The 288,358-nt window shown below is 38.3% G+C and overlaps 2 protein-coding genes and 1 pseudogene across 7 annotated transcripts; 1 reads left to right on the forward strand and 2 right to left on the reverse strand.

Moving 5' to 3' along the window:
* Positions 1-150: 150 nt before the first annotated feature.
* On the reverse strand, positions 151-2,622 carry LOC126045965 (kinesin-like protein KIF11-A; annotated as a pseudogene).
* A 1,587-nt stretch (positions 2,623-4,209) lies between these two features.
* Positions 4,210-134,604, forward strand: KLHL32 (kelch like family member 32). Of its 5 annotated transcripts, none has more exons than XM_049817648.1 (11): positions 4,210-4,299; positions 35,082-35,170; positions 38,150-38,330; positions 61,733-61,840; positions 72,622-72,720; positions 95,080-95,295; positions 116,999-117,725; positions 126,609-126,667; positions 129,095-129,287; positions 131,354-131,448; positions 133,269-134,604. In XM_049817648.1, the coding sequence occupies exons 2-11, from the start codon at positions 35,148-35,150 to the stop codon at positions 133,428-133,430; spliced, it is 1,863 nt and encodes a 620-aa protein (XP_049673605.1). In that variant the 5' UTR covers positions 4,210-4,299; positions 35,082-35,147; the 3' UTR covers positions 133,431-134,604. The 5 variants fall into 5 exon arrangements, with proteins under 5 accessions (XP_049673605.1, XP_049673604.1, XP_049673606.1 ...); XM_049817647.1 differs by lacking the exon at positions 4,210-4,299 and adding an exon at positions 4,389-4,489; XM_049817649.1 differs by lacking the exon at positions 4,210-4,299 and adding an exon at positions 4,406-4,494.
* Positions 134,605-141,356: 6,752 nt separating this feature from the next.
* MMS22L (MMS22 like, DNA repair protein) lies at positions 141,357-240,025 on the reverse strand. Of its 2 annotated transcripts, XM_049817626.1 has the most exons (25): positions 239,962-240,025; positions 238,184-238,371; positions 235,845-235,970; positions 232,586-232,638; positions 229,529-229,616; positions 229,254-229,431; positions 228,102-228,195; positions 226,073-226,203; positions 222,002-222,115; positions 219,999-220,178; positions 214,018-214,080; positions 206,950-207,069; positions 206,301-206,524; positions 203,276-203,785; positions 170,244-170,434; positions 167,624-167,774; positions 162,769-162,911; positions 161,849-161,991; positions 161,529-161,688; positions 158,431-158,600; positions 150,592-150,803; positions 148,074-148,240; positions 146,563-146,659; positions 145,194-145,361; positions 141,357-142,845 (listed from the first exon to the last, which is right to left on the reverse strand). In XM_049817626.1, the coding sequence occupies exons 2-25, from the start codon at positions 238,360-238,362 to the stop codon at positions 142,764-142,766; spliced, it is 3,744 nt and encodes a 1,247-aa protein (XP_049673583.1). In that variant the 5' UTR covers positions 238,363-238,371; positions 239,962-240,025; the 3' UTR covers positions 141,357-142,763. The 2 variants fall into 2 exon arrangements, with proteins under 2 accessions (XP_049673583.1, XP_049673584.1); XM_049817627.1 differs by lacking the exons at positions 232,586-232,638; positions 235,845-235,970; positions 238,184-238,371; positions 239,962-240,025 and adding an exon at positions 229,810-229,883.
* Between the last annotated feature and the right edge of the window lie 48,333 nt (positions 240,026-288,358).

Below are 288,358 nucleotides of genomic sequence, written 5' to 3' on the forward strand. Positions count from 1 at the left end.
GGATCTTTGAACACAAAAGATTATGTATATTCTTAATATGCATATAATAAAATCTATTGTAGGATCTATTCATACAATGTGTTAGTTCCAAAGCACATCTACTGCAACTTAATGCAGAACAAAATATCTAATACAAAATACTGATCTCAGTCATAAACCTTCTGTTTTCTGTTCTAAACACTGAAGCTGCTGTTTCTCACTGCTGAAGAAGGACTGCTACTGATCCATGAAGGTGACTGTCTGAGCAGTTTTAAATTCTCTCCATTTACTAGTATCCTGAGACTGGTAAGATTGCTAAGAAGCTTCTGAGAACAGACAATGGATCCCAGAAGCATCTTCTTGTTTTCACCATTTATGTCCTTGAGCTCTTGAAAGAAATTATCCAGAGATGCAATAAATTTGTTCTGAAGCAGAAGTTTTACTGCTGACTAGGTCCATAGTTTTCAGGTAAACATTTTCTTGCCCAGCAGTGACGGTGGTCTTCAAACTTCCATTTTTTGACAGTATACAAGCTAAGTTCTTCTGTATCTCCTGTACTAACGAGTCCAGCTGGCTTTGCAGTGAGAACACTAATTCATTTGCATCTTTGTATATACAAACTTCGCCATTTCCACTTCTTCTCTTAAATTCTTAAAGTATTTTGCAGCTGAGAAAAAACACTGGCTGTTTATTCCTGTAATTTTTTTCAGAGTGAGACAGAGATCTCCTAAGAACATACTAATTTCTTTTTATGGCCCTCCATCTCATCAGACACAGCAGAAAATTTCCTTGTGTTATTCTGAAACTGACAGTTTAATTCCAGGACAACTTCCACCATTGGTGTCAAGGTATTTAATGCTCTTCCTAACCCACATATATGCTCCTCAGTCAACCTCAACAGCTCAGCTTTACTAGGAAATGGCAGAGTCATATTCTGCAATATTTTTCAGACATACAAGAAAGTTCAGTGGTCAGCAATTTTTTAACAGAGGCAAAAGACACCAATACAACTAATGCAAATACATTAGCTGCTGAACAACTGTTAGATAGGAAGCTACCTATAAAATATGCATAAGATGTCAACATCTGTTGCTGCTTCAGACTGTTCTCACTAACAGAATTTTGTATTTTATTGAACAGAACAAATTCTCCTGCAAATGTATTTGGACAACAGCATTGTGTTGATCAACAGCTTTCTTATGATCCTGTTTTGCATAGATACACCTTTTGTATTAACAGTATTAACCAAAGGGCTAGCTGTGCCATGAAGTTTTTCTTTGGTGTTTTCCAAAACTGAAACCACATATTCTTTCTCAGCCAGAGGAACCTTGGTTTCTTGCAGATCTGTCTGTGCTGCTTTCAGTTCTTCTTCCTTGAGTTGGAGATCTGTTTTCATTATTAAGATTTGCTTTTATTAATTGTGAATGGTTTAGTGATTGTTTTTGCTTCCATGGCGCTGATTACGTCAATATACTCTGCAACTTATTCTTCCTGAACAGTCAGCTTTCCTTTAAGGGCTTCATGAATTTTCAGTGAAAATATAGATTCCATTTTACTCTTGTGCAGCAGTGAGGTCTCCTTTCAGATGCTCAATCTCTTCAGTATCTTCCTTAATAATAGCTCCTTTTGGCAGCTGCTGGTTAACTTCAGGCTTCATTATGTTCTTTGCTCTGTGAGCATACTCCAGTGTACTCAATGTCTCCTCAGGATTTATAGATGTGGGAGAAACTGTGGCAATTATTGATGTTCCTTGTTGTTCTCCAAGAGACTCCTGAAGGATTCTGTTAAGATTCTCTGTGTCTCCTTCTACAAGAGCTGTAATAACTCTTTCACCAGTCAGAACAGACTACTTGGTATTTCCAGCTTCACAAGCTCTTTTATCAACTGCCCCAAACCAAAGTGTTTTCACTTCCTGCAAGATCAACCAATTTTATCTTCCTAGTTCTAACAAGCTCTTGTCCATTTGCTCTGGTTTCTTTCATATGGATGGTAACTGAAAACAGAGTAGGATCAACTGGAATATGCATTCATGTAAGTAGCTGCAGTAGTTCTTTTTGCTGCACCTCTTCCCAAGATTTGGTAGGCTTCATTTTTGTTCTGTACAGGTATTTCTTCCAAGCCTTTCACATTTAAAGCTGTCTTGTTTATGGGATCATCAAACATCTGCAGTCCTTCTCCAGCACTGGGAATAGGATTCGGAAGATCGAAAAGCTCTTCGTTACAGATTTCAAGAAGAGAGAATTTTACAAAAAAATTCAGTATCAATCTCTGTGAGTTTTTCTAATATTTGATACAATGTATTGTACATGGTAGCAAATCCTCTTCCCAGGCATGTTCTTCACTGGGGCTCCCCTTAAATTGCGAAGATCTTTCCAGTACCAGTTTGGTCATAAATGGTCACTATACAGTTGTACACCTAATAACTTCATCCAAAATGTGACAACGCTCTGGTACGTATCAGTAGTCCATGACTCTTCCAGTGCAGATTCTAACTTCTTTTCTTGCTTGATCACAGTCTACAAAAGCATAGGCACTTGATTTACATCCTGAGGCATTAAAAGGCCTGCACCACACCACCACCTGGATGTTCTTGCCCTTCGCATTCTTTGTGTAGCCACTTCCCTGGAAATGCAAGGAAGCCATGCTGGGTCTGAGGGCCAATCTGCCAGGGAAAGAGGCAAAGCACTGACTGTCCCATAATACTTTTGCAGCCCCTTGAGCTCCAGCCAACTGCCTGCTGCTCACATTCTGCTCACCTCAGCCACCAGCACTGTGCCTCCTGCAACTCCGCACTCCAGTTCCTGCCAAGTTTCTAGTTACAGTGGCTCAGAAGTGTCTTGAGTATAGGGAGACTCTGCTCATCACTTACCTTGTCATGTCCACACTGTGCAGTACAGCAAGGTGTGGACATGTTTAAGCCAACACTGATCAAAATAGCCCTGGAATAAAAGGCAGCATCGCCACAACAGTTTTGTGTTGCACATGAATTAACTGGCCCTGATAGGAAGCGGTGGCCCTGTCTTTATGCCTGTTTTAAAACAGAAATGGGCCTCTGCCTAGTATTGCACTGCATCAGCAGCAACCTGCTTGAAGCTTGACTTGGAGAAGCTCGACTTGGAGAAGCTCTGCATTACTACACAAAAGGCACCATATACAGCATCTGGTGCTGTGCACTCTCTGAACTGACTTTCTAGTTTTTACTGTCTGCTCTGCAGATGAGGAATTGTGGTGTTTCTAGATGCCTTTCATAGACACCTTACAGCAGGTGTCAGCAGGCTTAACTAAAGACCCACACTCTGGAAAAATGTTTTAGGGAGTTGTCATCTGAAAAATGGTTGAATTCCTCTGATGTGACACGTATTAAAATTTAATACGGAGGTATATTGGAGATGGAGGCAGAGATTTTTGGGATCTACTGTTTTTGTATTAACTGTACAGATCAGAAAACAGGAACTGACTCCTCAGAAAATCCAGTAGCAAGATGTGGACTCTGCTCAAAACCAGAGCTGTTCCATGCAATTCCCAAAATAGTATTTCCTCCTATGTATTAGGGCACTGTCCAGTCTTGCTAAATGATATGAGTGGCTCACCGATGATTAGATTTCTTTTTGTAATACTCCTGAACAAACTTCATAATCACGGGATCAGTTGGAGGGTGGGGGCAGAAAAGCTCCCACCACCTCGCAGTTCCATGAGGTGAGGCTGAAAGAAAAGCCCCGTTGCTGAGCCTTACTGCAAAGCTGGGTACTGTGGCCCGGCAAAGACGGCATCTGGAAAAATACACGACTGCAGCATGCCTGTGTGCAGCAGTTTTATCGCAGAGAGGTGTCCCTCGTCACTCTTGCGATCGGGGTTTTAAAAGGCCACATCAAAATCCTTAATAAGAGATAATGAAGCACACTGATGCTTCAACATCCTCGGATGTGGCACTCGGGCCCTGGACGTGTGGCGGGCCTGCCCTTCCGCAGACCTCTCCCTTCCCAGCCGTATTTCTCGTCCCTAAATCCTCCCTCCCAACTCCCCCCCGGCCGACCACCCTCTAGACCCCGCCGTCCCTGAGGCGATCCCGCCTCCCAGGTGCTCTGCCCTCAAACTTATCACTACTTCAAGGGCTTGGCCAGGCCTTCTCCCCCCAGCCCTCCCGCAGGGCCGCGGCCCCGGCGGGAGAGACCCGGCCTGTGCCGCTGCCGGCCGCCGCCGCCTCCTCCTCCCGGGGGCCCCGCGGACGCCGGCAGCCCCGCAACGCCTCGGGAGTGACCGAGAACCGGCGGCAGGGTCCCGCGGCCCGACCCGGCCCAGGCCCGGCCCCTCCTCCGGCAGGTGCGGCCCTGCCGCGCCGGGTCGCCGCTGCGCACTGGGCGGGGCGGGGAAGCTCCTCCCGCTCAGGCACCGGAGCCGCACGACCGGGACGGCGGCTCTGCGGCGCGGGAGCTCCTTCCCCGCTGCCGTCCGAGTGCGACGGAGGGGCGGCGCCGTCGCCGCCCTGCGCGGTCCCGGCACCTGCCGTGAGGTGAGGTGAGCTGAGGTGAGCTGAGCGGCCGGGCCTGAGGCGGTGCTTCGCTGCCGCCGTTACCTAACCGGGGCGGCGGGGCGAGGCGAGGGGGGGGGCGGCCGGCGGCTGCCGGCCGCCCCCCCCCTCGCCTCGCCCCGCCGCCCCGGGGGTGCGGTGCCCTCGTTGCCAGGGAGACGGTTCAAACGGCAGCTCCGACCGTTGGGGCGTCCCTGGGTAACGGCCGGCGCCCGCCCACCTCAGCGGTCCCGCCGGCCCTCGGCTCAGTGTAACTCCGGCGGGGGGGGGGGGGGGGAAGGAATGGAACGCCGACGAAGCGGAGCCCAGGGGGGGCTCCGGGACGCCGTGATTCCCGCTGCCCCCGGGGTTGTGCGGGGATGTGCGCCAGGTGCTCGGTTTGTGGCGGTTTCTTAAAAGGCGGCTCTGCTGCCTCGAAACGGGCGGGGAAATGCGTCTCGTTACTTAGTAGGAGCGGTTCTCTTCGTGTTATCATCCGGACTTGAAGCTACTCGTTCGAGTGACAAAAACGAGCTTTTCCTCCTCTCCAGCGTTTAAATGTGCGAGAGCTCCCGGCTGGAAGGGAGCTGGGCACCTTGATTGCTGGAAGGTTAAATCTGCAGCCCTAGGAATTTAGAAGGTACTGCTCCGGTGGTTAAATCCCTAGTTCAGAGCAGAGAAAGATTTGGTTCTCAGCACTGAATTTCCTATTTGGTCAATCTGGAGCAATTCTACCAAAAATTCACGGGTTCCTGCGATGCTGCAGGTCGCAGATGACTCGCTGTGGTGAGTCTCCCGGGGCGTCGATGGAGGGTGAGTTGAGCCTGCGGAGCGAAGCCGGCTCGTCTGCTCATCTCTGGCAGAGCCCGACTGGCAGTTGATAGACACAACTGTCACGCAACGCTGGGAAGCAGTACACTTGGCACCGTGCGCTACTATAAAACGTGAAGGAAAAGGAGCTACAGTTTAAAACTTAGTGTGGTGAGATAAACTGCAGACGTTGATCTTAGCAACTAGTGAATACATTTTTTTAAAGCTTGTTATAAATTTGTCTGGTTTTGTAGGAGTAGGAGGATATCTTACAAACGTTTCAGAAGCAAGTTGGGGTTAGTCATATTTGCATAAATGTTAGTGGCAGCGTTCGTTCAGTCATGAAAAGATCAGGAGTAGACCCAGAGGCCACAGTCCTGTTAACTGTAGTGCATAGGGTAAAGAATTCCTGTAGCCTTGCCAATTCCTGTTGATTCTGGGAGCTGCCTGCATGAAGCAGTTGGCAGGGGTAAGGCCTCTGAGGGGTGCTCAACAATTGTTTAGAGTTTTTATGCGAAAACCAAGTTTACTGTTTAAGCAGGTCCTACAGAAATCCTGTGATGCGCTGAACAAATAATGTACTTACCACAGATGCTCAAAAATCTACCGATATATAGCTACTCAGTCAGATCTCTTTGTTTTGTTCAAGTTTACAAATTATTATGGAGAAATTTTTTTTCTTAACTTTGAAAGTATTCCAGAAAAGCTCCTTTCATCTTTTGTGTGCTTTTCAGATTGTGAATAATTTGATGGTATCTGTAAAGCACTTTGCAGTTATTATGTATGAGGTACTAAGCTAGGTATGGGTGCTCTGAGAAACTGTTGGGGAATAATAAACTCTTGCTTTAGTAGGACACTAAAAATAGTGCAGTCATACCAATTAACGCCTCTTAAGCATAAAATATTTTTTTTTTAGGTGCTTACAGTGCTTATAAAAAATATCACTGTGTTTTCTTATGCATATGAACAACAAAAGTCCCTGTTACTTCCTGTATAAGCATGCAGGGAGCTAATGTGCATTTGAGCAGCTGTTGAGTTGACAGATGTGGGGAAAATAGTAATTCTAGTATTTAAAGGGGGGAAGAAGTCACCTCAGGGTTTCTTCAAAAATGATTCAGTTAGATTTGCAGTTATATCTTGCATTCAATTCCAAGTGAGAGCAAGTGCTTTTAGGGAAGGGAATTTTAATATGGAAATTGCGGTGTTTATTTAATGCTTTATAAATCAGCATGTTATATGAACCACACAGAATATGAGCTTAAGCATTGTCTTTACTGTTAGAAAACCATGTGAGAGTCTAAAACTAAGGATGATTATGCAGAAACTAAATTTCTGGAGATATTTTTTTTGAAAGCAAGCTTGGAAGTGACTGAACTTCAAACTGGCTCTGAATGGATAGTGTAGAATCTTGCCTCAGACAACAAACTCAGGATTCCCTGGGATCTTCTAGTTGAGCTGTAATCTTATTTGAGTCTATCTCCTCTGTAAGAAGGACATGAACAGCTGTGTTTGAGATGGCAATTCCTTTTAAAAAGTCTGTGTATTGCTAAACATATGAGTGAATTTGGCTCAGGATGTGAATTTGAACACACAGAGAAATTCAAGTAACATCAGGGAAGATGGTTTTGTGTTGGTCCCCCGTCCCCCCCGATCATTCCCTTCGTATTAAGGGGAGCAAGAAATTTGCAGTTTACAGTAAGGAGATGTATAGTTGAAACATTGGTAGCAGATGGAAATTTAGGCTTGCATGGGGCTTTTCTTCGGTGGGTACTTGCAAAGTAATGCGAGTGGGATTTGACCAGAGAAAAATGCAGTGTTCATTAAAAAAAAGGTGGTTTTTTGTTATCTCCATTTTTGATTCACAATGTGTTGCTTCTGCCTGAAAAATCAGAAATTGATATAATGTAGCTTCTGAAACTGATGATCAGCTTCTATAACACAGCAAAAAGGAACGTATTCAATATGAAATTCATGCCACTGCTGTGGTGTTTTTGATCGACTCTGCTGACTGGAATATGATTGACTTAATGGCCAAGAAAGACAGTAATTTAATGCCATGTGCGTATGGGGAAGTGATGATTATAAATTGGGCTAGAAATGGGAATTAGATTAATTGAAAAATCAAATCAATTTAAACACTCGGGTGAGAACAGTTGACAGTGTTATCAGGAGAAACTAGCTAAATATAAATATCATCCACTATAATTATGCTCACCTACAAGAACCACATAGTTGTCTCATTTTAATTTTTTAGCGTAAAGAAATTATCCTTCATATTTGTCATCCATCTAGGACTTTCACATGGTACTTGCCAGTGTGTTCTGTGCTCCAAGGACTTCAATTACTCCCAAACTGATTGCGGAGGGAGGGAAATCTTGTGTTTGAATTTTTGTATCTCACTTCTTTGGAGATAGTTAGAGGACCAGTGCCAAAAGCTGAAAATTACAGAGGTTTTCCTAACATATAATTAAATTTTTAGAAACCTGATTTTAAATTTTGTTATTTATTCTCCACAAATTTTACTTGTTGTAATATAACCAACCACCACTATCGCCCCGGTTTCTTCAGTTATCTGGCAACTACACTTTGTAGTGAAAGACATAGGATTCTTGACATAGCAATTTCCAAGTTTTCACTTCTTTGTGTTCTGACTTAGATGTCCTTTTGACCACTTACGAGGTTAAATGAGGTCTGATGTTGCTTCTGTCATTCTATGTGCTTACCCATTTGCAAGAATATGTGCTTGTAGACAGGATGCTTTTATTTTACAGGCTTTTATTAACTTGATTTCAGAGGAATTTTTGAAATTTTACTATCAAATTCCAATTACTGAAAATTAGTAAAGAGCAGATACTTTTCATAGTGTTTTGTAAACAATTTTTTAATTTATGTATTTTTTAAATTGTTGGTTCATGAGTGGGATTTGCCTCTGATTGAATTTTGGGCTTTAAACAGTGAGAAACTTCAATTTGAGAAGAAACATGCTTAGAAGAGAATTTTTTAGAGGCATTCCTGCTGAGCATGTGAAGAAATTCCAGGGACCAGAGGCAACTCTGGGAGGTAGTTTCAAGAGAAGAAAATGAAGCAATGATGTTGGAGTTTGGCAGTTTAAACTGGGAGACCAGGAGAGCTTTGAAACTCCTGGTTCTGGGTGTTCCCATGTGGACTAGCCATCCTGATTCTGAACCTGCTCTGACCTTTATAGAAGGGGAAATGTCTAATGTAGGCCAGAAAGGAGGTGCAGCGTGTTCTGGGCAGGTGCTAGTCTGTGTCCCAGGCCATAGTCTTAGAGATTTCCAGCCCGCATGGAGGAACTTTGTGCAATTGACTGCTGAGTAACCTGGCCAAGAGTAGGACTGGAAAAATATTTTGTCAAAATTTTGAGATTTGTATTTTAGTTGTACTTTTAACTATGGAAAAACTTGGCTAGCTAGGATTTGACACTGAAGTCCCTTACCAGACTTTCTGTGGACCGGCAATGTTTGGCTTCCTTTATTGAGAAGTTTTGCACACACAGAGTAGCTGAATTAGAATACGTTTTGTGCTTCACGCTGTCAGTGGACAGCTAAGTCACTCAAAGAGCAGATGCCCTGTGGGAACTGGGGTAGTACTGATGGGTCTTTATATACCTAAGTACATTGTCAACTCTTCAAAATATGTCTCTCTCCATTGGCTTGAGAAATGAAAAGTGTCATTTCAAAAAATGACATTCCAGTAGTGAATGCCATGCAAATTCCATTCACACTCCTGCCAGTTTGAAGCTATTGGCTTTGATATCAGCAGTCGGAGATTTCTCTGTGATGAGAAAACAACAAAATGTGTGAACAGTTCCGAGCAAAATAAATTGGAGGCTTCAGAACATCAATAATACTTGAGAATGTATGATTTTTCTCTAAGTTAGGTGACTACTCTGAACAATTATGTAAATTGAGAATGTGTTCTGCCAAAATTTCTGTAGCAATATGCTGCAGCAATTTAGAAGAACTTTAATTGTAGAGAATGAGCTTTATAGGGGGATAAATATTGTAAATATTTTGATTCATCAGTACTTAAATGTTATGGTTATTCTGAAGAGTGTCTTTTTCTGCAACCATCTGTCTTTATTTTTCCTGACAGGAACGATATGTATAGTGGTGGTTTTTGACAGTATAGAAGATGTGATGTTCCAACCTAATTTACTGTTGTGTTTTTCCTGAATGCTGTGATTACTTTGGATGTATCTTAAAAATGTGGGTTTTTTTCCCCTGGTAGTCTAAGCTTTAACATCTTCAATTTTTCTAACCCCTTGTGCCTCCAGAATAACCTTTCCTTCTATGCTTCAGTAAGAATATGCTTGAAAAAAATCCTCAGCATCATTAGTGTGGAAAATAGAGGGCTTTTGTTTTGAAGGTATCCTATCTAAAAGTGAGTGAGGTCAATTTCTTTAGTGTTGATAAATCATCTTAATTCTGTCCTGTATGTTTTGCGTTTTTTTAAAAGAAAATGAATGGTTAAATGAAAACAACATTGCTTAGATTAGTAACAAATTTTGAAGTGGACATGAGCAAGCTTATGGCCTTATTATGTCTGAAATGTTTTCCATCAGGTTTCACTTCAGGTTAACTAAAGTAAAAATGCTACTGCCTTTTATAAGCTAAATTGGGACTCTACCTGGCTTATCAAGACAGAACAGATAAAAACCTGTGGTTGAAGAAATGTCATCAGGATATGTGGAATGTATTCTTTCCAGGTTTATTTTTGAAATTCTCTAAAACTGCTATTAACATTTTTTCCAACAGCTACATTTATAAGAAGAGAGTGGCTTTGCATAATATTTTTCCCTGGTCTAATACAGATTTTTAAATGATGTCTTTAAAGCAGTAATAGACCATCAAAAGGTTCCCCCTTTGAGGGGATATATCTTTTGTGTTTTTTCTCTTTTCTGTGTTATACTTAGTTTTGAAAGCCCCCTTTCAGTCAGTGACCTTTATTTTAGTTGCATAAAACAAAGAAAGAACTGAGGTGATGTTTTCAGAACAGAACTAGGACTTTGACTTAAGCAAACTGTGGCTATCAAAATAGAGATCTCAAGAGCTAAAGGCTGAACTGAAGCGTGGAACTTCTTTAATGGGGAGAACAGTACCTGTTTTATGGGTTTGGTATATTCCTTAGCTGAACTTCCTTTTTTTTTTTTCTTTTCTTTTTTTCTTCTTCTTTAGTAGAAAGCTCAGGCAAACAAATAGGAAGGGAACAGAACTCCTTTCTGGCAGGGTCTTAGTGCATCAGGACTGCAGAGTGCACTGGAGGGTACGCCATACCCTTGCTGCACTGAGCTTCTCGTCCTCGGTGAGGTTACATTAAAATACACTCTGCATCTCTTGCTGTCTGTGATGACTTTTGCATACAAATGCAACTGCTGTATTGCTTGTTGGGAAAGTGCATAGGAAATTGAATGATGCGATACAAATAGGAAATCTCATGCATTTACTTTTCATGTATGTGCTCCATCCTTCAGAGTCGCAGAATTGCAAAAACATGAGTTGCTGAAATGTAAATAAGAGGACTGGATGTGCTTTGCTTGCTTACTTAGGGAGGATAACTATGAATGGAGGTGGAACAGAAGTAGGAATTCAGCTTTACAGAGAGCAAGTGAAACTCCAAAGTGTTTCTGCAGCCAGGGCTGGCCACATAACTGGGCCCTCAAGTATATACTCAGTTTGAAGCATGCCATTTGATTTTTTTTTTTTAATTTTTTTTATTTATTTTATTTTATTAGGATTGCTCAGTTTCTTTAAGACCTTTTTAATCAGGTCCATCGTATTAGACCTTATATGGAGTCAGATTCCATGCTTTAGATCTTTGGATGCAAATAATGGAAGAGATTTACTGAAGATGAGAACGTCTTGCACAAAACTAGTGTAGTTTATACTTCTTGCAGCTGTTTACATTTCCACAGGATTACAAACCTGGCATAGTACAACTACCTTAAAGGGAGGAAAGCTGCTAGACAGGGCATTCGAATTTACTGTCTTTACTAATTAGAAGAAACTCTTGCACTATGGATTTGCATTGATTTTTAGTGGTATTGCTGGATAAGTGAAGAGAATTATGGCTCTAGTAACTATGTCTTGTAAATTGTAATATGTGGCAGTTTAAGACATAAATACCTTCAGGTTTGCACCTCTTTTTGGTCATGTAGCAGAGCTGGTGGAGTAGAGCATGTGTCTGCATCTTGGCTGCTTGTCATGTCAGTTTGACTGGATGTCAGTTTGGGTTTGTACCGTAATGCCAATGGGATGGTGGCAACACAAGTGTTCCCTGTGGTCCGGGGCAATAATTTGTGGCAGAGCATGGGGCGTACAGGGGAAGGGGAGTGGAAGTGTCTTCAGTGGTGTAGATTGCTTCAGTGAGTTCCGTGTTATGTTTCTACATTTTTTCCTGTCACTGGTCAGTGTACTGTGAATATTAAAAATTGTTGGAAACCCAAGGAATGAATTTTCATAGGCTGCATCTTTAGTTTCTGATTTACTTATTCTTTGGTCCAGGTAGTGAGCGAGATTACTATGTGATTACCAAGTAGCCCATAGCAAACCAGACCAAGCCGTGAATACTTAAAAGGAGGAGGGAAAAAAAAAGTGGTAGTATAGCTATGGTGATCTAAGGATATGCAAGAGGTGAAGGGTGGGGTTTTGTTGTTTTTTTTCTGAGCCTGTTGATATAGTCTGTGGGAGGGAGGGGAAAAAAGGACAACTTCCAAACAAAGTGTTTCTTTTGCTTAGACCTGAAGAGGGCACAGAAGTCTAAACACTTGTCTGTTTCTTTTCTAATTCTATTTCTGATCCTAATTAAAGATCAAAGATTAAAAGTTATTTAAGGTCATCTTTTTAAGTGTTTTTCCTTGAAACACAGGCTTTTGTCCAACTAAGGAAAAGTTGTGTCCCAGACTAAGGAGAGTGGGGAAAGGTTGAAGAAAAATTTGAGCTGTAAATTCAGAACCTTTTCTTTGAAGGCAAAAAAAAATAAAGCTCCTCAATCTGTTCTTAGTTAAGATTATTTTCTATCTGTTTATCTGTATGATACACATGTTTGAAAACTGTCAGAAGAAACAGACTATCAGAACATTCAATCTAGTGGATTTATGGTCCCTTATGCACCTTGTCCGGATCGATGGCTGACAACTGGGTTGAACTTGTGGACCAGTCTCTCCTTGCCTTTCTATCATGGTTTGATACAAGATGTTCTGCAGCAATACTGGCTTGAGGTACTTGTAAAACCACTGCCCTCCTGCTGCAGTTTATTGCTCTTGTGTTTTGGAGGCATCACTATTTGTGGAGATGTACTGTGGACTGGATCACCAGCAGGCCTCTTAAAGCTTTAAGGAAAACAAGCAAACAAAAAACCCCACCAAAAACCTGCTAAAAATTAAAAAGGAACCCCACAGAAGTCTCTATACAGTTTTTAAGCCAGGTCAGGCAAGAGAAGGAAGTACAGAAGCCAGTGTTGCTGTTGAACTTGTACCCATTCTATCTTGAAAGAAGAGCAACCAGTTACTTTGCCCTGTAATGAATATATATGCAGGTTAGAGAAAGACATGTTGACTGTAAGTGCTTAGTTTTCTGTCATATACTAGGGGGTATAAGGTGTTAAATTAGTGTTTTTATTTACCAGATTCTTGCACTGAATTGTAGTCAACAAATGTTTTTACTGCAGCTTGCCATAAATGAACAGAAGGGTGTTTGGAAATCCTGACCAGCTTTTGTGTAGGAGAGAGCAATCATAACAAACTGGTTCTGTGAGAAACTGAAAACAAATCAAAGATGAACTGTTATTCATGGTTTACAAAAGCAAAAGAGATTGTGCACAAAAGCAGCAAGTTATTTTCAAATACTGAAAACCATTGTTTGCAAATCTGGGACAAATTTCAGTAACATTTCATGTTCTCCTGTTTTCAGTCTTTAGAAGATCTCAGGAAGCCAAAAGGAATGATTTTAACCAACTCTGACCTCAGAAAAGGGTGAAAATCTTCTCCAACTACTGCATTCAATACTGCTAGAGGTCTTTTGAATCTCCCAAAGGTGTTTCCAAGAACATTTCCTACCTGTTGCAAATTGCTAAAGCAAAGAATCGTTTCCGGTGGTGATCCTTTAGGAATTGCAGATTGGTAAATTCCAGTCCAGATTCAGAAATTTTATTCTCTGTCTGTGAGAAATGGACTTCAAAGACCACACTTGAGTATTTCCCCAATTTACCATTACATAAGTCCCAGCAGCATTGCTGCACTGGATTTTGAGTAATGTCTGAGAAGGTTTGTATTGCCAGTAGCGCTTACTGAAGGAATGTCATAAATACTTAAGATTAAATAGCTTTTAGTTCTAGTTAAGTCTGTAGTTTGTGCTCTTTTTCTTCTGGAAGTGGGTGTGAAGAGCCTTTGTTTGGTTATCTCAGAATCAGTATAAATGCAGAGGTAGAAGCCTGCATTTGGTTTTTGGATGTAACCAAGAGTTGCATGAGAGCATGCAAAGTGGTGATGCAACAGCTTCAGTCTGCTCACTGACTGGCAACACCGTCAGATCTAATAGTTAAAGTGATGCAAGGTAGAGAGAGATCTTTCAAAGCTATTTTTGCATCATTTATTTATTTATTTATTAGAGAACAAGTGTCTCCTGATTAGGTAGGGGTGACTGTAGTGTTGCCAGGTAAATGAATGAACCTGGCCAAAGCTAGAAGTCAATGCTTTGGTTATAGTGACTCAGGTCATCTGGATGCAGTCCTGCACTTCTTGGCTGCATTCAGTATGCTACTGTCCAAAGATGGAAAAGAAGCAGTGAGTCTGTGCTTAGAGTGCTGGATCATGTACGATACAACTGCTCAGTTCATTGGCAAGGTGAGGAGCACTCTGTCCCCTGCAAGTCCTGATTTAAATCCAGGTTTTTGTGTGTGGCATTTGGTAAAGAGAGAAATCAAATGCCATTTAATTATCCTCTTAGTCCTTGGATCTACCTGCAGTATCCTTAGGCTTAGTTATTGGAGGGCATGGGTGGGCACTTCAGGCCATCTTTATGCCAGTCAGCACCATTTGGGCCAGTGTGTCTCTGTTCCCAGCTCAAGACATTGATGAATAGCTTCTATTTGTTATATCATTCAATGGCTTTTAATTTTAACGTTGTCAGCCTCAAGCATTTAAACACTGAAAGTCAGTTCCCAGACATCGGTAATTAAATTCAGATGCTTTCTGTTAGAATTCATAAGTCTGGTGTTAGATTATATTTTCAAGCTTCTCCCAGTAATCTTCAGACCTATAAACTTTATTCTTTGTTTGTAATGAAAGCTTCAGGTGCAGTTTTATTCCAGAGATACATTTGGTGACAGGGAAGGAAACCACCATGGCTGCTTTATTTTGGCTTTTCCTTACCTTAAAAAGTGTTTATTTTCTGATCAGTGCTTACCTTTGATTGCAACAAAACTTTTCTGTAGTGGTAGAGTCTGGGTTACCATTTTCCTTCCTAAATCAGTGTCAAATACTGATTTAGAAGGTCGGTTCCTTTTAGTGGTGATGCTGTCCCATTGATTCTTCTAGAGATGTACTAGCACTGATAGATTTAAATTTAATTATTTGCTGTAGACCAAATGTAGAGGCAACATAGGTAGCTTCCATGTGGGTTAGAGGCTGGGAATCTAAACTAATGAAAAAGTAATTGGAGTAAAAGAAAATTTTAGTGTTGTGATACAGTGTAGAAGTCAGAATAATATAGTAAAATACAGTAATTCAGACTCCTCCCAAGCAAGTTAACTGTATTAAAGCTTATAAAGTGTCTAGCATAAAATCATATTGTTTTGTTGGGCATATTCAGTTTAATTTGGTCATCATTCCTTTAGGAAGTGGATTGTCCCTTTTATGTCAGCAGACATTGCTTTCTCTTGTTTAAAAGTTCATAGCAGCTGGAATCAAATGCTTTACACTCAAAGAAGAATGATTATTAAGAAGGTAATCTCTGATCATGCTGATAGCAGCAATTTTTAATGTGTTTTAAATAATTAAAAATGCTGATTTGAGATCTTGTAGATAAAGTGCACAGTTAAGGCAATTAACAGCATAAGATCTAGTCAAATGAGTTGTTTGATGTAAATTATTTTCCACTACCAAGAAACACCCAAACCAGCCAACATCTAAATGAAAAAAAATCTGTGTAATGCAAGTCCGCTAACTCTATGCTCTATACTGCTAAAAAGATTGTGGGTCTTTCAAATTTAGTCAGAGCTTTGACTTCTCCAAGGATTTCAATAACATTTTTAGGGATAAAGGAACTGTTTTGTCCTTAAATGTGTCCATGGAGAAAAAATTTGGGGGAAGAAGTCTCTTCAGGCCGCTCCTGTAGAGTTTTGGTTGCACCATATCCAGGAAAATCTTCACAGTTTTCTGGGATATGATAATAACAATAATAGGCCACTGTTGTCCTGTTTGTAATTCATGGTTTCCTTGTGTTTTTAATTCCTTCTCTGCCTGACAGTATGGTTTTGATAGAAGTCTCCATTATGGCCTCTAGAAATCACATCTTGAAGCATACCCACAGGAAGATGCTAGCGCTGGCTTAGTTGGTTTTACGTTGGACACCATTGATTTGGTGCTGAGTGGAGTGTATCTTCTCCAGGGACTGCACCTATCCCCACTTTGCCCAGCTGTGGCTTTTCTGTTGCCTGACTGCTGTTTCCAGTTCTTCCCATCCAATCTCAATGGCCTGTTCCATGCTGAAATCCTAGGTATCAGGAAGAAGTTTAGTATGTTACCTCCCACTGTGTAAGGAGATCCATTCCTTTTGTTGCAAGATTATTAAAATATGAGCGGTTGATTGTTTAAAGATCTACGTTCTTCTTTCCTCATTAGCGGGAATGTTTTACACTTATGTACCCTTGGAGAACTGCTTGCCAATAGCTAGGTATTTCATAATTTTCCTAGCTGCATCTGTAGGAATGGTCTAGCATTAATATTTCACTATTTTTTTCAAATATGCAGCAGCATTTCTACTAGCAAGCTATGAAACACTGCAACAAAAAGATTCACAGAAACGTAGGCTGTTAAACTATGAATTTAGTCTAATTCTCATTGAAGACATTGACCAAATTAATTAGTTTGAAAATAGCAAGATTTAACCTGAAATAAATAGTAGGATATGATGTGTTTTGTAGAATTTAATGGATACACAGATTTTTTTAATTTGGATTACTCAGTATTTGCTGTGGCTTTCCCAGTCATCATAGTTAGCAGAATTCTCTTCTGAGAAGGCTTCTTAGTGTGGCTTAATTCTGAAATATTCTAATTTGTTCCCTTTACTTTTGACTTGTGGAAGCATTGTATTTAAAAGCAAAAATTTTTGTGATTGTTGGGCATTTATGCAAGGTGCTTTTATTGGTTTGGAGTTCTTCAGAGTGATGAACATCTGTCAGAAAACTTCTTGAAAATGCCCTTACCAAAACTTAAGTTACATAAATTCTTTTGCGTTTTGTCAGGAGTCATTCAGGGCTCAACTTACTGAAATGTCAATGTCTATTGCCATTTGACACCCTGATCCAGAAGAGAATGGATGTCCTGTGTGTCCTATGTCGTATCTCTCATCTCCCCAGGGAGATGTCTTAGTTACTATAGGGGGTCTGAAATGACAGTAAACTTCTGTATATTATCAACTGAATTTAATTCTTAATTGAGCTTAATTGGAAAAAAATAAAAATCAGTGTATGCATGTATTGCTTACAAAGTATTATTTTTGTTTATCAAGTGAAATAATGATCAAACTTCATATAAATGGCAGTTGCACCAGTATTGCTACTGAGTTTTCCTATCCTTAAAAAATACTTATGACAAAATAAGTTTTTTAGTGTTACAGTACGTTTGCTTTGGATTGGTATTCATTCTAGCCAGGAGTTCAAAGGATTCTTTAGGGTGTTCCAATAAATGGAAAGACTGCAATTCATAAATGTGCTGCACCAGGACACTTGGAGAGGTGTAGAGGCATGTGCATTTGCTATGGTTTTGATAGAATTTCCTTTTTTTGTCCCTTCTGTTTCCTTTTAAGAGATAAAATCTCTACAAGAGGATTGGAATGTGGAAGAAATACAACATATGGGGCTAATATGGTCTTGCATGCATACAGTATATCCGTAGTCTTCTCAGCTGTACCATAGAGAATCACATAAAGCACAGAATCGTCTAGGTTGGAAAGGACCTCTCAAGATCATTTAGTCAACCCCCCCTATTCAAGCAGGGTCTGCTAGAGCAGGTTGTCCAGGACTCTGTCCAGAGGTGTTTTGAATATCTCCAAGAATGGAAGCTCCACAACCTCTCTGGGCAGTCTGGTTGGGTGTTTAACCATCCTCACGGTAAAAAGTATTTTCTTGTGTTCAGATGGAATTTCATGTGTGTTAATTTATGCCCACTAAGTTCTAGAAGAAGTAATGTTTTAACTTGAATTATGAGTAGCTATTTGTAGCATTTAGTGATTTTTAACAAGATAATTATTGCCTTTATATTTTTTTTAATTTATATGTTATTTTAGAAATGAGTGCTCCTAGAGCCTTTTAAATGATATGCTTTTTTTAATGTCATCATCTATACAGATGTTGTCTTGGCAAAAGCTGATCTCGAGTTGTGTACAAGGAATTATGCTTGGCACTGTTTAGCTTTCTCAAATGTAGTGGGCTTCTAGTGATTAGCATGCAATTCACAAACTTCAGTTAGGTATTTAGGACTGTCTCCACAAATCCTCTTATGTTTGGTTCTAGGAGCGGTATTCACAAACCTTAGAGACTTGCTGAGCTTCCCAGTTTAATGTCTGGGTAGTAATAGATGCCTAAGAACAAAGATACTTAACAAGCCACAAGTTGTTTGCATGTATGTGGACAGGATGTCAATTTAGCTGAGAGAAAAAAAATCAAAGGTATACGTGTTCAAAATTCCTCACTCTTCTGGAAATAAACACTTAACTGTAGCTTTACGAAGTTTTTCATAGGTGCCTACGTTCACAGTGCCCTTATGAGTTTAGGCAGCAAGTTGTTTCACTTCTTCACAAGTGTTTTACTACTTTCTTTTGAGATTTAGCTTCTCCTGGATTTTTTTTTTTTTTTAAATTATCTAAGGACTGTTAGTGCAGCATTTGCCTAATGGATCTGAGTTCAGTTGTCCTTGCTGTGACAGGCATTCAAAACTGTTCCTCTCACCTCCTATGAAGAGTAAAAGTACTATCAGACTTGAGGAAGAACTAGGTATGCGTGGGATTATTCTCTATTCCCTCCTGCTGTTGTGGTTTATTGTCCCACTGAGAATGCGCACTTTGGGTCAGATGGAGAGTGAGTAAGAATAGGTATCCATAATTCAGTGATGAAGGTGGTGTCCTGTGGATAGAGAGACCTGGTTTTGTCCTGGGAGCTGTGACCAGAATGTTGAATTGGCATTTTGGAAACAGGGCTGTAATACAAGTTTCATGTACAGGCTGGTGCACAAGTACTAAGGAAATGGGAGATTTGAGTGTACTTTTTCTTGTTTGGTCAGCTTAAAAGCAGAGCCGATACAAAGTATAGCTGTTCAGGGTTCTCCTGTTAAAGTATCTTTGCACTCACTGAGAACTTCTACATGTTTCCATTACTGAGATGAGCTTATTGCTGAGAAATGACAGCAGATGATGCAGTTTCTGGTCTGTCTTTTGACTGCCAAATGTGTCAACAGCTATACTAGTCAGATCTTACTTGTGAATTTATACAAGTTTTAAAAAAATAATCCATTGAACCATCCAGTCTGTCTTGAAATCTGCGTGTACTCAAAGGATTTTTAGTATTAATTCTTCGATTGCCTCTGAAAAAGAGTGCATTGAAATCTGATGTTTGCAAACAAGAACTCAAATGTCTCTCTAGTAACCTAATTGATAGAGCTTAATTAGAGTGATCATTTACTTTAATACAAGGTAATATCTTAAAGTGAGTTTCTTAAGGCATGTTGTCAAAGACATGACTCACTATAAAATGCATCATATGCATCCTCAAAATGAGTCTTTTTAGACTATATTTCCTGTCACCTCCCTCCCTCCCGGGTATGTCCTTTCTGCTCCGAGAGGAATTTTTATTTGCTGGATTGACACTGAGTATTAACAACAGTGGTCAGTATCAGAACATTTTCTAGGTAGCTTGTCTGGAACACAGTATAAAGTCTGTGTTAGAAATGGAACGTATGTTGAGCAGAGGATGAGAGAAAACAAGAAATCTCCTGTTTCAATAAAATATGCTAGTATGAAGACTAGATGTCTTGTGCAAAGCCTAAATAAAAGCTCTGCATGAATCCCTGGAGGAAGAGAATCCACTAACTCTACCATCAACTTGGAGAGGGCATTCAGTTTTCCTGTGTTAAGAGGTCAGGTGTCCTGATGTTTTCCTTTGTGTTCCCAGCAGATCTGTGAACCACAGCTTCCTCTTGCAGGGGGTGGGAACTGTACCATTCCCAACCATCTTAATGCTTTAGAAGCTCACACTATAGCAGGCTGTACTCACAGGGAGAAGGCCACAGTTAGTTCCCCTAGTAAATCTGTCCCTTGATACCCTTCCTGAATTGAGAGCAATTTTCCTTCCTTTCCTGTTGATATGGTAAGAGTTTTCTGTCTTGGTTACATTGGTTTTGTTCCTTTGTCCAGTTACAACTTTGTACAGCCCTGTGTATACAGCAAAGCTACAGATTTTTGGCAGTGGGGTGCAAAAAAATCCCACTGACTTCTTCCATGCTACTTTCCCCATCCCAGATCAGGCTTATCTGTGTTCTTTTCTAGCTTAGCTAGTTAAGGTTATTATAGAGGTAACAGTGACTGTGTAAACATCTACAGGCAATGAATGTAGAAATAAAGTGGTTTGCAGTAACAAAATAGCGTACATGATGGAAATTCTATTTTTTCTAAACAATAGGTGCTTTTTTTGGTCTGCAGAAGGCAGCATAAAGCAGGGTGAAGTGCTGGAAGAAACTATCCGTCATGGGGATAGCAAGTGAGGGATTGTAGCTAGGGAAACCAGTGTCCTTCCAGAATGACATAGGCTTAATGCTTTGTTAATCTGTAACCATGGTGGTTACAGTGCCTCTGAATGAAACTTTTTGATGGTTTAATGAAATCTTGGAATAAAAAGAATACAGTACAGGTATGCTGAGAGTCCTGAAGAAAGGGGGTGGAGAGAAGTTACTGCTGCAGATATGCTGGTGTAAGGTCTAAAGTTCAGCTTTTACATGCCCCAGATCACAATTTTGTGAGACAGTAACTGCTATGCAGCAAGCAGTATTGAAGATGACTTTATCTATACCTCTTCAATCTGTCTTCCCTCTGATTAGGCTTTACAGGTTTCTTCTTAAAGACAAGCATAGAATTACAACATACAGGAGCATCTTTACAGTTACTGCTGCATGTTTAACTGTCACAGTCTCAGTATGTTCATGTATGTATAGCTCATACTGGAAGAGTCCTCTACAAAATCTCACAGCTGTCCCTTTCTGCTAGAAAGAAACAAAGTTAGGTGTCAGCCTGTCCTGTATGTCCTGTCAGATTATGTCTTTCTGAAATAGATCATCTTTTAAAAATGTAGTACTACTAGTAAGTAGTAATAACTGGGGTAGTCTACTACAAGGTGGAGGAGAGAAACTTTTGGAGGAAAACTCTCTGCTGCTTACTGTTGGAGCGTAATTAAATAACTTTCCATCACAGAAGAGACGGTATGTGATTAGGGTCGCATTGAAAGAAGTGTCACCAGCAGGTTGAGGGAGATTATTCTCCCCTCTACTCTGCTGTTGTGAGACCCCACCTGTCGTACTGTGTTCAGCTTTGGGGCCTCCAACATAAGAAGGACATGGACCGAGTCCAGAGGAGGGCCATGGAGATGATCAGAGGGCTGGAGCACCTCTCCTTTGAAGACAGGCTGAGAGAGTTGGGGTTGTTCCGCCTGAGGAAGAGAAGGCTCCAGGGAGACCTTGCTGCAGCCTTCCAGTACCTCAAGGGGGCCTACAGGAAAGATGGGGAGGGACTTTTTACAAGGGCATGTAGTGGTAGGACAAGGAGTAATGGCTTTAAACTGAAAGAGGGTCGATTTAGATTAGCTGTAAGGAAGAAGTTCTTCCCTGTGAGGGTGGTGAGGCACTGGAACAGGTTGCCCAGAGAGGTTGTGGATGCTCCATCCCTGGCAGTGTTCAAGGCCAGGTTGGATGGGGCTCGGAGCAACTTGGTGTAGTGGAAGGTGTCCCTGCCCATGGCAGGGGGTTTAGAACTAGGTGATCTTCAAGGTCCCTTCCAATCCAAACCATTCTGTGATCGTGTCTGAGGCAGATGGAAGGTGGCAGAAGTGATCATCCCATCCTTAGGGCAGGTGATCATGCTGGAAGGGGAACTTCCACCTGGAAGATGGGTCTGGCAGGACAAGAGAAGTGCAGCAAGGAGCTGTGAACTTTCAGTGCAAGGGACAAGACTGTAGGAGACCACTGAGAGGAGCAGATGCCTGTTAGGCTCTATGTGACTAAAAGAGGGTATTCCCAAAAAGCAGAGATGACCGTGCAGACTATTGCTTAAGGCTTTCATGATTGCGCTGTTTAACAAAACTTGGAGATGGGCAGCGCTCTCCATTATCTCCCCTTCTCGCCCACAAACAATGGCCAGAAATACGTTTGTCTGTCAGTCTTATTTATGCTGGTCATCTAATTAGTTTGGATTTTCTCTTTCAAACTAAAAATCTTTAATGTTTTAATCAAATCTAGTTTTCAGTATGGAATTGTTTTAATCACTCTGACTTCATTGTAAGGAAAAGGTCTAGATAGACAGATCTACTTCAGAGCTCTAGCTAACTTCAGGTCCTGTCACTTCTACTTAAACTTGTAAGTCAGTTAGAAGTGAATAGTATGAAAAACTACACATGAAAATTCCTTTTATACTTAAAGCAGCTTACAGCTCAACAGTAGTACAGGCATCACTGTAATACAAGAGTTTATGCTGGAATGGCATTAACCAGGCTTACAGAAGTTCTGCCATCATCTAAGTGTGGAAAAAGGGCCCTAGGGGAGTGTGTATGTCTCCTATTATTGTTACCCCTAATTGACTTTATTTTTAACACAAACATAAGTCATATAAGAAGACTTTCACTTTGCTTTTTTTTTTTATTAAATCAAACATTCATGTGTTGGATTTGTTGGAATTAGAAATACCTATGCCTTTTCTTATACTAAGATGTTCATAGGCAACTTCAAAAACTTCTTAGCTTTTTGCTGTTTCTAGCATTCTTAGCTTCATGGGCATGTAACCTTTTAACTTTTCAAAAGGTAAACTAAAGAAAAAAATCTGGAAGAGCTGTACTGACTGCATGGAAAAGCAGCATAATTGGAACCATTAGCACTGAGCTCTGCTGCACAAGTAAACTGTCAGGCTCTATTCATTATAATCCAGCACAGTCAGCAGAAAGTTAAGGCAAGCGTTCTGCAGATATTTCTCCACACAAAAGATATGAAACTTGGTGATCTTGATTTCTTTTCTAAAATCTGGACGGAATGGGCTTCAACAGACATTGATTCTTTCTTCCAGACCTGATGTTTTTGTTACATGCAGGTTTTAAACTAGGATCTTCCCTGCCCTTGGCTTTGTCTTTCTTCTCTGTGCCTTCCCAGTCTTCACTCCTGAACCGAGCATTCAGCCTTCTTGCCTAGCAATTAGAATTATTCCCAGCTGACCTCTGGATTCTCTCCCTGTGATCGTGCTGTGGAAAAAAATCCATCCTTTCTCCTCTATTTTGCCCAGATATGCATCTGATTTTAGTATTTGCACTATTCCACTGTTCCCCTCCCCCTTTGCAAAAGAGGAAAACCAAGAAACAACTGCTGCTGTCTCACCTGGTCTTCATCACCAGCTTGCTCCTTATTGTCTTTTGTTTCCTTCTTCCATCTTCTTTCTCGCTCTTCATCTTCCTCTTGGCATCATCAATATCTGTTCCATCATCAAGATGAATGACTCCCTGCCCAATCTGCTTAAAACTGCCAGAAATCTTTTGATGCCCACTTCTCTTCACAGAAAGGTGTTTGCAAATATCTTTGTTTTCTTACTTTGAAGAGTGGAGGAAGAGTTGGTAAGCCAGTTATGTCACAACAGGCTAGAAGGCAACTCCTGTTTCTTCAGAGCAGAATTCAGTACTTTAGTGTTTGATTTAAATGGTAGATTATTTTTTCTGTCCAATAAAAGAGTCGAGAACCCAGAATCTCTGTAATAAAGGGGGAGTTCTAAATGCCCAGTTCTGTCCTTGATTTGACAGGAAATTTTAACTTTGTACAAAGCATGTTTTAAATCAGTGGATATGTTAACAAAGGATCTTCAAATACATATTTGAAATTTTTATTGTTTTTTCTATATTCATAACTGGTCCACATCTCTTCCACCTCCTCCCTGCCATTTCCATGTAATTATGAAAGACAAAACTTAATAAATAGAGAAAAACACATCTATAAAACTGCCTAACATGGTTGGAAGATGGTTCCTACGTTAGGAGTTTGCTAGAACTTTGAATGTTTTTGCACAATACTTGTGTTTGCTGTGGGGATTCAAAAGCCTTGCTTGTGCCAGTAACATTGCACGGCCCATTCCAGTGCAGAGCTTGAAACTCAAACATTCTTATCAGTAGACCATTACAACAATCTCTGGCAAGGTCTTGACTTGATCCATCTTGTGCTCTTACAAAACATTTCCAGGTATGGCTTGGGAGTTAGTTGGTGACTTTTCCCAATCAGTTGTTTGGAAGTGGCCGCATTATTTTGGATGCCACATGAGACCAAATGTGAGCTATTTGGCTTTATAGGCAATGGAACCAGCACTGTCGCTGTTAAACTTGCTAATATTGATGAAACTTTCCCTGCTTTCTGAGGATGGATGTGGGTGAAATTATCTGCACTTCCAATGAAGAAGTGTCTAGGGTTTCCTTTGACCTGTTAATGTATATGAAAAATTTCATGCTAATTTAACGATATGAGGTAAAATTGATAGTGATTTTAGTGATCAGTTACTTGAGTATGACTTGAGTAAATTGTCAAAATAGAAGCACGGAGGTTAGTAACCTCTTGCAATGCTCTGATGTTTGGAGAACTGCCAGGTGGTCGTACTGTTATTATGTACAGGCTTTTTTTCTTTTCTTTTTTTTTTTCTCACGCCCCCCCCCCCCCGATTCCTGGTGTTGAAACTACCCACTGAACGCACAGCAAGTATTTTGTGCTACTATAACTATGCTGTGAGGGGTAAAAAGACTCTGTGAAAGAGTCTGGTCACTGTCCTGGAGTTATCGATTGGCTTGAAGTATAGTTCTGCCACCCTGTGGCTACTGAAGGTCATTCTTAGAAGGTGCATGTTAGCTACCAGTACTCACAGCGCTTTTCTTTTAAACTTAATGAATGGTATTTTGTGGAGAAAGTTGAAGGCCTATTGTAGGTCCCATAAACTCTCCGTGCTTTCATTGAAAGATGTAAATAGTCATTCACTGAAAATGCCATTAGTTAATAAATCTCATGATGGTGTGGTTCCTAGACACATAACTGGTCACCTGGTCACCTCAGTTATGCAAGGCTGTCCACTATCCAGCAATCACTTATGCTTTTCTTAGTATTTTTATGAGGTTTTAAGCAGAAAATGTGATCATTTATGTTTCAGTCATAGATATAAAATCTGTAAGTTCATGGAGACTAATTGCCAAGATTGTAGACTATCTACAGTACTGTGTGCTCCTGTCTGGTGTAAATACTCCATATGCAGATTTGAAGTGGTTTCAAAAACATACCCATGTATTTTTGACTCTTACTACTCTAGAAAAGAATTATTGTTGTGTTCAATAAAAACACCTTGATGGCTGTGACAGTTAAAAATCCAAGGCTTATCTGAGTGAGGCCCTGATGAAGTTGACAGCATTTTAGAGCATGCCTCGCTCTTGTGTGTCCATTTCAGTGTTTGTTTCTAGAGTTAACAGGAGAAATAATTATGATCTCTCTAGTTAAATTTCTGTTGCTCTCCACTATAAAGCATTCTGACCTCATTTAGAGAAGCCTTTCACGTTTTGCAACAAACATGTCAAATTTCCCAGAAGAAAAATGCTTAGGTTTAAAGAACAGTTGTTTTTTTTTTTTTTTTTTGTTACTGGTTTTTATCCAATGAAAATGCAAAAGAAATTCCAAATGAAAGTTCAATTGCAAACTACTTAAGTCACCCTGCCTTTTCTTTTCTTTTCTTGAGCTCTACAGGAAAAATCTTGAGAGCATACTTTGGCAAAGTAACTGAAGATTTAGGTTCATGCCAGCAGCAGTATGCCTTAAAACTAAAATGCCAGAGAGATTTCACCTTGTCTCTTTATAATGACTGTGGCCTCAATGTATGGTTTAGATACTTCACTTGGAGAGTGCTTTGCATATTTATTGCCCAAGTTTCAGAAAGATGAGAAAATAAGTTCATAGAATCATGGAATAGTTTGGTTGGAAAAGACCTTTAAAGGCCATCTAGTTCAGTCCCCTGCAATGAGCAGGGACATCTTGAACTAGATCAGGATCAAGTTGTAATATTGTTTTCCCAGCCATTCTCTAACAGCCACATGTGTCAGCTATAAGGAATGGCCTTCTCCATTTGCCACATGAGTAATTAGTATTGTAGCTTAAATGATAGCAACAGTGAGTGGCTCTAAAAAGCAAAGCTGATATTACACAATGGTATGTTGTTGTATAAAACTGATCTTTTTTCAAATGAAAAACATTAAACAATATACATACATTCTGGAAACAAATGTGTTCTTGAAAGACATCAAACTCCAAATGTGTGGTTTTCAGTAAAACTGCAGACTTTTTCCTTTCATGGGTAGAATGTTACTTTGTTGAGTTCTATGTTTGCATGTGGTTTTACCAGTAGAATGCAACAACCTCTTGCTTAAGTGGTAGTGTAGGTAAAATATGCCTTAAGTTACACAGATAACCATAAACTTGGCACTTTTTTATCTGAATGCCTCTTCAGAAAAAAATCTTCTGAATACTGATATATTCAGATACATAGAAGGTATAAAGCCACAAAGAGGATATGAAGACATAAAGATGTGGTTCTGTTCATACATCCTGTGGTTTCATTTTATATTTCTGTGGTTTAAGATCTTAATGATTTATCAAGTCAGATGGTAATTTGGTAGTGATAGAAAATAAACTTCATTATTCTAACTGACTATAGCTGATGGCCTGAAGATAGCAATGACCTTTCCAGTCTCACAAGAAAATAGTTTGTAACTAATCGGAAGAGTGTAACACGTTGATTTTTCTTAATGTGTTTTTACTTTATTATTGATTTTGCTGAATGTTTTCTTGCATTGTTTTGACTGAATCCTGGTTTTCCAAACAAATCTAGGTTTTAAAATTTTACTCCCTTGGTATTGTAGTTTTCATTTATTCTAAGATTATTTTTTTCCCTATGAATGCTTTCTCTTGAAAGTCACTGTATTGAGGCACTAAATTAGATAAGAAACTTGTAGTTGAGCTGAGTTACGGTTTCACTGACAACATTGGGCAGTGGCAGAATTTTCCTCACAGTTGTGGCATTCTTGAACATTTTTGTGTGGAATGAGAAAAATCTTTCAGTTCTCAAAGATCTTGACAAAAAAGGGATAAAGTAGTGTCTCCCAGGAAAGTGGGAGAAGTGTGTTAATATACTCAGAAGAGCAAGTTTGCAATCAAACTTTTTTTTTAGCTGTTTCCAAGTGTTTGCCTTTTGACAAATTAACTTGGCAGAGCTCTGATAAAAAGTAGAAGGTAATCCTGTCCTTCATTTTCTGTGAATAGTAAGATCATATAGTCTTGTTTCTGAAGAGACTCTTACTCTGAGAGAAGGTGAAGTACAGCTTGAAAGGATGATTTTTTTTGACTTACTAAAACCGGAGTACTTTAAAGATAAAACCAGAAGCTCCTACGAATAAGGATCTAAACTAGGACAGTAAATTGCCATGGGTAAATCTTAATGGTCTTGCTCTGCGTCCGTGACAGCCTCCTTCTATGTTCTATGAAGTCATTCTGGAAGGAAGTGGATTATATTGTACTTCTGATAGTTTTTAAATGTTGCATCTTCTTTTTAAATAAAGACCAAATTTAAACCAGATATTTGAAGTTGTCAAAGGGAAAACAACATTTCACAGAGTTCAAATGCTTTATCTTCATGATATATCTAGTTGGTTCAAAAGTTTGCTTTTCTACAGGAAAGAGTAATGTGATCCTTATGATCCATCCCTTTGTTTCATTTTTGCACCTGGTATATGTTATTATTTCTTCCAACTTAAAGTGAAGTAGTGTGGGTTTAAGTGAAACTGTTTTTCGATACTTAAAATACACATTTTGAAAAGGAGTGACTTGAGGGAAGGAAGATAACTAATTGAAGATAACTACTTGAAGTGCAAAATCTCTTTTGAATTCTTTATATATTGAGTATTTCTAGTCTGGGTGACAAATTTTTGTGTATGTGAATCTTCATAAGGTTTGTATCTAATCTAGTTTGGCACACTGCAAATTTAACTACAGTAGTGTTGATTCCCCATTTTCCAACATAACTTAAGAGTCAGAATTAAGAATATTAATAAATAAATGAAATATTGCTAACTGGAAGGATACCTTATCTGTACTCATGGAAACAACAAAAAAATCCCATTTAGTGGGAAGTTTTACAAATCAATGGGTTTTAATGGTTACTGACAAGTGAAGCAACCTCAGTGTAGGAAGCTAACTAAAAGCTACATGTGTGAAATGAGATTAAGTTTTTTACTTAAATCCTCAGGGTTTGGCTAGATGGCTTGAATAAGTGTTAAAATTGATTATTTAAAATAGAATTTTTCTTAGGCAGTATTGTTTTAGATAATGTGGAAATAGATAAATGAGTGGCTTTCCAAATTTAAAGTAAAAAACTAAAGGAGGAGAAATTAGAGGGCTTTTCACACACTAGAGTTTATAGGCACAGTAATACTTAACTAATACAGTGCTGTTTTGTGAAGTTAGTGGTAAATAGAAGATCAGCAACCTTAGTTGTGATTAACTGGGTGAAAGCTGTCTTAAGTGGTACTAGTGTAAAGGACTCCACAGTTCCCAGACTTTCTCACCGCATCCTTTATTATGAGATGAAAAACCTAGCTCTTCCCAGAAAGGCAAGCCAATCTTTCTGTCGCTCTGTGAGTAGGTCTGAGGCAGCAGAGGCTGTTGTGGGGAGTGAAGCAGTAGCTCTTCATTCCACTTGAAGACATCCCCAGGGGTTCTTGGAAGCCTGCTCTCCTACCTCGCTCTAAATGTGGATCATCAGAAGAGCAGGGATGTTGCATCTGGTTGCAGTGAAGATTTATGTATGATAGTTGTGTGAATCTCAGCAAGATCTTTGAAAGATATTTGGCTCAGATTTTGTGTTGCAGCCTTTCTGTTATACTCTTGGGGGGTGGGGAAAGGCATCAGTTGCCATGTAATTTTCTGACCTGTCTTTTAAAGGAGTTCTGATATTGGCTATAAGGATCTTTTCTGTCTACAAAAGCATCTTTCAGTATCTCTTGAACATTGTATTAATCTGAACACTGTGAAGTGGTAGCTGCCCGTGTTTCACTTTGATTTTTCTCAAATTACAATTTGCCAGTCTTGCCAAATTTCTGTAAAGGGCAGTCTTGCTCCTCCCGCAGCAGCACAGTGTGTTACCTAGAACTGTGGAGGGACCTGAGAGGGCAGCACATGGATGGAAAGAGCAGCCCGGCCCAGGTGGAAGAGGATCCTGCTCTGTAAACTGGTAAAGCCAATGGCCAATGATTAAGTAATCTGTACAGCTCCATTGAAGTGGACTTTTCTGACTTCTAGATAGGCAACAGACTCCTTGCTTTCCCATAAACTTAGGTTGGAGCTCAGGGGATGGGAATGAGCATCTTGTGGGGAGGGGGATAATTTAGTAACAGCTGCCTAAGATGTCACTGCCTTAGTAAAGAAGAGAGAACTCATTTCCTGTGAAACAGTATTTTATTTTTGTAGTAAGAACACATTTAAAATTAGGTTTTTCAAATGACTTCATTTTTGACTTGCTAACAAAAATAACGCTTATGTCATCACGTTCCGTACATGACTTCACATTGAAGTTGATTGTAACTCAGTTCTTATTTATATAAAGCTAATGTAAAGATTGATGAAACTTCTGAAGTGATATTTATCTTATATAAGCTTGAATTATGCAAAAAACTGCATGTTTTCAGGCATCATTAATAGGCTGTAATTTCCATTATGAATATCTATTTTTACTAGTTTGTAAGAGAAAGTAAGCATTATTAGAGAGAAAAAAAGTGTTTCTTAGCCACCAAATCTAAAATACAGAGCCTTTTTATGCACAGAATTAGTTCTGTGATGATCTGGACTATGGCTTAAGTTCCTTCGTAAAAGTGGTTATATGAGCTGAAATACTTGGGGGGAAAAAAATAGTGAATTTTGTGGCATTCGAGTTATTTTCAGTGGTGAACTAGACTAAATGTGAGGTGGTTTGGTTTTTTGTTTTTGTTTTTTTTCTTTTAATTTCCCACTCCTCCTTAATCTAATCCATATTTTGTTGGCATGTAGTTTCAAGAATTAATCAGAAATTCTTTCCTGCAATTCATTTCTAAATAATACAAGAAAAAACCTCCCCAAATTATGAGAAAAGGTGTAACAAATTCTAGCAATACCTCAGATGCATTCTGTGTAAACCTTGAATGTGGTATTGGTTCTTCAAGAATAAACTAACTTAAATGAATAAGTGCTTTTTCTGGAAGAGGGCACATGCATTCTGCTAGTAAATAATTTTTGGAAAGAAATTGCTTTGTCTAGGATTTCCAAAACAATATTTTAATCAACTAAATTAAAGGAAGAAATACTGCTTGCTTAAATACAATTTTTTAATAACCTTTGAACAAAAAATTCTTGAACTACATTGCTAATTTAGATTAGAGAAGAAGCATAGCCTGGTAATTTGTGACGGATGCGGCAGAGTAGCACACTGCTCCACGATTTCCTGAGAGAGTAGGTAAACCTACTTTTTACTCTGCTGCATCATAAGACTTAAAAAATGCATAAAAAGACTGACATATTGTGAGGCTGCCGCAGGAACAAACACTGTTTTGATGTATTAGTTGGGACATAATCATTTGCATGGACAGTGTGATTTCTTTGAATTGCTTATCTTTGAATTCCCTAGATATACTGTATTTTCATGGAAAACTACTGGTCTTCCTCCATTCCCCACCAAATTATTGTTATATTCTTTCAGCACTAACTGGATCATAGCTATGTTTTTTGTTTGCATGTTTTTAATTTTTGCAGTTTTCGAGAATGTTAACAAACTAATGAAGCAATAAGAAAATTAGCTGTAAAATATAATAGGATCGGTGGTTAGTGAGCTTCGTTGTAAACTTATAAGTGAATATCTCAAATAATATGCAAAAAAATGTTTTATGGCAAATTTAGTATGTATCTCAAACCTAAGATCTAGTGAGTGTTTTCTGTTTGGCCTATATTTTTCCTGTTAATCTCCAGCATAATGGAGTGTTTCACTAGAATAGAAGGATTTAGGTGGAATTAAAGTTTTCCATGTAAACCAAAAGTCTTATCCTTAAATTTATAAACTAATCTAAACCAATTTAATTACTTAAAGTAGTTAAATAGAAAGACAACAATATGTCTTAATCATTCTAATGGAAAGAGTTTCCTTATGTACCAATGACAGTTTACATAAAGAAGATGGATCCAGCTATCTAAAACAGAAAAAAACCTCTTGGTACAAAGAATTTTGGAACTGTCCTGGGACAGCACATCCATGCAACAGGTGGAAGTGCCTCTTTTTATTTTTAAAGACACACATCACATATATATACATCGCATATACAAGAATACTATATACAGTGTGAAAATCATTTAATCAATACTGCACTGATTTTTTTAGCAATACAGAATTAATACTGCACACAATTGTAAAAAATTGGAAATTCTAATATATTTATTTACTCTTGTACCAAACAAAAAAAAAGTGAAGCATGCTGCACTGGCACTTGGGAGGAGAAAGGACATATGGCAAAATTGAGGAAAGATTGATTTGTTTGGGCAAAACATTGAACTCAATATGGGACTGTTTGGATGTTTTGTTAAGTCTTTGAAGCATTTGCCTTAGTTATTTTAGAAGGAACACTTTTCCCTCCACCTCTTGGCCCTTCTTCTGTTTGCTTTTACTACTGCTTGGGTTTTTTTTGTGGCCCAGAGAGAAGAGGTCAGAGAAAGCTTGAATTTCTTCCCTACCAGTCTCTGGCTGGTGTAGGATTTCTTAGCTGTAGCTAGCAATATCAGGACTGTTGGACGTTTCTTGACTGACTTAAAATATTGCGGGTTGGAGAAGGCAAGGAAGAAAGTTTCCTAGTCATGTTTATAAAAATGTGAATTGGGGTCTACTGTTTTCAGGGGAGTTTATAATTACAAGGATGCTTGTTCTTACAGTGCTGTGATGACTAGGAAGGAGGGTGGCCTGCTGAAATTCAGAATGATTTGATAGAGAAGCTTAACAGTTTATTAAGTTGCATTTCTGGTACTGTTGAATCTGGATCATGAGGGACAGAAAGAGAGAAAAAGTCCTTAGTAGCCTGTGTGCACTCAAGGGCCCAGTTAGGCCTATGTTTTGAGGTGCCTCTGGATCTGATTGCAGAGTGGCGTGAAAGCAAGTCCAACAATGTGCAAAAAACATGCAGTGTATCCTAGGCATCTTTTTCAAAGCTTGATGAAAGCCCCCTTGAAAATACTATCAAGCTATTTGAAGGCACCTGATTTTTCCTTTTCTTAAACTTGAGTTTCTAAAAGAAGAATGGAATTCTTCAGAAAGTGTTAAGTTCTGATCCCCTGAGACTGAAAAAAGTAACTTTGTTCAGATGTGACATCAAGGTGGATTGCTTTAGACTTGGACAGTGGCTAGAAAACCAATAAGCCATGTTCTTTATTCTTATGCAGGTGTTTCTTATACATATATTTTAATATACATTATATATTTTTTATGTGATATATTTCATCAGAATGTCTGATAACTATATCTGCATAGACTTGATTCTTGTAAAAGTTTGCATTTGTTTTAGCTGAATGCTCAGGTACCTCCTTAAGGTAATATTCCTGTTTTCTGTTTGTAATGCATTGGTTTGTGATACAAGGAATTCTGCATATCTGAGGTGAGTTGCTTCTGGCCACTGTCTCTCCAAACAGCAGAGTTCAAGCCTTTGATTTGGATGTCCATATTCGCAACTGTGGTGGAGTAAGGAATTTTTGCTCTACAATTCTTTGTCCCAGTAGCAGTAATGCTGGCATTTATATGGATATTGTAGTGGTGTAGTAGTTATGGATATTAGTTCTGTATTAACAGTTCTGGTGTAGGGCTTAGGCCATTTAAGGACCTAGTTAAAATTTCTGTGTATACCAGTCAAGTTAACTGTTGAGTCTTTCCTTTTGGTACTGATGAATGCAAAATTTGAACTTGGAAGCCTGTTGCGACCACTGAAATGTTGCATAGGTCACATATGGGTGTGTACAGTAGCAGGTACACTGATCAGGAAGCGGTTTTGCTTCATCAGTTTTCAGCACCTGAGCTACTAATTTAATATGCTGTGTTTTTCTGTCTCTTGAAGAATAAAGCAAATTGTCTTAGTATAACTAGAAACTGGGTTGATGGTGAGAGTGAAGTGTTCCGAAAACATCATTGGGAAGCACTGCATAACAGTTTGCTGAGCATCCACCTGAATTATTGGTGTAAGTTCTCAATGACCTCATGCCTTTGCTCAGCATTATAGCCCTTTGGGAAAAGGCAGAAAAATATGAGAACATCTCCATTCTTCAAAATTTGCTGAATTGTAATACTTCATTGTCACTGAGTTACATTAAACGATCCGCATATCATTTAAATAAGCAGCCAAAGTAGTGTACCTTTGTTTTGACTATTCTATTAAAATATATTTTTTTCTTTTATACTTGATATATGAAGTTGAAATGTCATCTGTCAGCTGTCCTGGCTGTTACACTAGTTAACGATTTGCCATACAACCCTGTTTTCAATAATTTATTTTGTTGGACACTTCAGCTGTTCAGGATGTAGTTTTCTATGCCAGGTGCCTGTCCCAGGCTGAAGTTTTAGAAGTTGCTGTTTTTGAGAATGAGATGGAAGAAGACTACATTTCACCTAGTAAAACACGTAACTGTATCTGAACTGAGTGGCTATTACTCCTTCTGTGGTTTGGAGTAAGGACCCGAGATCTACAAGGAATTCTCAAGAGTGTTCCCTGTATTGTCTTCAAGAAAATCCAGATAAACAAAATTATCAGCTACCAAAATTCAAAACTCTTGCATGGTTTGTCTTGGTCCTTCCACTGCTGTGGTGCAGGTGACAGCACTTGCAGAAAGGTAGATGTCACTGTGCCTCTCTGGCAAGTAGGAACTGTAGTTTTGTCTGTAGAATCAAGAATTGTAATTTGGGAGAATAGGAAAAGGATTAATGGTCCTTTCTTGTAGGTAGCTTGTTTTTTATCTGGGGAATGACTCAAGGCTTAATTCTGCCTTCATATATCCATTGCAGAGTCTCCCCGAAATACATGTAGTGGCTTTCAGAGTAAAACTACCAGTCAGTGTAAGATTAAGGGGCAAAATTTAAGAACAAATTAATATAAGCAAAAAACTGGACTATTTGTACTTTTGTTTGTTTAATTAGTAACACTACAAAAGTGTGTTTGTGGTATTTCAGTATTGATGTCAGTAGAAGCCTCTGGATAGCACCTGGAATAGGGCATTGTTTTAATTGGAAAGCGGAAAACTTCCCTTGTATTAAAGATAACTGCTTTTACAGTGGCACACTGGCAACCAGCAGAGATGGAAAAGTTCTGTCACCTTATTTAGGTACTGAGAGATCAGTGTGACTTCTGTGACGGTTTGACAATTTTGGGGAATAATTATCTGTTACAATATCCTTTATCCTTTTTGTTACAAAAGCAACTTTCAGTAGTCATTAAGCAGCATAGGTTAATTTATAAGGTCACTTTAATATTTTATCTTTTATAAACTCTATAGGTATTTTTAAATCTGATCATACTGTTTGTATTTACCAGAAGGTTTGTTTATATTCAGGTTGAGAGTGGTACTTGGTCATAGCACTGATTAGTCAATCAAGAATGTTCCTCTGGGGAAAGTAGGAGCTGCCTTTTGGAGTATACAGTAAACCTCTCCTCTCTCCTACACCAAATTGTGTCCTCGTGAAAAATTAATATTGTCAAAGCATGAGTTTAGGTGTATGGCAAACCTCTTATATCCTAGATAGGCCTGTGAGATTACACTGTGAGAGGTGCAAGATTTTTATAGCTGTATGATATTCAGGGAAGTAAGTAAACACCAATAGATGCTTCTGGCCTACTCTTCAAATGGAGGGATTTTTGGGAAGATATTTCCCTCACCACACTTCTACCATGTTGAAATAATATGTGTTCCTGAGTTTGCAGAAAGGAGACAAACCTCAAGGGCAGTAGAAACAGGAAGTTTAGATGGTTGGGTGTGCATTTCTAGAAAAGACTGGAGGAAAGGCCACTTTCAGGCTATACTAAATCTAGCCAATAAAATTTCACATTCACTTAATCTATACAGTATGTCTTTCTGCAATAGAAGAATTGAAGAAAGTTGCTTTTGAATTACATATCCTGAAAGTATTGATCTTCAAGGCTGAGGCTGTGTATGCTTTGAATTTTAATGTTCCTCTCCTTTCTTTCTTTATAGCTGCAATGCATGCTGCTTTCTCTACAGGACTCTAAGCTTTGATATTCAGAAGAGCAGAACTGAAGGATGCCCTCTGAAAGGTGCCTAAGGTATATAGTACTTGTGTTAGCCTGTATGAAGTCATTCACTTTTAGGATGTTGTTTACCAAAGCATCAGTCAACAGATAGTAGAAAAGTAAAATTAATATTTTTGTTCACTAGTAATTCATATTATTTAGTACATATCCATGTTGTAATCTGCAAAATATTGCTTTCTTGTTGCCACTTATCTCTAGCAAAGAGAGGCATGCCTGGAATTGATTTGGGTCCCACAGTCTCTTCATATGTTTTCTTGTTTATGTCTTTGTCTATACTTGGGATTTTTGATTGTGGAAGCAACTGGCATTTTACATTCATGCATTTGAATTTGATGGCTCGTGATCATTTTCGGTGTGTGTAGTGTTCCACTCTTCAGGACATGTATTACTCTCCCAGTTCTTTGAAACGGCTTCAGAGCATTCTCTCCAAACTCATCTTCCTGCCTTCCAGAATCTCCCATTCTGTCTCCTTCCCTATTACAGAGTCTTAATCATCTATATGTACTTGCCAGTTTAGCCTTTCTCATTTATTTTTATTGCCCATTGTTTCATCAGAGAATTTCATATTTAGTTAGCTTCTGGGAGCACTTTCAGGCAGAACACTCAGCAGAATTTATTAATCCAGTTGCTTTTCTGCAGAACCTTGCACTAGTCTGATACACTGGTAGCTCTTCTGTTTGCAGAATAGTTAAGGCTGAGAGCTCAAGAGATCTACCTGATAGTACTGGGGCATTGTATCATTCCAGTTCTGTTCCCCTTTCCCTGCCATGCTTCTGCAGCAGAAGAGAATCAGGGATTCCTTGCATTTTATAGCTGTTGAGTATATCAACTGACAATATTCACTACAAAGTGGCCATGTTATGTTTAATGAATCAGTTCTTTTTCATTCATAAATTCCAGTTAAATTGCCTTGCATGTGTATACATTCTTCACATGTTGTTATCACCAGTGTTATAGGCAACTGATTTTTCACTTTGGTCGTTGAATTGAAAAAAGGATTATGACAGCTCAATTTTAAAACCACAGATGCCTGATTTTATATGTGTGTGTTAAAAATGTGTTTTTATGTATATATAAAAATAAAAATTTTCCCCACAAAATTTACCTTTGTACCTTGTCCCTCCGATCTATTTTCTGTTGAGTGAAATAGTCCCTTTCTTACGGCAAATCACCTTTGGATGATTGTGAGAAAAGCAAGAGGAACAGAGGGCTTGGTTCACAGCATTGGGAGGGAGGCTAATAAAAAACAGAAATACAGAGAAACCATCACTAAGTATAAGTAGGTTATTATACTTGCACAGGTTATCTTCCAATTTTTTAATGTTCTCAGTTCCCTTAGGACTGCCCCCCTGCCCTGAAACCCCAGTGTTCTTCCAGGTCCTTAAGGGGGAAACCAGGGTGAGCAGACTGTATCCTGCAGTTCTCCAGGAGTCAGTAACAGAACTGATGGTTAACCTTTGATTTCAGATTCTTTATTGCTGTTGATGAAGGCTAGAGAGAAAATACAGTTTTATTAGTTTTTGGTTTTTGTTTTTTTGGTTTTTTTTAATACAGCACGTTGAACCTGTAGCATTGCCTGCCAAAAATAATACATCTTGGTTTCATTTAATCACTTTGCTGTGGAAATTATAGAAGGGAAATAATTATTAAAAAGAATTCACTTGTATTTTAACAGGTTACATTTCTTGGTAATTGTCACTTAGAAGGGGTTCCACAAACAGGATAGCTGAAGGATTAAGAATAATTTTAATGAATCATTTTGAAATGTGTGTAGGGTATGTCCATGTAAACTATTAGAGAGGTGGTGAAGTTCAGATACAGGTTATTCCTGTGTAAATCCACTTTGGCCATCCTTCTTCTAGAAGTAATGTCTTAGTTCTTGTCTTTTTAAAAGATTAAGTTAGATTAGAGCAAACAGTCTGCAAGGCAGGTCTGCGTTATTTTACAGGCACCCAAGGTGAAGGAGTGGGATAGGCAGTACAGAGAGTGTGTGTTGATGGGAAAAGAAAATACAACTGCCATACAGCTGCTGCATAGCATGTGTATGGAGTGAGTTACATGATTGTAGTGAAAAAACAATAGGTTATTTACCCCTTATTAAAAAAAATAATAAATTATACCTTCACTTTGATTTACTCAGCAATGACTCTCTCTAAACTCACCTTCTATAAAGACCTAGCTTCTCAGGCAATATAAATTGGTATAGTCTCACAGATGTCAAACTGCATTGTTTTGTGCCAAAGAGGATTTGCAGATTTGTTTGCTTTGTTTCTGTTTTCATCAGCAATTATATTGTCTCTTCCTTCTGCTGTGGAAAAGGGAGTTGCGATCAGACGATCTTAGGCTAATGGCATGGGAATCTTGTATTTACGCAAGGAGATATTCAGAGGTGGTGGAAGGCCTCAGCATTTTAATAACAAGCAAACATATTCCCACCCCAATACAAAACAAAAAAACCCTATGACACTTCATAAATGTGAATGACCTGAAATGGTCTGAAAACATTCAGTAATGCAGTATCAGACTTAAACAGGCCACCTGAGACCATGAGTCTTCATTCTTTTTAGTAGGACTAGTTACATACATACATATTCCTTTTCACTAATGCATCAGTTTGAGCCATTTAAAGTTTTCTGTTGCTCCATTGACATTTATTCTTCTCATTTAATTCTCAAATAATTCTGAATTAATCTTATGAGTCCAGCTAACTTCCAGTGCAGCAAATGAAAATCAGAACAGTTAAGGTTTTTAAATATGAGTATATAATCAGGTTTCATAATACTTTGCAATACTGAACTTTTCTTGTGATGTCTATACCATATAAAGGTTTTTGTCTGACAAGGTTTATGACTTTTTTTCTTGCCAAAAATTATCAAACAGTCTTGTCTTAAACAAAAAAAAAAAAGAAAAAAGTTCTTCTATATTTCTAACAGAATCTGCTTGTTTCCTACATTTTTTTTTTGACAAAATCTTTCCCTTTTCCCCTCTCAGCATTCAGGAAATGCTGACAGGTCAGAGGCTTTGTCAGTCCAGCTCCCATAACAATGCTGTCCTGGCAGCCCTGAACCAACAAAGAAGTGATGGCATACTTTGTGATATCACCCTTATTGCCGAAGAGCAGAAATTCCACGCACATAAAGCAGTCCTGGCAGCCTGCAGTGACTACTTCCGAGTAAGTCCAAGGATTTTTTGTTTCTTTTCTTGTAATACTATTAAAAATTATCCTGGGGGCAACAGAAATGGTTATAGATATCATACTGAATAAGCTTTAAATTTGAGCCTATAGAAAATTCAGGATTATTGCACATTCAGTAGAGTATAGAACTTTAAATATCCACCTACATGTCATAGGAAAGAAATGTTAATAACCAAGTTTTTTATCACTTATGATAGTCTTCCTCCCTCACCCCCCGTCGAAATAGGCAGTACACATCTTTCTATGAACCTTTGCCCCAGTAAAGTCAGAAAGTAGAAGGGTTTTTTTTTTTGTAGAACCCAGACATTTGAGACAGGTGTGATTAGAGCACAGAGGGATGGGAAGAAGGAATCTGAATATTAATAAATGCAATTGAAGTCAGCTTGAGAGTGGATTTTTGTAGGGCTGTAAATGGTTACTCTCAAAGAGGAGGCTGTAGTAATTTTTTAAGCATAATAAAACTTATTTTCAGAAACGAGTGTTTCTGAAATGTAAAGATTAAAATATTATTTGGGAAATCTAATTCAGACACTCTGCATGGAAAATTGAACCCAGGTGCTAAAATTGGAGTAAGTGAAAAATTGAGTCTTCTAATAGGAAGAGCATTCTTCAGTGAAGCAATTCTACGAACCTTCATTATAATGTACCTGTTCCAAATGTTGGACTGTCTGTAGCTCTTCAGTTGATTGGTGTTTTTAAGTGTGAGTCATCCTGTTGTTATTCAGAGACTAAAGCTGAAATTAATTTAAAGGTCTCTTTTGTCTAACAAAGTAAGTTTATTTAATATTTTGCTTACACTGTAATTGTAGTGCTACGAACTTCTTTATGGTGACCTTTTTGTTTTGTTTCAATAGTAATACAGTGTATGACAACTTTTCTATATCCTTAATTACCTGAGAAGTATTTTTATCTTCCTGTCAACTCTCTCTCTTTTGGTTAGAATTGAGACTTAATTTATTCTGTGTTATTTAAGAAAAAATTGTTAACCTTGATGTTACTTTCACTGTGATGATGTTGAGCCAATTGATTGCTCGTTTTTGGAACTTGGCTGCATGCTTCTGCAGCATGCTTCTGCTACTGCAGACTTTGCACTGCCATAGCTGCTAATGTTGCTTTGTAATGGTGCTCTGGCCTGCTGTAACACAGATTGCTTACCGCTTTTTTCTTTTTACCCCAGTGCACAGAGAGGGATTTTGTAGGTCTCTAGCTCTAACAAGTGCTATATATACTTGTTGATGATAGGTACACTACAGGGCTGCTGTTCTGGTTTGATTGAAATATTTTAATGAGGATGCCATATCATTCCTCTGCACCTGTGAGATATATTCCTTTCAGAGCTCATTGTACTCTGTGCATTGAAACATCATAGAGTGGGCAGCTGTACCCAGTGTTCAAGCAGTGTGGTAGGAACAGCTTCTACCTTGGTCACTTACTGACCTTGAGATTTGGGACACTGTGATTCACCCTGTTACTTCCAATTGAGTTACTTGGTATTTGCTGGACAGTATTGCAAATTAAAATCTTAATGCCCTATGGAAAAGAAAAAAAACCACCAGTTTTACAATAGATTAAATTGCTAATTGCTACATAAAATTTTTATCTTGAAAAAAAATCCTGAAAGAATGATCTATGCAGCATTTATTAATTTGATCTGCATCAACATTGTTATAATTTGGTAGGACATATTCTTCAGACTTTAGATATCAGCTGTAAATGTGGAACTTGTGCTTTCTGAAATCAGCCAACGAGTTTCTATTATTAATGGACAAAAAGCTTTGTTAGCAAATTGTGAAACGAAATTCATGTCCTGTAGGAAGATGGCAAAAATCTACTATACACTATGCTCTTGATTCTAATAATTTAGAAAAAGAGTTGATTTAAAAATAGTAATGTTTTGTATTTAAACTGAGATTATTAATGTTTTTATATCCAGAGGGATTTTGTCTAATTTGAGCTACCCGAGTGTTCATTTTCTAAGATTTAGGAGAATGATGCCAAGCTTCATTCAGAGTCAGTGAAGAGAAATGGGTATTTCCAGAGGATGATAAAGGAGGATAGAGGATTTATTTATAATGAAATGAATGACCATCTGGAAGTGCCAGATATCTCTCCACTGGTCATAAAGACTAGACTCGCGTGCTTCAAACTTAGCTGTTAGTATTACATAAGATGATTTCTACCCTTATTTTTTCCTGGATTTTCTTGAAGGAATTCTTGGATGAACCTTGCAGATTTTCTAACCCTGAAGTCATTTATGATTAAATTATTGCCATGGGAAACCCACCTTTCACTAATTTTTGAGATGTAAGCACAGGACTGCAGTGGACGGGTTTCTTGGAACACCAGATGTTGGAGTTGCCTTGAATAAAACTGAGATGTCAACACTATACATCAATGGGACACAAAGAACTTGCGTACCGTAGCTTCTGGTTTCTGTGGCTCATAGATTTGATTAATACACCAACCTACCTTCAACTCTACCTGGAGAGGCTGTCATCCAATTCTTATGATCTCACAGATTATTCTGTGAGAAGTTGAAATATGATCAGTTCTACACAGGGCTCTAGCAGAATGAATCCGCATGATTTTTTTTTATTGTTGTTTTCTCTTTTTTGCCACTCTTGTAAAACAGCTTGTATGAGACTGGATATTTGCTTTATACGGAGCCCTTTACAGTTTTCTACATGTTCTATGTCTACTTTGATTTGGATGGAACTACTTCTGAAATTGTGTTTTCTTGATGAGAATAACAAGTCAGTTGGGCAGCATATTTTTTTCCTTTTACTGCAAAGAAAAGTTTGTTAACACTTTAGAAGGATAACTAAATGTGTGTCATGTTACAGAGTGAGGGAATTGGAGTCATTGCATGTGGAAAAGTGGAGGTCAAACAGAGGTTGCCTTACCAATTTTTCTTTTAGGTTATAGTCTTGAAGTAAAATCTTCATTTGCTTTTGTAAGACAAGCCAGAGACCTAAGCTTCAGCAAAATACTAAGGGCCAGCCTTCTAGGGTAACAGCCTGCCATCCCTTCTTCTAGTTCGTATAGTTAGTCCTGTAGTTTCAGCTGTGCAGAAACATTGGAATTTAAAATCCTAAGCATAGCACCTGATTTGGGAGTCTGTTACATTTGTACACCAAAATGTTGCGGTTTTTTCTTTAAGAAAAAGAAATCCTTTAGGACATTGCATAGAAAGACACTGCATTAAAAATACAGAGTTAAACTTCAAGATTAGACACTTGAAAATTAGAGTTTTCAATTTGTTTTCTGTTCAGGATCTCCTGAAGGACCTTCTTCTTTCAAAATGAGCTAAGGAATACAGTAGTTATCTCCATACCCTAAAAGACTCTTATAGAGAATAGTAAACATATGTATTCTTATGAATTCTTTTTTAAGCATCAAACAGCATTTTAGGCAAACTTTTCCAATGACATGCTGTAATTTGCTATTTGTCTTAGTCTATTGCAGTGAGACAAGGCAGTTGAGTTAGTGAGTATGTATGCATTGTGATGACTCTAGCAGGCTAAGTGATTTCCAATTAAAAGATTCTTTTTCTTTTTTTCCCCCTCTGGGAGCAAAATGAAATGTTACTGCATGACTTCATTAGTAGGCATTTACAGTGTTGGCAGGTGATTATATAACCTCAAGATTTTTCTTGTACAAAATGCATTGGTTTTCCAGTCAGAACTCCTTTCTTCTTCCTTATTTTTCATTTGAGTGGGTTTATAGTCACAGGGCTTTGATCTTTATCAAAAAGATGCAGAATTTCCATGTAATCTGGATGAACAAAATTATATCCGTTAACTAGAATAGATTTTAAAATGTCAATAATATTCTAATTTTTTTCCACAATGAGAATGCTCAACTCTTAGAACAATCTTTCTTCTCTGAAATGAACTGCATACAGACTTTGTACTTCTGTCACAGTTGATTCTTAAGCGGTTTCTTTTCAGGGTTTTTCTGTGCCATCTTTCCTCCCTGTCAACAGATAGTTTGTTCCTGTGTATACAACATTGCTGATTGTTTGTATTTTGCAATATATTGCATTGTTTCTTGATAAAGTTAGAAAATTAATTTTTATAAACAAACCCCTGCGGTAGAAAACACTGCATGATGCAAATAGCTTTTGAGGTTGTGTTACATGAATCATAAAGAGGAAAAGGCTCTCCCTAACATGTCTTAGGGGTAGATCTAAGGACCTAGTTCTGAGAAATCAGAATTACCTGCTGCTTTTGCAGTATAATGTTATTTTGTTTTTCAGTATTTTACCATTGATGTATGTGTACCAAAAGAACGGTATTTTCCTTGCTATTGTACTCTGGAAGTGACGCTACGTAGAAATTGTCTTTCCAGATAACATTTAAAAATGTTACCTTTTCCATTGGACCAAATCGGCTCTATTCTTCTAGTAATATCGAGTCATGACTGAGACTTTTGTGCCAAAAGAGGCTCTTACTCTCACTTTTAGCTTCCTGTGTAGGTTGAGAAATACTACTTCTTGTATGTCTAAACTTTTCCTGGGATCATTTTAATTTCATTTTTTCAGTTGGCAATTATGATATATTTGAGAAACTAAACTATTTAATCTGTATTACTTGCCTAACTCAGCTTTGGTAGAAATCAGTCACATAGATTCAACTGTATCATCTAACATGGTTTCTAAACTAGTGCCTTTTTTTTTTTTTTTTTTTTTTTACTTTTCCCAAGCATATAGAATCATTGCTTTTTGTTAAATGTTTTATATGCCTGTTTGATTGTTTTAATAGTTACTTCAGGTTCTTCAGCTCAAATCTTTCAAAGTATATCCTTCATAAAGATACTACCTGCTTGTAATAATTACCTAGCAGGTAACTTGAACTGAATTCCCATATGCCTGTTATCTACCTATAACCTGCACCCAAAAGCAGTCTTTTATTGAATTTGAAACCTGAAATTCTAAGTTAGACCAATCTTGTTGAACAAGAAAACAAAAAGAAGGAAATGCAAGTAACAACAGATTCTGCTTCATTTGATGGAACTTGTTGGCTCTGTTCAATTGCATCTTCTTCTTGTATATAAGCTACTGTAAGTAGAATTCACAAATGGAGGTCAATGTTTGGAATGGATTTTGGTTTTGTTGAGTTCTGAGCAACTCAAGCAACTAAGGCAGTGCCAAAAGCACTCTTAAACAATTGGTAAATATAAAGGCAACAAAAGTCCACTGTGGAGGTAAAGCGTCCAAATGAAAATAATTAATTATTGTAGATCAAACAATGTTATCCTAATTAATACTACTGAAACGTGTCTTTATATTTTTTCATTATGTAATACATACGAATAGTTGATGGCCATTAGAATATGTTGTTAACACACTTGTCCTTTATTTGACTCCTTGGTACAAGAGAGACATGGACATACTGGAGATAGTCCAGCGAAGGGCCATGAAGATGATTATGGGACTGGAGCTTCTCTCCTGTGAGAAAAGGCTGAGAGAGCTGGGACTGTTTAGCCTGGAGCAGAGAAGGCACAGGGGGGAATCTTATCAATGTATATACCCGAAGAAAGGGTGCAAAGAGGACAGGTCCAGGCTCTTGTCAGTGGTGCCCACTGATAGGACAAAGGCACAAATGGAAACACTTGAGGTTTCCTCTGAATGACAGGAAATACTTTTTTCCCCTGTGAGGGTGACTGAGCACTGGCAGGGGTTGCCCAGTGAGGTTATGGAGTCTCCATCCATGGAGATATTCAGAAGCCACCTACATGTGGTCCTGGGCTCTGCTTGAGCAGGGTGTTGGATGAGATGACCTCCAGGGGTCCCTTCCAACCTCAACTGTTCTATGATTCATAGTGGAACTGAAACAATAAAGACAGTATTCCTAGAACTTTTTAGTTAAATTGAAGTTCTGCTCTTTTGTTAAGGAACTAAAAATGTAGGTGTAACTGATGTGGTATAGATGTGATCTGTAGCTGAAATGACTATGTCTCCTCTTTCCCCATCCATATTCTTTTTGTGAAACCTACCATTTTAGGATTGACCAAGGACTCAGGGAGCGCAAAAATCTGGTAGAATCTGAGCCAACACTATTTTTCACCAGCTCCTGAACACATCCAGTACAGACTTGTTTGGGACAGTACAGGCTGAAACCCAACATTCTTTTAAGTTTAGTAGGATAATACTATAGGAATAGTATGTGTTGCGCCCAGACTATGCAGACCATCATAATGGATTTGGGAAAATGTGTGTGCTGATTGTAAAGATTCAAGGAAGAGGGCCAAGAAAAGCAAGCCTATTTGTGAACCTGACTCATAGTACAAAAATCCTCTAGTGCTCAAGCTAGAAAGCTATTATGTTATTTGTTCAGAAGCAGTCATACCTATCCATATATTGCTTGGGGATAGAGAAGGACTGCAGGTGGAACTACTGTTTGTTTGGAAGCCTAACACATCCATGATACACTAACAGATCAGCTACAGGATGCAGATGTACAATTGTAGAGATGTCAGATGAACGTCCCGGAGGTGGCAAATCATGCACCCTGCTATGTTTCCTTGCATCCTTTCCTTCTTATCTTTGTTCTCATTGATGGTAACTTACATGAAAATTGAAACATTTTCCATGAAACATCAAACTATCTTTCTGCTGCCATCATAATTTATGCACAACTAGTAATATCACAGCTATGTGGCATCTCTCATTTACTTATTCGTCCTTGCCATCTTCTTACTCTTAACATTCTTCCCCACAGTCTGAGAAGCCTCAAGACATTTGACCAATTCATTTCTTGGTTTTGCCATACTAATTTATGTTGTCCTGTGCCATTCTCCATTATCAATGCCCTAACTCAGGACCAGTTCCCAATCACCCTACAAAACTTCAGAACAGGATATAGTATTCTCATTTACTGTCACACCAGCGGTTTTCTTGGCTAAGAACTTTGATAAAGATGTCTCTTAAATATGCTTATATTGAAATAAAACTATTTCTCCTCCTTCTCAACTCTCTTTTTAATCTCTTGGGTTTTTTTTATTGTATTCTTCCTATGTAAGAATACTAACTGCAAACTTGGGAAGGAATAGTCTTAGTAGTGGTTCCAGGCTTGCAGTTATTCCTCGTAACGTTCACTACAGTGATGGTGTAAGAAATCTAAGGACTTTTTCAACATGCTGTCTAACTGTTTAGCACTATATTTTAATTCTTCTACACATTAAATTAGCTAAATGTGGCACAATACATGTTCTGAGTGATGCCAACAATGCAGAAGATATTTGAAGATTCATAGTAGTGTCTGGTGTTGTGAACTTGTTACTTATATTGTTGCGAAATGATTACTTAGTGCTATTTGCCTCTCATTAGAAAAAAAAAAAACAAAACCAACTTGCCTAAAATAAGAGGAGGCCTGGAAAATTTTTCATTTAAATGTTGTACTCCTAGCATAATATAAAGGTTTAACTACAAATTAGTTTTGTTACTAAGTATGCAGTAATCCAGTTACAGTCGAATGGCGAGAAAGCAGTACATTCTTTCACTTAAAATACTGTTTGATACAGGCATTGTCAATAGTTTTACTAAGTTTAATCAAATTGTTGGAAGTAATGTAGCATGGGCAGGTGTGAGGTGGCTTGTTGGGTAATATTTATCTGAACAAACTTTTTTACTTCTGAAGTATATGCAAAAATGGTTTGCAAATATTTTAAAGCTTTCTAAATAAATATTTTAATATTCTTTCAAATTGGACAAAGTAAGGGAGTGTATCTGGGTTATTTTACTTTGTTCATCCTTATCTTTTCAGTTAATGGGTTTTTATTCTGTGAGGCTCTGAAGCAATTTTCCTTTGGTGTAGACAGAATTCCCACAGCTCAGCAATGTGGGTGCTATCAAAATAATTTACAAGAATCTTCTATTTTCGGAATTCTCTTTTCAAATTCCCAACAGTTGTTATGCTGTCAGAGTAAATATATTTCTGCTGCAATTCTCATAGTATGTAAATGAATTAATTGCAATTCTGCCACTGCTGGATGGTAGACAGTATGGTGTCTTATTCTCTGAGTTATCCTCTTGATTATTTTTTTTCGTTTTTGAAGTCCCTATATGGTAAGTAAGTGCACCATGAGTAAGTATGGCAGAATCAATTCTGCAGTTAGTGAGATAGGCTGTAGGAGACTGTGGCTCATTGTCTTGAATTAAATGAGTGTTATACCAACATGTGGTATTTGCTTTCTATTCAGTTGATGAATTTGCTCAGTTTAAAAGCAGGACAGAAAGGAGTCATTGCAGCCATGTTGCTGTAATTGCCAATTTTCTTTACCATCTTCTTTGCTTGCTTCAGGCTATCTCAGTTGAATTTTGCAGTGCTGCTATAGCAAGTGTTCTGAAGCTGGTCTGGGTTCAGCTGCAATTTCTGTGTTGCTAAGTGTCTGCCCATGGAAAGCCAACTTATTGGGGCAGGCCTGTGGTAGAGGAATGTTTCATATTTGTCGTCTTCTCAGTCCCTATAGTCTGGTGAAGAAGTCTTATACTTTTAGAACATTGTTGGATGCAGTAGACACTCTTCTATATTTTGCAGTCTCCATCAGTATCTTCCTACACAACCTCTGGAGAAATTAAAGCTATTATTCTGTGGGTGTAGTGAAGCTGAAAACACCTAAGTGAGTTATTTGGGCAGCGTGTCACTTTTAGCTTCAGTGACTAGGACCCACATACCATTTTAGTAACATGAGAAGTATCCAAAGAAAGAGGCAAGACTGCTGAAGAGCTAAAAACATAATCCATATGTTGCACTTGTACACATAGCTGGTCTTAGGATGTTTTAAAACTACTGAAATAGCTGTTTTGCTTTTAGATGGTCCCTCAGAATTTCTTCCATTCCCCTCCATTTGTATAAGGAGAAGCCCATCACAATCCACATACTTTTGCCTTCTGTGTTGCACATCATTCTTGTTGGAAGTTTTGGAGGAAATACCCGTCTTTTAAACAAGTTCTTCAGTTGCTTCATTGTCAACAGTGCCATTTTTTTACACCCTGTTAACAACTTCTTTTTAGTAGACTGAAATATGATATTGGCTAGTTAAATTCATGTCACTAGGCCTTCATCTAGAAAAATGTTGGATTTAAGCAGTGGAACCTCTACATTTGACTGTCCCAAACAGCTTTGTAAAATGCTGCTGGTTGCTTATGTCTGGCAGGAATTAATCTGCCCAAGTCAACATGTTTTCAAACTTAGACATCTAAAACCTCTTGAAGTCCCAATCCACTCTTACTGGATAACCTAATGTGTGAGTGACAAATGAATTAAACTGCCTCTTGATGTACTACTTAATAGGTAATGCCTTGAAAGAGGGAGATGCCCTTAATAACATTGGGTAAGAATGTAAGAATGGCCACACTGTGTTGGATCATTGGCTAGTTGCTTTAGCAGTAGCTATTTTTGATGCCTGGAGAGAAAGAGTAAATCCAGGCTAAGGGTATGTGGTGTGTCCCTGAGAATTCCCAGCTGTTTTCAGCTCAGGGGCATTTCCTGAGCACGGTGTGAATTCCTGTCTATTCAGTAAGCCTAAATAGGGGTCTCGTCCAAGCTTTCATCCTCTTTCCCATTCAGCCTATGTAAGATTTCTTATCCACTGTGTTCTCTAACAAGGTAGCCCACTGTCTGTTGTGTGGAGAACTGCTTTTCATTTGTTCTGAATGAGATTTTCACCAGTTTCACTTGATTCCTTCTAGTTCTTCTATTGGAAAAGGCAATGAACCATCACTTCCTAGGTATTCTTCTTGTGGTACTCAATTCTCTCTTTGCCAGCTTGGAAATTTCTGACTTACTCAAATGGAAGCTGTTCCATATGCTTGATGATACTTTTTGCCCTTCTCTGAAGCTATTACAGCTCTAGTATTTCTTTTGTGAGATGAGGGTAAGAGATTTGCATGCAGCGATAGGCAAAGCATATATTCTCCTGGTCATAGGGTTGATTTCTGTTTTGTTCTTTCTTGCCTAATAATTTCTACGCTTTGATTACTTTTTTTTTAACTGTTGCTGAGAACAGGGATGCCTTTTTCATGGAACTCTCATATGCTAATTTTACAGCTGCTATTTTAAAACCAACTGCTCATCTCAAACAACCCTTTTACAGTTTATCACATTTTGCCCATGTCCTTACTACCTTGAATAGCTTTGCCTCAATGGACTTTCTAGTTGCACTGCTCTTGCCTTTTTCTAGATCTTCTCTGGGTATGTTAAACAGCCCAGACTGAGGTGCTGCACTGGAATCGTCACCCCCTGAGAAAACTGGCCTGCTCTTCTCTTGTTCACTGTTTTATCTATTCAGTTGCTTACTTATCCAGGCAAAGATCTCTTTTCTCTCTTCCCTAGTTTGCCTTCAAGGTCTTTCAAGGCCTTTGTCAAAAGCTTTTTGTGAATCCATTTTGTGGAAAAGTAATGGTTAGAACCCAGCATAACATAGTCTTCACCAGTAGGCTGCAGCTGTTACTTTTATATGTATAAAAACAATTTTATGTTTGTGTGTGTATGTGTGCAAAAATCAAATTACCAATTACCATCTCCTTAGACATGTGGAGCATTCTCTGCTACTGATGGAATAAGCTGGCTTTCCAAGGTCATAGGGTACCAGCTATACAAATAGGCAACAAATGTACACAGAGCCCATTTGAAATCAAAATTACTGAATATTAGGATGCCTAATGAAATGCCCATCTGCATTTTTAGAAGCTCTCATATGTGGCACTTAAGGATCTACCTTGCCAAAGTTAGATTTCAACCAAGAAGTAGTAGGTGTCAAGCCTATAGAATTTATGGGAATAATTAAATTGATGTCATCGTGGTCTGATAGTTTGGAGGGAGTTTGTTTGTTTGAGATGAAGGAAAAGCCAAAGGACAAATGAGCACAGTCAAATGTAGACTACTAAAAATAAAATGAAGAGATGATTTTATAGAGGCATTTGTTCTGGAGGAGATAGCTGATGGAGGGCAGAGCTCAGCTGATGATGAAAGTTACTGTGACAAATGACTGCAATATTAACTCAAGCTTGGTTATTCAAGTCATTCTTTGTTTAGCAAATTTTTAGTGTTTAATTACTTCTGTAGGTTTTATCAGTAAAAGGATGTGGAAAACTAAAGAAAAATGGTCAGTGAGCTAGTTTTATTCTTTGGCCTTTGTATAAAATAATTTACTAAATATGTTGGTGGGAATTAAGGGTACTTCTTTAGCAAAATTATGCTATAATCTTGATGGAAAGCACGATTTATAATCATTATGGAAAATAGGATTGTTTTAAAAGATATGAAGGGTATCTAGTTCAAACCCTCATAAAATGGGCCAGAGAATAGAAGATAATTGCCGTAGTTTTACTATTGGTTGAAACATTTGGATGTCAGTGTCTAACAACATTTACATCACATTATAAATGGTTTCTTAAGTAGCTAATTATAATAATAACAACTATGATTATGTTACTCCAGTTCTGTTAGATTAAGCCTTGCTGTACAACTATTTAGTTATAGCCCGTATGCACTTAGATGGGATACTTGTCTTGATGGTACTGTATGAAGTATGCTTTTAAAAATAAGCCCCTTAAGGGTGTCAAAGTTTTGATCATGGCTTTTCCTGCAAAAAGAAATCACAAAAAGCTTTGCCTCCCTTAATGAAATGTAGTTGAAATGCTAGTTCAAGAGCTAACTGACTTTTATTCCAGTTTTATTTTGAGCTTGCTTTTGATATCACTTGCGAAAATCATCAAAGGACACGAACAATAGGCTTATGCATTCACTGGGAAGCATTAAACCAATTTAAGCCAAAATTTGCAAATGTGACTCATACTTTTCTGTGCTTGACTGGAGATGCTGGAAAAAAAAATCTGGTTTTAGTTATGCTGCTCTCTTTATATTCCAAAAGGCAGGCCTGTTTAAGAGTGACTGTTGTTAGAACAGACTGTACATTACTGCAGATTTATGCAGTGCTTTGCATGGCACTGTCCTTACAATTCAGTTTTCTTGCTTCTGCCACAGCGAAAACAATAATTTTGGTGTTCAGGACCACCTGTGATGTCTCATTTATTTTGAAATATTGGAGCTAATAAGGTTATTGTAGCTGTAATAGTTCACTGTTATTTTTTTTTTTATTCTCATATGGCGTTGCACATGAAAATTGTAAGTTGTGCTGTAGAAACAAAATAATTCTAGACTACTTTTGAATATAGGTCGTCTTAGTGATGACGCAGCAACTCATTAGGAGTAGTATGCTACAATCTGTCCTGTTTCCTTGTGTCTTAAATTATGTTTGTACATCTAAGCAGAAATTTGGGGAAGACACATTACACTGACTATTAAACTCTGACTATCAAAACATGAATTAGGTTTGATGCAGGTTCAGCCAACAGTGTAACTTGTTAGCAACAAATGCTTATATTGTTTTTTATTTTGACTGGGAGTGAAGACCCTGTGCCTTGTTACAACCAAGAAAATGACTTTGTTCTTGCCGGGTTACTCCCCCAAAAATGTGCACTATACAAACAGGAAAAAATATCACATCGGTAGGTCCTCTAAATGGTAGGATAGCTCTTTACTTTAGTTTTCATTACTTATTTCTAAAGATATTAAGAAAGTGATATCTTTTTGTATTAAAAATGCAATGCAACAAGTGCATTGCATGTATCATTGATTTGGTAAGCTCTTAGGGGCTGTGCAATCAAGTATCACTGTCTGACACTGTGATATACTGAAAGAAACACCAAAGGTTCAGTGGAATTTGCTTTGCTAACAGTAATATGTGAGACTTCAGTACTATGCATAACATTGTATATTTTGCTGCTCAGTTTTTCTTTTATTTCTTCTAATTTCTTTAAATATGTATTCCCTTAAACTGTGAATGATAGCTGACCTTTTCATTTTACATGATTCATTTTAGTTGCATGGCAAATGCTTAAGAAACAATATTTAGGTAGATTCATTGAGCAGATGAGTTACTGCAGGCTCAGTTATCAGTGATTGACATTATGTGACATTTTCTCTGGGAATTTATATAGAACTTTTTCAGAAGAATCATGTAATGAGCCTCTTAATCATGTTTCATGCAGTTGGTATTGATAGATACATTTTTCAGTGTGCAAGATACTCTAGAGGACATGGCTGATTATTGATTTAGGATAGACAGGCTTAAACTGGAAGGAAAACAAGCAAAATAGAACATGCTAGTTATGAGAAGAACAAGCCACACTTTCATATGCAGTAAGGAAACATTGACATATCAAAGTGGTTATTTGGATAAGTATATGTTACATATCTAGAAAATAGTTGACATTTGATGTCAATATTGTCATCTGTCCAAGTAGTATTTTGACTCCTGTTAATACATTATGAATATTTTTTGTTGTTGTGATAGGTGAAAACAGCGAAGAAGAAATAATATTGCTTATGTAATGAAGGATTAGAACATGAAGTTAAGAACATGTAAAGGTTAATTCCAGAGTTGTACAACAAAAGGGATTAAAAAGATTATGATTTATTTATTTAATATTACTGTTACATGAACAGTGAGTTGCTGTTTTTAGTACAAACTGCAAAGGAGAATGTTTTGGCCTGAGTTTATGGTCCAAATAGATAAGATATTCTCAGGACTAGATACTTGAAAGTTTGAGTGACCTGTATACGGCTAGGCTTAGGTCCCAAATCAGAAAAAAATGCATGATTGAGCTTTTCCATTGATGCCAGTAAGACTTCTCACAGGCTTAAAATTACATGTGCAATAAAAAAATCTTGAGGTATCACATCATAACTGAATTCCCTGAGCAGTGTAGGAAATTGATCCAAGATCTCTGAAGTGTTAGTTTACTTTCTTCATAGCTTTTCTGATGCATGAGATGAAAAGTACGATCAATTTCTTGTAAAGAAAAAGATGTGAAACAGGTGAATATAGAAGTACATATACTGTGGGAAGTGAATTTGAATAAAACACTGCAGTTAATGGAGATGCCTATTTTCAAATAATATTAAAAAGAACTCAAGCAATATCATTGTGGAATTGTGGAGGCAGAAATTTGAGATGACAATTCTGCTCTTCTAAAACAGTAAAACAATGCTAGATAGTGCTAGCTACTTTAAAAATTCAGTGCCAGAAGATAAATAGGAAGGAAAACCTTAGTGATTTCCTTGATCAGTTCTTTACCAATTAGTTTGCTAGGTAGAGAGAATAGATGTTCACTCACTTTTAAAGTTGTTGTAGTGCTCTCCCCCCCCCCCCCCCCCCCCCCCCCCCAGCTGTAAGTATAAAGTTTCTTGTTTTCTTCAGACCTGTTTCTGAATTGGGTGGAAAAAAGTTAGTTAATAGTTAACATGACCACCAAACAACTTGTTTGGTGCATCTTAATTTTTTCCTATAGAGCTCAGCCTCAGTAATAAGAGGCTGGGTGGGATGACATACTTGAGGTTTAACTTATGGTAAGACGGATATGGATTTTTTCCTGTAGCATTTGACCAGAGTGCTTATAATATAGTTGGTAATTAGCAGGAAAAGTAGGAGTGAGTTTTTAACACAGAGCTCTATATTAACTTAGAGATGAGAAAGCTCATGTGCATTGATCTTAACTTGCTGTTAATACATCTTGACTTCCTGGGTGTTCATCTTTTTGAGTGTGTTGCAATGAAAGGAACTACAAGAACGGTAGTTCACGGTGTGCGAACTTTCCACTTTCCCTATCTGCTGCTGATTGTGGGGAAGTACAGCAAATGCGTATGCACTTTGCAGTAGAGAATGTGTCAGATTTCTGGACAGCCACAGAAGAACAGCAGCTGAAGGTAAAGACAGGCTCTTGCACATCAGTTGCAAAAGCTTCCAAATGCCAGTCGGAGTCAAGGATGAAAGGTGGTGGGATAAGCCAAATGGGAGATGGACTGAGTTATTTGCACTGTGTTCTGAAAAACAAGCTTGGCCTTGCTGAAACCGTATGAACATCATATGAATGCAGTTTTTAATGGAGGTGATTCTAAAGTATCCCAGGACTTTACTATTATGCTTGCTATCTACTACTAAGTTTGTGGTTGAACAAGAATTTGTGTAGGTCAGAGCTATGCATTTGTGGGGAGGTCCAAATGTTCATTTGGTATTGTAGCGAACTCGGAACTAGGGCTGCTGGTAGTTACCAAAACAGTGTTAGAGAAACAGAGGGAGGAAATTTGGAAATGTTGCTCTTTGGGTTACTGTAGATTGCTGTAGTAAGTTCAGCTTACTTTTTGGTTTTTGAACACTTAGATTTCTTTTGCAAGTTGCATTTAGAGTTGAATCAAAGAAAAATGGATAATGACGAATGTCTTTTCACAATCTTGCTGAGGGAAATTTGACATATTGTAGAGGTAATTGCTATAAACTTGGAACCGTGTACTTTACTCCTAGAAGAGCCAGGGTATTTCTTGAAGGCAGTAATTTAAATGATCATTTGCTCATCTCCCATTTGGAACATACCAGAAAAGTTGGCTAGGGGCTCATGTAGCTGAAGTAACAGATGAGCATAAGAAGGTCAAGATAGGCAAACTGAAGGCATTTTGTGTGGATTCAACCTCTCATAATTGGTGATCTGTAACTTTTTTTTTTTTTTTTTTTTTGAAGACCCGCTCACCTAAGGCTTTTCAACTAGAAAGGACTTTATGTGAGTTCAGAGAAATGAAAGAAAACTTTGGTTCTTATATGTAGTAATTTGTCACAGGAAAGAAATTTACAGATGCAAACATTTCTTAGTTTATTATTGCTGTCATTGTTTGTAGCTTTAATTGCAGAAATACTCATCTTCGGAAGTTCTTATGTTCTTCTAAAATGAATACACTAAAAGGACACAATTCACTCTTATCTCTTCAACTTTCATCCTTCAATTCACTCAACACTTTAATCTTAGGATTAAAATTTTCACCTATTTTAGGCATCTGGGCTAAGCTAAGTGTTTAGGCTTCCTCTATAGTTAAAGTACAAAAGATATTTCATCCCACTAAGTTCTGTAAATTGGTGTCTAAACATGCCTATTTCTATCTATTGATTACCCAGAAAACATTTTTACTTACTTTTGTTATACAGCTGCCTAACTTCAGATACTATTATTACAGGCCCTGATGACAATTTCCTCTCCTTTTCTCTCAAGTTTTCAGGTATTTTACCAATTTCCCTTCTATCCATTATTTACCCAATATATCATATGATCATTAATTTAATGACTTTATTATTTTCCTTTAAAAATCTCTTAAATGTTAAACAGTTTTTATGCAGATTTACATTAGAATCTAGTGGTTACCTCAGTGTTCAGTTTTATTTATTTTTTCTTTAACTCCCAGCAGAAAGCTTATAAAAGCTCAATAATAAGAATTCCAGTTTCTTTCCCTGCGTCATAACAGTAAGTTACTTATAATTTTGGTCACTGTGGTTTTTTAACAGCATAACCATTTTTATATTCATTTACCTGTCTCTTGAGGCTGCGTACGTTTTGAATCTGTTTCTTGCCTTTAAAAGGCCACTAAGTTGAGTGGAATTCACTGAAAGAGTTTACTTGTGTAAAATATCATACAACTTCATTGTTTTGTGATGATTTACTGCTTGCTATGCGTGACATGACTGCAAGATTGATGTGTACAAGTGAGGACAGGCTCATTACTCTCATGGATATGGAACATCTGAGTAAGTAAGAAAATGACTCAAAGACGAGCAGTTTTTTACCTCACCATTGTGACAGTGAGCAATTTGTATTTTGGGGATTTTGAATATAATTTTGTGTTTCTGTGACCCTGGTGTCTGTTCTTAAAGTTGCATGTTGTGAGGATTGTTGCAGTGCTGAGTGATAAAATCAATGTATCTAGACATTATTTTGTCTTATACTTATTTTAACAGTAATGCATTATTCTGATTTGGTGGTATTTTACACCCATTTTGCATTTTGCTTTTGAAAGCTAAGCTCAGCAGCAGAAGCTGAACGTGGAAAGTTAGATACAATGACTGTTCTAAGTATCTTTTACTCAGACTATTCTGCCTGGTTACATCAAATTTGATCACATCTGAGCCTGGTCACCCTGTTGTTGTGTGTCATTCAGTTTTGAGCTCTTGTCTTTTGTGTTCTGTATTTGCAGAAGAAACCATTTTATAAAGGTGCCTTTGCCTGCTGAGGGCAAAGTAGCGAAACTGCATGCAGTTGTGCTGTGTATTAAATGCCTGCCAACTTGCCATGTCACTTTGAAGTCAAATTTTCAAGAGTCTGAGAGTTGTTTTATGGTTTGATTATTTTTATCTACGGATTGTGTGCTTTGTTTTTGTTTTCCTTTAGGAATAGTTCTCTAGCTCTGTTTCTGTTTCAAGCCAAAATTAGAAGAATAGAGGGTTGATTCCTTCCTTCCTCCTCTTTTAACAGCTAATAAAACGTCTGCTTGCCCCACAAAAATGAGGTCATCCTAATCTGTAGCTTCTTAAACAATTGTGAGCTTGGAATGTGAGGAGAAATTCCACAAATGGAATATTTCCATTTGTGACAGGATGTTGAAACCTGAATTTTGGAGCAGTTGCCACAGAATGGGAAGTGGATTGTGTTTACTTTTCTTTTGGGGAATTGGTATACTTAATTAAAATCTTGACTAAAACAGCAGAATTTAAATAATCACTGTATTTCCCACAATGTTGGCTCATTGAGTGATTTCGATGGCAGAACAAGACGTGGATATTTAAAGGAACTGGAAGAAAAGACAGATCCTCTCACCAGTGGGTTTTATTATGAAAGGGATTTTTGGTTAACATATTGGCAACTTGTACTGCCCACTCTCGTGAAGCTCTTGGAGGAGGAATGAGGTGTTTTCAAAGAGATTTTATTTTGTCCAAGCCGAATAAAGTAAGACATGTTAGCATTGTTGAATGAAATTAATAACTAAAATAATTAACATTTCATGCTTAGCCAAATTTGGTCACTTTTCTGGTAAGTTTGACTTCGAATTGTGCACTTGTCCGAATATTTTATATTTCACTGTTTTTCTTGTCTGTCACTTGTATATCCACCTGAGATATTTATCTTATTGCCTTACTTTTAATGTACCCAAGGGAAAAATAAAGTAGGCTACTAGCCTTGCATTAAAATCATGACTGATGGATCTATTTAAGCTCACAAAACCTCAGAGCATCTTCAGAGATGCAACTGAAATCAGAGTTTGACAGCCCAATTGTAACTCATTCTCCAGGTATTGGTGAAGTCTCAAGCCAGAATTTAATGATCCATATGTTTCTACAGTTAAAACTACAATATTTGAGTACAGCAGTCCAAATTACAGACTGAGTTAAAGCTCAATTTCTGCCTATGATTGAACAGGTTTTTTTCATGCTGGATTAAACCTTTAAACTATTGGGCTGAGAAGGAAATTTGCCTGCTGGTGAAGGGAGTGTGGATCACTGAGCAGTACTAGGTTCATCTGTGTGGGAGAGTACTTTCCTGGAGGCTAATCCAGTTCAGCTGAATGTGAACTGTCTTGAGGACCATTGCAGACCTTATCTTTCGATCAAGTTCTTTGGCCTTGCCCCCGAGAAACAAATGTAGTTCATACTCTGTATCAAAAACTTCCACAGAACACTGGGAGGATAGTATGGGAGAAAATGAACTCCATATAGCAGATGGCACGCAAAGCCACAGTCCTATGACTTACTGGCAGCTCCAGTTCTAATAGCCTATTGCACTATTAGACTATGCCTGCACTAGTAAATAAGATGGATAAGAGCATGTTTTCTGGCTTTAAAAGTGACTGGCACAGCATGGCTCATGTCTGTATGGTTAAACCTTCTCCTCTCTGCAAACAGGTTTGCTTTATTCATGCTGTCTATTTAGAACAGCCATAGCTTGAGTTACCCCTGAACCATAGACTGGGCATTGACTTGGAGAGCGCTAGTTGGCAGGGGGTCAAAGCTCTGCTGGAGGCTGCGTTCGTTAAATGCTGTGGATGATCATGGACAGTAACTGAGTTAGTAAACTCAGCAGGATCAGGCCACTAAGTTAAGTGCAGCAATAAGCCTTGTGTAAGGACCGTGTTGGAATCTTTGTGATACAATAGAATAGTCTCTTAAAGGTAAAGTTAGTAGGTCTACGAAGAAGAACTCTACCAGTTCTTCACAGAAGTGATTCATGGTGTACAGATGAGATTCAGTTAAGTGTTTCTTTGTATCTATAACCCTAACCTGTTGTGTAGGGCTTCAGCCCTTGATCAGACTAGAAACTTTAGTAGTAACCACACTCTCTTTTGATGGTTCCTTTGTACAGGTAGGTGGTGTACAGACAGTTGCTGTAGCACAGTCGGAGAATGCAGGATCTTGTATCACTGAGCTTTTCCAGCCTTTCTGCAGGCAGGCTGTGATGGAACTGAGTGTACAGAAGGTGTGAAAATCTACCCCTATGTAGACAGGTGTTGCTTTGAGACTTTACTCTCTTTATTCAGGAATTGGTGTGTGAAAAGAATATTATCCCAAAAGTTTATTTAGTAGTGAATTTCTGAGTAGAGAAGCTTGTCTCTTCCAGACACAAACTGCAGGTCTGCTTTTGCAGGGAGCAGGTGGCTGATGGGTACCTTGCAGCTCCTGGCAAGTCCTGAAGCCTCACAGTAGCTATTAGAACTCATTTGATACATCTAAATGACAATGAAATGTCCAACTCTAATTAATTTTAATGGAATTAGAGAAGTGTCTGAACTTGTTAGAATTTATTTTTTTTTCTATCTAAGTATATTTCATGGCTGTGTCTAACTAAATTTTTTTTTTTTTGATAAACCTTTTAAACTATTTGATGCTTCTTTTTTCTTGCCAGTTTGGAAGAAGCCCTGATATCACTTTATTGAAATAGAAATTGCAAAAATACAGGGAGTGACTATGATAAATGTCACTCTTGCTTATACTGGATGATTTCCAGGCAACAGATTTATGTCAAATTATGGCATTTTAATGATGAAAATATTAACATTTTCAGAAGAAATTACTTATTTGCAGGAAACACTCAGTTCTTCAAAAAAGGTACCTGGGTCCAGGTGAATGCTATGTGCTAAACTGTTGGGGGGTGGGGGGGGCTTATTTTTTCCTTAAAATTCAGCAGTGCTTGGTGGACAGGTTGCACATATGAAATCCAGTGTTCTTGTTGACTGCCTCAGCTTCTGCAGGTATCAGCCAAAGTAGAAACAGATTTGGCAGAGAGTATGTTCATAAGAAGTGCTTCTTTACTAGAGCTGGTGGCCAGTCACAAGTGGTGTTCCCCAGGGCTCAGTATTGGGGCCAGTTCTCTTTTTAATATCTTTATCAATGATCTGGACGAGGGGATCAAGTGCACCCTCAGCAAGTTTGTGGATGACACCAAGTTGGGAGGGAGTGTTGATCTGCTCGAGGGTAGGAAGGCTCTACAGAGGGATCTGGACAGGCTGGATCAATGGACCCGAGGCCAATTGTATGGGGTTCAACAAGGCCAAGTGCCGGGTCCTGCACTTGGGTCACAACAACCCCATGTAATGCTACAGGCTTGGGGAAGTGTGGCTGGAAAGCTGCCCGGCAGAAAAAGACCTGGGGTGCTGGTTGACAGCCGGCTGAATGAGCTGGCAGCATGCCCAGGTGTCCAAGAAGGCCAACGGCATCCTGGCCTGTATCAGAAATAGTGTGGCCAGCAGGAGCAGGGAGGTGATGGTTGCCCTGTACTGGGCACTGGTGAGGCTGCACCTCGAGTGCTGTGGTCAGTTTTGGGCCCCTCACTACGGGAAAGACATGGAGGTGCTAGAACATTGTATTGGGTTTGTGTGGCAAGGTTTTGGTAGTGGGGGGATTACAGTGGTGGCTTCTGTGAGAAGCTGCTGGAAGCTTCCCCTGTGTTCAACAGAGCCAATATCACCTGGCTCTAAGACAGACCCGCTGCCGGCTGGGGCCAAGCCGATAAGTGATGGTGGTAGTGCCTCTAGGAGAACAGATTTAAGAAGGAGAAAAAGTTACAGGACACACAGAAATGGCAGCCGGAGAAAGGAGAACATGTGAGAGAAAGAACCCTGCAGACCCCCAGGTCAGTGCAGAAGGAGGGGAGGAGGTGCTCCAGGCGCCAGAGCAGAGATTCCCCTGCAGCCCGTGGGGAAGACCATGGTGAGGCAGGCTGTCCCCCTGCAGCCCAGGGAGGTCCACGGGGGAGCAGATCTCCACCTGCAGCCCCTGGAGGACCCCACGCCGGAGCAGGTGGGTGCCCGAAGGAGGTTGTGACCTTGTGGGAAGCTCGCGCTGGACCAGGCTCCTGGCAGGACCTGTGGCCCCGTGGAGAGAGGAGCCCACGCTGGAGCAGGTTTACTGGCAGGACTTGTGACCCTGCGGGGGACCCATGCTGGAGCAGTCTGGGCCTGAAGGACTGCAGCCCGTGGAAGGAACTCATGCTGGAGCAGTTTGTGAAGAACTGTATCCTGTGGGAAGGACCCACATTGGAGAAGTTCATGGAGGACTGCAGCCCGTGGGTGGGACCCCACACTGGAGCAAGGGAAGAGTGTGAAGAGTCCTGCCCTGAAGAGGATGAAGGAGCAGAGATAACGTGATGAACTGACCGTAACTCCCATTCCCGATCCCCCTGTGCCACTGCGGGGCATAGGTAGAGAATCCGGGAGTGAAACTGTGCCCGGAAAGAAGGGAGGGGTGGAGGGAAGGTGTTTTAAGATTTGGTTTTCTTTCTCGTTACCCTACTCTTGTTGACTGGCAATAAATTAATTTTCCTCAAGTCGAGTCTGTTTTGCCTGTGACGGTCATTGGTGAGTGATCTCTCCCTGTCATTATCTCGACCCACGAGCCCTTTGTTATGTTTTCTCTCCCCTGTCCAGCTGAGGGGGGGAGTGATAGAGCAGCTTTGGTGGGCACCTGGCATCCAGCCAGAGTCAACCCACCACAACTGTGTCCAAAGAAGGGCAACAAAGCTGGTGAAGGGCCTGGAGCACAAGTCTTATAAGGAGCAGCTGAGGGAACTGGGGTTGTTTAGTTTGGAGAAAAGGAGGCTGTAGCGAGGTGGGATTGGTCTCTTCTCCCAATTAACAAGCTATATGACAAGAGGGAACGGCCTCAATTTGTGCCAGGGGAGGCTTAGAGTGGATATTAGGAAAAATTTCTTCAGTGAAAGGGTTGTCAGGCATCAGAACAGGCTGTCCAGGGAAGTGGTGGAGTCACTATCCCTGGACGTGTTCAAAAAATGCATAGCTGTGGCACTATGGTGGTGTTGGGTTGATGGTTGGACTTGATGATCTTAGAGGTCTTTTCCAAACCTTAATGATTCTATTCTATTCAAGGTGATGTTTGGTAGCCTCCGTAGAGGCATTAAGTTTGGTGCAAAACCTACTGGGGATAAGTTTAGACTCTCTTTAGCAATGACAGATGGTAGAACTGTTCAGTTTATTTGTCCGCAGTTTACTGTCTAAAAACTGAGTGGTATATTTTGTTAAAAAATGTGTTGGAGAGTGACAAAGAATGGAGAATGGGACTAATAGATGAAGGAAGGAGTGGTAAGTAGGGGTACTGCAGCGGGAGTGCAGGCTGGGAGGAAAGAGTGTAGGGCAAAGACAGCAATCTTAGTTTAACAGAGATGGGAAGACAAAGATTCCTACAAGGATCCAGAGACTGAGTACAGTTGCTTCAGTCCAGGGAGGCACTGAAGACTGATGATTTGGAAGGTAAGACTGGATGAAAGGGACAGTTGCTCTCCTCAGTGTTATTTTCAGGGAAGTTCCATAAGGGAAGCACCTTACCAATCTTCAGTTTAGGTTTTAACATCTGAGAAACTGGGGCAGTAACAAGTAAGGGGATGTTGTAAGTTTAGGTGACTGCATCTCCATCCTTCCTCCTCATTCAATAACTTGAGTATTTTATTGTTCACATTCTGTTCTGAGATGCTTGTTTGGAAAGGATTGTTTATAAAAGTTGGTGTATTAATTGCCCCTTCGTCTCATACAAATAATTGTGTATGGCTTATTTTTCCTTCCTATATGTAATGATACTATACATAAGTATTATTTGTAGTGGTGCTTGTGTAGTTTTATTTATTTTTTCCAGAGTCCAATTCTTTATCTTTTTTATTGAATGATATGTTATTTTGTGACTGTTAACATTGATTTCAATGGAATTATTTCTTTAAGAAGTATATATACATGGACCAAAGGGATTTGCTTCAGTTTTTCCAGAATAAGATTTTGTATTTTTGTTGATAAAACGACTCAGTTGCAACATTGATTGCTATGGGGTTAGCATTGAAAACTTGTGAGTTAGAATGAGATCTACACCAACCTTGTTGCTATTTAGAATTCTTATCCAAGGGAAAACAAAGGTTAGTGAAGATGGAAAAATCAGTCTTCTTCCTGGACCTTCACTGGGTGTTTCTTTAATGGTTAATAACATTTCTTTTCTTTCCATAGGCAATGTTCAGTCTCTGCATGGTTGAAAGTGAAGCTGATGAGGTGAATTTGCATGGTGTCACAAGCCTCGGTTTAAAACAAGCCCTGGACTTTGCATATACTGGACAGGTATTGTACAGTTCTTCAAAGTAAGAGACACAAACGAAAGCAAACTGCAATAAAAACTGAAGATGACCTTTACAGAGGTACTAGAAATTATTTTTCTTGTGCACTGCCCAATACAAGGTCTTTTGATTTAACAGATCTTACTTTTCTTACACTGTTGGTTTTGTTGGGGTTTTTTTTTTTGTTTGTTTGTTTTTTCTTTAGAGGGATTGCTGATAAAAACACTGTTTATGTGCATTGTTGCCAGGTAGCGAACCATGTAGGAGTTGTATGCCCCTTTTATGGTGGCCTGGCCGTTCATAAAAACTTAATGTGAGTTGATTCTGCGTGCTAAATTAAATATAAAGAAAACAAAAATACTTTTGGTGTTTTCCTATTAATAAATATTTATAAACTCTGCTTTGTTTGACAAATTATATAATTGAGGGGAAAAGTAGTCTCTTACTCTCTGGACAGATGCAGTCCAAGCATGTTTGTAAATGCTTATAGGTACTACACATATTTATTGTAGCACTCTTTATGATAGTAGGTTATGTATCACGTTATGTTACTCCAGAAAATGCAGAGTGATGCTCCTCTTCCCTCTGCTAAAAAGTATATATGACCTGCCATATTTCTGCACTGCATGCTTGGACAGTGTCACTGTATGACTTCATCTCAGTTCAGAGTTCATGGATAGTGAGCTAAGAACACGCAGCTGTTTTTACTTTGGAGTCTAAAAATCTAGATAACCAAACTATTTCTGGAAATATTGCTACAACAATTGAATCCATTGACATATATTTGTTTATTAGTTGATTTTGAAAAAGAAAGTTTAAATCCATATTATGTTATTCTGGAAGAGTTGTTGGATTATACACAAGGCATCTGCTTCTGTACTATGGATTAAGTATATGGCCTTAATTTTCTTCAAAGGGAATTAAATAAAAGTAAGAAAATTTTTTACCTGTTTTAAAGGAGCTATTTTTGTCACCAGCCCAAACAACAGTTACACTTTAGCATTGGCCTTAGAGACTAGCATTTGAAATTTGTGGGTTTTCTGCTGTTATGGAAAACATAATCAAAGATTTCTTTGACATAAATGAGAGAGAGAGATGCCATGTTAAATTACTGAATTGGCTGAAGACCTCAGGATGTAACTTGTCATTGGTATGCTTTTTGTTCTTTCAGTTGAAAGTTTTGGTAGATAAAATTGAATGTCTCCTGTGCTGTTGAGCACCTGTATCATCTTAGTCATTTGAACCTATAAGTTGATTATTCTAAAGAGAGAACTGTTGTTGCTAATGGAAGTATCTTTTGAGAAGATGGGTTGTAATTGATTTCTGTCTGACCCGTCCTGTCTGCTGTGAATAGAGGTATACTCCCCTATCTTTCAGCAAAATTCAAAATCTAATAAACCTGTGTAAACTATGTTGAGAACCTTGAAAGATGGATTTGGCTTTTATGTAAGCCAACAATCTTGTCACCTGACATTGCTTCCAGGATAGTATCCTCAGCTTCTTAGTAAATAATATGTGCCTTCTATCCTTGATCCTGTAGAGACTTTTGAGTCTTTAATTTTCAGGTATAAACTAATTTGAATAAACAAGTGCGCTTCTGGACTTAAATATAGATACGCTTGTATGTAAAGTTGCTCATATATGTAAGTAATTATAAAGCAAAGTTTGTTCTGTCGCATCTACCAGATACACAAAGTGCTACTTTGAAGCACAGGGAAATGACAAGGATTCTGTAGGAGTTCTCTTATAAAGATGCCTTTGAAGCATAACTTGGTGATATGCAGGTCTGAGAATTAGCAGCGTTGAACATTCCCTTTTGTCCTTGAAATTCTCTACTGGCACTGGGTTTATATGTATTGAGCATTGCTTATGTTCTGACTCAGGCTGACAGTCTGAGTGAAAGTTTCAAGGCAGTGAGTGGGAGTAATCCACAAAGGCTATTAATAAATAACTGGATTACTGCATGCTTACATCAGAGAGTTCTGAAAACAGTCGTCTTTAGTTTGGGTCTGCAAACCCTTTCTGATTTAAAAAACAAACAAAATGTTTAGTAAACCAAAACTCATTCATGCCAATTACAAACTTACATTGCTCTGAAAATGTACGTCTCAAGACATGATCTGATGTGCCTCTTAAAAGTGGAAGCCATGAACTCTTTTTTTTGTTTGTTTGTATAACGTTTGGCCAAAATGTTAGTCCAAAAAAATGCTGTTTCTTCAGGTAACACTGTGGAACTGACACAATTTATGGACAGTCCTAAGGTATCCATGTCTAAACAGATAAATATTTAGTTTCAGCTTTTTCTTTATTTCTTTAATATTTTGCTAAACTTGCGTTCCATTTCAAGTGTAGTAACTCAGATGTAACTCTGTGTAAAATAATATATTGGAGACATCTGGTGGAAATATTTAATATTGCATGATGGCAATATTTGATGACTCCAGTTTTTGAAAGTTATCAAAATTAAGAAATTTCATTTTTAACATGACATTGCAATCTGAAATGAAACTTGTCATCCTTGCTGTGCTTGTTTGTTGGGGTTTTTTTAATTTGAAATATGCTTGCGGACTTTAAAATACGAACTTTATCTTCCTGTCTACTTAGGCAGACAGTGCCTCATTGTAATTACTGCTGGAAGTATTCTGATTTTAAGGGAAAACTGATTGTTCAACAGAAGAAACGATTGTTGTAAAACTCAAGCTAAATATAAACAATATCATAATTCCAACTCGATTAATCCATTACTATCGTCCCTAATCATGACAAAGAAAGAAATGTTGGTATAGAAATAAATAAAAACTAACAACTAGCAGCAGAATTTGGTTTTGTTCTATGCATGTAGGCTGTCAGTAATCCTCTAATAATGAAATCATTGGCAAAAAACATCCTAAGTATGTTCCCCCTTGGCCATAAGCATTTTGCCGTGTAATCCCCACATTGAGAATTCAGAGATACAACTCTTTTCCTGTTGTAGCTGACATATCCTTTCTTCATAAAAGGCCTTTAAGGTCATTCTTTCTTTTACTTCACAGCTGGCAGCAATAAGACCAGGCCAGAGTCTCAGTGACTAGATTACTTGCCCTTCCTCCTCACAGGGACATTTTGCAAGTGTCAGATGTGCATTGGAAGGGAGATGGATGAAGTACAATCAGTACAGGAACTATATATTTTAGATTATTAATATAGAGAAACAGTTTTTGGTGTAGAGTTTGGAGCTCACAATTCCTTCTGTCCAAGTAACAGTCTTAACCACTGGGTTAGAGAGTCATGGGCAGTGTTGCCTGCTCTTTTTGACTATTTTTTTGTTTTTTAACTCCCGTTACCAAGAGATATAATCTCATTTGGAGACATGTGATAGCCCCTAAATAGGGCAGTGTATTTGGGTGGCGAGTCACACTTCATTACAGGAAAAAGTGCTTTTGAATAAAAGAAAAGCTTTGGGTATCTGAAAGTTTTTCAGTGCTGAAAACAGACTCTTATAAACTGTAAGTGCTGTGGGACTGAGTAAGTGGTTTGAACTGAATTTGAGGCTCCTCATTTTAGATGAGGCTCTTGCATTCCTCCTCAAATTTAGGTCCAGCAAACTACATAGTTTATGTTGATCTCATACATATGTAATAAGTGATACCATAATTTGAATCAGCTGGCAGGCACTGCAGTATAGTTTCAAAAAAGAATTGTGCAAGAACACTGGATTTAATTTGCAGCAGATGGTTGTGATCCTAATTCAACAAAAATACAAATACACAGTTGAAGTCCTATGTGTACGGAAATGCTTTGCTGACTTGGATCTTTCTTCTTTGTAATTATGTTCTATCCTATGTCTTTGGTGTGTGGTAATAGAAATATTTTGCATTTAGATAGAATTTTATTTGAGGACCTCAAAACACATTACAAAAGCAAGTAATCGCTGCCCTTTGTTACATCATAGACAGGAAATTATTTTGGGAGAAAATAACTTTCCAAAGACAACACAGCAAACCAGCAGCTTTATTAGGGCTTAATACCAAGTTTTCCTGACCAAGTCCTGTGTTCCTAACTGGCTGGTCTGTTTTCTTTTTCTAAACCATAATATTTTGTTTCTGTTGTAATAGAAATTATGTTGTTGTCTTAAAGCTATAAAATTATTCTGAATTACCAAAGCTGAGAAGAAAGAATCAGTGAGGCAACCATTATATAAGAGATGTTTTAAGTTTAGCTCTTTCTCCAAAAGTGAATTTTGGGGTAACTCATCCTGTGGTATCTTCTTAGCCCAAGATTAACACAACCTTATACTCTGCCTATAGAATGTTGAAATGTTTCCTTTTCTTGAAAGCCACATGTGAAGTTGCATTTATAATGATTCAAAAATAGGCTTTAAACTTTTTCTGTTTCTTAGCATGTTTAACATATCTTCCTTTACTCACAAAATGCTAACATAGCAGCAGTCTTTAATAAAGGTAATACTAGTATATTATTCCAGTTACAAATCTAGAACTTCATGGTATTTTCACATATATTGTTATTTCATGTGCTTGGGTTGCTCTCAATATTACTTTAATGCATTATCAATGTGAGTCCTATTTAACTACTGCCTTTATTTACTAACTTTACCTTGTATTCAGTTAATTTAAAAACTGTCAACCTGAAACAGCTATTATTACTTTACCAAACAGGTTTCATGAACTGGAAGGAGTACCATCTGGTGATTTTTTTCAAATTCATGCACACAAGCCTATGGTTGAAGTATTATCTTACAGCCTCTTTGTGAAATTGTTCTTTCGCTTAGTTATTTCTTTAACAAAAAAACATGAAAGAGTGAAAGACATGAAAGAGTGAAAGGTCTTCTTGGATAGTACAGAAATATAAAAATAAATATTTTTATGTACAACTATTTCTCCTGATAATTGTTTTGATTCCTTTATAGAATCTTGGCTTTTATCTGTCATCAAATCGGCCCTTCATTTGATGGTGAAAGTTTTTTCTAGTGATCAACCAGTATTTCATCTGCCATTTTCAGTTGAGACCAGGGTGAAGATAGCTGTCAATATGTTAGCACCTCTTACTCTGTTAATCTGTTCTAGCTTACTTGTGGGTGAGGTGTATTGCAAAGCTGTATTGTGATGGTTGATTTTCTTGGGTAAGTGACCTCCTGAGTCCTCTGTGTAGTAGTTCCACTGGTTGCCTTTTGATTAAAATGAATCATAGGGTTCGGTCAAACTGCCTGGCGTCCCTAGCAAAAGTGACTTCAACTATCCTCATTCTTTTCTACTGGGAGCAGCATTCTGAGGTCATGGAAAACTGATTACAGCAGGACTATGTCTTACTGTACTTGACATTATTTTTCAATGCAATTTCAAAGCCAAAAATACAAATTTGATACGTAGTTTTGGAGATCTCCTTTTTTTACTTCTATCAGGAGAATGATCTTTTTTCCGTGCCTAGCACTAGGTTACAGCTACTAGGTGTTGGGTTCACTGTTTAGCTACAGATTGCCCAGAAGGCTTAAAATAATACAGAGCTTAAATAACTCAGTTTATGCAGTTTATTGCAGAGAAAGTCAAATGTTTCATGTTATTTGCTCTGGATAGGTATCAAGATGTGGACGACACAGCTTTTCTAGAGCTGAAAGTAACCAAAGTAATGAAACGTCTTCCCCCAAAATAGTGAGTTTGCATAGAGTCTTACTTATAATAATGGTATTTACTTATAATAATGGTACTTGCTTCATAATGGTATGAAGCTGCGTCAGGCAAAGTTCAGGCTGGACATGAGGAAAAGGTTCTTTACTGAGAGGGTGGTCAGTCACTGGAACAGGCTCCCTGGGAAAGTGGTCATGGCACCAAGCCTGTTGGAGTTCAAGGAGCATCTGGATGATGCTCTTAGCAATACGGTTTAGTTTTAGGTTGTCCCGCAAGGAGCTGGGAGTTGGACTCGATGATCCTTATGGGTGTTGTCTTCCAACTTGATATATTCTATGATTTATATGCTGTGCATTTTGCACAGACTTTCATTTAGTTTTCCGGAAAAATATTATATCAGAGAAAGGCTGATTCCTTCTGGCATTGGCTAATGAGACATCTGGATTTTGTAACGAGTGCTATCAAATATTACATGCCAGGGCTTTGGGCAGTTGCCTGCAGGGGACTAGAACATTCTTCCCCTGCTCAAACTTCTTTGAAGCGGCACTTCTCAACATGCAAGGAGCTCAGGATTTAACTGAAGCATGAATGAACAGGGAGACAGGCAGAAGTGCTAACTGGTTGCGAGTGAAATGCAGTCTAAATTGTTCTAAAAGAAAAGTTAGGTTTTTTTGATTGCTCTGAAGCACACAGAATGGTCTCCAGAGGGGAAAAACAAGTGGTACTTTTGTTAGATGCCTGTCTTGTTTGAAATGCTGATCACTGCAAGTGGAGTCAAGAAGGAATTTTCTTCTGCATCAGACTGGCAGGAATCTTAGGATTTTTTGTTGGGGTTTTTTTTCTTGTTTTCTGTGGTAAATTCCATATGGTTTACTTTGTAGAATTTTCTGACATGACATTACATATTTCCTTACTGTTATAGCATAATGCTGGTTTATTTTTAATGTGAATCATGCCACCACCTCACTTATTCCAGGGCCCCACAAACAGCTGTATGGAAATGAGAAGGAAATACAGGGGTATAAAGGAGTAGCTGGAATGAAGGTGATAAAAGTGCATCCTCAATCTCTTCTTCTTTGTCTGGGCACAGAGTTTAGCCTCCTTGGGCCTAAAGTAGCTTTAGTTTAGTGTCTTTAAAAGTGTCTGGGTAAAATATAATGGCCTGCAATATACGGGGAATGGATTAAATGATCTAGTTGTTCTTTCCAGGTATAAACCTCATGACACTCCATAGAGGTGATAGTTAATCTGAACCTTACTTTCTCCCTCAGGCTGTAACTTTCTTTGGGAAGTACAGTTTAAGGAGTTTCCTTCTCACTCTCTTTTGTCCATTACTGCCCTCTTTGCTACAACCATACAATTTTTTTGTTGGCCTATACTGGTTTGTTGGTTGTAGGGGGACAGAAGACATTAAAAGAGTAGGAGGATGTTCTCAGTCTGGGCAGTGTGGAGGTGAGGCATGAGTTGTTGTCCTTGAGAAAGGATGGTGGTTCAAATACTGCTCCTTAGCCCAAGAATTCATAGCTACTGGTTGCTCTGCTGCCAAGAAGTCTTCCAGAGAAAACTGATTGAAGAGGCATGTGAGATGTGTGATGTCAGTTATTCTTTTCCCCGCTTATCCAGTGCCCTAGAATGTACTGGGTTGGAGGGGATGCAGGGTGAGTTGGGGAAGGGAGATTGAATTCCAGTTTTAGAACTGCTGTCCAGAGGGTAGATGTACAGGAGGGTGGGTGTTCAGGGCCATGTGTATTTGTGACCATGGGGCTGATTATAGAATTCCCTTTTCTGCCTCAGACTTGTGCTTCAGAAACTCAGGTTTAATTTATGAAAGTTTCTAATTCTTGCATTTGCAGAGCAGCTTTCCTCAATATATGAATGAAGCATAGATGGATGCATTTCCATATAGATTTAAATTGTATGCCTAGGAAACGTGGATCTAAAAAATTGTGTAATCTGCCTTTCTGGATCTTGTGAACTTGGCATTCTGTTGCAAAGAAACACCAAATTTTTGCATCCTTTCTATCCCTTGGCCTACTGATCTGCCCACAAAAGGGAGTGAACTGGATTTAGTGTGCGCTCTCTGAAGGGTTTGTGGGATGATGGAGGGTGGAACGGCTCCCTTGAAGAGGATTCCTGTTTTAAAACGTGGTCATTGTAGGGGAGGAGAAAAATAGCTTGGCAAAGGAGGTCAGATCGAAAACGAGTGGTACGTCAGACCAGGTGGCTTGGGACAATAAGTTCCTCGGGCTGTCTGCAAGATCTGCCTATTTTATACAGGGAGAAGGTGGTTAAGCTGATTTTCTTGAGTAGCATCACGGGCCAGAGAAAAGTTGAGAGCATAATGAAAATTAACCCTCAGAAATAAGGGTTGAATAGGGGATTGATTGCAGGATGCAGCCAGGTGCAGTACCTGAATTGCATCTAATTAATCTTAATATAAAAATAGCACAGAAGCCAGTCTTAAGATGGCATGTGTCATACAAAGGCACATCCTTCACTGGTGAAGATTGCAAAGTTTGGTCTGAAGTTGACAGTTCCAAATTACTCTGAGTTTCTGCCCTGGTAATTATGCCTTGTAACCCTTGGGTTGAGGATGGAGTAGGGAAAATGATTAAGCTTCTCTCTTTATTGTTCACACTAGTAATTTGTGATGAATTTTGAAGGTGTGAATCCAAAGTAGATCTTAGTTTACCTCTCCTTAATTTTCAATAAGCATCACTCAGAAGACATCAGAGCTCTTGTTTTGAGGGTTAGACAAACAGAGGAGAGTCAGTCACTGTGTGTACTTGTGGTGTGCATATGGTAGTATTTATGTGCATTTAATGTTAAGATTCAGATGGATGGCCTATACAGCATACAAACAGCTATGCTGGTAATTAATAAAAATCAAGTAATTGCATTAATGTGTAGAAGCTAAGAGGTGTGGAATAATTGTGAATTACCCCAGTTTTAGTAGAAGGAAGGCTTGCAGTATTTTCTTCCTTCTTTACTTATTGTTTTCTTTTTCTTGTGGGTTTGCCCAGCATGCAGTTTGCTGATGGTGAACATTTAGCATGGATGAATTTGTATTTTTGCCTATATCCAAATGAGTATTGAATAAAAATTCAGATAGTTCCATTAAGGCAAAGTCTTGGGAAGAGACAAAATAGACTTTCCTCAGTTAACGTATTCACCGTTGTGTTTCCCAAGGTATCTCAGCAGAATAAATCTTGTGTGGTATAGGAAAGCCTTAAGAAGTAGAAAAACATGTAAGAAATGTCTGCCACCTTGAAATAATCTCTTGTTGCTGACTTTGTGCATATCACCTCTAGGTAGTAACCAGTCACTTCCTTTCCTCTTTTTCTACTTCTCATCTCATAATGCTACTAGTATCTTTTGTAAATGGATTGCTGTAGCTTTAAAATATATTAATATTATCACAGTTAAATATAGTTTATCTATACCTACAAGGTAGTAATCTGCTTAGGGTTCTGGTTTTCTTTATATTGTGTCTTTAACAATGCTAAGCTGGTGGCTGGCACTTAGTAAGTAATTTGACATCAGATGACAACTGCCTCAGTGTAAATGATGCCTGAATAACAAACACTGCAAAGTCTAAAATAGCTTGCTTTGTCAGTCTGACCTTGAGTTCTCACTTGAAAATATTTGACAGTGCTGCTCTTTTTTTAAAATATACCTATTGGAGATATTTTTGTAACTGAAATCCTTTCTAGCTTTCTATTGAACTACCTCTTGTCATGCATAGCAACCTCATTAGCACCAGCCAAAAAACCTGGATTGTGCTGGGCCTGATTCTCATTAACATGAAGATCCTTACATGTCTTTCTGGCTAGATAAAGAACTTTTATACAGTATGTAAATTGCATATCTGTTCACTTAAAACCTAGTATGAATATATACAGTGATTTGCACAAGCCTTAAGCATGTCATAGACTGACAGAACTCAATGTAAATGAGTTCTTGATATAAACAAGAATCAATCCCCTTCTCTTCTGTTCCTAGTATATGCATTATGTTGGAGATAATTTGTGGTTTTGCTTGAAGAAATGCATACATATTTTTTTCATTTTCCTCAAAAACAGTTTAACTGTAAAAGATGCAGATGAGTGTCTTTCCTTTTGTTTGCCATCCTCCTTATTCCACTGCATTTGAGACATATAAATGATGCTGTGAGATAAAACTAAATCGTGTGGGCAGAAGAAAAAGGATCTGAAAAAAAGCTTTAATTCGCTGTGGAGCAGTGAGAGACTGACCTCATGTGGTGTGATACCAAAGTTACCAGGGGAAATACAACAAGGAAAAACTCTGAATAAACTGAGTATCTTTGAAAAATTATTTTTTCTTATGCATTTCTGATTTTTGTTGGATGTTGCACCATTTCTCCAAATTAATATTATATTTAAATATAGTTTGTGATGTGATTGCTGATAAGAAGTTGACCACTGTCTGTATTCCCAAAGACTTTTCTGTGCCCTGAAAAGGGATGCTCTGATAATCTGACCCCAAGACAGCAGGCTAGGAGCTGAGGCCCAATTATCCTGGCTGCTGCCTATGCGTGATTTTAATTGAAATGAGTAGGAGTTTTATGTGAGCAAGTGACAGAATAATCAGTCTTGGTTTCTAAGCCCTTTCTGGCACTTCCCCAGCAGCATGCTCACTCTGTGGCTTCACAGCATTGCTCTGTAAAATGAAGACAGTGGTTAGGAAAAATGTGAAGTGGTACCATGCAGAATGGGAGGGGTGTTCCTAGCCTTGTGTATTTTTTAGAACGTGAATAATATTAACTGTGGAGACTTCCGAGTCAATTCTGTTGGCCTGATTCATCAGTATATATGGAAGCATACAGGTATATGGATAACAAAAAGAGGTTCTGTTATTTTGAAAAGTCTCTTTTTAAAATAAATAACATACACTTAGTTTTAAAGGATTAAGGGGGTAATGTGGCTTATGGACTCTCAAAGGAAAATCTGCTTAAAAATCTTTTGGGCAGTTCAGGTGAACTTTAAAAACTCTGTCCCCATCCTGCAAAGACTTCTCTATACGCTTAATTGTTCTCTTTCTGTTCTTTATGTTGACTTAAATGTCTGAAATAACAAAGGCCTGTAGTATTTTCTACAAGTACTCTGAATTCTACGTGACAAACCTTCCATTTTCTTCTTCACAGATCCTCTTGGAACCAGGGGTGATACAGGATGTCCTAGCAGCTGGGAGTCATTTGCAGCTGCTGGAGCTTCTCAGTTTATGTTCTCACTATCTCATTCAGGTGAGGCTTCTCTCCCTAATTATCAGCCATTTGTGTTTGGTAAATTTTTGTTTCAAGTCTAATTTCAGTAGGAGAGTATTAGTACAATACCTGGGATAGCCTAAATGGCAATAATCTGGATTTCAGGAGACCTGAATTTTTAGTGTAATTTGGGTATTGGTTTGTGATAGGTGCTTTCTCCTCCCATCCGTTTTGTCCATGTCAGTCCTGGAAACAAGGATGGTCCACTCATTAGTATCAGCACGTGGGAGTTTGATTCCTTCCTTTAGCAGAGAATAGGCCTTCTTCTGCCTCAGTTTATCAAATGTTAAATATTTCCATATTGCAATCATGAGTATTGTGAAGCATTCAGATGCATAAGTGTTCATAACAGAATATTGATGCGTATTCCAGGGCACTACTACCTCTCACTGAAGGGGTAGGGCTTATTACAACGGCACCTTATTCTCAACTGGCCTTGTGCCCATAATGTTGATAACCCTATCAACATTAGGGCTGTCATTATGAAGCAAAAACTCTAAATCCAGTAAAATAATTTTTTGTGCTTGGCTTGTATAGGAGATGGCTCGTGATTGTAGCAAGAACCATAAAAATGAAAAGCCTTATTAATAAAAAAAAAAAGGCAATAGCAATTCTACAGAACTGTTTCCTTTTCTTTGTAATTTTTCAGTATTGTTTCTGAAATAGGGTGCACTGGCTCTATCTGTGCAACAGTTGGACCTGGAAATGCATGTCAGCACAATCCTCTCTGTATGCACTTGCCTTCCAACAGCATAACTGCCTTTGAGCACTCTGAGTGTGCTTGGCAGCACACTGAGCTACTGAGTACCATAGGCATGCAGGATCTCATGTGAAAAGCTTCAGGACGTACTTGAAGGCTCTGTGTCTTATGGAGAAAGAATCTGTTCTTTGAGTGTTAGCCTTAGGGAAGCCTTGAACATGTATGTTCAGACAATAAGGTGGTATTAATTTGTGCATTATAAATTGATTAGAAAGTTAAAGGACCTGGTAGAGTATTGCAGTTTGTATTAGTTTGTTTTCAGGAATGTAAGGAGGGATTTAGTTTTTCTGAGAGAATAGACGTGGAATGTAATGGGAAAGGTTGTTGGTTTGAGAAATAAGAAATGTGAGATGGCAGATAAGCCACAAAGCCATTTGGCCTACCATTTGTCAGGCAGGCATGGGAAGGGGGTTACTGTAATGAGAAAAAAGATACAAGCCTAACACTGATAGTCATACAGTGTATTTAATGTCCCCCTAACAAATCAATCAGTGTGAGCGTGTCTCTGCTGCTTACATGCTCTGTCTTCGTCAGAAATTGAACCAAAGAAACCACTGCAGCAAAGAAGCTAGGGGAAATACTGAAGAGCAGGGAAAAAGCTGAATATTGTATTGCTGGTGAGGTAGGGATATGAGAGGATTGTAGGAAAGGAGCAGGTACATGCCTAATGTACTAACTTCTTCCATGACCTGTGTTGAGTAGCCTCTGGTATTTGTAGCTCTTCCCTGGGCACCATCTTGATACTTTTAATCCCAAGGTCACTGCAGTGGAAAGACAGCTGTAGAATTAGCAGTGCTTTGGATCTCATCCTTGATGTGCAGGCCATAGTCAAGTATGTAGGGACAGTCTGCTAAAGAATTAAAAAACCCCACAACAATAAAGCCAAACCAAAACAAAAAATCAACTCCAAAACCACGCCATTCCCCCCCCCCCCCCAAAAACCCTGGAGTGAGCAAACATTACTTTGTAATTAACAGACCAGTAAAAATTCTCTGGAGGTGACGGTCAATATGCAGTTACTCAGATGATGTGAAAGAGCTCTGTTGTACTTTGAGTAGTATGCCAAGGTAGGGTAACTGGAGCTACACTGGTGTAAAAATGAAGAGGAGGTGGGACCTAGTGTCCAGATTTACAATGATGGAGGGATTGAATAAGGTAGGGGATGAAGGGTGGGGAATAAGGAGGAGAATATGTGTTGAAAGACAGAGCAGTGGTAGTTCTGTAAAGTATTTTTGAATCAGGGTCTCATTGTAAGGTTTTGAATCTGTGTGGACATCTGTGGGATGACTGCAGCTTACATCAAGTTGGGCCTTAGACTGTATTTTACTCTTTTTACAGTATTTTTTACCAGGTTCACCCCAGCAATGTATTATCTGTGGACAGATTTGCAGTCTGAATAGATCACAGTAAGAATTTGTCTGTCTTGTTTGTTCTGCAAAGTTGCAGTCCATACAAGTAATCAACCTTGAGTAGCTGTATAAGCCTTTTTAGTAAAGTCCAACAAGGTACCATGCATAAAGACTGTGATATCTTTCAGGGTCCAAATTAACTAAATCAAATATCTGTTTATGTTCTACATACTATTTGGTGATTTTAAAAATATCTATTGCTTTATTTTAGTACTATCTAAAAAGAAAATCGAAGTAAAGAAAGCTTCCTTATAGCCACTTATCCTTGCTGCAGTTGGTAACTGGGGTGTCTTGTCACCCCACGTGCTATGATACAGATGATGGGAAGTGAATAATGCTTGTCTTTTCTCTTCTTTCTGATGAAGCTGAGTGCTGCAGAGTTCTTCATTTACTGTACTAGTGAATTTCTTTCTTGCTGTTTTGAATTGTTCAGAGATCATGAACTTAGCTTAGTTTAGCATAAATTCAGGAAATATAGTATGTGGGACCTAGCTGTCGTTTATTGTTGTTGTGTAATGATGACAGAGTTTAAACTTGTTAGGGTTATCTTTAATTGTTTGCATTGGACCAGGCTTTTCCCATAGTGTGCTGCTCTTACGGTTAGAGCTTGTTCTAGTTCTTCTCTTTTTCTAAATGATCCAGCTTGTCAGTTTTTTGGAGCTTAAGACAGTTTCATTTCTTCTTGATACTTTTATCTGGGGCCTGTAATTGTTCCATGGATTTCAATAAGGATTTTTTTTGCTACAAATGCAATTGGTGTGGCCCATACGTATATCTGTTCCAAGGCGTATTTGTAGTCTGTGAGGTTCCAAGCAAGATTGTACTGATGTAATTCATCGAATATGATTGTTGAAGTGTCTAATTGTCGAAGATGATTTGCAGTGCACTGGGAGCAGATTCATCTCCAGCCAACGTTGACTTTTATATTCACTGATCTTTAAGGAATTTCCGCTCAGTTGTCTCAGTCAAAATAACATCTTGTTTATTATATAAGACAGATCCTCTTTCTTACAGACCAGCCAGCTTAGAGCACTTTAATTTGTTGATAAATCTCAAAAAGATTTCTGTAACAAATTGTTAGAAGCACATTTATGGAATTTTTATGAAGAGTTTTTGATCAAAGGTAAGACAGAAAAAAGGAGAGGAACATTCTTTCTCCCCACCCCCAATTAGGTAATGTACATCTCCAAGGTGTTTATGATAGCATGACACAATGGAGGTTTCTGAAAACACTGCTAGCTTACTAAACGTGTTTTATCATCTATAAACTTCACATTATCAAATGTGCTGTAGTATCTAATGTTTATTCCATTTTCTCATTGGAAAACTTCTCATTTTGGATTGATAATTCACTAAGTTTTATTTTAAAAGAATTGTAGATCATATTTTCTCTACTTGCAAACAAGAGAAATGCCCAAGCGTTCCTTCCTTACTTTGGATCTTAATTCCAGCTTTGTGTTGTGCAGACTTCTCCCCCTGCCTCAGCAGTGTCATATCCTGAATTATGATTACTCCCCAGCCTTTGCTGTTTGGGGGTTTTGTTTTTAGCTTCATTTGTAGAGGGGACTTTTTGAAGCATGCTGATGTATTTTATTTGAAATACATACATATTCATGAATCTCTCCAATCGTGTCATCTGCATAATTCTCGGGTACTTTAAACATTGAAACAGGGCTTGAAATCTCACACATCCGTCTCAACCTATACAAACGGTAAGGCAATGTGATTGTTCTTAGTAGTATTGCTGCTACATAGGTGTGGGAAAACCAAGCTGAAGACTTGAGCTTTGTGTATCTTGAATTGCACTAAGATCTGTGATCATGCACACAGCATTTCCTTGCAGAGTGCACATCCAATTCTCTAAGACTCTTGTTTCCTGAGTTCCTCTTCTAGCTCAGATTGATTGTCAGTTTTGGCTGAGGTTTTTCAAAGGAGGCTAATGCAGAGACCTGCAACCAACAGGTAGACTTTGAAATATAATGGGAAGGGGTTTTCTGAATGTCTTGTTTCCCTTTTGAAAGTTTTAGCCTTTGGAGTTCCAGTGGACTGTAACTGTCCTACTACGACGTTGGAGAAGGCAACAGAAAGCTAGTTGAAGGCATTGAATGATTGAATGTGATGGAGATCTGAGAACTGACTTCTTAAATGGAGTTGTAGAGAATATGGTATTAGGCAGCGTGTGTGTGAGAACTATTTTGCACTTTAAAGCTTGTAAATATTTTTCTGAAGGGTACATGATGACTTTATCCTTATGCAAGAGAATAAGTGTGTTAAAAGATTTATTCAGAACATAGAAATGTTTGTTTCATATATATGTCTGAGTTATATATCTGATGGTAGATGTAAGAAGTTTTGTCTTTTTCCTCAGCTGTGTGTGTATTCAGTACCAAAGAGAGCTACAAACTGCAAATTATTTCAACAGCCAAAGAGTCTTAATAAGGAGGGAATGCTATTGAGAATATGAGTTTTTAATGGGATTTCCTTCTACTGATCAACATCAACTCAATATTGTGTGGGTATGGCTTTAGTAATCACTTTATAAACCAGAGTTTGATTTCCACTTGCATTCAGGGACTTGGGACATAAGACTGTCCATATTTGAAATTGTAAAGCTGACTGATTTTTCTGTATTTTCTCAAGTCCAGTATTATTGTTATCAGTGGAGTTTTATATACCTCCTGAGTTACATTCAACATAATAGGGTGATAGGTGTGAGTGAGGGGTTTAAAAGTTGCAGAACTGTCCAAAGCAAACCACTCATTTCTGAGAGGCAGGACATGGTATGATTGTTAGCATTTACCCCTTTAAATTACTGCTGCCAGATCAGGCAGATTTTGTGAAGAACAAATAAGTTTACATACTGGACAGAGTCTGGGATATCATTTATGTCATGTTTATTGGCTGGACAGTTACATATTTTCAATACAGCCTTATTAGAAGTCGTGTTAGCTGACTGTCTTTGTACTCAATGCTGGAAATCATTTCCTATTCTCACAGTAGCTAGGAGCAGCAAGTGTAGTAGACATGAACAGTGATCCTAATTGCCATTAAAGTTCCCCTGACTGTTAAAAAATTGTTCTTGGGTTCATAAATGTTTTTGTGTAAATGAAGTTAAAAGTTTGATGCCAGTTTTCCCGTTAGTTTTAACTGCGTTAAGTTCCCTGCTAAATGGGAAATGTACTAGGTTACCTTTTACAAACTTCATTACAGTGGATAGAACTCTGCCAAAGGTGTATCTGCCCGCTTGCTACTGATGTCAGTTGGAGCATCTTTAAAGAGGGATTATTTAAGCTGCGAAGAACCTTTTAGGTGAGTGACTAAAATGAGCCTGAAAAAACACAGCACTGTACAGCAGCAGTCAACTGGAATTTTCTTGGAGTCTCCTCTGTACTGTATGCTCTGGATTCTTGTATACAAAAGCAGATAGCAGGATCAGGCCTCGAATGCAAAAATTAGATTAATCAGCTCATAAAGGATAAAATAAGACCTCCTGGAATAATTTTTGGTAATAATTGAAGAGGCAAATTACCTTGGGTAGGGGCTTTTGATTTTTAACTTTCTACTGTAATGGTCAATCTAGCCTTATAAAACAAAAATTTTTCATGGTGTATGAACACCTAATGATCTGGATCTTTCCTTCTACTAATTTTAAACTATTTGAATGTGTTTATAGATTGAAATATGTTACTGTTTTTAAAAGGAAGAAGCTACAAGTGAATCTGCCTGTGGAATTAAAAGGAGAGTGCATGGTTTACATTTGTAGTGGGGCCAGAGCTTCAAAGCTATTTTTTCTTAAACCCAACTTCTCCGTTTGGAATAGTGCCAACAACACAATCCCAAATTTCACTAAGATACACTCCTTCAGAGATGAATTAATTCTTACACCAGAGATTGAGAGCATCACCTTTGTATTGCTAGAAGCCCCAGCTCAGTTGGGATTTTAGCTCCTGGGTTTTTCATATAGAGCAAATTAAACTGCTGGGGAAAAAAAATCTAAAGGTCATCTAGCAACCAGGGCTTGCCTTTTTTTAACTAATACTGAGTTTTTAATCTAAGTACATGCATGCACATTCTCCACCCCCAAACTCTCCCAGAATTAGAGTGGAGTTTTAGAAAACCACCACCATCAAACTTGAGCCTACCAACTTCATCCCGTGGTGGAAAGAGAGACCTTCGCATACCAAGAAGACAAACTACACAGAAAATAATGTCGTCTTGCATTTTGCCAGTTTTCAGTGTTAAGCAACCAGTTGTTGCTGTGCTAGCCTGCTATTTTTTGAAGGAGCATATTTTGTCACCTGTTGAGTCATTGATCTATTGACAATCATTAGGGAAATTCTTGTAGAAGCCTCAAATATAACTTTGAGAATTTATCTCCTCTCTCTCTTTAACATACAGATATGTTACAGAGATACAGATTTATATATATGAAATGTGAATGCACTACTGAGGATTCCAACTTAGAATGGGACTCGGGGGGGAAAAAATTATGGTGGTTTTCTCCATTTTTCAGTTGGTGTCTGAGGAAAGTAAAAACAGTATACCCAGTCACTTTGAATCCCATTCTTACTGTAAGCCACTTGCTGCTCTTTAGCTGCGATGTGATGGTGGATATTCTGCTCCTGGGGTGTTAACTGTTAGAGAAAGTGGTGCAACTATGGTCAGGAACCTGCTGGCGTTGTGCGTGTGTGTGTGCGTGCGTGCTGCTTTTCCTAATGAAGTAATAGTTGGCAAAGCTGAATTGGAATTGCTGATGGATGTGTAAAAAATGATGGTGGAGTGTCTAGGTTTACTACTGCTGGCAAGATTAAAGGTCCCATACTGTCTAACTAGTTGTATGGACACACATTGCCAGTCTTCCGCATCAGCGTTGCAGGAGAGGTCGCAAGTTGGGAAGAGGCAAATACTGCTACATCTTCCTTCTCTTTGCAATTTTTGTCAGGAAGGGAGAACAGCTTTGGTGTGTGTTTTAAATAGGAACAAAGAAGCTGTATTGCTTTACTGTTTCCCTCCCTGCCCTTCTTGTGTTGTCTTTCTAGCCAATGTTGCCTCCTTACCTGACCTTTCTGTCCCTCAGGCCCTGAAAGATTCCTGCTTCTGGAATCTTTCTAGTATTTTTATAAAGCTGTAAACAGAGTCTGATGAATCCCAGAATGCTTAGTGTACAAAATCCTTCGTTGGTTTTATTACCATCTACCGTTTATTACCAATAATAATGTTTTATGTCCCCCCGTCCCTCCTGCCCCCCCAATGTCTTTAGTTTTTAATTCTCCTTACTAATTGAGGTGGTGTAGATGCACGAACCCCCAAAATGGCAGTATTCGTAATTGGGTAGTGCAGCTACCCTTGCTGCTGGTGTCCTCGGCGACATGCCCAGTTAGCAATCTGGCAGGAAAATTTGTTTGATTGCAAGAGATGAAACCCGAGTGGCTGAACTGGAGCTGAAATAAAGCAGTCGGGGCCCTTCCTCCCCAGGCGTGGGCAGCAGGTGGCAGTGTGAGTCCATAACAGTTTGAGCAGATAAATTCAAGCTAAAATCAGAAAAAAATGAAAAGAAAAATTATTTATTTTTACTCTGTATTAGTCTTCTGACCTAATCAGTAAAAAAGTCATTATTCACACAACACTGGGCAATATGCATTGTAATTTTTAACAAATAATAGGAAACTGTTAATGTTTTCACAGGAAATACAGTTCTGTCTTGTGCAGCAATGGTCATTTATCACTGCACTTTGTGAAATCACTCATTTGTTCTAATTTGAATGTAAATGACTCTAAGGTTTTACAAATAAGGTGACAGACTCACATAAATGTAATTGCAGGGTTCATCTCTCTCTTTTTATATATCACTCATTAAGTTATGAATTAAATACATCGTATTAAACCAGGGGCATGTCCAATGATGATATTGTAATGGCAAATTACTCTATGCTATTAGAGGTGTATTTTTTATTCATGGACATTAATTTGTCATTAAGCGGCATTAGTTTAGCACTTTTATGCGGAAGACGTGACCTGAAAGAGGAGACTTACAGCTCTAATGTGAAAGAACAGGAATACAGGCACCAGATATACAGAGCATTTTTTTTTACCTCCTGTAAAGAAGCAGAGGGACATTTTATTTAAATCTGCTTTGATCTAAAGCAATTTGAGTTGTGTTAGGCCATTTTAGCAAAGGTATTTCTAAAACATGAAAATGCTTTGGTTATAAAGTATTTACCAATATGGGAAAAGCCAGAATGCCAAGTACAAGATGGTGACTGTAAATCATTTGTAACCTATGAACCTGAAGAGAACATTGGGCCTGAAGTGAGTTACAGTCTGATTTTATCTCAGAAGTATCACTGTGGTAGAGAGTTAATTGTCTATCTTTTCTTTCCTCTGTACTGGCTTAGCCAAAATAGAACTGGTTTTTTTTCCCCCTCTTAATTATGAAGTATCTTTTACCTCCTCTATACTTTGTATTTTTAAACACACTAACGTTATTTTCACAGGGATCAATTTCAAGTTTGAAATGTTAAACAGAAGCAGAATGTTTGTTAAGAAAATGAATGAGAAAATGTATTATTTGGTGGAATTTGAGAGGCAACTTGGCACTTGAAGTATTAAACTGAGGAAAATAGTGAATGACTCTGCTCCATCTTTAAAAGATATTATAAAGACCTTGTAAATTTTATTTTCATTTTACAGCCAGTTTAGTACAAGAGACAATCCTTTCAAAACCTTGTTTACGTAATGGTGGAGATGGACTGAAGTCATAAGGTTCTAAGTTGATAAATCCCCCAATTTGGCAGTATTTGCATTTTAGACTTTTCTTTAGACCGTCTCTCGTTAAAGGCAAAAAATCTGAATTTGACGCCTATCTATGTAATTGATTCCCTGCCCCCTGTTATGTTTTTTCTGATGGCTTAATCATTACTGTTTGATCCATCTATCTGAACTGTTCACAACACACTCAACTAGTGTGTTGTGCTAGTTAAGAAGAAAGATTTGTTATGAAAATGACCTAAGCCCAAAGTATACATAAGTAGTTTCAGAAACGGAGGTACCCCAAATTATCATCTAGTTTTAACTACTGTTAAATACTATTTCAGAACTTAATAGAGAAATATTGTTCACTGAACCATTCCAGTTTGTAGGGGAGCACAAAGAAGGAAACAAGTTCCACGTAAGGTTGATGCTTTCCAGCAGATGCCTTAGCAGCAGTAAATGAAACAGCATTTTACCATGTTCCATCGTTTATAGTGTTTTGTTTGCACGACTGCATCACAGTAGAATTTGCCAGGGAACCAGTATCCTGCTTCAGAATTGTGATGTAGACTAGTTTTATTTAAAACAAAAACTCGATTTCTGTCTAGGGTATTGAATAGGCCTTGAACCCAGAATGAACATAGATGTATACATGTTATCTTACTGTATTTTCAGCCAATATGTAATCAGAGCTTTGCGAGTTATAAATTGTCCTCATTCATCTCACTAATTTTAAAAATTAAAGATATAAACCTTAAGATTAGTGGTATCGACAACTTTATTAACCATCAATAATGTCCTGCAAGTGTGTTATTTCAAACTGAAAAATGTTTGTGATTTTATTCACTTGTTTTCCTGTGTAATCTATTCTAAACATCTGTTTATTAATTTGGAGGAGGTTGCTGCTAAATTTCCCATCTGTTTCAACAGAGTCTTACAGAATTTGTGATTTCTACCACAGAGTGTGTCTAGCTGCATAGGTGGCATTGGATCTTGAGTGACTTAAACCAGGACGTTTATTTGCGATTCAGTGGGAACTGAGCTGGTAACACATGGAATTGTCCCTACAGTTGTGTCCTCTGGATTAGAGGAGAAGTAATATATTGGCTGGACTTGCCTTGTAAACACCTTGATCTTTGTTGTGAAAGTTTCCAATGCCACTCAAAGGATGTTTTTTCTAAATTCCATTTGAGCGTTTTCTCCTTGTTTACCATAAGCCACATCTGTTCTAATTATATATGCAAAAGGCTTTGAATTTCCATAGCATCTAAGCACACTCATTTATCATGGGGAAAGTATTGTAGTAACCTCAGGTATGTTCAGCCTCCAAAACACATTGGGACTGGGATTCCCACTGACTTGAAATGGCATGTTGTGGACATGGAGAAAGCTAGAGGGATAGGCCCAGTGTCATATGCCAAGCCCCACATCAGTGTTTATATGTGCTTGTATTTTGTTTTTGCCTGCCTCACAGTATTTTTACTCATATTTGCAACATTACCATCTTCACGGGGAACTGAAGTATATGTATACGATGGTGATGTCAAGGATCCCCAGAGACTGATACTGAATGTTTACTGTAACTAAATACATGAAATTAATTGACTACCTAGATACTGTTATGGGTCTTAACTTGCATGGGTATTATGCACCATTGGTAAAAAGTCCTAATAAAGTTCTGGACTCATACGGCACCGTTCAGCCCTGGACCAAAAGTTGAACAGGTTAATGGAACTTCTTGAAAAGGAATAAAACAAGTAGCTAAAATGATCAGTGTGTGTGGTGAATATTTCTGGTTCATTTTTTAAAATGGTGACTGTTCTTGTTAGATTAGCTGCAGAAAAACATTCTTTTTGAACTAATTGAGCTATGTCCCTCCTCTAAATGCCCTTCCAATTTTCTGTTAAAGGGTGTCTGGCTTAATTTCATTGTGATTGTGTTTAAAGTGGGATACAGAAGAGGGGGGCCCTTCATATACTTTGGGTTTTTGAAATACTGGCAAGGGTCTGTAGTTGTGAACACTTAGAAATTGGGCCTGCAATGTTCTATTCTGTTTTTAGAGGTGGTGTCTTCAGGTGAAATCTTGAAGCCAGTTAGAATTTCATCATATGATTACGTGTGTTAAATATATGCTACATCGATTAAATACTTTTCTATATTTCTGTGGAAAAAAAGCCTTGGTGGTAAAGCATGGAGTTCTGACCGTTAGCTGTTTGAGATTGAGGGTGGGGGGTAATTATTTTTTTATTCTTGGTAAGAACTGCTAGGAACTAAATGAGCAAAAGTCAGCATGATCTTTGAAGGCTCATGCTTAGCACCTTCAGCAGTGTGAACATTCACCTGTGTTAGTTTGGGGAGTACTTGTAACTTGTTTGGTACTACTGAAGGTCAGATGTAGGAAATGTCAGACTGGGCATTGAGTCAAGGTCCATTGTTACATTTGGGATTTGCCCTTTCTAGGTTTTCTGGTTTTGAGAGTCAGATTTATAATAATTTCTGACCAAGAGAGTGGTAAGTGAATCCCTAGTCAATAATACTTAAAATACAAGCAAATCCTTCTTGATCCTCATATACTGATTTTTTTTAATTTTTTTTTTTTGTAATTCAGTGGTGCTTCCAGAATATTTTTCATTCTTACACTTTTCTTCCTGTATGTGGACTACTACTATCCCTTTTTATCCTGTTTACCTCCTGAAATCAGTTCTGATTATTATGTAGTAAACCTACTAATCAGCACAGCTCCTACTCATGGGAAAGAGATGGGTTTTTTGCTGCATAAATCTAGGCACAGAGTGTTGTAGAGGGTTTTGTTATGCTGAGACATAATGCTTATAGAAAACATGTTACAGACATTTTGCTGATATATTGAGCTGTATAAATAACTTCAAATGGTGTTAAATTTGCGGCTAGGGTGCGGAAGATAAGAATTGCCTAACTACTGGAGCACTGGAGTGGGTTCCAGGCATTTGAGGTTCTGGTTTTTGTATCTTCTGCATCATGAGAAGTTGTCTAAATTATTCTTCTGCTCCTCCTTTTTTCTCTGTAAAATGAGAATTTGCCTTCGTTTAGTGCTGTGAGCAAAAAAATTCTTAGTGATTTTTTGAGCTGAGGAGAGATATTGCAGGTGCAGACAGATACCTGAACAAATAGCAGTTTTCCAAATAAAATGGAAATGTTGCCATTTTATCATTTGCATACTTACAACCAGGTTCTCTTAACTGCTGAGTACCCTCCTGTCTTCCTGCAGCTGCAACAAGTCTCTTGCTCTTCAGAGGAATGTGAAACCATATACCCATATATCGTGCAAATATTTCCTTCCTTACCTGTACAGACAATTGGCAAGAAACTTGTTTTATTGCACTCATTTTTTTAATGCAGAGTTGCAAAATGTTTGTAATTGCACAAAAGCAATGTGCACAGTCCTGTGCTTCCTAGTCCAGTGGCCAGGGTAACTTTGATCCTATATTGATAAGCCAGAAACTATTTTCTGAAAATTTTGTCAGAACTCTTTTGCTTTCATATATTCTTTCCATTTGATAAATATCTTTGCTCAAGATCAAATCCTCCAGGAGTCTTTCTTTAAAAAACTAAGTTGAGCACCTTAAATCTTGCAGGGTTGGTTTTCCAGCCTATAGTATTTTCATATCCTTAAAGTGTGGACTTCAGAACTGGGACCAATATTTGAGCAGTAGCCTTAAAAATGCAATGTTGAAGCAGCAAGAGGGTTTGTTTCTTTTATTGGACAGTAGTCGTGCATTTTATGACATGAGCCTTTTTTTTTTTCACCACAGCACTGTTCTGAGAACTGATGTTGCTGTTTATGACTACTTTTTAGTGCCTCCTGATGACCTGTAAACATTGTTCCAAATAGAGCCTGGTATATTTTCTGTATCAGCATGTTACTGGTTCTCAGATTTTTTTTTTTTTTTTTTTTTTTGTAATGTGATTACTTTCCCAGGAAAATCAGACAATACTCATATTCTGTCATTCTCGTAATTTTTTACCCCAGTGCTTTTGCAGAGTCTTCTGCAAACTCTGCAGGCAAAACTTACCATTCTCTAGTTCAATTAAGCTGTTAACAGTATTGGATCAAGAATCAATGCCTTGAGGTCTTTGCTGGAAAAATTTACACTGCTTTATAACTTACCATTAATAACTTCATTTTGAGATTGTCATTGAACAAATCTTTGATCCATCTAAGATGCATCCTACTAAAAATATGTAATATATGAAATTTATCAAATATTATAATGCTCAACTTTAATATTCCTTATGTTAAATTTGTGCCATTTTGTTCTGCCAATGTTTCCTGTTAACTTGGGAAAATGAGCCCTCTTGAGGTTTCAAAAAATAAGTTCCCCTACTGATGCCTTATTGCTTTCGTACACGTCAAATGTTAGTAGATAGCTGGGGTGATGTGATTCTTACAATGCATTAGGAACTACTGATTTCAAATTGGTGGCTGATTCTGCTTTGTCTATCAAAATTATACTCAGTATTGAGTTGTCCTGCACTGGATTCAGCCTTTCTGTAGATAAAATATCACATACAGCCTTAAAATTCTGAGAAAGTTTTGTTGCTTTGGGTTGTGTAGCAAATATTCCTGAGATTTTAATTTGTCTGTCTTAATTAACCCATCATTTTAGACATTTTAGACAGTTTGTTTCATTCTCTGGTGATACTAGATGTCCAGCTCACTACAGTTACCCTTTTTCAATTCTCCATTTTTAGATGTGTTTATTAGCTTTGTAATCCCTAAGCATTTGGTGACAGGCTGTTGCCTGGGATTCTGAAGCAGAGACAGGTTTTTAAGAAAAGTGGTCCCTTGCCGGGTTTATTACAGACCACAAGTATACATCATTGAAATGTTCCAGAAATAAAATGTCATAAAAAGATTCTGTAACAGAGTTGTTTGGATCATATTCTTTGCACATGAACACCTCCCCTGTTCTTATTTATACCTAGAGCGTTAATATATTGATAATTTTGGAATATGCTTCCCATTTATTCTTTAGTGCAACATCATGAGTGTTGACTTCCTTTTTTAGTTGGTGACTATTATGCTATTACCCATCTTCATCATTATTCATTTAAATGTATGTAATTTATATATTGTGCAGAGTTGGAGGAACTATCACCCAGCCTCCTTAAGAAGCCATGTCTTCTCTGGATTGTGATTCTAACTCTCCTGCTAGATTCCAGTACAGTTTGTTCCTTGTTATCTCTGGGCTTCTTGTCTAGATCTGCTCTCCTGTTCTTTGGTCTGTTTTTTTTTTCTTCATGCTTCTGCATTTCAAAGTGATGGTGTTTCTCTGACCTGCTTGGGCTCCAAAGTGGATCCTAAGCAGCACGATGGAAATGGACTTTCAGCCTTCAGGTTTTTCATTGTGATTTGGCCCACAGTGGATAATGATGCAGACAGGATCTTGCTTAGCTGTGGAATAGATTATGGACAGTGCAACTAGAATGGGATGAGATTTTTAGCTGCAAAGTTCAAAGAAGTCATTACTGAGCATATCCAAACTTTATTTTTCTAGAGGCTAATGAGGGAGGCCAACAGAAGTTTTTCACAGTGACGGCAACTCACGTGAGCTATTTCGATTCTGAATATTTTTATTGTGGAAGAGCAATGGTCTTTTCCTGTCAGTCTCATTCTTAGTAATGTGTAATATGCTTTTTAAGATGTTTTCAAGACATTTTAAAGAGATTCATCTTGAGGCTGGAAGACTTCAGCTTTGAAATAGTAAATGTTGGCAAAATAGTAAGTTATTGAAAAAAGGCATTGGAAAGGGGAACAGCCAGGTACCTTAATACCTCTAGTAACAGATCTATCAGTAATGTGGAAATTTTTTTTTTTTTTTTTTTTTTACTTTCCCTCTCCCCTCCATGCTGGTAATGGAGATGGGGATTAAGAATAAAAATCACACTTTAACATACTGTGTATTAGAAACATATTTTCTACTTGTACTTTCACTATGTTTGAAAGGTATTTCATACTTTATATTGATTTAAAACTTATTTTGTTTTTCAGAATATCAGGGGGATTTCCTCGCCTACTTTTGAAACAAAAATTAAGAAAATTATTGAAATAATTTTTCCCCTAATAAGTAACTGGTATGTACCAGTACAATTACAAGATCTGTTACTCAAATACAGAAAGAAATTAAATAAGCAATTGGAAAATAATTTCTGAGCATCCTCAGTAGAGTCTACTGCATCTCAGTGGATCACACTCAATTCCCATTTGTAACATGTCATATTATTTCTGTCCTTCCTGACAGAGGGATGTTACTGTGTCTCACTTGAGGACCAATTTTACAGAGAATTTTTGTGTATTAAATCATAGGATGACTTTGAGCTACTAATGTCATACCATCAAGGAAAAGGCAGTTTGAGTCTAGGATATTTCATGTAAGGTAATTTATAAAACTAAGGAAACATTAATGCTGGTGTACAAGATACTGCTGAAAAATCACGAGTACTCTGAAGAGTTTGCCCATGCAGAGGAATAAATGAAGTCAAACTGGGAGAGGCATAGAAAAGGGCAGCTAAGATGATCAGGAAGACCTGTTTTACATGAAGAGATTAAAAGATCTTGGCTTGTTTAGTCTAGCAAAATGAGGGCTGAGGAGAAATATGATTGCTTTCTGTAAATATATCAAGGGAATAAATACAGGGGGAGGGGGGAGCAGGGAGAGAGGCAGAGTGCTGTTAAAACTAAAACATAATGTTGGCACAGGAACAAATGCATATAAACTGAGTAAATTAAACTGGAAATTAGGAGATGGAGTCTCGAAATCAGCTGAGCCTTCTCATAATAGTAGTTGGGAGCAAGAAGAGAGCAAGTTTTAAGATGGATCTTTCTTAATTTATGACGAAGATGATTTGATGAGTTTGTCTAGTATAGTAGGGGAATAGGCTTCCACTCCTCTATTCTCATGGCCTTAAACTGTTATTAGAGTCTACAAAAGAATTGGAAGCAATAGTATTCTGCAGCCCTATTTTTCTTTATTCTTGATGGTAATTATTTTTAACTGCTACTCCTGTGAACTTTGGGTGTCTAAAGGACAAAACTTTCTCTGTCTGAATTTGACAGTATTAGTGACAACAAAAAGTGAACGTTTACTATAAAAGATTGCTGGTGGTTGATGGGTTAGCCAAGTAGTTTTCAGCTTTCCTCAAGAACTGTAGTAACTCTAAAGAGTTAGCAAAAATACAAAGTAATAAAACATCTGTAAAGACTATCTACCAATATTCTGTGATTTCTGCTGGAGTAAAGAATGCAGGGTTATGTCATTCCTCATAACATATTTGAAAAAAAGACAGGCTCTCATAATTGGCAAAAACTGTAGACATTGGTAAATCTGATTAAATCCTCCCTTTGGGTTTCTACTGTCTGAAATGGTATGAAAGGACCAGGTGAAGGGTTAGATGATCTCCATATTCTGTTTCATCCCTGTATTTTTATTTGTTAAACAATACCAATTGCTACAGTTTTCTGTTGCCAGGCGTTCCTGGCAAGATGTGAAACCAGGTGAGATGTGAGGCTGTTCATTTGGGGAGTTTCTGTGCCAGGTGCAGTTAGAAGAAAAAAAAAAAAAGGACTAAAAAAAATATTAAAAATTCCCACAGCAGCATCTGTTTAGCAGGGGAAAGCAGCTATTGAAAACTCTGTGGTTGTTCCTGTGGTACCATGAAACTTTAACTGTGTAGTCTTAATGTTTCATCATTATATTTCTCTCCATGATACACATAATAATGTATGCAATATGAAAGGTATGTATAATCAGGGTTACTTAAAATATTTAATTAGATTGCCATTTGAAAATATTTGTACTGTTTAATAACTTAGATTAATCTATCTGAGATTCTAGAAACTGTTTACCTTTTTGGTTTTGAGTATTTGCATATGGCACATTTCACTTTCTTTTTCGAAGACCACACATGTCTCATCACATGAGCAATCTGAGAATGTCATGTCTTTCCACTGTGCTTGTGAAGGTCACAGGCCTCCTCCCTGCCTTTGAAGAGGGTGCTTACTAGTACCAACCAGCAGGATCGAAACTGAAAACTAAGCAGATATAGCAAAACGCTAAGTGAGAAGGGAAATGAATTCTCCTAGGGTAGAAGGAAAATAATAGGGCTGAAATGTTTTGATATTGTTGCTCTTGTACTTGGCTCCAGACCTACTTTGAAATAACAGCAAGGATACAAAATAACTTTTCGTGCTTAAAAGAAAACACAAAAGCAAGAATTACAGAAAAGTATTGAGAAAGCAGTGATGTACCAGAAAAATAAATTTCATAAAATGAGTCACTCAAAAAGTTGTCCTTTAGTGTGCCTATAAATACATAATACATCTACAGTCAACACTGATCTTGTAATAAATGTAAACAGTTTTATACACTGCAAAACTCTGACCCAGCTGTTCCACTGTGACCAGGCTTCAGCAAAATGTCTTTCATGGTTCCACTGGATGGCTTTGGTGTTTAGTGGAGGAAAATTTCAAAGATCTAAAATACAGTTTTTGAAGGATTTGTGCTTATGCTTAGTATGAAATACGTTTGTCTGTTGCTATGCTATTGAGTATGTGCATGACCTGTTAGTTCTTGAGTAAATGTGTGAGGTTTTGCAGAACTAGAATCTTTGATATAGAAAGGAAGAGCTAGAACCAACAGAACTGGACTTCTTTTCTCTTAAAATTGTGTTGATCCTTTTTGTTGTCAAATACGTATATTTTTGTCACTACAATTTTTCATTTTGTTACTATCCCTTATCTATTTAGAGTCTGTCTTTGCTATGATTTATGTCAAGGTTCTCTTCTGAATGATGCAGCTGGTTCTTAGTATTTAACATAGCAGAGAACCTGGAGGATTGTAGGGTCAAGACCCTGTTGTGCTAGGTGCTGATTAAGGACTTTGAAAAAACATGTCCCTGTCCCAGAGACCTCACACTTCCTTTTTTGCTTTAAAGACACTGAACCCCTTTTCCTAAAAGGGGAAATAGTGTCACCATGCAACACTTCTCTGTTATAGCAGCAGGGCTAGTCATTTAATACTTTGATTTATAACAGTGTCGTAATCTAAATAGGAAGCAGGTGGAGTTACAACTGGGTAAGATACTTTGGATATTAATGGCTTGGCTTGGCAGTGGAATTCTAAAGCTGTATATACTTTTTCTGTCTTAATTATGCATTCATTAAAAGCTTTTATACCCAACAGAATAAAGTAAATATTGTTTGATCTCTGTAGTGTGCTCCCAGACTGTAGATTTGCACAGCAGGGTCTTGATAATCTGAATAAATTGTATTTCCCCAAGGAGTTTATCTTTCAAATAAGGTCATAAAGAAATGCATTCTTTCCCCTTAGTTCTCCTTGTGCTTTTTCTGCTATTTATAACACAGAGCAGAGGAATAGAGGTATATTGTAGTCTGCTGTGTACTTGGTTATGATTAACTCTAATTTATCAATCTGTTACTTACATCCCTTTCTGTGGCTTGTGCAAGGCAATTATTCTTTAAAGTACAAATGAATAAAGATGGATTTGGAAGTAATTTAAATACAATGTTTATATCTATTATTCCTGTTTGACAATTTATCATATATCTATATTAAAATACACCTCCATATTAAAACATGGACAATGTCACATCATTTATTTTGAATATTTAATATTGTCATCTTTCAGATTGTTTGTTCAGAAAACTGCTTTTCTTTTACGAGGGTTTTAAATGCCATCTCATTGTTAAATTGGTTGGCGTCTAAAGGTTGATACTACTGAATTGGAAGACCGGTAATGTAGAACAATGGATTCTCTTCAGAGAGGGGGGAAGCAGGGGGATGTATAGCAAGTAGAATGCATAGGATCAAAGATAGTTTCTCATTTTTGAAGTAGGTACTGATAAATAATTTGGCAAATGTATCAAATTGGTTTCAGTTTACTGTGGGATTTTTAGGACTACTTCAACTGTTAGTTTTAAGATCTGTATATATAATCTTATACATATTTTCTTAGTCTGAATGTGTTTCAGCAGTGTAACATACATCATATTAGAAGAGATAGGATCGCTACCTTTCCCTAATTCTCTTCAGCTCTTAGTGACAGTTCTGCTTGTGTTCATATTTCATCCTTCAGTTCAAAAAAGATAAGTGGCATATATTTAAAAGTTTATAAAAACAAGATTAAAAGTTTCAATAATTTACATAAGCCTGTTTTGTATTGCAAGTTTTTAAAGAACGTATACTGCGATACAGTACCAGAAAGTTGCACACTTTTGAATTTTGTAGCTGCTCTTCTAACACAATAGAATAAAATTTGTGGAAAACAGAGGCTGCCAGAACTGTTTTTCCTGACCACACCTGATTTTAATTACATAGTGACCTATTTCATTTTTAAACAAAGTTTTTAATTCAATTAAGAGTTTAGTTTGAAAATCTATTCACATCAGACTGAGTTGACAGTGATTGCTTTGATACTTCCAGTTGGATTTTTTTTAAAGCTAGAAAGTAAGGGGCATTTTTTTTTTTTTTAATTTTTTGCAACTAACTTACTACATATTAGTCTGATGTTTCTGAACGTCTTACCACATACAAAGAGCTGAGTTATCTGATCTGTGGTATACATCTTGCAATCTCAGTGTGACATTTTTGCCCTCCAGTATCATCACAGAGACAGTAATATATAGTACTGTATAATTTTGATTTGAATATTGGTACGACAGTCTGATAGTTTTCATTTGTAAAAGCTAATGCACTTTTGCTTCTTTGGCTGTGATATACAAATCTGTAGATCAACTCTAACCTTACAAACCAGAAACAAATGTTTCTGATTAAAGGCCAAGACCAGTTTTAACAAAATATACTTGCAATATTCATCAAGCAGTAAACCCTAAGTCCAGCAGGTCACTAACACATTATGTTAGGCAAAGCATCGAAAATCCTCTGAAGCTTACCAATGAAAATAAGTAAACAAATAAGCCCCCATAATAAATAAATAAATAGACACATAAATAAATAAGCATCTGAAATAAGTGAACACATAAAAATAAATAATATTGTAAATAAACAATTGCTGAGAGTTTATTTATCCATCCATAAGTATATTTGGCCTCTTCAACTGTATGACAGCCTTCATAAAAAACTTCAATTGGTGTTGATTTGAGGGGGATTGGGGAATTTAGGGGGGGATCATCAAAAATACCCAAACCAAAAATGAAGGCTTACCCGTGTCTTTCAGGTTTCACTGAAAATGTGAAGATTTTTTCAGGGGAAAACTGCATGTGTGTCATATTACTGTTTCTCTCTAATGAGGAAGGACTTCATTATGTTATCTCCAGTATTGTCCTCTTCTGAAGTCTACCAAGAGCCATCTGTCCTTCTCCATTGACACTTAGTGGGGTTTGATCAGGCCTGTAATTTAGATGGGCTGTTGATCCTCAGATCACAATGCTTGATTATTTATTTGTTTATTTTAATCCTCCCCAGATATAGCTGTTGACTACAAAAGAGCTCAATAAATATACACTGAGCTCTTCTAAATTTCTTTCTTGATGTTTGGCATTCATTCAATCAGGGAGTTCTTTGAAAAGATAGTCTTCCAAACCAGGGACAATAAACCATGGTTGTTGCTTGACAAATGCTGTGATGTTTACTTTGATTTTACTCCTATGTGTTGTTGCCACCATTTCATGGCCATCACAGAAGTGGTGGTGTGAGGTACCATCTGTGATCTGCAGATATTAAATCACTGAGCAAGCACACAGACCAGATACCTCTCATGTAAAATTCATTCCGTTCTCTTTCTTTCTGCAATTGGGGAGGATTTATCCTTACCTCCTCTATGTTAGCGTGAAGAGGAATTGACACTAGAATATCTGTGGCTTTTGGGATGATGGCTGTTAGTGCTTGTTCTGACAACATGGAGAACTTTTCTTTGTTCTTCCAAGAAAACAATGTGAAACTCGTATGCGGCAGTTTAAGTAGATAATGGATAGGATTTATCTTTAACGTACAACTCTGCCAGGGAAGGTGCGCCGTTCAGACTGGGAGATTATGTAACAAGCAGGAGCCTCCACAGGAATTTGCTTCAGTTTCCTCCAGTACTGACTCCTCTAAGCAGGTGAAAAAAATTCTTTCTCCACTCTCCATTGCATATGCATAAACAGCTCCACAGTCATTGGGACAGCCACCCAATTCACACGTTCAAGATGTAGTCCATAAAACATTCCAAAAAAACCCCTCTTCGCACTTTCCCATCTTCCCTGTTGCTCTGCTCTATCTGCCAGCCGTGCAGCTCATTTGACATTTACAAGATTTCTTGTCAGTTTCATTTGGTGCTGCCATTCCATCCAGCAGAGCAGTGAAAGTGAAATTGACTTAATTTAGTCTGTTTCTCTTTCCTGCTCTAGTCCCTATGTTAACTAACCAGCAAAGTGAAACTGACAAGACTTCTTGTCATTTTCACACATGGAGCTGGTCAAGGAGAAGGCAGCTGATAGGGAGCAATGCGGTAAATTGGAAGATGAAAACCAGGATTGCGGAGGGGAGAGGAAGGGAGGTGAGAGCATACAGCAAGAACAGAGAAAACGGGTAAACATGCTTATTTCCCAGACATCCTGGGTGCTTTTCGCTAATATGGATGAATTCTTGGCCTCTCCCCTGAAGGGAGCAGTATGGTCTAGAATAGCACTAGTTGGCTAATTTACAAGGGATGCCAAGATGAAAACGTTAGCCTGTAAATATAGGTTATCTGTTACCAGGATGTAAAAAAACTTCCTGCCCTGAGTTACTGTAGCTTTTGGCTCTGCAGATTTTCTCCCCCTTCTTCTAGCAGCAGAAGGAATATGAGGCCAACATCCATTATAGGTTGATATCAGTGATTGGGGAAAAAAGGGTCTATTTGTTCATTGAAGATAAATTTATATGTAATAAAATGTAGCTCAGCATCTCATATTTTGTGAGGTTTCATGGAACTAAAAGTTGTACTACACAGGTGCTCTAGCTCAATCAAAACAGTAAATAATGAACAAACAATTGCTTTGTAACAAACCGTTGTAGTTAACATGCTTTTTTTTTTTTTTAATTCACTTGTTAACTCCTGTGAGCTCTTGTTATACAGTGTAAATCATGCTGGTTTATTATATTATATACAAATCCGTATTTCTTACAGATGCTTTATGCATATATAACCTTAGCAGTTGCAATATAAATTAGTACTATCATATATATTTGCATATGTACTGGTAACATTTACACATACATTTTGAATGAGGCTGTGTTAATTAATTTCCAGTTACATTGCCTTCCTTCTCCACAGCTCCAAAAGAACAACCTTTTTTCATTATCTGAGACTTGTGGGGTTTTTTTGTTCTCTGTTTGGGGTTTTTTTCTGAGACATATTTTGTTTGTTTCGCTTGTTTAGGAATTAAATAGTTTTAATTACTTGGACCTGTATAAGCTTGCGGACCTCTTCAACCTCACTTTGTTGGAGAATGCAGTGGTTGACTTCTTAGTAAAACATCTCTCTGAGCTATTGAAGAGTCATCCTGAAGAAGTTCTCGCACTCCCATACTGTCTCCTTCGAGAGGTTTTTAAAAGTGATAGACTCACTTCACTCAGTGAAGAACAAATCTGGCAGGTAAGGAGTTGGGTGAACAAGCAAATGTGTGATACTCTATAAACCATAGCAGTAATCTGTTGTTTTGAAACCCTGGAGCAATCTCGAGGGAGAATAAGCACTTGAGCAAAAACTGTGAGTAACAACTAAGGGAAAATTTTAAATGAAATTCAAAAAATGTTGTGTTGTGTTAATGCAATTAGTTTGTTTGAAAAAGAAATTTGTCTTAATGCTTAACTTGTGTTATTCAGATATAGCCAGAGATTTTCTTTGAGATCTAACTCTGATCATGGGAAGAGATCGCTGATGCATTCAACTCAATTATCATTGCCTCTGGTGAGGTTAATGCCACAAGTCTGGTGGCAAACCTGCTTCTGTAGTCTCTCCCATTCACTTCAGACAAACTTAGCTGTGTAACTTCAAAAGTCATTTAAATTGTTTAGGCCACCACAGCTGACTTTGCCTGAAGCAAATTAGAGAATCATCACACAGGCTGCTCTGTTCAGAGATGAGTGGAGGCTTTAGTGGAAGGTTTGCAGCAAGAAGCTGAAGATGGTGATCATTTCCTTTAAAAAAGCTGGATCTAGAAAAGGGCCAAGGTTGCTAGCCATAGTATATAAGCAAGATAAAACCATTATGTTGTGACCTCTAGTGTGTGTGTGGAGGGGAAACCTAATATGAAAAAAACACGTAGCCTGTAAAGAGAAACACAAAAACTAAACCAAAATCTATCCTTAGAAACATTCCCATCATATGTCTGTAAAAACTGCAATTCATGATATAGTAGTGGAAGGAAATGTCTATAATGTTGGTTACCCAAACGCTTCTTTCTGTTTCCTTTTTGCTGTCATGTTTTATAGAGGAAAGTATTTCAGGGTGTTTCAAGGTAGAATATAACTTACTTGAAAGAAACTTGTGCTTTCTTTTTAGGAAGTGGGTCAATATTGATCCAACAGAGAAGACTGAGAGTCAGAAGACCTATTTATATTTCAATCCCTGTTATTTATCCACTTATCTTTTGGATTATTCTAAGCAAATAATTTCTTTTATATACCATCGTTTTCTCAAAGTGTAAAATGTGTGTTCCTCTGTGGGGCCCTTCATGTTCTGTGGAGGAATAACGCCACGCTGGAACAAAATATTTATTCTTAAGAAATAAAAATGTCTAGTTAAGCTCTTCAAACCACAAAGACAGTATGCAAATGTAACTTAATCTTTCAGGCTGGTAACTGGCATATTTGTTTCCAAAACTTTAAAGCTTTAGGTTATTGAGTATTTTACAGAGATGTTATTTTCTGCAAATACTAATAAAAAGTTAGACTCTTTCCTGTCCTAGTCTCCGGAGGAAGTCTGTACAACAAGACCTGCAGCACACTACCCATGATGGTGGGTTTGGTTTGGTTTTTTAAGGCACGATACTCTGGACTCCTAGCCCATATTCTCTTTATCAGAAAAGGTTTTGATGTACAAGTTCGTATATGGGGCATGACTGATTGGCCGGTTGGGTTTTATCATAATTTCTCTGCAGGGTCATTGGAATCTCCTAGCTACATGCTTGGGTATACTTTTGCTAGAAAAGTTGCTGCAGAAAGCCATACAAATGCCAGCTCAGTAATAAGAAAGCGTATCCAGAGTAATATGCCCTCTGCAACCTGCTGAAACAAAGTTTGGGGAGTTCTTAAATCTTGTGTCATTGTCCTGTCTTGCAGTAAGAACTCAGAAATAATTTTCTTAATTGTGTGCAGTCCGGTCAATGAACACTTTATGAGGCAAATATGACAAAGATTCTGTTTCTGTTGCAGGGTCATACTGGGGAGAGATACTTATAGGTAATATGCTGTTTTCTGAGTGACAACAAACTCCACACTGTCCATTTAAGTGTTATCATAATTGCCTCTCTAAAGGTTACTAATGCTGTTCCGATGAATTTTTTTTAAACTAGTTTTCCGCTGCAGGCAAAACGTGTGTGTGTCTTTTTAATTCAGTTTGTATAACCAGGAATAAATATATATTTATAAATATTCCAGGTCCCCAGAATTAATTAAAAGACACGCATAAATATTTACCAATTTAGGCATTCGGAGGGCAATAAGAAACTGGTTTTTTGCTTTATCTTAGTAAATAAGTAATTCCCTCATAGTCAACCCAATAGAAGAAAATCAAATCAGACCAGCTATATTGCCTCAAGTGTAGTTAAGTTCATCATTTTTGCTAAGGTTATAGTGGTAATGCAATATACCATGGAAGAATCTAATATTCAGCCCAGGGTGAAGATTGGGTATGCCAGAGGATTAGTGTCAGGGTGCTTTATAGAAGTGAAACTTGATGGACAGGCTGGAGACAGATCTACAGAATCTCATTAAATTGCTGAATTGTTCATTACTGAGCACTCTCACTGTAATAAAGTGCTCATTGACTTTGACAAATCCCCATCCCATGTCTTAAGGAAGAACAGCAAAGCAAGAGGTGTTGGGGAAGCTGGAGGAAATTGGCACAAAGTGGGGCAGATAATAGAAAAGCTGATGGGGGGATGCTACTGTTTGATTTGTCTGTCTTACCTGTGACTAGTGTGGCCTCCTGCACACATACATGTATGCGTGCTATAGTGATATGAATTCAGCATGTCCCCAAGGCACCTTTACTGGTAGGGCTTCCATGAAGCCCTAAGCACAAATTAAAGCTTCCCTCAGAGAACCTCTGGAAAGGGTGCCACTGTCTGCAGAGCACAGTTATTTTCACTAGTTTAAATTCCCAATGTCCACTGGGCGATTCGATCCTAATGCACATAAAGATTAAGGCAGTTATTTTAATGCATCAAAATGTGTACACAGTGATGCTTGAATGTGATTTGAACTGAAGTGACTGTAGCTCATATCTGGCACGTTTTGGATTTTTGTTAGACTACCAATTCATGATTGCCCTATTTTAGTGAATATGGTGAAATATAACCTTGAAAAAACCAAGTTTGAGAAAGTTAAACAGTAATATTAATGTCAGTATACTAGGATGTGGATTAATGTAGAGTACTACAGTAATTCCTGTTGATTCTTTCAGAAAGAAAAATGTGACTTCCAAACCAGGGTGAAGTGGACGAACAAAGTGGTTCATTCTTTCTTCTAACTCTTAAAATCTTACAAAACTCTTTGGCTTGATGTATGTGTCTTAATTTTAGCAGAGACAATAGACAAGGAATATAATGAGGTGTTTCTTAAATAAACAACAAAAAGAGAGCCCACCAGAAAACCTCTGTAGGCTGTGAAAATTGGAGCAATTTACTAGTCTCCATCATTAGAGGTTTTTTAGCTAGGCTAAGCTGGTAACAATGATTATTAGTTGACATTTGCATAGGATTTGTTTGCATATTGAGTTTTTACATTTTACTAGCATGTGAGATTATGAAATATGATTTTGTATGTATGAAATACATGATTTGTCAGCTGCTTTAAAATGTGAGTAAACTTAAAGCAGTGACATGGAAGAAAAGATTAAACAAAATAATGAAGAAAACCAAGGAACAACTGTGAAGAAGTTGGAGGGGGAAAAAAAAGCAAATTCTTTGGTATTTTTCTTCTTCATCATGAGCTGTATGGAATGCTTTTTTTCACAGGAAATGGTCATGACGAGGACATAAACGTCTAGTTTATCATGAAGTGAAAAGTGAATCTTTTCATAATTGACCATTATTGGAAAGGCTCATTGGCTCTACTTTAAGGAAGCAGATGAATTCTTTCCCTTGATAATTGAAAGGTAACCAACCCTGTAAGACAGAATGTGTTCTCAGAGAAATCTAGCAGTAGAGGCCTTCTTGTTGGAACCTTAGCAAGTAGAAAGCAAGCCAAAGATTTAAGTAAAAAATCGATGGTAGCCTTAGTTGTAATATACTTATGCCTTACCATGTTTGTTATTAAAACCTTCACTGTCATAAGGCTTAACTGTTCATATTTCAAGGATCATACTAATAGTTACAGATAGAAATATCTACTAGATCATTCTGTCTCCCAGCAGTACATTGGTCAAAAGATACTGTATTAAATACTGCGCTTGATCAAAGGTGAACTCTCGAATCACGTTTGGCAAAAAACCTTAACATGAGATCAGTATAGATTAGTTTCTTCCTTCTCTGCTACTGGCTAAGTACATTGTTAAAGGATATATATTTTTTTTAAGCAGCTAACATTAAAAATAGATCAATTTTAGTATTTGCCAATACTTCCTCTGGTGTTAAGGTTAGGAGTTTTTTCGTGGTGTTTTACTTTGCTATGCGACTCAGTTTCTTGGCAATCAACTGATAAGCAAGCAATCCAGGAAAAATTGGTAGCTAAAACTGCATGAGTAGTTTATTTAGCTAAAAAGCACACAACTATGTTGTGTCTTTTCCAGAGCTGGGCTCCCAAGATGTTCTAGCCCTGTTAACTTGCTTGTGTGCAACATGTGAACTTGTGTTCTAAAGTAGATGGTTCCACATACAAAAGTGTAGCACTAGTTATTCCTTTTGTTACTGTGGACGTGATGTGCCAAATCAGTCTTTGGTCTCTGTATTAGAGAAGCGTCTTTGCTTAAATAAGTAGAAAAATAAGAGACAGGAAGACTACAGTGTTACAGGTCAATATGAGTTGTTAAGCATCTATTTTATAAAAATAATAAATGTATAAATCCAATTTTCTTATTACAGTCCTGTTTATCCTTTTCTAAGGAAGAGAAAACTGCCGTATTTTCAACTGCCTTTTCTTATACTTGAGCTCCATATTGAATATCCTGGTGGCATTTGTGGAGGGCCAAAAGTATTCTCCAGCAGAAATCCCACAGAGTTCAGTACTGTAGGAAATTTTGTAGTGTACACATTATAGCAGGCCATTATGATAGAACAGTTCTCTGCTGAAGACAGGCCCACAGACATCTTCCATACATCTCCAGTGATGCCTGCATTTTCCTATGCAGAACAGCAGTTTCTAAAGTGGGTTGTCATGTTCCAGTACAAGCTTGCCGTTCCTTCAGTGCAGTACTTGATTTTTTTTTTTCTGTCAATCTTTTGATTTAACAGAACAATTTTTAATATGGAGAGAGCAAAATTCATGTTTCTCAGGGGTATATATATGTTTTGATGAAATGTGGACTAAGTGCCTTGCTAAATGTGAACTTAAGTTTTACTGCAAAACAAGTAACGACATAAAATAGTAAGTGAAGGAAAGCATCTCAGTAATCAACATTGTGTTTAAACAGCATATTAGCCTTTCACTGTTCAAGAAATAAGCTTAAGTGCTCTCTTGGGCAATAAGTGAAATCATGTCTGGTGGTCTAATGCTTGTCCCTAGTGAGTATTTACCCTAAGTAGAAAACCACCACACTAAAATGTGGCTGTCAGTCTCTCATCAGGAGAGGCATAGGAGAGAAAAAAAGGAGTTTGATGCATATCAAGGCCGAGGTGAATTGGTGAGGCTATATGGGAAAATTAGCATATTTCCCATGTGTGTTTTGCTGTGTTTTCACCCCCTTTTTAGTACTCTTTTCGTGAATAGTCTATATAAAAGTGCCAAAGAGCCACCCTTGAATCCCAGTATCCACTGTGCTGGATCTGTCATGGTTGTACTGTGTATCATGACTAGCTGCAAGCAAGATTACATAGTTATCCTCAAATAAAAATAGTGTGAAAACATAGCCTATCATAGGATGTATGTTTCCTTTTCCTAAGGCTAATCCTCATAATCACAGGTATCTCAGCTGAATTGACTGGGTGCAATGGTAATATTCCTTACAGCCTCTCCAGACTGTGTGGGATTCATTTTTCTAAACATAGGCACGTGCAGCGTTTTTATATATAGGCCAAGCTGGCAGTTGTGGCACAGCATCTGCAAGGAGATCAGTGTCTACTGGAGCTGCAGACTAGAGAGGGTTCCTGCAGGCTACAGTGGATTGAGGCAGTGGATGGAGGCAGCTGAATCTCATGCTCTGCTCTGCTGATGTGCTCGGGTCACACACGTTTTACTTGATATAACTTCTGCATCATTTGTAATAGTAATGGCATTTTGGCTTGCAGTGAAAATGAATGCTGCCCCTGTTGGCACTGTCCCCTTACTTTATGAAACACCTTCTCCCTTTGCCTGCCGTAGCTTAAATGTAATGGGCTCTTAATCTTGTCCTTTACAGTAACATTCTGCGAACTTTATATATGCTTTTTTCTGAACTTTTGAAAGTTTCTACCTGTTATTTTTTTGAATCTTAGCCAACCTTGTTACTGTTATTTATAAAGAATAGCAGTATAGAAAGGGATTTTCTATATTAAAACTAGGTTTTTTGTTAGGAGCAACTGTGTGTTCTTCTAATTTTATTTTTGATACATGTCAGTTCCAATCAGAAAACTTGATTATTTTGCTGCTATTGCTGTGAGCAATAGAGCATTACTGGAGGGCATTACTTTTGCCTCAGTGTCCTACAGTAATATTGTCTCACCTTATTTATCCCAGATATACTTCAGAACTGCACAGGGCATCACACCAGTATTTAGGAAGGCTGCTGTGCCCACAGCTTTTCAATTTAGGTCACTTCTTCAGCTAAGTAATGGTTGTGTGTTTTGATTTGGAAAGCCAGAAGAGGACACCAAGGTGGGCCCACAGCAAGAGTGCTTCTGTGATCTTGCATTCTGCATTTGAATGAGTCTTATGGAGGGGTTTGTGTTGACTGTTATGCTCTTCGTGGCAGTGATCTATTGGAGGTTAACTGAACTATAATTCTATTAATACACAGGTATATAGTTACATAAAAGAAAGTTTCTCTGGCTGTTGTGAAAGCCAGGCGTGGTTGGAAATACACACTGCTTTCATTTTTAAGTTAAAGAAAAGAACATAAATAAAGTTTAAAACCAGCAGATACCATGTATGATCAAATGAGGCAGTCTGTTGTTACTATCTTAGTTAATGCCTTCCATTGAGACACAAATGTTAGTTTAAGCTTGTTGAAAAATGATAGAAAATGGGAAGCTCTTTTGAGAATTCCCAGCTCCATATTTCAGTAAGTTTTCCTTTGGGAGCTGGTAGAAGCATTACTTCTATTTGTAATTATGGAGCCAAAGAAGATGGAGAAAGAAAATTGCTTTCCAGGTTATCTAAAACCATACAAATTGTCATCAATGTGTTAAGGTAGCCAGAATCCAATTTTGGGGTTAAGTACCTAAACTAAGTGTGTAAAGTTAGATGAAGTAAATTTGCACTCGTATGTCTAGACCTGCTGTTAAGTAGGTTAGTTCAGCATGACTGCTGACATCTGGCTAACTCTTGTCCCTTGCTATCACTCCTGCCCCAGGACCAGGACACTAGTGGCTCCAGGATAGTGAGGAGGCAAGGAGATGGAAAAGCAGTAGCACTCCTTGCTTACTCCAACAGGGAGACCCTTGGCAGCTTCTAGATGTGCGAGTGGGCTGCAGAGCTGGGGGTTTCATTGCCTTATGACAAAGGGGTCCTTATACTCCTTAGATCACCTTGGGCTCCCTCGTGCCAGGAAGAAATGGAAGAAATTACAATAAATACATCTGTCAAAAAGATCTTAAGAAGCGCCACTGTAAAGCGGCTTCCAATCTAGAGGTGTATGTGGGATAATAATGACAGATGGAAAGATCACAGTCTCCGACATAAGAATCTGTGCTGAAAAGCTTTCAGACTGCTCCTTTAGGGTAGACCCTATTTTAGTGTTCATGTGAAACCGTATAGGTCTGAATTCTATGATGTTCACCTTTTAGCAGTTGCAGCTGTCTCAGTTTGCTTCACATGTGATTTAGTTGGTTTAAATAATAAATTTGTTTGTTTTAGTCTTGTAGTAAGGAAGTTCTGACATTCCCAATTCATGAGATATGTTTGGGATCTTAAAAGCATTTACAAATGTGGCTCTCGGTGTTTAAGTCACTTTTGAAAAGAAATAACATTCTTAGGACAGTTGGTTGATTTTGAAAAATTAACTCATCACTTAAAAATAATACGAGTCCTGCATTAATCTGAAGCCTATCATGTGGGGATTAGATCAAAGTCAATAAAATTGACATCATTGAGAAGAAGTGATTTGATTAAACAAGGGAAACTATTCTCAAAAAAGCTGAGTGAGCTTCTGCTAGTGTGCTTCCTTGTTGGTTTTGTATTTAAAAAAGAAATGGGGAAAAAATATCCCCTTGTGAAAAATCAGCCAAAAGAAATACCAGCTCCTAAAATACCTACATAACTTTGTTGTTGTCATGGTGTCCTCTGAGGCACATTCTTCATGGGACTTGAGAAAGCAGAAGTAAACTGTCTGCTGACAGGAAAAGGCCTAAATGTTCCCACAGTTAATATTAGTGGGCCTGTCCATATCAAAATGAGGTTCTAGCAGTGCTTCAGAGTTGAAAAATCAGGTTTACTAATGCGTAACATGGACTTCAGTGGCTAATGTTTGATAACTGTGGGGGTGAAGTAGCTGGGAGAAAGCTATGACACCCAGAAGGGTAAGCTGACACTGTCCTTGTCAAAGGGCTTATTTGGCTCATTAAAATAGTAAAGCAGAACAAAATAGAAATAAAGTTCTTGTGAAGGTGCTGCTGATATCACTCATTTTTAAAAAAATAAATAAAACCACCGGGTGATTTCACTTTGAAAAATTGACCTTGGTGATTTTGTAGTAACATGGCATGCTGAGAGCATACATATATACAAACCTGTTAAGGAGAGTATGTGCTTTGATGTACATTTTTGTGTGTGACCGAAGATATTAATGACATACAAGTCCTGCATAGCTGTTGTCAGGATTATTATAGAAAATGATACGTTTTTATGTGACTTGTTGGATTTGCTTATTAAATCTGTCGAAAATTATACCCTAACAATAGGGAAGAAAGGAATAGGAATCTTTTTACCTTCAAGAACCATTAGACTAATTTTCACAGAGCTGAATTGCGTTTTTATAGAATTTTGTTGATTTTGTGCCTATTTCATTGTCTAAACAATTTTTACTGGTGAACGCTTGTAGATTCCTGTCTCCGCAGAGAACCTCTGTATTCTAAAATGTATTTCAGAGGGAAAAATAATGAGAGGAATAGCAATAAAAACAATGTGTATTGGGTGATGAAAGATTGTCATTTCCGCTTATAATTATGTATCAGCAACTTATTTTAGTGCTAAATGTGGCTCTGTATAAAGTTTCAGTGCATTTGATGTTTCCTCTAAAAATAAAAATGAGCAATTCTACATTTTGAAATAATGGCTGCTGGCTGCAGGAGGTCCTCTTCTTCCACCTCCTGTGTGCTCTGTCCTCACTCTGTTTGAGTAAAGAGAAATGCTATCATAAACTTTGCTCCTTCAACTGAAATCAAATCACAGTTAAGAGCCCTAGTTAGACAGCTGTGTTTGTGAAGAGATATGTTCATTGCAACTTCAGAAAAATTTACCAGAGATAAAGCACCTAGCAATGTTGGTTTTCCATCACAACAAATGATGGAGGGTCCAAACTCTTAAGCATTTTGTGATGCGTTAGAAAATGGATGGCAAGAAGCTGTTCCCTCAGAGCTTCTTGCCATTTGATCCAGCTATTAAAGAAGGGCAGATCTATTAGGCTTCATAGGTTTTAGGAACCTGTGAAGCTACATTTTAGGAATGTTTATGATGGCGTGGAACTTGCTTGTCACTTCTCACTGTCTATGGCTGGACCTGTTTGAAAGGAAAACGTGAGGTTCTCTGTCCAGATGCCACATTTTGGATTTGGTTTTGTTGCTTTGCTTTGCTTTGTTCTGGATAGATTGTCACCCTCCACACTTCTTTCTGATGATCCTGTTAAAACAAAATTTACTTTGATTGCAGGAGTAGAGCCTTTCCAGTGTGATCAATCCCAGCTCATTTATTTTAGTTGTGTACACTCCCAGGTGTGATAGTCATTGCAGTGCACAGGAAAATAGAGTGGTTGTCAGTAGCAGGGTAGCTGTAAAGTCTGTTGCAACAGGGACTACACACTAGTTCATACGGGTTTTAAATACACAATGGTACATATGGAGTGTTATTGCTTGGGTTTGCACTGGATCTTGCTTGTCCTTCTGTCATAGCGTAAGAATGAGTTAGATGGAAGAAGCACATTTGTAGGTCTGCCTTTGTAGAGAAGCTCCAAATTACTCTGAAGGAAACTACTCCATGGTTTGAGGACTTGATCACACAAGAACAGAGTTCTCTTGAAGCACTCTATGGGATAGTTTTGTCTTTGCTGCTCCAAGAAGGTTAAGAAAAAATGTAGTGTTTTATTGTCTGCATGGAGGTGTACTTTTCAGCAAAAATATCTCAAATACTTTTGTCAGATGATATTTAGGGATCCATTTTGTTCTCAGTTTCAGATACCTGCATCTTACCAGGCTTCATTCTGTGGCATGGAGCACAAAAACCCCACTACCAAAATCCTGTGGAAACAAAGAGACTCGGCTGTGGACAGCTTGAGTGCACAGAAGACTTTGATTACGTGTCAGCTGTACCATTGCTGTCTCCTGTCATATCACTTAATTTTTCTCTCTCTTAGTTCCCATGTTGGGAAAATGGTTGAAATGTACACTTCTCAGAGAAGCTTGAGTTTTACTGCTTATAAATTGCTTTCAGATACTTGGAAGGAAAGTGCTATATAATTTTGAAGTTCAGATTCCCCAGAAGGTGTAAAATGGCAAACCTCCATGAGCTGTGATAATTTACAACAGCTGAGAGTTTACCTTCTGTCTCTACCTTACTTCACTTTGAGCTCGAGTAGATGAAAAGTTTAGTTTTTCCATTATAGCAATTCTTTGTTTTAATATAATATGATTCATTACCATATATAATGTTATATATTAATGTAGTTCAGCTAGCCTTTTGTAAAGCTGATTTTTGATCATAGTTATTGCAGGTCTAAAAAGCTGAAATATTTTTAGTGAGGTTAGTCAATGTCTTCTAGGTAGGCTTCTGTCTAGTCTCATTTCCAGTAAATATAAGAAGTGGGAAAATAAATGCATCGGATAAAGTGTGTTTAAAAAAAAAAAAAAAAAAGTGAATACAATTTGAAAAGTGAACATTTTATTCTTGTTATTATAAAACTGACATTTTTTTCTATGTGTTTCATAGGAAACACATACATAAAAAATGAAACTAACAGTAGCTCTTTCACAACCTTTTTGATAAAATAATGTCCCTTTTGGGAAGGCCAGTATCATTATGTAGCACTAGGGAGGGAGGAAGGAAGCTTGCGGTAAAGCACTGGAATGAGAATGCAAGGGACTCTATTGGGTTGGTGGAGAGTTTATCTTTGGTATGAAGAATTCCTGCCTTCCTCACAAGGATGTTGTGTGGAAAGGTTTATTAAAAGTTTCTGAGATGGAAATACAGCTGTGAAACTTGTTACTAACGGAGCTGTTTAATTATGACTAAGAAACCTACCAAAGACATGTAGGTTACGTATCCCCATGTACCTGTTGAAGACTGTGCAGTACAATATTTTTGTCTAGCAGCCCTGTGAGGAAATCGGGCAACTGGTGGTTGATGCTTTACAGATTAAATGCTTTAAGGTGATAGATCTTATCAGCACTTGAGAAAAATTGAGGAGTATTTTTAATACATTGTGATTGACTTTAATGCCATTAATTTTGATAAATGTTTGCTATTAGTACAACAGCATTGTGTACCTCTACTTTAATCACCGTATAATGTCATGAAAGGCATCATTTGTGCTGCTAGAGAGACTTTGGCCAACAACTCTGCTGCCTGTTATTCAGTGCTGAAAGATCAAAATCAAATTTCTCTGTCTCGGATAGTGGCTTACAGACTGTAGGGCTGGTGTTCTGAAAGTTGCAGGTTGTCATCTTGACATCATGTAGATCCCAAAGCAGCAAAACTCCAACCGAGAGGTATAGCACTTCTTATTTAGCAGACCAAGAGCTTCCTAAAGTAGTACTCTGGACAAATCCACTGCAACTTTTGCAGAGGCTGATAAGAGGTCAGGGGGACATACACTAACAAGTGCTTTCGCTTTCCAGATCTAATGAACCTTGGGGTACTCTAATCATCCGTTTGGGCCATGTATTTCCCAAAGTCATAACTCATATTTGGCTTCCCTCTCTATTGCCTGAGCCTACTGTCTGATCCCTCAGTCCTCCAAACCCCGGCTGTCTGTGAAGCTTTGGGTCTGTGACTGGATGGCAGTGATTACGGTTGAGTCTGGAAGGATACATGTTTTGTCTTTCCTGCCAGCTGTGCTCTCAGACTCCAGTCTGGGAATGCACTTCAGGGGCCCCCTTCTACACAAAGCTGGTGCCACTACTGAAGCAGGGGTCTAGCACTAGTGTGGGGATGGCTGAGTAGGAGTTGGGGACAAATAGTAGAATGACAGTGTCTTTGAATATGTCGTGTGATCCTCGTGGTGGGGAAATGTGAATGTGAGACTGCTATTTGTGCAGGGAGAACCATGTTTGCTTCTGAGCCTTCTCTCTGCTCCATCCAGCAAAGTATGTGGTAGCAGCTTCCCAAGCTGTTATTTCCCTTCTTCACTGGCATGTTAGGAATGTTTTGGGGTCATTCCCAAGAGTTCACTAAATCTGTATGTATATTGTAAACGGTGTCTTTATACTTGGAAAAGGTTGGGTCTTCTAATATTTGAAACAAGAGGAAAGGTGAAACAGCTGTCAACTGAGTGGAAGCACTGTGGGGGGGAAGTACTTGCCAAATCACTGGCAGACTGGGCAACTTTTGTCATGCTGCTTTTATCTAAGACTTGGAGCTAAGAGAGCTTCCTTAATTGGGCTGAGTTGGAGCTTTCATGCTACCTGAGGATAGTAAGACTTTCCTCACTGTACAAAGAAAGAGCACCAGAGAGCCTTGTCCTTTCAGCTTGCTTACATCAACAGTAGACTTCAATAAATTAAACAGGAACAAGTGAAAATGGCATCCTCTGTGTCAGCAAGGATGTGCAAGCCTGTTCACAGCTGCTTCAGCTGAGGGCACTTGTGTGTTTTCCACTCAGATGAATATTCTGCTTACAGCCCCAAACGTTTAAGGAATTAAAACTTCCATTCTGTAGTGTGAGGAAAAGGTACAGGAAACAAAATTTCTTAAAAGCCTTTCATGTTGGGATCAGCCTTCTCTATCTACTGCCCCTTCAGGCAAATATTACTTTGCTTCTAAGCTGCTTTTTTGTTTTGGTATGCTGACCTGAACACTGGTGTGCGTTTTGTGATGCTTGGCAGACTAGAGAACATCTGATGATGACTAGGATCACAGAACAGAAGATTTACTGCTCGTCATTTGAAATACTTGCTTCCTTCAGAGGTACAAAGAGGTTCTCTTTATTTACTGCACCTTCCTTACAGTGCCGTTGTCGGGATGGGAACCCACGTGGTTGGAGCTGGGTGAGGCTGGGAGGGGAAGTGAACTGTAGCTGAAGGAAATTTGAATCTTCCATTCTTTCCAAATTTTGCCTAAGCAGCCCACAGTTTTTCTTCCCTCCCCCCCCCATTCATTTGTGACGCACTCTGATTCTGTGCTGATGAGTAAGGTAAGAAACACCTAGTGGGATCAATTAATTTCCCATCCTTTAGAATGTGGGAATGAACAACCTAACCCACCAGAAAACTAAATATTGATGCTGTCAGTGGCATGATAATTGGTCTCTGCTTTCATCTCCAAACAATCCCTTGCTTGGATTCCGTTATTCATTCTAAGAGGAAAAGGGTTATTAATGCAGTGTTCTTTAATTTTTTTTTTCTTTTTTGTGTGTATGTGTGAGAGAGAACAGGAGAGCAATAATGGAATAAATATATTGGCTATGAGAAAACATTTGCAAGAGATCCTTGCCCATTTTTTTTAATCTTCTCTTATCATGAAGAATGTAAGCCGTGATAAATTGTTCTGCTAATCAAACATCACTGAAAGGTTAGGTCATTGGAAGTCTTTAGTCATTTTGTGCTTTTCAAGAGTGAATTTGTTAAAATTATGCTGAATACCCACTTAAAGCCTGGGCTGAAAACCCTACCTGTGTTTTATAACTCAGCACTGTCAGAACTCATAATAAGTCAAACATTCTTTCAGAGGTACTCATAAGGGAGAAAAAACCCTGTAAATTTAAGAGTAATTTCAGATTGTAAATGAAAAAGAGAGGCACGACTGTTCATTTGCACCAATCATGCCTTCCTTTCATCTGCTCTGATTAGGCCTGGTGCGGTTTCATCAAACTACTCCATCACTGAGCTGTCACTCCAGTCGTCTGTTGATTGAAAACAATCAGGGCTCTGATGGCACAATTATTCTGACCCTTTAACTAGAGGCTGCTGTGATAATGAAAGGTTGATTATGATAGTTTGTGCCTCTTTCAGTTTGCCAAGAAGGTTAATTTGGGCATCAGACGGATGTTTAATGGGCGCTTGCTGGCTACACTGAGGTAAATGAGAACGTGCAGTCTTCGATATTGCACGGATATAGTTTGGCTGTCAATCATTGTCATTTTGAGTTTGTGCCTCACACTCTGGAAATCACATTTTATTTTTTCCTTGGGATTTAATTTATTCTGTGCCCTGAGGAAGTTCTTTCACTCTGTGACCTTCACAGTAGCTTTCTCTGTCTTTTTTCCCCTTCCCTCAAATGGAGCCCAAAGGCATAATACATCTAGAGGAACATTTTTCTTTCATTTTTCACATTAAAAAAAAAAAAAAAAGAAATTTTAAAATCCCTGTTTATCAATTCACTCTGAACAGAGCAAATGTTTTAATTCTGATTGTAAAATCAGAATGTGCAAATGAAAGTGTGCCTGCTTGCTAACGCAGCGCCACACAGGGGGCTGCTTACGTAGACACACATTTGTAAAACTGACAAACAGGTAATTTTAAAATGCCTCTGTGTAAAGAGGGTGGGGGATGGCACAGCTTTATTTTCACACGCTACACACATATGCCTCAGCTCGGTGCCTTGTAAATATGGTCTCAGTCACTGTACTACAACTTTTTGAGTTGGAAAGTCTCTCTTCAGCGTTCAGGGGCAAAAGCCATTTCATTGCTGATTCAGAGATTATTAATATTTACTGTGTTCAGATTGAGAGAATCCTATGCATAATTTTGTAGTTGTTTGGCTCAAGGTGCAAAAGAAATGCAAATACCTCATAATTTTGATTGTTCTACATGCAGCTCATTACAGTCTTATTTTTATGCACATTTTTAATTCAAAATAAAAAGAAGAAAAAGATTTCTATCTTAAGGCTCTCCTGCATCTAGGCTTGAGCCACTCATTTTCCATGCTGCCCACAACTGTAAGGTAGTACCTGATTGATACGATTGCAAAGAGAGTCTGGAGGCTGTGCTGTGTGGTTAGTTACTAACTTCTAAAAATATTCACATGCAACTCATGACTTTGAAAAAGCGTGTGTGTGTGTTCTTTTTTTCCCAGCAAGAATTCTTCACCCATGTGTTTTTATCCTTAAATGGGTGATACAGACCAATTTAGTTCAGCTTACTTAAATAAAATGCTTAAATGAATATCCTAAACCCTCTGGGTTTTTTCCTTTGTAGTCTCTGGAGAAAGAGAGAGAGAAGACTAATAAGACACTTTAGAGATCCAAATTCAGGCCCTTTTGAAATCCCCACTCATTTTAAAAAGGTGGAGGTTCCTCCATAGCCTTCAGTGGACTTCGTTTCAGAGCTTTACTAAATGTCCTGGTTTATCCATAGATTCCGCTCCTGGACTTGAGATTTGAAGAGCCAGGGTAGTGTTGACGATAGCCAACCGAGACAGTGGTTTTGAGGCAAGAGGTTCCAGTCTGGAGCACCTGAGGCTTGCCAAGTTACATAAAATCCAACAAAAGGCCAAAGCATGTGCAGGTTTACAGCCAAAATATGTATTTCTAGTGTTCTCAAACACTGAACTAGTAAAGTCAAAGGTTTGGTTTTTGATATTCCCTTGGTGCCTTAAAGTGATTGCTGTAGTAACTGTTGCTTTCACGACTCTTCTTGGCTTATCGATCAATAGGAGCAGATGATACAAAGATATTAAACTGATCTTTTTCTGGCTGAAAATTTTTGCCTATGTTAAGCAACAGAAGGACTGCCCAGGTGAGATTTGTGTTGAAAGAAGAGATTTGTGGTTCTTTCCCTTTCCCTGGTATATATTATCATCAGATTGTCAGGCAGAAATCAGATAATTTGTTGAATATATCTGATCTCATTGTTTTGAAACCTTATAAATTTAATGTTTCCTTTTATTTGTTGTTGCTAAACCCCACCCCAAACCTCTGAACTCTTCGTTTTTTCTGCTACTGTCACTTTTTGGCTTCATCTCAGTTATTAGAGACCTTAGATGGTATAAACTAGCATAATTCCTTTGCAGTCTGTAGGGCTACAACATGAATACATCAACTAAAGAGCGGACCAGGAGGACTTTAATGGAGTTCCCATGGCCCCTGCCTCTCACAGAGTGCAGGCTTAGAGGGGCATTTTCTTTCTCAGAACACTGTGGACATAAACTTTCCCTGACGCTGACTTCGTGACTTAAAGTAGTTTCCAAGCGAACCTGGGTCTAATGAGTATGTCAAAGTTTTTGCACGCATAAAATAGCTTAGCTTTTCTGGTTACTAAACTTGCTGTGATGTCAAGTGAAGGTCTGGCGCCTTTCCCAGCAGAGTGGCGTGAGAAGGATCGCAGGGGGACGCTGAATGGGCAAGGCACAGGCACACCGCCTCTCTTGCTTCCTGGGATAGCTGGCAGCCCAGAAGACCAGGTAACTACTTATTGCAGGGTTATTCTCAACAGGAGTGAAACTCTTACATCGGCTTTAACCTCCACTGCCTCTGTGCCCTCTCTGGCTGTGGTATGTATGTAGTACCTACACCATTAACAGCAGGGAGGGAAGGACCATGCTCTGAGGCTCTGGGAAATGGACTGTCGAAGCACCATGCTGAAAGCAGCAGCAGCTGTTGGAAATGCAATGAAATCACAATCCAACATGCAGGTGTGCTTAGATGTACGCTCCAACTGTGCCACAATATATTTTTCATCTTTCCACGTTTTGAGAATGTACTCCATTGGTAAATCAAGTAATGCAACCTTGGAGAAGGAAAATCCTTTGGGTTAAGGCTTTAGAATAAGAGAATTAATCTGGTTTGAAAATCTTGTCCTTCTGAGGGTCTACTTTTGTCATTTACTTAGTTTAGAAGATGAATATGGCAAAATATATTATTTATTAAAGTTGATATAGGCACTAGGCTGTAGCTTCCGTTTCTCACACACTCATACATTAAAATTAATAGAAAAGAAGCTTCTAGCAGTTTAAACAGAATTTGCCTATAGGGCACTAGGAGTAGGAGTCTTTCCTTATTTTTGTAAATTATTTAACAGCGATACAAATATTTTAAACCTCAAAATTGTGAATGGTCTCTTTTTTTTTTTTTGCTTGCTTACTTGTTTGCGTTTTAAACACAGTTGTAATTTCAAGTGCTGTTGGTATTTCCTTAGAGAAGCCTGAACGTCTTTCCTTGCAGTGTCATAAAGCGTATAATGGCTTTGAGTTTATTTTGCTAATACTGATTATAGTTGCTAATCACTACTATCAGAGAGGCTAAAAAATAGGTGCTATAATTAGTGTATAGATGGGGGGAATTTTGGAGTTTCTATGTAGACACCAGATTTCTAAGTCTGGATTAAACAAAAACTGCGTAAAGGTGGTAGAACTTGCGTTGATAAATATACAGATGTTTGCTGATATCTTACATGGAAGTTTGCATTTCTGCCATATGTTCACAAGAGTTATATTTGCCTCCTTTACACTGAAGGAAATTTAGAACTGTATTACAGTCCATCAGTGGCTATTTCTACTATAAGCAAAAGACTTGTTTGGGAACTTAAGTTTCTTTCTTTTGAACTTCTCCAGCCTTCCAATAGCTGCCAAACCATCCAGTGACTAGAATATCTCTTCACCCACACAGATAACTTTATTTTCTTCCATGCCTCCATAGTGCGAGACACCATGTTCTGCTAGAGAGCATGATAACAATGTGTGCTTCATAACAAATGTATAAGTCTAAGGCTCAGTTTATGAGTGTCCCTAAACCCATATGACCTGTTCCATAGCCTTGTATCACAATTTAGGAGTTGCTCCTGTGTTCTATGAATATACATAAAAATACCTACATTTGTAGCTTAAATTCCTAGCAGTTATTTTTAAGGAGTGTCCCAAAGTGAATTTATGGCATTTAAAATGGAGTAACAGTCATTGTTATCAACAGCAAGACAAGGAGATAAAAACATTATAGCTTCTAGCTCTTACGGCTGTTTCTCTGCCTTGGAGTGCCACAGGATACTGTAGTCAAATTCTGCTCAACCGTAGCATGAGTTGATCTGGACAGGAGCTTCTAAACACACTGTGATTCCCAGATCTCAGTTGCCTCCCTAAGATGCAGTAGAGCTTCTCTGCTGATTATCAGATGCCTACAGACCATCCAGGTGATAGAGTGATGTGCAGGGGTTCTTAACCCTGCTTTCTAAATTAATATGGTAAACTGCAGTACTCCACTGCAAACTCACCTCAGAGTCTGGTAAGAGCCAGTAGCAACCTACACAAAAGACAGCCTGGGATTCACCTTACCCTCCGCGTTGCTGATGCAGTTGCTTGTCAGAAAGGAGAGGTGGAAGTAGCATAGACCAAAGATACCTTTTGGTGCAGCATGTAGAGGATCCCAAGGAGGTTGCAATAAATTTAATTAGGAAAGATTCAAAAGTTTTCATAAATAAAGATGCAGGGCAGCTGAGTGGGGATGAAATAGTGTAGGAAAGGATGGAAAAAGTTTTGGTTGAAGACCGGGAATAGATTGTACATCTCCTATTAGTGCCAACGGTATCTTTGTATCACTTTGCACCATCACTGTGGTGGTTTAGAAATTCTGTGATTTTAGAAAAATGTTAAGCATTATTGGTTTCAGTGAAACATTTTTTACAGCTCCAGGAATATTCTCAGTACAGACCAAACTCAGCATAAACCAAGTTGCTTTTGCCAAACTTCATGCAGCAGAGAAAATGTATTGTAATGGCAATGTCCATCCCTTCTGCTGCAGATCGGCACACATCCCATACGCAGAAATGAATGCAGATGCTGTGTCTTTGAAAGGTACAAATGTATGTAGTGTTGCTTGTGTGTTTATATAGTATTTATTGGGGGGGCGGGAGGGAGGACAGTAAAGGAAAGAGGAAGGGTGAAGTTCTAAGATATTAATAGGCATTAATTTTAAACTTCCTTTTATAAAGCCTTGTGGTTACCAAGACCAGGTTTACTTCAGTGCATGTCTTTTAAGAGTCTGTAATGTCTGTCATTATAGCACAGGTGATAGCTCCGCAATGCCATTTTAGATGTGAGTGAAGGCATGGACTAGAAGCAAAAGAAACCAATCTGTTGGATGCAAGTGATGACAGATAAGAACTCAGTTTTTGTAAATTCTTCTCTTTTAATATAGCAACCAACACATCATTCAGTTGATATGAATTCAGTTGGCGTCTTCATCATGATGAAGATAGCCTCAATTCCACTTCAATTTCAAGTGTCTAGTCAATGATGAGAGCTAAGTGCCTCTGAAGACTTTGAGGAATGATTCACATGGCCCAAGACATGGAGTAGGGAGTTGCCTAAAACCACTCAGTAGGAGACACCTGACACATGGATTTGGTGCATTTAGAACATATGAATATAATGTTCAATGATTTCAAGTCCATAAACACTTTTTCAAATATATTTAATTAACAAATTTTACTAGCAAGTCTCAGTACATATAGCTGATGCACATTTTGAAACTCCCTGCAGCATTTAACTGACTGAACTACTGTTGGAATTTTTGATGCCCTCCATTGATTCGTTGTTTCACAGGGGTTGAATAGCACAGTGGAGAAAAAGTGTTTCAAATTAATCTTAATAGGAAAATGGTTTTGGTTTGTCATCTTCCCTCTCTGACAGAATACAGAAGCAGCAAGAAATTTGATACCCCATGCATATATGAAAGCCATAAGTAACAGAAGCCTTTCTTTTCAGCTCCTGCATGTGACATTCCCGTGAGCAGTACAGGGCAGGAAGTTTTAGCTGAAACTGTTCTTATTGCACAGCTAGTTAGAAACTCCTGCTCCACGAGTTCTTTGTCAGGATGAAATGAAGTATCAAGTAGAGGAGTCTGTCCTTATCCAAAACTAGTCATTGTCTTTGTTAATGACTTGGATGAAAGAATAATATGGGGTTTGTTTTCGGACAATCAGAAGGTGGATTGGTCTTCAAGAACTTTTGAAAACATAAGTAGGATTGAGAATGATCTTGACAGATTGGAGCAGCGGTCTGAAGTAAATAGTAGAGAGTTTAGTAATGACAGAGAAAGGGTGACACTTTGTGGAGTTCTGCAGAAAAAAGGGGTAGGAATAGTACTCCATCATAAGCTTAAACATAAATCAGCAATATCATAGTGCACCGACAGTCTTGTATAGTGATGTACAAACAAGAATGGCGTAGATTGTTACAATCAAAGAGATCCTTCTAATCTATTCGCTACTACTACAGCCTTAAGAGGAAGATTATACCCAGTTTGCAGCAGCAAACATTAAGAAAGAGGGTGATTTCCTTTCAGTAAGAGAGAACTGTGAGCCAAGCCACAGAGGTTTGGAAAATGTGCCCTAAGATGGATTGAGAGACTTTTTCATTCAGAGAAGAAGAAATCACAATGCACATATTAAAATGCATCAGAGGTGGAGGAGAAAAGGAAGGCAGTAAACTGCTTTTCATCCTGTATGGATGGATCAATTTCAAGGATTGGTCTGGGGGTTCCTGAGCTCTGGAATATGAACCCAAAGGTGGAAAATGGGGCAATGAGTTGAAGGGTTGAGAGCTCCTGCATAGGTAGAAGGAAAATCTGAGAGGATAGCTGAGCATGGGAATGGTTTTACTGAGGAAGTTTGGGCACCTTCATCCCTGGAGGTTACACAACAGTTCTTGAAATGGTTTAGGCCCTTCCTAGCCTCTTTTTAGAGCTGGTTGGATTCACTACGCTTTATGTAATTTAAAGGCTATGTTTAATTTTGGCTGTTGATACCAGCTGCTGAACAGTTTTAGAGTCTTTCTTGCTGCTTTCTGTCAGTCCCAAACCAGCAGAGCCTTTTCTCTGCTTATCTCTTCTCTGTCTCAACTTCTGTCCCTTTACACCAATCTCCACTTTATGAATAAAATAAATGAAGAAGGAAGAAAAAATATTGAAGTACTCTGTATGTATTTTGTTATATTCCTTCAATATTTTGTCATAAATGGAATGAAAGATGGAGGGGAGAAGGGGCTTTTCTTTCTAATCATCTAACTGTAATCTTACTTTTCTTTCTAGTGTACGTGTGGTCTCCAGTGATCACATAGTCCTTATATTTATATTATTGCTCCAGCAGCTTGATTCTGGGATATTGTGGTCTCCTACAGCATCACTAACAGTTTGCACAGCAAGAGTAACGCGTAGCAGTATTGCAGTCTGGTAATGCTGTGGAAATTCTTTAGGGGGACTGGTGCAATACAATGCTTTTATGTATATTATAGATGGAGTTTTAGTAGGTATCTTTTATGTTGACTCACATGCTTTCATGTCTGCTTTTTATATTGATTGATATTACTACAGAAGCAAGTATGTAGCTGGTCTTGGAATGCAAGCAATTTTCAAAAGATCAGATTTTGACAGAATTGTACATAATTAATTGGTATCTTGTTTTTCCCTTCCTTCCCCCCACCTTTAGCTGGCTGTGAGGTGGTTGGAACACAACTGCCGCTACCAGTACATGGATGAACTCCTCCAGTATGTCCGCTTTGGCCTTATGGATGTGGATACACTGCATACCGTAGCTCTTTCTCATCCTCTTGTCCAAGCTAGTGAAGCTGCGACAGCACTTATTAATGAGGCCTTGGCTTACCACCAGAGTGTCTATGCACAGCCAGTTTGGCAAACTAGAAGGACAAAACCTCGCTTCCAGTCAGACACTCTTTACATTATTGGGGGGAAAAAACGTGAAATCTGTAAAGTGAAGGAATTGAGATACTTCAATCCAGTAGATCAAGAGAACGTTCATATCGCAGGGATTGCAAACTGGAGTGAGCTAGCGCCTATGCCTGTAGGGAGAAGCCACCACTGTGTTGCTGTCATGGGAGACTTTCTTTTTGTAGCTGGCGGAGAGGCAGAGCACTCCACAGGGCGCACTTGTGCGGTGAGAACTGCCTGTCGATACGACCCCCGCACTAACTCTTGGGCTGAGATAGCTCCAATGAAGAACTGTCGGGAACACTTTGTGCTGGGAGCAGTGGATGAGTACCTCTATGCAGTAGGGGGCAGAAATGAATTGCGTCAAGTGTTACCTACAGTGGAACGCTATTGCCCCAAGAAGAACAAGTGGACCTTTGTACAGTCCTTTGATCGATCGCTGTCATGCCACGCAGGATATGTGGTGGATGGTCTTCTTTGGATATCAGGTAGAAAACGTTTCACACAGTTTGAGGTACTAACAAAATACCAAAATACTGTCTCGAATGAAACTAATAAATCTTCTTTGGTTTATGTGTTACAATAATTTTTGTCTTAGGAGGTGGGTATTTCAAAGAGTTTAAGCCTGGAAGCGTACAATCAAGCCTGATATGAAGTACAGGAGCATAACATACCTATACAATATTTTTTTGTCTGCTAAATATCTCTCTGTGTTTCAAAGCTGCATATATCATATGTGCTACCTCCAGTCGCCATTCATAAATCACAGTGAATTGGAATGATAATGCACTTTTGGAAAATTTCAGCTGACAAATTCTGTGTGCTTCCTAAAAATAAAAAACAAGTCCCAGATTCTGTAGTATGATCTGGTACCACTGCATTTATTCCTGATAATGAAATGGAGAATTAAGTGCTCGCTGGCTTGTGTCGATCTGGGCCTTGAAGGCAGATGTATGAATTGCTCCCACTTGCTCTTTAGGATATTGTTACAGGCCAAGATGACCTTCATTAGAAATCATGCATAGCTCTGAATGTCCATAACAAGTGCACAGGACTCCGTGGATGTAATCATAGCTTTATGGCACAGAGAGATGAAAGCATAGGCCTTGTAATCTTAAAAAGTATATCAGACTGAGTTGCAAATGATATGTTAGTTTATTTTACATGTGCACATTGATGGGAGTTGAGGACATTGTGTCATCAGTCTTTGTAGTGACTTTTCTGGTATTAGTTACTTTGGAATGAGGTCGATGCTGTCTACAGAAGATTTGACAGAAAAATATCCACCTTTTAGTAAGAAGTGTGTCATGGAAGGTTATAAAGTTGTAATATTTATCAAGGAAGTTAATGAGTAAATGGGGCCAGCCCTTGAGGAAAATGTTCAGTGATTGCCATCTTCAGTGTAGATACCCTCTGGGGATTTTGATATGGTCTGGGATGCCTCTGGTGAAAAGATGGTATGTGGACGAAAGATTAAGTTAGCTGCTTAGGACTTTACCGTGCTTCTCGAAGTATGTCGTTTAGGTTAGCAGAGCAACTTGCAGACGTACCTTTCTGCCTGCATGGATTAAGTACCTTATGGGAATGACTTCCCATGCATTGGTGGGCGATGTAGCAGGTATCTATTTCTATGCATATACACTTAAATAATGAATGATGACTTCGGAATTCAAAGCATGACAGAATGCAGAAAATCACCAAGATCCCTGGCAGGTGCTTCGGGTTGCTTTCCTCAGCAATTTGAGTTGAAGGAGTCTTGTAGAGTTTGTGCTGTGTGTTAATCCTGAAGTGTGCACTCGGTGGGCTTTGAGACCCAGGTATGGTACGGAAACAGGGTTTCTGCTTTAGGGTACCAGTGGGGCGTGTTCAGAGCATTACCCTGTTTATTCACTACCTTTCCTATTTTATCAGTTGAGAGAGATGTTTGTCTGTGATGGGCAATTCAAATACGTGGACGCTACTACTGCTGTGTCTTGATTTCTTCCCCCCGCCCTGTGGTTTACATTTGTCAGTATCTATTTATGAAAAACAGAGCTTTTTAGGAAATCGTGTTAAGCATATTCATATAAAATCATTGAACAAGCAGTAGAAACATCCATCAGTGTGGTCCTTGCTCCAGTACATGAAAAAAGTAATATTTTTTTCTTAATTTCATTTTTTTTTCTGGGGGAAAAAAATACACCAAAATCAAAAAGCCAAACCTGAAAAAAACCCCAAGGAAGTATTTGATAGGGATTTTTAAGTCAAATGTGGAAGTGGTTGAAGATTACTTTGAATCTTACCAGATATGCTAAGAAAGGGAAAATTATGCTGAGGATTAATTAATGTGCTTAGTTATGTAAGTGAAATGCCTGCCTGCCTGTGTGTTTAAATACAATCTGCACTTATATAATGAAGCAGTGTGATATTGTGTTCAAGGATATGCCTCTAATACAGCTGTAGAATCAGGAAAAAGGTAAGTGAAAGCCTGTTAGATGAACTCTGTAAAACTGGGCAAAACAACAAAAAATATTTTATCGGTATTGTTCCATTTATATTTGAAAATGCTACCAACATAACTTCTGTTGTAAAGTCACAGTAAGGAGCCATGTTTTGGCAGTGGAATAAGATAGACAGGACTTTTCAGTTGTATTTTGTGTAGTTTTTGAGAAAATGCTTAGCAGTTTTGAGTTGCTAGATTCTGACAGGTTATTATGAAGTACGAGAGCATACTATGCAATACTTCAGTAGGATATTGATCTGAATTATGTACTCACAGATTGAAAATGGGTTTCTGTGTACTGAATAGAATTATTTTAAAAATAAAAGTAGGTGGAGATACAATAACTGTAGCTAGCTTTCTATTATTAATTAATTGCTTAGGGCCAGAATGTAGCTTGCAGTATGTGTATATTCAGGGGCAGGGGAATAGAGAGAGATGCTTCGTTATCCAGAAGTATCAGTAGTCATTGCTGAAAAAATCCACTGTTCGTCATCAAATATAAGGTGTTAGCATAAGAGTAATCAGTAATGCAGGAGGGAACCTAATTTTGAAGTATGTGGCCTAAAATTAAGTAATTAAAAAATTAGTCTGAGTTAGGGATGTTTCTGAGCTGTATCCCTGCTGCTTTTTCTGGGAAATACGGGTCATCAGCAAGAGCTCTCAAAGTCAGTCTGCTATTGCCAGCTGGCAAGATAACCATGAAAATGTGCCCAGTGTTTTAGTAAGTGAATAAATTAAATAGTGATAATATGAGTTTCTAGCCCTTGTATTAGTGGAGAGAGTCATCAAAACATGACTGGCACACCGACCATTTACTTACTCTATAGCCAAACCATCAGTGCCTCTGCTACAGCACCTTGTCTTCTAAAGGCTTTGCTAATCAAAAGCTGACTACACTTAGGGGCTTTCTATTATTATTATTATTGGGATTCATTTTCAGCTTTACTTTGCTGCTCCTTTGGGACAAATATGAGAAGGAATCAAAAATAATAGAGCATAAAATCATAGCAAAGGCAGCAGGGAGGAGAAGTGTGCTAAACAAAATGCCACGTAAGTGTAAGCACATACTGGCAGTAGGAGATGGGTGGCTGGTGTTTCAGGTGACAGAGGGACTCCTAAGCTGCCCCCACCCCTTTGGGGTTTTTAACCTGCCAGAAGACTCAGAGGGAGCCTTCTTGCACTCTGGAACTAGTCGGACCCTCTGGTCAGCACAAGTGCGTTCAGTTCTCGAGTTTTCTGAGCTCCGTATATTGTGGAACACATTTTTATATTTGTGTTTTTTCTCATCTTTTTTTTTTTTTATTTTTTTCACAGCCCGCATTTTATTTTGTTTTCTTATTTTAGAAAGTAGATGAGAATTCATTAAAATAAGTTTTCTGTATTGACAGTACAGCATCGGGCAGATGGTTTTGAAATTTTGTAGAAAGATGAATCTTACAGGCCCCAGTTAACATCTGACACTATGACCCCTTTCACAAACGAATTGCATGCTTGAAAAGTGAAGTATTTGAGTGAAAGAGAAACAAAATGCATCAAACCCTTTGGAGTTCAACATTACTAACAATCATTCCCTATAGAAGCAGGGAAATATTTTCCATAAGAGCAAGAACTTGAACTGTGCCCATTTGCCTGCATCCTCCGTGGAGCGCACATGCAAATCTGGAGACCTACTTTTCTATACACGTTAACCTTCCTCCTCCCGCATGGGTGTAGTGCCCCTGGGGACAGAGAGGCAGGGAACCTCTGCCAGGCAGTTCAGCTCCGGGCCATTCCTGCACCTGCAGCTGGGGATAACGAGGCTTCCCCTCCGCCTCAAGTGCTCAAGAGCTTAGCATGTGAAAAGTTTACTCTAAAGCGAAGTATTATGCTGTTGTTTTGCTGAGGTCTGAGTTGTCTGACCTTAAGGGTGTCAGCTAAAATCTCAACTTGACATGCACATGGCAACTCAACTTGGGGGGGGCGGAAAGCAAGCCAACCCTGTGCAGTTGATTTGTATTTAACAGCTTCTTCTTCTTCTTTTTTAAATTTGTTTTTATTATTATTTTTTTTTCCGTGGAGTTTTGACCAAGGAAATGATGGGATCACGTATCTTGGGGAATTATTCTGAGTTTGCAAGTGGTTTGGGGTGAAAAGTATTACCTTACTATCAGTATGCTCTTTGTTTTGAGGAGTTGAAAATTTTTCCTCAGTAAATGCCTATGAAATTCTATGAAAAAATAGATCTGGAATAAATAAGAAATTACAGTATCTAAGCAAATCAAGTTTTGCAGTGTGGCTGGCACAGAAATTACCTGGAGCGGGAGGTTAACAAGTACATAAAAATTGCCTCAGTGACCCAGTCTTAGTCTGTATATGGAACAGTGTTTCTTTATTATTATTATATTTGAATAAAGATAATGGATCTTACACCTTTCAGGTATTGACATTATAGGTTTGATGCCATTGATTCTTCTTAGATTGAATGTAAATATCAGGCTTTAATGATTAAAAAAAAAACAACAACAACCCCCAAACAAACTAGGGCTTGTGCCCCTCTTGTTTGCAGCTGGATTGCATCTGGGGTGGAACGGTGCTAATTAGAGCTGCTGTTGGCATCTTCCAGGGGACTCCTTAGAGTGGGAGAATATTCTCCAGCTCAGCTGTCCTCACTGCACCTGGGCTGGCTGAAGTAAAAGGCAGTGGGCTTGCATGCTGAGGAAGGATTGTCTTGTGTTTAACACACAGACATGGAAGAGAGGAGAGATTTCTATTTTAAAATAGCAGAGCACCTTGGGGTGCATGTCATGCGTTTCTATATATTCCCTGGATTTGCTGGAAGGAATACACGTGGGAGCTCTTTGCCAGCATGTAGTTTTACACATCTCCCAATGAACTCGGATTCGCGCACGCAGCCTAGCACTTGGGGACTTCGGAGAGAGTTGTGAGATTTTCTGGGGGATTTGGATTGGATTAGATTTCTCAAGTCATATGGGGGTCTTACTAGGACATGTTATAAATAGGGATTATAAATTTTCGATTGGGAAAATGGTGTTGAACTTACTGCCTCCCCCCCTTCTCTTTTTGGAAGTGTCTTTGTTGAAGGTGTTTTTCAGTGCAGTTTGTGGACTGTCTGGGGGGCTGTAACAACACAAAGTATTTCCCATATGTGGGAAAGGGCTGGACAAGGTGCGGTTTGGAATCCTCCAGCAACTTCCCCGTGTAGAGGGGCACTGTTGCTTGAGTTGGGAACTTATGGGTCTTGGAGAGCTTAAAAAGCAGGATTTATGGCCTGCAAGGGAGCGAGCAACAGCGGCTGTGGCAGTGTAAAAACATTGTAAGCCCACGAGCTGGGTGCTGGGCTTTCTGTGAGTGTGTTCTCCTGTCTGTAAGAGCAAGAAAGACATAGGCTTGTCCCGAGGGTACTCCTTGCCTCCCAGAAACTCTAGTCCTCAAAGCAAGCTGCTCGTGACAAAGTGGTGTGCAATCATCGCTCTGTTTATAAAGCCCAGTAAGTGCTGACAGAATTGTAAATTTTCTGTTATTTACCCAGCCAGATATTTTCTTCTCTTTCTTTAACTGATGGGTTATTACCACATTAGCTGCTATTGCTTGACATCAAATTTAATAGCATGGTTTGTATTTTCAAATATTTCTTTTCAAGTGTCGTTATGATGCCTCCCTGCCTTTTCCCTCCTTTCCTCATAGAAAGCACTGTAGAGAAGTTTAAGAAATTATCTCAGAATTACCCCATTTTTTCTGAGAAAATATGCATTATTTTTAGTACCATTTAAACTTTTTTTTTTCGTTTTCCTATTTTTTAAGAGACATATTGCTCTTCTTTTGCCCTTTCCCAGCTGCCTGGAGTATTTAAAAAAAAAATAGTTCAAGAGGACATCACAGACTTGTTAAATTTGAATTTTGGCAGAAAATTTTAAACTTTTGCTATAGCACTTCAAAGTTAGGAGGAACTTGAGTTTGAAAATTGATGCAGATATAAGATGGCATATTTAATGACAGATGTATCTATAGAAACCTGTTAAGATGCAGATTATCCCCCTGGGGAGGGGAGATCAAAACTGCCAATCTATAAAATATACTTGTTAGGGGAAGGCATGGAATCTATCTCTGCGAGCACTTTGATTGCAGGGGACAGTGTAGCAGCATGTGGCATCATAACCTAAGAGCAGACAAATCAGCTTGATGACTTTCAAAGCCAAGAATACTGCTGGAGGCAAGGGTACTCCAGTCTAGAAGAAATTAAAACATATAGAGACTGTTATTAATTCCAGATCTATTTTTGTGTAGTCAAATCTGTATGCAAATCCTTAGCATCTCATTTTGGCAGATTAATCTAAAAGTGAAGAGTGGTATGTGAAGGGAATGTAATGATAAAACACCACAGATGAGCAATATTGTGGGGGAAAAAATGTAAGCTGTGTACTTGATAGGAGGGGCTCTTTGTGAAGAGAGGTAAATAATTTTGCTTATTTGATTATTTAATTATTTTATGAGGAAGCAACCCCCTTCTTTCTCTTCTTTCTCCATATCTTTCCTCCCAAATTAAGGTGTCCTTTCTGAATGAAAATACATGACCCAGCATTGTGTTTCTGATGCATCTCCTGTAGTTTAACATTCTGGAGGTAATCTTCCAAATAACCGTGATTTTTATTTTTCAAAATACTAATCTGACATCTCATTTTTAAACATTACGCTAGGAGTGGAAATAACTATGTAAAAGAAAATCAAATTACAAAACAGATATTAGAAAAGATTGTTTTGTGCATGTGGCTGGTGGCCACCAACACTGTGAAGAGCATAGAGCCCAGTAACAGATTGTTATATTAGACACGGGAGCATTCGTTGCTTTCCAGTGCGTGTTCTTGCGTGTGTACTTCACAGGTGCTGTGATGGGCAGTGTGTGGCATAGTGTGATGGAAACAGTTTGGAGAGACTACATCTCATCTTGGCTGTCTCTTAGCCTGTAAGCATCTCTGAGCTGGGAGCTTGTGCTACTGTCCATGTGTAGGGGCCCCAGTACAGGCTGGTGCTCGCAGAGGTGCACCCAAATAACAGTTATTCCTCCCTGCTACTGCGGTTGAAGACAAGACTCTTGAATAGATTTGTCTGTAGTTTCTGCTATCCATTGATCAGATTCTTGGCCTTGCTCAAGTTATTTGGAGTGATCAGAGGGTACACCTATGTTGGCAAGTAGCTCAGCCCAGTAGGAGCAGATCAGCAGATAAAACTTTGGTGCTGCATTCTCTGTATCTACTCCATGTACAGTTCACCTTTTTTTTTTTTTTTTTTTTTTTGGCTTTGGACTATATTTATTCTGGTCATCTGGACCAAATATTCCTAGTACTCAGCTGGTACAAAGCCATCCGAAAGACCAGTTATCATTTTACACCCTTACACTCCGTTAGGAATTGGAGCACAGCTGGTGCACATCTGGAGCAGAGCTTCTGGTTTAACTTCAGTGCACACCAGTCCCACCCTACAGCCTAAAATGACATGTGGGAGGTGGGGGCGTTGCTTCAAAAATCACAGTATGGCTCTGAACCAAAATGTTGTGCTAGGTGCAGCTGGAGGCTGGCAAAATGAGGATTGCCCATCACGGAGCCATGTTGGCACTGGTTGGGGACAAAAGAAAAGAACCCAGTGGCCTTAGTAGGACTGGGCCATAGCTCAGCCAGCAGGAATGAAAGCAGCTCTGCTGCTGCTCTGTCTGAAACGGGACGTCCTCACAAAAAGAGAAGCATCAACAAATGTAATGACAGATGAAGTTCCTTCCTCTCGTGGCTGTGGATTTTGTCCATCATTGGCCCATGTTGTTAAAACTGTGATGTAAAAGTTTGTCGGTATGAGTTTCGCTGATGTGTGGCCACTGGCATGCCCTAGTTATGTCCAGAGCTTCTGGCAGGGTGAAAGGTGAGGTGCAGCTTCCAGGCGTTATTTCTGGTCCCATCTTCCCATGGGCCCAGGGTGGTGACAGAGGGGGGACTGGGACCTGTGGCAGTGCTGCAGTGACACCATGTCCCCAGGAGGCTTGAGCACACTTGAGAACATGCTTATGCAGGTAAGATTACAGACTTGAGACTGAAGAATTTTTCCACCGGTTTACTCAGTGAGATTTGCCATTTAAAACCAATCGAGAACAGGATGATCGGGCATTACATGTATACTGTGTCGAGGTAAATGGTTTGTGGCATCTCTGGGGGTCAGACTTGATTCCGGGCTTTTCTGAGGTGCTTTGTACCTTGCTTTCTAAACATCATTGAAAAGTAAATGGTAGTGTTGTTTCTGGTCACTGCGGAGGAACAACCTCCCAACATAAGTCTACAACTAAGCCAGGACATGTTCTCTCTGTAATACAGACTAAATACAGGATTTCCTTCGAATATATAGGTGAGCACATTTGCACAGGTTTGCACTATGCTTTCCAGCTGGCAGTGGTCTCCCACGTCACGCTCCTGGTTAGGCACAGCTCCTCTCCGACCTCTTCCTTCTCTCTGATGCAAGCCCACCTCCTCCTCCTCCTTTAAACTGTATCACATACTTGGAACAGGGAAGGGTTTCATCTTTGCGTCTTGACAGCGGCTGAATGCACAGTCACTTATAAACAAATCAATTCTTATCTCGTTTTTAGCCCATAGAATTAGGTTTACAAAGGAAGTGTGTGTGCAGGGCGTTTGTTGTTGCCATTTTGTGTTTTTAGATGTTTGACAAGTGTGCTACTTATTTTTTTGTAACCAGATTAAAAAGTGCAGTGGAATGTAAGCGTAAGTGGTGGTTATACAATGAAATTATGTCAGTATATGAACCCTAGAATTGGTTATTTTGCTGTACCTGATCTTGGTCCTCATTTTGCTTATACGAAAAAAGAATGTAACCTGTATAACCTCTTTCACAGGAGGAGTAACAAACACAGCACAGTATCAAAACAGGCTCATGGTCTATGATCCTAAGCAGGTGGGTGTCAGTGTTGTATGTGTTTTTCTGAGATGTTTTGCTTCAAACAGGTCTCTTAGCAAATACATACAATGATTTTGTAAGGCTAAAAATGCTGACCGTTTGAATTGGTGGTGGTTTAAATTCACTTTGTACTGATGTGCGAGTTTAACGGAGTAATGGAGACCCTGACTTTTTATTATGTTTTTTTTAAGCCTGTAGGCGTTAGAAACATCTTAGATTAAATACAGAAATGTGCTTTAAATCCCCTGTATTTATCAGTATTTATTTTTCTTGTTCATTTTTTTGTAATCCAGCAGCCTTGGGCAACGTATACTCAAAGTCAGTGTCACAAAACTGCTCCTTGTCATTGGCATTTCTGCTTTGAATTGCATATACAGGCTTTTTGTTTTCTGCATACTTTCAGAACTATACTACCTGGCCGTGACTTATTCTGCTGACTGCAAGGGTGCCTGTCATTTCATTACCCAAGCACCTAAAATATCTTTTAGGGATTATTTCATACATTATGTATGTGTTTTGATTAGGTTAGCGTGGCTCAGTAACCATTTCAGAGGGTTAGGGCATGCTTATGCCCTCTTGCTTGTATTAGGAATTAAAAGTCCTAAGCTTGCAATCAGAGTTGCATAGCCTGATTTACACCCACGTGGAAGAGTATTGACTTTTCTGATTGTAGGATAGGAGCTTTGATTGCAGTATTTGGAACCAAATTGTGACAGGAGATACTTCTATGTGGTTCCCACTGACTCTTCAAAGCATAGCACATATGTGGGTCCTGAGGAGAAAGCAGGCGATGACACACCTGCCTCTTTCTTTCTGAGGCGCGGTTTTCCGCATCGATTGTACAAATGCTGATTCTGTCTTAAATCCAAGTAGTAATTACGGGCAGCAACCTTATTTTGCTTATGAGGGGGACACGTATTTGGATACTGTGTCTCCCTGGCGTATCTTTCGCTTTGATTCTTTACTTGCCGACGTGAAAGTTGCCCCCCAAAATACCAGCGGCAGGCCTACTTCAGCGTGCCGTGCCGACGGCGAGAAGCCCGGCCTGGCACGTAAAGAGTTACAGAGGAGTTGTGCGCTCGCATTCTTCAAATGAGGTCCGCTTCGTGTTTGTACACACAAGCTCTTTTTAAAAATTCTGCTGGCATATTGTTTACGGTGGGTACTGGAAACCATCACATCTGCTTGCATCTCGCACAGAATCTCAATAACTCTATCATTCAGCACCAGCGCTTGCTTCTGCGCGAGGCCTTTGTGGCGAGTCGATAATGCCTGCCATCTGCCACAGAGCACACAGCTACCTGCCAACAAGCCGGCTGGGGTGACCTCTGCTTCCCCACCACTGATTAGTATTCACACGCCGGCTTATTAGAAATGACCCCACCAGGCCCCTCTGTTTCTTTGCCTTTGCAGTGCTTTGCGGCTCACCTGGCAGGCACTGCAGTGGAGGAAGCTAAAGATATAATCAGGGGATGCAGGCAGGCTTTGCAAAGCAGATGGTGTCTATAGTCTGGTGTTAAGAGACTGGACTACTAATGCAAACATTAATGCCTAATATTCAACTATTACGCATTGAAATGTATAGCTATATATTGTGGAGGTTAAAAGGCAGTACTATTAGAGGCTCTTGAGTTCCCGCAAGCGGTAGCACGTGTGACGCAAAGAATTTCCTCACAGATTTTAACTTCCTCCACTTAAATTAATCTCATCCATTGCCAGGTTGCTTGATTTGGTAAGCGTAGCAGGAGCGATTGTTTTCTTAGGTGTAAAATACTGTGCTTTAATCCCTCTTCCTCCGTGTCCTCTTGCCCCTCCCCTGAACAGGTAGAATTCTTGAACATTGCTATCCAGGAAGAAAAATATGCAAAAGGATGTTACTTTGTAAGTGCCCACAAATAAAGGGTTAGCATTAAACCAAATACATGTATCATTTGAGAAGATTCTTTAGGAAATAAGTTTTCCCTATTGCTCCATTGCCCAAGGATAAGATCAAATAAGCTTCTGAATGATGAAACGTGGAAGTATCCCTCTTCTCTCCTAACAGAGCTAGCTGGTACGGATAATTTTAGCACTTGATACAAAGGAGACATCTAACAGTCTTGCTTAAGGAGGATTTGCTACTGAATTATAAAGAAAAAAAGCTTTGAAACCTGATGAGCTAAACAGGAGAAAATACAGAGCAAGAAATACTACTAAATTAATGAATTTAAATGTGAGAACTGCAAACCACGTGTTGAAAGTCTGGTATGTCTAGTCAGTGTTATAACCAACATGTATGTTTAACATACGAACGACAGGAGTACATATACTTGCAATTTCTGGCAAGGGTAAGGAGAACACCAGTAACATGCTGCTATTATTGTACTACTAATATAGGTATGTCTTTGAGCAGTGCTGAGACAAATTCTCTCTTTCTCCTTCCAGAATAAGTGGTTAAGCCGTAGCCCAATGTTGCAGAGGAGAGTGTATCACTCCATGGCTGCTGTCCAAAGGAAACTTTACGTGTTAGGTGGGAACGATCTCGACTACAACAACGATCGGATCCTGGTCCGGCACATAGACTCCTACAGCATAGACGCTGACCAATGGACGCGTTGCAGCTTCAACATGTTGACAGGTGAGTATTGTACACCAAAAGGGGAAACTCGCTACTATTAAAATAAAACATCGATTCTTTTCCCTTTAGATGCCTTTAGTATTTGGAACTCCATGACTTTGCTGCGATTGCTTCCAATTTAGGGACCATCATTGGCCAGGAAGACACTTTTGATTACTGTGCTGGCATTGCGTTCTACAAAACATTTGTTTTAGGACATTGTAGACTAAATTTTAAGGAGGTGCACATAAACTTAATTTGATTAAGCAATCAAAAATAATTTGTCATAGTACTACCAGTACTTATTTTTGATTCTTCAGAAGCTTTCCTGCGGTGATAGATTTAGCTCCCTGTTTGAGTGTAGAATAGGCAGATGTGTCTCTGCCATAACAACATCGTTTCGTAGTGCTTTCTGCTGGCATTACAAGGGCAAAGATTTCACTGAAATCCATTAACCGTCACTTACTCCTAAACAGCATCATCTTAATAAATTACCCGAAAGGAGGTGTCTTTGTTGGAATTCTGTCAAGTCAGGAATGAGTTGAGCAGCTCAGGTAGCTACAGGTTCTGTAAAGTTCTTCTTGACCCTCATTAGAACTGTTACAGTAGCAACTTGCAAAGCACTGCAACTTGCTGTCCCCAGCACCAAGTCCACCAATTTCACCGCCACCTGATACAATTCCCAGATGTACCACCCCCTCAAATCCCTGGAAGAGACAGGCATGTGACACATTCTCAGAGTAGCACCAACAGTAGTGGCTTTGCAGAAAAGGATGGATTTCCAGGACAGGACAGCATTAATATTGGGGCTGTCCTCTCGTGCAGCAGACTTGGAGCTCAATTAGTAACAGTACTGGCTGTCAGAAAGTTTCAGCGCAGACTGCTATAGGAGTTCTAGAACTGAGCCTACCTCACTTTTCATCCTTTTGCATTTGGCGTTGCATTGATTTCTGAGATCTGCGCTGAAAAGGATACAAAGGATGTAGGAGCTTAACTAGAAGCTCTGAATAGCTAGAAACACCAGGTCAGAGAAATGAACATCTGACAATTAAGGCAGTCGCCTTATGTCTTTTTCCTCCCGGTAGGATTAAAAGCTGCTCTAGTGGCAGCTTTGTTCTTTAAGATATTGCATTGGGTTTATTAATCTCTGGGATCTGGAGGAGAGTTGCTTGTGTTTTGAGTCAGGTCACTGGAGTACTTCATGGACTTTGGGGAGAGAGTCATAGATTAACAATGAGCTACACATTGTTAAACAGAACTAGTTCTTCATACCCCTTTTGCTCTCCTGTTAATTATTTCATTTTATTATCTGGAGGAATTGACAGTCTTTGAGAAGGACATAATCTGATTTGCAACTGCAAAAGCGCTGGCACCGCAGGCACCCTCATTCTGGAGCTGACCCTATACCACTAAATGCTGTGAGAGAGTAGCGTAGCCTCTCCTCAGATATGACCTGGTGGGTTGTTTCCACTACCTGCACCTTAAGAAGCCATCTAAGCCTTTCTTTGCATCTCTGCAGCTGGCAGTAAATGTGCCTGTTGCACTGTGTAGTGCAGATTTTTTGAGGCTGTATTTATCCTTCAAAACTTCCACACTTGTTCAGGACACCATTGCTGTGGGGATGAGCTTGCACAGCAGCTTCTGCAACTTTTGCCATACTCGTACCTGGAGGAACAGGAGGACAAACAGGTGTGGGCAGAACGTGAGGAGTGTTCAGCTCTCTTGGCCTATGTGTCTATTTGGATGTTCATGTGTGACAGTAGCCGAGAGGCAGGTGAGGAGCTTGCCTATCACCTATGAAATACACACGTACAAAAACCTGTGCCATTGAGGAGACAGCAGATGGTCCCCTGCACTGCCTCAGTTTATTGCTCATCTGGGGTATCTCTCTGGACAGCACCGTACAGGGCTCCTGGGGAGAGCAAAGAACAACCCTCATGCTTCATCTTCACTCTCACATGTTCTGAATTCTGAAACAGTCAAGTTACTGCCAGGTGCATTTGCATCCTATTACAGAATTCCAACATTCGGTGTTAAAAGGGTTAATTAAACACTGAAAGTGGTTTCTATTTCCTTTTTTGCTTCAGGTCAAAATGAGTCTGGAGTTGCTGTCCACAATGGTAGAATATATTTGGTTGGTGGCTATTCAATTTGGACAAATGAGCCTTTGGCATGTATCCAGGTGAGTGATTTAGGTTTCTTCTAATGTCTTTTCCAATAATTTTGCAAGGATACATTTTGCACAGAGGTTATTCAAAAAGGAAAATGCATGTGAAGTGGAGAGATTAAGGATGTTTCTTATGCAGCCACTGAGCCTGCATAAACACAGAGAGGAAGTACTGTGGATATTAAAAATATTTCCAGATGAGCCAACAGATGCAATTCTTCTAAGATATTCTAGTAAAACAGGGGAGTCTCTCCTTTGGCGAGGTTTGGCTAAAATAATGGGTATATATTCTCAGGTTAACACAATCAAATTCAACAGTAAAAGGGTTGCAGAAATGGATGATGAGGCATGAGCTAACAATTTTTCAGCCCGTCTTGTGACTTTTCCCCGCCCCCCCTCTCTCAAGTTGTCTTTCTGAAGAGCAGCCAGGCTTAACGAGTTGTTCTTTGACAAAGTTGAGTCAGCCTGCAACCTGCTCTAGCGCTTACTGCTTCAAAGCTTGAATGGAAGTTTTTTGAGCCCTGCTGTAGGCAATAGGTTGTCCAACAAACTATTCTGCTCTCTCATCTTGTATAAGAGCAGCTTTCCTGCAGATCCATGGCTTTCAGGTATTCCTGTACAGAAATTAGGAATTCTTATCTTTCTGCATGTTTCTGAGTGAAGCAAATCTGTATCACAGCCAATGCTTTGTGACCAGCTGGGCAGTTACAGACAGAAACTCGTTTACATCTCAGTTTCTGCACTTTTGTTGATAAACAACATTTTCATTAGCTTCCAACTTTTTGGATGTTAGGATTTCACCTTCAAACTGTCCCATAAGACTAGAAGTTAGACTTCGCATAAGAAGGGAATGTATTAGATGTCAAGCTGCTGGTCTTATAATGAACGCATATTAGCATGAGTTTGTAAAGAATAGATCGTGCAAGATAAGCAGTTAAAACCATGTCCTGGTCACAGTATAATTGTGTTTTACTAAGTTGTTGGATACCATACCTAACAATTGTTATTGGAAAAAGTCATTCAAACTGGCTTCAATAACACTAGCTGACACACAGTGCTTCAGATGGAGTAATAGCACAATATCAAGGTGGTGGCTGTACTCCACCACCACGCTTGTCTATAACCAGCAGGTACTTTGCAGTATTGCACCTGGCTTTAAATACTGCTTAGTGACAAGTGAAAATGATCCTGGGATCTTGCTTTCTTAAATGGACATTTGTCCACATCCCCAAACTGGTCGTGAACTGGCAGCCTGCCTGAGACAGTCCTCACATTAAAGGCAAAAGAAGTATAATGAGTGCTTTGGCAGGGCTGCATGTGCTGCCCCTTCTCAGTTGTTGGCAGTGTGCCTGGCTTTAACCAGCAAAACTAACCCTTTTATCTTCAAATTCAGCAGATTTGAGCTTGTGCTCTTCTTTGGAAGAAAAAAATCCACTTTTTCCGTATATCTTCATTTTCTTTAAGTCATTCATTTATTTGGCCTTTCCAGCTTCCACAGAGTTCCCTTGCTCCCCATACAGCACCAAGCTGACAAACAATCCATACTCTGTGGTAACAGTAGCACTTCTGTGCAGCGTACACTACTTCCATGGCTGCACGTTCTGCTGTCAGGAGGCAGGATCCAATGTCGCTGTCTGCTACCAAGTGCCTGAGCTAGCATAAGATTTGGGTAATGAGGACAGCAATAGATCACCAGACCCATCGATACAATCCAAAAATGATCTGAAACTACCTTTCTGTTGGGATTAATAGTTCATCTATGCGGTGTGTGCCAGCAAGTTTGTTTCAGCTTTCTTCCGTGATCCCTGAAATATTTTGTATGCTTTGCCCCGCAGGTGCTGGATGTTAGCAAGGAAGGGAAGGAAGAGGTATTCTATGGGCCTACACTCCCCTTTGCTTCCAATGGAATAGCAGCATGCTTTCTTCCAGCTCCTTATTTCACGTGCCCTAACCTTCAGACACTGCAAGTGCCTCACCACAGGATCGGCACGATGTGAGACAAGGAATGTGCACTTCATAAAATCAGAGGGGGTAAAAAATCAAACCCTGTGTATAGAAGGGTTTCTCTGGATCGGTGAGCAGAATCAATCCACCCAGGCTGCTGCTTTACCTTCACGCATTTGTCTTAAAGTCGGATCACAATAGGCAGGAAGGAAGCTACAAAAACTGTCTGCAGTTTCTCTCCTCTGCCTCAGATGTAGAAGCATACACATGACAGCATTTGGTATTTCTGCTGGTGACTACTCGCTACTTGTCTCTACTTCATCTCCTTATGCAACTTCGTAAGGCATTGTGAATGCTCACTGCTCCTCCTGGGCTGCTGCTCTATGGAGCCTGCACGTTCAGTTGTTCACCAATGGCACTTTCAAAGCCCATAGAAAGCTCTGTTTATGTTGACAAAGATGATGTAATACTGTGGCAGTTATGCAACTTACTGAATACCTTTGGCAAAAAGAATAACAAATGTATTGACTTCTAATTCCAAACTCCCATCGTTTACGGTTTCTCATTTAATAATACTTCATTTGAAATTTAAATACTGCAAGGCAGATTAAAACAAGCAAGCCCTATAGTATATGAGGGACAGATAAAAATTGTCTCAGCTGAAAGACAAAGACACTGAAACCTCATGGTTAAACCCAAGTCTGAACTCAATGTGTTTGTCTGAGGATCTGAAGATCATTTGGGATGTCATTTACCAAGGTCTACTACCAAATAAATGTTACCTTCTGTCATATGATCAATTCTTCCTGACAGCTGCAGTCTTTTAATGGTGGAGAACAGCCTCTTTACTGTATAATTAAAATGTGCCATTTACTTAATATTTTTAATATCCAGTTTGCAAGGGGTCACCACATTTACAATTATCAATGAACAGTCTCATTTTGTCCAACATATGGTCCCACAAATCACTGGTCTCCAGAGGCTAAACAGGTGTAGAACAATGTCAATATTTATTTATTTATTCTTTCAGTTTATATAGTGTGTCTCCATTCCGTACTCCAGGCATATGCCAGTTCACAATAAATACTCTAACATGTTATATTTTGGCTTTGCTTGGCTACTGCAGCCCCTGTCTTATTTCTGTGTTTTATTTACATATCTAACAACAACTTTAATGTTTGTAAATATTAACCAAGCATGTAATTAAATCTTTCTCTATTTATGATTTATGGGTACTATGCACTTCTCTGCTTTACCTACTGATCTGTTCCCTGCCACCGTGCTATCTGAGCAGGCCTATGAAATTCCTGCTGATGCTCATGCAAATGCCATGTGCAGAATATGCTGCAGCAATCGCCTGCGCTTGCTGGACAGGAACGGGCTTGAATTTGTCCAGTGAATGATGTTTCCAAATGAAATGAATCTTTTAAGGGTCTGGTTAGAGATACAGGGAGGTGAACTTTATCACCATTTCTGTCTCCAGCTGGGCAGTGTGCTCATGGAACATCACCTTTCCTTTCCCAGTAATTTTCAGGTTAGAAAGTTTCGTGGGTTTTTTTTTCTGAGCTTTCTCACTCTCAGTGCATAGAGCAGAGCTGCAGCTGTGCAGTCTTTGCCCAGCACACTAACTTGAGCGCTAACCATGTCTCCCTCTGCACAGAAAGCAAGCCTACATCTAGGCAGTACTTTAACTGCATGGGAGCTGTATAGGCTGTACATCAGGATTTGTTTTGTTTGTTTGTTTGAATTCCTTTGATGCTGATGGAAATCAGCATGCAAGGGCCAGCTCTCCTAACAGGCCATTTATACTTCAAAAATTTGACTGTTGCCCTGCATGGGCTGCAGGGCCCAAGCCTGGCAAGTATTTGAAGTTCTACTTATGTGTGACTCGCAGGGACACGAACATATTACATATCTCATTTTCAAGAAGAGAGTGGATAAGATAAAACGTGTGTTGTAGAGAGCCTGGGGGCTTTGAGTCTCATCCTGGAGGTACCACACCAGGTGAGTGAGCTGCTTTCACACTGGGTGCGGAACTGACATATACTTCCTATTTTGCAAGTGGTGGGAGAATTAATTTCTCGGCCTTTGTAAAGCCCAGTGCACTTCCAGACAGTAGTGCAAAGTAGATTTTGTATGTCTCAGCTTAGTTTTGAGGCTTTTATTCCTAGGCCTCATAGCTTATGACAGCTGTAGCTATGAAATAATTTCTAAACCGCTCCTCCTGGAGAGCAAGGGGAGGGATTACGATGGGTCTGGCAGACTGTTGAGCGGCGGCAGGAGCAAGCTGTGACAGAGGCCTGGGTTTGAGAAGCGGCGAGGGCAGCTTCCTTGTGCAAAGCAGCATGCGCCTCTTGGTTCAAGAACTGAAAGGCAGGAGTGTATGGCAAGAAAGTTATTTGTCGTGTTTGTTCTGCCCTTTTGACGCTTTCACTGTTCCGGTTGTTATCACCAATTGTCTGTACTGGTGAATAGCAGTTCTAAACAGCTGTGCAATTGCATTAAATTAGTTAAGGGTACCACAGCCACAGAGCCTCAGGACAACACATATGCTCCTATTAGCGTCAGGATTCTGCTCTGGCTCTTAATCATCAGGCTCCACTGATTACAGAGAAGTCTTTCACAGCAACCTCTTAGCCCCTAAGTTTTTGTGCCACACTTCCCTGTCTGGCTCTTTCTGCTTTTGTTGCAGGACCTACAGGACAGATGGGGTGCTTTGCTGCACCTGAAGTCAGAAAATGCCACACAGCCCTTGCCAGGTGAGCAAAACCCAGTGATTTATTGCCAGGTGAGAAAAGAGAAGGGTGCTGATGCAAGAGTAGGCAGAGAGCACGCTGGTGCCAGCAGTGGCTCTGCTCTGGCTGAGGGGTCTCTGCTAGGGAGGAAGGGGTTTGGGGGAGAGCCAAGGCTGCCCGGTGAGCTGAAGCTTCTGAATCGGCATGTCCTTGCTCTGCCACGTTTCCATTCGGTGTCCCTGGCTTCTGAAAATGCACTAGTTGCAGGCTCCCGTGTGCGAGCTCCAGATCTGCCTCTGCTGTTCTACATTTTGTACCATTTTTGGCAAACATAAACCTCTGAACCCAACCTTTGTCCCTACCCAGCCCACCGGTTTTGGTAAGTACCTCTGAAATGCAGTTTAGCTCAGTTTTTCCACAGAGCCTCAAAGATATCCACACTTGATGGTTCTGTCACTAGTGCCAGATCAGTGCAGCGTGACAGCAGCTGCTGACACAAGTCGCTCGGGCTCCCAGCTGGGAATGTACAAGCTAATGGTGCAGGCTGCAACTGGTAAGAAGTCACCAGTGCTTCAGAAAAGAGGTATCCTTACACAAGTGAATAACGTAACTGCTGCTGCAAACTGTTGGAGTTTGGAAGCTGGTGCAGTTCTGTGCCCTGAATTCCTTAGATTTACAGATTAAAGCTACTTGTAGCTGCAGCTAGGCTTTTGGGCCACGAGACCTGTACTGAAAAGCCTTTGCACTTTTATGCCTGTCCTGTGATCTCCTTTTTTGGGCCATTCCCATAAAGAGTAATATTTCATCCTTTATACAGCATACTTCATACACAGTGGGTGCTGGTCTCTTCTGTCAGGTGGCTGGTGATAGGACAAGAGGAAACGGCCTCAGGTTGTGGCAGGGGAGGTTTAGATTGGGCCTTAGGAAAAATTTCTGTACTGAAAGGGTTGTCAGGCACTGGAACAGGCTGCCCAGGGAAGTGGTGGAGTCACCATCCCTGGAGGTATTCAGAAAGCTCGTAGACAAGGCACTTCAGGACATAGTTTAGTGGGCATGGTTGACGGTTGGACTTGATGATCTTAAAGGTCTTTTCCAACCTAAACGATTCTGTGATTCACCTTTGAGTCCTAAGATGTGTTATCAGCTCTTCTTAGCTATAAATAACCACAGTGGCAATCAATCAGCTGCTTTGTGCTTTTTATCCAAAAAAAGACACAATTTCCAGAAGCAGCAGCACCAACAGCCGCCTCTGCCCCTTTTGTCTCTCTTGAGCATTTCACACCCAAGTGGTGACCAAAGAAATACTTCTGCGTTACAAGCCACCGTGCAGCACTAGTGGTTTTGTAATCCTTGTATTTCTAGTTGTGGCTTATGATTGTCTTCTTAACTTAGCAGCTTTCGGGGAAAGTATCTGACTCTCAGAATGGTTCAAACTTCTGTAACTCTTTTTGCTCCAAGTTTTGCCTTCCCCTGCTACCCTCCCCCAAACCTGTACAGACATTTAGTACATCAGTTGCAGAATCATGGAGAAATAGATAATTGAATATTCACACATGCAGAAACAACACAGGCAGAATGTGGAACAATGTGGAAACAAGCGCGAAAAGAGGCGGCATCTGTTTATTGAAAATTAGAATGTAGAATAAATTAAGAGGGCAAGGTTAAAACACTTCATCTGCAGGCAGAGTTTGTAGGGGAGGAAGACTTTGCAGGAAGTTTAGCACATAGACTATATAAAGGGCTTATACAGTTTTAATTTTGCAAAACAGGCTTTTTTTTTTTTTTCCCAAGGACACATTTTAGAGGGATAAAAAGTGTCCGCATAAAGAATGGTTTTCCAATAGAGATGATTATATATAGCTGTTTCACAGTAATGCCAGAATTAAAATGCTCAAATGTTAACTCTTACTGCGGGTAGATTAGGCTATGTTGCAGTGCTGCAAGTACTGAAGAACAGAGTATTTTTAGCGATACCCTGAATTCACGTAAGTGAATGCTGTGCTAATTTTTCCACCGCTGCCCATGCAGGTCATGTTGGCCCTTTCTAAAGCAAATAATTAATTTAGCAAACTTGCATTTTTAATGCCTGTTTGGGTGACATTCTACAGGGAGGAGAGTAGATCCAAGATAGTGTTTGATGGAATGAAAAATGCAGTGAATTTGGTTGTGACGTGGAGTTATTCTGCTGGCATTTCCCAAGGCCTGTAAAGCCACCCCATCCATGAATACAGGATTAGAGTTTTTAAATTTTTTTTGCTGTTCTATACATACCTTCGCATTTTGTACAATAAGTCTACAAAAGGTTTACCATTTTAAAGCTGTTCAAGTAGACAAAAGCCATATCCTAGTCATTCATCATAAAACAAGCTTAATTATGCTAGGACATATTGACACCGCATCAGATTTTTAATCTTCAACATAATTTTATAACCATTGCTAACAGATGGGCTGATTACACTGAATTTGAGTTTTAAGTAATAGTTAAAAATTATAAAATATGATTAAACTGAAAATACCCATGCATACATAATTTTCAGAAGCTACTGAAAGAAGGAAAAACAGAGCGCATAAAACCTCTTTTCTGTTTCCTAAGGGAAATACATTGCATTTAGGTGGACAGTTATCAAAGTTCCTTAAATGACTCTGTAAGTAGTATATGCTATTGGCAGTTCCTCTTCTGTGCAATTACAACAGATACGCAGAACCTTATTCTTTCCATAGGTCTGCTGCTCTATTCCAGCATAAAAGGCATAAATTTTTCTATTTCTGAAGCTCTTTTATTGAAACAAGTGCTTTCCCCCCCTCTATTTTTTTTTTTTTTGTCATTGAAAATGAAAGTAAGGAGTAATTTAAATTACCATGTTCCTGCTCTTTAATAACAATAACAAATGGGAAATTCTTATAAAATAGAGGGACAGCTTTGTGGAACTAATGGAAGTTGCATGTGAATTTTGAACAGAAGGTGTCTTTTTTTCAGTTACCATTTTAAGGTTACTAAAGGAAAGATAAGCCAGACTTCCCTCTCCCTGCCATTGTTTATGATGTGCTGGACATCTGTTTCATATCACAAGGATGATAATGGGTCAGAGGTGATCAGTATCCTGAATTCTGGACTAGGGAAACACTTTCTATTCAGCTCTCAATTCTATATATTGCGAAAAGAAAAGGGCAGAGTAGTCCTCTACCCACTTGTATCCTGGAATAGTCCTCTGGCCAGTGAGATCAGCATTGAAAATGCTCACAAGGCTCAAGTCTGCTGTACTTAACCAGGGCTCCTGTTAACTGTATTTGTATTTCTAAATGAAAGGAGATACTGGGTGTGGACCATGCAAGAGCTTTGGGGGAGGAAAAAGCTTACTGAGATTTAATATTTTGTTATAACTCCATGGATGTAGGACGCTTCTGTAGTGAGAATAATTAATCAATGTTCAAAATGGCTTAATACAACCCATTTTTCTTACATAGAAGAGGAGGAGGACTAAGCCCAGGTGCGTATGTTGAAGATTCTCTGAATTTCAGTAGGAACTTAACTATAACTTTTTTTCAGGATCTTTTCACCCTCAATTATGAAAGTTAGTTACAAGTGCAGTAAATGTCCCTCTTTGCAAGCAATGTTATTTTTAAACATACTGTGAGAGACCCTTACCTTCCAAGAAGTACAATGCTGCCCTACTGCTACAAAAATGCAGGCCAAAGGAGGATCTTATAAAAGGCAAAATCAGGCTATTACTTTATGCTGACGTTCAGACCCAAACTGGGGCAAAACAAAGCTGGCTGGCTGGCTGGAGAGGGCACGTGTTAGTGCAGCCAACACACTCACCTGCAGCGTGGCTTTAGTGCACCACATCTGACCTAACTTTTAACTCAGACCACGGCTGTGTCTCTGTAGCATAGTGTTCATGTGTAAAATAATAGAGAAAGGTTTAATTTAAATAATATTCAGTGTCCTGAATAGCCTTTTGTGCTGGTTTTGGCTGGGGTAGAGTTCATTTTCTTCATAGTAGCTGGTATGGAGCTACGTTCTGGATTTGTGCTGAAAACAGTGTTGACAATTCAGGGCTGTTTTTGTTACTGCTGAGCAGGGCTTGCACAGAGCCAAGGGCTGTTCTGCTCCTCACCCCACCCCACCAGCGAGGAGGCTGGGGGGGCACAAGGAGCTGGGAGGGGACACAGCCGGGACAGCTGACCCCCACTGACCCGAGGGGTATCCCAGACCATAGGACGTCACGCTCAGCATATACAGCTGGGGAAGAAGAAGGAAGGGGGGGATGTTCAGAGTTAAGGTGTTTGTCTTCCCAAGTAACCGTGCTGGAGCCCTGCTGTCCTGGAGATGGCGGAACACCTGCCTGCCTGTGGGAAGTGGGGAATGGATTCCTTGTTTTGCTTTGCTTGCATGTGCAGCTTTTGCTTTCCCTGTTAAACTGTCTTCATCTCAGTCCACGAGTTTTCTCACTTTTACCCTACTGATTCTCTCCCCCATGCCATCGGGGCGGGGGAGTGAGCTAGCAGCTGTGTGGGGTTTAGTTGCTGGCTGGGGGGTTAAACCACCACACCTTTATACAGATAGCATCAAGTAAGACACAATTCTTTTTGTTTGTGGTGGTTTTCAGTCTTTACTTTTTCTATATTGTACTTAAAATCAGCACTTTCTTCTTGCCACCTAACTTGTTTTGGACTGTTTCGGTGTATACTTGGTAAGTCAGTCTAGAGTAGCACTCTTCAAGCCTTCATCTCATTAATATTATCAGAACTGTCAGTCACATCTGCAACTGTCCATACCAAATAATTAGACCCAACCATGTTGTCCATTTGGCACTGGTTGAGGAATACAATGCAAAATGCTTTATTTCTGTTCGCATTAACTTGACAGAGAAGGAGGGTAATTTCCAAACTGTTCAAACTAGCTTATCATGCACCACGAGCTGCTATGCATTTACATAAAGCCCTGTTGCTTTTTCAGAAACTTCCAACCACTACAGATAGTATTAAATATATCTTTAACAACCTACTAACCACATCAGTTTATGTTTTGTTATAATATCTGCTCTATCCTTTAAGAGTCAAAGGTTTTACTTTCAGGAAGCAATACTACAGTCAGACATCTGTTCTGTGATCTGTATGGTAGGACTCAAATTTCTATTAATCTCTCTTGGAGAGGTTTTTATTTTTTTTAATTTATTTTTTAAAAAAGCTTTTTAGAAGCACAATCCTCCTGAGATGAATAAAACTCCTCCCAGGTACAGAAGCTTACAAGAAGCTACAATGCAAGTTCAATAAGTCACTTTCATAATGAAAAGAACCTCCATGTTCTGCACTATTAAGTAGCCTAAACAGGCTTTTAGTTACTGCATTATCTAAAGTAACAATAGCAGATTTAGGCAAAAAGATTATCTAGTTTGACTTGATAAGATTACTGAAATGAAAGAGAAGCTGCTCTGAACAAGATTTCAGGGATTTTTATGGAGCTATTAGACACAAAAATAATCTTTCATTCCCATTAATATTGTAAAGTTAAAATTTGAATAACTTTAAAAGTAAGCAGCCTGTTCAGCAGTGTTGCCATTAAGGGCAAACTTACTGCTCCCAAAGTCCAGTAAGTAGCTGCAGAAATACAGGTTATTGAGGGAAGTGAAAATGTGAATACCACAGCCATTAATGAAAGTTTCCTGAGAACTTTAGGAAAAACACGTAGAAAAAGTTACAGAGCTAGGCCTGTCCTGGAAAGACCCAAAAGCTAATCCATAACACAGCAAAATATTTGAAAGATCCAGCTTTCCAGGCAAACAGGAATAATGACTAGCCTATGATGAAATGAAATAAATTCCCCAAATGAGTATTTTCTTTAGAGGTCTGTCCTCTCTTCTTTTTTCTCATACCATTTACACCTAGTCTAAGTTAAATGGATAATTAACAGTGTCATGACTAATAAAAAGATCATGGGATCACTGGAAATTATGGGTTAATTTTAAGAACATACTATTGAAAAGGAAAAGAACAGGCAATCCGAATCTGCCTTTTTTTGTATTACCCACAGAGACAACAGAAGAGATTTTACACTGGAATCTGAAAAACTTTAATGTTTTAATACAGGTGGAAGGTTAAGACAGCTATATACATTTTGTGCAACATATACACAAGCCCTCTTAGCAACTGCTAGCTCTACCCCACTGACAACTCCTAGTGCATTCAACACGTTCAGTACTAGAGATCACAGTTTTTTCCCATTCTACTAAAATAATAAATTCGAAATTACAAAGTTATGATTTTCATAAGACCATACTGAATAAGATTTTCAAAAGTTAAGAGGGTCAGGTCTCACTCAATGTGAAATGAGTTCTGAAATTCCTGATTCTTTGAAATCCTACCTTGTATGCTGCAATACAGGTTCTGCTCACATGGACATTTTAACATGTAATAAATTTGCTGTATCTTTCAATCACCATTCAACAGTATATTGAGAGTTACTCTTCAGACGCATGACAATACTCAAATACCACAGAAATTATTAAAATTAATACATAACAAAACAAAATTGATAAATGTATTGTCATTGTAAAGAAAAAGAACTTGGCTAGTGTGTTGTAGAGTGCAGGTTTAGGTATCGACAGTGTCAGAACATTCAAGAGGAAACGATTAATCACCAGCACACTGCTAACCTGTCTCGTTTTCCAGTTTTTGTATCTCATTTTGTCCAGCCTCTGTGAGGTGAGATAAGAGTCTTTTATAGGCTTCTCTGTTGAAAAAAAACCAAAAGAATGTAACATGTTACTTAAACAATCTCAATCTCACGCATCCGAGGAGTAAAAGAACGTAATTCCCAAACACATTGTTTACATATTGGGATATTAAAACATAGTAACTTTCCTCCCCTCCCACCCACCCCCATCCGTTCAACTGCTTTGTTTGCTCTGAATTTTTAGCATGGCCAGGTTGGAAGAAGAATAAGGATTGCATTGTTTATGGCTACAAGTGTAGTAGTGAAGATGCTTAGAAGTCTACTTGTTTAGTAAAATGCTGTGAAATAGATGTTTGTTTTTTTAAAAATTTTAAAACATGAAGTTTCCAAGGCTTAGATGAGATGATTGGCATTCAGACTTCATCATGTTTGCTATCCGATTTCTGCATAAGAAATCTGTCTGTGACTCATGCTACAGCACAGTGCTGTGAGCCACTGGCACTAGGGTGCAGACTGGCACTCACACAGATTTAGACCATCATCCTCAACAAAGGGCAATGACCGTTTCAAAATAAACCTGGAGGTCAGAAAGGGATTGTCACGTAAGTGGATTTTCCAGAAGAGTACGTATGCATTGGCAAGACTTTTCACTTGATGTTCATTCTAATCCTCTCCAACCCACACAATATAAATTTTGTTAAAATACTGCCTCTGACATTTATATATCTTTTTATTCTAATTATATATCTTTTTCATGAAATATTAACTTGTGCAAACAAACCTGCAGTTTTCATACTAGTTCCTTGCAATAATAATACTGACATCACCAGTATAAGCATCTAATGCAACTTCTGAACTTCGTTCCTTTTTTTTTTTTTATATATATATATATATATATATATGCTTGCAGTTTAATGTCTACAATAATTGCACAGAATATGTTAATATAATGTTATTTAGTGGCCAGGACTGAAGAGAGAAAATCAGTTATTAGTGTTCTTAATAAAATGTTCAGGGATCACCTTAGACTGCTGGGTAATGGAATACATTCTAAATAAAAATTATTATTACAAAACATCAGATTAGGTAATATATATACATTAAGTGATGAGGCCAAAAGAAATTTAACTTTTCAGTAATCTCCAAGCATGTATTTCAGGAAGCTCAACCAACCTGCTTTTTTTTTTCATATTTTTTAGGTAAAGGGATGAATTGTACCTTATTAACAGTACTCAAAAAAAAAAAAAAAAAGAAAATTGGCTATGAAATATATTATCAAAAGATCAAAAACAATTAGGTTGAAAATCCTGCACATAATGGTACTTCAGTCTGACCTCGGATGAATTCCCTTAAATAAAAGCAAATGCATTTGTTGGTAGAGGATAATAAAAAGTGAATAATATAACTACAAATGAGTTAAATATATTTTTCATGAAATAGAAAATGAATACCCTTTACTGTCTCAAGAGTTACATTCTTGTACAACTCCGTCTTTCGGGTGTTTTATAGCCCCGGCCCTGCTGACACGTACCTCAAAACTTCTCCAGCCTGAGGTGCGACTAGGATCCTACCCGTGGAGTAGTCCCGGTACCTGAATTAGTGCAACTGCTGAGGCCAGTTCCTTGCCCAGGCTCACACGCGGGTCAAGGGCCAGCCTTCCAGGGAGCACAACTGCCAGGAGAAGCTCTTCTGGCTCAGGTGCCACACTGGGCAGAGCGTCCTGGAGTTTTGTAAGAGCATTTATACAGATGCTGAAAGTTCACTGCTGCATCTGTGCGCTGAGATGCTCCGTGTCTGCGCGGAGCTGCTCACCTCGTGTGCCAGTTCCTCCTAATGCTAGATGGATTCACGAGTCAAATATTTCTGTCCTAAGTTCTTGGGGGCAAAGGGAGGAAGTGTGAGTCTGCTGTGCCTATTGGGGAGAGGCGGCCAGCCTCTTCTGGATGCCCACAACTCTCCTATGTTTGTGTTATGAGAGACCTCTTGAAATGAAGCCATGGGTATTTCTTTTCCAAGCATCTCACTCCGATCGTACCTGATTATATTGTAATTTTAAGATATGACCCATGTAGTCCTTTAAAACAGGGACTGACAGGAAAATTCTTTGGGGCAGGAATTCCTCTTTATTCTGTTTTGGAACATAGAGTGTAGTGAGCAGAGGCAACCCAGCTTCACATAAATTCTACTGGGGTCTGTAGCCCTAGTGTCGAAACATCTCTGGAAATATTTAGCAAATATAGATGGCTTAAAACCATGAAAAGCCTGAGCAAAGGGAGATTTCTAGCTGAACACGCTTTAAAATCACTCATTTTTGAGTATCTGTGCTGCTGTCTGACATTGCTTTCTTTCAAGAGAATAAACCTTACTGCTCATTGTCAAAAAACAATATTAAATAAAAATCAAACCTCTGTGCAGCATTCCTTCCAAGACCTTGTTTGTGCTCCGAATCCTTCAGAGACTGTGTGATTGTGGGAATCAGGCTGGTAACTAATGTCTGATCCAAGACTGCCACTGTTCCTAGTATGCTGAAAACCCGGTGATCATACACGGCAGTATAGTCCTGGATAAACTGCCTGAGGGGGACACAGAGGCATTTAATGCAAGGTCAAAACTAGATGCAGAGAACATGCCAAGAACAACTGAAGAGTCTAATCAGAACAAGCAATCTGGCTGCATGGCAATTTTCATATTGTTACACTGAAATACTCTACATGGAATACTTTTTCCAAACGAAGCCATGCTTTTGAAGGCTAACGCTAAAAATCCCACATGTTTATTTTCGAGCAAATAATTGTCAGATTCTGCTGCTGTTTCACCAGGGCTGACTTGTTCCAGAGCACTTTACTTCGTAATGTGCCTGAATGCAAAACTAAAATGTGTATGTATTATTTAATAAAAAATAATAATTAAAAAAATAAAGACCAGCCCAACAAGAGATATCGATTCAATTCTGCAGAAATAATATTAGCATTTCTTATAAAGCTCCACTGGACCTTAAGCAGGGCAGACCACTGGATGGAAGCGTACCCATTTGTCTTCCTGAGGGTTTGAGGCCTTTTAAGATCACAGATTACATTCGAATCAGAAGTAACACCCTAGGGATGAAACAGCCCATGAACGTGATATATCATGTACTGGGAGACTGGCATGCCCACAAACATCCATTCTTATTTCAGTGAGTCCCTCTGGAGCCTTCACCTAGACATGACCCAGCACAGCACCAGTGCCTAGGTTTGCAAAATGTCTTCAGGTCTCAGCTCATGCAGCTCTTCTACTGTATCCAGGTGAGAAATAGGATTCATTTTGCAGAGGTATGAAATAAGTATAATTTACATTATAATAAGCTATTATTTATTTGTCACAAAATCAAATCAATCAAACAAAAAAGAAGCTAAGCTTCTTGTATGAGGATTTGCTCTTCATTATATACACTTCAAATCAGGCATGCACATCTTTCACAGCACCTAACACTGACCATCCCCATTCATGAGCAGTTTTCCCATTGCAGCAGCAATATACCTCTCTATTCTAATACACCTTTCAAAACAGTACCTAATCCAGCAGAAAGCAGGTACGTTTCTCTCTTCTACTTTTCTTGCTCTGGCTTTTTGGCCAAGCTATGTTTAAAACCAGTGCCAAAAGCACCATTATTTAAACACCGTAAACAAGTGATAATGCAGTATGTTAAGGATAATCAGTTATTTTAAAGAAAACATGTTTGCTGTCAATTGGCTTGCAGTAGCTTCACTGCCAATTGGCATATTTTCTGGTTACCTAAATACAGAAGTCAGCTGGGTGGCACGTTCTCCTCCTGACCCTGCTTGGCAGCCTTCTACCATGTACTGTACGATGTCTGTAGATATTTTTTTAACTGTAAAAGAAAAATCACAAGATTCACACAGAGCTCTTGAACTGACCATCTGGAGAATGTCCTTCCTGAAGACTACAATTTTTAAATGAGAAAAAAATGGTTTTATCTTACTTTGATGCAAGGGAAATGACTGTGAGAGCAGTTAGTTAGATTGGCTATAAAGAACAGAATGAATCACAGATTTATGCCAAAGTCTTATTTTCACTACCATTATCCTTTAAACATACAGATTTTTAAGGACGCTATGGTCTCTTTAAGTCAAATCAAAGAGACACACACTTAGTGGAAATAGAGATTTTATTTAAATTTAAGTTCTGTTTGTATTCTTTAATCATTCCTATTTGAATTAAAGAAAAGCAGTCATGGCATTATACCCTGCCCAAAGCTATATAGATCTACTCCTTGCTTTCAGTGGTGAGTATTGTTCTGAATTCCACCCTACCTCTTTTTTTAAGGGGCAGAAAAAACCCAAACCCACAAACCCCACTATTTTCTTCCCCTTAATTGTTTCCAAATAAATATTCAGGTTGCAAGATACAGCTCTTTCTGTATAAAGGTGCAACTGGGCCGCCAGGACTTTTCTACACAGGTGTGGTGGAGCCCTGCCTAGGCAGGCAGCGAGCTGGTGGCTACAGCAGCACAGACATTCAGCTCATTCTACTCCACAGCACATTGCAAAGCAAGTCCTTTCAGCTTCAGGCAGATATGGCTATGATGGCAAAAGGGGGAAGAAAGGTGTGTGATGATTCAGCTAATTTCCTAAGCATATCTTGTCCTTGAAACTTTTATAGAGCAGAATTAAAAAGTACTTTATTAGACAAAATTCCCAGGAGAAGTCATAGGTGAATCCCCATTTTGCTTAATGCCTCTACTGGCAGCAAGAAGTGGGAATTTTGAGCTTATGCACACATTCATTATACAACTCTGGGGTGAACAGAGTGCTTCATTTTTTAAGAAGCTAAAAATAAAGAAGTTCTCACTACCAAACAAAGCATGCTAAAAGAAGACTCAAAGATGCCTACAGAGAGCAACATGCTGCTTTTAATCCATTTATAATGCCTCTATGGGGAGAACATACGCTAGTCTTATTTGGTCTCAAACCTATAGGTGCAAGAAAACTTCCACAGTTTCCAAGTTTGGGAGAAATGAGATGGCAAGGATGGGGAGAAAGGAAATGCTCTTTAGATTCCTGAGAAGTTGATCATTAGTTCATTAGAGAGCAAAACGAGGCAGGACTTCTCTGCCTCTTGGAGACAGAAACCCCAGACGAGTTAATGAAAAAAGAAAGCTTGTCCAAGTTTATCTGGCCAAAGTATCTCATTCACCTCCTCTAAGAGTCTTAAATACTGGGATGAAAGATGCTCAGCAGTACAAAAATCTTAGAGAGATGTATTGCAGCAAACAAGCAGCTCACCTTGTAGCTCATTAACCAACACCATGCATTTCAACACGGCTGGGAGAACTAAGTCAATGTCACACAGTTCAGTGCTCTGGGTTCTCTGAAGTACTTCAAGAATGAAAGCAAGAACTGAAGCCAAGCGAGGAGGTGGAGCATTACCTTTGAACTGCATGTAGTTTTCACTGGGAAGACAAAGCAAACCAAAAGAGAGTCTATAATTTGTTTTTTTCCATTCAATGCAAGCACCATACACCTTAAAATAACTTTGTGATATTTCAGCAGGAGGCCTATTACATAGATTTCTATCTTTATCTAGGCTCAACTAATGGCTTCTATTTGTCTTAGTCTTAGAAAAGACTCCCAATTTATCAGAGGACAGTGATGCCTTCTGACTCTTCTGTTGAGGGAAGTGAGAAATAGCAGCTATCATAATTATAGTTAAAAACCAAAGTGTGACTATAAAAGTTAAAATATGAAGGCAGCTTCATAAAATAACTGAAAAAAATTGGAGGAATCAAGACTCTAAGACCCTAAACCAACATCCAAAAAACAACTGTTGTTCAATTACTTTATTTAGCTTTATGTGCTTTTGTCAACTCACAATCCGACTTGTTATAACAGCTCTGCTTTTATACTGGTACTGTTATTTTATTTTTGTCAACAGTATGTTGTAGCGGGGCAGCCAATGTCTGCTTTTGCTCCATTGCAATTAACACAATCATGTCCAGTATAAAATTTGTTACAAACGTAAAAGGTGACCTGTAGATCTGCAGCAGGAGCAAATTTTGACATCATGCACACTGAATGTTCCAATTTGAATGGCTTGATAGGTTATTTTTCCAGAAAAGGATATAAAAATCTGAACTACTGTTCATTTGACATTACAAATGACTTTACTGGAACCTGAAGACAGTAAGTTTCAATGGGAGTATTCAGGACAGAAAAGTGCCAGTAAAAAGAACACAACATTTAATCATCAGTTAGCAAGAACACTCTCAAAAGCTGCAAAATAACTTTTTAGGTATTTAATATTAGGTACCATTAGCTACCCAAAAGAGGCATCCATGTTTACTGAGCAACGCATCAACTAAGGACTACTATCCTTGTTAAAAACTTACTAAGGTGTGCTTCTACAACTTTCAAATGAAATCTGACTTTCAGAGATGTGGGCATTTCATTGCACAGCTTCAGGGCACTGGTATAACTTGGCAAATGAAAGTTGTAACACTTTACTTCTATATTCCTTCTATTGTGTGGTCTTACTTTAATATTAGCAACTCTGAAATCTTCTATCCCATTAATTTACAATGAAAATTGCACACTGATTTTTTTTGGAGGTGCTCTTCCGCTAAACCAGTTCTTTGACCTGGGCAATACACCCCTGATGATGTGGTTCAATTTCCTCTGTGCAGCAGCAAGATATTCACTTGCTTTCATATGTCAAAATGGCTAGCGATCTCTGTATGTATTTGTGTAAAGACTGACTGACTGCTTCCTGACCACACAACAGCTTGTAAATCAGACTGCTGCTCAGTTCTAAGATATTCTTCCCAGATCACTAAGAAACTTTTTCATGTCTTACAAGTCACCAAGTGCCACTATACTTTCAGAACTTACTTTCCACTATCAATCTTAAAATTCACACATGCATGCACAAATTCACAAATAAATTTAAGATGATTGAGTATTCGTAAGTTAAAAACATGTCAGAAATCAGACTATGAAATCTTAATTCACTCCTTCAATATGTGATAATACAGGCTTTACTTACAGGATTGCCTGTAATATTTACTTAAAATCAACACTAAAATTCTCTCAATCAACATGTATACATACTCTTCTAACACAGAAAAATACTATTACCTTAGATATAAGCAATCACGTTATATTTGAGGGGTTTTAATTCCTCTCCCGACCTAGACAAAAAGTACAGATTGTTCCCTATTCTGCAGTACATAAAACAAAGCTTTGGCTTTTCAGCAGCAGAGACCCAGCATTTATAGCTGCTGTTGACATTGTGCAAGTAGTGACAGCACAGTGAACAAGTACTCTCTCCTTGCCTCTACCTCTCCCCTCTTCCCACACCCCAAATTTTCCTTTTCCCCTAGGTAGCTGGCACACTTATTTATACCCTGACACTTACAGGGCAACAAGGCCTCCCATGCGCAGGTAACTGTGGCACCACTACGAGTCTGTGACCCTAATACAGCCTGAGACACAAACATACGATGATGCATATCGGAGTGCAATTTTTCTAGAAAAATACTTGCTTTTCATGTGGCCCCATGCGATATTTTTTTCTTATAGTCTAGGACCTCCATCCTCAGTGACTCTCTTATTAGCCTCCAGATCTTCCCAACTTTACTCTTCTGCTCTATACACGTTGCCCTTCCTTTGCTCCCTGTCCAGCAACTTACCGGCTCTTCCCACAGCCAAACTATTAGTTACTGAGAAGAAAACAGCAGCATTCCCTTTCTCATTAGCTATTTTTGAAATCTGAGTAAGTGATGGTTTTTACTTTACTGGTCCTTACTTTATGACATGCAGAGTGGTCTTCCTTAGACGGAGCATCTGGGGGGCTGTAATGGAAGTACATAAAGCAGTCAGCACAGGATGCTGTCCGGCTCCAAGTGCAGTCGGAGAAGAAGGGAGAAATCGTCCAAAATACTGTTGAATGATGCTCCCAAGCAGTTGATTTAAGTAGGCGCCCTGCGTTTGGGACTGACAACATATAAAGGACAGACCCTGTAGAAGAAAATTTTTAAAAGTGAGAAATTGAATAAATTTTTAACAATACTTTTGAATAAATCTTTAACAACCATAGGCTAAATACTCACTACATGCTGTGTAACCTGCTGCACACAGAGTAACTACTGCATGACAAATAAGCATCAGTAATTTCCTGCAGATATGATGGTCTACAAATGAAGACAGAGCCAGGGCAAGGCTTGCAAAGGAGAGAAAAATCTTCTACTAGACTAATTAATATATTGGAAGATAAGCTTTGGGACATGCAAGCTCCCCTTCAAATTTGAAATAAAACCTTGGTGATTCAGACCTGAGAAGTGTTTCTGTGCCCAAGAGCTCCCAGTTTCTTTTGCAACTCAGTATGTGGCCTAACAAAGTACAGTTGGGTAAGATTTAGGAAGGGAGAGCGAGAATACCTCATCTATTTGTAAAGCACCGTGTGAAATTTCTGTACGAACAACATAGCAGAAAAATGAGGACTTAGAGTCGTGGTCTGACAAGACAAATCTGGCTCATAGTGTGACCAAAGTAGGGTAAAAATTAGGCACCATTTATGGGGTATTTAGAGGGTTTCTTTAAATCTGTTTAAGATAAGGCTAAAACTGCTGCGATTTATCCAATATAAGCTATATTGATCCAGAGAAAAATCTATAATGAAAGTACTTGCTCAGAAAGTGCCTATATGAGCAGTACCCATAGTTATACAACATATATATGGTATGTCTCTGCAGAAAAGAGTATTCTTCTTACTGGTATGGGTTGCTGTGAGAAGAAGTTAAGAGTTTCCTTCCTCTTTCTTTGATTACTGAAAGCAGAAAGAACAAATCACTAAGAAAAAAAAAAGTCCAGTGATCTCCTATCACAAGGGTCACAGTCAGTGGCACAAACAGAAGCCTCTTGAGAACTGTTTTCACAGTAGTTTTGTCCAACAAGAATAACGGCATAAAAGAAGTTCAAGCAGAGTTCTCTGGACAGCTACTTCAACAGTACTTCAAACTTCGACTAGCATTGCAATTCAGACTCCAGTTTTGGTAGGAGGAGTATCTGCCTGAATACTGATGGTTGCTGAGGTAAGCTAATGCCCCTAATATATGAATATATAGTTCAAGACAAGCTGCTTTTATTCCCCAGCTATTGACAATGAGTATGTCTGTTGCTTTTCACATAGAAGTCCCTCCCCCAAAAGATTTTCATTTACACCTGCCTGTGTGAACAGGACAGAACAATTCATTCAGAAAAAAAGCAAGCTGAGACATAGCTGAGGGTCTTCTGGGCAGTTTCTTGAAATGGGGAGTTCCCACTTTTGGTTCCACAGGAAACGTGAGATTTCAAGAAACGAGGTGCTTCAGGACCTGCCAGAAGACTTGCTGTAGGTGGCCCTCTTGAACACAGACATGTTTGGTTAGAGTTTAACTTCACATACTCCTAGAGCCCCTGGGTAATTTTGGTAAGTCCCAGTGATAAAAACCACACTTCCTGAACTGGGGCTTTGATAAACAGTTCAGATTCTCTCCTCCTTTTGAGTACATACGGCAAAGTTTTGTAGGAAAAAGCAGCTGCTGCTATATCAAAATTCTTAAAAACACTGCTTAGCAAGTAGCAGACTCAGAGAAACTGTTACAGATGACGGATTATTTAGTATGTAAGCTTGAGCGTTTGGTGTTTTCAATAAGATGTTGCAGCAGGCATAAAGAAGAGTTGTCTGTGCTTTCTGTACTAAAGCTCTTACAAAAAGATAGAAAATATTGCATAATCCCAAAATCAGAGCTGGCACTCTTAAGGCTCTAGACTGTTTTAACACTACAAAAAAACCCCACCAAAAACCTCTGAGAAAGTGTATTAATCTATCTGATAAAAAGGACACAAAGAACATCACAACCTTACAGAGGCCACCTGTAGGAATACATGAAGACATAACATCTGTGAAGAACTAACAATGATAATTACTAAAATGAGACAGTTCTTCAAATTAAGGATCAACAAATGCTACACAGTATCAAGAAAAGAAGAAATCAGTTATTATTAAATAATAAGAGTTACTGTTTTTAAGAAATTATCCCAAAGATACTTAAAAGGTGCAATAAAAACCAAAAAATACTAGAATTTAGATATCTGAAGGAACACTGACTAATTTTTGCAGATCTTCTAACAGCTTCATTTGAAGATGGCTCAGCAAGTCTAGCCTGATCCTTCATAAAAGCATTTTAATTTTTTGAGTCGAAGCAAATCGAGTCTAATTTTTTGGGGTATGGGATGGGAAGAGATGTAGTCTGAAAAAGAAGGGAAAGATTAAAGAAGAAAACAACACCCTGTCAAGAGCATTACTGAAAGGTACTCTTCTAAACTAGAGAGGAAAATAAGGACATAACTTCACCAGTGATTTTTTTTTTTCTTCTTATAGTTATCTGATGAGGACAGAGTGCTCTTGAAACCGTATAAGGAGAGCTGTTAACTTAAGAAGTGTTTAAAACCATGGAAAATGCCTTTTTTTCTGTAATCTAATGTTTTCTTTAGAAAGGATTCCAGGTTCCCTTTTGGTGGGTCCAGCAGAGATGCTGCCTCTCGAAAAAGGTGTAATTTTTAAAACCACATAGTAATACCAACATTCTCTCTTCACTAAGGAGGATCCTCATAATTTTTCCTAATGAAAGTTACAAGATTAGCACCGATGGCTTCCAAGATACAAATTCTTTTTTTGAGTTAGACAACAGTGAGAAAATTCACCTTCCATTTTGTTGAGAGCCAGAAAAACACCCCTGAACAAAGTATCCTTCTCTTCTACATAGTAGAAAAATCCATGAATCGGTCCTCACACATGAAGGGCATATCTACAGCATCAAAGCACTTCAGGGAAGATTCGTCACACCTTTGACCCTGACACTTCTACTGTTCCCAGAAGTTTCCATAGAAGAATTTGGATTTCTCTTTTGGACATGAAGGCCCATTGACTTTAGCTCAACACTGTGTTCTTTATTTTGGACTCTTTTTTCTCACATAAGTGCAGAGACCTGCACAAGGTCTGACAACGCCAAGTCCCAAGTGGCACAAGGGATAAATTGCCAACGCTGCACAGTAGCTGCAAATCTGTCAGTGCAATGGCAAAATATCCTAGGCAGCACTGGCCAAGGATGTGATTACAAGGAAATCACATAGAACTTTCTTCTTTTAAATCCTACCAGTAATTAACAGAGATGAAGGAAGCTACTGTTCATATGAGAGAGAAAAGAAACACATGCTACTGGACTGCAATTCTGGACCAGAGATCTGAAATCAATCACATCAGACCCCTAGGACAATCCCTACAAAGCAGATGGACATTAAAGGGTTGATAGAGCCGCTCTCTTTTTCTTAACTATGTTCTTTATCCATCTTCTGAGGTTAAAAAAAACCAACTGAAAAAACAAAGACATTTTAAGGGGAGCAGAGGGGCATGACAACATCTGCTCCTCATTTTAGCAGAAAGGCAATTGATTCCTGTGCGTGTTCACTGCAGGAACCTTTTGTGGCCAGAGCTGCCTCTTTCTTCTGATTTATCCATATATCTGTAAATCACCTGTGGAGAGCGAAGAACCGATTAGTATGGATTACTGGAACTATTCACTGCAGAAATGCCAAGCTACCTAATGATGACTTATAATATCAGTCCTGCTGTTGGAATAAATCTGCTGTTCACCAATTAATGTTGTACAATTCCTATTAAACACATACTATAATTCACAAAACGTATTAATAAGCTTGCTTAAATATCGGACCACAGATGTGGCTCACAGGAGGGCTTTTAAGGTCTGATCTCTGACAAATGCTGAGCCTGCACAGGCCCATTAAAATCACTGGAAAATGTATGTGCCAAGCACTACTTAGAATTAAGCTTTTTCACCACTCTCCTGCATTTAGATAGAAATCAACCATCTCCTGTGTTTGGACAGGATTAATGCTGATAAAGCAAGCAAGGTATCTTACCTTTCCCATCATTATATATATGATGCTTATTCCATGCACCTACACTGTATTCTGCAAGATATATTTAAACTAGTATTTATTCTCTAAAATAAGTTTTGTACACTGCTTCAGTTCTTTCCCATATTACTGGTAAATGTGTACCAAAATTTCTCCAAATCATTCTCCAAGAAATCCATCCAAGAGCAATCTCAACTGCTCTCAAATTTCCTGTGGTAAGCTTCAGCAATCTACTATCACACAAATCAACTCAACTTCTTTTTAAAATGACAGAATATCTAAAGATAGATTTTTATATGCCTCACTATCTCATAATTAAGAACAGTCCCATCAAATTATAAAATGGCTGTTCATTCATGTTCTTCATGCTTCACTTTCTGAAGTCCATCATTCAAACAACTCTGAGGACAATTTTGATATTATATCCCAACGAAATCTTTCTTAGGTCATCAAATATTATCCTAACAGATGCCGCACAGTGAAAGAAATAATATCCAGACAGTAATCCTTTAGGCAAGAAAAAAAATACTAGTTTAAAAGTTGTTAGAGCTAAGCTATTTTGACAAGGCAGCATCAGTGACTTAACTTCTAGATAAGTTCCATGTATAGTGGACGACAGACCAGCTGCCCAATAACTGTCAAACGGCACAGCTGTATGGCCCAGATGTATATATACAGTAAACACAAACATAACAAGTAGATAAAGTCAGTCTGAACTGAGGAGAGAGAAATGCACCATCTAGTCTTAATTAGCACATTTGACAATTATTTGTGCTTGTGTAAAGTTAAACAAAGCCTGTAATTTTGATCTAGTAAAAATAAACCTGTAGGTTTGGGGTGGTAAAGGAGGGTGAGATACAGTCATCGGTTTTGATGAATTGTGAAGGTAGTAATGAACTATGGTGTGTGGAGAGAAGGAGCTTTGTATGTTGCCCTAAAAGATGAAAAATTGGCCTCCACCATTATAGGGTGACAAACAAAGGCGATGCCCTCTCTTAGTACAGCACAGTGACGACAACGTTGTCCTTGGTTTTAAGCCTGCTGCCCAAGTTGTGTGGCCAGTTGCATTACCATTTCACAGGGTATGTGACCGTTTGGGGAATCTTCTTCTATACAATTCTGGAATTCTATAGGATTTCATAAGATTGCTGTATCAATGAATATGAGAAATTAATTACCTGCTACTAAGACTGATTTCAAATCCTTTCAAAAACCCACACAAAAGGATCAAGTAAACCACATTAAGTTTAGTTGTTAAAAGCTCTGGAAAGAGGGAAGTTTCGCAAACCATTGCTTGCAAACTAAGACGTTTTCTGAGATCTAAGGAGGTTGGTTGTTTGTTTTTGTTTTTGGTTTTTTTTGTTGTTTTTTTGGTCCCATCCCCGTCCGTACCCGTGTTGTCCCGTCCCCCCTGTCGTCCCCCCCCCCGACAAAGAAGTAGCAGCCCACACTGAAGGAGATGAAGGAGGAAAATTCAGAACAAGAAAAGAAGAGAAGATTCTGAGTAGAAATGCTACTCAAGGGCTTTTATGCTTTGACTATGAATAAATGTATAAGAAGATATTTTGCATGGTGTCCAAATTCCTGTTTCTTTATTTTCATGTAACTGCCAAAGGATTAAGTTGTAAGCTAGAATATTAAGAGGGATGGACCTATAGAACAATGTTTGTCAAACAGTAGGGTGAATTAAGGCTCCGGCACTAAATACCACTGTTCCACCTCTACGAACAGGCACCAGACACAGGGCAGCCACCCAAGGAAGGCCTGATCACACATTTCACCAGCAGTTTAAGGTAGTCAAGGTGGGGTTATTCCCAGAGGATTCTGTTTCTCCATCTTTCCTCCCACCACATTTACATGCTTTCCCTCCCACATATACTGTTTTATCACTTTTCTGATATGCCCATTTGGGTTTGTTTTGGTTTTTTTTTTTGTTCATTTGTTTTGTGGGGCTAGTTACTAGTTGAGTCAGTTCACAAATTGGTATTGACAGATTAAAGCAAATTAAATGGGAATGCACATGGGAGTGAAAGGGAATGAATTTAGCCTTAAACCAACTTGGCTTAAGCCAACTGTGAAACAATAACCTGAGAAGTCAGAGAGTGCCTAGAATCCATGCAATCTCAAAGGAGCTCAGAAGCAGTCCTAAGAGAATTTTTTTTAAAAAAAACCCTGATATTGACATATTTTCATTTTGAGTTGATTCTAAATTGGAATTTTTCCACTTTCCCAAATAAAGGGGAAGGAAGTATTTTGAAATGAATGAAGCATTTTGAAGCATTTAAAAATTTTGGAACTTTGTAAATACAAACAATTAATAAAATGTAGAAGTACCATATTGAAACAGGAAAAATAAGTCGTCTCCGCTGTCTTCTGTCCCCCAAAGTGTTTGTCAAATTAAAGAACTACTTGTTTTTTAGAAGCAGCATTTGTCCAAGATAACCTATTTGGTCAATAAGATCATCTAGCTTAGCCAGAAAGCACATGGACTATGCAGCAGACTGCTGAAGAGTACGACAGTGAGGTCAGGAAGTCAGAGACTGACAAAGAAAACAGGAAACAAGGGTCCACAACACTTGAACTTCAAAACCAACTTGAGTGGCTTCATCTTAAAGCTACATCTGTATGTGCAGACTACAGAGAAACAGTGGTCTCTAACTAAAATACCGAATTAGCAACCAGTCACACCGTGGTCGTATCAGTGTCCAGATGGTCCTACGTGTATATAGCTTCTGAAAATACCTACAGAGCAGCAAAGCAAATCATATTCTGCACATCATTATATAATCATATTCACTTCCGTATGACATGCCATCGATCACAATGCAACTTTTGAAAGGAATAAATCTGAGAGATGCTTACAATGTCACCACTGCATTGTTTCACAATACAATCCTGTAAAGTAATCAGTTAAGCCTGCAATCAAAATGAAGACTTAAAAGGGAAGAGAAAATAAGTAAGCAAAAAAGACCCAAGGATTTACAAGGACGAACATGTGAACTTATTTTAAAAAAAATATATTCTTTTCCTCACTGGCAGCTATTAGCCTCTTTCTACAGCATCAAGAAGCCTTACAGAGTTTCAAGAGTGACAGGTAAACTGAGGGAAGAATAGGAGGAATAACGGGCAAGAAAGCTTTAGTCATGTAAGCGTAAACAGCAGGAACTTGGTTCAGCAAAACATATCCTCAAACTATTAAAACAGTGCCATGATACACAGAGGATTGTCTTTTGTTCCTAAAAGCAATGGAGAGAGAGCAGCTCATCCTTAATAATCTACAGTTAGCCAAGTCACGGATGATTTAAAACATTTGTTTGCTCTGCCATCTCAACAAGTGTCTTGCTACATATCATGGTTATTTGATCCACTGTTTCAGAAATCTCTCACATCAGAGACCAGTGTAAACAGCAGGTTGGCTAAAAGCTTTCTACACACAGCTATTAGACTAGCAGCTCTGGAGTGTACCACAGCATAGCTGCATGCAACGAGAGGCAAGCCAATGGGGTGGCATTTTTCCTTCTACTTCTACGAGAAGAAAAAACTCCTCTTGCTGCTTCTTTTAAATTCAGTCAACGCTTGTTTTGATTAGGGAAAAAGAAAACATCCTCTGCAATATGAATCTTTTCCTGAAGATAGGTTTTTCTGCTGATAGAGTTCAGCTTTTTACCTGAAGATAAAGAGGTAGGCTTTCCTGAATGGCAGACAGCAAAGCCACAGGCAGCTCTTTGTCCTGCTGGAGCACAGAGTGCGGTAGCAGTAAGCAATCCACAATGCGGAACAACAGTTGCTGTGCTTTGGAAGTAGCCAGTATCGGTGCCCAGAACTTTACCAGACATCCTGTTGAAAAAAAAAGATCAAGAAATCCCAAAACAGTTTACACTCAGGAAAAAAAAAAAAAAAAAAAAAAAAAAAAAAAAAAAAAAAAAAAAAAAAAAGAAAGCCTAAAGAGGCAATTACGTTAAATTAGATAATCCAAGAATAGCAACAGCAACTGAAATGTCTCACTCCCATGTACTCATTCCATGTTATCCCCTTAGAAAAAGCCCAGTCAAGATGACTCAAAGTCCATTTACAGTTGAGCAAAATGGAAGTACTAAATTGACTCAATACATTACAATTACAAGTTCTTAGGCAAGTGGAGCTGCTTTAGTAAAAGTACCATAATGCTAAAGAAAGGACAGTCTCTCACATCCATGCAGAAAAATTAACTAAACTTGACACATAACACTATTGCAATCAGCCCACATGCACTTAAACATTTACCTTACTGTATGCATTCATCACAATTAGCAGAGACACTGCCTTTGCCTTCCCTTCACATTTATCTAACACCACTGTGGCCACATCAGTAACTACTCACATAGCAATTCAATGTTAGGAAAATATCTTTCAAGTTGTATTTAATGCATCTAATTCAGCAGATTAAAAAGAACGAGGGGCAGCCAAGTCCGTTAAACCAGCATGGTCTCTCCAGATCTTTGTGGGCTCAGTTGACAAAACGAGAGCCTCAGAGAACACCTTTCTTGTTTTCAACACATTGATGTATCACTTGCACAGCTTTGAGCCAGTTTATAACCTTCCTTTTGAGTTGCAAAAAAAAATGTAAAAAGGTGTTGATGTGTAAACACCTAACTTTGAGAAACATCTTTATTGCAGGTGAGGTGTACTTTTTCTTGAGAAAATAACTCTATACTCATGAGTGTTAATACTCAAAATACAGATTAGAAACCCCAAGATTTCTACATAGTAGTTCCCACAAATATTCGTAACTTTATATTTAATTAGAAGCAAGAAGTAGTTTGCTGGGTTGAAAATACAGGAATATCCCAAGAAAAAATATGTTTAAGACTTTGAAAATAATGAAAGATCAAAAGTAGGCTGTTACAAGATATTACTAATCCATAAAAGTCATTCATTACCATCTCTAAAAACAACGCAAAACAACATTAATCTTGTGGAGTGAAAGAAAACACAATGATCAATCATAGAGAAAGAGAACGATCACTTAACAATACTTCTAATAATGTTGTCTAAGCTTCCTGTTTTGAAAGAAACATGCTCATTCCAGCTGAAAGTACTCCTTCTATTATCACTGCTGTGATGTATGGGACAGTAAAAGACACAATCTGACCACAGACAGGAGGTGTTTAGACTTGTTAAGTTTCTTGCTTCGTCATTACAATTTAACAAGCCCACAGAATGTGAGCGAGTGATTGAAATACACTTAAAATATTTCTTTTCTTTTAAACTTTTTTATGTTTTCTTAACTAAAAAGAAAGGACAATTTCTCGCACACAACAGCATGACTGATGATTAATCATTTCCTGCTGCAAAGAACAGAAAGGAAAATACCAATCTAAAATTACTTTACAAGGCTCTAGCCCAACCTCTGGATATCTAAAAACATTTGATTTGACCTAAGTCTTGTGTAACAAAATATGCAGATCTTGCAGTAGAAAAGTAAAGTATTTTACAAAATTCATATTCTATTACATTTGATGCACCTTCTGCATCGTGGTCACGCTTTTCACTGTAGTCCTTATAATCATGATGTACACTGCGTGTACATGCAAATCATTACCTCTGTCTTTAAGATACACAAGGTTTACTCTGTTTTTAAAGGTGAGTGAGTCAGACTGGCACATTCATTCATAATAAACAGCACGCATATTTTTCCATCTTATCAGTGGTTCCACACTTCAATGAACAAATACCAGAATTTGGGCTTTAGTAAAGTTCTAAAAGGAAGCAGATTACATTCCTAAACCAACCTCTTCACCGTCCTAACTCCATTAAATACAATGCACCATGTCATAACACTGTGTCGTGGTTTAACCCCAGCCAGCAACTAAGCACCACGCAGCCGCTCACTCACTCCCCCCCAACCAGTGGGATGGGGGAGAAAATTGGGAAAAGAAGTAAAACTCGTGGGTTGAGATAAGAACGGTTTAATAGAACAGAAAAGAAGAAACTAATAATGATAACAATAACACTAATAAAATGACAACAGTAGTAATAAAAGGATTGGAATGTAAAATGATGCGCAGGGCAGTTGCTCACCACCCGCCGACTGACACCCCGCCAGTCCCCCAGCGGCGATCCCCCCACCCCCACTCCCCCAGTTTATATACTGGGCATGACGTCCCATGGTATGGAATACACCGTTGGCCAGTTTGGGTCAGCTGCCCTGTTGGGCTGTGTCCTGTGCCAACTTCTTGTGCCCCTCCAGCCTTCTTGCTGGCTGGGCATGAGAAGCTGAAAAACCCTTGACTTTAGTCTAAACACTACTGAGCAACAACTGAAAACATCAGTGTGTTATCAACATTCTTCTCATACTGAACTCGAAACACAGCACTGTACCAGCTACTAGGATGATAATTAAGTCTATCCCAGCTGAAACCAGGACACACTGCTTCTCTAGCTTGTCACTGTTTCTGGTTTTCTTTAGGTAAAACAGGTCATTTTCAGTGGTAAAAGACATTAAAACATGTTACTTTTGAAAACACTGATTTGCAGGGGGAATTTAAAAAAAAAAACCAAAACAAAAACAAATACAAGGAGGTTAGGCATCAGGATAAAAAACAATGAAAAACAGTGCAAGAGAATTAAGTATCTAACTAACATCTTGGTAGCTTTGCTTTTTTAAACCAGTAAGATAGACAGTATATAGAAAAAAACCACCCAAAACCTAACAGGATTACAAGTCACATTTTACTGACTCCTTAAAATTATTTTCTAAAAGAAAAGAGGTTGTAAAATAATTACCTATGATCCAATATGTAAGCTGCAGACCTTCTGGAGGTCCTTTTACCTTCAGGTAAGGTTTTACATACTTTAATACATCACCTAAATACTCCAGAGTCTTTGCTACCATGGCAGATTTGTCAGGGAGTGTCTGCAGGCCACTGTAAGTTCTACCAACAGCCTGAGAAAACAGAAAAATTAAAATAAATAAATACAAATAAACTTACTAAGTCTCTCACAAGGGTTGTATGAGTAATTTCTTTTCATACACCAAACAAAATCTGGTACATACTTCCTTTTCCCTGAAATTGTCCTATGAAGCTAATGCAAATGTACAGTACCTTAATGAATTGGACAAGAGCGTTTTTAGGGTCTTGCTTGAAAACTGACTCTTCAACATGAGCCTTTGAAAGAATGTTTTCTACTTCTGAGAGTTTAAAAATCAGTCTTGTCATTTCAGTCAGCTGCTCCATATAGGCTTTCCCTGATTGTTTACAAGAGAGCACAGCAGTAAATATAGTATACAGTTAAAATTTTCGATTTACTTTAGTCCCAAAATCATAAAATGAAACATGATTTTAAAATATCTAAAATACAAGGATTCTGCAACCAACTGCAACCATCTCTCTAGACAAAGAAAGTGTGTCTAAACTAGTTATGTTTCTAATACAGATATATGAGAATGAAGAGTATTACCTATGTATAACCAAGTCTTATTTTACTAGTAGTTTTCTTCAAAATCTACAAAATGTGTATGAAAAATAGTTGCTAGAAGATGTGTTCTACAAATAATTAGAACTGCAGTGTTTTATAGAAGTGATGAAGCACGGCTCTAAATATCCATAAAATATCCAATACAGAAAAGGGAAGAATTACTTGCAACTGGATTTTTTCCCTTTTTTTTTTTTTTTTTTCTTTTAGGGCATGCACAGCATGTTTTCTGACTATTTACTTCAGATTTTCACTTTTTTTCAGAGCAGTTTCTCCATGGGGGAAAAATAGCTTGTCTCCTTGGGAGCAAGTTTTTGTTCTTTGCTTCCAAGGAAACAAGCTCTTTTATCTTTGTTTGTGATAAATTTGTCATATGCAGAGCAGGCAAACTATCAATAAATAGCACAAGCAGCATAAAGAAACACATTTTGTAATTAGGTAAAAGTAAAGGAATACAAACAAAAATACATTTTGTAATTAGCTCAAAACGTTTGCCAGTTTTGCAGTATAGAATCGTTACTGCAAACATTAGGGAAATGTGAACACTTACCAACTGTTCGCTCAGCATCTGTCTTGGCCAGCATACCACTTGGTTGATCTATGAACATTTGCAAAATGCATCGAAACCAAGAACGTACTGTCAAAGCTTCATAGGATGTATATCCCATACGAGAAAAAGCTTCACACAGTGCACTGCATAGGTAGAAGAGGAAGAAAAAGGTAAAGAGATCTAATAAAAGTATGCAAAAAGGTGGCAGAGTGTCTCATTTAGCTGTAGACACATAGAAACAGTGCACAGAAACAATTAGAAATAAAGTAACAGAAAAGCCAACTGGCATTCCTGCAGAGTCCGGTACTCTGCAGACTTTGCTCACAATATCCTGATGCCCAAATACAGAGAACGTGAAAAATTTGGTAATGCCATGCATAGTAATATAAAAGCATATAAACACATATACATATGTTTTTGCTACATAAAACAAAACAGGGGGGGAAAAATTCACACAAAGGGAAATACCTTATTCTAACAATGGATAATTTGACAGTATTATCTAAATTGATGATGTACAATGCTGGGAATAGTTTATCTGAATCAACCTGGAACTTCATATTGACACTGCTTAAGCTACTCCAGCCTTTCACGTAAAGCTAGCTCGGGTGCCCCACGCTACTCTGAAGTCTGCTTAGTTCTAACTACATAAAAGATGGAGAAGAGAAGGTCTGCTTTAGCAAATAAAGATATGTCATGTTAGTAACAGATCAAAAAGGGAAGCATAAAAAGGCACTTTGGAGATGAGAAAGGAGAGCGCTATACTTGATGTACACTTACAGACATATGCATTTTATGTATGTATACACACACAAGTATATACATTCCCCCACACAGCAAACTTGCTGTATATACTTTCAACCAAATACTTGCTACTGTTCTGCCAGCCAGGTGTCAGGCCAGAGTCAACGGCACCATCAACACTCAATGCACAATCCCTGTAATCCATTGTTCAGTATTCCCAAAGTTTTATTTGCCTTACCATTATGAGTAGCTGCTGTAAGCAGTTTTTCCCAACCATATCAGCCCCGCACCATTAATTCTGCAGATACTCCTTGCTAACGGACAGTGGGTCTGTTCTACACCCTGTTTCCAATTCCTATCGGATGAGCTCCATGTGTGCTTCAGGTCAGTGAAATTTCTTGAAAATAGTTACACCTTTTTATTTGAGAGATTTCCTCCCTGGTCAGTCCTAGGTGATTCAACTTCAATGAAAAATGCTTGTACTCTTTTCTTGATATATGTACATATAAATCTACTTATTTTCTACTGACTTTTTACTCATGCGTGCAACAGAAAGTCAACACAGGTCCAGATGGAAACCTAACTGGATTCTGTTTCTCACTAAACAACATTAGTAAAGTCTTCTTTCTGTTTCATTTAGTTAAAAACCAATGACAACTGTATATTTTGTCTGAACATCCCTGCTGAAGTACTATTGACAAAATACGGACACCAAATGCAAGCAAATAAAAATATAAAAAATGAAAATTAAATTCCAGTACCAAAAGAGAAAAAAGCAGGATGCCTATGGACTTAATGCTCTTTGCAGTAACATATTAACAATTCCAGCCTTATGTAATCTTGATGTACACAGCGGGTCTACTTGGCCCCAACAGCTCACGAAAACACTTTCTGCTGTAGTCTCACTCTTGTTTCTCTTGCTTGCTGATAGGTAGTCCACTTAGGCATCTTCCCAGAACTGAAGGATTAGGAGCATATTCCTCTCAAGAAAGGAAAGAACAATAACTACCTGCTAGAAGCATGGCAAGTGGTCCTTTTAAACCAGTGAGCTTATACACATGCTCAAATTAGTTTAAAGAGGTTATAATGGCATCACACACTGCACAACACGGATCTGGAGAGGAACTTTTAGGCACTACTGCAGAAGAAATGCCAAAGCTTGTGTGTGTGTTCCCAAGGGCACAGCTTGTCCATCAGAACCTTTATTACTGATATTGAAATAGCTGATATGCAGAACAAGCTTCAATCTTAAAAGAGACCAGGCAGAGCTTGCACGGTATAGAAAAGCATCAGCAACAAAATAATCTTTTTACTTTTTAACTGAGAATGTTTCATGTGAATATTACCAGAGCGCAGTAACCATGACGTCTTAAGATCCCAGCACCTAGATACTTTGACAACTTTTGCTCTACAACTGCCTAAGGTAAATAAGTACGTGAAGCATGCTACAAAAAATGTGCTGTCTTATTAGCATATAATAAAATGACACTGTTTAGAGTATGATACCTCTGTATAATTCCACCAAAAAAAGTCTTGTCTTAGGTACTCATTGTCCTTTCACAAGGAAATCTGAGCACTTTACAGCTCTGTTGATGAGCTAGGGACATACCTTCACTTAGTCTCAGATACTTCAGTTTTTACCTTGTTGGCCTTGAGGCAACTGATAGGGGAAACAGACAATTCTCCTTGAGGCTGGGCAATTGCAACCCCAACACCTTAGGGGCAAAAATATGTTCCTCTCTGTGAGTGCTTTCTGTCCTATGCTTCCAGCAGGGGGGAGATTCAGAAAAGCAGAGAGAGTAAGAACACATGACAGAGAACCAGAAAGAGTGAGAACATACACACACGTAAGCAAAAGACAGATATCCATTACTCAACTCTGGAGTCATGCTTTCTCCTGCTAGTTCTCTCAGTATGGATCCACAAACCTGACATTTTCAGTTAGTCCATGGCACAACCTGCCAGAGGAGGGCAAGGTCCTCTCATTCCTTTCTAAGGCAGTATTTGGAAATAAAGGTTTGAATTCCCTCGGAGTGCAAGACCCACTTGGGTTTTCCAAATACCTGCACAAGTGCTCTAACTTCTCAACTAATGTACACCAGCTAACTATCATCAATACTAACTGCATTTGTAGATGAAATTACGGCAGCAGGGCTATATAGAGAACTCAGTACTAGCCATGTGTGCATGCTCTGCACTTGCTAATGCAATCGTGCTCCCAAGCACTTGGAAACATGAATACTTTGGCCTCGGTTCCAAATACAGTAAACGTTACCTCAGCCAGCATACCAATGTATCTGCAGATACATATATAACAATGTCAGGTGCTTAATGAATATTGCTAATGAATACTTCAGTAACTGCTTTCAATGACTGACTTAAGTGTTAACTGGGGGAACCGGTAAGGTAATTAGCCTTTAAGCACCTAAATTATACCAAAATTCCAGTTTAGGCATCAAAATGTTTTTCTTATTTCACCTGAAGAGCAACAAAATTCAACTTATAAATGGGTATTTATGTGCTTAACTCCTATTTCATTCAGCAGAAGCTAGGTATCTGCGACCTAGCATGAAACTCACCCTATAAAGATCATACAAGAGAAATACGGCAAATCAGAGGACTGAATGCTCCTCTCCCGAGTTCCAAACTGACACACGAAGAACTAAATTCAACCTCTTTTAACATCTCCCTCCAAGAGGGCCATAGCCTCATCTTTGCTGATCACACTGAAATAGTCTTTACCATATCCTGATTTACAGCTATCCTCCTTAGTACAATATGTACCCTAAAAATGTGCAACATTTTTCACTTTCAAATGCATTCCGACATAGAAACACTCCCTCCTTCTCTCTCATCTCTCACCTCCCCTGCTTCCAAAGCCTGATTCAGAAGCAGGGCAAGGCGGGGGGAGGGGGGGGGTAAACAACACCACACCAACCACCACCATTCATCATAGGTTCATAGAGGCCTACTTAAAGCAAATAAAATTTCTCAGGTTTATAAAATTCTGACTGGACAGAGTCGTGGGCAATGTGCTCTAACTGACCCTGCTTGAGCAGAAGCATTGGACAAGTTAGATTACATGATCTCAAGAGTCCCTTTCAACCTAAACAATTCTGTGATTCTGCGAAAATTCAACATTGGCATGTAAAACACAGGAATGTGATAAATTTTCTAAACCTACTATTTAATTTAAAACATCCATTTAGCAGGTCTCGGAAACCTCAGCTACATGAACATTAATATGCAATCAGAAAACGTTCCAAGCTTGTCAAAAAGAAAGTTTTAATGCATGCATTTCCTTACAGTCATTCTCCTTATACTTTCAATACTGGCCAACCCATCTTCCTCAGCTTCCTGCAGAAGTTCTTTGCTTTAAAGAAGTCAAGGTATTTAAACATGCAGTACTTACTATATAGCATCTTCAGATTTCTGTGATAATGTTCATCTTGACTTTTTATAAGATTTAAGTTTTTGTGTTAAGTGTAACTGGTAGGGGAAAAATAAGACCAGTACTTTTAACTAGAAATTTAAAAAATTTACGTTATAAAGAAATTTAAAAAAAGTTACGTTATTCAACTTCAAATGCAGCCAGGGCAGGAGGCTGCTGCCTTGCCAAGCTGTAACAACTTTGCCCAAGTGTAATAACAATAGAAGGGGGTGGATAAGTATAGCTATGCAAATTCAAACTAGGTTATGGGTTCAGGTATTTCACTTTGATGCAGTATTGCTCTTCATGGAAGTATTTCTCTGAAGACACTGTCTAGGTCCCCATTTTCCAAAATCTGTTAGTAACAACACTGTTTCCATTGGGAAAAAACAAGCGGTTAGCTATATGAAAGACAACTTTTTCAACATGCTTACCTATCTTCCTGACAAATTTTGAGCATCTTAGGCTATTTACACATAAAAACAAACAAACAACCCAACCCAAATAACACCCACTATCCCCTGTGAAACGTCCCAGATGATTTCAAGAAACCTAGAACTTTAACAGTTGCAGAGAACTTGGACCATCTTAATAAAATATTACTGTTTGAAGCAACATTTTTCACAAGTCTAATGAAGGAATGAGAGGGTACTGGAAGAACAAGCAGTCACAATTTTTCACCTGTTTTGAATTAGGTGACTTAGATATCTTGACACCAGCTGAGGCCACACCATGTCATCCCATCCAAACAGCTGCATCATTGACAGAACAGGCTGTGGCTGGAGATCCGATAGGGCTTTGCTGGGTATATCCAAAGCCAAGAGAGTAAAACCTAATTTTAAAGAGAGAAAAACATGGCACCATATTAATGGTTTCCCAATACATCCCTTTTTCATTAGAAAGCATTGAAAATTAATTATGATTAATAACGCGCAGTCTGGGAGTAACAGAAATCTTAATTAAAACTGGGCAACTATTCTAACAGATAGTGTTTGTACACGTGTTAAAATGTAGTCTCTGTCCCAAGGAGTTTGTAAGTCAACATGACACACTGAACGCAAAGGAGGGAAAATGGATCCAAACATATGCAATTTTAAATATACTCCTGAAACCACAGATTATCAATCCGGAAGGCATAGCTTTACCACCTATGCAATAAAAAAGATGTCTTAAAAACTTGCTTTTTTGTCGTCTTGGCCTCCCTTTCTTGCCTCCATCCACCACTTCTTCCCTTATACACATAAGTATTACTGTGCTTTACAGGGTTGAGTTTTATTTATTTGCTTAGCTGTTTTTACACACTTTTCTCAATGAAGAACTGTATTTGGCAAGAATTCACTCAGTTAAAGCTGGTATCTCTCTATTTTTAGAATAGACTTTCACGTATCAGAAACTACTGTGTAAATAAAACACTACGGACAAGCTTATTCTTGAAAAAAAGGATCTTCATAAAACAATTGCAGATCTAGAAACTGGGACAGTACTTTGCACAGTTTTTGTTAATGAAGCATAACCTTTTGCTGTTTCTGTTAGGTCTACTGTGGAATCTGTATCTAACAATACAGCATAAAAATATAGCACATTCTTTATGCTGCAAACGACAAAGGCATTTAAACTGAGGAAGAAAATGTAATCTGAAATGCTAAGCAGTTACTAGGTTATAGGAAATGAGAGGCATCAAATGAGTCAGGAAAACTGACTTTGGAGGGCGATGAAATAAACAGGCTCACTAGTTCCCAAATTCTCCAGTTCAAGTTAAATATAAGTGTAATATTAATTTATTAAAATAGCGATTTATAAAACTGCATGCATTGCAAAACTGATTTTGAATTAGGCAAAAAAGGCTAGTTTTCAGAAACAACAATGAAGCTATTTTAATTAATGGTGTGGGGACAGACTACCTTAAGCTATGAAGGACTTAACGTTTGCTTACGTGCCTCAGAATAAAAAAGGAGGTCACATACAGAGTCTCCACTCTGCCTTAGGTGAGGAAGCAATTTGTGCCAGGCTTCTTCCAGATTATCACATTGTTTCTACAGCATCAGCCATAACATGGGTGGAGGAGAAATGGGAGAGGGAAGCGATAATGTGGGTCCCAGGCTAATTTGCCTGGCAGGGGGAGCAGGAGAGCCGTGACAGCTGCTCTCTCCTCTGGGCTGCAACCTCTAAGGCAAGAAGCTCCTGCAGCGCGGGAAGGGTTTGCCTTTCTCTGTAGTACTGCCTCACACACCTCTATAAAGCAGGTCACAACTGCACTCCCCTGCTTCTAAGTGGAGTTTAGAACAGATTGTTCTTTTTGCTATTTCACTGCGTTAATATAAAATAAAAAGATATGACGCTGTAGGAAATGAATGAAAGTTTTGACATTAACAACCTCTTCCTTTGATTTGTATTGCTGTTTCCCATGCATGCTTCAGCAGTGTGAGACCACTACTGTTGCATGCTGCCTCCTTCATTAACGTTACCTACTAACTACTGCAGAGCTGCTTCAAATGAAGGATCTTTTAACTCTTCTATTACTAACCTGGTACTTCTGAGCTTGTAACCTTAATTCATATCATGATGGGAAAAAATATTTTATATTTCACTTCTCTAAATTTTAGTTAAATAGATACAAGATTTCATTGTAACTACAGAATATAAAGCTAGCTACTGATGTTAAAGATCAAACTGGGATTTCTTTCTATTCACTGCCATGCTGACTTGTTGCACGTAGAGTTCGCCTATGGAATGCTGTCCTTGAAGATTAAAACCCTTCAGTGTAAAGCAAGATAAATAATTAAAACAAATTATGAAATGGTTTTATGACCATGACCAGAAAGGTTCAGCAAAACACAACAGTCACGTAATAAAACCTTCTAAAATTTGTCTTCAAATGTAAAATATTATTTTACAAAATGTAGTTTGAACCACAACCATAATGAGTAGTTCAACACAAAATTATAAAAATTCTACAAAAAATATGTAAATTCTAGATACAGTGAACGAAGTTATTCTCATTTATATTGATTAACATTTGCAATGTTGATTATAATCTGTGACTAGTAGGGAAAAAGAAGTCAGGTTTGTATAGCTTCAAAGCCCGTTGGAGTGCTCAATCTGTTTGTATTCTACCAAGTACTTCAACACTACAATATTTCTTCTTGTCAAAATATTTAGCACACGATCTACTTTTTTGCGTTTACGCATATTTACGTTACTACATGGAGGCAGAACTACCCCAAAATGCAAAATCCTTGAAAGTTAGCGACCCAGCAAGCAGCACCAAATCCAGTAAGTCGCAGGGAGAATCAATGCTAACCTGCAGCTGTATCAGCAAGCTGCGGGGAAGGTGGCATCTGTGACATTCTCTGGCTCTTCAAGTAGGGAAAGAAATTTCTCCAGAGAGCGCTGGCGACAGCAAGGTGGTGCTCTTTAGCCGCTAATGGAAGCTGTGCGTCTGGGGCCGTGCTCCCTAGCTGAAGTCCCTGGCTCACACGTTTGTGCACACTCCTAGGGAGAAACAAAAACAATGTTTACGTTCAATAAATGAAAAATTCACATCTTTTAAAAACGCATTTACAACTACTTTAAACCATAGAGCCTGAGAACTGAAGGATCATTTTGTGCAATTAAAACCTTTATGCAAAGACATTATGCATACCAGTTATTTGACGGATGAATGATGGCATATTAAGCATCGTAAAGTTAATGTTAATTACTAATGTCAACCATTAATTATATGCTTTTTAATATGTCAGATCAAAATGAGAAATAGGCAGCTTTAAAATTAATATCTGCACTTTGCAACTGCTAGCATGACACGCAAGCCTGCTTACAATCCCGAGCCAGATGCGTTTTGAAAATTTTTGTCAGTAGGGTGTTTAGGATAGGGCTGTGTACAGCAAATAATGGCAAATGATTTTGATCAATTGTAAAGCTTCCTTCTGAAACGTATTTCTCATTTGTAAAACCTCACTAGGTACGAGTTTAGATAAGAGAAAAGATTCATTTCATCCTGATGCGCTGCAGACAATTAGGTTTGACAGCAATGCCCACAGCTTTGTTAGTACAGTAAGGACAAAAGTTACCTCTACACGTAACTCCCATCTCTTCCTGAGACAATGTGGCATGAATTCAATAACGCACTCAATTTTCTTTGATTCTTCTAGTACTATTCCTGCTACTTAATCTAATTTGGAAGTTGTGACTTTCTAGAGGTTTAATAGAGATATGTCTGCAGGGAATCAATGTTCTCAGAGAAATGGGGGGCGGGGGGGAAGCATTAATAAATTTGTCTGGTAGAGCAGGATAGGAGGCATTACTGCGCTGGGCTGATCAACTAAATAACATGCTTATTAAAAACAATCTGTAGGAACGCACTATCATTCCTGTTCCTATTTATCTTCTGGTCAACTCAATTGAGATTGTGCATTAAAGCACAGGCAGCATTATTACATTTGCTTTATTAAATTCTATAAACAGCACTGTAAAGTCAGAGTCAAGATATTTATAAGATAATGGCAAAAGCAGAGGCATCGAGACTTGCCTTAACACTAACATTTGTAGACTATAATATTTTTTCCTTAATTGCCATTTTCGCAACAGCAACTGTTTTACAAAACTATTCCCCTAGATCTTTATTCTGTGCTCACCCTAATTTGAAATAAACCAAAACAAAAATAGAAAAGACTCTAGCCCCTAGTTCTCTTCTGGGAATGTGAGAAAATTATGAAAGAATTACACAACTCACAGCACTCATTAGGACATCTGAAATGGAATAATTTTAAATAAAGAGTAGGCTGGCTGCAAGGCCTTCCCATACTACGGTTGATATTAGAAGCGCATCTCATTATATCAAATTAGTATCCAAAAATTCTGCCTAACACATAATTTAAAACATAAAACATACTGGCTGTCAAAGGTAACGATACCTTATGCCTGCCTGCAGGCATCCATTAGTTTCAATAGGACAGACAGAGAGAGAATTGAGTACCAGCTACTTTTCCAATGGCTACATTTAACAGACATGGAAAGGTATGTAATATTAGGAGGAATCAAGTATATCTTTGAGAGACAGTGCGAGTCTAAACACAAGAACAGAAGCCAGGAATTCTAAACCCAACATTTATTCCCTCTGTGGCTTCACATAAATCATTCAGCCTTTGTTAGCCTCAGTTTCCCAGCCATGATATTTGGATAGTAGACAGCTTACCCTTTAAGGATGCTGTGAAAACAATCAATGCTTAGAAACTGAGGATTATATTCAGTATGTCAGTGGTATTCCTATTTACAAGGCATATTCGCCAAGTCAACATGAATTGAAATAGAAGTGAGATTAGCATAAAAAGTCAAGCAATACTTCTTTGGGAGTATCCCCTTATTAAAAAAGGGGACAAAGAAAAGGGTATAGAAATAGTGAGGTCTAGAGGACAAAAAATGAAAAAGTAAAAAAGCAGGGCTAAAGAAGCAAGTTAAAAATATATTTTTGCCTATTAAAAAAAAAAAGTTTAACAGTAAAAACAAAGGGCTTTTCTGTTTTATTTTGTTAAGAAAGGAAAGCGTCATGCCTCATAGTGCAGAGAATAAAACTTCTGGGACCAAATTCAGCCCTACTTACATCCAGAATATGCTGTAAAATTGCACAAAGACCTTTTTCTCTCCTCTAAATTGCCTCTCCAAAGAAGGGTGCCTTGCATCTCCTTTAGCCATCTATGCAAAGTAGAAGGGTGTACAGACTTCCAAAGTAAGGCAATATATCTCTGTGTCAGTGGAAGGGCAACACGTACAAATCAGTATTTATGTTTATTCATAGTAACCTACACAAATGCTTGCAATAAGGTAAATGCTTAGAATTGATGGGGCATCAATATATGCTGCAGCTGATGTAGCCAGCTACTTCTACCAACAAGCACATTTTTAAATTCTGTAAAAATATGGATAAATACAATTTTACTTTTTATTCAGGCTTCCACATTTTTCCAACACTAGCCAAGCATATCATCAAAGACAGAATCATAGAATGGTTTGGGATGGAAGGGACTTTAAATTTCATCTAGTTCCAGCCCCCCTGCCATGGGCAGGGACACCTTCCACTAGACCAGGTTGCTCCGAGCCCCATCCAACCTGGCCTGGAACACTGCCAGGGATGGGGCAGCCACAACCTCTCTGGGCAACCTGTGCCAGTGCCTCACCACCCTCATCATAAATAACTTCTTCCTTATATCTAGTCTAAATCTACCCTCTTTCAGTTTAAAGCCATTACCCCTTTTTCTACCACTACATGCCCTGGTAAAAAGTCCCTCCCCATCTTTCCTGCAGGCCCCCTTGAGGTACTGGAAGGCTGCAGTAAGGTCTCCCTGGAGCCTTCTCTTCTCCAGGCTGAACAACCCCAACTCTCTCAGCCTGTCTTCATAGGAGAGGTGCTCCAGCCCTCTGATCATCTTCGTGGCCCTCCTCTGGACTCGCTCCAACGGGTCCATGTCCTTCCTATGTTGGGGGCCCCAGAGCTGAACGCAGTACTCCAAACATAACTCCAGCTCTGAAACTATATACATCTAGTTTTCCATTGTGTTAAGAGCTCTGGAACCACCAGTTGCCTCATTACAATGGTAATAACTTGGTGTTCATTTTACTTGTTTTCTATCATGGATTTCCTATTTCTGTAAAAAGAGGCATTTTCTCATTTTGCCATCAGATCAAATAAACCCTGGGTTTATAAAAGAAGGGAACGTTTGTGCTACCGGAATAAGAACTGTGCTGAGGTATAGGTATAGCAGTAGCATGGGGGATTACTTTCTACATCCTACACCTGGGTAAGGAATTTCAGCCATTTATCTAGATGCAGGTATTGTAATCGTAAACCATGCTTTTACAATCATAAACCATGCCTTTGCAAGCCCGGATTACTAAAATGGAGGGAAAGTTTAGTTCAAGCTGGAAAAGTAAAACACATAAAATGCAGAAGCCTCCTTATTTAATGGAAACTCAAGTCACTACTAGTCCATAATCTGCACCAGCTGCATATTGGCATCCAGACTTAATACAATGTCATTTAATTTGATCTATAAGGGTTCAGAAGTCCCCAACATGAGAGAAGACCTCTCTCCTCCTACCAGCTTTGCCAGGGACACACACTACCACTGGGCTCCCAGACTATAAAAACAGACGCTGGTTTCTCCACAGACTGTACTCCCAGTTCCTCTGCTCCCAGACAATGCCAGGCCAGCCACAGCATCCACAGAACTCAGCTGCCCAGTATAGCCAAGATTAAGCTCAGGAAAGTCTTTTTAAAGGACCTGAATGACCCAACACCTGCAGGATCAACACCCTTGGATCTAGGGAGATTGGGTAGAGATATATGAGTGTTTCTAAAATGATAAATGGCTTTGATGCTTAGCATTTCAACTACTAACATCAGTTCTTTCAAGGAAAACTCAGGCAAAGTGAAATGAAACAGCATCATCACACTCAAAGACAGGTAATAGGGTCTTTGTGCTCTCTGCAGATCAATGGAACTTGAATAATACTTGAATTTGGAGACTTCCCTTCCAAATGTTCTCCCTCTTTTTTGCACCATTGTAAGACTATCAACGCAGTTCCTCATTTTGATATTTTGGCAGCTTATGCATTGTTCCTTGGTCCTTTTTTAATGTTGCCATAAAGCACAGCAACAGAAGTGATTGGGGGAAGTTGAGTCTTCTTCAGCTATGGGGTAGCTATGAAGATTTCAGCATAAAGAACTTTAGAGATATGGAGATTAGCTGATGCAGAGAACAATAAAGTGGGAGTTTTGATTTCAGTGAAGAAGACAGAACGGCTTTACATTCTCTCAACAAACCCCAGACACAGAGGTGATGTCAGGTACTCAGAAATGTGCACAACAATAAAGTCATCAGCTTAAGGTCTCCTGAAAATCAAAAGCCACATTAACACAATGAAAAGTATATTTGTTTCTGCTAAAAAGATTAGCAACAAGTTACACAATAAACATGGCATTAAAATAAAATCCAAACCAAAAGTGCCAGTGTTGACACTACTCCATTTCATATGAAAAGGTGTTCCTGCTTCCCTTCCCCCTTACTTGCCGATACAAAAAAATTATATAGCACTATTGCATGGCAAAAGATTGGGCTGTAGAAATCCATCCAGACATATTTTCTGTAGTTGTATAAATCTCACTGCAGTGATACATTCAAAATTTGTTCTACTGCTACAGGTGCAAAACTCTGAGATCTCTGCTAGACAGCAGCCCACTCAGGTTCAGTGACCAAACAATATTTACCAAGCAGCATTTCAGAATTCAATTCAATATTACTCATCCAATTTCACTTTCTTCAAATGCAATAAAACACCAATACTTCTTTAATACCTCTACTCATTTCTTCCTTTCATTCCATCAGAACTGTTGCTTCCTACAGTGACCAGAACTGGAAGCAAGGTTTCAGCACTGAAGTCACAGACACTTCCAGTAACTAGTCCTATCCAAGGTTAAGCTGAGAAACATCCTTGTGTGGCTTCTATATGCCTTTGAAAATAATCCAGTATGGAAATTCAACAAGTTGACCGTAATGCCATTTAGTTACCTGATAGTTATAGAAAATTGCAACCATAGCACTTAACTCATTGATCCATACAGATCCCAACTCCCACGTTGACAAACTCACTGTCAACTTCTACTTACTAATTTATTGATAAGCATTTACTTATTTCTATGTCTGTGCTTCAAATATGCAGTTTACACTAAATACATGTACATTTCTGAAATCATAACCTGTTATACTATCATAAAATATAACACAAATGTGAAGGAGAATATGTTTTTAGAGTTAATTACTTTTACACATAATTTTTCAAAACATTCAAAAAAGAAAAGCTATTTTGAGTATGGACTAGAATACTGGCATTCACAAATGCAAGGACAAAACGGTTGCATCTGGGTTCAAGTCTGCTTTCAATGCAGTATCATGGAGCTTTGCCAAGGTACCAGTAACAAACTGTATGATCCTACCTCTCTTATACATGCAGATTCATGAAAATGAAATGGACCTGGATTCACGGAAGCGGCACCCTAGCTGCACAGTGGTTCCACAATGGCCCAGCTCCTCCAAGAAGAAAATGCCCCAACCTAACCATGTTTAGAGATTGGTGGCAAGTCATAGATGTGGCTTTCAGGCATCTCATGGTAAAGGCTTTTGGCTTCCTGATCACTGGTGACCACTTGACCTAACGTGTAAAAAGGGGAAACCTTCTTTTTCCTGGCCGTAGTTACAAATGCCGGTATGCCAGGTTGCAGAGCCCTGCACTGAACTCTTGGTTATCAGCCTGTTTAGTAAGTGCACTGACAGCATGCTTACGAGAATTTTAAGTGCTAAAACATCTAGTTTATGACCTCAAAGTGCCTAAGCTGGATGCTAAACAGCTAAGGCCTGTGAAAACAGCCTTAGTGTCCCTAGGCACACAAGTTTAGGTACCTAGGGAACTTCAGTGGTTAAAACAGTCATGTACATACTTTCAAGACACTTCTACATTCAGGCTGTTTCAGTGAAACATGCATGAAAGAAGGTGACTAAATTCTACCCAAGTGTGATTCAAACACCCAAGTCCTCCTTTAAGTCTGTTTCTAAGCTCTTTGAGATACAATTTCTTTTTTATATCCCTTTATATAGCACCCAGTATATTGACACTGGTATGACTACAGTGGGAACCGGACAGAAGAAGCAATTCCACCTCAAATCAGATTCTCTCAGCTTCAGTTGTTTCCATATCTGCAATACACATACAAAGTATTTATAAACTGTCTTCATATTTGAGCAACAGCCTTTTCACTCTCTGATAATTAAAAAACTCAAAAAAGCACAGAATTTTCACCCACCTTTATGGAATTAAAAAATAGATTTCAGAAAGATAAACAACTTGAGAAACTTAAGGCCAAAAATAAATTTTCCCAACCGTTAAAGGAAACATTTGAAAAAAATCCCACAGTTTATAATGAAAGCGTCAGCACTGTGTAAGCCCTAATGATAGCATCACCACCACCACCACCGAGCTGTACTGCTGACTGTACAAATAGTACTGGAAAAATCATGATACAGTACTATCAAATATTAACATGCCCCCATCAGATCAGTATTTATTAAATCATGTTTCAGTATTTTCCCTTCAGCTTAATTTGTTTCAATAATCCACAATAAACTGCATATTTAAATGTTTACCGCAAAAACGATGTCCAAATAATATGCCTGGTTATGTATGTGTATGATGATCACTGATTGGTGTGATGAGGTGGGGAAGGCTAAGAAGGGAAGAGAGATGCTTTTCAGAACTCTAACGTCCAGTATTTTTATCAAATGCTCTAACGCATCCATTTGTGCTTAAGTTTTTTATAGCACAGACTTGCACAACATCATACATGCCAGTGTTACAACATGCCTTCAACAGGCACAACAACGTGGAGCATACACAAAGTGACAGGTCTTAGACGTTGGATGAGATCCAAAGGGATAAAAGGATGTAATGGTTAAAAAGTGGGGCACAAACAGATCTCGGACTCCTGGATCATAATTCCCAAACTGCTCACTTAGATCACCCTCTTTTGACCAGGAAGTTCCCTAGGTGCCTGCAAGTCAGCTACACAAAAGCCTCTTGAGCTGAGTGTCTAACCCACAATCTCCTACTGGGGCCCAGAAATCTGACGACGACTAACCCCCACCAAACAAAGCAGGCTGCACAAGGTCCAGCAGTAGCTACCTTCATTTTAAAACCTTGAATACACTTTTTTTTTTTTTTAATGTAACAACCAGTGAGTCACAGCCTCGGGGTGGAAGGCACCTGGGTCCAGTTTTGATAAGACTGTTGGGATCAGGCTCTGCTGGATTGCGAATTTTACATTCAGTCAGTCACTGGATAAAAACGCGAAATCCCAGAACAAGGAATGGAGCCCATGACATTCTTCCTTCCCCATATTATGTCCTAACCACTAGGTAACATATATTTAATCATTCAGACTGCTGTCTGTTATTTTAAAAAACAAACAAACAACAAAACAAAACCAAAAAACCCCAAACGTATTTTAGTACGCATCTTCAGTAGTGGGCCCTTACGAGTGTCTCCAAGCACACAGATTTCTGTTCTTCGTGACACTGAATCAGACGTCTCTGTGCCCACCAGACACACACGATTCAGAATTCAATCCTCCACATTTTCTGTAGGCTAGCAATAGACAAAGGAGGCAAGAGTGGTTTGTTGTACAAGACACGCATGCTGTATGTGCCAAACAAGCTGCTGCTCAGCTGGACCTGTTACTGTAGGCCATCAGACCGTAGTGTCTTGGAAGACCCCCACGCCATTTCAAGGCAGGAGTCTTCCAAGCTCTGGTATCCTCCTAGCTCACCTGGACAGAGCTGGCAGGCAGGCAGGTGCCCTAGTGCTCCGGAGTAAAAGGTCAAAAGAGGCCTAAATCACTGTAACACTCTAGGACTGAGGTGCTTCAGACTGTCATTTAAAAGGCTTGTTTATATATCTGTGTGTGTAGATATATATATATAGAGAGAGATTTAAATAAAATACCAGGGCATCTAGCTTAGGCTGCAGGAGACACACACAGACATCAGGGCAGCATTTCAGTTTTGACAGCTTCTCTCTAAAACCTTAGCTAATCATTGCTAAAAGATGCTTCACCTTCCTCCACCCAAAAAACCTAATCGGACTGTTTTCTGTTTTTCCCACACACCCATCAGGAAAGCATCGCCCCTAAACATTCTAAAACATATTTTGCATTATGTTCCCTTAATTGAAAAAATGCCTATTAACAAAATAAAAAAGGCTACAGATCCTTTCAATTCACCACACATCAATCGCTGCCCGAGTAGAAGCAGATCACATACGCTTTCCTATTGAAGATACAGTAGGTTTAAACAGAGCCATTCCAATTCTTCCATTGATGGTATAAACCTTCAAATCTCAGTGGAAGAGCCTAGGATATTCCTATTGTTAGTGGATCATTGACAGAACAGACTCAACAGTTAAGAGGCTTCTAATGTGACAATTTATATAAACAGAGTAATTAAAGTATATTAGAAATCCAGATAATCTCCCCCAATCAAACCAATGAAGGGCAGCCCATGGGCATTCAAATCACACATTGCAATTTAGCTCAGGGTCACCTTCCCAAGTTAAATAATATCAACAGAAAATACCTTAAACTACATGATCCTTACTCATTACTAAACCTATTCAGGAAATTACATAATGGTCTTTGAAGATACAAATATTTTAAGAACAGTTAACCACTTTAAACAACTACTTTTTTCCTTTCAGTAACTTGAAAACTAAAGCCAAGTTTCATTTCTCAGACATTACTTGAGATATTCACTAAAACATAGGAAAGAGGGGGGGGGAAATGTGACAGATCTTTTTAAATGTTATAATGCAAGTACAGCAGCAGCAATATTTTCTCACGTTACCTGAGAGTGCATTAGTATAGACGATGCAAGTTATCAGTAATTAAATTATTACATTATCAACAGCTAGGGAATCTAGCTCTTATGATTTTTTAATATTCTCACAAGCAATTATATTTCTTGACTATTTCTGTTTGGGTTTTTTTGTTTATGTATCTCCTACAAGTAAATTTATCAACTGCACAATTAAAAGCATTTGATTACATTACATTTTGACATAAAATAAAAAGTAAATCAAAACCAGCACTCTTTATAAAGCTTTCCAAATTTAAGGTTATATTAAAAACAAACAAACAAACAAAACCCCAAAACATAACCATCACAACCAAGCCCATAACAAGCAAAAATGGAAAACATACACTATTCGAATTTTAAGTCAATGTTCCTACATTTTTTTTTTTAAACAACAGATGCTGTAATACATAGCTTGGCAGCTACTTCATTAGAGAAATACAATTTAATAAATGTGGCTCTTTGTCTGACACTAATACAGAGGAATTTGGTAGATCTATGCTATTCACTACCTTCTTTAGATTTCAATGTAACACTACAAACAGCATGTAGCACAGAAAAAAGTGAACTGGAAGTCTCAGGTTTTAAGATAGTCTTCTTTTCCACAGCAATACAGAAACAATAATATGTTATGTTAGGATATATAATCAGCAAAGTTACCTCTCATTGCTCTATTCATTTTCCCAACCAAGGAATCACTAAAATTGGCAAAAGCAACCATGACCTAATCCAAAGTTTCAAACCAAGTATTCAAAGTAAGAGATGATAGTTTGTTAAGCTGCAGCATCTCTGAACACGGCCATCTCTTGAAACTTTAAATATATTCATTCTTTGGGAGCTCACCTTCTGGACTTGTAGAAGGAAGTAGAGCATAGGAGTAACAAAGACGACTCAAAATCTAGGTGTAATTCACATATACTCCTTTACTTTTTTTTCTACCGGAAGGTGAAAGTTGCACAAAGGCCAAAGCAGTAGTAGCCTGAACATTCCCACCCTTCACTGGAGAGCTGTAAAAATTCTCAGGATACCACCAACAGACTTGGCAGAGACAAGAGGATAAAAAAAAGCTATTATAAAACTCATGGAGTTGCAGGAAGAAATGTGGAAATCCTTCAAAAAGCAAAGTGGACAGACAGCAACTGCTGAAAAGTTTAACTTAGAAAGAAAAAAAAACCACACAAATGAAGTGACCTCCAAACACAGCCAGCTCTCCCTCCTCTATTATACCACTTCTTTCAACACATTCTTCCTGCAACGACCTTTCCCCCATGCACTATATGGCAGAAGAGAGACCTGGAACATGTTATGATCACCCTGTCCTGTCCTTCTGACTCTCCCAGACGACTGTGGATGCAGCGAGACTTGCAATGATCCAGGCCAAAGAGATGCCATAACCGTGAGATGCAAACAAAAGCTGTCATATAAACACTTGCAAGAATTTTCCGCAAGTTGCTTGATGAAGGTCTTAAATATATGGAGAAATGGGCCAGCAGTCTACCTGAAATAATTATTAAGTTACAAGAAACAGCAAGTATTTGGAAGAGAACTAGCATAAAATAAAATCGTAGATAAAGAAAAGGAAATCAAGTTTGAAATTCTTTTTTACTGGCTGGATTCCCTTTACTTTAAAGAGAGGCAAAGCAAGTGTCACCAAAATAGTGATTCCACAACGTGCAATGTTGAAGATGGGGCATTGAGTTCCAATGATTTTCTATGCATTTAACTTTAAATTTTAGAGGCAAGTCATTCATTAATAGGTCTGCATTCATCACAGATACAAAATGTCAACATACGTTATATTGCTCTTTCAATCTACTGATTTGTAGGTAATAATGTTTCTTTATTTTTAGATGTGGAACACTACAAAATGTTTTTCTTAATTACTCTAAAATGTTATCGTGGATTTCTTTTAGAACACAAACATTTTCCTAAAGTATTCACCATTTTGTAAGCAATCAAACAGTGTAACAGTCCCTTAGTTAACCACTAATTCATTCACCAATAAATTGGTTTACCCATTTTTGAATGGTTACGCTTGATGAGCATTCCCTGTATATGCCCAGGAGAAGAAATATCCAAGGCAACATCTACAGGACCACACTAATAAAAAAAAACAAAACCAAAACCAAAAAACCCTATCTGCACATCAAAGAGCTCATATCCCGATATCAAAGTTTCTAATCTTCACTGGGATGGAAAGTGTTAATGCTGTGAATAAAAGGTTTTCAACTGCAGCTGAATCATGTGAAGATTATCAATATAGCAGCAATGTACAAAGGGGCTTCAGCAAGGTTACCGAGTTTAATATAATCCTCTCTATAGCTAAGCACAGTAATAGAGAACCCTGTGTTCACTGTAACAGCATATTGTGTATGCTCAGTAATACTTTTAAAATATACAGGGAGAACAAGAAATCCCCAACAACTTTATTACACTCAAAGACAAAGTAAAGATATTAACAAGAACAAACACACAAACCCTAAAACACAAAGGTACAGAAAAGCCAAACATTGAGAGCTGCAGCGTATTAGTTAGCACTTTCTCCTAACCCTTCTCAAAGGGTTTAACTACATCACTGAAAAGACAAATTGTTACGACTATAATTTAAATGCAAGCAACAAAGCTCTAGCCTGCTTTGGCTAGGTCTGCTAGGAGGGAACATTACATCCGCTTCAGCCACCCTAGCAAATTTGTGCTAGAGAGCTGTTGTCTTTTCCTAACCACATTTAACTAAGATAAGGTTGCAAGAGCAGCAAAGACAACACAACCTGCTTGAATTCAGTGCAACTGGTTCGCATTTCAGCTTGTGGAATACTCTTGGGAAAAACAGACAGCTAATTTGAGTCCAACTGCAATTTTCCTTCATTACCTTCACCGGTATTCAGCCAAGTTAGCTTCTCCCCTGTACTACACAGGCATATGCTAACGTCACAGTTTTCTTTGTGTCTTTAATGCAAAGTACACACTGGAACACACAAAGTGACCCTCTGCTGTCCCAAAATCTGAAGTCCCAGGAGAGTCAGTCCAGGTACCCATTTCAGCAGCAGGGCTCAGCTGTTCGCAGATCCCAGCCAAACACTCTATGCTAGGCTCTGCACTGTTCAAGGCACTGGGAGTCATGTTGTTGCTTTAAACAGGTAAGTCGGAGCTCAGTTTTTTCAAGAAACAACACAGAAAAATCAAACAGTTAAAAAGACATTTAGGTTGCCTAAGCAGTCTTTCAGCATAGGTCAGATTCAGATTTTTTTAATCCTCTCAAAGAACAAATAGAGAAAAAAATAAAGGAAAAAAATAGACAGGCCGCACTGAAATTGATGCTATCCTAAGCTGTTGTAGTTCCCTTTTTTGTTCACATACATACACAAAAAAACCCACCTAAACCAAACTTAATATTTCTAAATCATTGCCATTTCACAGAACTTAAAATAGGTCCATTCCAATTCTTAAAAGCCTTATTTTGAATAGCAATCTTTGTAACAAACTGACATTACAATTATTTTGATCAAAATAAGACAAAATTCCCAATAAACTCCCGTATTATATGCAAAACCTCAGAACAGTAAACCTGCCTCAGCCTCTACTGCAGTGTTTTGTAAAGGTCCTTTCAGAGCTCCTAGCGAGCTGGGAGCCACATAACCTGACCCATAAATGCCAAGTCTTCCCTGCTGTAGGTTCAAAGTACATTCATCACATGATTGAAATACATTCTTTACCAAAGGCAGACATTCATTCATGAGGGCAGGGTCTGCAGGCACGTCACCTCACATGATGAGAATTCAAAAGAAAACCACAAAACATACTCATCCAACACTGTGGTGGGGGTGGGGGGGCACATGCGGAGGCTTGCAGGTGTCACTGGAGGCACTGTGATCAGCCCTGACCATGAGACTCTTCACTCTTTTTTTGAGGGTTTTATTCGTTTATTTTAAACAGAGGTCATTTGTTATATAAAAGATTTCTTAGGAACTACTGAGAAATCGTTAATTACAGTTCTGTAACCTTAAATTATAGGGGCATAATTTCATTTTTTTGGGTTTTTTTTAAATATGAGACTGAATTTGGTTTCCAAACTATTCTATATTTGAAAGAACAGGAAGTCTAGATCACTTCAGACAACCTTTATTCAAGTTGATAGCTTATTAGGAACATAAATGCTAGTATCTGTCATATAGGAAACAGACAGTATTAGCTGTTATGTATTTAGCTGGAAACAGCAAATCACTGCTGGTACACAAGATCATTTTTAACAACGTTCCGTGACAGCTCTTCCTCCTTGCCGTCAGAGCAGGATGGAGTTACAACCAGAGACTCGAGGGTCACAGCAAATAACCTGGCAGCACCATTTGCTTCCTGCTAAAGACCTTCAAAATGTTCTAAAGAAAGATCCACTCAACCCCATCAAGGCCTTCTGAGTGAGCTCTTTGCTTGCAAAATTCTAAAAAGATGCCACACATCAAAGAATATCCTGGTATTACATGCAACAGTCCTGCCTTGAATATATACTGTTGAGTACATAATTCACATTCTCCATTCTTACTGAGAAATCAAAAGAATCACAGAATGGTTGAGGTCGGAAGGGACCTCTGGAGATCACCAGGTCCAACCTCGCTGCTCAGGCAGGGACACCTAGAGCCAGTTGCCCAGGACCACGTCCAGATGTATCTCCAGTATGTCCAGTATCTCCATAACCTCTCTAGGCAACCTGTGCCAGTGCTTGGTCACCCTCACAGAGAAAAGAGTGTTTTCTGATGTTCAGAGGGACGTTCCTGTGTTTCGGTTTGCGCTCATCGCCTCTGGTCCCGCCACTGGGCGCCACTGAAAAGAGCCTGGCTCCATCCTCTTTGCACCCTCCCTTCAGGAATTTCTGTACGTTGAGAAGATCCCCCTGAGCCTTCTCTGCTCCAGGCTGAACAGTCCCAGTTCTCTCAGCCTTTCCTCACAGGAGAGATGCTCCAGTCCCTTCAATCTTTGTAGCCCTTCACTGGACTCTCTCCAGTATGTCCATGTCTTTCTTGTACTGGGCAGCCCAACACTGGACACGGTACTCCTGGTGTGGCCTCACCAGTAAAAAGCAGAGGGAAAGGATGACCTCCCTTTCACCTGCTGGCAATGGTCTGCCTACTGCAGCACAGGAGACCATCAGCCTGCTTTGCAGCAAGGGTACATTGCTGGCTCAAATCCCTGATGAAGGTATATAGAAAGCTTCCACATCATTGTAAAATGAATCATACATGAATGTAATTTATAGTGAGAATCAGAATGCCAGTTTATCTGGGAAACTGAAATAAAGTAGAAATGCTGAAGTGAAAAAAAATGACTGCTGCTTATTTCAGTCATGCTACTAATATATAGACAAACTGGAGATTGCAAACGGGTTCCTTCCAGAGAACTCTTCTGTTAAAGCAAAACTTCTAAAATTTGTAATCTTCTAGAAACTGCGTGTTAAATAGGATTTTTCGGGGGGGATTGTTTGGTTTGTTTTGTGGTTTTTTTTATTAAGAGCTACAGTCATAGGAAAATCTAAACTGGAAGGGACCTCTAGAGGTCATCTAGTCCAACTGCTCAAAGCAATGCCAGTCTTGAATAACCCTAAAGAGGGAAATTTTACAACCTGACTTAGAAACTTGTTCCAGTGTTTGACTACCCTGGGAAAATTTTATCCTTGTATCTAATTAAAACTTCCTTCATCACAATCTCCAGTCCATTGCTTCCTACTACTATACACCTCTGTGAAGGGTCTGATTCCATCTTATCTATAACCCCCCCTATTAGATTATTGTACAAAACAATAAAATACCTTCCCCCTGCCACCTCCCATCCAAGCCTTCTTTTCCTAAGGATGAACAAACTCAGTTTTCTCTGTCTCCCCTGATAGGGCCTTTGCTGGAGACCCCTAATCCTGTTGGTGGTCTTCTGCTGGACTTAAATCAGTATTTCAATGTTTTTCTTGTATTGGGAACCCAATATGCTGCTTACTTACACAACATAATTTACTTGAAACACATTCTTCTAGAGCACCAGGAGGGCAATGAAGTGTAGCTGTCTATAGCTATACAATAGCCCAGACTCCACAACAAATTTTCTGAATTTTTTACAAGCTAAGCCTTTTTTACCAATTCCTTACTGTCTTTTGTTCGCAAAAAAACTACAGGAGAAATGATAAATATGCAGTGTGACTGGAATGCCAACCAACTGGTTTTGAAAGGCCAGTTACTGAAGCCTATTTTTAAAGTACAGTCATTTCCAAAATCCTAACTTATCTCTTCCATGGGACTCTGAGATCAGGATAACACCAGCTGACAGAGAATTATAATGAGGGGACAGGTTCATATCTTCTGTAAGCTATTGTTTACACTTTTTTTAAAAAGTAATTTTTCACACAGTAAAGATACCTTAAAAAAATACAATTCAGAGCCCAGTAGTTAACAGACTTCCAGCGCTGGGATGGACTCCCAGTGCTGATGGATGCCCTACACTGGGGAACAGACAGCCACATACTGTACTAAAGTGGATCTCTGTTTAAGCTCATGGTGTTTTATTCAAACAGATCAAAACCACGCAGATCCCTTTGGAAAAGCTTACAATTTGAGAGATGTGATGGTCAATTTATGGTCAGGTAAAGATCATTAAAATTCTTCTTAGCCACACTATGAAAAAACCCAAAGTTTGGCAAATTACTTGAAACAAATTCACTGAGATCAACTTCACCACATCTCTCAAATGTTTTCCTTTACCTAGCTCTCCTGGTTTCAGCTGGGATAGAGTTAGCTGTCTTCCTAGTAGCTGGTACAGTGCTGTGTTTCGAGTTCAGTATGAGAAGAATGCTGATAACACACTGATGTTTTCAGTTGTTGCTCAGTAGTGTTTAGACTAAAGTCAAGGATTTTTCAGCTTCTCATGTCCAGCCAGTGAGAAAGCTGGAGGGCACAAGAAGTTGGCACAGGACACAGCCCAACAGGGCAGCTGACCCAAACTGGCCAACGGTGTATTCCATACCATGGAACGTCATGCCCAGTATATAAACTGGGGGAGTGGGGTTGGGGGGATCGCCGCTTGGGGACTAGCTGGGTGTCAGTCGGCGGGTGGTGAGCAATTGCCCTGCGCATCATTTGTACATTCCAATCCTTTTATTACTACTGTTGTCATTTTATAAGTGTTATCATTATCATTATTAGTTTCTTCTTTTCTGTTCTATTAAACCGTTCTTATCTCAATCCAGGAGTTTTACTTCTTTTCCCAATTTTCTCCCCCATCCCACTGGGTGTGGGGGGGGAGTAAGCGAGCGGCTGCGTGGTGCTTAGTTGCTGGCTGGGGTTAAACCACAACACTAGCACAGCTTTAGAAATGCAGTTTCTCTCATTGAGCATGTTCTCACCCAGACTCAAGTATGAAGAAGACAGAGAGAAACCGGTAAAATAGCTGTTGCAGCTGCAGAAATTCAAATGTTGAGTTGGTGTCATCTCAGTTGAAATTTCCTGATCTGATCAGGAGATGTGAAAGGGACTCTGAGGATAACTACACAAAGTCCTGAGGGGAGGTAAAGGAACAGTATCAGAATATAAATTCCCAATACTGAAAACAAACAAACTAGAAGTACTACTCCCACAGTTATCTCTTCAAACATTCTGAATATAATTTCCAGTAACTCACCTGTCCTACCACTACATGTGTAACGCTTTATTATTGTCATGCCATTCTTATTTTTCAGGTAGGAAGCCTAAGAAAATATTTCAAGTTGTCTGCGTTTCTCTTAATTTAAAACAAGACTGTAACAGACAGGAACTGTAGTTCAAATAAAGTTTTTCTTTCTTAAAATGAAACTCCCTTGCTCCAGCTCCTCTAGCTGCCTTTGCAGAAAATAAAAAACTATATGCATATGGATACTCTCTAGCAACCTGCTGGGAGTCATATACTGTAAGTGGTTTAGGAAAATCTTTCTCTCCAAGAGAGAAAAACAAATTTTGGAAGGCAGGCAAACTTGTATTCAAGATAATGAACTAACTTGTTTCCAAATTCCAAAACAAAGTATTTTATTTCCTTCCTGAAAAATCAATTCTGTTCTTTATGGAGTATCTGTTGTGTTAAAGGATGCTGTTTGTGTAATACATCTTTTTTAGTGAAGGAGATTACTTTGGGTACAAAACATCCCCTACTAAAATTGTTCCCAACATTTGGTAATAGAGACAGTAGAGCTAATTTTCTGTCATCCAGGAAGAACGGTAGGCTTGCTAAACTTTTATCATCATCCCTTCTGAAACACAGTAAAAATCACTGTTAGAACTGATAGTTTATTAGATCAAAGCTACCATCAACAATGTCAATTCTGCCTGGTCGTGTTAACAGGAAAATGTTTTACGAGTTCTACCACTGGGCATCCATTTAACTTTCAGCACCAGCTATGCTGTAAAACATAATTTAGTTGGTGACCTGCGTGTGTGGGAAGCATTATCCAAGCAAAACTTCTCACAGTCTGACAAAATGCTTTGATTTGCACTGTTCAGATGATTGAACAAAGACTTTAAGCAATCACCAAAAACAGCTTTTATCTCCAAATGTGCTAGAAGTGTAATACTACACGAGAGCAACCTATTGCTTTAAGACCAGATTTGATAAAATACAAGTGATTGGATAAATACTACATTTTAAACTTGTACACATCTTGTCCATTAGGCTTAAGTATTAGTAAAGTTTGCATTTATCTTAAATATAATTTTTAGCAGTTTCCCCACACAACACTCATAATGCCTCCATGGTATCCATGGTAACCTCTTTGCTTATATATAGCTTAAAATGTACATTCATTCCAATTAGGTGAAATAAACAGAAAATAGCCGTTCATAATTCCTCAAGTTACTGCTGTCCTTTCTTTTAGATAGTATTCCACAGTCTTCAGAACAGTTCCTAGCTTGTCTGCCACATGCAGTCGAAGACAGATAAGTATGTCACCAAATTCTCTTCCCTGCATCACAGCAGAACTGATTCTATTACTCCCAATAATATGCACAGTATACAAATGCAGGTATCTAATAAATTCCTACATAACTCCAACAATGCAGATACAATAACTTACTGTGTTTCTTTTCAGTGCAAATGTATTGCTACTACTCTGCAAGGCTTCCTAGAGTTTAATCTATTCTTTATACTATAAAAAATATTTGATTTATAATAATCTGACACACACGCAATGTCTTCCAAAAAAGACTTACTTCTGACAGGAAACATGCTCAGTAAAATATTATTATATCTAATATTCCATTGTATTTCATATCAAAACAGAAAGGGATGTTTTTTAAAAACTTGCAGGACATAATTTTTTAAAACATTCTGCTTCTATAGGCCTGTTTGGCACTTTTTAGAATTCCTTAAGATGCACTTGCCTAGTTTATAATTTTTTTTATTTATTTTTTTTTTTCTTCTGAGAAAGGAGGTGATAAAGGCATTTTCTGATGTTTTTACATAAAAACCACTACAGTGAAAAACCAGCATGAGCCCTGGGACACCTACCAGCTCCTACTACTCTGCCTACATTCAGCATGTCATGTCCTTGCTACACAGCATCACCTACCACAGATAGATGGCACATTGTTAATCACGTCAGAAATAACCGCTTAAAGTTTTCTATGCAGCTGCTGAAAGAATTCAGAGACCTTGCAAGGCACACAGAGTTAAATGTTTAAGCTGTTTTTCCTATTTTGCTCTTCAAAACCTTAAACTAGAAAATCCCTTGAGTGAAAAGTCAGAGAAAGGCTGCCATCCCTTCTAGGGTTAAAAGATGCTTTTGTAAGATTTTTAGGTCAGATTAACCTTTTGCTCACAATAGGGCTGGTTATTGGTTTTATTTTTTACTGTCTTTAACACAGGTAAAAAAATCAATATGAAGCGAGACAAAGGGCTCTGGAGGCCCTGGCTACACCAGCTTTTGGTTTGGCTCACGCACAATCCTACAACATGCTGAGGCTGGGAAGGATTAGCCTGCTTGTGTTGAGTAAACCGATGATACTCAATAAACAGTTTCTGTTGTAAACCCCTTAGGACGTGCAAAGCCACACTAGTTGGCATTAGACCAGATAAGCTGCCGAACCAGCTGTAATCTCATTTAGACCTGAGCTGATCCTCCTGTCCTTTCATTCCACAGGATCAAAGCAAAGCACTGAGGAGGCAGCTGTATTATAGCAGCAGTGCTTGCTGGATGCGGCAAACATTTCATAAATTCCTCTCCTTGAAGCAAGCCTGCACATAATCTACCCAGAGCCAGTTCAATCAATGGATTTCTGAATTCATTAGTCTTATTATTACAGGATAACTGTTTTCCCCACATAGCATGGTAGTTGTTGCAAGCCAACTTTGCAAAACAGCTCTTATTGCTGACCATTTCTTTCTGGTAATGGGCCTTTGCATTTTTGCTGTGCCACATGAAAATGATTTAAATCACTTCAGTGCAGTATTTTTTTTAAAGACTGGAAATAAAACCAATTCACGAATATTCAAGTAGGAAGCCCTGAAATACAGTAAATTCTTCCAAGCATAATTACTGGCTACCTGCTCACATGCTTTCATGCATCAGTAATAATGACCAATGTTTTCTGAGCTCAATGACAGCAAATGATAATAGCGAAAGCAGAGATTAAATCATTGTAGTAGCATGAATACAGACAAAAATTACAGATGTGAGAGGAGTCATTCTAAGAAAGAGATTTCTATTTGCCTTTTACTCTTTGTGTTCTCTGGAATTAAAAAGACGAAATATTTTTCATTGTTAAAGAAACGAATAGCACAACTTAAAAAAAACCCAGAAAAGCACAAAAGCAACAGGTCTTTTTAAACTAAGCAAAAATGAAATCCAAGACACTGGATCAAATAAGACTTGAGGGTGCAACATTTGATTTCCGTACACCATATGGAGTTTTCACTGTGCAATTATAGATAAAAAAATTATAGTATAACCTTAAGAGCTTTAGAAGAACAGAAAGCATAATTCAGAAAACACGTCAACTGCTCCATTTCCCATAACTGAAGTCTGCAATATAACACATATTCACAGATAAAGAAAGTAAAATTAGATTTGTAACTTACATTACAATAAGGAAACACTATTAAAAAATATTTTTCAGTCCTTTGATTTGCTAATTGTATTAATTGTTGATGTAAAGATCTAAAGTTTTCTGGTGTAGTTGCACTGGCAAAAAAGGATGTAAGAAGAATTATGCAGTACAGCAGGGATTTTTGGGTCATGTACAAGTAACGTTAGTGATTCTTGCATCACTCTCTGAAGAATGAACAGTAGCCACAGAACTAAGTTTGGCCAGAAAAATAGGGGAGGCCAGGTAACCCTTACAATTAAGGTAAAAATAGAAGTGTTTATAACTTACTGTTATTTGCAGCCAGTATAAATATACAATACATTCATGCACACAAACTGAAAAGACAGGATCCCTCAGAGAACTGCTCCGAGTTTACAGAGCACAAGAGAAAGATCTGTATCACCTTTGCATGCACATCCTAACCCACACTACACAGATCTATTGGACTTCTGTATCTGGCCATTAATGTTTTCAATAAGAGTGCAAAAAAACCCCGGTCCCTGTAGTAAAAAAGCTTCAATGAAGTATAATAAAATCAGATGTTTAACACATGCAAATGATTTTTAACAGATTACAGAGATGAGATGTTTAGTATGAAACTTTTTTTAAGCACTAAAGCACAGATGTGCTAGAGCATGTCATAGGCAGCTGGCAAAGATGAACAAAAGGTATTTGCACCTATCATCTACAGATGTGTAAAAAACCCCGCCACACATCTCTTCCTCAATCACTTAGAAACCATCTGATGTGTTAGTTAATGATTCCCCTCTCTCCACTTCATTCTTCAGACATAAAGGGGTCCCATTTAACATAATCACTTAATAACAGCAAAGTGATGGGTATCAGAACCCTAATTCTTCTAATATTTGCAAAATCCAGCTCTTTGTAATAATAATAACACCATGATAGCAAACTGTAAAACTGTGTAATTATACTTTAATTGTATTGTGAGGCATGCATTAATCACAAAGTTTAAGTACCAAGGATGGAATTATAATAATTCTGTAAAACAAATTTAAGCTAGCTAAGTAGGTCAGAACCACTAGCATGCAACAGGAGACCTCTGGGAATTTATCAGTTAATGGCTATTTATGTGCAAATGAGTGCCCTCCAACCCTCCCAAATCCTGTGTAGCTGAAGGGTATTTCTGTTAACCAGGAGCATGCTTAACTGCTGAGGCATAAATTAAACCATTTATTGGAATGATTTTAATTCTTCTCTCCCCCCACCCACTCTTACTACTCCCTCCACCCTCACTAGCAGCACAATTTACAGTATTAATTTACATGGAGATAGGACTGCTGAAGAGTTTTCAGAAATTACTCTGTTTCGGGGCGGGGGCAGGGAGAAGGAAAAGAGCAAGAGAAAAACTTTCAGTAAGACAGTAGCAGTGCTATACTTAATCTTCAAATCTTCCAGAGAGCAGGTTGAGTTATTAGAAATTCCAGAGGTTCAGTATCACAGCAGTGCAGTGGAAACCCTTTCATAATGAACCCTAATGAAATAAAATTCTGGTTTATGTCCTCACGTTCTAAACTTGGAGAAGACAATGAAGCTCAAGGGGGACTGCATCAACTGTATTTTCTGTCATAATGCTCAGACTGTACACATATCAAAGGTTTTCTTTTGAGAAAGAAAACAACAAAAAAATTCTTGGCTGCAGGAAAAAACACCTTCAATTTTTGAGTTTGACTTGGAAAAAACTAGTCATTTTTGATGTCTTAGGAAAATAGATACCTTTACAAAATACTCAGAATCAAGATGTATTGAATTTTCACTGTGATGTAAAATGGGGATGATTTGCAGACAATATAAATGATTTCTCAACACTTATAATCATAGCAGTAATTCAGTACAGCAACGTAATACAAGCATAACCTCAAGATTCACTTTTAGGCTTACATTTTTATACATTTGGGGTTTCTTTTTTCTAAGCACATGCACACATCTTCTTGCAAAGCCTAGGGTCCCAGAATAATCCTAACATCAATTAACCATAGCTCCCTGTTACCCTAAATAGGGTCACATCTCCCCAGTGCCTAATAATTAACATTGTAACATCCCTTGGTTGCCTGAATATATTCACTCTCCTTACGACATTTGGATAATCATGGTTGTGCTACAGTTAATTATTATTTAAGAGATGATCACAGTGCTTTACTTTCTGATGTCATCCTTGCACCCAATACAAAACTCCACGTAAACATAACACACTGAACAAGTACACACGCAGCAGATTTCCTCCCCAAAACAAGCCCTTGTAGAATACCCCTGAATATACAGGTGTGGTGTGAATTGGACCAATTCCCTGGGAGCAAGTCTTTAGCAGCTTTAAAATATTTTAGGCAGATACCTGGAACACTTACTGAAGTATTTTCAAATGCACATCGCCAATAGCGAACCAATATGTTCCCGTCCAGGAAAACAAAGAATGACAATGAAAATATTTGCTTTTATTCTCACGGTTGACTTTTTGTAAGGGAAACAAGACTGCAAAAAAGCAGTAAAAGAAAACCCCGTTGTCCTGGCAAGCACATATGTACGTGCCTGTTCCTCCCCTCTCCTGCCCCTCAATAAAAGAGGACACACATCCCCGCTGCAGCGAGCGCTCCTGCTGCGTGCATAATGGCTGCCGTGGAGTCCCTGCGTCACCATAGAGCGAACCAGAAGGTTTCTGTTCCTTAACACGGATTTGCAAACACGCACATTAAACCAGAGACTTCATACCCCTCTTTGATAACAGCCAGAAATTAATAAGTGAACAGAACTATTTGACCAAAAAAAAAAAAGTTCACTCGTGTTTTCAGAAAGAATTAGCACAGCTGTATTATCAGAGCCTGCGACAAGCCCAGGGTTACCTCTCTGTTCCCTACAGCGAGGGGCTGTAGCCTTGATGATGTCTGTACCTTCCAGCCATTGGCAGGGTCTCAGCATTGCCCTAAGGCTTTAATTAACCCCATTAGAGATAAACAGGGCCTTCTGGTTGTGAAAAAGAAGAGAGAATAGACAGTATGTCCAGCTTACCAGAGAACTAAGTAAACCACAAACTGCTTTTACCTTTCTCTACTTGCTTCTCGCAGTAACAATGTCAGGAAGGGACCCCCACAACAACACGAGATGATGCACGCGTTGCAGGTATGCTCTACTCCTCCCATTTTGGTTGTAAGGAGGATAGAGTGGCCTACTATTTCAGGCTCATTTCACACTGTCCTTGGTTTAATACCACTGGAAAGAAAGCTGGAGCATTTAGGCATTGGCAATTAATGGCACTTGGACTTGCTCCAAGCCAAATAAAACATGACAACACACTGGTACATGCCCTGTATCAATTAGCTTTCTTTAGAAAATGCCTAAAAAAGCATTTTCAAAGTAGTTTTCTAGACAGATTTCAACATGAACACAAAACCACCAAAAACCCAGCACCCTCTTCAGCAGAGCCGCTGTGCTGCGCACACAGTACGAGCCACCCTCGCACTCCCACTCCAGAAATTCTGACAACTAGTAGGACATAGAAGCACTAAACAAGTTCAACTCCCCCCCCCCCCCCCCCGAAAGGGGAAATTAAAAAGAGTGCAGATACTACAAATCAAAATGAATGACAGATTTCCAAAGTTAAATTTTATGGCAGACTATGGTTTCAGGCACAATCTCTTTACCTTCCAATTTCACTGAGTTTTTGTTTTGTAAGGAAAAGCACAGAATACTGTTTAGAAAGCATCCTTACTAATTAATCACTAGCTGCATTGAGCGCTCCTTAATATCAAATCACAGAAACATAAGTGAAGGGCTGGGTACCATCTTGAGAGTCATTTAGGGAGTTCATCTCAGCAGTCTGGTAAGCTTACAAATACTACCCGCTGGCAAATGTTTTGTCTAATGTATTGTCTAAAAAGTAAAAAAAAAAATTAGATTTGATTCCACAACTCTCTCTTGCAGCCTGCCAGAGTGTTCACATTTGCAGCCTACTCTAAATAGCCACACTGAACTTCTGCCCCAAATTAAGCCAATTCTTTCTTCACCGGCATGGAGAACAACAACAACTTGTCTTCTTTGCAACATACTTTTACATACTGGATAACTTTCAGCATGTCTTCCCTCAATATTTCCTAGCTAAAATTGGTTCCTTCAAACTCCTACAAACTTCCTACTCTCATAATTCTCTTCTATGACTCTCTCCAATTTTCTGTTCATTCATAGATGTTTTGTAAACTGACATGTCCAGAACTGCATACAGAACTACAGCTAAAGACAGAATACACAGCTCCTCTCACCTGCACAAGTTTTAACACACGCCACAATGATATTTAAATTTATTTATTTTTTCTTAAGCAGAGTCAGATTAAGTCCTGCTTCCTAATATTGTACAGGTTGTGTGTGTGTGAGAGAAAGTCACTGTTAAAAGTTAGCCAATAGACAGATTTCAATCAAATTTCAAATTTTCTTACAGCCACTATGGTCTTACAAATTCATGTAAATAAATATCCATGTAAATAGAGGTGAAAACAAGTATCACACCCACGCCCCACTCCCTTTTTAAGATACAACGGAATCCATTTGAACTACCATTGACAAACAATTTTAGTTTTCCTCCCTACACCAGGCAGAAACTGTGCTACTGCAGGGACACTACTGGACCTTGCAGCCACCTGTGCTGTGTGGGCAGCAAAGTCTACAAGCAAGGGCAGGACAGACAGATGGGGCAACAGCTATGGTAGCTACCTCACTTTAACCAACCCCAGGTATGGAGATCCCCTTTGTTTCTCTCACCTCATGGTGCATACTATTTCCCCATACTTTCACAGTATGGCTGTCACGCCAAGCATTCCATATGTTGTATCAGTATTTCTTCTTCCTAATTTCAGTACTTGCCCTTCGCTATTTCCTCTTGCCGATGATCTCTTTTTTTTTTTCCAAAATACCAAAGTAATTTTAAATTCTGGTTCTGCTTTCCACTTGAACACAGAGAAATACCCTGTAATCTTTTGTCCACACACACACTCAGACAAACTCTGTAACTCATTTTCATCTACTACAACTAGTTGTGCTAAACAGTTCCTCATTTTCAGTGATCAGAAGTGATACCATTAAACACTGATAATACCAAGATAATACAAGTAACACTGAAGCCTCACACTAATTACATTCTTTATGAAAATATTCTCTCTCATTCCCACAGATTTACACCATTTCACAGAAATGTTTGTACTTGTAAGGCTGCTGTTTTCTTTTCTTTATCTTTTTTGTTATGAATACCCAGAAACAAGTAAACTGGAAGTTGCTTTATGTCCCAGAAGAAATTTCATCATCAGTAAAAGCATCCCAGGGGATGAAGAATCAAATAGTATGTACCCAGAGGACAGAAAAACAGTAAACAGAAAACACAGAATGTATTTAGAGTCATCCCTTCCTTCATTTAGTCACTGAAAGCACCAAATTGCTCTTGCTGATGAGGTAGTCCCGTAAGTTAGTAGTAAGAGAAGCTGAGGCTGGCAGGTTACAGCAGTCAGTAACAGAATCCGAAACAAATTTGGAAAAAATTAAGCAAGTGGCTATTTATCATCATTGTAGCTATTAGTTTCCAAACCACCAGTGATGGAGGTGGGGGGAACAAAACCCAGAAGCTTGTTCTACTGAATGACTGAACTGAATTTTTCAGAACTGCACAAACCACTACAATCTGTGTTGTGTTCAGCGCCCGGCAGGTCCTTTGCTTGCTTTTCATTCTCCACCATTAAGATAAGTATATTCATGTGTTCAGTTAGCATAACAGAACTCTCCTTTGAGTTCGTTCAGATTTTTTATTCTCCTCTTTAAAACATGCAGGCACAAATTAATTCTCCTCTCCAGAGATGACCCCCTTTCACAGGGGCTAGCAATGGAGAAAAGAGTACAAAGGCAAATAATCCGTGTGAAGCAGAGACACACATGTATAGTTCAGTGCATGTAGATTGCGCGTCTAACCGTTCCTGAAGACAACGGTGGCTTGCTCTTGTCCCAAAAATGTACACTTGCTATTTTGTCAATCAGGTTTGCAATTCCCTGCTAAGAGAAGAGACCAGAAACTTATGGGAACAGATGGGCAGAGGCGCAGAGTGCACTCTGGTACACGAGAGAGCCCGAGAACCTCATCCCAAAACGTCTATCCATCCGCTTTCTCCATCCTTCTGCACAGACTGCCAATAGGAGGCAGCATTGACTCTGACAGCAGCAGCTCTGCACCGCAAAGTACTTGGGAGCTAGCTTCATTCTTCTGTCATTATATAAGCAAGATGACACTGTTCTCTAATCCAGCCAAAGCTGATAAGTACCATCAACCTGTCACTTCCTACATTTCAAATTCTAACATTGCAGCATCAAAGAGTTTTTACATTTCGATTTCTTTTGCTGGCAGCGGTCGGTAGCCTCTCATTCTCCCACGGTGTTCTAATGCAGCATTTGCACACCGGGGTTACTCCCAGCCTGAATAGCAGGTCATCCCCTACTCACTGAGCTCATCTGCGGCCCGTGTGCTAGGCAATTTAGATCCAATCAGCCCTTATTTAGCTCAAGAGTAATGAGCAGCATAGTGACACAGACTTAAGCCTGACCCTCAGGACACTGCTCATCAAGCAGTAAAACTGTGACAAAATCATTCATCTTCCACCCGCTGGCAAGAAATAATACTCGCACTCACTGTATTACTTTTTCAAGATATAGGGAAAAAAAAAAAAAAAGTCCTGAATTTTCATGATGTGAGACATTAATTTGCAGAAAGCTGAATTCCCTTAAACCCCCCTGTTGCTATGAGCTCACCAGGGGGAAATAGGCCTTAGGAGACTGAAATGGAATAAAGAAAATTGCTTCAGCTTTCTGTTCATTTTAAATAAGCCTTAAATCTGACAAGAGATATCCTAAAGAGAGAAGAAATATATATCTTGTAAGGTAACGAAGAAACAATCAAAATTAAGAGATTAGAAGGCTACTTGCATATAATGGTTTTATTGGCGAAAGTATTTCTTTGTCTAACATCCACAACAAAAAAATACTCCATATGAAAAGCCATTCTCACACCTCGTGTGAAGAATAAAAGAAGGAAAACTGAGAGGAAAGTTAATTTGGGGAAAATAGTTTCAAAAGTGAGCTACTTCCATCAGAAAACAAATCTGTGCTTTATGTCCTTCAGGGAGCACATATTTCTCTGAACAACTGCAGGGTCCCAAGCAGCAGGTTCTCAGTACACCTGGGTACGATTTTACTCTCTTTTTTTGGTGGATTTACTGTTTCACAACAGTAAGTCTTGTACTGCTGTCAGGTAGGCCACAGAAAGCTTATGTGCATTAATTTTTGGTAGATAAAATGGATACAATGGATGAAACACAGAAAAGTATTTCCATCTGTAGCACAGGGGACAAAGCTGTGTATCTTCATGATTGATGTCTGAGTACTAGACTCCAGTTTCTTTAGCTTCAGTTGTCTACCAAGACTGGCTTTGCTTGGGCATCAACAATCAGAACGTCCTTTGACAGCTTTTGTTGTTTCAGTTTGTTCTTAAAGTGATTCTAAAATAGAATTTTTCAGTTGGAAGGGATCATCTAGTCCAACTGCCTGACCAGTTCAGGGCTGACCAAAAGCTAAAGCAAATTATTAAGAGTGTTGTCCAAATGCCTCTTAGACAGGCTTGTGGCATTGACTACCTCTTTAGGAAGCCTGTTCCAGTAGTTGACCACCCTCTTGGTAAAGAAATGCTTCCTAATGTCCAGTCTAAACCTCCCCTGGTGCAGCTTTGAACCATTCCCACACATTCTATCACTGGGTACCAGGGAGAAGAGCTCAGCACCTCCCTCTCCACGTCCCCTCCTCAGGAAGGTGTAGAGAGCAATGAGGTCACCCCTCAGCCTCCTTTTCTCCAAACTAGACAAGCCCAGAGTCCTCGGCTGCTCCTCACAGGACATGCTTTCTAGCCCCATCACCAGCTTTGTTGCTCTCCTTCTAAGGGAGATGCTCTCTATTACATCTTAAACACCAATATGAAATTGATTTTAAGCGATTATTCAGCTTTCCCATGGCCACCTACTGCTTCAAGAAAATGGACGGTGAAAAGTGGAAGTGAATACCCTTGCAAACCTGAACCAATGCCAGACATACACAGAAACTTTCTATAACCAAAGTATTAGGTACACAGCTCCAGTGCACACTGTAGCTCATTTCATTCCTTTGTATAGTAATATTTTCAGAGCAGAGGACACACAATCAAAACACGTCAGTTTTAGCTAGTCATCTTTGAAGATCAGAATACAAGGGACAAAGGTGTAAAACATTTATACCAAAAAAAAATTCCTGGAAAAAAACCCAACTCAAATCCCACAAAGTAGGAGGAAGAGAAAAGAAATTAAGTTTTAATTACCAGAGCCATACCTTAAGGCAACAATTGTAGCTAAGAGCACATCCAGTATCCCCACAAAAGATGGTAACATTACTTTTAAGGATTTAGACACAGCAAACCTCTCAAAATGCTGCTATATTCTAAAGCAGTGCTTGCTTACCGTGTCGTAAAACATTTAGAAACTAGATTTTCTTTACATTCATTCAAACCTCAGTTTTATTAACGGAATAACTGAACTTTAAAAAACCCTAAGAATACTTTAAACCATAGGTGAAGTTAACGCAGCAAGGCATGCTTGCTGCCCAAGCATAATATCTATGTTGTGAAGTCAAAAAAGAAAGACTTATTTCCTTTTTCCACACAAGTAAACAAAGTTCATAGCAACTTCTAATGTCTTTCTAAGGGTCATTCATTAAGCCTGGGAGATCTTAGAGCCAAACTAACATCTTCTGACTCTCAGTTCAGTGGTTTAGTCAACTAGTTGCCCTCTGTGCTTATCAGTACATCACAGCTGGTAGCTCTAAATATACTCACAGGATGGGATGGGTAAGAGGACTCATGCTCTTCCAAACTCTTCTGGATACAGTTTTCAGAAGTTCAACATCAGAAAATGCATTTTACAAAGACTAACACTAAAACCCCTGAGGGGGAAGAAAAGAAGGAGGGAGGGGGAAGGACCTTTCTATTCTCCTCCTGAGCTTATCTGCTGACTTACATGGTAACAGAGGGGGAGAGAGGCTTCTGTTGGTCTCAGAAAGCTTCCCACAGGCTGTTTTGATGGCAAGTAACGCAAAAAAAAATTACAAATGACTATACATTTCCATAGCAAAGATATGCTGGATAATCCATTCCTATCGTGATTTCTCTCACAACCTCAAGGCTAGACACATTCTAACAGATAGAAACATCCAGTTCTGCTGTTATCCGTGGCTCAATTATTAATGTAACTTTTAATTAGAGACAGGTTTACCTGATTAGTATTCCTGTAGAGCTTATGAAATTTACACACTGAAATTTTCAGTAACTTTTCATGTCCTTCAACACTGGCAGAACAGTACAAATGGGCATAAGTACACAAGAATTGTTTTCAAAACAAAATTACCATTTATTATGTTATTAAGTTTGTGGTAATTCTTATTTCTCCTATGGGACTCAGTAGCAAGTCTCCCTGAAACTAGGAGTACAGCAGTGATTTTACACCTGGGCATGTACTTTCATTTTATAATCCTGTAACTCAGTGGTAATACACTACAAAACCCAAATGCCAGGATGATGGTAACGAGAGAAAGCTCATGTCAGAGTAATACTTGATTACAATAAGAGACATTTTAACAGGTTTCAAGCACTTGTTTTAAGAATAACATATTGCAATGCCGGAACCTACTGTTTCCAGGCACTCAGCAGATTTCTGAGTCCGAGTCCATTTTTACAGCAAGTTCTGTCAAATCCATTAAATGCCTGTATTTTTATTAACCTACAGTTCCTTTTTGTGTCACAAGGCACTCAGATGACGGGTAGTACTAGAGATTTGGAGCAAATGAAAACACACATGGGCAAGCATCCCGCATTTACCTTTCATTAAAGAAAAACAAAAAATCATTATTCTAAAACTTGAAAACAGAAACAAAAAATAAAAGGAAGAACTTATGTCTGAGCTAGAAGCTGAATGCTCAAAGTAAACATAGGAAGGAAGTGCTTTGTATTTTTATTTTGGGGAGTTTCTTCATTGTTTACTGTTTATTTTACATATGTTTTTAAAAAGCAGACTGTATTAAAATACAATCTTACACTTCATACTGAATCTCACTATGACGATCAAATACTTGGAAGTGCCAGCAAGTAGCATCTTGTTTCCAATTATCCACTCACCACATTATCAAAAACTAATAAAAATGAGTTCTCCTGCCAAGCACAGTTCTACTTAAATATATGGACACCAAAATAATCATAATGATAACAATTTAAAAAAAAACCAACTTGGTTTAAAAAAAGCTTACTGAAAAACAGCCTAAGCATAGGTAAACACAACAATCAAAAGCTACCAGTACTTTTCTAGCAGACAAGAAAAATACAAGAAAAACCTGGAAAGGGTTATTTTAAAACACAGTAGTGTAAAAGCGGTGAAGGTGGGGGTCTCTTTTCAGATGCCTTTTAAGAAAAAAGAAAGGAAGAAAACAAGCGCACTTTCAAAACCTTGTATGCCAAGTTTTAGCCCAGAGCAAGTTTTCACTGCTATGTTCCAAACCCTTGAAAATAAAGGTTTATAGTGGAAATGCTGACAGACCCTTAAACATAGCAGCATGAATAGCTATAATTAAAGAGCAGCTTTTGGCTACACCTCACTCTGCAAATGAAAGATTGCCATTTTTACAGTATCCTCAAATAAAAGCAACTTGGAAACCTGGAATGCAATTCTAGCAATCCAACAAGATATGTTAAAGGGGACTGCTAAAACTATTTGACATTTTAAGCTTTAAATACTGAGGCATTTAGTTAACGTAACCAAGTCAGTATTTTCATAATGCTACTTAATCAGCAATAAAGAATGCTCCTGTGAGCCATCATCTGGGGTTTACAGAAAAGTGGCACATGAAGTTATTATTTCCCAACAGCCTAAAGGGAGCCGCTTCTCTCTTTTAATCAGTGATCTAGCTTCCTTCCTACCTGTAAATTCCCTGTCATACAGTTATAAAATTATTAGAGTGCAATGTACAGAAAAATTACATTTATGAATGGCCTACTATCTTATGTCTGCTTGGATTTTAAAAACAGGAGAGAGGATAGCATTGAACCATTTCATCCCTTTCCAAGTTTGCAGGCAGACCAGGCCCAATCAGTCTGGTTAAGCCAATAATAGTTTAACATCTGGCTGGCACAAAGTCATCCAAATCTTCTGAACCAAGTAAGTGGTTTTAGTGTTGTTTTACTTGTATGGCAACAGAGGACTATTTTCAGTGAGTCTGTCAAAGTGGGAGAAAGAACCAGTAACATTTTCCTGTTCCATACAGCCTGCAGATCAAAGTGTTTTATAAGCGTTAAGGAATTAAGGTTCTCCATAGATGGGATAAATAGGCAGGTAACAGTAACCAAATGTATAAATACAGAAGCTGAAATGAAGAACTGTTAAAAACAAGGCTCTAATAATCTCTCACACACCAATTAGTATTTGAGCGTGTTGGTAATTCAAATATTTCAGCAGACCTTTTTGTAAGAAAAGGTACCAATACTGTCCTGTACTTTGTCTGTGATGACCTGAGAAGTCTGTAATGAACTTCTATACCCGCCTCTCTGTGTTTCAAGAGGATCACATAACCCCCAGTTCTGGAAAGCTTCAAAATAAAGCTGAGTTATGAAATAGGCAACTTTTTCACCAATCTCAAATTTCTCCGTATTTCATCTTTAAAAACAACACAACAAATGCTGTGTATTAGCTAATGGAGAAAATGTCAAAGTATTTTTGAAGTCTCCAATTTATTCCAGTAAATACATTCAGTTGAACTGAAATAATAAATAATAAATCAACTAAACTTAGTTTCGTGCTTCATCTTTTTTTCAAAAGACTGCCTGAAAAACAGTTGTCTTTGGATGTATAAGCTATTGACAGCTGCAGTCAAACTACTAGACAATAACAAAGAACCTAGTTAAAGAGAGATCTTGCATATGGGCCTCACTATTCCTATTATGCACTCCTCCACAGCTCTTTCCACATATTTCAGTCTTGCACATTTGAAGTAATGGCAGATCAATAGCTGCCTCTTAATATCTTATAAAAAAAAAAAAAAAGGCAGTTTGGGCTTCAAACTGGAGGACTACTTCTCAAAGGCATCAGTAGACAAAAATATGCTTATTGAAGGGCACTGTGGATGTTGAAAACTGAACTAGTACATCAAAGCAAAACTGCTTGAAAGTGGTAAAATATGATTTCCTTCTTTCGTATTGAACCTCAGACAAGTATTTAAATCTCCATAACTGTTGTATTTGATTGCAACCTTGCTGAAAGAGAAAGAAATAGAATGAAGAGTCTGAAAAATAGAATAGATTCACTGAAGAAAAAAAAACACCAAACCCAAAACCAAACACCAAAACCCCCTAACTTAAGTAATTTAGTACAGATAATAATTTTGAAATTTCCTGTGCCAAAAGAAAGATGGTATTGTCTGAAACAGTAGCAACTGGATGACTTTCTACAGAGCCACTAATTCATAACAAAATATCAGGGATGTCAAACTTAATGTCCTGAAATAGTAAGGAAACATGTCTATTCTCAATGCAGTGAGGTATTGGTGGATTTTTAATTTTAATGTGTCATTCACAGTCCTCCAGACATTTCTCTTTCCTTTTACTCTTTTTCAGTAAGAAATTAATATGAACTACAGTTTAACCCTAAACACAAAACCAGCATGCCAGTCTATAGCCACAATTTAACTAAATAACTTACCGAAGTCTGGCTAGAACAACCTGAAGAAAATTTAGGACCATACTCAGTTCAGTTCCTCGACAAGCAGGCAGCAGCATAGTGAAGCCATCATTTAGCAACTTTTCCTCAGAAAGACTCAAGTAGCAGCTGGTCTCAAAAACTTCTTGGACACCATCAATGTAGGTTGAAAGTAGAGTCCACAGATTTTGTTTCTGTGCGTAGTCATTTTTGGTTACTAAAAACTCCTTTGCCTTCTCACGGAAAGCACTGGAGAGTTTCTCAGCTAGGACACTAATGTCCATGTTCTTCTCAACATAAATTAAAAGGAAAGCAAAATGACCTCTCCAGATGAGAGCTCTCTGGGACATGGTGAGGGAGGATGGAGTCAAGAAATCCAAAAGATCCAACACTCGATTCACTATATCTTCTGTCTCCGCAACAATTGCCAGCATGAGGAACAGGTTAAAAAAGTTCTGCAGCCCCACTTCTGTCAGCTCCTTCATTCTTCTCCGATGGAACTTGGAATAAATTCTACATTAAAAAAACCCAAACAAAAAAAACAAGAAAGAGAAGGTTTCTTAAAGTACGCAATTTTCGGTCTGCTTGATAGACTAAAACTGTATTTTCATTATTTTAGTTTACAGTTATCCTCTTCCAATAACCCTTAAATCCTAAATATCCTCTTTTCCCTCCCCTCTTCTACTCTTTCGGCTACTGGAACAAACACGCTACTTCATTTTCTGCTCCTAATACAAGATACATGTTAAGAGTTTTCAACGCCAGGTACAGCCTAACCCTTCTGCCTCATCCAAACTCTAGTACAAAGTTGAACACAGCGTTATGAGCAGATTCTCTCCACTTTGTCTGTGATGGGTGTCTTCCATTCCATGCCTTCACATTAAATTTAGCCCATGAGGGCTGCTAGGGAAGGAAGTTGTCAAGTGGCATCTCTTCGCAACAGCAAATAATTCCTGTACCCCAACTTCTTCCCTGGAAAATCCCTTATTTCCATGTGGCACAAAGAAAATTAAAAAGACCAGGGACCCTCCTTCCTTTAGCTACTGATTTCTGTTCTTATGTTATACTGCCACAGCTGCTGTGATCAAAGGCTCACCTACCTAACAATCACTGCAGCAAAAGGGAGAGGAAGATTTCTGATGGACAGCTACTTTTCTCCACAGTGCTTCGCCAAAGTCTGTACTGACCTGTATTGCACACCTACTATACGGACTGTGGACAACAAGATTGAGAGAAAACAGGGAAACTGAGGCGTTTGGGAGAGAAACCTCTCTTCAGCAGGAGGATGTTAAGAACCTTTAAGCTGTATTGCTTATAGGACAGTAGCTGATGGTGAGAAGCACTGCTACTTTGCAACTCTGAGTGGTTGACAAAAAGCAGAAAGCTTTTACGTAAGTGTTTTTTCTGTGATCTTTGCTCAGATCTGGACTTTTAAATAAATGTCACCATTCCTATGACGAAGGAGTGAAATGAAAACGGCTTGCTTAAACACAGAAATCAAAAAGTTAAAGCCTTGGGTATATCCTTCATCTTTAATTTAAACTAAGTTCCACATACTGTAGTTAAACATCCATAAATGTTGTTTTCCTATTCTGTTACCTGGAAAAATAGTTGGAAATGGTGCGGAGGTTATCAAGTCTAGCCACCAAAAATTACAGCAAATCCAATTAATGTTGTTTAGTAGTAAATTACTACTGACAGGCATTTAAGTTCTTCATGCATCAATTAACGCTTGGTTAGCTGCTGAAAACAGAGTTCATCCCAAAATCATAGCTGTAGGCTGTTAAATTTTGCTACTTGTGCAATTGATTTATTCAAGGTAGAAAAAGATGAATACTGGTTGAGCAGACTGACACAGTGTGTGTTGCGTATTATTATTCCCCCCTCTTAAATTAGGGAAAGTAACAAGCTATAATAGCACAAAAATATAAGTATAATTTGTTTTCAGTAAAAACAGAGCAGGCTAATTCAAATTACTAACTAACGCAAGACACTGATTCAGCATCCAACAACATATTTGTTTCTATGTAGCTGTTGTAATTTTTAAACCTGAACTTTACTGACTGTAACAACTCATGAAGGTACATAGACATTAGGTACATTTTCCCTTTCTGATAGCCAAGATAACCCTTCTTTCTTGGGAGAAATATAACACGTAATTTTGTAAGGTGTGCATACACATGTGGATTTTTAATATATTTATTACTTGCATACAAAAAGATTTTATCAATACTTAATAAAAATTCAATTATTTTTATCAATACTTAATGAAATGTTTTTTAAAAAAATCAAACAAAAACCCCAAAGCAAAACTAATGCTAAGTATTCGATATCCAATGAAAAAAAAATTTAAAAGTAAGCACTTTTAATGATCAGTACAATCTCATTACTATAATAGAAGTTTTAAGGATTCAGTAAATATATAAAACATCAGGCTTTTGATTTAGAGCATATATATTTTATGGGTTTTTTATATCATGACTGACCATACCTCTTAATTAGTAATTTCAAAATTAAATTAAAAATTAAAACCCTCACAAAAACAATATTGTAAGAAATTTTGGAAACCATGAAAAAGAATATGGAAATATAAATGAAATTGCAGGCCTAGCAAGAGCCAGTCTGCTTGTTCTTGGACAACACACATGGCTTACATGCAGCTCAGACAGAACTTCTGTGCTGCAATTACATTACCTGTCTGGCAGTAGGGTTGTACCACTGCACAGGTTGCCAGTGTACCAAATTCCTGGCCTGTGGGACTAAGTAAATCACCACAGGCTAGGTGCCAAAGTGATTCTTGGACCCAGCTCTTGGATCCTGTCACAGCCTCAGCTGGCAACAGAAACTTCAGGGAACAACTGCTTTCTTCAAATTATGACTCACCCTGGCTCCCTCAGCCCCTTCACTTTCTCATGAGCACAGTACCCCCCGCCCCGCCCCGCTTGCTTTGGAATTTCGGCTGGAAGGGCCACGCAGTCTGACTGACTAGACCTCTCACAACATGAGGAAAACTAAATACCGGCCATACCGTCCTTTAATTTGTTTCCAAGGATGCACGCCACTGTTCTCTGCTTCCTTCATCATCCGTGCCAAAATGCTGACAAAAATGAAGTAGCTGTTGCTGGACTCGTACAGGGTGGGGATCTGCTGTTCACAACAGCAACTTTTTACCAACTCAAGCATTGACAAAGAAGTTTTACTAACATTTGCCAGACCCTTCAGACCAAGCCAAGGAACAGTAAAGCAACTGTTCTAAAAGAATAAATGAAAACAGAAAAGATTATAAGTAACAGTAAATGCTAGTATTCCAAAGGCAATAAGATGCAATGCTTCACACAAACAAAAGGATATGTTCCTACCACGACTCAAAAAATAAAAATGCATTGTAACTATGTGCAAAGTGTTTTTGCAAGATCTTAAAATAAGTAGTCCTGATGAAAAATAAGAGTAAAAATATATTATAATTCATTCTATTATGACATAATGTAAGGGACCATAAAATCTATTTAAACATGATTTCCTAAATAAATATAGCAAATATAGCGATACTGCCATTGACTAGTCAGTTTTACAAAAGTATAGCAATCACGCTTGGCTATCGGAGAATCAGAATTAATTGCTCAAAATCAAGGACCATCCACATGCAATTCTACATTTTAATATAGTCGTCTACTTACCAGGTTCTTGCTGTAATAATCCCAGAGTATGGTGACAATAGATAGGTTCAAGTCCCAGAAACTACACAAAGTCAAACAGCACTGAAGATGCATTCGTAAGTGTTCCTCTAACACAGCAGTCTTGAAAAGGGAATAAGAAGTTTGAGGAGGGGAGCATCACCTTGTCTACACATAAACCCAACAGTACCGGACAATTAAGAATAATTTCCTAATACAAAAATTATTTTTAATTTTATAATGTTGAATAAATGCATCTGCTAATATGAGCAATGAACTAGAAGATAAAAGCTGACAATTACAACCTGCAATCCAGCCAATATATTAGTTCATCATGCACCATTTCAGGCGTCCACAGAGCTGTAGACACATTAAGATAACAGCCCACTCAATAGGTGAGCCTAACTGGAAACATGACTGCATGGTACAGACCGACACTCACAAAACAGTAAATGGGGCATTAGCTATACTGAATGCATGGGTTAGTGGAACATTTAAGCCCTTCTGTCATGTAAATCCAAAAGAAAGCTCATTCACAACTAATACAGAGGGAAAGTGTATCGGAGAACTCATGTTTCTCTGTTCCAAACAGGAGGATCTTTTCTTTCTGAATCATGTTCCTTCTCAAATCTCTGCAACATGGTTATACTGCTAACATCCCAGACAGCTCTAAATCAAAGGCAAGTAAGTCCCTGAATACCAGAAAAAAAACCCCACAAAACCAAAACAAAAAAAACAGACAAAAAAACTTCTGACACCACACCACGTTTTTCATATGCATCAGTTCCAATTTTGCACACAAAAGCAAGGTGTCTCATAGGAAAGAAAATAGGAAATGCCAAATACTTTGAACACAGTGAAGCATTCAGGTTGTAATAGTGGGATACTGAGAGTGGGATTCATCTCATCCAGCTTTTGATGTCAGCAAAACTGGACTTGCATCAGAGCTAGGATATTAGGAGCTCCATGCTTAGACTGAAAACATGTGTTCAATCCAGCCTATTTTAGATATCTACTTTAATATGGTAAGTATAGGATGATAAGCCCTGGAAGGGCTTTATTGTCTCCGCTGACTATAAAAGTGCTTTAGTGGACCACCTTCTGTGTAGTTGTCTTAAGGGAAGACTTTTACACATGTAAGTCTAACATATCTCTGGGATAGTAGCGAACTTGTTCTCTGACAAGAGAAACCCCTGACCTAATTCTAGCTTTCAAATACATCCAAACACTACACAGGCCTGGAATTTCTAACTGCATAAAATAAGCTGAAGAGGAATAAAAGGGGTAAGAAAAATAAAAAAAAGATACAGGATTAGTTTTATGACTCAAAATCATAGCCCCAGTGCTGTGGTTTAACCCCAGCTGGTAACTAAGCGCCACGTAGCTGCTCACTCACTTCCCCCCACACCCAGTGGGATGGGAGAATCGGGGGGGGGGTGAGTAAAACTTGTGGGTTGAGATAAGAACAGTTTAATAGAACAGAAAGGAAGAAACTAATAATGATAATAATAACAATAATAAAATGAAAATAATAATAAAAGGACTGGAATATACAAAACAAGTGATGCATAATGCAATTGCTGACCACCTACCGACCAACACCCAGTTAGTTCCTGAGCAGCAATCCACACCCAGGCCAATTCACCCCAGTTTATATACTGGACATGACGTCCCATGGTGTGGAATACCCCTTTGGCCAGTTTGGGTCAGCTGCCCTGTTGGGCTGTGTCCTGTGCCAACTTCTTGTGCCCCTCCAGCTTTCTCGCTGGCTGGGCATCAGAAGCTGAAAAATCCTTGACTTAGTCTAAACACTACTGAGCAACAACTGAAAACATCAGTGTGTTATCAACATTCTTCTCATGCTGAACTCAAAACACAACACTATACCAGCTACTAGGAAGAAAAAAATAACTGTGTCCCAGCTGAAACCAGGACACCCAGGAAGGGAAATGAAGAAAACCATGCCTCAGATAAGGCATGGGGAAGTTAACCCCTTCAGTTCCAATTACACTGTTATATCCTGAATTATGTCCCAGGCTCACCTTGCTTAGAAAAGGCTTAAATAATAATCATAATGATTAAAAAAAAATATCACTGATGCCAGATGATGGAAAAAGATAGCATTAGGTTGTACTGGGGTTTGTTGGGGGGGGGGGGGGAAGGGGTGTGTTTATTTGGGGGGTTGGTTGTTTGTTTAGTGGTTGTTGTTCTAAAATAGTCTTTCATTAAGTACCTGATACTGAAAGAGCAGGACTTCTGCTCTTACCAACAATGCTACTTCTTATAGGTTACTACATCTTAGAGCTGCTTTTTTCCCCTGTTTTCAGTGCTACACAAAGGAGTTATAACTCATTAACTTATCTCTACCTGGCTATACATTCATGTCAAAAACATTATTTGCTACACTTTATCAGAATACTGTAAACAATTACACCAATCATCTACAATAACTTCTAATCATGTCTGCCTTCTCACGAACAATTAAGGTAGGGTGTATGGCTTCTAAAGTGGTATATTTCTAAAACGACTTGAAAATTGAAAAGGCATTTTCAGTTGCCATAGAAAATTATATATTCAAAACATTATGTATAACAACATACAAAACCCCTGAAATAGAAAAGAAACTCTTCAGGAGAGACTCATTAAAAGATGTACAGAATAGTAGTTCAAATATAATAAAAATGCCTACAAATGAAAGGTGACCCTCAAGTATTGTTTTTATTTACGACATAACTGTAACTATTAAATCAGTAGTCTTCCCAAAATAACAATCTTTTATAAAAAAACCACAAGGGACAGAACTGCAGCCATTTTCAACAGCTGCTTTTTTTTTTTTTTAATGAACAAAAGCAAGAGTCTTGATATAAAACAAAATACTGCAGCTGAACATATCTACTTCTCTGGAGAGATCTACCCATGTCATGGTTTAACATTATGAAAGATGTAAAAAAAAAAAAAAACCCAACCAAAACCAAAAAAAACCCAAACCTAAACACATACCCTTTAGAAAGAGAATTCTTAGTCTTAAAGCTGTAATTTGTGCATAGGATTATGTTTAGGATCTACTTCAACAAACAATGACTGCTTCAGTTAAATTAATTCAACAGTAAATATGGTATTGTGAGCAGCTTCAATTTCAGCGATTATTTATCTGTCCAACAATAGTTTTAGAACAGTTTTCAAAACCAGGATAGTACTGAAGGCTTTATCTCAAATTTAATATGAAAGTTCTCCAGACTTCAAATATCCCTGGGATTAATGGACTCTCTCATTGCTCTTTTGCTTAAAATGTTCTCTTGCACTGCTGGAAATACTACCAGAACTCTTGAGGTAGTCAGCTTTTAATTTATCGCAGAAGGGAAGAATACCAGATACTATCAAAATGATACTAGTATCTAAACACAACAATTTTCTCTTATGACCTCCTACTGTAGTAACAAAATTGGTTTTCTAGAACTCCAACAAATACTTCTGTATCTCTTTTAGAGTAGAATTAAACAAAAAATATAGTGAAGGTATGACAAAATTGAGGCAGAAATGAAACAACATGAAGCATTTATTTTCTAAAATGAGAGAAGGCTAATAAGACAGACTGCTGTTAGTTCTTATGAACAAAAAAGCTTTTGATTCTCACTTACAATAAAACTCTGTAAATACAAATTCATCTTATACTGACAATCCATAAATTTAGTCAGTTTGATGTTGCCTAGTATAAAAATACAGCTATGTTAATATTTCTATTACAACCTTTTTTCATTTTGTAGTACAAATAGAATTGTAAACCAGCTCTACTTTTGTCATTAGCCCAGTAACAGACATCCAAATTACAACAGAAGTGGGGAATACTTCACGTAACTAGTTTCCCCATAAACATCCTTTTGTGTGATACAGATGGGAGATCTTTTGCACCAGTAATTGTCTTCAACTCTATCCATCGAGAATTATAAAAAAAGGGAGCGGTTTCCAGCTGAGAAACTCACCAGTCTGTCAACTGTTTGAAACTGAAAGGATATATCCAAGAAAGCAGCACTCTACACTTGCACAGGTATCCACTATTGCTCCTATGTTTATTTACAGCTCACAAATAGAGTATTTATGCTTCCCATCTCCATTGGTCCCCTAACCTGAATACCACCTTCACATCTTTTCCTTGGTCAAAAGCAGGTTGACTATAACATTATAAAGAAGGAGTTCCTACCTGGAGGAATTGCAGGGCAATTCCAGGGCATTGCAGCACTCCTCTGCCACCTTCACCTGCACATAGGACATCTCCTCAGGAAGTCTTTACCATCCTCAAAATCAGGCATATCCTGGATGAAGGTGGTTCAGGTGCTCTGCTGCCTGCATGAGGGCTGCCCTCTCTCTGCTGGGAATCACTATACTCAACCGTTTTACTGAAACTATCCAAATGCTGCAGGTTTAACACTGGTTAGTAATTTTTGCATCCCAATACTTAGCTGTCCTAAGGATGTGAAAGCTAACTCCAGTTTCTGCTGATTCATCATCACAGGCGACCATTCTTTTCTCTACTTTCATGGCACTCCCCTACCCTCAAAATCCATGTCTGCAACAGTGCCTATTAAATCATCTTTTCACAACATAGAAATTGAAGTTCACAGGAAGAGAAATTAACAGTTACTGGTAGGAAGGAGATTATCAATTTACATTACAAATGTATGATCTGCACCTTTTTCAGATGCTTTTGAATACACAAAACTATGCATACTTGATTTAATCTCCATTTCCTCCCACCCTTTGTATATTCCCATTCTGGTTTTGAAATTAGGGAGCAACAAGCACAAGTGGATTATGAGGTTGATGGACATACTATGTACTGAACATGCTTAGTTTTTAAGCTCCCATATACTTAAAAATGAAGTTTCCAACCACCAATTCCTGCCCTTTCTTGCAAATGAGCGATTCAGCACTATCATTTCTTCTAACTTATTTTGCACAGCTATTACTGTGCATCTCTAGTAGAAATAACAGAGGGTATATGCTGAAAAGGATGGCTCAGGTAGGACTTACTAACAAAATCAAGCCAAGTGTTACTGGGCAGTATCATCAATACTGTCCTCTTGTTCATTCAAAGACCACTATTCTCCCTTTTGCTTTTTCCTGCTTCTCCATGTTTCAATTCATTACTGACTTCTTGATATCTCCTTGTGCTTCTCATTCCTACATTTTCTGGTCTCAAACATACTCACTCAGCAGATACTTCAGAGATGCAAAAGGATAAGATAAGAGTGACCACATGAAGCTGACAGATCAACAGAGGAGATGGACATGTCTACTGGTAAAAGAAAATCTTCTTAGACACTGTCAAGAAGGCTGGTGTGCAGGGATAGGAAGCAGGATGTGTTTTTTTAATAGAAGTACCTACATGTACTTGTGCACACACATATAGGGACTAATGCTCTCCAAGGAGCATCTCCTACAAGCAGCTAACTCCATAATGCAAGAAAAAACAATGAACAAGTGAAAAAAAAAAAAAAAAGGAAATAAACTAGATGGCTCCTTAGACGGTTGGTAATAGTTGCAAACATATCCTTGGCAAATGAGGGTTTGTTTTAATTCCAACAGTGGTTGCCTTTGGAAATTAAAACAGATATTTGCCTCATATTACTGTGTCATGACTGACTCATTATTCGAATCTTCTGAACTTGGCCACCTAGCTGCCTTTCTAAACTGTCTCCAATTCAATACTTAACAGAAGCATCAAAAAGCTGTATATTTTATGTATATTCAACTTCAGAGTAATCTTTATTCAAAGTAATAAACACTCACAAGAAAAGAGGAATATTTTGAAGAAAAACGTAGTTACAAGTGTCCTCTTACTGTTTCTCAGGTTGCTGACATACAGAAGATGCAACACAGGAAGGTGGCTAATAAGCCACTCATGGTTTTTATGCCTCTTATCTCATGTAAATCTCTCCAGTTTCTCTTACAGAACAGTAAGCACGCAATAAGTGAAGTCATAACTGTAGTTTTAATGTATATGCACAATGTGCGTATTCAGTTACATACTGTGAAATCATTCAAAAAGAGTTAACCTTGTTACATAAACATTAGACTTTATGTACAGCATGATTTTCCAACTTTTTAAATACCCTATTGTTTCAACTATCCTAACAACTACAAGATATCTTTTTGCAAAAACTGTAATTGTAACAAGTATTGTTCCATACTCCAGCTTCAACCGCAGCTGTTGCTGCTGCATGAGCAAGGCAGTAATAATAACAAAAAGAACTGATTCCTCTTTTGCTTTCAACAATAGAACTTTGCAGGCGTTTTATTTCATGAGCAACCAAATAAGAAAATAACCGTGTTTATTCTTGTCTTAAGCATATGCAAATTAAGAAATTATTTTTATAGGTGTTGCTGATACAGCATTTGCAATTTGTACCATGCAACTTCAGAAAAATTTACAGAGCTGCAACGTAACATATTTAAAAACGTGATGAACAGCATATTTAAAAGCATTTTAAAAGGAGGTCAATTCTGACCTCTGGGCCATGAAGCATTGCATTAACAGTTCTGCAGAAAGAAAAATGATAAGGTATGAAATGAGTGCTCAGAAACTAGAACCTTATCAGTAAGAGTTTGATTCAAGCCTGTAAGACAAATTGCTCAGCAAGGCAAGTCACCTTCCCGCTGTGATGAGGATATAGCTGAATTTTCAATGCAACTGACTATCTCCCTCATCATGTCTCCTCAACTTGATATCCTTACATTCAGTATCTGGTTTACATTTTCTAAGCATCCAGTTCTTATTCTGAATACATCTTGTCTGAGTAGCCAAATACCTTCCCTTCCAGGATAATTATCTTTTTCCTTTATCTGACAATTTAGCATCAAGCACAACCACTTTAAAGCAAGTGTAACCACTAACAAGAAGAGAACTGTATACTGCCATAGTTCAGCTACGTCCAGGATGTTCATTTACCTGTGATAAACGCACTAGAATTCCAAAAATACGCTTGTTAGTTTGACTTTGTTTCAAGCACTGTCTTTTCCTGAAAGCATCCCTGACAATTCCCTTGTTCATTATTTCTTCCTTTACACACTTACTTGAGCATCAGTGGATTTTTTAAGGAGTTCCTCCACAAATTTCCAATTGGATTCCTTCCGTTTCTGAAAAATAATGATTATCAGCATTTGTATTGCTCACAGGAATCATTACATAATAACATGAAAATAAGCAGGCAAGAGATTTCCAGAAACATTTCAGTTCATGACAGCATACTGTAGTCATCACTAAAACCAGCTTTTTCATTTTATGAACGTAATTGAAATCTGTCCTAAAAATTAGGCCTCAAAAATGAATAGAGCCCAAAATAGAGTACGCAATTTAAACTGGTTTCAGTGACTCATTTGCAATCCCAACCTTCACTTTTAGTAAAGAAGCAAAACATTCATGCATTTTTGATCAGTACAAGCAGTAAGTATGTCTTACAATTTCTTTCTTTAACATTCTGTAAAAAGGAAGATATAAAGGGTAAGAAGGAGGAAAAGGTACAATGTCACCTTTTCTTGTTTTTTTCCTTTTCAAGGAAAAAAACCCCACACTTTTAACTCATTTTTCCCAGGCCAAACATTAAGGATTGTTTTGGCCAATTCAGTAAGGAGGAGTTGGCCAGATAGTAATGGCCTATATAAATAAAAAATATAGTGTAGGTCAAATATGGCCCATAATTCATATTCTTCAGCTTGGGAAGACAGACGACTACCCATCTGAATCAACTAGACCATGCTAGTGAAGTAAGACAGTTGCGTGGCACAGTATATTAAAAAGAAAGAGAAAAAAAACATACTTAGGCAAAGCAGAAAAGAAAAGGGTAGAAGGTTTTGCAACTAAGGCTATTTCCCAGGAAAAAAAATAAAAGGCAACCAAGCCAACAAACTTAGAATCCTAGGAGGTCCAAAAATCATCTCTTACACTCAGCTTGTGTAGATAACTAGATGAGTGACCACAGTACTTTCATCATTGTCCCTCCATCATTCCCTCCGCTACCACACTGTTAAGCCCTGTAAATTATTCTGCAGATACCTGTCCTTTAAATGTCTGTAAATAGCTTACAATAAAGGGCATCTTATGCTTTGGTAATTGAAATAAAACTACTTTCCAGCAGCAACACCATTGTGCCCTATTCTCCTCTGCTACTGACTACGTTACTTAATGCTGTAACTTGGTGACAATTCCACAGAACTCCAGAAAGGACTGCATTTTAAAGATGAACTCTTTAGGAAGATGCACTAATACTAACATAACACAATTTGACTACTTGGTGGCTTTACATTTTTGCATGACAAGAAAAAAAGAATTCTGAAAGATTGCTGATGGTAGCAAGTCCCAGTCTGTAGACTGTTTATGGAACAAATATGAATGAAAGGACAGATCTGCAGGAAGTTACACTAAAGCTGTGATTTTCAGGAACTTGAGCAGCATCAATTAAGGAGTTCCCACTGCTTCCTCCTCATCCTGGCAGCTGTTCTTCCTGCCCTCACAGCTGTAGCATGCCACCACTCAGTTGTTCTGGTACTTCTGTTTGTAAGAGACAGTGTGAACCAGATCAGTGAACTGACCCAGAGCTTTAGGAGAGAAAGAAAGAATGGAAAAAGGGAGGAGGGCCTGACCGAGGTCATAGAATAGGGACACAAATAATTGCACCACAACAGCAGAAGGCATACCATGCCTAGGGTGGTAAACAGGACTTCTTAAGCTGTCATTAATGCCAAAGCCTCTGTTTCATGAAACCAGCGCTAGCATCCTGTCACAGAAGGAGAGGCCACTGCATCAACAAGTAGCTAAGGAGTAAAAGTAGCACTTCAATAATGCACAATCAGCATTCCTAGACAGTTCTGGCTAGTATTTTATGTCGTATTTTGACTGCTGTATTTTAGAGCTTGATGTTATGTGAATACCTACACACTGGCATGGTCTTACTGCAGATCCCAAGAAAAGCTAATCAACTGTTCAAAAGTCAGATTTATCAGTGGTGAGTAGATATTAGAGTTATGCTAAATGACTATGAGACCTCTAAATGTCTGGAAGCCTGCTCAGAACATGCTTTTAGCAACCCTATAGCCTAAGGACACATGATTTATACAAAAGGTGTTTATAGCCAAAGTTCCAGCTTCTGCAGATGCAGATCACCTTACAAGATCTTGGAGTAATCTAGGGTGAACTCCTGACACAAACTGAAATTGATTACAAGAGCGCACCCAGGTTCAGCCCGAACTCAGGAAAAAGTGACACCAATCACCTGCTGCGCTTTTTTTTTTTCTGAGCCTCAATTGTCTCTATCTTAACAGACTTGTTTCATGCAAATCTCACTAAATTTACATCCTAACAGTATTCCCTGCTACCCTGGTGATATGGCATGGCAACGGTTTACAATCCATCCTTGACAGAGAATACATACCTCAAGATCTTACAAGGGCATAAAAGTGCTGCTAAAACCAAAAACTTAAGCTGAGACCCTCTGGGTTTGCAGAAAGAAACTTTTGCAAGGACTAACAGCTGACTACCTGGAAGAGCCATACCAAGCTTCTCAGCTGGCAGTCCATGTTTGCATATCTTGCTATGTGGTCATTTCAGATTATTCTATTCAAAGGCAAGAATTCTTTAGCCCCAAGTAATTCTGCCTATATTTCTCTAGCCCATGGTATATTGAAATTGACCCCTGCAATGTTCAGAAGTAGCAAATTTTCTCATCAGGTCCCATTTGGTTTTCAAATGTACAAATCCTGCTTTTCAGAAGAGTGAAGTGGGACCTGAATGGAGGGTTATGGAAAGACATGTACTGTACAACACTCACAACAGAGTCTCTAAGAAACCTGGCCAAAATTTTGTAGTTGAAAAAATTGTTTCATGTTTATGAAATATATATTCAATATACATGAATCATTGCATATTTGAAATTATGTTATATGAGCTAAAGGGGAAAAAATAAAAAGAAGCAAGTCTGAAAACTATTTAGAATTTTAAAAGCTTTCATAATAACCTCAAGGCCATGCAGACCACATTAAAAAATTGAAAATCTTCCACAGATGACATAGGCTTGGAGGCAATTTTTACTACAGAGCACATGAATAACCATCATTATGACACATCACCCTCCCACCTCTGATCACAGTTAATTAAAAGAAAGCATGTGTCACGAAGCTATCATATCAGATGTTTAACCAACAAAACAGGACTACATTGAGCCCTGATGTAATTCCACTGACTTCACAAATTTATATCACGGTCTTGTAATGTTCAAAGAATGTTTGAGGCTGTAATTCAGCATGGGGATGGGGGGGTGGGGGGGCATTGCAGACTGGACCTAAAGAAAAATGGTTACCATCAACTATCCATCACAGATTACATTCCTGTGGTATGTGAAAAGGCACTGCTGTTAGCGATAGATTTTTTTTTTTTGTAAGCACCCATGGCACTTAAGAGAACAGGGATCCCTGGACAAACTCACAGCCCCACTCAGAGAAATGCAAAGCACAGCTAACAGTCTGAACATAAAGACTACTGGAAACATCAAGGGGAGCATGCACAGGACGGTCTCATGATTTACAAATCAAGACTTGGAAATTCTCTTCTCCCAGGTGGGCTCTAAGGAAAAAATATTATTTAATCTCGGGCAAGTCACTTCCTGTCACTGCATCTCAGATTCTTACTTTAAAATAAGAACAACAGGAATCCTTTTTTCCATTCTACATCTGTTTGGCTTATTTAAATAATATAGTGCCTGGGGCAAAAAATAATCTCTCATGAGGCTAAATACATAGTATGTATCAGTATGAGAGACAGGAAAAAAAAATCCAATGATCAAAGTAAACAGTATCACTGCATTTTGATTAGGGCATAAAATATAAGAAACCCAGGATAAATGTCTGCTTCACACTGGTTTCCGTATTCAACCTGGGAATAACCTTTTCTCTCCATGTAGGTTCCTCTAATAAGCAGGGAGTATAGTAATTCTAATCTTCCCCAATGTCCCCCTGAAATACACTACGGTTTGTGGTCCTCCCCCACTACCATAGTAATGGGGCAAAAGCAAGTGAAGCTTGAGACAACTTCCGTATAACAATCAGATGTGGTCTGCAATTTTATACTGTATGAATAAGAGGTTGCTTTATTTTGCAATGGTATTATCAGAAAAGACTGAACCACATGATAATGAGCAGCCTGCCACAGGATCCTGAAGGATCTGTCAACCTGCAAGCAGCAGAAACATAAGCATCCCACATTGATCAAGTCCTCTAGTCACCAGAAATGGTCATGAGTTTTTCAGCTAAATATTCAAGCAGAGTTGCCACACCTTCCCAATCTTTTTTTTTTTTTTTTTTGACAAATCAGGGAATTTGCAAGGTAAAAATCAATTAAAGTAATTCTTACTGTTATTAGAAAGTCTAATTTTACTTAGGATTAAAAGTATTCACATAAGTTCAACAGTTTTCCTTCCTTCTCTGTTTATATACTAATGCTTTTAAAGATCTAAAGATGGGGGGGATTTTAAGTTATCAAAACAAACTGATCAACTGATGTGATCAGACTCTTCCCTTTTTACAGATCTGCAGTTCACAAACGTATTTCAAGGTTTTCAACTTTTCGTCCCAAGTCAGAACAGGAAAACATGGTAAAGATTTTGGGAAAAAGGGTATGACATTTCCAGGTTTAATACACACTACTAAATTACAAATAATAAAAGACACTTTACAAGAAAGGGCATTTGAGCCCAATTTGTGGAAGAAGCCAAGGTGCTTGGTGCTTGGCAAACTAGGGAATATAAACACAACCAACCAACCCAAAAAACACCCCACCCCACCCCCAAACTACAATGAGGCAAAAGATCAAAGAACAGAAGGACAGATGACAGAAGATGGCATGACATGATTCTCCCTAGTGCCAAAAACACTATCAGACAAAAAAAGCCCACAAAATCTAGATTTCTGAATCTTCAGCTATCTCTTTGGCTTCTAGTCAGCTCCCTCTATAGCCAATTAAGAAAAATGGTCAACTTTCATACCTCTCAAAAAGGATGAATTGCCTCAACAAATGCTTATTTCCTTGCAAATAAATGATTAGAAACTTAAAACTAGGCAGGATGAAGTAAGAGAATGAAAGAAGCGTCAGGGTTTATATGATACCAGAACTGCAGAAAACTGCAGTGAGATCCATGAAGGAATTTGATGCATCAGTACCAAGTATGGCCCTATATATATCTTACAGGTGTAGGAATGGCATATGCAGGTGTCATCTAGGTCCCTTACAGAATGCATGGTAATGTCAAGTCCCTCACAATGAGATTCACAGACAAGGACCTGATTAATCGGGGACTAGCCTGCTCTAGCTAGTAAGAAAATCTAAGGCCACCTTCTAAGAGCAAACATCTTGCAACTTACCGCCAGAACTTCCTAAACTGAAACTTGAATTCAACAGTTATTAAACAGTGTCTATTGGTACCGCACCAATACAGAAAATTAAACTGCATACACAAATATATGTGCACCTCATCATGCCATTGCTGTGATGCAAAAGGAATGCAATTAGACAGATTGGAATTTATCCAGAACAGACCTACCACTTTTTTTTTAAAAAAAAAAAAAAAAAAAAAAAAAAAGGTGGCATTAACAATTACACAGTCAATGTTTGAGGTTTATACTTCGTACAGTACACTCTAATGTATTCAGTTCCTAAAACAATAAACCCAGTGAAGCATTTATGCTGCAGGCAGACAGTCTTAAAACATATGCTACATCATTAAGTATATGTGCTACTAACTAGTTGGGATATTTCAAGTTTCCCAAATACAGTAATCTACTGAATATGTGGTGTATAACACGAATATGTCAGGGGCTCCTGGAATGTTTACTAACTTGTACAAAGCAGACTTTAACACCACCAATCTTAAAGGACCTTTTTTTAAGGAGTGTGAAAATTCCTGTATTACAACATGAATTGGTTTCTGTCAACAAAAATAACCAAGCAAAGTTAAGAGACCTGAATAAATTATAACAACTTTTAGGTATTTAGAAAAAAGCATACCCACCTTTTCATCTAGATTTCCATTACGGTCAAACTGGTAGAGTGATGCCAGATGAGTAATAATCCACCAGCTAAAACTCAACGGGTCTTTACACTGAATTGTTTCAAAACCAGACATCCTTTCAGAACTACTTGGCCTTTCAAAAATATTCTTTAGATTTTTGTTCACCAAGCTCCAGAAACACTATAGAAAATACAAAAGTAAATTTGAACTGTGTTGAATTACAAAGCCTATGTTAACAATTTTCTCTACAATACTTATTGATTAATTTGCTTTTACAGAGAACAAGCAAGATGACAAGTCATTTAAAGAAAATAACAAAAACCAGTGTTCATTATTACCAGAGAAAACCTGGGGCTACTTTAGAATATCAGCTTTAAATTGCCAGTAAAAAGCATTGTGAAAGGACAAGCTTTGGTCACAAGGAAGAACATGGTGTGATACTTCACAGACAAAATTACAAGCTGATGGAATGACGATGTGCAGACGGGATGGTGCACCAAGACTCACGTGAGATTACAGTTCTTTAATGAAGACTTTTTATAACAGATTTTTGTAAAACTCTTAGTGCCAGCCTAACCTAACCAAGAGGAATATAGTAGTAGATGGTAGAGAATCAATGTGAAAGACAGCAAACTGAAGTTCAAATTCCCTGTCTTGTTCCAAGTCTGTTCCAGCACTGACAAACTGATTAATTCTTTGGCTCAGATCCCTGTCTACACCACATTACTACTTCTTACGGCCTGTGCCTATCTTCCCTAGTTACACAGAAACTCTCTGCAACTTCTTTGCACCTGCATTTCACCCACCTCAGCTGGGTCCTGATCCTAACTTATGCTTCAACATGCTAGTGCTAGCATGAACAATTAACACTAATGAAGTTTCACTTGTGTTGTCCACCTTTACATCTGTTGTCATTAATGAGCAAATAGCTATGAGTACAAACACTCTACTGTGAAGTATTTCATTCTATAGTAAGTGAACAGTACTCATTGTGCAGATGGCAGCTTTAGTGTTTATAAAGATTATTTCAGAAAACTTTCAAAGGATTTTGAAACTTCTTAATATTCAGTCAGAGAAACACCAGCTCAATTCTAATCAGCAGTAAAAGGAAAATCAAAACACTAGAAAATATTAGCAAAGGAAAAAAACAAAATAGAAAACATCATTATGCAATGTATAAGATCATATGGCCACCTAACCCATACTTGGAATACTGCATGCAATGCTGGTACTCTGCCATTTGAAATAGGATGTAGTAGTATGGAAAAAGGTTCAGAGAAGGGTGACAAAGATGACCACAGGCAAAGAATGGCACCTGTAAAAAGAATGACTAAATACAGTAAGACTCTTTAGCCTAGAAAAGGCAGAAGGGAAGAGATACCAGAAAAAAACTGAAGAGACAGATAAAGTAATAGTGGTACAAGGAAGGAGAACAGGTAGTGATTGGCTCTTCCAATAAAAGTGTAAGGGGGCATCAAAAGAAGTCAGCAACTACAAGATTCAAAAACAAAAACCAGGTTGTTTTTGTACAGGTAGTTAAGGAATGGGTATCAAAGACAGAAACATGGGCCAGATGGATCATTGGTCTGACTGTACTCATGTTTCTAATGCCTGCAGATGAACCATTGCATGACATAGCACATAAATAGCAAATAATATTTTTTTTAAAAAATGGGTAAAGATGATTTCTTTTCTTTTGTTCTACCATACAACTTTCACAGTCTGTTCCTTTGCTTTGCTTTCCTTGGCACAAAGGAGCACTCCTTATCAGTGCACTAGGTCATAACTAAACAGTACACCACAAACCTAGAGTCAGGATGTGATGCACATTCAAGACGGCGGCCTAAAGCATCACAGCTAGCATGCAGTCCTCCTAAAGCAAATATGAAGCTCAGTTCTATTATCAGATATGTGCACTAGTGCATTCAGGGCAATCTGGGGACATTTGGTGACTGTATTGCATATTTAACACGCATGCATGTGTAACAGTACTCTTCCATTACCTCTGTGTGAGACCCTTTATTTCTGTGGTCCAGCAACTGAATAAGTAGAATCCATAATTCTTTAATGCAAGTACAGAGATAATGGTGACTAGCAAGAGCCTCAGAAGGTCTCACCTGAAAGAGAACATGCAATACAATTTTTTGGAGAAGTGTCATTTTCTGAAATTGCATTTTATGTACCAATATTTCCTCTGGTTTTGGCTGTTCGGGTTTTTTTTGCAGTTAAATAATATAGCTACAAGTACCTATTGGAAAATGCATTATTTCATTAATATCTGAAATATATCTCTCATACAACAAAGACCGTTTCCTAATTCTGCATAAGTTACAGGTTGTGCTATTTCTTCCAAGCCACTTTCAAGCATTATTTAACCAAATGAAAACAGGATGCTGAGGCCTAAGTGAAAAGGAATTTCAGTAAATACTGATTCATTGTCTGACAGTATGGAAAAGGAAAAAATGATTGATTAGATTTTCTTGATGTTCTTGGGAAGATAAGAAAAAGATTTCAAATGATTTAATAGCTATTATTGTTGCTATTTTTAAGTGAAAAATCCTTAATGACTAGGCATAATGCTAGTAGAATATGTTTTTGTTGGCATGAGGATGTTAATGTTCCCACAACATTTCACAAAATCTGCTTTTTGGTAAATTTACTGGAAGGCATTCTTTTAATATGCATAAACCAGCATATTTCAAGTCATGTACGTTATTTGATTACTATTCCATATTTAACAAAATTCACTCAGACTGATGCATTTCAAATGCTAAGTAGTCTTCTTGTGATTCATCTTTCAGTTTTACGTTCCCTGAATTGTGAAACAAAATAAGCAAAACAGCAAAAGGAAGTGCTAAATACATAAAAATTCTCTGTACGCTTTAATGTTTTTAAGACCTACCAGCACTGTATTTGAAATAATCATAGTATAGACAAAACTTTACTTACTCTGTCTTAGGACCTCTGAATCCACTGAATTCTATTCAGAGGTAGTAGAAATAGTGAGAAACACTTTGCTTAAATAACATAATTCAGCACATTTTACCTTCAACAAGGACACAATAGCAGAAATGTTGAAAGAAGAGAGGCAGGACAAAGCACCTCATAACTCAATTTATCCCTAAACAATGAGTAGTCCAAGTTTGAATATCAACTTACTGTCCCTCTAAAGCAAATAGAGGGGAATGGGCACCTAGAGAGACTAATTCATCTAACTCACTGCAGGATAAAGAACTGTTGCTACCCTTCCCTGACAATAAAAAGAACCTAGAGTGACTAGTTTAGCCAACTAACTCCTAGACACCTAGATCTGATGAGATGAATCTGAATTTTTATATCCTCATGCTCTTCCTGATCCATTCATGCACAACTATTCTCAAATCACCCTGGTACTTAAAATCATTTCTGAATTTGGAAATCAAATCAATATATGTAATGCCAGTGACAGCAGTATCTGCGTGAAAGAGACATTACAGAAGTGAGAGTTAATGACTAAAGAACCACACTCTCACAATTAGAAGAACAAGTATATCACCAATAGATTCAAATCTGTATAACATTCTATAAGGATACAGACTTTTGATTTACCACCCACCTTTAGAATAATAGGTTTACAACGGCTGTTTTCATACAGCTCCAAATCAGGTTTAAATACTGAACACTTAATTATAAATATTAATTTATATGTATTTAGAAGTGTGACACAATTTGTTTTTCTCTCTCTACAAAGAACCCTGCTTACCCTATGAAATTGCCAGGGTGGACCCTGATAATCAATTTAAATACATCACGAGGTCAAGACTGAAATATTTAACATAATTGTATTATTCACATTCCACATATGCTGTTTAGAGTTTTTCATGTGCCTATGCCTCCTCATGCTTTTAGTTAAAGATCTGTTATGGGAATCTCTCAACAACCTGAATTAATCTTATGTAAATATTATCTTGAGAATAAACATCAGTGTGACTACTAAAGTCTGTTGAAAAATTCATTATTTAACTACTAACTTCCCAAAAATACTCCGGTTATGACTCATCACCAAAGAGCAAAACAGATTCCTCAAAAAGGAGCGGTCTACTTATTACAGACGCACTATAACACTGGAGGATTTTATGGAAGTACTAGGTACCCAAACTATCTTACAAGTGACAGTTTCAGGCCTTTTACATGGAGTACCAGTTGTTGCAGCAACTAGGTTTTTTCCATCTACTACTTGCACCTACTACTGTGTTCTTGTCAAGACAGCAGGACCCCTTCTGCACAAGATGTGCAGTATCCATCCAGGATAGAGTTTGGCTAGTAGTATCAAAGCAAGACACCACACAGATACTGGTTAGACTAAGGATACTGGTTAGACTAAGGATAATCAAGACATTGTTTTCTTCGGAGATAGCTTGGATTTCCGCTCGCAACATCCCAAGTTCAGTATCTTGGTAAGAATGGTTATAACTTCAAACTGTGGTACTGTCAGGACAATAGAGCTCTGGTGCCAGAAATATGCTGCTGAAAATAGAAAGAAGATATCCAAGGATATACATTTCTCTGCCAAATGTATCTCAGAGCACAATGGGCTCAGTACATGATCCAAGTCAAGTGTCTTGATACCAGAGCTGCCCCAAGAAACAGATCTGCAAATATGAGTCTGGTGGATTAGAGTTTACATCCGTCCTTTCAAGGATACCCACAATGTTAAGAGCTGCACTTCTGAATATTCTCAGCCAAAAGCTTAATGACGTGTTTTAGTGATGATCTGGCAGCATCATCTATTATGGGTATCGGTTGTTTTCAACAGTATTGAGGGACATTATTTCTATTACTGGATTATAGCAATGAATGCATACTAGAGAAGGCACCAGCTGAAGACATGTTATCCAGCTCAAGTGCAAGCTCCACTTCAGAAATCAATCTCCAACAGAACTAGTTGAAGCTGTGAGGCTCAAGCCCAGAGAGAGACGAAGAGAAAGGAGTGGCAAAAAAAAATAATCTTCCCCCCTTGTAATGTAGCTCTTGGAAGTAGGATGAATTTCTCATTTTAACATCTGACATTTCAAAGCCTACCATCAAGCACAATGGTCAACAGATGCTATTTGAATCTTCCTTTAAAAAAATTACTCTCATCTCTTTGCTTTTCATGGGGCAGGAAGTTGCAGTATTATCTGATAATTTAATAGTTAAAACTGATTTTAAAAGGTAACAGAGTTCTCTACAGAAAGATACTTTAAAAGAATAGTTATCAAATGCTAGTACAGCCATTCCCACCCCCCAACAGTAATATGAATAAAGGGGAACTCCGTTTTTCCATGTTTTTGTACTAGGAAAACATAAATTATACAGTGGTCACTGCTACTTATTCTCAGAGTTCAGTCCTGCACTTGTGGATGACACATGCCCACCTAAAGCAGGTTTCACAATGACACAAAGAAGATTATGTAGTTCTTTTACTAGCTGCTATACAGAGCTATTATGACTTTCTAGCTTTGGAGTGCTCAAAACAAGTGAGAAAAACACTGCAGCTATAGAAGGAAAGAAAAAGAAAAGAAAGGAGAAGGACAAGTTTTCCCTTGACAAACATAAAATTGCTGTAACAGAAAGATGAGGTTGTGGAAATAGGAGCAGTGCAACAATAAACTGTAATATGACAGTCTGTAAGTGTCCAGTTAGCTTACTGCCAGGATTATAGTTACTCTCTTTTTGTTTCTGTTGAGAGGGTTTGAAAAGATTTTTTTTTTTTTTTTTTTTTTTGCACCTATAGCTCTAAACCTTTTAGACTGTGCCATGTTTGGCATTAAACCTGGAACACTGAACTTAGGAAATGTGGCACTCACTTCTGATCTGTATACAGTGCATTTCAATATTACTCTCTCATTCAACTGCCAGATGGTCATGAATAAATATAACACAATTTTAGCTCCTAACAAATAACACTCTTTAAAACATGGGGATATAAATCCATACATAACATTTAAAACTTAGCAGTAAGAAATCATCTATGCATTGGTGCAATACCTAATTCATATGGGTCCCAATACAAGCATCTAACCGCCTGTGTCCTATATAAAGAAAAAAGTTACCTTTATGTACTTGCTGATGGACAAACTTATTAAATCAGATATGAGATTTCCACAGTGTGTTTCAAATAAACTGATACTGGTTAAATTCTCTCCGGTTAGATTTATGAAGCGGTTAGCATATACAACTTGTCCTAAAACACAAAAGAAAGTTAGACCTATTTAGTCCTGGCTGTAGGAATACAAGACAGAGAGGAATTTTTTTTTCTATTCTATGTACTTTAGGATTGGCTTGTTGAACTGTATGTAATTTTAATCTACAAACTCATTTGGGAAAGTTCATCCATTCTAAGACCAAACTAGTCCCTGCATTATTACCCTGAAGTCTGGTATTATTCTGGTTGACAGTAAAATAGTTTGGCACTTTACAGCCTTTTATTGGCACAGTTTTTGCAGTGGAATAAAGATTTATTTATCTGCAAGTTCCTTTTTGTCACATGCCAGTGCGCATGTTCTGAAACCATGACATGTTTTGCAGATATCCAAGTTGATGACAAACAATTCTGGAGAGGTCTAACACTTTCATTTGGATGTGTTGATGTAAAAAGCTGGCATGATCATATTCCAACTTGAGCATTTGTAGACATTAACACAGATAAAATGGTAAAGTTAAGAGGCTGTAAGATCTTATCCCACAAGCATTTCAACAGTACAACTCCCTTGACATCAGTGGAACGAGCCTGTATTTTATTCTTGGAAATGCAGGGTGAAGCCCTGAACCCACTATCCCACCATTGGTCTCAGCAGTGGGAAGTTTCTACTCAGCATACTCTACAGAATGAGATGAGAACCTATGAAATTCTACAAGGCACATAAGACAAGATAATATAAGCAGAGATACTACTGTCTTGACCAGTAAATTTTGTTGTTAAAAAGCACAAGCTTTCTCTTACGAAAATGGATTACTGCATTACTCAGAACTTTATCTAGAAATATAGAATTCCAGACAGTAAATTGCCTCCAAGTTTTCCCATCCTTTCTCCAAAAAGCCCCCCAAAAGGAAAATGCTAGAACAAACAGCCAACCCACACATTATCCAGTAACACAGACATGCAGAAACAGTGAAGATGCATTAATCTGAGCAAGGCTGTGTTGCGACAGAACTCAGAGCAGACAAAAGCTAATCCAAGAGTTCAGATTCATTACCAGTTACCTGCACTAAACATACAGTGCATTCCTTCTGGACCTCAACATTACTCCCAATTGTTGCAATTTCGATATGGAATTTATATTGATAATTTATAGTAACAGGAGGGTGGGGGGGTAAGTTTGGTTGTAGTGACACTACGATTATAGAAGAAAATACATTTTTGTGATTTATTTTGCTAGCATGGACACAAACAATAGATATAATTCTCACAAAGCAAATAAAGTTGTCTTCTGTATTTCAACAATTCTTCAGCAAACTGAACTAACTTGAAGTTGGGTTCTTCAATTGCATTCTATGACCTTTTTTATCTAGCTTCTATGAACAGCTTATTCTTACCAATCTACTTTTTGCCCTTTTAAAGACTTCAGAAAAAAGTCCCTTTTCTTTTTCTGTACTTTTAGAAACTCCTCTGACTGAGGCTTCTTCTTTTGCCCCGTATTTTCTTAGCATCACATATGGTTAACAATACAAATTCTCTCTTCTGAGATTCTTTGCTCTGGTCCATCCTTGGACACTTTTTCTATGTTGTTTTCATCAAATTTCTGTCCACTGTTATGCATTCTGAATCTCTGCAAATGTATTTTTATTTGTGATGTCAAAAAGCGTATTGTTATTGAGTATGTTGTAAGCATCAGTTGAGAACAAACTTCGTAATCTTGGTCAAGTTTTGATAGAACAAATTCCTAATGCTATTTAATTTAATTTCAGCTACATGAAGATTCACAAAGAACCTGCCTTCACCATATTTGAGTTTATCCTATTAAGTAAAGCTATGCTTAAAAACTACCAAAAGTAGTAAATGATTCCAGACAAATTAACATGAAAAAACTAGATAAGTCATATGTACAAGAATAAGTTCAAGAAAAAAACCTACATACTTACTCATCATTTTTTCACTTAGTACATGAAGAACTTCCAATACCAGCCAGTTAATATCCAAGTGGAGGTGTAGTAAATGCCATGATGGGGGAAAGACCTGTGATTGGAAATATACACATTTATTTATTTTTAACATTTCTTTAGCAAATTCTGGATACTGTACAAAGACGTGAAGATGTGCACACATTTTGCCTGTGGTGAACATTATGGAGATCTATGATCAAATACACTGTAACCCACAAAAAATGCCATTTAGTTAAAAAAAAAAAGAAAACAAACAGAAAACCTTCATGACAATTAATTCTGTCTGTAAAGGATGTTCATGAATTCTTTAATCTGATCTAAACTACAATTTAAACACAATGTTTTGATTCAAGCTTGACAGATTACAACAGCCTTAGTTATCCTTTCCAGAAAAGTGTGCTCTTAAAGTAATTCCAAAATTTTAATATTCTCTTCTGTAAAGTTTACTTGAAATTACTGTTTCTTTCATCAGCTCAACAGTGGCCATACTGACAAGCTCAATGAACAGAAAGATTCAAAATGCTGCTTCCCAGTGGATCATTCCTCTCCAGATACTAGTTTATACAACCCAAGACTGAAATTCTTTCTTCTTTCTAAAAGATTTAAAAGCATTTATTATATGTATGCACAAATATTAATGGTGTATACTTCATTAGTGTTTAATGTTGCAGTGCCTACTTCCATGTCTGCACGTTCCTTCTTTATATGCATGATCTTTTCCTATTTTGAGTCAGATTTCAGAATGTATTTAAAAAAAAAAAATGCCCCTCCTACTGGGAAGCTCAGAAATTCTAACTATTAGTAAGGACAAACACCAAGGAATTTTTTAAACATACCACGCTAATTCAAGCCTACTTATCTACCTGTAGATATCATCGTTTGTTCAGTGCAAGAAGAATTCTAAAAAGCTATAAGGTATAAACATAAACAACAGTGGAAAATCCAGAGCTTATTAGTTGAGTTTGCCAATTATGGGATGGCACTTAGTTAATAAAGGGGAAAAAAGAAATACAAAGCATAACTTCAATTTCAGCCCGAAGAAAGATTAATTCTTATTCAGCCAAAATTTATCAAGTTGAATATGTACTGTTACACAAAAAAAAAAATTATAAATTTATAAAAGACATCAACCTTTGCCTGATGTTGAATTGTAAATGCTGCCAGGACACTACTAGGGAGTTCACAAAGGTGACCAATGTGCATGGTCAAAGCATGAAGCTCTTCCACCAACACGGATGGCAACTGCGCTTCTAGTTCTTCATATGGATGGAGCATTCCATCATATTCCACTTTAGGGGGCTCCAGATACCTAAGCACACATACACAGACACACAAATCAGAAAACAGATAAGCAGCAGCTACACAAAGCTTAGTACATAAATTGGTAAATTGTGTGCAAATCTCACCTGAAGATGAAAACTTTCACATAATGCAAAAACTCAGTACATTGACACCTGATGGTCTCTGCTTCAGAGTGCAAGTTTGCAGCTTGACCTGAAGTAAAAGAGATCAACAGCTCAAAGCAGATGTGCCCACACTGTGACTCATGTAATGTGCATTTTCCCCAGTAATTAAACAAGACCACTGGAAAGCCACCCTCTTTTCTGAGGACAACTTGGAAGGTGACTGGTGGCAAAAACCCACTTCTAAATGTCATCTTGCCAGAGGGATCCACTCTTCATCTTACCAGCTCAGGCACATATCCAGATACACAGAGAAAAGAAGGCATCCAGTCCCTCAGGAAAGGTGGCAGAGGCAAGCAATCAGGGCTAGAAGAAATCATTCAACCCGACTGCCCTGCTCCCTGTCTGCTTCCAAGACACCTTCAGAAAAGACGTGTAAAACAATTTCTCAGCATCCTTTTCTCTTGAGGGACTTAAGCAGGTGGACTTATTTGGAAATATGCTTTGTAACTTCTCTTCCTAGGAAGGATCATGTTGTTGCACAGTGCCTTAAAATGTGTAATACTAAGAGGCATCCACTCACGATCCTGTAGCCTGCCTTTCACTTGCAGGTCTGTACTCTTTCAGCTACTTATTGAGGCTATATGTCTCCTTTCCTTTGCTCCCTGAAGCTGTTGTTCTCATGGTGCTACCCTCCCTATCTTGCACCTGCAAGCTCAAACACCATCATTATGGCAGAAATTCATTGGAAGCTATTGCCATTGGTGTGAGAATCACTCATTTATTCCCACATCTTGCCTTGTAGCTTTCAGCTTATACTAGACACAGATGAAACTTAGTGCATAACAAAGCAGATACAGTCATTTAAATACCCAATAACTACTGCCCAATAATATAAATATATATATGCAAATGCTTAGCAATCAGTTAGCCTGCAACACATGTACCTGATTAAGCATGTGCCAATCATTAAGAGCATCATAAATGGGAACAGCAAACGAGGAGTTTGGGCAGGCCCCAATGAAAGTGTATCGTGCTAGAGGAGATGAATGGCAAAAACTCTTTGATGCCTGCTGCGTTTGACTGCATGTCCAGGGAAAGGCAGTCGCCTTTGCTCCTCTTCCCAGCTGGCCACTGGGGAGTCTTCCCTTTCCTTTTCTTGCTCGCTGCCTCTCCTTTGTTTCCCCTATACCCTCCAGGTAACCTTGAAGTTCACATATGCCACTTGTTATGGACCCCACAAATAAAAGTTTTGTGCGTATAAGCCTATCTCAACATCTTGTGAGCAACAACACTCACAGAGTGAAGCAAATCAACTGGTACAAGTACCATAATATTCCAGTGTACAGCCTACCCCTACCACTCAAGATGCCATAGGATCTGCCATGGTAGTGAACCACAGGTTTAGAGGCTCCAATCACTCTGTTCTAAAGGAAATATTTATAGATATTACTGCTGCTTTATAGCAGTAACAAATATTTTACCCTAAGTTCTCAGAAGTTGTGTTTAAGCAAAATTTTATATTACAGTGTTTCACTACAAAATCTTTTGCATACTGTCATAAATCATTGAGCGATGAAATAAGTGGAACAAAACAGGAACACTAGAGTGTTAAGAACAGATCAGGTATTTTCAAAAAAAGACAAAACAACACAGAGCATAAGAAAAGATTTTATATGGCTTCCACATTACACAGTTCTCAGTACCAAGTCTCCAAAGCTCATTAAGACTGATAGGAAATTAAATATACAGTATTGATATCTGTAAAAACTTATACGCACAACAAAGACTTACTGAGTTAAAACTCTAAACTGTGGTTTTAAACAGCGGCAACAGCGCATTTATCTAAGACATCAATAATACCTAACATCACACTGCCTGATCACTTCAAATATTTTACTCCTCGCAACACCCCTCTCCTACCAGCCTGCTTGTATAAAGGAGGAACTGAGTCACAGATGGATCAGTGACTTGCTCTAAGTCACAAAGAAAGCCTGGTGCAAAGCATAAAATTCAACAGCTATTTATTTTACTAGCTTATTTGACAAGAGGAAGAACAGGATACAGAGAAGAGGACCAAGCAGATGCTTAAATTTAAGGGAAAAAGAACTACAGAACAGTTTCTTGATGTCCGGCTACCATATCAAAGTTCAAATTTAATTTAAAATAAGGCTATTTCCACTTATGTATTCAATGTCAGCAAAGTTAGACTTTTAAGATACAATCAACAAAAGCATATGAAAGAAGCTTGATGATAAATTCATAACAATGATTTAAATGGCAGAGCATGACAATACCAAACCAAAATAATAATGTGTAAAAATATTCACTCACACTCTTAGAACACTAGCAATTTATTTGTAATGAGAATATACTACAGACAGTTTATTTCTGAGTAATTACTTCTCAACTTGCTAAGTAATTCAGCCTTCAAACTTAGAATAAGCCCAAGGCTGCAATAATCCTTCAGAAACATACTGCTTCTCATGCCTTAGTGTTTAATTGAAACAAAGCATTTTGTAGTGATCCCATTTTATCGATCCTGCTGCAAAGATAATTTAAGTTTGTAAATAACTCTAAACTAAGCAAATATAACTAACTTGTTTAAATGTAAGCCAAGAGAACACTGAAAGAAGTCCCAACCCACTACCTTTGTAACTAAAATAGTTATTGGGAGTTTTGATGCAACTTTCCATTTTTAATTAAACAAGTTAACAGTTTCACCAAATTCTACCTTAGGGGTGACATCTTGTTCAAGTCAAATTAATGCAAAATTGCCCACTAAGGTCAGTAAGGTCAGGATTGTCCTGTGTACCTACTATACAGGCAGATCTGGTTTCAAACTGACTCACAACATTTCCACTATGTATTTTCACACTACCTTACATCACTTGGTTCCCTATATTTGTACCCTTACTGCAGGCTTATGCTGTCCTGTGGCCCACTCCATGAGCCCTTGGTCAAGAGTCAAAGCACAATGTGATCTGTGATAATATAAGCCTATAATGAAAAGGTAGTCAGATACCTATCCCAATGTCAGATTACATGTGTTCAACTTACCAAAATCAGATGAACTCATTTGTACTAGGTTTTCCAGTCTGTGTATCTGTTGCCTAATTAAAGGAATACAAAGGTTTATGGTATTTATATAGGTAAAAGTCCTTTAACTACATCTTAGTAAGGTCTAAATAGAACAGCAAGAGGCAAGAGGTGTTTCTTGCTTTGTATTTCTGAAAAAGCTTACAGAAATGTAACTTAGGAAAGAGTATTAGTGGAAGGCAACAGACACATCCAAGTGTGAAGCAATGACAACGGATGGAATTTTTGCTTGTTTTTAAAACATTAAACACAGTAACAACAAACACAAAATTAGCTAAATATTGTGAGAGGGGAAAAAACAACCACACACACACAAACCTCGAAAGCCATTCCCTGTAAGTGATCTTTCCACAAGTGTAACTCCACTTCATATTTGACCACAGGATAAACCTGAAAGTTAGCCCTCAAGGCATACACTCAGTATATACTAAATTAATTCACTTGTGGATGAGCACTAGTGAATTCTGTCAGCAGCTTTTCCCGCTTCCTGCTTAGGGTGGTCTGCTGCTTAACTTGAGCACAAAAGAGAAAGAGCAACAAATATAGCAGAGTAAAAGGAGAAAGTGTGTCTAGAATTAAAACTCAGTTCAGTTTTGGGGGGGGAGAGAGAACATCTTTAAAGAAGCTGCTAACTGCTACTGCAAATAAAAATTTAAAAAAATCTGTAACATAGGTAAGTACTCAGCCATATTCTGCAACAACTGTTATTTTTAAGTGGTCTTCAAGTACAGTCTCCACAGAGATAACACAGTACTAAAGTGAATATGTGAAAAGTGCAACTGTGTAAGACAGACTTTTGAAAGAAAATGCTGCATAAATTGAGGAAGGAGCTCTCTGCCTCATTTCTTATACAGTCAAAGCAGCAACTACTGAAGGATTCAAAAACAGGATACTTGGATCAAACCCAGATCAAATGTCTTAGGAAGAAAATAAATTGAAAACTAGGAAGTGCCCACAAGGATTCAAAACCCCAGGTTGTAACCTGCATATTAAAGCACAGGCACACATTAAAATTATCTTCCTTAGCTCTTCCTTCCTTAGATAAAATCACACCAGCTACTCAAGATTATCTTCAGCCATATAGGTGAGTTGTGGAGTTTTTTTGTTTGGTTTTTTTTTTGAAATCAAAACTGAATTTCTACACAAATTTTTTTCAAGTATTTCAACCGTGTAGAAAGGAAGGAAGTCTAAAGCATGAGGACTTTATGAAAGAAGGCTGTTGAGGCTGAAGGTTAGAGAAAGAAAGAGTGAGAAAGGAGCCACACAGAAAGGGGAAAAAAAAAAAAGACTCTCCACTGAATTGACAAAAGACAGAATACAGTGGGCTGATGAAATAAAAGCACAAACTGGGCATGAGAAGCATAACAAAGATATCATCAGTTAAATAAGTCTTTTTAATTTCAATCTGCATTTGTACCTCAAAGACTGATCCTCATGTTTGTTAATTATTAAATCATTTGATTTGCAAATAAATATTTTGACAGTTAAACTGGTACTTCTTTTTATTAATCAGTCAAAGATATATTGTCTTAATATACCCACTTCAACGGGTATACTTACTCACTTTGACTCACACAGCTTCCATCACATAAAAAAATAGGTAAGAATTTTTTTTATTGTGCAATTAATAGTTTTAACTTGCAGTTCTGCTGTATAGTATTATTATTTATTATAATATTTTTAAATAACAACAATCTTTAATATTTATGGACACATTAAAAAAAGACTAGGTTTCTGTAAGCATGTATTTAAACACAGATATTATCTGTACTTCATAAATTGACCTATTTACAGCCACCTTGTCCTCAAGAATCATTATAACTTGTACTTAACATCTACGACTACTGCAATGGAAAAAGGAGTTTTCCTACTGTCACTTGTCAACTGGTCTGTAAATGAAAATGTTCCATTTTATGAATGAACAAATGAACTGAAAGGGAGAATATCTTTGCAGAGGGACTTGTCACACCAAAAGACAGCTTAGCAACCAAACTCTCATAGCCAAGAGGTAGCTGAAATCCATTACTCCTACAAGTTCAGTAGGTTTTAAAACATGTATAGCTTGAATAACTTCAAAACCACAATATATTATGCCTTAGGTTCATCTCTATTACAATTACAGAGCAGTTTACATTACAGAAAAAAATCTATTTAATTCAACAAATCAACTACATCACTCTCACTGCCCAGTGATTTTATGTTAATAAACAGGTAATAAACAGTTCAGACTAAAAGCTGAAAGGGATACAGTGTTTCTTTTAACTAAGTTATCCTCTTATCTCCTTCATTATCAGATTTTTTTAATTTTTTTTTTTTTTTTAAATCACAGTGAAGTCAAAGCTTGCATCAAACAAGCATATCTAAATAATACTGGTTTTAATATACTTCCTGCCATCTATGCCATTGTGTTTCAATAAGCCAGACCCTATTAATGATGTTTCACATCATGCCCTTGGTCATACCCTAAAGGGATGGAAGAAGCCACTACAATCAAAGGAATGATGGAATATATCACATATATTTGTGGAATCATACAAAAGCTCCTCTCCCATCCACTCTCTGTATGTGCTGTACATCCTGAGGATTATCAGAAGCAAAGAGGATTATCAGTGATCTGTGTATTTGCATTGACCAGATTAAACATCTACATTGAATTAGTCAAACACTGAGTAACTGTATCTGAAGAGATTGCTGAAGCTACCCTAATCCAAACAATTGAAGAAAGTGCTGCATCCAGCATTTACGGTATTTGATTTTTAACCTCCATTTTTTCTTTATGCACAAAAAAAGGACGTAAAGCCTTCAAAAGACAACTTTAATTATATGGGTAGCACAATCTCATTCAAGGAAATCTTACATAGTTTATTCATATATTCTGAAGTTAGAGCCTTCTAAATTAATCACAACACTCTGTTGTAATAACTATACTTATCAATTTTTATCTGATGATGGCTAAGATATGCACCACACTGCTTAGAAACTTATTATTAAGTCACATAATATTAGCAACCTGTGACACAAAATTTACTTCTTCCCATAATTCCATCTGTGTCTTACTCCATCAGTGGAGTGTTAAGACACCATAATCTTTTTGGATGCATTGCATAGCCCACAGCCTTTTTAAGTATTTGATAGTGAAATCATAAAAGTTTGTTACAATCTTAAGGTGGGTATAATTACAGAAGTGGGTTAATTATAAAATACATGAACATTACCATACCTAAGTAATCCAAAGAGAAGTCTACAGGATTCAACTAATGCCATTTCAGTAACCCACTGAAAGCCAAACATTTCCACTACATCTTCTTCATAGTCATTTGGAGAAGGATCTAGTCTCAGCAAAACCCTGTAAAACAGAGCCAACAATATTCATACATTCCCCAGTAATAAACCTGTAGAATACAGTATCTATAACTGGCTTATGTACCACTGATATTTTATCAGTATATCAGCAACATGTATACTGTAGATAGGAAGGAGTAGCAGTGCTCTCAAAAGACAGACTGTTACACCTTTTATAGCAATATAATAGTTAGTACATAAAATATGACAACTCCTAGCTTCAAGAGCATAAAAACATGACATAGTCACAGGGCACAGTATATTTCAGAAACAAATAAAAATTAACAAGCTACCACCCTGAAACATCTTAATCCTTACAAAGAGGCTGAGACACAACGTACAGACTGTCCTTAACAGAAGAGGCTATGTTAGATAACATGCGCCACTGTACGTGTGTGTTTGCAATCTGTCTCCATGTACACTACATGCCTAATAACGAATGCTAGAGCATACATTTGCTCCCTTAGATACATTTCATAATATTTACCTAGAACACACTGATAAAAGCACATTTATTAATATAAAAATATATAAAGCACACTTTTAGGCAGGTGAACTGATGAGGGTCACAAAATGTGACTTCATTATTAGAACTTAAACTAACACTAGGCCATGACTACCCTTTGCACTGGGTAAAGAAAAAATAAATAAAATCAGAATTACCATTTTGCTCAAAGTGGAGAAAATCAGACATCTGTGTAGAATTGTTAAAACATTACTAATTGTGCAAATATAAAAATATTTCATTAATATGCTTTCAAAAAATATCACAGCGAGCTGTATAACAACAACAAAGGCATCAAAGCAAATTATTTCAGAATTTTCCCACTGCTTTTCATATGTAGATGAAGCTGAATTCACTAATATGCAAGAAATATTTCTGGTTTTAAAAATAAAAAAACGTACTGGGCAAGCACTTGGTTTTCATTATATTACACACCAAATTTGTATTCTTCTTGAACTATGCACTATTACCAATTCAGTTCTCAGAGGCAAAAAGAGCATCTGCTGAATAATTGGCTCAATCTCCCACAAAACCAGTAGTTCACTTGGTACCTGCTTAACCATTGGTCTGTTTTGAAGCCTTTAGCAATTAAATTCAGTTACCCCTCTTCTAGATAATGACAGAGGAGTCCCTCACATTCAGGCTTTTCTAAGAATTTACAATCCAAGTAGACAAGGTGAATAAATTAGAGGAGAACAGTATTATCATGACTGTAGAGATCTGGGAAACCTGTCTACATACAAGCGCCTGAGTGAGTTTCCGCGTGAAATTGTTTCTGTCATGAAATGTTTCTTTGCCAGTGTGGAAACCACTACTGATACGTTCCTGCAGACACAGGCTCTCTCAATCCTCTACTTGACATCAATTTGAATGAATGTGCTCTGACCCAACAAAAACAATAATATGGTAGAAAAGGTAGGGAATAGGGGAGGTGCAGTGGAACCCCCTTTAAGGCTTTACAGAAGAGGTTGTGGAAATGAAGGTTAAAAATCCCCAAAGTAACCACACAAAATATAAGACTTGGCAGGAGGACAGACAGATAGACAGAAAGATTACACTTTTGTAGGAAAAACAAGACAACCCCTGCAGGATCAGCAAATGGCACAGAAAACTAAGCTGGATCACAGACAGTAAAGAAGGTATTAACTAAACCAAAGTAACATTTAGAACCTCATGGAAAATACGTACTTGTTATGCATGCAACTCCTGAACCTTAAATCCAGAATGCATGCAAAGGTAGAGCTTTGAGAAAGATGGTCTTAAAGCTACAAAGCACAGTCCCAGCGATCTGGGGAAGCTGGGCAGAGCAGGTTTGTTTCTATCACATGGAAAAGAGAGAAGGGGCCAGCACTGAAGAGAGCATATGACTGGAAAAAGCAGTGCTGCAGCCTCCTCAGAAATTTAAGGGGTCTCAGATGCTGTTGCCCAACAGGCCAGTTTTGAAGTGTCCTAACAGGCTTGTAACAGCTCCTTTACAATATCTTAAAATAAGTTCACAAAGCTAGGAATTGGACCTAAAACACTGTTCAAAGCAGTGTATCAACACAATTGCCCTGCCCCCTTTGGTATACCACCAACTTGATCTCAGGATTATAAGAGCTGAAGAACAAACTGATTTGGAAACTCTGTCAGCATTTAGGGGCACCAAACACCAGTGGAAAGAGCATCTTAGAAGGGTATTACAGTTGTAACTCAAAAAAACCCCTCCATACCTCTTAAGAGACCCACTTGCTAAATAAGATTCTGCAGAGAAGCTTCTCCCTCCATTTTGGTTGTCAAAAGCACAAGAAAAACAAGGCGGCTTTGAGTTCTCATTCTCCACTTCCATTGCCATCTCCAAGCTTTCAGTGAGAAACGGAGGCGTGGAAGAAGCCACAAAGTCATCATCCATTGTTTCCACCTGATCCAGAAAATAAATAGATAAATTAAAAAACACTCACAGTGTTTCTTCTAATAACTTTCTCATGTTACAACTCCCCATAATCCTTCAGCTGAGGTGAGGACACAGATCTGACTAACTGTAACATCAGACTAACAAATAGATATCAACCAAGAAAGGCCATCATGGTCTCATGCCCTGCCACAGGATTCTGCCGCTTTGCGCAATTTCATCTTCCTCCATCACAACCTGTTCAAGGAGTCACATCAGTGACTACAAAACCCAGAATAGGTTCATTTTCTTCTGGTTTAGTTCTCTAAATTGACTACTCATGAGGTTAGACTAGCACTAGGGTAAAATAAGAAGCAGGAATGCATTACAAGACATGGGTGAGCTACTTTCAGCAACACTTCATTTTGTGACCAGAGTAGCTATGCTATGAAAATACAGGCTTCCAGTTTTCTATGACTTTAAGGCAACATTACAGCTCAAGTGCATTCTAAGAAGCAGCAAATACACCCCACATGATAATTAAGGAACCCTGAAGTGCTGAAGTTTTAAAGCTCAGAAAATGACCGTATGGCTGATTCTGACATAGCTAAAGTTGGAAGTTTCTATTTAAGAAGAGTGACTTCCCAAGAATCTGAAAAAAAGAGAAACAAAAGCAAAGGAGAAGGAAGATCACATCCAAGAAGGTTCACTGTATGCTTAACATCAGTGAATTGATATTTTATACAACATACGCAAAGAGCAGAACTAAGCAACAGTTGCCACGGAGTCCTACAATGATATTTATTCAAACAATATAATTAAAACTCTAAATTAAGTTTTCAATTTCATTTCTGGCAGGTTTTGGTACTGCTCTTGCAGGAACCAGTTTACGTCGCGGCTAGAGGTTGGTAATACAGAGGCTTGACTGAAAAATGAGCTCAAGGAAAAAAAGAAAACAGTTCCCGTCCCGCCTTTCCCCCATTCATTCACATTCCAGCGGTGCAGCCGGCTGTGCAGCAGAAGCAGTGCAACTCTCAAGTTTAAGAATGACTTCAGTGCTCCAGTTTACAGCAGGACCCCACGTACAGGTGTGTTAGCGCGGCTGGCAAGGCAGAAATAAGCAGCTAAAGGGAACGGCCTAAACGGAAGAAGACTTTCTACGGAAAGTCTGTTCAACTGAGAGTATCAAAATCGCGCCACACGGTAAAAAGCACCGGGAAAAAAGGTACAACAAGGGCAGCTCTCCACGGCCGCAATTCACATCGGTTCTGTCCTTGTCGACCACAGCCCCGATCCAGCGGAACCCGTTACTGACTTCAGGCACCGCAACCTTCCCGGCCAGCCACGCTGGGGAACCTCCCAGGCGCTTGCCATCCGCGGGCAGGAGCTGCGAACTGGCGACAGAGCCGCCGGCCGGGCAGCACACCCGCCGGGGACCTGCCGCGAACGCGGCCCCCACCCGTACCGCCTGCGGCCCAGCGCCGCTCTCTCCTCTCCACGGAGGCGCTTCCCCCGCCGGGCCGGGCCGGGCCGGGCCGGGGGGATGCGTGAGGCCCGCCATCCCGAGGCAGGCCAGGCCGGGCCGGGCCGTGAGAGCGGGTAGGAAGGGCGACGCGGTACCTGCGCGCTGCCGGAGGCGCCGCTCCCCTTCCGCGCCCGGACACTTTTCCGTTCGTCCCGCGCGCCGCCGTCACCACAGCACTGCGCAAGCGCGGCGGCGCCGATTGGCCGCCGTCCGCTCCTCCTCCCTCCCTCTCTCCCTCCGCCGCCTTCCGGATCTCCTCCGCCCTGGCAGCGAGGGCTGCCCGCCCGCTCCCTTCCGCGCTCCCTGCCACCCGCCCCGCCCCGCGCTCGCCCCTCCCTTCCTCCCCCAGCCCGCCTCAGGGCGAAGCGCCGCGCGCGCCCCCAACCGCCGCCCGTGAGGCGGCTCCCCGCGGCCCTGGGTCTCGCCGCTGCGGGAGGCGGCTGGGGGCCCCGTCCTGCCAGCGAGTGGTCCCGGCCCCCGCTGGGCCTCTGCCCGCCGCCTGTAGGGCCCCTCTAGGCAGGCGCGGTCCCCGGCCCGGCCCGCCCGCAGGCCCCGCCGCGCTCCCCTTGGCGCGAGCTGCCCGCCCCTCGGCTGCTGTCCCTTGCTCCCCGACCCCCTTCATCCGCGCTGCGGCCGCGTTTCCCAGCCGCTGTTAGTTCCCAACGGGCTTCTTACTCGCCCGCTGCTTGAGATTTCGGTGGGGCTTCCTGGCAGCCGCTTGCCCTGCCCGCCCCCCTCCACCCCCCCCCCCCCGCTAGCCCACAGCACTCCCGCAGCTCCTCTCAGAGCCCCCAAGGCCCCTGCTTCCACTGCTTTGCCAGGAGTCCCTTGCCTCGCCAACCACCACAAGTGGTTTCTGGCCACCAGCATCTTGCCACTGCTAGTAAGTGCTCCAGATCAGACTGCTGCTTCCTAATCTCGTCCTTAAGCTGTCTGCTACCTTTCTTTGGTTTCCTTCCTGTCTAGCCTGTGTGTGAACCTAATTTTCTTTCTCCTTGGTCTCCTCGGCTCACTCATCCCCATGCTCCCTCACAGCCGTGGCCAAGAGGTCCTGGTCTTTTCTGATGTGTAACAGACCCTGACCCAACCCTCCCATGTCTGTCAGGTACGGCTCCCATCTCGAGACACAATTCTCATCAAGCATGGGAAGCGGTGTTTAGTACATTTGAAATTCAAGCTGGGTATCGCTCTTTTCATTTACTGAAGTGCCTTCATGGGGTATGACAGTCACCACAGAATAGGGGCCTGGGCGAAAGTCCTAAAACCTGTGCCTGGCATGACTGAGCTTAAAATGCATGCTGTGCACCTAGCAGCTTCTGGGTCTTTTTAAAAATTATTGTACTATTTTGGATTGCCTTGGTTCAATTTCATTTCAAAATGAATGCTCTTCCAGTTTTGCCTGGTTTTTGGATGTAAATTAGCAGCAGTGCATGAAACTTTTGTTTCTAACAAGAAAGTTGCTATAAAAAGTTTTGCTGTTGCCGCTACAGCTTGCTGTGAAAACTCTCCTGTGATTAAAAATGCTTCGTTTGCTCCTGTGTCTGTAAGAATCCCTCATTTCCTTCTTTAAATTCCTGTCTAATTAAAAAAACAGTACATCATGGTTAAATAAAACTGTACCCAGGATAACCCTGATTTCCATATGCAGATTTATCTGCACTGACAGCCCCCTCTCTCTCTCTCTCCGTCTTTCTGTTTCCTCTCTCCCTCCCTCTCTCTCCCTCTTTCTCTTCCCCTCTCTTTCTCTTCCTCTCTATCTTTTTGTCTCTCTTTATGTCTATTGCATTATGCCTGAATAATTTTCAGCCTTTTTTTTTCCTCCCTCTTGCACGCACATGCTAAAATAACAAGACAAAGCTGCAAGGTGGTTGCTGCAGTCCCTGTCTCTAGGACAAAACCAAGAAAGCTCGTGATTGCAATGCCACCTTTCCTTTTTTTTCCTTTTTTTTTTTTTTTTTTTCCTCCCCCCCCCCCCCCCCATGCTCGGTGATTAAACTTCCCCAGGATGGGGAAGAAAACGGAGCTGGAAATGAAATAGGGTTGAGGAAAAATCCCATTGCAGCAGCTGCAGCCAGTGGTGTCTGCTGCCAGATGTGCTAAGGTTCCTGGGATCCTTGACACTAAAAGGCAGTATTAAAATATTTGGAGACAAAAGCTGCATCTTCAGTGATCATTTTCTTTATTTAACATGGCAGCAGGCGCCGTGTGGGGGAAAATCAACACGCTGGATGTTGAATTGGACTTTTCTCCTTTCTAGGATGAAAAGGATGTTATCTATCCCGTGCCAAGAGGGAACTGAGGTAAGAGAGCTGATCCAGCTCCTGCTTTTTCATAGTATATTTCCTAAGCATCTTTCCTGAAACAACCTATGTATATATTTATATATTTATATGTTTGTGTATTTGTGTATTCGGTTTCAAGTCAGTAAGTGGTAATGGGTTTTCTTCTGTCTTTACATCAAGCTGGAGAAAGTTAATTCACAATATATATTCAGAGCTTGTTCGGAAGGGTCGTTTTGTGGTTTTTTTTTTTTTCGAATACGTTTTTGTTTCCAGAGAAGACTTCAGCAGTGACATCATGGTCGACTGCTGATATTAAAACCGATTTTCAAAGTCTTTAAAAAAGAAAAAAAAAAAGCCAGTAACTTTGCGATAAGAAATTGTGCTGGAGATTCATATGCTCTATTTTTCAGTTGCACTCTAAATATTGGAAGTCTTATTAAAGCGATAGTGAGATTTTTTTTATTATTATTTCTAGCACAGAAGCGATGAATGCTGCATAATTAAGTACAGTATTTAATTTGGCTGTTGTGAAGCAAAAGAATAAGGTAATAATTTTTATTGTACTAATCAGACTCAAGATGTTCTCTGTGTTAATTGGGTTAAAAAAATTGCAGTACTTATTAGAAATTCTAATTTCACAATGCAGCACTGACAATAAGCTCAGCCAGTGAATTATTCACATCTTTAATTTGCTCTCTTAATGACAGTGTTCTGTAATCAGAGTGCAGAGACTGCTTCCTATGCATTATGTATGATGTTCAGGACTTAAATGCAGGACATTATGAAGCCTCTCAGTGGCTCAGTAATTAGTTTTCCACAAGACAGGGCTTAGATATTCACAGATAAAAGTCTACAGTTGAGATAATGTTAAGGTGGTGACTCATGGTAACAAAAGCAGGGAAGTTCAAATTTAATGCTGAAACTGCTCTCCATTCTCCCTCATTGTGCGTAGGTGCAGGGGGAGGGGAAGAAAGTCTTCAAAACTAGCCCGCCATGGTGAGTATGCTGCGGACAGCCCAAGGGGGCAAACGGGGGGGGGGGGGGGGGGGGGGGCGGGGACGACGGACTCCTTTCACTTTGGAACCGTGTTTTTGGCAACTTTACTGATCGGAGGGTGGAGATGGAATTGTGTTTTGTGCCTCTTTTTAAAGTTTGTGAAAAGGACAATAATGTACGCTCCATCAGAGAGCAGTCATCTGTAGGAGAGATTAAGTGTATTTTAAAGGATTTTGTGTAACACTGTCAAATTTGAATGGGAGCTACTTTGTTATGTGTAGAAACTTTGAGAACACCTGATGCTTGCTATATTGCTGGTTTACCTATTTCAGTTCTCATGGTCTTAACTGTACACACATTTTAGAAACATGTTATTTTTCTAGCAGTTTAGTTGTCACCATCCAAAAGGTGAATCATAATGCAGGTTTGTTCTTTTTTCCTTGGATCATCATTTAACTGGTGTTGCGTCAAGTGATTTAAATGTAGGGAATATGCATGGTTGTGTAACTTGACTACTTCTATATGCTGCTTATTATAGAATAAAAGCCAAGAATATTGAAATGAAATTGGAAAATGTTACTTTTTCCATACGTAGTCGCTAGTCAGACTGGCAGCTGTACATTTGTCCTGTGTTCTCACATTAAAACAATCATAAATTTTTACTGGAAACAAAATATCTGACTCGAGAAAGTTATTTACTTATTTTTTGTTAACTCTCAAAAGACTACTCTGAAATAAAGATACACTTTTGCACTGTTTACAGGATTGCAATTCTAATTATTAAAGATGATCTACCAATAAAAGTTTTAGGCTTAAGTTTAAAAAAACCCACTAAAGATCCCAACTTAATAGTCAAGTACAGATATGGGATTAAGAATTTTGAGTACATCTAGATTTTTGAAACAAAATATTTTAAAGCTAATTCCTTTAAAAATATTTCAGCAAAGACTACATCTGGAATTTGGCATTATTAGCAGCTGTTGCTAGTGTTGTCTGACCTTAAGGCCATACAAGAAGTTACTAAGGCATTCCTCTTAGCAAACGAAGTGCTATATACGGTGGCTGAATTAGACATTATGTTTATGTATAGTCCAATCCTGAAAGTAATTATCCTTAAACTGTTGAATAAAGAAGTTGCAGATTAGATCAGTGTAACTAGGTGATCCATAGCTAGACTATTGTATCAGAATTCAAGTGATTGTCTACATGAAGAAATTGATTGAGTCTTTTGCAGAATATGACTTTCATTCCAAGTGAAGATCCTACAGCTGTCACTGTCACTACACAGCTACATTTATCGTTCACTTCAGTGTAGAATCATACAGTTGAAAAGGACTCCAAGAAGGTGTCATGCCCACCCCTTCATTCTTCCTTCAAAGCCAGGATCAATAAAATCTGTCTCGTTTAATGAACGCTTCCTGTCTTCATAAAGATTTGTTATGATTACTTACTGAAGTTGTCTATTCCAACATTTCACTAGTCTTCCCATTAGAAAGTTTTTCCTGCCTTCTGATCTTAAACTTAACTTGCTGAAAGTAAATTGCTTGAACCTATTACTTTTTGCACAGTAAATTTTTACAGGGTTACAGGGAATTTATCTTCCTCTCTGTAGCAGACTTTTACATATTTGAGATTCTTAATCATGTTTTCACTGTGTTCTTCTCTTAATCAATCCCCATTTGTTGTTCTTCACAGAAAAAAAAAAAGTTGTTTTTTTTTTTCTTCAAGTCATTAGTTCTTGTTGCTCTCCTCTGGCTTCTCCCTATTTCTGCTTTCTTGAAATGTGCTGCTCCAGACTTAGGCATGATATTCCAACTGCCATATAAGTTCTATATTTTCATTTAATGAAACATAGTTTGTCACTTCTATTGTTTTCTTAACAAAATCTTAACAATATGACTTGCACATTGCATGTGCAACCACATCTGTTAATCCAGGATATAATCTAGTACAAAATGAAAAGATGCAACATGTGTTTGAATAGGTTTTTAATTCAAAGGTTTATGTTCCTAGCAGGAGTCTTCATGGATATAGTATCCAATAGCCTTAAATCTCACGGTAAGTACCTGTGACTGACCTAATTAGTGGTGTCTGGATGTGAGCCATCATACTGAAAAGAATATCTGAAGTGTTCAATCCTCAGAGGATTGTTTCACGGTGTAGAATCACTATTGGAGGGTCAAAATTTTAGCTTCTACCCCTGTTGTAAAGCATCTTGGGTGGCCAGAAGAAGTTAAAATCTGAATTTTTCCACATAACCCCAGCCACATTGGACAATCCAAATTTGAGGCACTACAACAGTTAAGTGAGAAAACTTTTATGAAAGTGGCAAGGGTGTTAGTGGCAACCAGAAATTAAGGTCCAAGGTTAACCATGCAGCAAGGATGAACAGTATGTTCATCAAATAAAGATTAGAAAGTTAGCCCATTCTAACTAGCCTAGCAGATTGATTCTACATCTGAGCTATGTACCTGGGAAAGAGCAAACTGTTGTCTACCCAGTCTGTTAGAGTGAAGGCAAGGTCAGTTCATTTTTAGCTCTGTGGAAGGAAGGGCCCAATATCATTCCTAGGTTATAGGAAGACAGTTCATAATATCCTTGAGTTGTCACGGCATGGGAGGAGGACAACACTGCTGAAGCCAAAATGGAAGAGTCATGTCTGAAGAATTAAAGATGATTTGCCATGTTTCCAGGGGATCAGAGTTAATATAATCTAGTCATGAAGACATAGTGGCTATCAAAGAAAATTTTAAGGACCTTTATGTGATTACACAGGCATCTAATTCATGTATTTGGAATGTAAACCTTTTACTGTCCTCCTACTGGATTGTACCTTCCCATGTTTAGGAATACTGCAAGTTTTTTGCAGCTAACTGATTCATATTTCTGTATTTGTTCTTATATCAAAAAGTCAAGAAAGTAGTTTTAACACAGTGCAATTTTTAGTGATATCTCTAGTAAAAACTTTTAAAATAATCCATCCATAATATATTTCCAGGAGTTGTGTTTTGTGCTTTTATTTATGTTGCTCCAAGCTCAAGTACCATTATAAATATTAGGTTCTGAAGTGGTATGATGAGTTAGGTATTTCCAAATGTCTTCTCTTAATCTAGCCTAATAATGCAGTCCTTTCATATGCATAATTCCTATGAAAACCAGTCGGAGTACTACCTTGTAGAAGGAATAATGGATACATATGCCAAGGTGTCTCCCTTTTGAGTCATTGTTTTAACTTGATTGACAAAGAATAAGGTTAACCAAAAGAAACAGATACTGAGAGTGGAAAGAATTATTGATAATATTTTGAATTCCAAATTTATCTATTTCTCCACTGAAAGATATATGCCAATGGAATGACAGTAATCAGAATATCTGATAGAAATCTCAAATTAATTTACATTCACTAATGCTTTCCAGGAAATATTTCACAAATAGATCATATGCATTCTAGCCAGCAAAATTCCGTATAATTGAGTCGATATTAAGAATTCCGACCTATATGTAAACCTATGTATATATTATATAAAGTAGAATAGTGATAAATATTCATATTATAAAGTCAGTTTCGGCTTTTTTTGCAAAGTCAAACTAGAAATAGCATAATGTACTGTATGAGTTCACATAATCTTCTATAAAATGGAAATCCATAAAACTTTGCAGTTCTTATATGCATCCATAGTAGGCCAGAAAAAATAGTAGTAATACCTAATACTGCACAAAAGCATCTCGCTGCTTCCAACTGGCTTTTCTTCTGTCTTGTCTTCTATACATACTTTCTGTACATCTATACATACTTTCTCTACCAACTGACTTGCATCCTAGGAGCTACTTCGTACCCTCATTTAGATTTCATTGCTCACTTGCTAATTTTTCAGCCATTGTTTTTAAACTTTTCCCGATGCTTTGTTTGAAGTTTAGGAGGCTTTTTCTATTCCCAAAGCATCCCTCCTTAAAACTCTTTTGTTATGTTGCTACATGAGTTGACAACAGTTAGACTGCTGATGTCCTTGAAATATCTTCCTATCACAGTATCTTTTTTCAATGTTTTCTTGTAGTATCCCATTTCTTGTCTCATGCAATGTTTAGATCTCAAGATCAGTGGTGAAAACACAGGGGTTTTTTCTGTGCTTGTAGAGAGGGCAAAACAGACGGCTTTTAGGCTCTATCTTAATACAATGAATAATCGTAACAGTAGTAATACAAATAATGTGTGCAGTTAATAATTTTAACTGCTACCCTTTTAATTTCTAGTAACGCAGACTTTTCAACTCCTAAAAACTTCTTTGCAATAGAATTCCATCTGGATCCTGGGAAGATGGCAGGTTAGGGCAGTAGGAAACTGAGGAAGAAAGGGGCCGAATACAAGCAAAGCAGAACTTATCCTCAAAATGTTCCTGTTTGGCATTCTCTATTTATTATCTTTGCTTCTCCTGTGTAATACTTTATCAAAGAGACCCTCAGTCCAATAACAATTGTTCTGAAAGCTTTTTGGCTCTTGGGTACATAAATTGTTTATGGTGTGTGGTACACAGTGGTAATACAGACTCTAGGTATGGCTGAAGGGTTGCATCGGTCTAGCTGTACACTGAGGGGTTTTTTGCCAGAAGAAAAAGGTTTAGCTGAGATTGGCTGTGGTGGAGCAAAAAGTTTCTGTGAAAAAGAGACATTATAAAGCTGTGGTGGGGACACCATGCTGCAAAGAGGGGTCAGATGTTGAAAGGCAATGCATCTTGCTGGCAAAGGCACTGGCAAGTACATCCATGAAGGGCTGCTGGACAAGGAGGGACATAGAAATGGGACTGAAATAAATAGGACTCTAAGAGCTATGAGCTCTTGAGCATAAATGCATACAGGCTTTAGAATCAAGGTCAGGCTGGGAGAAGACTATAGTGACCAGGCAACATCGAAGAAGAGTTTGTTCAAAGAGTGAGGGAGAAAAGATATTGCACAGTCCTGGAAAGAACCAATGCTTTTAAGATGTTGCGATACACACATATTCTACATGTTGGAGGATGAGTTTCTAGCTATCAGCATTTTGGTGTACTGTATATTGGTAGTATCAAATGTGAAGGGATACTTGGGGAAGTGGAAGGCACAATTCTGCAATCTAATACGAAGCATAGCAGGAACCTCTGGCTAAACCATATCACAAACTTTTTGGTGCAGAATTTTTAAAAGCAGAATATTTGTTTTACAACCACTGCATGGGTTTGTAGTATTTGAATGAAGGCGGTTAATTCGAAAAGAGTGTAATTCTGTGAGACCAGCTATCACTCTAACTCACACTGTCTAATGTTGGGAAACAAGGTTGGGGTCCTGCTTTGCTAGTCAGCAAATCTCTTTTTCTCCTGGCTTGTGCAGAGGCTGCAAACTTTGAAAGCATGTCAATGATCTCTGTGGGTATGAATGCGGGCATCACACAAAAGGCACTCTCAATGTAAACCACATTTTCAGACAGGTGTCTAAAAGCAAATAGCTAGCTTTAACCAGTATAATTTGAGAATTACAATAATTATTCAAGGAAGTGGATCTCCAATGAGATGTGGTTTCCAAAAGAATACTATTTTGTCCATTCTTCTGTCATCTCAGTAATAGTCCCTTTTAATTTTCTCGGTGCTTTGTACACTTTGCCTCAATCTAACCTGCCAAAAAGAAAATTTTGGATGACTATTGGATACATAGCATGATTTAAAAGATTTTGAATTAAAAAAATCTGTTGATTTTCTTTTTCCCTCTGAATTTCATAGTAATATTTATATAATGGAAGAAAAAAGTGCCCTGCGTATCTCAGGTTCTCATTTAGCAACTTAGAAAAGAGAGATGTCGTTAGCAAAAAGGATACAAAGGCAATGGCTCAAATTCAGTGTCTCATTCTACATAGCTTATCTATATGATTTCAGGAACTCCGTTCACGCTTGTATCTCCATTCCTCAACTGTGTAATAGAAAAGGAAATCTTCCTACCTTTTGCAGAATCTGAAGTTCAAATCTCTTTGGACTGTATGAATTTTAATGCTGGTTTTCTCTCGTAGCATGTCATTAAAGCACACCAGTAACACCTTACTCTCATTTAAAGTCTCCAGGAGGCAGCTAGATACTCTAGGGCTTGAGCAAATGTATAAAAACAAGTTGGTATGAACAGGTGTGGAGATTAACAAATGGTTAATGAAAAGAAGTTCTGTTGAGCATCTGTCTAGGGAGATTCCTGAAAGGAGGTGGGGAAAGAGCTGATTTTTAAAATGAAACAGAAACTGTCTGTGGAAGGGGTCATTTAGTATGCTGCCTGAGAAATACCTTTTACACAGAACATCTTTTTGTGTGGTTTATTTCTAGATTTGCAAGGGAAATTTGTCAAAAAAACTCATTCTTAAAAGGAGTTCTGCATTGAGGTCTTCAAATTTGAATTGAGTTGTTTAGTTTCCTTTTATTTATTATTTATTTTAGGTCATCACTGCCCTGTTCACCTTTGTTATGATTTCCCATTGCTCTGTTTCTTGGAATTTGGCAACAACACAATCATATAGCCCTGAAGCTTTTCTTCATCTATTTAGAGTTCATCAACCATGATATTTATTTCAGTGTGTGGGATGAGGTTGTCCGAACTGTGTGTCATAGAGCTACTTTTTAGCTAACTATATTAAAAACATATTTATGAAACTAATTCCTATTAGGTTTATTGGTTTTAGTTGGGTTTGGTTTGGTTTTTTTCCTTAGGGAAAAATGAATAGTGAAGAAAGGAAGACTTTTCTCTATAAAGGGATTCCAAAACTTAATAGGAACCAGTAAAAAGAAATGCTTTTAAAAATATATATAGAAATCAGTACAGGTTGTCTGAAGATGAGCTGTTAGCCAGTACATTAAGACAACTGTATACAGATACCAGTTTTCATCAGTTGATCTCAAAGTCTTTGCCAAAGTAAATGAGTTTAACCTTAATTTTGCAGATGCTCTGGCTACCTAATTTGTTAAACAAGGGTGTAAGATGATGTAATCTTTGTTTTGACAGCAACCACTTAAATAAATATGGCTGAAACAGATATTCTGGCTGAAGAGTTTGTAATAGCAAACTTTGATGTGACTGTACAAAGGAACTATTCTGAAGTGTCTGTCAGGGAGAAAAAAGGAGGAGTTTTGCTCCCAGTATCTGGTATCTAGCCTTCAAAGGGCTAGGTCTGTACGATAACTGAAAATAATGCTACTGTTATGATCCTATCTCTGGATGTCCACACTATGATCTGAATATGAGTTGTACTATCCTTTCTGCAGGGAAAGGTTTTACAAGATAAGAGGGTGCTGATGGTGTCTGATGACTAGATCTGAAATCTCCAAAGGCAAATGTCTTCCTAGCAAGAGAGGACAGGAAGTTTGTCTGTCTGCCACTGCAATAATTTTCCACTTCATAGAACACCTTATATTTCATTTTGTCTACAGTAAACACGCAGACACGGAGGCTGCAAGGAATTACAAATTTTTTAGAGATTTCTCAGGTTTCCTGATGAGAGTTTTGTACTGTAATTTGCCAGGTGTGCTTATATGACCTAGAAGTACATTAAACTTTCCTTGTTGTCAGTCTGACATGTGAAGTTTAAGCTTGGAACAATGGTAGAGAGCAGTGAGAATAAATTGACAGCTGTCTCACATCAAGCTTAAACTACAGAAATGAAAATATATTATCATGAAAATTGTATTGGAAAATGAGTCTCAAATTAAATAGTGGGCATAAGTAATGAATCATATCCAGTTGCATGTTGTATATTCTAATAGATTTAACAGTACTTACCAAATTATGGAAACTGCTATTTTTGAAAAATGAAAATTGTACAATGGTATTATATAAAAGATTAGATCTCATAATTTCAAATAGGTTGATAAAAGCTGTAAAATTGTGCTATAATTATGTTTAGAACTAACCACTTTTAGTCAAGCTTATCCAGTAAAACAACACTCCAAAGATATTCTAATTTGTCCCCTGCTCAGATAGATGTGGTTTTCAGTATATGGCTATCCTTTGTGGACTATATTAGAAAAATAACCTCTCCCAGTTCAACACTTGAGTGCAAATACAAGCTGAATGTTCCAGGAGCTTGTGGCAGCCCATCTCAGAGAAAGGACTGAGGTGATGGTCCTTTCTTATCATTATTCCTTTGGGAAAAAATGAATTTTCAAAGGTGAATTGAATGAATGGTATTTGTGTTTCACCAAGGGATGAACTATAAGTAGCCCTTGCAACTCTGAGTATACAGGGCTCACCCTTGCACTTCTGATAGGAAGAGGTCTTGCATAGTCCCTTGTCCTGGTATATGAACAAATATGGTTCTCAGCAAAAAACCCCAAACAAACCCTAAGATCTGATCATTTAAATTCATGACAAAAATATATAGTTTTATTTCAGTGTGCTGGACAGCTGCTCACCGGAGCAGACATTTGAATAATCAGATACTTGAGAGTAGATTCTTCCTATACTAATAGAAGGAAAAAGAGATATTTTTTCGGTTTGAGCATAATGAACAACAGAGACAGTATTGTTGGTTGAAATGATGAAAATTGTTTTGACTTCACCTGGAGGAGGTATGAGCCTATTTAAGTTGAATTTTAATTTTTTTTTAATGGAAGGTGTTATATCATAAAGCATGCAGAAACAATTGAAAAAACCCCAAACATCAGAAAACTGATTGAGAGACGTGGAAAAGAGAATAAATGTCACTGCTCAACTGTCATTCAACTTTCTAGGTATTTAACAATAGAAAATACCTTTATACTGCTCAGTAAAGCAGATGGACTACAAAAATTTACCCAGTTAGTGGAACAGAATGGGTAGGAGAACTTACAGTGAAAATCTGGCAGATTATTTTAAAATAGATTTATTTTAGAGATTTTAAAAAACAACAGCTGATTATTTTTTCTTTCTTCAAGTTATGAATATGCAGTTTGAGATACTTCAAAGTGACCAAGCTTTCTGAACCTTTATTGTCTGGAAATTATTTCTTGTTTCTAAAGTTTTAGAATTCACATTCTGATTGCTTTTGAATATTTTGATCTTGATTTTTAGTGTTTAGCTAAGTCACACTTCAGATATTCACAGGGAAGCAGGGAGCATTTTTAGATAAATGTTGCCAGTCATCTTTACTAATTGAATCTCTTATATATTAGCACAGTAATATAGTCTTTTTGTAATCAATACCATACCATAATAGACCAAGCTATTATTAGCACTGAAATCAGCTAGGTATACCAGATAATCATAGCTACACAAAAGCCACCTATCCATTATAACTAAACAGTATGATAATTAACCCAGAAGACCCCTAAAAGAAGGGTCAGTCAAGCAGATTATGTCATATTTGAAGTTCAAAGACACTGGCTAGGGTCTCAAAAAATAATATCACCGAATTAGCATTTTGTTTTGTCCAAGCAGATATATTGTACATCTTAACACACCAGTTATATTGGACACAGCTTTGTGCTGATGCAATACTGCTGTCTACTTCTGCTTCAGGAGCTACCTTGATCCAAACAAATTTGTGGGATATCCTCCCAGTACTCTGCCACAAACACAAACTGCAGTCTCTCACCATATTGATTTTGAATAGTATATTTTGGAAACTCAGAGTTCAAAATGTTAATGCTTCTCAAACTATTATTAGTTGGGAAGGCAAAGTAGTCTTCTATTTCACTAGTTTTAATATGGTTTATGAACTTGCTCTTAATGTAAAGATTGTTAAAAAAGTTAAGTAAATTGTCGTGAAAGGTTTAGTATCATACAGTAGTCTGATAGGAGATTTTTTTCCATTTAAATTCTGCATTGTTAAGTTGCAGTAAAAACAGAAGTGATATGATCCATCTCTTGGTAATAACAGTGTTCTCCAACTGCTGCTTTCAACATATATACAGGACTGTGTAAAGTCTTCCAGAGAGATCCAGTAAAATGTAGATAGCAATAAGGCTAATTCTTAGGAATTTTCTTTTTTTTTTTTTTTTTTTTTTTTTCTTTTTTCCCCACAAAAGTAAGTTAGTGGGAAATAAATTGAAAAATGTCTGACCTCTTTTCTAATAACTGAGCTTGGACTTCTGTGTGTCATCTTTCAAAGCTGTGATAGTTGACATCTTAACAAAGCTTTGTTCATGAACACCTTTTGGTGCATCTGCTCATCTGTTCCTTCCTTTAGATAGTACAGAGGGGTCACTTATTTAAGGAGAAGTGTAGGACTACTGCCTTTCTGGATCCTATGAGTCACCAGCAGCATAACCCTCTTATGAAAAATATTATGAAGACAATTTCAAGTTCAGGAGATGAACACAGTCTCACTCTTCCACAAACACAAATACTGACTGCTGAGAGAATATGCCAGGGAAAGAATTATGGTACGTTTGTTATGTTCTTCTTTTCCTTCCCTTGGCCTGCTGTCAGAGATGCTGTCACAGGCAGGATATTGAACCATTTGGACTTCTGATCTGCTCCCATTCAAATGTTCTTAAAGCAACTGCCTGTTGTACCTAAAATCTGATCCAAAGGATAGATAATTAACTTTCTAAAACGAAAACAGTGTGGCATAGTAGCAAAATGCACATTTCTACACATTGTACATTTCTCTACCTATTTGCAGCACTTTTTGGCAGAATGTTAGCAAGAGTAGAAGATGGATAAAATACTTCAGTTCCATACCATCTTTTGGACATTGTTTATGTGCATAATTCCTGATGATCAAGAGCATTGAGAACTAGATTGCCTGTCTTTGTCATTAAAATGAGACTTGTGGAAGTTTGGTGCCTAAATGCTAGAAAACAACCCAGGAAATCAACGCTCTCACAGCTGCCTAGACCTCCATGTGCCTAAAACTCAGCATATATATGTTACTATCATCTTAATTTCCATGGACACTTAAATTCAGGTTCCTGCATGTAGTTACCCTGTGTGACCACTGCATCCTTGCTTCTCCTTAATATCTGTTAAAATCTAGAGATAAAAAAGGGTTGTGCTGAAATGCTGCCTTCATCTTTGGAGGTGTCTGGTATGTTTTGGGAGAGGTACTCAGTACACTCCCAGGGCAGAGGGGCAGCACTAAGTTCTGCATAAATCCCTAAGTGTGATCACATCTCTGTTTTCCTGTAGCTGGTTTTAACTACGAGGTAGTTCAATAGTCTGAGGGAGATGACTGGGGAAGGGGAGCTAGTGGGTATTGGGCTTTTTGGTACTGAGCCACTGTGCAGGCAAGAGGGCCAGATTCATAGGGCAAGGGAGAATAAGAGAGAGTGGCTGTCTGCGTGCTGGAGAGATGGAGGGAGGGGAAGGAGCAGCATATTGGGCTATATACTTTGAATTAGAGGTTTTTAGTTTAAGAAATAGTTCTTTAAGACTAAATACATCCTTGTTTCCTATGGGTTTGTATTTGTGAATTGAGATTTTAATTGACTAATACTCAGGCTGCAGTATAAACTCACCATTATTAGACAAGAGAGCATCAATTTGAAAGAGAGGCCTTGACTGAGAAGTAAATTCTACACTGCTAAGTAAAAGTTGCGTTCACTTCATTTTCTTTTAGCTGGCAGACACCCTAACCAGCTGCCTCCTTTCACAAAGTTTGTAGGAATGTTAAATCTTTGAGACCTTTTCCTATGCACTGGACTTAGAATTGGTTACTGGAAGTGATCAAGAGGAGCTGAGCAAGGCAATAGTACTCATTTTTCAAGAAACCATGTAAAAAGGAACAATAGTCTTTGGTCCAAGGAGCTTTTTGTTCTCTCACTCTACAAAAAATGCTGCTAAGCTCGGTGTCTTAGTAAAAATATGGTGTTTCTTTCATTTAAACTCATTTAAATATGCTCATTATTTCTTATTCATAGAAATCTGATCCATATCCTGAAGAATCAGGTCAGGTGCCAGACTTCTAGGAGTAACAGCTTCTGATGGAAAGCTGTTACTGCTGCTTCTCCCTACTCTTACCCTAGAAAACTGCACTACACACCCTGCATTCCTATTTCCTTACTCTTCTCTGCTTTTCATATCTCTATTATTTTATGGTTTATAGTATTCACTGTTTTATCCTTTTCTCAAACAAGTGTTTTACAATGGATCATTCTCTTTCCTAGCTCCAAATAATCCATTCCTTTCCCTCAATACTTCATAAACAATGGCAAAAAAAATTCAGAAATTATTGCCAGGTAGACATTTTGTGTGCTTTTTAAAAGCATCAGGTTTCTTTCTTATTGCTTTAGAAATCTTTAGAATTTTCAATTAAAATTATGTCATTTCATGTTATCTCCGTGTCATCAATTTTCTTAATCTAGGAGAAGAAAACAAATTGGAATACGTCTAGGAACATGAAGTGATAAATAGTAAAAAGTTGACAGTTGGTAGTAGTATTTTATTAGAATCATCTTTGATAACAACTCCTCTGGTACCTGTTATATGTGCTCATGAATAGCCACTGAACTAACAGAAAACATCTGCTGCTTTGGCTGAATTTAAATACCCCAATCTGATAACCTTGTAGAGAAACTTACTAGTCACCTAGAATTGAAATTCAGGTACCAGTTCTGATCTATCAAACAGAAAGAGACACCACACATCCAGAAATACATATCAGTAGATTCAAATGCAGAACCAGTTTTTGTGTTGAGCATTATTTTGTATTGTTATGTTTTACATAGAAGTTAATAGTTCAGAAGTAGAGAGTACTGTAATTATAGAGGTAAATATGCAGAACTGCCTATGATGTGGCCCTAGAAAAATAGGTAGAAATTTTTTTTTATTTAAAATTGGATTCATTGGTACATGCATGTGTAGGTTTTGTAGCAAGTAATAAAACTTTACATGCAGGACCTGTTCATATTCCAGATTCTTCACATTTTCTAGAATTCTTCACCTAAGCAACACTTAAACAAATGTTCCTTTTACAGTATCACAGGCAGTTACAAGTTGTTCTGGGGAAGTATTTTATATGATATATGATGAAATTAATTTTCCAAGAAAAAAATAGCACTCTTACATACTTGTGCATATTCTGTGATTATTCTTACAATATCATTTCTTCTGATTGTTGTCAGTTGTGTTTGACTGAAGGTTTTACCCTAATTCTGTTTATTCTCTAAAGAAAAGACTATCATCTTTCTAGTTAGAGAACAAAATTATTTAAGTTCACGCTCCTGGCCAATGTGCATTTGAAAAATTATACTTTTCTTATCTCTTCTATCCATGAAAGTGATTGACTAATAAATGTTTTCTTCTCTGGAAATCATTGAGTGGACTTACAGTTTTTCACTGCTTTTTTAAAACTAAGTGTAATTTAGACTTTAATGGAGAGTCTGTTTTACTTAATGAAATCTAACCTTTCTCTTATTTTCTATCTTAGGCCTTTTAACTTTTTCAGTTATTTATTAGAAAGAATTTTGACATTATGACTTAAGAAATCTTAAGGTTATATAGTTGTTACCATTACTCTTTTTGTTCTTCAAGTGTGGGTTTTTTTCTAGCTCTGCCAGCCTGGCTTCTCACTGTGGGCCTGAAGATACGATATATTAGAAAGTAATGACCATAAATCTTTTAATCTTTATTGGTATGTTACCTGTTTCAGATGCTTCAACACTTAGAAACAAATAACTACTTCAGTCTGTGAAAGTCTGTATTTTTTGAATCAAAAAGAACAGTTTGCAAAGTTTGTTCTAATGGGAAATTTTTAAATCCAGTTTGAGCTTTCATTCTTCAGTATCATTAGCCCAAAAGTGTGACATGGTTCTGTAAATCTAGACAATGAAATCTTTTGCAGAAAAGCAAATAGTTCTGAATGAAGCATAGCTTATTAAATTCTCAATTGTCTTAATACCACAACAGCTGGAACAGACTTGAGACCTGATGTAGGAGTTCCTGGGGCTGCTTCTTGAAGGTGCTTTGCTATTTTTCTAGGAGATTTACATGGCTACCTTAAGACCAAAATGTCTGTATTTGATACAGAGTTGGTGGGAAGTCAGTACTGGAGCAGGAATGAGAAACTGTTTAAAGAGCAACTTGCAAGTTGCTTGTTGTAGCAGTTCTGGGAACTGACCCACACTTTCTGCTGTGTTCTTGGAAAAAAAGTAGCAAGACCTCATTTTTTTTCCAAGTGTATGTATATGCAGGAATATATAGTAAATATATATATTTGTAGGTGTGTTTATGTGTTTGTGTATAATTGGTTACATTGTTGTTTTCTAGAGAGCTCTGGCACCCTTCAGTATCATCCTTTGCTTGATTCATTTGGCTGAATGATAACATTATTCCATGAGTAAGATTGTCTTCAGTCCTTTATTTCAAAAGGGAAAGGCAGGAGCTTTTTATATACTAAATATTTTTTGTATACTTAACTTTAAATTTTTGTGTGTATGTGCTTGTGTATTTATTCCCTTTCCTTGTCATAATAATAGTTCCACTGTAATAAGTTTATATTTTTTCCTTTTGATTATATTATTTGCAGTGCTTTATAAAATTATTGGGTTATGATCTTGTGGACCAGGAAAAACTTGTTGATCATATGTTGCTGTTCATTCTCAAGCCCTCAGCTTTTACGAGAAATGAGTTACATACTAAATATCTCTCAGGTATAATGCTTGCTGTGTATGTAACAGACATAGTAGTCTGTTATCTGGTCATGAATGAGAAATACAGTATTCTGTGCAAATACTAAAAAGTAAAAATACTATGCATATCCATGAGGGGAAGATTGGTAGTGCCCAAGACAATTACTGTATGAAATCTGAGTATTGCACACTTTTTATTAATTGCATTGGTGGCTGTTTTGGGGCTTTCCTTTTTCAGATCAGAAGTTCTAAGGGGCTGATAAATCTGTCATACCTAATACGCCATTTTCTGATATTAAATGGTTTGTCAAAAATCCCAGCAAGCTTAGGAATTTGGCTGGGTTTTACTTATGTTTTAGGTGTCTCTCTTTAGCATATCATTAGGAGGTTTTGGTACTGTCATTTGGTTTAGTATTTGCAAGACATTTTATCTTTTTTGTCTTTTCATTTTAAACGCACTGACAGGCTTTACATATCCAATAGGTGGGGTTTTTTCCCCCTAGAAACTCTTTTGCCGATTTTCATACTCTGTCCCTTTGCACATTTTTTCAGATCTGTTAAAGTAGTGTCTTTGAGTTTCAGGTTTGATGCCAGTGAGGTTGCATCATCTTTCCTAAGTACTATGTGCCATATATGTTCTGGAATTTAAGGATGAACACTTACAACTTTCTTTGGCAAAGTGTTTAATTTTAAATTCAGACTGAAAAGTGTTTTGTTTTGTTTTTTTGTTGGTTTTGAATGGGTTTTTTTTTAGACTGGCTGGCATAGCTCCAATACTTATCCTTAAATTATTTTAAATTTTTTTTCAAACTTGTTTGTTATGCTAGAAACTCCCTCTTTATATGTCAGTTGTTGCAACCAACCAGTCAGACTTGCTTCATTTAGTAACCAGAAAATGTATTTACAGACAAGTACTATCTCTCTGTGCAATGGTAGATTTCATCCTGCACCCTTGGGAATAATGGAACAGGTGTCTCAAATAATGTGATCTGGAATACAGTTTGCAAGTGCATTTATAAAAGTTTATTTATAATTGTTCTTTAATAGAGTGGTATCATAATAAATATATGGAACTTGTTAACACTGAATAATTAAATTTGATGGGTTTTAGTCTGGGTTCGCTTAGGTTTGCCTTGGTTTTCCCTTGTTTTCCCAGGTTTGCCTGGGAAAGCTACAGCTTTTTTTATTATTTTATTTTTGTGATTAGTCTATTTAACTTCTGATTGATCTCTAGTTGTGATCGGTAAGGAGAGGACCTAGAAGACCTTTCAAGGTCCCTTTTAGTATTTTTCATTCTGTTATTTTATATAACCGTTTTACCTATTTTTGTGTCTGGTGTTTCATTCTAAGTAATGCTAGTTTTTTCAGTTGCATAATAGATAAGTAAATAAGACTTTTTTCACATATGTCTAGTCAGTTAATTGCTCTTATTTTACCTTTATTTTGTTATTTTTGAGTTCAGGTGACCAAAAATCAGAAGAATTTTCAAAGACAGGATTATAATTCATGTTATAATGACACATTTTTTTCATATTGTTATCTGCACATCTTTCTACATTCTCAAATGCTAGGAAGTTTTAAGGTAGGCACTCGAAGCTAGTTGTGGCATGAATTAAAAATTCTAATAAAAATAAAGAAATTCAAGAATTTTTTTATAGATACTTCCTCTTTTCCTATATTTAATAGCATGTATGACCTACAAGTAAAATCTAAAATAATCTCATGAGTTTCTTGAGCAATGGAGAATTCTCTCAATTAAAGAAAAATCAGAGAGCCAATCCACAAGTGTAGAACAATCCTGGTACTTTTTGCTAAAAAGTTACAAAAGAGAGGAAATATTCCAAAAAGGCTATATTGAAAGATTTGCTAAACTTCCTTCACTATTTTATCTGTAAGTATATCTCTAACATTCACAAAATTGTACATAAACAAAACAGTGCAACTGGACCAAAAGACAGATTTTCTTAGAAGAACTGAAGGGAAATAATAATATGAAGAGGTGTTGGTTTGTTTGGGTTTTTTTTTGTTTGTTGGATTTTTTTTTTCTTCAGCTGTACAATTAAAAACTGGAGTTGGCACCAAGTGAAAGAATTTGAGTCCCAAAACTGGGGGATAACAAAATACAGAGCTCTTTGCATACAAGAGCAATGAATTTCGTCTATTGTATTGCTTATAGCTTTGTTATTTTTAATCAATGCCAGGACTTCCTATACTTACAGCTTTCTTTGACATCCCACATCAAGGGAAGCCAGAAAGAGTTCAGTATTCCTATAGTAATACTGCTTCTAGAAATCATTATTCATTTTTCTATCTGGCTTTGGGGGAGATGGCCATGCAGCTTACACTTGCTATTGCCTACTGAGATGTGGAATATACATGTGATGAAGAAACCTAAAATTTGGAGGATGGTTCCACACTGGTCTGTGGGGTATGATAAAGTTTTAAGTAACCTAACTTTGCATTAAACTAACAAAAGACAAACATCAGCATGTAATACTAAAAACTGTAGTGAGATCCTGATGTGCTTTAAATACTGTGTTAGACAGAATGGAACATCTGAAAGAAAAAAGAAAAAAGCACAAAACCCTTCCTTATGAATAAAATTGTCATATATGTAAAAAGGAACAGGAAGTACAAAACTGAGGTCAGTACTATTTTCATTTATCTCTTCTATTTTGACATTTTTGTTAATAAGCTAGGAAAACAATAAAGACTAATTTCATTGGCAAGGATTAGAGAGTACATAGGAAGGAACACTCAGGATGTGTATAGTTGCTTTTGAGGACACTTAGAGTAAAATATATATATTATAAAGTGAATTCAATGGTTCTTTTTGTCTAATTGGCTCCTATATCAAGTATTAATTCTTTAGAATAGTCAATGTAGAAAACAAAGTTTGTCATATTGGATATACAAAAAGTATTTTGTTTATTTCAGTCACTTTCACATTCTCATAATGAATGCCTGTCTGGTAATCTGAGCCCTTTCATAAAAATCATAAATCATAATAAATGTAACTCAAAGTGTCAGTATAATACAGGAAGTGTCCTAATAACTCCTTGTTAATCAATAATGTTCAAAAATTAAATGTATTCCATGTGCGTAATCTGTGATGTAGTTTCTCTGAAAGAAAAATGCAGGGTTTTGTACCTGCTATAGCAGATTAACTACTCAGCATCTGGAAAGTTAGATATATTAATTCTGGAGTTAAGAATGTGGTTGCACACTGAATACCCAGCAACAGAAAACACTCGGATGTTGGCAGGAGAAGAAAAGAAATTCCTTAAAGCTGAGGAGGAGCCAGATGTTCTTTCAAGCAAAGCATCTGGGCCAACTGACCCTGAGCTACACAAGACCACCAGGAGGAAATGGTGAGTGAGAGTAGTAGGTGCCTCCATGCAGCTGGGGTTGATGGCAACCATCTGCCAACCTCACCTGTTGTCTAGAGAAGTTTTCTGCTTGCCTGGGATCTGGATCCAGGACATCGTGGAAAGACTGCCAAAGCTTGTCTAGACCTATAACTGTTACGTCCTGCTGTTCTTCCATGTGGGCACCAATGATACTGCCAGGGGCAACCTGTAGAGTATCAAAATTGACTACAGAGCTCTGGAGGACATAGTTAGGGATATGGGGGCCCGGGTGGTATTCTCAATCTTGCAAGGAAGAGGAAGGGGTATAAGGATACTGCACATCAGCACTTGGTTGCGGAGCTGTTGGTGGCAATGGTTGGTTCCTATGACTGTGGGACCCTGCTTGAGCATCAGCATCTGCTTGGAAGAGATGGGGATCCACCCCCATAAGCAGGGCAACAGTGTCTTTGCCAGCAGGATGTCTGACCTGATAAGGAGGTCTTTCAACTAGCCATGCCAGGGAGGGTGAGAGTTACTGTCAGACCTGTAAGAGAGTGCTGGTCAAGGGTTGACAGCAAAAAGCCTGGGGTGATGTGAATGAAAGGGAGCACAAAATCAACAAAACAAGGCTTAAGTGGGGTCATCTCAAGCATTTGTGTGTAAACAAGGAAACGCCTAAAAGGCACCATTATGGAAAAAACCCCAGACCCTTTCTGAGAAATCAGCATGCTGGGGTGCCTCTCTGATGAGCCTGTACCCTAGTGTGGAGAATAAACATAAGAAGTTAAGACTTCTCTGTGCCATTGCAGGGCTGTGATCTTGTTGGGATCATTGAGATGTGGTGGGATGGCTTGCATGACTGCAATGGAAGGATACAGGCCCTTTAGGAAAGACAGGCTGGGAAGATGAGGAGGTGGAGTTGCACGTTATGGGAGAAAACAGCTGGAATGCATGGAGCTCTCCTAGGAATGAATCATAAGCTGACTGAGAAAGAGCAGACCAGTATGGGTGACACTGTAGTGGGAGTCTGCTATAGGCTCCCTGATGAGAAAGAACAAGTGGATAAGGCCTTCTACAGACAGCTACATTCACAGGCCCTGGTCCTCATGGGGGTCTTCAACTACCCTGATATCTCCTGGAGGAAAAACACTGTGGGACATAAGCCAATCCAGGAGGTTTCTGAATAGCATCAGTGACAACTTCCTCACCCAAGTGATAGAAAAGCCAATGAGGAGAAGTGTTCTGCTGTCCCTCTCATTTGCAAAAAAGGAAGGGCTCACTGAAGATGTGAAGACTGCGGGCATCCTTGGCTGCAGTGACCATGAGATGGTGGAGTTCAGGATCCTGAGAGGAGGATGCAGGGCAAAAAGCAAGGTCACAACCTTGGAATTCAGGAGAGCTGTCTTTAGCCTCTTTAAAGATCTGCCTGGAAGAGTCTTCTGGAATAAGGCTCTGGAGGGAAGAGGGACTCAAGAAAACTGGTTAATATTTAAGGAATGCATCTTCCAAGCTCAAGAGTAGTCCATCCTAATGAGCAGGAAGTCACGCAAAAATGCCAGGAGGCTTGCATGGATCAGCAAAGAGCTCCTGGCAAAACTCTGACTTAAAGGAAGTTTACAGAAGGTGGAAGCAGGGACAGGTAACCTGGGAGGAATAGAGAGGCACTGTCTGATCATGCAGAGAACCAGTTAGGAAAGCGAAAGCCCACCTGGAACCAAAGCTGGCAAGGGATACCAAACAGAGCAAGAAGGGATTCTATAAGTACATAAGTGGCAAAAGGAGGACTAGGGAAAATGTGGACCTGTTGCTGAATAGGGTAGGAGCCCTGGTGACCCAGGACATGGAAACGGCATAGGTACTGAATGCCTTTTTTGCCTCAGTCTTCTACCAGCATGGTTGGCCTTCAAAAATGACAGACCCTAGAGACCAGGGGAAAAGTCTGGAGCAAGGAAAATGTACCCTTGGTGGAAGAGGATCAGGTCAGAGAATACTTAAGCAAACTGGACATACACAAGTCCATGGACTCTGATGGGATGCAGCCATGAGTACTGAGGGAGCTGGCAGATGACACTGAGATTGCTCTCAATGGTCTTTGAATGATCATGGTGACTGGGAGAAGTGCCCAAGGACAGGAGGAAAGCAAACACCACTCCTATCTTCAAGAAGGAGGGCCTGGGGGACTGCAGACCAGTCAGCCTCACCTCGATCCCTGGGGAACTGATGGAATAGCTAATCCTGGAAATCCTTTCCAGGGTACATGAAGGACAAGAAGGTGATAAGGAGTAGTCAGCATGGCTTCACCAAGGGGAAGTCATACTTGACCAATTTGATAACCTTCTATGATGAAATGACTGGCTTGGTAGTTGAGGGGAGAGCAGTGAACATTGTCTACCTAGACTTCAGTAAGGCTTTTGACACTGTCCCCCATAAAATCCTCATAGAGAAGCTGTTGACATATGGGCTGGCTGAGCAGACAGTGAGGTGAATTGAAAATTGGCTGAATGGTCAGTCCCAGAGGTCATTGACTGGTGGTAGTGTGAAGTCTGTTGGAGGACAGTAACTAGTGGTGTAGCCTGGGGTCAATACGGGGTCCAGTCCTGTTCAACATTTTCATTAATGATCTGGATAATGGGGCAGTGTGTATGTAGCCTTGACAAGTTTGCTGATGATCCAAAACTGGGAGGAGTGGCTGAAATGCCACAGGGTGTGCTGCCATCCAGAGGGACCTCAACAGGCTGGAGAAATGGGCTGACAGCAACCTCATGCAGTTCAGCAAGGACAGGTGATAGGCCTCGCATTTGGGCATAAATAACCCCATGCACCAGTACGTACTGGGGGCCAATTGTCTCAAAAGTAGGTCTGCAGAAAGTTACCTGGGGGTCCTGGTTGCAGTCAAGTTGAGCATGAGCTAGCAATGTGCCCTTGCCACAAAGAAATCTACTGGTATCCTGGGCTGCATTAAGAGAGTGTTGCCAGCAGCTCAAATGAAGTGATCTTTCCCCTCAGCACTGGTGAGGCCACACCTGGAGTGCTGTGTCCAGTTCTGGGCTCCCCACTGCAAGAGAGATGTGGAGCTACTGGAGAAAGCCCAGTGAAGGGCCACTAAGATGATGAAGGGACTGGAGTATTTCCCTTATGAGGAAAGACTGAGAGGGCTGGCACTGTTTAGCCTGGAGAAGAGAAGGCTCAGGGGGGATCTCATAAACACATCCAATTATCTGAAGTGAGGGAATGAAAAAGAGGGAGCCAGGCTCTTTTCAGTGGTACCCAGTGACAGGACCAGAGGCAGTGGGCACAGACTGAAACACAGGAGGTTTCCTCTGAACATCAGGAAACACTCTTTTGTCTGTGAGGGTGTCATGGTTTAACCCCAGCCAGAAACTTAAGCATTCACTTCCCCCCACACCCAGTAGGATGGGAGAGAGAATCGGAAGGAAAAAGGTAAAACTTGTGGGTTGAGATAAGAACACTTTAATAGAACAGGAAGGAAGAAACTAGTAATGATAATAATAACAATAATAAAATTACAATGAAAATTAAAGGATTGGAATATACAAAAGAAGTGATACACAATGCAATTGCTCACCACTTGCCAAGTGAGTTCCCAAGCAACGATCCCCCCCTAGGCCAACTCCCCCCAGTTTATATACTGGCCATGATGTCCCATGGTATGGAATACCCCATTGGCCAGTTTGGGTCAGCTGTCCTGGCTGTGTCCCCTCCCAACTTCTTGTTCCCCCCCCAGTCTTTGTGCTGGCTGGGCATGAGAAGCTGAAAAATCCTTGATTTAGTCTAAACACTACTTAGCAACCACTGAAAACATCAGTGTGTTATCAGCATTCTTCTCATACTGAATCCAAAATACAACACTATACCAGCTACTAGAAAGAAGATTAACTATCCCAGCTGAAACCAGGGCAGAGGGTGACCAAGCACTGCCGCAGGTTGTCCAGGGAGGTTGTGGAGTCTCCATCCTTGGAGATATTCAAAAGCTGTCTGAACATGGTCCTGGGCAATTGGCTTTAGGTGTCCCTGCTTGAGCAGGGGTTTGGACCCAGATGATCTCCAGAGGTCCCTTCCAACCTCAACATTCTGTGATCCTGTAAAGTCAGCTGAAGTTAATACATGTTCCATTAAGCTCACTACTTCTGATCATATATTTCTGAATAGTTTTGGATAACAAGCACTGGCAATAAAGGACATTGTAACTTTTTTTTTCTAGTGAAGTAATGTTGTTTAGGTTATAGAAGAAATATCTTTTAATGGTTTCCTTTGAAGTAAATAAGCAGAGGAAAACTAGCTCAAGTGTCATGGATACCAGAAGTTTGATGTGGTGTATTCCAAGGTATGTTTATTCTCTACTTACTGTCTTACCTGAGCATTGCTGAGGACAACTGAGTTCTTCACATCCACTTTGAAAAGGCTCTTGTAGAAGCAGTAAATCTGCTTCATACTTCTGGTCAGATTTATTTTAGAAAAAAAAATTAAATGTGCAGTTTAGTTCTAATGCATGTTTTCCATAAAAGCAAGAATATATAATCACATCTGTAAGTCAGTGTAGCTTTACTTGTGATGTCACCACATGATTGGATTAAATTAATTGTTACTTCTGTAGCATTCCCACATCTTAAAAACAGACTAAGAATTATCTAATATTTTAACGTGATAAAAGAAATACATATTTGGGAACCCAAAATTTTTCATTATTTCCTTTATAGTCAGTGTCTCAAAAAAGCACTGTCACCTATGAAAAAAGCAATCTATTTAAATAATGGGAAGTATACAGCTGTATGTATTTTATGCACAACATAATTAAATATTCTATCATGAATAAAAGCATGAGTACTTAATTCATTGTTGGCTGCTTTGATGGTGTCCAGCTGACATACAAGACAATAAGAGCACCAAGATGTTTTTAGTGATTTATGCATCTCTCGTATGGCCTCTTAGCCTAGGTGTAGAATAAACTTGTAAATGCAAACCATCTGGAGATGAAAGGTCTAATCCTATAGTTTTAGGTGTGCTGTGGTCATTGCTGTAATTGTGAATGAGCAGTCAAGGAAAGAATTCTGGTACACCTTTACTGTGTTTAACAAATTACAAGGGAGACTAGAAAGGACTTTAAACCTTATTATTAGCCCTTACCAGTGCAATACACCCCCCTGCATCACATGATTCAATCACACTTTTGGGGCCACATAGCTTTTCTATTCCTCCCATTCAAAATATTGAATGGACTGTGTATGCCATCAGGTAGTTGTATTATGTACTTCTACAGACAGAATGGTGAAAAAGGCAATGTAGAGAAATCTATATTCCCTTTGCAGTATTGGCATCCTGCTGAGCAAGTATCTCCTCTTACTCTAGGATAGCGGCATTACATTAACTGTTTCTGAAGGAATTTTCTAATAGAAGTTTCAACAGAAATATAACAAGCAAGTCTCTTGGATAATTTTTTTTCCACTAGAGAAAGTGTTTAAAAATATAACTGTCCTTTAGAGAAGCTATTCTATTTTTATACCTAATTAACAGTGCAAAGTAAACATACTACTTACATTGTCTAATTTATTAAACTATTGAATATATGCATATAAGTGCCTGAATGTCCCACACTAAATCACTACTTTGCTGTAGGAGATATTTGTGTAAAGATGTGAAAAGATAATTTCTTCAGAGAGACTACATGTAACAAACACCTATATAGCAAACACCTCATTCTGACTTCATTGGAACCGCATACACATTAAAATTAGGAATGTGTTTGTAGTGAACTGGGGACCCAAGCAGAAAAGTGACAGAAAGATGAGATACAGTCAACGTATGTAGAGTTACAGGCATATATTTCCTTGAGTACTATGTAGATAAACAAAACTTAAAAGCATTAAATTTAATACAAGCAAGAAATTTTAGAGGTAACGTTGTTTCAGTCTTTGTTCTCTCTAAATCTTTTTTCTCTCCTGTTTGTCTTGTCATCTTTTTGATCCTTCCTATTTTGTATTTATCTGTATTCTTTTACACATAACACTAAGACCTTTAGCGATTATGTGGTCAAATAGCTCTGGACAATGGGATTCTGTTAGGCAGACCGTCACTTCACAATAAATGAAACAGTATGTAGGTATAACAAACATATTCTGTATGTTACACATTTATTTTGCTACATTATTAAATTGTAGTGATACCTTGACACCTAGGTGTTCCCCCATCACAATGTCTTTTTTTTAATATACATGGAAAAGACTGGGAGCTGAGAGTTAATCTGGGTGTTAACTGTAACTGAATTATTATCATGACAAGACTGAAAACCTGTTTTATGGAGTCCAAACAATATTGGTTAATGCACATCATAATTCTAAACCTGGAACTTGGGGTGAGCAGAGCTTGTAGCACTTATCCCTTAAACAATCTCTGTAAAACTTCATTGCGTATTTATAATAGCATGTTTAGCATGGTGTCAGGTTTCATTAGTTGATGTCCTCCTGTTGAGAAGTGCATCTTTGTTACCAATAGTTCTTTAGCTAGGAAAAACCAGATTTTACAAGTTTTGAAATTAATCAGTCTTCATGGCATTTAGCAACAGAAGCAGCATTGCTCAGTTTTTATGAGTAACAGTAGGTTGATGTTGAACAATTTTTTGGGGAAAATTCCATCAGCATAGTCTGGTGCTCTTATGAGACTGATGATGTTGAATCTGCCATTTTTGATGCCCTAAAATCTGCTGCCACCAGAATTTCTTTTCTTAATGTCAAGGACTGCTTTGGCAGAGAGACAGAGGTCATATTGTTGATCTGAAGAAAAACAATTTTGGTGCCAAAAGAGATGAAACAATTGGTGCATAAGGTCAACTGATGTTCTTGCCAATTGCTTCATGGCATTAGACCCTTCTGAATCTTTCTTTAAAAATCTTCCATCAAAAGATTGGAATACATTAATCTTGTCCTTTACTACTCAACAGAAATGATGAGTAGTTCAGTATTAAATTTGAAACTATTTTTCTCAAGAAAAACAATCTACAGATTTTAAAAAATGGCATTTTTGTCTTTGAACAAAGCTATGTTCTAGTTTTATGCCTTTCTACCTGAGCTGGTAGCTATTTCATGGGTTTAATTTTCCCTATAAAATAAAGAGAATTAGTTACTTTCTTTTAAAACATGCCTGATTATGAAGAATGAATAAAATCCCGTTGCCTATAGTATAAGAGAAATCAAACTATAGAATACTTTCTTCCCTACAATTTTATCTAGCACTTGGTGAAAATGGCAAACAATAATTCCTATTTACATCCCTAAGATATATTATTGCTATCTTTGTGGTTGCTGATATCTGGCTGCTTTCTTTGCAAAACTTTCTCTAAATGGGTTTCCTCCTGATTCTGTTTCTTCACCTCTACTAAGAAAATACCTACCTATATTCTTCAATCCTTGTGTGCCTAGTAAGGGTCTTAATCAAATCTGTACCACCTTATTTAATCTTTTTCTAGCTTAATATTTCTTATCAGTTTCAGTAGTGAATTCAGTAAGATTGAAGGTAGAAAATTGGTGATATGCTTCCTGTAATTTTATACATTTTAATACACTTTAGAAATTGATAAAGAATTGTCTTCATATAAACATCCTCTAGAACACTATTAAGGTCAGGTTTATAGGGAGGGTCATCTCAGGGCACTAGTTTAACTCTGTATTAAAATACTGTGCAAACACACAGAGTTGATTGTGCATGTATAAAAGGGGAAAACACTACTAGTGATATTTTCAGGTGCTTTGGTTGCCAGTTTATACTGCCAGAATATTCTCAGTGGCTTTGCTTTCCTTAGTCATGGGCACAAAACTGAGCCAGAATCAAGCACTCATCTGGAAGTTGGCAATGGATCTTGTTGGCTTGCCCATTTCTTTTGATAAGAGGGGCTTTGTCCCTTAGCATAAGATGTAGTTGACCTTGAGTTGCCTGGAATGTTGTTAATGCTGAAGAAATGACTGACAAACAGCAATTATGGAGTAACATGTGGTTGTTGCTATTCTTATGTTCTCATCAGGTATTGTTACAGATTTGAGGTCAGACCGTGAAAGGTAACATTGTGGACGAAACAATGAAAAAGAAATAGCATTATTTTCAAACTCTTTATTCATGACTACAGATATTTTCTATGTGATTTGTCCTTTCTATCACAGTGACCTCTACAGACAGGATGATGAAAAATATTAACAAAAAGATAACAACTGATAGCTGGTATAAGAAGTTATCCAAAACACTAAGCTAAAAGCAGACAAATAATTGCATAAGTCATTGTTGGCATCACAGCAAGTATAAAGTCAGATCTGGTTTTCAAATTTACTGGTATAAGGACTCCCTGCTGAAAGCATGTACCAGATGCAGGATTTTCTCAAGGTTAAATGTAATTATAGCGCGCACATACATACAAATTGCAGACAGAGATTAAATCACAAAATAATGAGGTCTTTTCAAAAGGTAGTATACTACTCTGATTATCCTCTCTACCTTTAAGATATGCTTGTGTTTTAAGTCTTTATACACTATGTTTAGTGGGAAACTGCATTTAAGGTGATATTATGTCATTGAACTTGAAGGTCTGTCCATTTTATTGTATTACCTGCAGAAAAATTAATTTCGTGTAAAGGATCTACAGTTTTCCTTCTGTGTGTCAGCAGTCAGAATTATCTTCAATTGTTTTTTTGGGTTTTTTTTTTTCAACTGACTCCTTATGCATCTGAAATGAGATAATAAAAATCACAGGAAGATATTAATGAAATGGAAACTACTGTAAGAAAATGAAATAGATATGACTAAGAAACATTCTGTGCTCCATACTGAAACCACGTTAGTTTGAATTTATTGCTAGCTGTCAAAATCAGTGACTTCAAAACTTCAAAATCCTATAGTGAGGTGGATTTTTAAAAAATATTTTATTATATCTCTAATACTATGGAGTGATGGTTTAACACAGATGGAAAATAGTGGACTGGTTAGACTGCTATAGCCAGAGGGTCTCTGAAGGCTGTGTCTACCCTAGTGATTTGTCTTGGTGCAATATTTTATGTGAATTGCCCAATGGTATCCATTTGTCTTATGCCAGTTCAGGTCTCCAAGTAGTTTGATGCACAAAATTAAAATTCCTTTTTGAGAAAACTAAATCAAATGTGTTCCAGTGCTAACACTTTTACATTAGACTCCCTTTTCTGTAGTGATTTAAGAGAAGCTATCTGGTAAACAAAAACAAGTTAGATTTAGGCTATGCCAAGCCCGTGTCAAATTTGTGAAATGATGGTGGAACTGAGTGCATAAACTGGCTGAGGGTGATGCTGCAAAGGGTTAATCTTCAAATTAATATGTTAAACAAAGCAGATTCTACTGCATCCTGTACGTGGTCCCAGCTTCAGCTCAGAAAGGACTGAATGCTTTCCCCATTCAGAGTAACACCATATTGTGCTATCCAGAAGTTTTTCACAAGCCTCCCCCAAAAACAGTGCTATGCCTTCAAGGCATAACTAGAGCTCACTGGAAAGCTGTTGCTTTAAAAAATGCTCATTGAAAGATGCAGTTTCATTGAAATGGAAATGTACACAGTTTCATGGATTAAAAAGCCAGAAGGAAGTACTGTGATCATCTAGCCTGGCATACTGTACAACAGAGACCTCACGGCTGTCTTAGTCTCTTCCCATTTGAACTAGGTCATGTCTTTCTAAAGATAAAAAAACCCTCTACCTTGCTTTTTAAAAAGCATACTTCAAGGATGGGAGTATCTACCACAATTTTCAATGAGGTACTCCTCATTGTTAATTATGCTGTTAATTCTAAGTTTGTCTGTCTTCGGTTTCTAGTCCGTGGGTCTTGTTATGACCTATGTCTGTGAGACTGAAATGAAATTCATCTTCTTATGTATATATTTATGGATTGTAATCTAGTTATTCATTATACTAAGGAGGTGAAATTTCTTGATTCTCTCAGTTTAGGTCATGTTTTTGAGTACTTCGATGGTTATATTGTGAATGCTTCACTACTTATCAATGTTATTTTTGACTTGTGGATGCAGAAATCGGATGCATTATTTGAACACTGAAGTAGCTGATGCTAAGTAATGTCTCTGTTCCTGCTTGAGATTCCACTGTTCATAGATCCATGTTCACATGCTTTTTTGACTGAGATTAAGAAAAGTTTGGAGCTGTCCAGATGGTCTGAAACTGCAGGGAGTTCTTTGCCTGACAGCTTGTATTGTAAGCTTTTAGGTTTTTGTAGTTTACAGCTCTATTGTCACCTCTGGTGATGTTAAATCAAACATTGTTCTATTCTTCCTTGATGCTAAGTCCTTTTTAGGCCTCTAATTCTGGGAGAAGTGTTTTTTTAAAAAAGCAGAGAGCTAAGACTGCATTTTTGGTTTACGTAAATGCAGTCTTGGTCTCTGCTTTTGGTTTACTTAAAGCAAATCACAGTTGGGGATTGGCTTATCCAAACAGCAGCCTTCAGGAAAAATAGAAAAAATGAGGAAGCGGAAGGACTAGTCTGATGATGTAAATGATAATTGTGTTGCCACATCCATTTTGTGTGAGAGTTCAGTGGTTAGAGCGTTCAGCCTAGACGTGGGAGATCTTAGCTCACTTTCTTCCTTTGTCTTGGGAAAGGCAAACTTATATTTCCTACTCTCCATAAGAATAGTTTTGCCACATGGACAGAAAGTGATTTTGCTGTCTGCCAGCATGAATATTTAAGTGTTTCACATAAAGCTGAATAGACACATAAGTTCAGCAACGTACTTCAGAATATCTCCTTTTTTTGCTTATCTTAACTAGGGCAAAGAATCACTTTGACCTAGGAGGTCTCACCTCTCTTTGGAGTATCTTGGCCACTGAGACAATTACGATGCACATTTTTTTCAGTTTTCCTGATTACTATTAAAAAAATCAGAATTTCCTATTTCTTGAAAAAATATTCTCACATTTGTGTTCTTTCCCCTGGTGAACAGGGAATATTTAAGCATTTTTTTTAAAAGTAGACCTTAAATAATTCTTAGAATATGATTTAATGACTTTTAAACTTATTTTGAAGTACAAATATGCCATCTCTGAGAACTTTCCTTGTAGCTTATGCCAATAGTACATAAAGGCATTGAAGTGAAGTTAGAAAATGGATGGTGTTTAGGATAAAGTTATTATGTATGCTATGGCAAAATGTTACCTTTCTAAAAGACAGAATCATATGGCAATTACAAATAGTTCAGTCTTTGCAAAAAAATAATATTTCCCAGGGAAGAATGTAACAGGTATGGATATAGAACCAGTAGTATTACAGGCCTATTTTCAGTTGTTTACAACTTGCCTAAGTTTGAGAATTTGAAGCAAAATTTTACACGCTGGTGTCTGCATCAGCTAGCTTCTTATGGTCATTACAGCTAAAAAGGCCTAGTCACTTCAGAGAATGGAGAAAAAGAAATTAAAAAAGAAGAACAAAAAAAGTTGATGCTATTCCATTTAAATACTTTATTGCCCTTGTGCTTTGACATGGGACTAGCTTCTACATCAGAAATGTGACTTGGTTGCCCAGGTGAATAAATCTCTACCCAAAGCTTCCACACTTGGTACTTTCTTCCCCATTCCCCTCCTTCAACACTTATTATCCTTTGAAAAACTGTGGTTTGTGTGCTCAGTGTATCTGTAGTCAGCAGTGACTTCCTGGAACTTAATTGCTAATACTATGTCATCACTAAGCATGCTTGATCCTCTCATAGTTTGTAATTGTAACAGATGGCAACTGAATACTTCCTCCCCTTGCATCTCCTACATCTAACAAGAGCTTGTGCATCAACCCCAGACATTCAGTTGTCTCATCACTGCTAACACCTGTGCTGTTCCTACCGAGCTACTGAACATGCTCCAGACTCAGAATAAATTTCCTTCTTAGTGCAGTTCTGAGCCAGAATAGCAATGGGGCATCGGAATTGTGAGTTGCAGTGCAATTCCTTTCAGTTGGGCTGTTGCTAGCCCTGGCCTGGCTGCTGGTGCATGGGTAGGCCTGAGGTTTAAAACAAAGCGTCTGCTGAGACTGAGACTTAGAGAGAGAAACTGACTGGAAATTGGATGAAACTGAAAGTAAATGAGAAAAAGACTCTTTTTGGAAGTTGGTTTTAGGCTGAGAAGTTGAAACTGAGAAATGTAAGCGGTAAAAGTTTCGTTTGCCTATCCATCCACTGCACAGATGAATGTGAGAGAAGAACATGCTTTCCAGCAGGGTTTCACAGATACTTATGGACAGCTATGCTGGTTTTAGCTGGGATAGAGATAATTTTCTTCATAGTAGCTGGTATGAGGCTACATTTTGGATTTGCTCTGAAAACAGGGTTGATATTGATAATTCAGGGCTGTTTTCATTACTGCTGAGCAGTGCTTGCGCAGAGCCAAGGCCTTTGCTGCTCCTCACCCCACCCCACCAGCGAGGAGGCTGGGGGGGCACAAGGAGTTGGGAGGGGACACAGCCAGGACAGCTGATCCCAACTGACCCAAGGGATATTCCAGACCGTAGGATGTCATGCTCAGCATATACAGCTGAGGAAGAGGAGGGAAAGGCGGACGTTGGGAGTGCTGGTGTTTGTCTTCCCAAGTCACCGTTATGCATGATGGAGCCCTGCTGTCCTGGACATGGCTGAACACCTGCCTGCCCAGGGGAGGTGGTGAATGGATTCCCTGTTGTGCTTTGCTTGCGTGTGTGGCTTTTGCTTTCCCTATTAAACTATCTTTATCTCAGCCCACAAGTTTTCTCACTTCTACTCTTATGATTCTCTCCCCATCCCACTGTGGGGGAGTGAGTGAGCGTCTGCATGGTGCTTAGTTGCCAGCTGGTGTTAAACCACAAGAGCAGAGGACAAAACATCCAGAACCTTGGTGTTGATTTCAGGCTTTGGATGAAAGTGTATCAGTGTGGCATGGACTTTTCTGCCTAGTCCATCTCAGTTTTCCTGGCATCTCCTTTTCCACCCATATCACCTTGGCCATGGTTCCTTGTCCCAGTGTCATCCAAACTTTTTATATCCCTCACTCACTCCTGTGGCTTCCCATTATGGCATATTTTTCATCATAACCCATGGACCTGATTTCTTCATGCATGCAAGCTTCCTGTCTTAGTCAAATCTCCTTTCTGCTTTGCATACACAGTTCCAGATTTCCTGTGTAGCCACTCCAGTTCTAACTCCAAAGACCTCTCCCAGTTCCCAGTCTCATTCATAATGTCCAGTCTCACCTTTTTCTGACCTCTTAGCAAATTTGCGTTCCTACCCTCCATGTGGCAGAGGCTTTCTGATGTAGTATGGGTAATAAAATAGGATAAGTGTTTATCTCAGTCCTCTTGTTTCTTTTTTCCAGTGTTTGCCCAGCTAGTCTTAGGTTTCTCCACACCCTTTGCCTCTTTGTGAGAATGCTTTTCCAAAATCCTTTTCCTGTCCATCCACTACATTTTTCCTTGACCAGACTGTCTTGAACTTTTCAATCCCTGACAGTTAAGTGAATTCCAGTGCTTATTCCCAGACCACAATCTGTGCAATTTAGATTAAATACATGCATATTAAATACAGGTCTCAGTTACAACTGTATTTCAACTTTGTTGGCCTCTTGTTTGAGATGTAACCTTCTGCTTTCTGTGTTGCTCGTTTTTGCTCTGAGGACTGAATTACTGCATTTTCATGCCACTCACTATCTGAGTCTTCATAATCTTAATTATTTTATTTTTACAATCTTCTAGAGAATTGAGGGTGGAAAGAGAGTGGTGTTATCCATATAAAATAATTCAGGATATGCAAATTGAAAAAACTTAGAACCTAGTTTTTCAGAGTACTTAACATTATATGCTGTATGTTGAAAGCAGAACTCCTATGGATTACATGTGCAGCTATGTTATCAGCATTTCTGCAAAAGATATTTAGGAAATAAGTTGGACAGGATATGTAGGGGCACAATTAATGATGCCTCAGAAAAGCTTGGTTGAAGTGCCTTATCAACGTTGTTAAGGCCTGCAGCAGGAGAACACAATCCAAGTTTTCCAGGGAAGCTATAATTTGTTTTGATCATGATACCTTCTTTTCAATTGTGCAGTTGTTTATTACATGATTTCCAGGTGCTGCAGCAAATGAAATAAAAATTCTACTTACAATCATGGTTTCCTATCAGAGCAGATTAATCCTGAGCGTTAAATGAATCTGGAGTTTCCTGGGAAAGAATAGTGGATGTTCATGAAGTACCACAGTGTTGTTATTCAAAGGTACAGGGAGACAGAATTACTTCTGGATTGGTGGATATAAATCTATTTTGAATGTTTGATATGCAGTCCCACTAGCATTCTATTAATTTATCAAAGTATCTGTGGCAAATAACTACTTCTCTGTTCTAAACAAACTTTGGAAAAGTATTAAATGCTAAGAGGATTTAAAAAAAAATAAATTTAGTAAGTGGTACACAGTGGAGATGGATGGTTCACTATGGATGTAATTTGGATGTAATAATTATAAAAAAATCAGCTGCTATAGTTTGCTGATAGGCAGGGCTTTGACAATAAACATAACTTATCTCAGCTTCTTTGCCTGACTATGGCACCAACTAGCATGCTTTGACATACCATACTGACTACCAAACTTTTATAAGTGGAAATGAGTATAACTGACATTTGGATCTCTATAGACCTGAGCCACCTCTTTCAACATAAAAGGTAGGATTTAATAACCCAAATGTAGGTGTCTAGTGCTATTTGAAATGCCCTACCACAGTTAACCTAGCCTCCAGCTGTTACTCCAGAAGAATTCAGATTTCCTCTAGTCTCATGTCTGTCAGCCCCAGGTCTCAGATACCCTAGGTGTCTGAAATGTCATCAGGTGTCTGATGAGCCATTGAGTCACAGTTCTGTATTCAAGAAGTAAATTTTTATCTAATTTGTACAGCTTTTGATCTGTGAGTGATCCTTTCCCAGAAGACCCTTTAAGGCTTAAATAATTTGGAACTCAGAAATCTTCTGAATTAGGGATATTTTTTATTAGGGAGTTTTATTTTTAGTAGCCTTTGGTGGATTTTTGTTTCCCCATGAATATTTTGATCATTTTGAGTGAAATTTGGCATCCATGATTCTGTGGCCAGAGGTATAATTTAATGGCATGTTTGAAGGATTATCTTCTTATTGTTTATTTTGAATCTTCTGTTAGCTATTTTCTTTTATTGCTTCCTACTGCTTCTATTGGAAGAGACAGTAAAAAATGCTTTCCTGTCCACCTTCTTAATGCCACTTCTAATATATGGACTTTGGTATGTCCCCATCTCTTTTCTAGGCTAAAGAATCCTGGCCATTCTTTGTACAGAAATTGTGTCAACTTTGATCCATTCTTTGTCCTCTCCTGTACCTTTTCCAATTATATTCTATTCTTTTTGAGGTAAGAAGGACCACCAGAATTGTAGATAGTATTCAGACTGGAGCTGTGCTGTTAATTTATTCTGTGGCATTATGGTTTTTGTATTCCTTTCATAGTAATTTGCATTTTTCTCTTTGCTTCTTTTGACTACTACTAAGCATATTCCTGATATTTCCAGGGAGTGATCTGTTATAACACCAAGATCTTACTATTGATTTATAATACTTATAATACTTTATTATACAGAGTCTATCACTGTGTATGTAAAGCCAGAATTACTCTTCTTTTGGTCTATTAATTTATATCTGTCTATGCTGAATTTTTGTCTGTATCCTAATTGCTTAGTCACACAGTATCATGATATTTGAAACAACCATTACCTTTACTGTCAAAGTGAGCAAACTCTGTAATCTTTCAGCATTCTTTCAGATCATTTATGAATCTGTTGAACATCACAGGTTGCAGTACAGATCCCAGTGAGACTCTGCAGTTTTCACAGTGAAAACTGACAACATATTCCTACGCAGCTGGTTCCAGCGGGCTCTGCAATGGACCCACAGCTGGCCAAAGCTGGGCCCCTCAGACAAGCTGTTTGCACCTCTGTGATAACATATTTAAGAAAGGGCAGAAAATACCAGATGGAGAGAGAAAGAGGGAGCAAAAAGAGCGAGAGAAACAGAAGAGGCAACATCAAGGTCAGAGGAGAAGGAGGAGATATCTGCTGGAGCAGATATTCCCTGCAGCCCATGATGGACCCACACCAGAGATTATTTTCCTGACAGGAACTGCAGCTTGTGGAGAGCCCACGCTAGAGCGAAGAAAAAGTACAAGAAAGAAGTAGTGGTAGAAAGGAACTGCTGTGTACTGACTGTAACTTCCCATCCTCCTCTGTGCTGCTCAGGGCACAGAGAAGTCTGGAGGGCAGGAGTGAAGCTGAGCCTGAGAATGTGTGGAGGAAAGGTGTTTTTTTAATGTTTGTCTTTTTGTTCCTCACTATCTGAATTAGTAATTACATTTTTTATTTCAATGGACAATAAATTAAATTAAATTCCCCCCAAGTTGAGTCTGTTCTACCTGCAACAGTCATTAGTAAGCAGTCTCCCTGTCTTTATCACAACCCATATGCTTTCTCATTCCTGGGTTATCTTCCTGTTTTCACCCCAGTCCTGCTGAGGAGGGAGAGTGAGAGACTGGGTGGGATTTTGGCTGTTAGCCAAGGTTAACCTACCTCACTACCTTTGCTTTCTCCTTATTACTCATTATTAATACATACAGGTATTTTTCTGAATGGAATTGCCTGGCAATTTAATATTTTCTTTTTTTTTAAAGCAGTTCTGATAAAGAACCTTGTTGAATGCAGACTGGAAATTTAAAAAAAAAACCTTCTCTGGTCTATATATACATTTATTCCTTTAGAAAAAAGTTAATAGAGTCATGAGGCACAAGTTTGCATCAAAAAAGTTCTTTATTATGTCATAGTTATTCATTTGTCCATTGGTTCTATTTTTTAGAATACTAGCACTTTATTTACTTTGGACATTCTTGTCTGCTTCTCTGCTGGGCTCCTATGGAATCCACTTTTAAGAATCTTTGTTGTGTTAGCTATTTTTCAGTCCTCAAGCTCCAAAGCAATTCTGAGTAAGATTTCATAATGTGCTTAGTTGTGTTATTCTTGAATCACTTAGAAACTTTTGGCAAATATCAATCAGTAGATAGGAAGTTTGTCACTTTCTGTCTTGATTGTTTGGGGGTTTTTGTTCTAGAACTTCTTCCAGAACTTTGAAAAGATTCAGAAATTTTTGGTTTAAGATAGGCCCTTTAAAATGTTGAATGTAAATTAAAATTCTGGTAAGCAAGACTCTTCAAGCTCTTCAACAGTGATTAGGGATCTAAAAATTAATTTAGTTTTTTTTTATATCTTCTTTGAGTGTTCCTTAGTTTCTACAAGCTCCATGTCATGCTCCCTGTTCCTCATCTAGTTGAAAAGGCATTTGTTATTAGATTTTCTGCCTTTTGCAAGTTATTCTTCAAACTTTTGGTCTTCCTCACTGTATTTTTGCACAAGCAATCAGAGTTTATGATTTTTTCTATTTTACTCATTTGAATACAGCTTCTTTTTCTGAAAGATAACTTCCTATATTATTCAGCTGGTCTCCCTGACTATGCTGTAATAGTCGTAACTTGGTCCTTTTGATAGTAGTATACATTTGTTCTCACCCTTAAATACAAGGCCTTTAGTTTCCTTAGTGACCGTTCTACCCTTTCTGATGTCTCCTTTCATTTCTTTTCCATAAACCTAATTTTTATATAGTTTCTTGATTTGAAATTAGTAACTTTGTTTCTGCAAAGCTGTTGAAACTAAGTATATGATGGTTGCTGTCATAGCACAGCTCCTGGAAAATACTGTGGTGAACTACATCCTTCTTGCTGTCATGGGCAGGACAAGAATTACTTCTCCTTTTGGAGGTTTTGCCACTACATGCTCTAATCATTTACAGGAACTAAAAATTAAGTGTTATAATCATTCACTAATGTGACAGCCAGTTATCTACTGGAGATTAGATGAAGTGTTCCTATTATTATTTTCTGCCTTTGCATTCTCAGTTCATGGATGGATTCCTGATTCACGTAACTTGTTTATCTGACTTAACTCTAAAACTTCCATAACTTTTAACAATAAAACTCCACCAACACAACCAGTCTTTCCTGTGTACTTTGGTGGTAGTGTTCACTGATTTATCTTCTTCCATCAAGTTTCTAATATAGCTATAAAGTCAATTTCTTATTTGAGTCTTGATCTTTTAAATACTTTATTTTTACTCTTCCAGCATTTATATAGAAACATAGATATTATTTCATTTTTATGTTCTTCTGTAGTCCATTGAGATTGTTCTTCACTTTTTTATTTGAATTTTATTCTTCTATCTCAGATTTTGAGTGTGTGTGAAGAAGTAGGCATTTATGAAGAGTTTTTTATGAAACAACTCTTAAAAGATCGATTATCCTAGATGCTTCCCTTGCAACGGATGCAACCCTTGTTGACTTTCCTGGAGCTAGTGTGTTTTTAAAGTGCAAGCAGTCTCATTCTGTTTTGACTTTAGCAAAAGTTCTCTTGTACAGGTTCTGTCTGCCACCAGTTCTTAATATATCCTTCTTCCTGAAGTAATTTATTCAGGCATGTATGGAGACTTCCACTCTGTCTGAGCCAATAGCTGGTACTGAGAACATCTAGAGAATGCTGCTGTGGAGCTTCTGGTATTTAGTTTCCCGCAGAACTGCAGGCATTTTCCCTTTGGGCTGTTATCCTGCTCTTCTTTGAGTCACTGAGGGTCTCTTAGTCTGCCAGCACTGGCTCCTTCCTAGCGTTGGACCTGACCAGTCATTGCCCTCCTGCACCTGAGAGCCAGGCCATTAAGTGGCACCTCTGCATGTCACAGACTTGTTATCAAACTGCAAGTTGCTTTTAACCTGACTGTAGTATGCCATTCTTTCCACTAAAAAAACCCCCAATAATCTGCCTTCAGATTTCAGTTTGGGAAGCCTGCTTTTTATCTTACAACCTTTATTTATACAGCTCACTAGTTATAAGATAGCATATTTTCAAGGCGGGGGGGGGGGGGGGTAAGTTATCTATATAAAATGTATGTATACAAAAATGTAGATGATTGTCAATAGGTGCTGTTATTTGAACTATGGTAAAATTTATATTTTGAGAAAATGCTGTTCCAAATAAATGCCCAAACTGTGATAATTTTAACTATATAAAATCTTGGATAGATAATCCCATTCTGGTTCTTTGATTAAAAAAAGTTCACCCAGTATGCAGTTTTCTGGAATGAAAGAGTGCCCATCCCTTGGTTTCCTATACCTCTGCAAAGCCGAAACAGATCGGGACTCCCTAGTTATTCTCTGCTTCACCTAGCTTCTGAGAAGCAGTATATAAATGAAGGCAGTCATGCAGCTATTCTAATGAATACTGGAAATTTTGTAGGAGCCATCAGATGTAGGGCACAAAAATGGCTTAAACCATCTTCTTTACCCTATTTTCATTTCCATCCCTCTACTGAGATATTTATAGTTATAGGTAACACTGCAATATCCAGAATATTTTATGTAGTTCCTGGTGTTGCATGATTTATGATGACATTCATCCCCATCAAGTTCACATTTGTATGCACTGTTCTTTACAATTAACTTGTATAGCAACATTAGTTTGGTTTCTGGGTTAATACAGAAGTATCATGCCTTGATAATGTGAATAAAAGCTTGTAATTATATATATTAACATTTTGTTTGACCACATCTGTGTCACTAAGGATGATCAAACATGACAGTATTCCAAACATAGCTGCTGATAATCCATCAACACTTTTTCCCTTGATTGTCGTGTAGTAGAATCCTCTTTAATTAAAATATTATGCATGAAAATTAGACAATATTCCTGATTATCAAAACATTACAGGAAATGACAACATTTTAACAAAAAGCATTAATAAAAATCTAACACTTTCTATATTGTAAGATATATGAAGGTAAGGATAGGGTGAAGGTAAATCACATACTATGATGCTGATTGTGAACACCAGTTAATACCTGTCATCTTTGGGAAATAAGCATCAAGTGTATCCTTTAAACACAAATTTTGCTATTGTACACTCTGTTACTTTACTTCAAAATGCACTGTGCTGCTTCTTCTATGGCAGTCATCCCAGGGAAGAACAACATGCATGTGCATTTCTGGTGTATATTATACCTCCAGCGCTGTATAATGGAGTATGTATGGTGCCAGTAAGATGACAATATTCAGAAGGCAGGTTCATGTGTACAGTCATAATAAAGTGGTCTAGCAGGGGAAATCTAGGCTAAATGGACAACTGTTTTTATAAAATCCTGTGAAATGTGGTTTATGACAGTACTTCAGTCTTCATTTTATACATTATTCTAGGTGGTACATATTTTTTTTGTACATAAAAGTAGAAATGTGACTGTACTGTCACTGAGATACCATTTAATTTTGTTGTTCTTGCTATATGGTACTGTAGTGCCAGAATACTGTGTTTCCTTAGAAGGAATGGTGACTGTGTTACTTAGAAGAAAATATTAGCAAGTAATTATATTTAATATCTTTCTCTATCTTTTCTTTCAGTTAAAACCATAGACTTAGACTAGTTCAATTATACCATCCTCAGACTGTTGGTCCGTCAAACATAAATATAGTTTTATTTGACATAACGTACAGTCTGCCTGCTTCTTTAATGCTTGTTCCCTTTTTGTGCATCTGTTGTTTGGGCTATGATACAGTAAGCATTAGAAAAATACCCAGTACATGTCCTTTTTTCTGTTGTTCCTTTTTTTTCCCCTTTCTTTTTTAAGACGTGTGTCTGTGAAAGTGAAAAGTATTCCAAAGTGAGTGTAAACATTTTATTATTTATTTAACAGCAGCATTATTGCTAACTTTCTCACAGTGACTTTGAAATATATACATCTACATTTATATGCACAAATCAATAAACACAGTATGGACTGGGTAAAAAAACCCATATTTTCACTCTGAAAGACTCTCCTCATTATATTGTAATGTCTTTAAAGTAAGTCACATGTTAGATCTAAACTACTTGACAGGTAGCCATTTTAAAGACATTTATGAATATAATCAATGTAACTCTCAATACTTATATTTCTAATAACCAATTTGCTGACTTCATGTTCTTGTCAAGATAATTTATACATATACACCATATGTTCTGTGAAATCTTTCTTTGCCCAAGTGAGCATTTAATCTTCCTTTCTCCCTAAAGGAATTATCCACATCCCTGAAATCAGAGGATCCTCCACTTATTTTTCCCTTCTGTCAGACCTTCCAGCCTTAAGACCTCAAGTCATAATGATCATCTTTTCAGCAGAGGGCAGCATATGGCATTCTCAGAGTCCATCAATTCCACTGTTTAATTGGCTGTAGAAATCACTGTTAAAAGGTGGTTCTGAAGCATTTCCAATTCTTCTTGACTCTTAGGCAAGATTCAGATTTTCGTATCCTTCGTGATTGTATAGAATATTTCTCAGGGGAATGATCTGTAGTGATGAACCTATTAAATAAAATGCAAGTTGTTTTTCCTTTTTTTTTATTGTTACAAGAAAGCAATACTTCTCAGGTTGAAAGTTTCTTACTAATGATAATAAAATTTGTAAAGAAGATTACTTCAATAAATTGAATAGATGCTAAAAAGTTGCATATCAGACAGTTTTCAGTTTTGGTAATCTTAGGCCCTTGTCTTCATAATAATGGTAAACACATTAGCAGAAGAAGGGTTTGGCAAACCATTTGTTATTGGGTATCAGACAGCCTAACATGCTGAGCTACTAATTCTGTTTTACAGTCACCTCCAAAAAAGCAGCAGTTTATTTTTTAACACACTTTTTTCCCTTGCATTTTCTATAGAAAGAAGAATGCGTTTACATCCATGTTTTATTACTCACATTCTGTTTTTTTATTATATTATGTACTTAATTTTCTAAATTATAGACAAATGATATGGTTCATGCACTAAGAAATCACCTAGTATCCTGCAGAAGCTTCAGGATGATCCTTACCTTTCTGATTTTTTACAATCACATTTTCAAGTATTCTGTATATGACATCCTTGTTTATTGATCAGACCAGATGCAAATTATGCTTCTAGTGCAATATGTTTAAATATCTTTGGTTTGAGCAACTAGTTAGAACAGGTTCTTTATTTGCCTTAGGATATGACTTTATTGCCTTGCTCATTAGGTGTAAAAAAGGGTCTTCCACAGAATGTCCAATGAGATGACATTCCCCATACTAGTGGTGATGCTAACATAAATTTGCTGTTTTTTCTTTCCTTTTTTAAAGTAACAATTAATGCTTTCTGGTTTACATAAGTTGAAACGTTCTCAAAATGACAACTGATTCTTTCTGCATGCTGCAGAGGCTTCTCAATAGATTAAGAAGCTTAACACAGTTTTTACAATATCATACAGCCTCTGTTTTCTGGAAGCTACAGAATCATAGAATCATAGAATCGTTTGGGTTGGAAGGGACCTTTAAAGGTCATCTCATCCAACCATCCCTGCAATAAGCAGAGACATCTTCTACTAGATTGGGTTGCACAGAGCCCCGTCCAACCTGGCCTTGGATGTTTCCAGGGATGGGGCATATACACAGAACTGTGGGGAATGATTCATTCCTGTCACCTTGGTGGTGGAATAAAATCAGAGAAGTAAATGTTTTAAGAGCTGCTCCAGATTTTTTGTGTGGTAACTGTAAGGGAACACTGTTGTGTTAGTCTTCTTGAAGTTCTATTTTGGTGTTAATTGAAGTATCTGTTGTTTTTCACAGAAGGGAAAAAAAATTTGTAGATGGACTATCTTTTAATAAAACTTAATGCCAACAAGTGGCTTGGCAGTGACAATGAATGCCCAAAACCCAAATGTAGTTTGTTGCTCTTATGTGTCATACTACCGTAAGTATTAACATGAAAGAGGCGTTTCTGAGTTACTTTAAAAGAAAAAAAAAAGTAGTCATTTGCAATTCTAACTAGTTAAGCTGGCTCTGAGTTGATTAAGTCTTACTATAGAGAAGAACAAAAACCTGTTGACTCTAAGGTAAGGGAAAGATATTCTAGAAATACATGGTTGACATTTAAGCCAAAACCTTTAAAGAGACTTGGATTAGTTTACACTGTTTGGAGGGCTGGGTAGGAATTTGTTGGTCTAATAGCAAAAGGATTTTGTTCTAAGTACTTAAGTTGTTCATCTTAGACTGGGTATTAAGACTGCTGGGCTTCATGTAAATATGCTTTCTGGATATGGTGGTTAAGTCTCTCAGGAAGTTTCATTCTAGCCCCTTAAAAACACTTAAAGCATGACTCAGTCATTTAAGTGTTTTCTCATTGTTAATGTAATCCTCCTTTGTACAGTTCCACTATGTCTCCTGTTTATTCTATTTCTTTTTTCATACATTTATAAACTTTCATATATATTTAATCTATATTAAATGTGTAACATTAATTTGTCTGGACCCCTCTTTTTCAATTTTGTTTCTTGTTCTCATTTCTTGAAGGAGCATAGTCAGGGGAGAAGCTGTTCTTTTCCCCTTTTGGTACACTCAGATATCTGTATCCTTTACCTAAGAATTTTTGCAGCCTTATTACTGACTAGCTGTGAAGCACACAGAAGTGAGCGTGACAGCCTGTGTAATTTAGAACACTTAATTTATCTATTATATCATCCATTGAGTGATAGCATAATTTGGGCAATTTTAAGTGTGGGATAACCACCCAGTGAGTGGTTAAACCTCTACAGTATAGCATGTCTGAGATATAGTTTGGCAGCTGGAATTTACTCGCTAAAAAAACCCAAAAGTTCTCTAAAAAACCCCAGAAGTTCTCTTGGAGGGCTTCAGATTGGAATGCTTCCTGAGCACAACCAGTGTTTGTAGTACTTTAGTAAAGAAATCTTGGAGCCTTCAAACTATTGTTTCAACATGCTTGAAGTGGTTAAGCCTCTGCATACACTGGGAAAATGTTCTCCTAAACCAAGAGTTTTGAGCCATTCCTCATCTTTCCTGACTCTGAGGTTAATATGGATTCTGGAAGTCCTTTAGAACAAGCTCAGGAGTTCACTGAAGTTATGCTGGGTAAAAGATTGTCTCAAGACTTTTTCTGGGTTTTGTCTCAATTTTGTCAGAGCAGAGAGAAGCAAGTGCTTTATACCAGGTATAAGTTTTCCATCTTCTATAATGGTCCTATCACCATCATAGTTAAATAAATTTTAGCTATCATTTAAGACTGGTTTAAAGTTATTTCACAGTATTCTAACAGTTGGAAACAGCTTAAGCAGGGGCTTTGCATTAGTTTTGTTTCTTGTCAATTAAAGAGAACCTTGAAGTAGGATACCTATATGAGCCTTACTGAATTTTGAATTCCAGCTTGCATAGCTATGTCACATTTGCTTTAATCCAGAACAGCCACTTCATCTCTGACCTCTCAGCCCTGCTTCTCAAGGGAAACATACAAAATACCTTCAAAAGATAATTCTAGAACTAAAATTCATAACTCTACTGGGCACTGAAAACCATGGACTCAACAGAGACATTGGTTTTATGGCACATTATATTTTTTGCCACCCCAGGATAACCTTTTCCTGCTGCACAGAAAATAAATTATTTGTTTGTGTGTCTCTCTCTCTGTCCCATAGGAGCAAATAAATGTATTGTCTGTCCCTTTCTAACATTTCTCTTCCCCATATTTATGAACTATCTTATCTTTTAGTTAATTGAATTGGCAAGTTTGATTAAATTAAAATCAGAGCAATTGTTCTCAACTTTTATTTATTTTTGAAGATTGCTAATTCTACTTCAGACTGGAGGAAAGTCTTGCATTCCTGAAAGCTCATCATTTCCCCCTCAAATATTTCATTTAGTCTAATAGAAGATAGTAACATTTCTTATAAATAGTACATATTTATACTGTTAGAACACATGGCTAGAGTAGTACCACTTATTTCACAGTAATGTGCTGTTGAGTTATAACTAATTCCTCCCTTTCAGTTCCAGAAGTTATAGTAGTTCAGTCTTTTAATAAACAGGTTGGCCAGTCCAAACTGCTAGGTAGTTGTGGTTTTATATTTTTAATATCTTTTATTTATTATTCTCATCTTATTGTGCATGTGGTTTGTAAAACATTTTGAGATCAATCCAGCTGAGGAGTGGTGTTTAAATGTCCTGTTTCTTATTGTCCAACAAAAATGGTGGCGACTAAAGGAACAAATGCCCTCGATCATAAATGTCCATGTTTTCAAGAGTAAACACTATCTACAGAATTTGCTAATTTCTGAAGTTTCTTGGCACTCCATAATGTCCTCTGAAAGTGTGGTAAATGCCAAGATGTATCAGTAACTAAACTCTATTCAGTTTCTACTACAATCAATTGTGCTTTGATAAAGCTGGAAAACGCTGAAATGCTGACAGTTTGTAAGATAATCCTTTAAAAAGTGGTTGCCAGTACCAGTACATTTTAAAACCAAAAAAATATTGCTCAGAGAAAATGCAATAAAATGATGTGTGCATTGTTACATACTCTTCACCTCAGTGATTCTTCAGTGAAAAAAACCCAAATCAACAGCACACATTGTCTCTGCAGGTCTAAGACATCACAGGAGATGCTTCTGAATACACCCTCATGGTTTGGTGCTTATTCTTAGCTGGGAGAAACAATGCCATAAATTCGGATCTTGCCTCTGTCTCTGGTTTTATAAAACTTCAGTAAAATAAATGAAAGAAAACAAAGAAGGTACAGTATCTGGACTCATGGCATTATGACATACCATCTGAGTAGGCAATATGAATAGCCTGTGGCATAGATCAACTTTAACTGTGGTCTTGTCACATTTCATAAACTAGAGCAAAACTGGCCTTGGACAGTGTATGATACAAAGCCTGTAAGAGAAGTGTCCATAATTCAGAAAGTGGTGCATGTAGTGCAGCTGTTTTGCAGTGTTTCCTCGAAAACTAAAGAATGCCTTTCTACAATTAAAGGGGATCATTTTTTCTTGGTGGAAGATAACACAAGAAGAAAGCCAATCCTTTTCATTAAAAGAAAAAGCACCCCATCCTCAGTGTTTCTTCTTTTCTTTTTTTCTAGTTAGATTTTGTTGTTTTATAAAACAACAGACACTTCTGACGAGAAGTGTAAACTTACTATTGCTTCACATGTGATTTTTTTCCCCTCATTTTTGCAAATATTTCTGGTTTTTACTATTAAATATGATTGAACTGTATTTAGCTTCGATCACCTTAAGAAATTTAGATTCACATTTGGCTGTTTTTCTGTGTGTGACTGTAAATGCCAATATAGTCCTTTTGTGGTGTGTGGTGCCTACCTAGCAAAATTACAATTCAGAAACATAAGCGTGTGTTGTGTAATAACTTCAGGAAGCTACTAATTTGTTGTAGGATTTATTATTTATATTTAGAATTTAAATTTAAATATCTGATGTAACAAACCCAGAACACTCTAAATATCTGATGTAACAAACACAGAACACTCTCAAGACTACTAATTGAAAAACATGATGCTCATCTGCTATTGACTCTGTAGAAAAGATTCAGCATTATTTCAAAATACTCCTTGTTGTGACAAGCACTTAATGATAGAAGCACTACTGCCATAGCATTGGTCCTAGTTCGTCTACAGAGTAAAGACCTGTTACAAATCCAGTATCAATCCTCTACCCTTTTGATTAGTACAGAAACTGTGTATATTTTTTTTTATATTATGATATTATTTCACTGCTAACCTAAAACCAAAATAACGGTAGAGGGTTTGGGGTAGTTTTCTTTTTTGGTTGGTTGGTTGGGTTTTTTCTAACTAGATTCAGTTAATGGAACAAGTATGCAGTTTGCAGTACACTGTGGGATAACTTCAGCTGCATTTAAAAAAAAAAGAACAAAACCTGACATTATGTTTTGTAGTAGCTACTGACTACCTAGAAAGAGATGGCTACAATAAATTGCATGTTTAATTGATATTGTGTATTTAATTTATATTTTTATTTATCTTAATTATATCACATTATTAAAAATAAGCCTATTCTGTTCTTGCATATGTGTAGTTTAGAAAATTTTTAGGTTTTCATTTATTTTGTGGAATTTCAGTTGCACAATACTACTGTATTTGTCACACCAAGAGGAAAAACTTAAATCTGTCCTTTCCCTCCCCTGGTAGAATTTAATAAAATTATGAATGTTCTTTCTTGATAGGTTAGGTGAAATCCTGTTTTCTGACTTTAAATTGCTTTCCAGTGTATATAAGTAAAGTTTAATCTTTACTGTTGAAACCAAAGTATTTTCTTCAAATTCATTGTTGAAGAAACAGAAGATTAGGACAGGTTGAAGCACTGAC

This window comes from Accipiter gentilis, chromosome 15 (genome assembly GCF_929443795.1).
Source record: "Accipiter gentilis chromosome 15, bAccGen1.1, whole genome shotgun sequence".
Taxonomy (NCBI): Eukaryota; Metazoa; Chordata; class Aves; order Accipitriformes; family Accipitridae; genus Astur; species Astur gentilis.

What these genes read in the sequence shown, in the direction of transcription:
- MMS22L (XM_049817626.1), bottom strand. Translation starts at nt 238,362, where the DNA reads ATGGATGATGACTTTGTGGCTTCTTCCACGCCTCCGTTTCTCACTGAA. An exon ending in CCATCAGCAAGTACATAAAG is followed by an intron (nt 222,116 to 226,072) that starts GTAACTTTTTTC and finishes GTTCTCTTTCAG; the next exon opens with GTGAGACCTTCTGAGGCTCT. An exon ending in GGAAGGAATGCTGCACAGAG is followed by an intron (nt 142,846 to 145,193) that starts GTTTGATTTTTA and finishes TTTTTTCAACAG; the next exon opens with AGAAGCCTATAAAAGACTCT.
- KLHL32 (XM_049817648.1), top strand. Translation starts at nt 35,148, where the DNA reads ATGCCCTCTGAAAGGTGCCTAAG. An exon ending in CCTGCAGTGACTACTTCCGA is followed by an intron (nt 38,331 to 61,732) that starts GTAAGTCCAAGG and finishes TTCTTTCCATAG; the next exon opens with GCAATGTTCAGTCTCTGCAT. An exon ending in GTGAAGAACAAATCTGGCAG is followed by an intron (nt 95,296 to 116,998) that starts GTAAGGAGTTGG and finishes CCCCACCTTTAG; the next exon opens with CTGGCTGTGAGGTGGTTGGA.